At 37.4% G+C, this 288,358-nt stretch overlaps 2 long non-coding RNA genes across 2 annotated transcripts; one reads left to right on the forward strand and one right to left on the reverse strand.

Moving 5' to 3' along the window:
* Nucleotides 1-422: 422 nt before the first annotated feature.
* Nucleotides 423-24,751, reverse strand: LOC120318071. Its single transcript, XR_005559401.1, has 4 exons — nt 24,638-24,751; nt 23,445-23,633; nt 20,539-20,740; nt 423-632 (listed from the first exon to the last, which is right to left on the reverse strand). It is a non-coding gene; the product is annotated as an uncharacterized LOC120318071 (long non-coding RNA).
* Nucleotides 24,752-37,356: 12,605 nt separating this feature from the next.
* LOC120318064 lies at nt 37,357-188,160 on the forward strand. The gene is made up of 5 exons (XR_005559399.1): nt 37,357-37,507; nt 178,583-178,664; nt 181,352-181,548; nt 185,173-185,289; nt 186,226-188,160. It is a non-coding gene; the product is annotated as an uncharacterized LOC120318064 (long non-coding RNA).
* Nucleotides 188,161-288,358: the final 100,198 nt, after the last annotated feature.

Below are 288,358 nucleotides of genomic sequence, written 5' to 3' on the forward strand. Positions count from 1 at the left end.
ACCAAATAACTTGATTTTAATATGATTTGTGAATAAGAAATAGCACCCCTTTGTTTACTGAAAGGGGAAAAGGAATATATGGAAATAAAATTAAGCTTTTCTTTTGCAAAGGTTAATTCATTCCTGGATAATTGCCTCTTTTCTTTTAGAATTGGGTTCAAGTTGTACTTGGGATTGAAAACTTTTAGCATTTTTTTCTCGAATGAAATGATTGCTTTGAATCAAGTGTAGAAAAGAATGCTTTACCACCAGTGCCATTTCTTAATTTTAGCTTCTGGTTACTTGTTCCAAGGATTCCCTTTAGTGGAATTAAAAGGCTACTAAACCAAATACCCAAGAATGCCTCAATTAAGACTCCCAAGAAAGCAGAACTCTTGAAACAGACATCATTTCAAAAGGAACTTTTATTGGAAGGTGTTGACAGCATAGTAGAAGGCAGGATCCGAAGGTTTCCCCCACGAATTAATAAATCAAAAGAGTCAATGTAAACCCCACCCCAACTGTCCATCCGGTCTGAAAATGTTGTGGGAATGGAGCGATAAGGCACCGCTTCCATGGCAGTTAGATCTCTGCGCCTCTTTTTCCACACCCGGAGATAAGGCAGATGGCCGGAGGCACATTTCATTCTCACCCTGAGAAAGAAACATCAAAGAGGATAGAGCAAGGAACAAAAACTAAGGAAATACACTAGCAACTCCAAGCTGCCCCCTTCCTCCAGAAGAATGGCAGAACCTGAAAAACAACAGTAATTCCCTTGCCCATAGAAAGACAGAGTTCTGACATTTAATTCATTTGTCAGGTCAATCATGGAATGGTTAGTTTATTTTTCAACGTAGGTTTTGTTTCCCTTCTTTGTCCCTATTGTTCAGGGAGGAAGAACCATTTTGGAACACAATAAAGGTAAAACTATAACTTTGTTATCCTTATTTTATGCTTAATTTTCAATCAAAATCTGATTTGTCTCACCTGGATTTGCATTTTGGTTTTTGTCAACAAAATCACTGGACTGGATTGCTGCCTGTTAAGGATGCTGTTGTGGTGGTTCTGCTGCAAATAGTGGACATTTCCCACATGGCATCTTCCATTCTTTATGGTTCTGTAAGAAGTGGCCAAAGAGGGCTATCTAGCACCCCTAACCTGCCTTTTGGATAAGTGAGTGTTGGATTTAGAGCAGGCATTATAGATTGATCTAATTGATATTGAGGAAATACAGTTTTAGGCTTCTAGCTAGCCCTATAATGAGTACTGAAAATGAGTAACAAATGGAACCTTAAATTTAGATACTGTAGGGCAAAAAAATAGCAGTGCTGAAGAAAAATGGGAAACCATGAAAACGACACAACTGTGATACGTCTTATTTTGGGTATCACTCCTCTCATTTTATTGGAATTATATATAAACCATTACATTTTAGTTATAAGTCAAATGTTGTCTGGATCACAATTTTTCCAGGACTGAAGAGCTGGTAAATCTCATCCCTGAGACAATGAAAGAGGTGAAATTTAGCACTTGATTGTCAAAACTCACATCTGCATTCAAAGTTAAGTCTGTGTTTCCTAAACCCAAGGCCTTTTGCATCTGCACTTCATATTTTATTTGACCAATGAAGGATGCTGTATCAAATCAGCTCTTGGGTTCCAGTGAAGGTCATGTTAGGCAGAAATAATTCCATCTGGCGACTAGCTAGCAATGTGCTTTTATTTAATTGGTAAAATGAGCTTATCGGTCACCATGCCCCATAGTCAAAATATTGAATAACAGCCTCCAAGGAAAGGGTAGGGTTGAAAACTGAGAACTGTTAGCCGAAAGAATGTGGATTTGGAGGCTTCTGAGTTCTTTTCCCCCCCTTTTTACTAATCCAGCAACTTGGCATAAAGCACAATGTTTGATTTGATGCATAAAAATGAATTAGTCCAACATTTCATACAGCTTGCTCTTTCTCTTCTAGTGTAGCTCCATTTAAAGTTTTGGGAGGAAGCAAAAATATTTTGTTATTAGGCATAGGGTGAATTACAATTCAAGACCAGTTCATTTCTGAAGATAAAATTAAAATCTTCTGCTTTAATTTGGGATGCATATTTGTATATTTTATTGATTTAAATTATTCTTATTATGCCTTCAAAGATAAAAATTCAAAGGTGTCTTATAGCTAAAAACAAATCCAGCCAATATTACAATATGACAACATCAGAGCATAAGTAATAGCAAGAGAAAAACCTAGTCTTTTTTCTTTGATTCTACCTTAATCTTGATTTTCTTCATGATAACCATTCAGATTTTTTTGGGATGATATCCTTATGGATGGGTTATAGTGCATGTAATTTTGAGGTGGTTGAAGGACTTATATGTATCACTATATATTTTACTGATCTTCAGCCTTTCTAGATTTCCATGTGTTCATTAATACCATGCTTTCTATGAGATTTGCTTTGATCGGAAAGTTGGAGAGGCAGCCGAGCAATGGAGTTCACAAAATGTTCATGGTCACCTTCCAAATATCAACAAGGTCTCACCCCTGCTAAGAAAGTATATTTCACATTTGTTAAGATGTTACCTGCCCAATAACTGTTTATTGTCCTCTTTTATTCTCTATGTAACAAAGAAATAATTTATTCATTTCTAATTACATAACTCTCTTTAAACATGCTTTTGAGGGTAAAAGCAACATTTTATTTTGCTTTGTTTTATGTCAACAAACAACAATTTTAGTTGGCTTAGTGACTTATTTTAGAAGCTGAGAGGATGCCCACACCCTGCAGTTTGATTATGACATGCATATTTTATTTGTTGGGCTGTTTGCCTCATGTCTTTGTTCTTCTTTTTGATACACTGGCTGGTCATAGACTGGAATAAACATAAAACAAATACTTTCCATTCGTGGAGGAAAGATTAAGAACTAAATTTAAATTGCCCTAAGTTTTCTTTATATTTTTAAGAAAAACTCTGCCTAATGCCATTTAAGGTATGTGATTGTTGTAATGTAGTTACTACCTGCTGCTCATGCCTACGAAATTCATACCATAAGGCTGAACAAGGTTTGGACTTTTACGCAAATTGGATGGTAGGCTGACAAATGCTGTAAATAGAAGCAGAAGAAACAAGCAATCATTGTTACTGCAAATAGTCTCCAAAGTTTCTATACCTCCCCCAGATACAACTTATAAGTTGTTTCCCATGGATCTGTGTACACCTCACTTCCAAAGATTATTTTCTGGCTGCTAGGTGTTACTTTTTAATGAAAGGGAAGTGGACTGAGACCTTCATCTGAAGTTGTTTCCCCCTCCTGCTTTTCCACGGGCAAATTTTCAAAAAATGGAGGAGATAGGATCTGGATCACCAATATGGGCCTGATACCTTTGTTGGAGTTCACTATGTTCCTTGTCCCACTTAATTTGAAATTTAGACATCCTTTTCATTTAAAGAGTAAAGGGTGGTTAGCATTGCCTCCCAACAAAATCGCAGCTTAAGGTTGCATTTCCCACAATAGCTCTGGGCCACATAATCCCCAGGCATTTTCTTAAAAAATAAAATGTTGGGTAGCTACAATCTAGTGCTTAATTTGTCTTATACAAATGGGTACTTGAAGATAGGGGTTGGACTAGATGTCCAAGATCTTCCAGATCTGATGTTTTGTTGTAGGTCATATCCATCATGGCAATTTTTTCACAGCACATTATTAATATTATATAAAATAGTCTGATATAACAGAATGATACACTTATCTTTGGAATACAAATATACACATCTGTTTGGGGTACGTGTACACACCTATAAGCACATCTGAGTAAATAAAAAAAAATCCAAAATGTGCCACTTTGTTGCCATGGTGGGATTATTTAAATATTCAATGATTTCTTTTCTGATGGATTGTCTTTTTTAGAATCATTATTGGTATCCTTTAAAGAAGTCTGGGAAGATAAATATAAATTAATTAGTACATGTACTAAAAAGTTGATTGCAAATGTATTAGAATCTCTCCACCCTGCCTTTAATTTGTATTGATGCAAACCTAAATGGATTGATCTCTATATTTAAAATGGATATATAATGGATCGATCTCTATATTTAAAAAGTGCAATCTTAAAACAGACTACTGTGTTTTTTTAAAAAATCTTTTGTCATTGGAAACATTTTTAGTCTATTTGCTTGAAAAATAAAATATTTATGCTCAATGTACAAAGTCACAGAATACCTAATGAGAAGTGAGATCCTGGAAACTCATTGATAACCAAGGGAGGGCAATAATAAACTTGGAATTTATTTTAGATAACCTTCAAATATTCTGTCTATAAAGAATCCCTGAATTGTCTGCTTTTTAAAAAGACTGTAGCAGGTACAACCTTTGCACAATCACATTAATTCACCTGGTTTTCCTTTAAAAGTTTATATCAATAGGCTATCCCCATTGTGTCTAATTAGTAAGAATTCTTATTTAGTTTATCTGTTATATCAGGGGTAGTCAACCTTGGCTCTTTTATGACTTAGCTGGCTCAGGAATTCTGGGAGTTGAAGTCCACGAGTCATAAAAGAGCCAAGGTTGACTACCCCTGTGTTATATTTATATCCTGCATTTTCTCCAAGAATTCAAACCAGCTTCCCTTCATTTCATCCTCAAATGACAGTCAGGTGAAATAGGTGGGGCTGGGAGAGCGACTAACCAAAATATGTCAGTCAACTTTCATAGGTCAAGTTTTTACCTTTAAATGTGGGTCTCCTTGACCCTAATCTAACAATTAAACACTCCTTCACACTAGGTTTCCCCATGACACACTCTCAGATTTCCCAAATTCCCAAACTCCGAAATCTTGTCCTTCTCTGAAGAAAACTAACAGTAATTATTTAAAAAAGCGTAGGCAGTTTTTCCTAGTCTGAAATGTGCTTTTATTTGTTTATCTTTGGAATATTGGGAGGATGTTTTTTCTTAGTTCCTATCCCAATTTTCTGTGACTGTGTAGACCAGGGGTAAGCAACTATGGGAACTTTACAATTTGTGGACTTCAACTCTCAGAATTCCTGAGCCAGGGAATTTTGGAAGTTGAAGACCACAGGTTGTAAAGTTGCCACAGTTGCCCACACCAGCCAAAACTGAATATGCCTTATGTTAAAGTATATTACTCATAACTATAGTCACATGAATTACACATGATTGGAAGTTTAAGGGAAAAATAAAGCTTATGTTATAAACTAGGGTGGAAGCAGAAATGGCTTTTGTATGCTGAGTCTAATTGACAAGGTGTGAAACATTTGGAGCATCAGTGGAAAAAAGTGCTCATTTTTAAAAAAAGTCACAGTATTTCAACATTGGAAGGATAAACTGAAAAAACACACACATGGCAATACATGGCGAGGATCAGGAAAAGGCAACAGATGCCATAAAAGATCCTCTTTCATGCTCTCCCTATACCAGAATTGTGCAGACGTATGCTGGCACGGCCTCAGTCAGAGTGCAGAGCAAGGCTGTATCTTACACATCTGGAAGCTATTTGGCAGAGTGGAGAGTTCAAATGCTTTCAGCCTTAGCTGGTTTTAGGCATATCTAGAGCCCAGTTCAGGACACTTCAGTGCACAGAACTCATTAAGCAAGAATGATAGAGAGCCTTGCCAGCGAGGAGAAGGTCCCAGGGAACTTTGGAGCCAAACATATCTGCACTATCAGATGCTTCTCTTCATCCTGCCCCTCTTTTGGCTGCACTAAGAAATGGGACAAATAATGGAGGGACACATGGCCCGGGGTGGAGGGGGAGAGTTGGGGAAAAAGAAGAGTGAGAAAAAAAAAAAGGCATCACAGCTGAGTGAAGGTTGGCTCTCTATCAAAAGACAAAATGTACTTGGACAAAATCCAGTACATGAGTTAAGTTGAGTGCAAAGCAAACCATTCAGCGCTTAGAAAGAAGAAAGAAAAAAGCTCCTTGCTTCAGAGTTACACAAAGGGGTCAACTTTTTCTTTCCTCACGGAAACCAATCACAGTTTGCTGTTTGTACTGAAAATGAGAATGTTCTTATCACCTTAGGGATCAAGGGACTCCCACCCCACTTCATTACATCTTACTTGTTAACTGTTTCTGCCTAAGTAGAGGTAAACTTTCTGGTAAGCTTGCAAAGCTTTTTAGGCTTGGCCTGCAACAACTGTGATAGCAAGTACTGATAAAAAGCAATTGGCTTTTTGAATCCTGCTTGTCCCTTGCTTGACCAGAAGACTCAACAAAAGAGTGAGAGACAGATTATGGAGAAGAGTTATGCAAAAGCCTGCCTTAAGGCTGAAGAAACAAGAATGCAACATGCTTTGCACAACTGCATGGTTAAAGTCTCAGTACTTTGGTTGTTAGCCTATGAACAACCACTATACAGTTATAAAATTAGTTTATTGCAGATGCTACAACTGAGTATCAAAAGATGGACTTTGCATGGTGATGGTCCTCTCTTCAATCTTTGCCAGTTTACCCTTATTTCAGTTTACCCTTATAATGTTGTATTCTGACAATGGGTCTCTAGAGCAATACCCTGCAGATTTAACCAAGCTAAGGTCCATTTTTGGCCTTTGTACAATACTTTGGAAGAAGGGGCAATTTTAAAAAAATAGGTAGGGTCAGGACAAAACTGTGCATGGAAGAAGGACAAAATCTATCTTTAATTTATTTAATGTTCATTTAAATGAAATATAGTTAACATGATTACTTCTGATAACTTTCGTCTTCTAAGACATAACTCTGCCAATTACAACAGGGGAAGGGAAATTCATGGCTAATATTTCATGATTCATAAACTTCTTTTCAGGTTGAGAGTCACATGTAGATATTATGGAATATATCAATGACCATACAGGAGAAGGAATCTAATAGGTGTGTGCTAAACTGAAAGTATCAATATCAAAAATAGTGTACATGTGCATGTGTATCTATATCTATCTCTCTGTGTGCACGTGTTAGTTTATAATTTTGGAATATCTTTTATTGAGGTAATATACTGAAATCAGATTTTTTTCAAAGTCTGGAAAAAAGTATAATCTTTGTTTTAAAGCTAATAAAAGCAATGGGTTGCAATAAGTGAAATTCATAACATAAAAGCTAAATAAAATAAGGCTTACATAGACCATTATGTCTTAGAATAAGATCCTTAAATCTACCTCTGTGTAATAAAACTTTCTATTAAATTTAAGTGAAAATACAAAATTCAGATTTTTAATCCTCTCCTTTCTATGGATCTGCAATTTTTCTAGCATCAACTACCTGTTTAGTTTTAAAATGTGTTTTTAAAGGTCAAAGAGAAATAGCTGAATTCTTTGATGATACTTTTGAAAGCATTATTCATAAAACTATCACAAAGGCACTAAAAACTTTTTGAAAACCAAAATGATATGAAATATAGAAAATGAGTTTTATGAAGAAACTCTCATGTGATTTGCATGTTGTATTTTTTATTTTACAAAATAGCTGCAGAGCTCCATCCTACCGTATTCTGAGGCCCAGTATAAAGGTTTGTACTGACCTCATTAATTTTTGTGTAGAAGTTTCTTGTTTCTAGATGGCAGCCTTTATGAACTAACTACTTACAGATGGAAACATAGTATAGGTCACTAACTACATCATGAAGGTATTGATTTTGCAGAATATTGCCATATTACAATATATATTTTCAGTCCCCCCCCGCAATACTCAGTGGAGTTCCATTTGGTATAAATCATGTGCTGATAAATAGTTTTTGATAAACTAAAGCTGCATAGTACAAGAATCCAACCCTGAAGCCTTGAGTATGGTCTCCAAAATTGTTACCAGATTGTTATTTTGTAAAATTGGAAATGACCTCAATATCAATATTTAATATGTCCAAATAGAAATGAAATCAAAATTTTGTTATGTTATGTCTAGTTGGCTAATGAAACATCTGCAAGAAAACAACCAAGCTCAGAGAACACTCCACATTTCAACTGTGAGTTACACATATTCTCTTCTATTGAAATCCGTTGTTAGCATCTCATTTGCTCAGGACTGCAAGTATCATGCCATGTACTGTATCTCTAGGAGTGTGCAAAGTTCTGCCCTTCTTTAAAAGCCCACTGCTCCTTACACAGAATGCTAAAGAGAATTAAAGAGGAATTGTGTGAAAAATGTAAATTGTGTCTTGCTGATGTACTTGGAATACATAATGAGTCTTTCAGGAATGGGATGTAGCATGACAAGAAAAACACTTAACAGTGATTTCTTAAGTAAGGAATATGGGGTTTGGAGCTATGTTCCAATATAAACTTAAACTCATATAACTCCTTGGCAGGCTTGCAAAAAGTTTCTGTAGAATTTCCTACCTGTCATATACAGTAATGAATCTCTTTTTTATTTCTCATGCAAGTCTACTTCTGCTGTGTCAGATATGGAGGAATAAATTAAAAGTTTTAACTGTCACTGTTTTGGTTGTCAATGTACCTTTTGATATATAATCTGGTCACTCCATGACACAAACCAGTTATTCTTTTGCTTATTCTGACTGATGCTAAACATTGGCTCATGGTTTAAAATGTATATCTACTCCAACTTTCCAGATCATTTTTTTAAGGATCCTGCAGCTTGTTTCCTTTTAAGGCAGTTTCATCTCTCTTTCTCCATTATGTTTGACCTAGTTCTCAGGAATGAGCCGTTTTTCACATTTAAATTAAACTATACATTCCTACTGAAGTGTTTTCACCTTACCCTTTATTTCTGTATTTCCAGACATAGATTATTAGATGCAATTTGGTAATTGTATGTTGGTGCTTCATTCAACAAAGCAGAGAGGTAGTACTGGAGTAGTTCTATCCACAATATTCAACCCATGGAGGCAATATTTAAAAAGATCTTTTTGGAGTTACCAAAAGTTGACTTTTGGGTAGCGGACTAGAGTCCTCTTCATTTCAGAGTGAAAGAAAGGGCAGAACAAAAATGAAAATGAAACATAATTAAAAATAAATTAATGTTCTATATCTTTAATTGCAATTACCTTCTGGTATTTTGATGCAATTTTTGGAAGGGTTTTGAGAGTTGTACTCAAGGTTTGAAGGGGCTTGTGTAGATTTGGGATCTTGGCTTGTAAATTTTGTTCTAGAGTTGTGTTGTTTGTGGAGGTCACAGCATAAAGATCTAGTGGGTCCTCTGGGATTATTGTACCAAATTTCACAACAAAGTAGTTAAATAACTTAATTTGTAACTATGATGAGCCATTTCTAAATTGCTTCCAGTGTTTTACCATTGTCTTAACATTTGGGAATGATTATTGGATATTGATGCACTGTTGTGTGTATACTTACATTTGTATGCATTTGTATTTGAATATGTGTTTGTGTGTATGTGTGTGTATTGTTGCACACTCTCCTGAAGAAGGCAGGACAAACATATTAATGATATAAAACAAAGGATTCCTACCAATTGTCAAAGCTCACATATATTAAAAGCTCACATACATATATCACATATATGTATGAAAAAAAGACCAACATTCTTCAGAAGGTAGCTGGTAAAGTTCTTAGTATGATAATCGAAGATACTGACTAGTTTCCCCTTACTTTTTACCAACTCAGATGGTAAATGATGGTAGAAAAGAAGAAAATGCTCTGTTACCATGATTTCTGGCTAAGAAATAAGGGAACTTCTAAACACGATACAAACTAAACCAAACAGCTTGAAAATGGCCTACTTTTTTTCCCTCCAGATAGTTTCATAGTTACACAACCAGCTAGCATTTCAAATTGACCAGGCTTGTTTTGTGGCATACTTTAAATATTAGGTAATCCTATTCTGGCTCTAACAACTTTTTCAATTCCAGCATCCTATCAACCTCTTGTATGCATAATCACATCTTAATATGCCTTCAGGTCAATTTGATATAGACCAATATTAGTTTTGCTATCACAACAAACAGGCGGCACCATGTATTTCCTTGGTTACATGTGCTTTTGTGGCATTAGAATACAACGTGTACCAGGAAATGAATCACATGCAAGGAACCTGCTAGGCAATACATGTACATGAGGGTTGTCACTTAATAGGAAAATATTCAGTTTGCTGTAATAAATATCTTCAGATAGGAGTAGGAGAGAAATCTTAGCCTCTGTTAATAAATGAGCTTTTGAAATGGTGCAAAGTCCTTATGTGGCTCTATCATTAAAGAATATTACTTGTCCCACCATGCTGTAAAGCAGACATGTCAAACTCGCGACATCACGTGATGTTGCGAGACGTATCGGGACAGTTTTGCTATTTCCGGCAATGGGGTGGGCGCAGCTTCTGGATGACATGTCTGGCCCGCGGGCTGGCAGTTTGACACACCTGCTGTAAAGCAATTCAAACAGTGTGGGGATTTGAATAGTGGAAAGCTCAGCAGCTTGCAATTAACAAGGTATGAGGGTTGAGTGCACTTTAATCTTTTTTTCTACTTCTAGTAATTTATTTCCATTTTCTTTTGCTGGTTCTTTTCACTGAAAAAGAAAATTCTTAAGTCAGGCTGGTATGAGAAAGAGGTTTGGTCCTGGAGTCCATGGAAAACATAAGAGGTAGGCAGTGCAAGATGGTGTATTGTCTTGGGCTACTCTTTTTTACAATAATAGACTTCTGGATACAGAGGAATACAGAGGTGGCCATGAAGAAAATATTTCACAGACATTAAAAACTATCAGCTTAGTTAAGAAAGACAGGAGAGGATGAGGAAGAAACTCAAGACTGAAGTGCCTTGACTCTGGATGTATGAAAGAGAGAAAAAGAGCCAGGCTTTCAAGATTCTGTTAGTATACCGTATGTCAATAAAGAAGACTTGTAGTATTTCTTGGGGGTGTCTGTTTCCTGACCTGGTCTATATCAAAGGGCTGACAACAGCCGTTAATTTCTGTGTTGGGGTAATGAAGTTTCTCCTACAGCTGCTTCTGCCTCCCAAGGAAGAAGAGCTCCAGCCATCTGACTGCCCCTCCCATCCCTGTTCTGAGGATGTGGAAATTTAGGTTAAACACTCAAGACGTTTAACAGGCATGGGAAACAGAACAGAACTTTCCAAGCTAAAACCTAGGAATGAATGATAGGAATAATGAGATATTTCATTTTGGTTTTAGAAAGATACATTTAGACTAATATCTGTAGTCTAGGCAAAAAACTATGCATACATGAGACCTATAAAAATCAGCGCAAGGTTGGCAGACCTGAAAGGAAACAGGAAAATGAACAGTTCCCAAAAATATTCGTCTGAGACCACAGTGCTCGGTCCAAGGGATAGAGAGAACATTGCATAAGAGGATAATGGATATAGTTAATGCACTATTTAGAGCATGGAAAGAATGTAAACCTAAAAGGAAACATCATTTTAAGAAATAAGAAAATCCTGATATCCTGTTAACAAAAATAATCTTTTGAGCAATGGGCAGAGCTATGCAGAGTGCTTATGCGTCAGTTAATATAGCACACGGCCAGAGTGAAGAGCAGAATCCTGCAAAAGCTAACTGTAAAATGCTGGTTCTGTACGCCTTCATTAGCATTAGTACAGAGCGAGCAATCAGGAAAGAGATCTTAGAATTATGGTGGAAAATGATAGCTCAGTGAAAATGTCAACTCAAATGCCATGCCTGAAATTTGGCTTGTGTGAAGCAATTTGACTTGCCTCAAGGCATTTTGTGCAAGGGCCTTGACATGATTCATCTCAGCAGTTGCTTTGCCTTGCCTTGGAGCTACACCCAGCAGGGCCAGTAGCTTGCTGGAAGAAGTGCTGCGACTGAAGCAAGGCTGGATGGAAGGGATCGCCTCATGAAGCAGCTTCAAAGGGGTACTTTGCTCAAACCATTTTCCAAGCCAAATATAGTTCCCCCGTGGAATTCCTGGCTCGAATCATTGGGAAAAGCAAGGCAACTCTCATTTAAATCATTCAGAAGGACTGAAATAAAATGATCTAGGAAGTCATGTTGCTATCTACATTCATGGATGACTACTTGAGTTGCTATCTACATTTTAATCCCCACATCTGAAAAAAAAAAGATATTATAGAGCTGGAAAAGGTACAGAAAGCCACAAACTATTATCTGACTAAATAGGTTCTTGTGTATGTAAACACTATCACTTTTGCCTTTTCATTTTGGATGAAGCCAAGTAATATCTCATACAATATTAGGACTTTGGACTCATCTACTGGAATTGAGGATGGTAGAAGAAAGTACATTCTTGCACAATACATATTTAATTCTTTTCTTTTTGGGGACTAGTAGGCAGGATAGTTACCAATTTAGATGATAAGGAGGATAGACACATTCATAGTGCAGGATAGGCCTATCTGTAATTGTTAACTTGATAGTTATTTACTCTGACTACTGAAGCACAGGCAGTAATCCTTAGCCAGCTGTGCAAGAAGAGAGGCATAGGAGTGCTATGGCACTCCATGCTTGCCACTTCTTTGCAGATGTTGATTTCATGATAAAACACTTGCAAGACTATATATATATGTGTGTAATCCTTAACAATAAGTTACAATTCTGTATCAACAGTCTCTATGAAAGATACAAGAAACACTTCATTTTCAGTAGCTTGCATCATTTGTAACCAATTATCAAAGGAAATGGAGAGAAGACTGCTTAGACTGCATCTATAGCTAAGGATTTCGCTTACCCCAATATAGGAAAAGACCCTAAAGAAATAAAGAATGCCAAAGCAAGTGGGCTGCTGTATAGTAATCTATTTTAATTCTCTACAACACCTAAATTAATGAATGAAAAAGAATCCACTAAACCAAATCAGCATAAACCCATTATTACTTTGCAAAAGGACAAAATCACTTTAGCCAGGAGAAGCCCTGTAAGATCCAGCTGTGCATTAGGCAAAGGAAAGGCACTCAATTGAACAATTAAAATGTTTTATGTCTTATATATGGAATCAAATCTGTTTTCAATAAACTATATCACAGAGAAATGATGTGAAATAATATTTAATGGCAACCATTGCTATATAATGTAATATGGAGAAGGCACCCAAAAGAAAAATGGACTGTTTGGATTGGACTGTGCAGATGATAAAGCCAGGGCATCAAAGAATTGTAACCGCAAAAACAGAACAACCAAATGGCACTGACAAATAGGGCACAGTGACCCAGAAGCTGTTCCAAAACCAAAAGGTTTTTGCCAAGGGACTGAAATTGCTGCCAAGGGTGAATCAGTCTAGATGTGCAGTTTGCATACAGGCCAAAGGCACGAAGTCAATGTATGTACAGAAGAAAGAAAAAGAAACAGAGAAGTCATTAGTATTATGTCAGTCTGCCCATGGAAAGTAACTTGTAAAAACAAACAGCAAACCGTGAGCTACTTTTTATGAACGGATAAGTAAAGGACTGAGGTTGGAACATGCTTTTGGATTCTTCTCCTAATAGGTTGTAATTGCTAACGCCAATAATTTATATTGTTTAAGTTAGTCTCCTTTCTTTTATCATTATAAAGCCTGTTTCATTAAATACCATTCAGGTCAGATTCACGGTCACAGAAACACACACCTAGACACAGAACACTTCAACTTCCAAAAGTACATTTGTCAACTTCAATTCAGCTTTTGAGATAGGTTGTGAATAAGAGACATTCTTTGCTGATAGTTATTTACTTCTATTACCGGTAATAAAAAATCTCAATGAAAGGGCTAGACATAACCTGCAAGGACAGCTCCCCAGGCAAGATTTATTCATTCCATTCTTGTTTTAGAAGGTAGCCTTAAATATGGCTTGGTGAAAGCTCCTTTGGAGAAATTCTGCTTCTTTAATTATGTCTTGGAATATTTTGTGTGTTTAGATTTAAAGGCCAAAAAGATTATCAGAGTGAGTGTGTGGTATCTTGATATTTGAGTAATATTTTTGAATGCTTCTCCTTAAAGATGGCAGCTTAATTACAAACTTGATTAATATAAGAAATGTGAAAAATAGTAATGTGTTTATATTGGCGAACATTTGAAAATTATGGGCATCTTTGCCTTTGAGATATCAGAAAGAAAGAGATAGTAGAATGCATCTCATTGATTTTCTTCTTTCTACAGTAGTAGATTTCAATACTTTTTATTTTATTAAGAATAAATTAGGAAAGACCCATTCTATAGCTTTACATCTGCTAATAGATCAATACTCCCCATAGGATGTTCAAATTTTTCATGACCATTATTTCTACCATTCTATCAACATTTTGTTGCAAATGATCTGATAAACAAGATTAGTAATACGAGGGCAATTCAGAAATAAACCTCTGTTTGGTTATCAGTGACAGACACTTGCAGATACTGTATAGAACTTTTATTATATACATTAGAAAACTACAACATTACATTCCTTTTTACATAATCATCATTCAAATTGAGACACTTGCCATAATTCTTACAAGGTTTGAAATTCCTTAGTAGTAGTAGCTTGGTGCCAAAACTGGGCTATTGGGGGGGGGGGGAGATCAAAAACATCCCAACAGAACTTCTTCAAAAATTATTGGGTGCATCTAGTGGTGTGCAGGTGAGCATTATCATGAACCAACATCACACCGGAAGCCAGCATGCCCCGATGCTTGTTATGGATGGCTCATCTGAGTTTTCATAATGTTTCATACTAGACTTCTGAATTGATGGTTGAGTACTAGCAGTACTCCTTTGGTTCTTTACATTTGGCAGGATTTTCTATGGCACCAGTTCTGGTGTGGTGTTGGTTCATGATAATGCTTGCCCTCACACTGCTAGACGCACCCAAGAACTTTTGAAGCAGTTCTGTTGGGATATTTTTGATCACCCCCCCCCTATAGTCAGGTTTTGGCGCTGAGTGACTACTACTAAGAAATTTCAAACCTTGTAAAACGTTATGACAAGTGCCATAATTTGAATGGCGATTATGTCAAAAAGTAATGTAATGTTGTAGTTTTCTAATGTGTATAATAAAAGTTCTGTAGCAGCAAGTGTCTGTCATTGATAACCAAATGGAGGTTTATTTCTGAATTGCCCTTGTATGTTAAGCAGTGATAGATCTGTGGGAGCCACACCCAAGAATTGAACCTTAAGTCTCTGATTATCTGAATGGCTTAAATGTATTTATTCTTGTGAGAATCAAATGACTGTAATAAAGAAATGATTACTATCATGGCTAGTGACCAGCTTTGCAAATGTAACCTGATAGACCAGATTTCTCAATTTAGGAAATAATCAATCAATCAATCAATCATGATACTTTTATTTTATGTTATTTTATGTCCCAACAAACTGGGCCATTTTAAAACCAATACAATATTTTGTATTTCAAACCAATATTAATCATTTAACAAAGAATCTACAGAAGTAGCATTCACAAATCCTTGCTTCATTTGTTGCTTTTGAACAGTAAACTTAAAAGTTTAAGAAGCATCTATGTTTTTCAGGAAAAGGTACATCTGATGAGAAGTCACTATGTGTGAGTTGCTGTACAGATTCATTAAATAAATAAATTTCTACCAGCTTTCTTACTTGCACATTTTCCTGCTTGAAAATGAATTAAACATATAGGAAAAATATCACCTTTTCCAATATGATCATCTCTCCTTATGTTGGATTATGATCCCCACCATAATCATGCTAATATATTTTGTGGGAGGCTGGGTGAGATTTATAGTATAAATACTTTTAAGGTACCCTCAGTGGCTAGCATTATATGAAAGCTGGATTTTCTATGTGTGAGGTAGTATCTCTTTCAGGAACAGTTAGATATTTTATATGGTCCACTCCTAAATGAACTAACATGATTCATATTTTTGGATTAAAAATAAACCAGAATTCATTCATTCATTTTTCCCCACTTAATTGAGCTTTGTGGTAGTATTCACAATATTAAAATGCATAGTGCATTAAAATTCATGCAAAATGTATATTTTGAATTAAGATGTAGACAAAAGTAATGAATTTCTGCATTTTTTAAAAAAACACAAGTATGAATGAGAGTTAAAAGCTGCAGGTTTTAAATCTCTTTTTTTCCCAAGCCCATTAAGTCTTCCCACTCTGGCCCTATTTTCTACTATGTGTGGCTTCTTGGTATTTTGCCTTGCCATCAAAGTTACTGCTGCTACTACCTCTTTTCAGAGAGTATCTCACCTGACATCTTTCCACTAACACTTATGTGTGGCACAGATATGGTTCCTCCAACTTATACTGCTATTCCAATGTATTAAATGGGGGGAATACAGGTTGTCCTCAATTTACAACCATTGTTTAATGACAGTTCAAAATTTCAACAGCCTTGAAAAAAGTGACTGATGACCTGCCCCAAAATTATGACTGTTGAACCACTTCTGAGGTAACACGGTTGTAATTCAAGTGCTTGGCAACTGACATGCATTTATTATAGTTGCAGCATCTTGCAGTCACATCATCACATTTTGTAACCTTCTCAGTTGGTTTCTGGCAAGCAAAATCAATTGGGGAAGCCAATTAACATTAACAACCCATAAATCACTTAACAACCATGATAAAAATGGTTATAAAAATCAGGTCTGATCATGTGATGACTCATTTAATGACTTAATTGCTTAGCGACCAAAATTCCAATCCCAATTGTGGCCATATGTCAAAGCAATAATATCCTATATTAACAGCGTTTTATATTAACAGTGTTCCATTAGTCGGAACTTTGACACCATAAATTGAGGATTACCTGTAGTAAGAATCTCCTTGCCCTGTAGCATACAGGAGTATATCTAGACATTTTATGACTTCCCTCTCACATCTCACAAAACATAAACAAAATCAAACTTTATTTCTTATAAAAGGAATCTAAATTACTGTGTTTCTCTGAAAATAAGACCTGGTCTTATTTTTTTTGTCCCAAAAGAGGCATCAGGTCTTATTTTCGGAGGATGTCTTTTATACTCACCTCCAGCACTGACAGCTCTGCTGAGCCATCCAATTCTTCTGGAGCCAAAGGAGCAGAATCATTCTGCAGCTGCATTCCAGCCTGCATTTTGCAGTCAGGCCTTTCTGGAAGGCCACTGCAGCAAGTACAGAGATATAGATTCAATACATAGCTCGGTCCTTGGCTACAGAGGCCTTGCAGAACTGAGCTATAGATTGAATCCATAGGTTGGTTCTTGTCTGCAGAGGCTTCCAGAAAGGCCTATGACTGAGAAATGCAGGCCTGGCTGCAGAAGACGTCATAGAAGAAGTGGGCTGTGAGATAAGTGGGTGCGGAGCATGTGGGGAGCTCCACACTCCCACCCCTCCTAGCTTGATTTTTAGATCTGTGCCTCGCCCCAAAACTAGGGCTTATTTTTGAGGCAGGACTTATATTAGGCCCACCCCCAAAAATCAAGCTAGGGCCTTACTTTCGGGGAAACGCAGTATATGATCTAAAAAAACCCCCTGATTTACAAAAATACATACAAGTTTCTCAACAGAACACAAGATGAAGCTGGTCTGCTATAATTAATGAACCAGGACAGGATTTACTCTTCCAAACTAAATTCCAGCTTATTAGAAGTTAATGAGAAGTTAATAAAACTCCCTGGCCACAGCCACTATTACACATAATGCCTTATTTGTACAGAGAAATAAGGATAAGGATAAGATTTAACTATCCCACGGAGGTAAATGAAGATCAAAATTCCGATGCACTGTCCTGACTAAACTTGGTTATTTATTGCTTCTTAAATATGATTCTCTGGAAGGAAAATTCTCTGATTATTTTACTTTGACTTCCCCTGACTTCTTGGGATAATTCTAGCTATTAATCAGAGGTATTGTGGAAACAGTACATTCTACTTGATTTCCCAGCTCAAGCACAGCAACTTCTAACTCTATTTCCCAAGAGAGTTCCAAGACCAACCTAACAGAATTTGTTAGTAAGTTGTTAATACAATTAACTCTGGAATAATTTGGAAATTATAACAATGCAAACAACTAGCAGGGTTTATATTGTTCCACTGTTAGAATTTCTAGAATGGTACATCATCTATCCTTGTTAGAACTATTAAAGGCATGGTAGAGGAAATTCTGAAAACTTCATTTCCAGAACACTGAAAAAAAAAACAAAACAGTTTAGGGTAGGCTTGAATTTTTTTTAAAAAAATCTTTAGCACAGAATCCTGAGACGAACAGCCCTCATTCAGGATATTTTGAGTTCTAACTTCAGAAATAATTTCTTGGTCCTCTCTTATCTCAGTTTTGGCATACCAACATTTTGGGAAAGTTTGAGAAACCATAGCAGAAAGAAATGTCCTACCTTGGTTTCTGTTGAGTCCGTGGCGGGAAAACAGACACAAGAAGCAGCTGGAGTTCTCAGTTTCTTTTATTCAGCGTTCAGCTTACAGGAAGATGGCTTCAGCCTCGCCCAAACGCCTCGCAGCCTCTTATATAGGCAACTCCCGGGTAAATGGGTTACTTTTCCCGCGCCAGCACCCGCGCATGCGCACGGCGCTGGCGACAGCCTGTCTGGTCCCGGGCAGCTTTGCACCTGCCCGGGACTGCCTGCAAACGCCCGAGCCGTTTGCAAGGCTCGGGACATAACACCCCTTTCCCCCGGGCTAAAACTACTACCAACATACAACATTTATTTTATATGACAATTTGCTCCCCAGTGCTCCCACTGTTTACTGGCTTTTGCCTTGCCAGCAATGTTATGTAATCTTCTAGGTACTTAGGAGATTTCTTTGCTCTCTGTGATCTTCTTAGCTCTGGGTTACTGGCATAAGTCCCCTGACTGGAGGGAGGCGTGAGCCTGTTCTCTCTATTGTGCCCTTGTTTGCCGCATGCCCGGCAGGTAGCGGAGCGGAACTTGCAGTCGGTTCTCCTGTGGCGACCTCCACAGCCGAGGCACTCGAGCGGAGCCGAAGAGCTTCCCTTCTGGTTCTCTTCCTTCGCGGGGTGTAGACGGTCGACTTCTTCGTCCGGATCCTCCTCGGAGTTTCGTCGGACGTCTTCCTGGTGCACGGACGCACCCTCTGCACTGCTTCTGATCGGCCGCATGTTCTTGACGGCGCCGCTTGCTGCTTCTTCTGCGGTGACTTCCCTTAAGGCGTCTTGGAAGGATAATTCTTCCTTAGCGAAAAGTCTCTGTTGTAACTCTCGATGCCTTAACCCGCACACGAATCAGTCCCTCAGTCATTCCTCGAGGTCCTTGAACTCGCAGGGCTTGGCGGCCTTCCGTAACGCGGCGATGTATTCCTTGGCTGACTCACCGGACCGTTGATCCCTCTGTTCGAAGGTGTGGCGCCATGAGATAACGGACACCTTGGGGTGGAAGTGCTCCTTCAGCAGCTTCTTCAGGTCTGCGTAGCTTACAGACTCTACTGGGACAGGTGCTGCAAGGTTTTCTGCGATTTCGAAGGCGTCTTGGCCGCAAACGCAAAGCAGGGTGGCAGCCTTCAAGCTATCTTCCCTCACTTGGTTTGCCTTGAAGTAGTTCTCCATTCTGGATACGTAGGACTCCCACCGCTCTGGATGTGAGACGTCGAATTCCGAAAGCCTTCCGATTTTCGCCATCTTCGGATCTTCAGGAGACGGGTCTATCAGCCAGCCTACCCCCGAATGCGCACCGGATTGGCGGGCAGCTGCCGAGTCGACGCCGTTCCTCTTCCGCCGCTCAGGACTCCTTGGGTAAGCTTACACTTCTTCCTTTCCAGGTAGTGCAAGGCATCCCACCTTCGTCGCCAGTGTTGAGTCCGTGGCGGGAAAACAGACACGAGAAGCAGCTGGAGTTCTCAGTTTCTTTTATTCAGCGTTCAGCTTACAGGAAGATGGCTTCAGCCTCGCCCAAACGCCTCGCAGCCTCTTATATAGGCAACTCCCGGGTAAATGGGTTACTTTTCCCGCGCCAGCACCCGCGCATGCGCACGGCGCTGGCGACAGCCTGTCTGGTCCCGGGCAGCTTTGCACCTGCCCGGGACTGCCTGCAAACGCCCGAGCCGTTTGCAAGGCTCGGGACATAACAGTTTCTGTGGATCATTATCTTAATAACTAATGAAGTAAATTCAGGAATCTGGTCTGAAAACCTCATTTAATTTGCGTAAGATCAGGCTGCAAAATAAGCTGCCTGCTCAACCTGGGATACAAGAAAGGTTCACCTTTCATGCTAAGGTGTTATTTGCATTAACCATGGTTCATTGAATAAGCAACAATAGTTGAGATCACACATCCCATTAAGCATAAACCATAACATCCAAAGCACTGAAACCGGTTAATGCAATACACAAAGTAATTGGACCAAATCAAGACAAACAAGTTAGAACAAAACAGTTTGTTTATCATATGTATATAATAAGTATAAATAAATATATTTCTCATCTCTAGCTATTCCAAGGATTCCAGCAACACATCAGCTTGTACACCTGGTATACTGCCAAGGAGAGATTAGCCAACCCAAACAACACCTACTTTTGTATTACAAGCCTTAGGGATACTATGATCATCTCTGTCATGTAATTATGGAATAAGTATTGGTTTCAAAAGGCTTTAGCAAACCTAATTTGCATTCATATTTCTGTTCCTTTATATAAGACCTGCCATCTAGACACTTTTTTTTTTAACTTCAGAGTTCATACATTGCACTAAGCCACAATCAGTTTTTGTTTTGACTTACCAAAATGTATGGATTAAGCCAGGGTCAGAATTCCTAAAAACATCCTGTGGTTTGGTATCTGCCTTATTGCCACAGCTTGCAGGTCCAGGCCAGATTCACTTTTCATCTTCAGCATACTATTTTCCTTCTCCCTTTTTCACTTACAGTAATTTCAGTCTTTATATGCTGCTTAGTGGTTTACACAAATGGGAGGCTATAGAAACTGAAATGATAAAGAAACAGATAAATACCTGGGAATTAAATCAAAATGCAAAGAATCTGGTATTTTTAATTTTCATCACCTCAGATCTTTTAATATTTTCTTGTGTATTATGGTACATAAATTCCAGTAACCTATAAAAATTATATTTCTCAATAATGTTTATGCACTGATTAATGCCACTCTTTTAAATCTATTTTTTCTTTCTTTTATATAGCACCAAAGAAGCATGCCTGGAGATAGCTAAGGTCCACATGTTTCTTTCCCAAAACTATTGCAACAGGTAAAAGCAATATGTATTTTAGACAATCTCTTTCCTTGGTTGTTAGTATTGAAATCTATTGTCACTAATATAACCATGTCTCTGTACTTTGAAATCACGAACAACTAATCTATTTTGCAGCAGAGTTACCATTCAGATGATGAATGGATGGTGCAGTTCTGGGAAAGCTTATATCTAAAGAGTAATTTTATTTCAAGTCATTTAATTTAACCTTAATGTGCAAAAAGCACTGAGTCTTTTAATGGCAGACTTCTGTTTGAAAGGCCAGACTGTTTTCAGCCCTGTTAATCTGAGGGTCTGACTATGTGTTGCACAGTCTATCAGATTGTCTGACAGATAATTCAGTTGTGGGAGAATAGTGGGTAGAAAACAAGAGATTCTCTGGGCATTTTTCCTCCCCTTTTAAAATATCTATTGCCTTAATTATATGTCTGCTCTGTAACAGTCTACTGTTTACTATAAGATAATAGGGTAACTCTGCTTTTCGAAAGACAAGCATTGCAAAAACCTAGCTCATTTATTTTAATGGCAGCCATGAAACTCTTGGCAATTAACAATGTGGTTGGAATCTCATAATCAAGTAGATTAGGTTTGCCATCTGCAATCGAGGGCTTTTCTTCTTTCTTAAAAAATATTTCTATTAAAACAATGTCAGGATTATTATTAAATGCTAAATATAATTCTCTATTTTCAGTGCAAACATTCTGTAGTGCAACAATTGCCTGAGTTCTCGGCATCCAGAGAAATGCGACCAAGAATGTGTCAGTCTCTTGCACTATATCTCAATGATAATACTTGGGAAAGGTTGCAGGATCAGTGCCTGGCATCTTTAGTAGGACTGGAGAAAACCTTGGATTCCTGAGTGCTGCTACCAATCAGTCTAGACAATATTGGGCTAGTGATGATGCTATGTTTCAGAATACATTTCTGGTGCCACTTCAACACTAGGTAGAAACACCATTTCCAAATTCTCCACCAAATTTGTGGGAATGAAATTGAGTGGGCAGATTTTCCAGGGGAAGAAGAAATTTACTTAATATTTCTTTGGTGAGCTTAACACTCCTAATTGTAAGGATGGGCCAGTGTCTCATGGCTTGCTTTGAGATTTAAAGGCAGAGTGATAAATCAAGGGGCCTACAGATCACCACTAACCTCATTTTATAGTGAAGAATAGGATATTCACACACAAACACATACCTGTACTTAATTAAATTAAATACATAGATGTATTTAAATACATAGATGTATTTACTCTGACATGAAGATTTTTCTGAAGTTCTCTTCTTCTTTGAAAAAGAAGAAAGCAAATGCTTTCTTAGAACACCGAGTAGGAACTGGGAAAAAATATGCAGGAAATTTTTTTTGCATAGGATTACTCTATATATTAATCTGACTTCCATAGGGAAGGTTGGAGGGAGCTGTCAGAAAGGCTCGATTCAGATTGTTGATCATTTTACTCAAGGATGTCTTCAAACTAAGGGCAGTTCACCAAAATCTCAGGAAGAAATCTTTATGAAGTCTGACCTTGAATATTTTCTTTAGCTAAAGATGACTGAAGCTGTTTTTCTACATGCACAGCATGGGATCTGATATAATGAGATTCTCTGTCCAATTCTGGTTCTCTCACGAAGAATATGTTCATTATAGAAGTTTCAATAAACAGGGTTTATTGCTTTTTTAAGTTTAGCACTACCGGTATATCTGATGAAAAAAAATATAAAGTATCTTGACAACTCAGATCCTGGAAATTTATATTGAAGGCAGATCTTCCCAGCTTTGGATAAGCTGCTACAACTCTCCCCAAAGTTGTTTCCAAACTGAGTTTTATTTTATTAAAGTATACATTCTGTAGTTTTAATCTTCCTGCTTCTCTTCTGACCCATCCGCTTTTGGGAGTATGCATTGGGCATATCTAACTTTAACTAAGGCCATTGGGATAAAAGCAGTTGTATATTCTGGTGACACCAGATGTTGTGCATAAAATAAGAATTCTAAAATAAAAATGCTGAAGCTGTTGTCATGGAGTTCAATAAACTGAATAACTTGCTAATTCAGGGCTACATTATTCTTTGATCATTGCTAATTCTTTCTGGCAATAGCTAAAAGTTTTTTGACATTTACATAACTTAGTTTACTTCACAATAAATCAGTAGTAGTAGATGTGATTTCTTATTGCATGGATACACAAACATTAAGCCATGGCCCTCCAGATGCTGATGAATCACAAATTCCATCATTCCCATGCAGCATGAGGTAGAGTACAGTAAAATACAATTGAATTATATGCTAAAATTACTATATGTATATTTCTATTTTCTGCAGACAGCCATCAATTTCTAATGGATCTCAAGTCATTATGTCATGTTCCATTTTCAAAGGCTGTTTAAACAACAAACTATAGTATATAAATTTAATATACCGTACCCTGCCAGTGTGAAGCTTTTACTGTTTCCTGGGGCTTCTATAGTATTTCTTCATTTTGTTGTTACTCTTTTATCCTTCAGTCATAAATCATTTCAACAAGCTGAATAAAGGAGCAGCATATTTATTTCAGGAGACATGATTTTCTGGATTCACTAGTGGAGATGTGGAAGTATTAGCAGGTGCACCACTCTGGCAATGCAAACACAGGAGATGGAAATAGCTGTTATACTGAAGTACAAGCAAAACAGATGAAAAAGTGAATACAAAGGTAGACCTTCAGGCAACAGATGGCAGATTTCTTGCTTCATGGAGCATGACTATTTCCCGTGCAAGAAAATAATGAATCACTTTGGTTGTTTCTGAATGTGTGTATACTGATTTTAGTTATTTATGGGATTTATCTACAGCCTCAGTCCAAAGGCAGTCCAGATGATGTAAAGGTATTAATAATAAAAAGAATACAATGATGAGGAAAAGACTGAGGATGATGGAAAGCCATGAAGATTACCCTCACCTGTTTGGAGAAGGTAGATTCTTCCAAAAGAGAATGTCTGTTGTGTCATGTAAGTCAGTTACTAAACCATAGAAGCAGATTACAGTAGCCAGTTTGGTCAAGGCTAGGGTTAATCAAAGTTTGAGTTCTGAGTTCTAATTCTGCCTTAGTCATAAAAGCCAGTTCAGTAACCTTGGGCCTGTCACTCTCAGCCCAACGCATCTCACAGGATTGTTGTGGGGAAAATAAGAGGAGGGATTATTAGGTGGGCCTCCAAATGATTGGCTGTTTTATGTGGATTAGGACTTAATAGTACTGAGAAGTACACAGCTTCTATGAAAAATGGTGTATTTAAAGACAAAAAAATCTGGCACATTTCTCAAAGTTCTTCTACTTGGAAAATACAGGTTGCAATCCTCCAGGAGCAATTCTTGTGGACATTTAATCAAAATGGGCTACAGATCTAGGCACTTGAATAGAAAGATGTGCCTGAAGAAAATGAGAATATGCTTCTGCTAAAATCATTTATAAAGCATTGACCTGTGCCCAGGGGAGGCATTATCCCATATTAGAACAGCACATTCTATTCCACTGTCAATGTCCAAAGCTTCAATTTAATTCCATGAAGTGCTTATAAATAAATCAGTTGACGAGCCTGAAATCTGTTTAACCACAAAATGGAAAACTGATTTTCATATACCGATATGTGTGGTAGCAGGTCTCTGAAATTTCAGGTAACATATTTCTCTGAAATTGTATTCAGCACTTTCAATTTCCTTGATATTCTTTCTTGGCATGAGACAGAATTTTGGCTAGGAGAAACAAAACAAAACAAAACACCACAATATTTTTGCATTGAATTCTGACCTGATTATATGGAAACAACACAACATATGCATCAATGACCAACATTTACCATTGTAGTAAATTCACATTTATTATTACTTGTTGCCATGAATGTATTGATATAGTTTTAATGGTGTATGTATGTGAAATATAGCAAATGATGCTAAGAGCTGCCATCCTGGAGAAAAGTTTTTACTACAATAATTTAGGAATATTGAATCCAATAACTGGAGGTATCTAATGGAGTCCTCTTTTTATTTTAAGCAGTGCCTAAAGGGAAGACAACTTTGAGCTATTTAACAACTCCAAAATAAATAATACATAATAAAATAAAAAAGAGAAATACAATTATGCAAATCAACTTCACTTGATGACTTACAGTTGAATGTCTGAGCAATCCACACCTGAAAAGTGAGTTTTATGTCAGGTCATATCAAATTGCTTATGGAATTATTCACTTTGTGTTATATGCTATGGCACTTTTAAAAAATAGTTTGTAATTTCTTCCTATATTGAGATAACTGATCTGCATTAACATTAAGCAACCCAGTGAGAATTATTTGTTTGCTGCTTTGTTCATAAAATTCTTAATAGTTTACAATTGAAAGTGGTTCTCTCATGGCTGTATCTCACCTATCCAAGCATCATGAGCTGACAGCCTGACATTAGCATGGGGAGGGAGGGAAAGGGAAAGATTGGAATGTAAGGAAAGGGGGGGGGGTGGAAGCCCAGCTGAGCCATGTGAGAAGTTCCAGTCAGTCAAAGTCAAGTAACGATATGTAGAACTGAGAATCAAGCATCTGTTTCCTGAACAATATACAAGCACCTGATTGGACATTTGTAGATGACTGGGGGGGGGGGAGGAACTTTGTGCTAGTTGCACCAGAAAACTTCAGATTCAGCTTATGCTACTTCTGTAACCATTTAAGCTTCAGTCAAATATACACTTGGCAAAACAAATGACCATGAGTCTTTGTTTGCTAGCTGACCGAGTGGGATGGTTGACATGTTCTTGATTAAGGATATGTAGGCCAACATACCAGTGTAGGATCAGAGCAGGCTGCTTTAAAGAAAAAAGGGCACCACTTAATGTTGAAGACAAGCAAAAATAAGAGATATCTTTAAAAGCTGCAGCATAAATTGAATGAATGAATAAAAAATCTTCAATAGAATGTATTCTAAATATGAATAAATAAATTTGAGTTTCTGATATATTAGCCCAACAATTTGATCTTTATGAATTACACTATAGAGTGATTTTTATAGACATTGCTGGTTTATACACAAACTTTGGATTTTTTTTTTTGCTTTTCCACATGTGGCAGTTTCATGGCTTAGAAAATGGTACCAGGGATGTTTAAAATATATGTCAGGATAAATATCTACCTTAAGGGAAGCACCATTCCCCATATACTCACTTGTAGAATGCCTGTTTTGTTTCATTTTTTAATGATTTTAATTTTAAAAAGAGCAAATACATGCTAAAGCAGGATGAAATAGACTGATAAATGAAAATGTGTGGCATGGAGTGTCCTATTTGTTGTTAGCAAGCAAAATCTGACATGGGATCTCCACAGATACATACAGAAAGAGGTAGAACTTGCATTGTGACATCACAGCACTCATTTCATTATTTCTCCCCCCCCCCACATACACACACCTATGGTGATACAAATTGGAGAAATGAATCCCCGGGTTTAGATGATATGGTCACTTGAGATTCTTCCCTCTTTAGCCTGGTTTTCTTCAGATGGGTTTCTTCAACAGCGATTTCTCCATCAGTTTCAAATCTCTGTCTCTTTTATTCTATTTTTGCTATGCTTTGCTGCTGCAAAAATCTTTTGTCAGAAAATTTCTGCTTTTCCATCTTACTTTAAATGTTTGAAAGTTTCTTTTGAATTTTGATAGGTGGTCTTTGTAAACCTATCTTATTGTTAGACAATGCAGAAGGTGTTTTGTTGTGTCTGTTTTATCTCTTTTTATCTCTTTGAAGTCTCCTGTGTGTTCCAGAATTCCAAAATTAAAAAAGTCCAATAGGAGAAACCTGAAAATCTCTAGGGTGGAGCACATTCCAAAAATGATGGTGAGGAAGTCCTTTGGCTTTTAAATACAACAGTATTTTAGAGATATGTATTAAACCAGGCCAGGATTAAACTGCAGCTGCTTTAAGAGTTATACAACTTTAATGAATAGGCATTAGTAGCATCTTTTTTCAGGCACTTAAAAATCATGAAGAAAAGGTTGTTTTTTTTTTTTTTTTAGTAGCAGAGAAGGACTGGCTCAGGTAAAATCCAAAACATTTCTGAATCATTTAAGAAGTGTGCACATTTCTAATTTATTCCTTGGGATTTAACTGAAGCCTGAGATTTGAAAGGAGGGGCTGCTAGAGAGTTAACTGCACTGTGAAAGGCAGGACCATCAAATATACCCCTGGGCACCTAGTAACTAAGTTAGTTGAAAATCATTATGCATTACTCATGAGAATTTGACTAACTGCCTCTTCTCCTTTGAAAGGGATTTTGAATGCAAATTCTTTTTCATCAAACTGACTGAGAAGAGCTTAAAAATGCAGGAAGATTTTCTGTACAATATTAGTTCATTAACTTGCTGATAATAGAACTGAAAATTTTGTATAATCAGTGAATGAAGCTTCTTGTCATCTCAGAATTCTTTATTTTACATAAAGCTTTTACATACTTGTTCAGCTACATTACTTTATTAGCATACAGTTTATGCAAATAAAGATTGATGTATGAGCCAGTTCAGTCTGATGATTCATTATTCTTGATAAGCCACAAAATAATGAGAGCAAATAATGAATGCTTCTGCTGAAACATAAATTTTGCATCTACATGCTAATGCATGTTTTTATATGGAGGGCAGTCATTCCCAGCTTTTGGCTAAATAGTTATTAATATGAAGAGACATGAGCCTAAGAGAATGGAACAGGCATTTTGATGTAAGTGAATGTTTTGTTTTTACTATGTGAAAGGAAGCCTTGAAGAAACTGTTATTCTTAGGTAGACCACATTAAGACCTTTTAGATTCTAAGCAGGCCTAGAATTTGCTTAGTAGGATATAGGGAAGACTTAGAATGACCGATGCACTAAAAGAGGCCATATATTTAAATATAATCTTTTATATGAAAGCAGAAGACATTAAAATAACTGTAAATAAATATATATATATGTAACTGTAGTGGGAAACATGATGTCTAGGTGGCCAACGTGCCCAGCTTCTGTGCCAAATCTTCTGCACTGGCGCAGTGGTTAAAATGCAGTATTGTAGGCTAACTCTGCCCACTGCCAGAAGTGTGATTCTGAATGTCTGAAGATTGATTCAGCCTTCTACCCCTTCCAAGATTGATAAAATGAGGACCCAGATTGTTGGGGACAACATGCTGACTCTATAAACCACTCAAAGAGTGCTGTAAAGCACTGTGGAGTGGTATATAAAACTAAGTGCAATTGCTATTGCTATTATTATATTAATGATATTATATGATATTATTATATTATGCTATGCTAGATTACACTACACTATACTGTGCTATTTTATATAATACTAATTATATTATTATTTAAAGATTTTAAGAAAAAAACCAATACAAATTTTGAAAGAAAAAAGTAGAGAAAGTAAAGTAATAAGTTACTGAAAAAAGTATAAAGAAAGAAATAGAGAAGAAAAGAAAAAAAATTATAAAGAAGTAGCTTCCAATCTTCTTAAAAGCAGTTACAAATATGTTTACATTTTATTATCTCTTTCTAAGGGTATAGCTAATTTTCCTTCTTTCCATTGTCTATCCTTTCTAATCATAAAATCCCATTGTCTATCCTTTCTAATCATAAAATTCATAAATCACAAGTTTATATATTTCTTTTTTCCATAAAATATCCATAAGAGCTTTCCAATCACTATTTTTTGGCCAAATTCAAATCCTCTGTTGTTTGTATGAATGATTCTTTCTTTTTAAATGGGATTTGGACTCTAATACTCTTTAAATTCAGGCCATATTCAAATATAGGACTTGTCTTTTAATAGCTAAAACTACATTATGTAAAATTCAATATATGTTCCCACTTCTCAAGCAACATTTTTCCTCCAGGATTGTATAGGACGTGGCATTCCAGTGTGGCTCAGATTTCATTATTTTTCTAGCAAATTCAGTATCTAATTCTTTTTCCATCTGAGACTCTAGAGCAGAGGTGTCAAACTGCCGGCCCGCAGGCCAGTTGCATCATATGGAGGCTGTGCCCATCCCAGTTCTGGCAATGAAAAAAAAAGTTGCAATATGTTACAACATATCATATGATGCGGCAAGTTTGACACTGTGCTCTAGAGCATAGGTTGCACACAGGCTCCTAAGAACTGCTTCTATTATTTTAATAAGTTTCCTATTTCTGATTATCATGATGCCATAACTGTAATCAAAATTGATCTGTAAGAACAAACATTTTCATTTTTTAGACTGTTCTGGTAGGTGGGGAGGAGGGAAACGAGAGTCTTTTTTGGGGGGAAAATTGGGTTCTGTCCAAGATGTCTATCCATGTTTGACTAGAAGGCTTGTTTCTTGAGTGGTTTTGCAAGACAGACATTTGTAAAGGGACCAGATCACCCATAAAGGAGGGAGCAACACTAAGTGAGAACCCAAATTATATAAATATGAATTTTTTAAAAATGAAATGTTTACATGGAGTGAATGTCTTCTGAATAGTTTACTGTCTGTTGAAAGTATGACATAACATGATTCATTCAACATCTTCTTGTGGGTGTATTTGACAGGATAAAATTTAGGGATTGTCCCAAACAAATATTTTTTATAACACTCTTAAGCTTGCTATGAGCTGTGGTAGCGCAGTGGTTAGAATGCAGTACTGCAGGCTACTTCTGCTGACTGCTGGCTGCAAGCAGTTCGGTAGTTCGATTCTTACCAATTCAAGGTTGACTCAGCCTTCCATTCTTCTGAGGTTGGTAGAATGGGGACGCAGATTGTTGGGGGCAATATGCTGACTCTGTAAACTGCTTAGAACTGTAAAGCACTGTGAAGCGGTATATAAATCTAAGTGCTATTGCTGCTTAGTGTAGTTTATGTAGTTAAAACATTTATATATTTATATCCATCTTATAACAAACTCTGGGCAGTCCCTAATCAAAGTGTATCTCCCAATCAGATTATAAAAGTGATAAGGCCAGGTCATGTTCTTGACATTGTGAGATATCAAATTCCTGTTGACTCAGTATAAATTCACCTTGTTTTTGGTTTCAGCAAGGCATCTTTAAAAATAGAAATTCTATATATTTTTATTATTTAATAATGCATGTTTTCCCTAAAGGACCAAACATACACAATGAATTATAGCAACTCATTTTTAGTTACTGGAACATATATTATTCTCATTATCTGGCAGTAATTTTTCATGAATCAAGTCTATGTTGTGCACAATTGTTACATGTCAATAATGTTAAAAAAAACACCTTCTCTTTGAGCTTGAGATTTGGATTCCATTGTTCTTCAGTTTTCAATGGCAAAGTTCTAACTCTCCTGCTGTTTGGGGGTGTTGCAAGGCTTACTCTTATACTTCATGTAAAAAGCTAGGGATTGTCCTAAATAATTTTTTTTAACACACATAAACTTGGTAAGTTTGGGGCTACAGTTTGTTACTGTCATAGGTTTATGACTTTTCAGTGTTGAATGGAATCACTGGATGGGTTCAATTACTTTTAATTCAGTATTAATTTTGAAGCTTTCAACTGTATTCCTTACTGAACACATTCATGTTTGGTAGTGCTGATCCTGTGACTGTAAATACAATGAAGCAAATCTTATGCCTGCTGCTGAATTATCATTCTTCCCAATATATTACTATGATTAGAATTATTGTATAATTCTAATAATCCTCATAATTATAATTCAATAATTAGAATTATTGTATGGCTAGGACAAATCATGCCACCTGCATAAATCAAGAAACTGAGAGGAAAGCTGCTTTGTAATTAAACTCACTCTTTCTGGTTTATATGTGTCAATTTATATTAAGCAAATTCTACTCATTAACTGTTCTATGCATACATTAAATCATTTTCTATTTTCTATGCATGTTTATTCCAAAGTAATCTTAAATACTTTCAGATTAGTAGAGATTAGCATCCTAATTCTAAGTGCTAGCAGTAAAGCTAAAACAAAAACATCTCTTGATCTTTGAAAGAAGTATTGATTTCTGGGCTGAAATGCAACTTCATTTAAAAATATCAAGTGTTTTAAAGTCCTTGCTTGCAAACACTCACTTGATTCCCTCCAAGATTTTCCAGGATGTATTTTTACTTGTTTCACCAAACTTTTCAATTATAGGAAGTAACTTGGAATTAACTGGGTTTAGTTTTGAGAAATTTAGCATACAACACTCTGCATAGCAGGGGTATCAAACTGCCGGCCCACGGGCCGGTTTCATCATACCGGAGCCATGCCCACCCCATTGCCGGCAATGGCGAAAAAGCTCCGATACGTTGCGCGACGTCACATGACATTGTGAGTTTGACATCCCTGCTGCATAGGAAAAAGAGATGGATTCATATCCAGCACAAGCCACAAGAGCAGTTTTATTCAATATGTAATCTGTAGAACAAATAATAAATATAGATAGGATCCAATCTGGGTCGACCCAATCTGGGACCAGAAGTTTAGTCTTCAGAGTTTTCAGACTCGTACTGGAGCCCCCATCCTTAGGGAACTTCTCTCTAGCAGAGTGTGTGCTGTTCTGTGTGTGGTATTTATAGTGCCTGTTGTAAGTGGCTTTTTAGATGTTGATTGGAGTGTGTTGGCTGGCTTTTACATCATTTGCTTGTGCTGTCATTTGCTGGGCAGCACAAGCAAATGACAGCACAAGCAAATGACTTAAAAGCCAGCTTCTAAGTACTTGATAGGCTGGTGGTAAATCAGCACCCCTGTTGACTGACAAGGGGCCTGTTTCTCAGGCTTCAATCACTTCCCTGGCTGTTTTTGTACCTGCTTATCCAACAATATTAGTCATTGCAAAGTTGAAAGTGTGTCCTTGTTCATTGCAATGTGAGGCTACCAATGATTTTGGGTCTCCTCGTCTGACTGCTAGCTTGTGTTCTTGCAAGACAAGTTCTCGGAAGACAAAGCCACTGGTCCCGGTGACCAATCCAAATTGGATCCTGCAACATTATCCTGGAACACGTATATTCGCCTTCATTCGTAAAATATAGATAATCTGATTAACTTGGAATTGAAAAATAAGGAGTATGTAATTCTTTCTTTTGGGTCATGACAAGTCAAATCTAGACTGCATAATTAGTGCATTATAGCTTTATGATAGAATACTTAAAACAAAATGTTAGCATGTGGATTGGTTTGTCTATTTTTACATAGAAATTCATACCTACTCTTCAATCCCTTATTCTGAAAAAGTCTAGTAAAAAGACAGCCTTCTTGCCATGACTTCTGCCCTAAATTGGGGCAGTTTGTACTTCCAGGTGTGAAGAAATTTAATATTATTAGCAACAACCATTCCGGCTGGGGAATTCTGGGAATTGTAGTCAATTTATTTGAAAGTTATCCAGACTGTTTCTCAATCTCAGCAATTTTAAGCTGTGTGGACTTCAATTGGCTGGGAAATTCTGAGAATTGAAGTCCATATTGTTTAAAGTTGCTGAGATTGAGAAACACTGATACAGACTTTATGTTTTTTATGTCCCTCTTTGTTTATAACACTCTCTCTCACCCGAGGCCTGGTCCAAATATTTTGCTGTCTAAGGCAAACAATAAAATTGCATTGTTTCCAGATCCAAAAACTGAAACTGATTCCAATACTGGTAATGGATAGCATTGTTACAATGATTGGGTATTAGAACTGCCATTCAAAGGGCACATCCTCCAGGTTTATGTTCTGGAAGTAGGAGGTTTGGGGGATGTGTTCATAGGATAGGTTTTAGGAAAGCCTGGAATCCTACCCCTAAGTAAACCTCTAGTAATCATAGTTAACGATGTACATGTATGTCAGGTATTACAAGGACTGATGAATATACAGGTAGATTGTAAAATATTAACAATCCTGTTGACAAATCAATTTAAGTAAATTTAACAAAAGCTATTTCAGTTCCTTGTATAAATATTAATAAAGTAACAGGTATTTTACATTTTCCCCATGTTTTACCTACTCATTTTATTTCTCATACATATTAATAAATAGAGAAGAAAAAAATAATCCAATTTAGGAAAAGGCTTAGCAGTGGTAGATAAATCACTAGATCCCAGGATTGATGGGATTACATTTTAATTTTAAGGGAAAAAGCAAAATAAGAAAAGGATTTTCATAATAGGATACCATACATGCAACTCTCCTGTTATACCATGCATCATATGCATGATGCATATTTTTCTGTTATCCTAACCTAACATTTGGCTGTGATGCCTTTCAACAAGACTTTTCACTGTCTAATGTACAGTTGGTTGTCTAAACACACACCCAAATACCCAAACATCTTTCTATATAGAAAGATCTCTTTATAAGGACACTGTTTATTTTATGAACTTCTCATCATTTGCTTCTTCATAAGGTAGTATTACCTTTTTACCCGACTCTGTCTCTCTGTCTATTTGCAATTTGTAGTATTGGTAAGAAAAAAAAATAGGAATATATTTTTTTCTATAATAAAAAGATGATCTGCCTCAGGAAGAGTTTAAGCTCAGGAACATGCATACAGTACAGCAAAGTCAGTGACAGGTGATGGGAAAGTCTGAGTTTCTTAAGTCTACTTATAACCAAAACCTGCAGTGTACTCTCTTATGGGAAGGATGTCACAAGTGAAAAAAAGGATGTCACAAGTGAAAAAAAGAGGAAGGAAGTGATGAAAGTTCTGAGAATAGCCATCTACACAATAGGAGGCATGCAAAGTTAAGAAAAGGCGATTAAAATGCAGAGTCCCTCTACTATCTCTGTACCGATTGCACAAGTGATCAGTGGGTTTATTAATGCAGATAGTGATCCATGCAAAGCTGAATTCCAGCTTGATTTCTTGGAAAGCACTCTTTGAACTTTATAGATTTATTTCACAGACACATTTGTCAGATCAGACTGAATTTACAACAATTACATTTATTCATTTATCAAAAGATCTTTTAAGAGAAAAAGCTCAAAAACTGAGCACATATTTGACTTGTACTCTTTCTTTGTAGCAAAATGAAAGACTCTCTGGGCAGAAAAATGCCTTTCCTAAGCAAAGTCTGAATAAAATGTATCACATTTATTTAAACATGGTTTCTTCTTGGAATTTAAAAGTCTTGAAGTTTAATGCAGGAGCTCTGGAAGACTTTCTCTTCAAATAAATGTGTTCTTTCATCCAGTTTAGTCTACATGATTCAGATCAAGCAGAGGAAATAAGGAAAAATGGCATAGCTACCCAAATCTCATTCTGTGCAGAATTTTGATGGCAGAGAAAATATGCACGGCAGACAGATATATTTTAAGGAAGAATAGTGGTAATATTTAAACAAATGGCAGGCAGAGCTAGTTATTCTATTACTAACATTTTCCATATGGCATACAGAATCAGAGTAGCAATGAATGGACATCACAACTGCCTTTCCACTGTTGATCTTTGTGCAGTTATATGCATATAACTTTAATAGTTATAAGGTTGTATTTGAATCTTTGTTTAGTTGTCTGAAAGTTGTGACTATGTCTGTTGTGACAGACAGATAGTTAAGTGAGAAAACTATTTTTTCTCTGACTTGTCTTCACTTTTCCTGCCTATGCCAGACCAGAAACTTACATTTAGATTTTTGCAATTAAGGGGATGAACTGCAAGAAAAGTCACATTCTTCTTTGCTTATTGGCCATAAGTATTCTGTAGGAGGGTCTACAGCTCTTTCTGTGTTATGAAAGAAAATGTAGTGTTGTCTTACTACATTCTTTATAAGGACATGAAAAATATCATTAAACCTGGCTCCTCTCTATCCTACTTGCTTGTTGAAATTGTGAAACCAAAGGTGCTTGCCTAGTAACATAACAATACGCTGAGTTGATGTTTTCATGGAGGATAGAAAACATCTGGCTTGGGCAGACTGTTTGCATTTTGATCTAAGGTAATAAAGATTCACCTAAAAATAAACCCTGCATTGGGAAATATCAACTTTGCATTTGAAAGAATTTTGAAAATATCCATACTTTCATATATTGATTTATTTCTAAATTAGCATTTAATTAGCTACTTAAATAAATGAGAGAATTAGTCTATTGTGGATGCTCAAAAACTGACATTAAGAAAAACTTTAATCCCCCAAATGGAGTTGCTTTTTGGAAGACCAAGGCAAATATTACATTTTGTTTTTGGCTTTAAATTTGCACCTATATGATAAGAGAGTTTACACCATTATGATAAGAGAGTTTGGTAGTTTTTAGTCTATGTGTTTAATGGGCAGCTTCAAGGAATCCGAGCTCTTACAATTAATTTTAAATTTATTGGGCAGTTCTTTAAAACTTATTTGCATCTTAAACTGCCATCTGGTAGCCAACAATTATGTAAAATAGGATATATAACCATCCTATGGAAATTTTAAGGTGTTACCTTAAGGATAAATTATAATCCATGGGAACTGAACGGTATCAATTGGCATTTATTTTCTTCTTCCTCAGTTTGTGAAATTGATGGTTGCTAGATACAATGCTACTGGGAGTTCCGACTTTTCCATCTCTCTCTTTCTCTCTCTCTCTCTCTCTCTCTCTCTCTCTCTCTCTCTTTCTCTCTCTCTCTCTCTGTTTGTGTGTGTCTGTGTGTGTATGTGTGTAGGCCAACATTTTCTCCAGCATTTATCTACCAGACTAGCATGTTTGAAATATAATTGTTCCATATTTTTTTGACAGAACCTTTTGTATAAAAAAACATAGCCCTGTAATGTATGCTGTATATCATTGAAAAGCCATATGGAAATTCTTAGCTTTAAAAATGTTATATGAATATTAAATGAATATTGGCTTGCTTGTATATTTTGATTTGTTACAATTGTGCTGATGGGAAACATAATAAGAGCCAAGCAATAAAATTATTGGAGTTCACTGTAGAATACTTAAGTATTTATTCTTTTTCCATAGGTGCATTAGTTCTTAATGCTTTCCAAAAACTTGAGTATAATATGGTATAAAATATATTTTAGCCTTTCATTTAAGCTTATCCCCACCTTATCATGACAACTGAGTCCGGTGTTTCCTATATATATGTGAAAATGGGCACTATACTTGATAAGTGCTTTAACTGTAAAATTAATAGGAATCAATTCTAATAATTCTATACATTTTTCATGAGGAAGAAACTGGCAGATCTCTAGTTTAAAACCTACAATTTAACACCACCTCTTTAGTTTAATTTTAAAAATAAAATGCAGAAGTGAAGGCAATGATTTTTGTCTGATTTAGCAGTTAAAATCTTTTGATTTTTAACTCTTTAATAAATACTATGAATAATTGATCTGAGGCTGGTTATTATATTTTTAAATGAATATTCTGCCAATAAGTATTTTGCCAATGTCAACTGGAGAGTATATTACTTAGAGTTAATATAGAATAATACAAAATCAATTACAAGTCAATAATTCCAGATACAGTATTGCTTTTAATTGTTCAATGATTTAAATCAGTTAAATGACTGGGCTATTCACATCATTACAGGTCATCTCTTCAGTAATAAACTCCCAAAGGCTACTTTTGGCAGCAGCAATAATAAACCTTATGGTAGCTTTAAGTAATTTTAAGAAGAGACAGCATTTTCTGTTATGGTGAGTGTCCTATGCAACATCATTTCTCTGGAGATCAGATTTGACTGGCCTTTTATAAGACCTTATGGATGTTACTGTGTACCAGGCTTGGATATTAAGATGTGCAGTGCAGCATATATAGTAGACAGTACTATGCTAAGTACTGAATATTTTTTAGACCATGCTTGTGGATGCTGTTATTTTTCAAATTTTTATATATGCTTTATATGTGTTAAGATTATAAATAAGCAATAATATGTAACTATTACATTATATAATTTGATACAGTGGGAATTATAGTATTTTTTAATTTTATTTTGAATTTAATTTCCATTTTTTTCTTCATTGTGCTAGGTATATTCAGTACGTTCCAATACTTTAGAGTTCTTTCTGATCTTGTTGAGATACCAACTGCTAGCAACTTCAGTCAAAATGGTAAGCAATACTGGGAGGATCACAGTTTTTCCTTCCCTGATATAGGTTAAATGAAAATAGTTATATATCAAGCAGTGTTATATTCCCAACCCAACTATCTGTGATGTGGCTGGGAAATTTCCTTTACCATTGTATTGTTATAGATTTAAAAAAAAAACAAAACTAAGAGCTATTCATATAGTAGAGAAGACCCTGTAAGGATCATTAGCCAAACTGATCCCAAAGAAATTCTTCCTGCTTCTAAATATAAGCAGATGATTGCATTGGTCAATGGGACATTTTTTCTTAACCTTTTAGGATGCCAAAAGTAACACACTCTGGCTATTTCCAGTTGCTACCTAGCTATCCTAATATTAGACACGAACAGTCTTTGCTTCAGGCAAACATTTCTGAGAAGTGAATAATCCTGGACATTAAGTGGAATTCTATGAAGACTAAGCTCACGGAAAAGGAAAAACATGAAAAAGAAAACCCATCTAAAGCCATGATGATGAAACAGTTATGGAGAAGGGACTATAGGTTAGTAATGCTTCATAACTGATATTTATAGTAACAAAAGAGTCAAAGAGGTGGTGATGGGGAGGCAGGGAACCTGTTTGGAGAGATTCTACCATAGCATAATAATGGCTAGGTGAAACAATGGCAACAAACGTGGCTATGAAGCCCTTACAGTTGGAAGGGTGATAGTACCTGGCACAATTGAAACTCTTTAAGGACAAACAATCTCATAATGTGAAATGGAAAGCTATTTGGATGTGATCTAAAATCAGATTTTAAGCAAAAAGGTTTAATGGTGTACCTAACCCTACTTTCACACTCAGTATAGAAATAATAATATCTCACAGAATTGCTAGGAAGAAACAAATTGCTAGGAAGAAACAAAGGTAAGCAAGAGATCTATAAAAATAACAGATTCTAGCAAAAAAAAAAAGAATCTACCTGGACAAATTCCCAGTGCCAGCTGGATAATTCTGGAAAGTGCACAAATGGTGCATTTAGGTACCAACTTTCCCCTGTGATGTATAGAAGTTTTCATCCATTGAGGTTCAGGAGATTCTGGCAGCTAAACATTTACTGGTATTGGTTTTGATTAATCCCAGTGTCCATCACCAGATCCTGTGGTATGAATTTCACAAGTTTATTGTCTCAGCTGAATATAATACCAACAAAATAATTCATTAAATTAATTTAATATATAGATATAGATGGTGGTGTCTGTAATAACCAGAATAACATATATACTCAAATATATTGTTATGGAATGCTGTGATTATGTACTTGCTTCTTGATGGATGTTACAAATATATCAGTGGCAGTAATACTGTGTGTACTTCATTTGTCGCCCTTTGCCCTAGACCCCAATAGAGGTGTGCAAATTTGTTTTGGTGGGTGTGAAAAAGGGATAATTGTCATATCTTTCATTGGTCCTTTTGATTTTAAAGCAGAGGAGCATCTACACTTAAACCATTTCTTCATAGTAAATTATTCCAGACTGAACTATGTTAACCTTCATGTGTACATAGATAATTTAACCATGGCAATATATTAGAATTCTGGCTAATTTTTGAAAAGATGAAAAATTAATGACCAATTGGTAACATTTAAAAATTTCAGTAATGCTTTAAAAATAGAATAAAGTGGTCACACTAAGACTAGTCATTGTGTATGTTCAAGGTTGTCTTTTGCCTGTAGTTTTCTGTCATTTTCATATGCTCCTAGCCAGCCATCTTCACAATACCTTGTGCTTAAAGAAAGTGGGTTTGACAAACTAGCTTAAATTCAATACTAACTCTGCCATATATACACCTACAGACAAAAAACAGAATAAAACCAATCTATGATTACAAAGCTATTGCCATAGTAACACCATGAAGTTTCTACAGACAATATGTTTTAAAGAACTGATGAATAACAACAGCAGGAAGGTGACCATTGTGGAAACAGGATCATGTACTGGAGCAAGGACATCCATAGGATTGGTCAATCAATCAATCAATCAATCAATCAAAATCCTACCCTTTTAAAACGTTACATAGTGGGACACTTATACAAAGGAGCAAGACTCCACTTACATAATCATTTTGATGTCACTGTCTGTACTATGGTCACTCCTAGGGGGACGTTTGGACTGGACCAGCAGGTTCTCCTTAAATACAAGTGCTGCTTTTTTTCTTGGTGTGTATTGTATATGCAATTGGAAAGTACAGTAACAATGTTGGGAGAATTCTATATATGTACAATTGCCTAATGCACAAGCCATTTTGTACTTTTTTGCACAAGCATTCCATAGGCAGAGTTGACTAGCATTATTTCCATGAACATTAGTAGGGGATTATCAGACTGAAGTCAATATAGCGTTACAGGGTTATTATCTAAATTAGGCAACAGCTGATTCTAACAAAAACTCATCCTGTTAATCCTTTAAAATTAGACATATCAAAGAAATTGTTGAAGGAGTGATTCATCTTTAAAACTGTGGCGCTGAATCTTATCTCTCCCCTTTTAATATTGCTGATATAATACACCTTTAGAATTTTTAAAAAAACCCTCTTTATTGGTTTAGAGACATCAAATACAGCCCTGAACTTCTGTTTACCTGATTTATATACAGTTTTATACCCAGAATCCAACTGAATATATAGGCGTAAATACATAAGACATTTTGGAATATTTTTTACCCATAATTGCAATTATGCAAATCATATTCTCTTAAAAAGTAATCAGCATAAATTAAATTCTTCATTAGTTGCTTAGGGGATCAATATTTTCTTTTTCATTGGATAAAACAAGAATGAAAGAAGAAATAAAATCTGCCCATTGTTAATACCTCATAGTGTTTTCCAAAGAAAGCAAGCATCCCTTGTGCATTCAGGCAGCCCTGTTGCCTGAGAATGTAACAGAGTTAGTTTTACTTGAAAATAATCCACCATCCAATGGTTAAGAAATTCACCTGGAGGGTTGGATTTGATTAATGGCTTTGCCAGATGAATGCAGAATTCTTGAATGCCAGAAGTTTGTATATTAATGCAAGATGCTTTGCTGGCCACAGAAATAGCATATGCTTTAACTATAACCCAGATATCATAGCCCAAAATAGCACATTGTAGTGCTTTGAAATTTAATGAATTTAAATCACTGATGGCAGTAGCAGATACAGCACTGAGAAGTATGTGGGTGTACCATACTTATAAACTTGATCCTAGGTTTTAAAAACATGTATTGATATTTCACCAACTTCTTCAAGATTCAAATCATAAAAGCAGTATGGTCCCAAAATGTTTGTAACTTCAAGTTATGTTCTTGAAACCATAGTTCTACAGATATATATCAAGAGAACTCTTACCAGTATGCTACCATCCTGATATATTGGATTTTTGCTCTTACAATTGTTTAGCAATGCTGGCTGGAGTTTATGCGAACTGAAGTTTAAGAAATGTGAAGACACTATTTTGAGAAAGACAGTCTAATGTGAGCTTTGAACAGTGCATTGATGTTGGAAATGCATACTTGAACATATCTAATATATAATTTTGAGTTTTCAGACTAAAACATGAACCAAAATATATTTGAAATAAACAGTTCTCTGAATGTTATTATGTAACCTGTCAATAACAGGTAGATATACCCAGTGCTTTTTTGTAAAAAAAAAAAAAAGGTGCCAGAACTCACATGTCATACATCCCTCCTTGCCTACCCTACAAGGTTCCATACAAAAAAGGTGCTGGAACTCTGTTCTGGGCATTCTATGACAACCCCCCCCCCCCGGATATACCTATATATTAGGAGATGTCTATACAAAAGTCCATCCAAGTCTATACAAAATTATATTTATAAAAATGTGCCAATACATTACAGTTGGAAAAGCTGTTTGCAAAGGTAAAATTGCAAACAAATACCGTAGTAGGTGACTTACCACAGTTCATTTAGGGACTACTCAAAGTTACAATGGTGCTGAAAAAAGGTACTTGCAGAATCCCCGTAGTCACGTGATCAAAATTCAGATGCCTGGCAACTGGTTCATATTTATCACCATTGCTGTGTCCCAGGGTCATGTGGTCCCCTTTTGCGAACTTCTGACAAGCAAAGTCAACAGGGAAACCAGATTCACTTAACAACCGTGTTACTAAATTAACAGCTGCAGTGGTTCACTTAACAACTGTGGCAAGATATGGGGCAAAACTCACTTAACAAATGTTTCACTTAGCCACATAAATTTTGGACTCAATTGTGGTCATAACTATTCATATTTAGGGAAGCATACATGACATACAAATTTTATTCCAGTTTTTTAAAATTGATTTATTTATTCTTTGTTTATGTCCTCAAAAAATATTTGTTGCCTTGTCTAGGCATGGGGACTTGGAAGCCTTTTTAGGGAGTCATTCGGCTCTTCCTGAATTCATTTAGTTTTTTCATTTTTCTGAGAATTTTGAAACATTTTAAACTGTTCCTGAAACCTCAAAACATTTTCATGTCAAGCTCTAGACAAACTCTATAATATATTCAGTGGATATCTGACTTCTGCCAATTGGCATAACTGCATGGAATATTGTAGATGTAGAATTCTGAGCAATAATGAATGAATCCAGCTTCTTCTCTTTGAGAAAAAAATATGAATGACATACAATAGTACTAGGGCACACTGTCTAATTCTGCCCAAAGTGTAAGTACACTTGATTTATATTACTTAAGAATGGAATGTGATTATACCAGGGGATCTGAAAATTGGTTCCAAGGAATCTGGTTTTGCATTTCTATTTAAGAAAGTTGGGAAGCTTTGTAGTTAAATCTCTATCCACATTAAAGGAGAAGACAAGTTCACATTTTTCATTTCATGCATTCAGATGACAGTTCTAGGACTGACAGACCATAAATGTCTAGGAAAGGCAATGTATAAAGTTGGGGCAATTGTTTATCACTAAGTCTGTTTTTCTGGATACTGTTCATTATTGCTTCTGTAAAGGGAATATGAAGCTGAGTTATCCTTTTCTAGTATGAATGCCTTCCAGGGTGGTTGGATTTCAACTTTCATAATTCCCAAAGACAAAAAACTTTTGGGGAGAGGTTAGTCCTCAATGAAGATGTTTCATGGCTCATCAAAACCTAAGTCAAGCTGAATAGAATAGAATAGAATAGAATAGAATAGAATAGAATAGATTTTTTGGCCAAACATGATTAGACACACAAGGAGTTTGTCTCTGCTACAGAAGCTCTCAGTGTACATGCAAAACAACAGAGTAATAATAATTATAATAATCATACCAAAAAGGGAAGATAATAGAAGAGATAAGAAGGGTAATACAGCCTACATAAGGACAGTCCTGTGGGAATTAGGTGTTCAGCAGAGTGATGGCACAAGGGAAAAAACTGTCTTTTTGTCTAGTTGTTTTGGCATGCAATACTCTGTAGCAGTGTTCATACATACATACATTACATTTATAAGAGACATGGAAAGATACATGCTCAGCATCACAAGACAAGATAAAAAGATCTGCACATGGATTACAGAACAAACGAAAATATACAATGCCATCAAAAGAGTAAAAGAATTGAAATAGGTTGGTCACATAGCAAGAAGAACTGATGGAAGGTGAACTAAAGCACTCATAGAATAGATTCCACTTGATAAAAAGTATCCACAAAAGAGACCTTGATCAAGATAGAGTGATGACATTAGCAAGTATTGCGAGTTCAACTGGCAAAAGAAACCTCAGGACCATATTGGTTGGACACATCAGAAGAGGCCTTCATTCTGCATTGGATAGACAATGGCTAGAATGATGATGATGATATATTACATTTGATCTTAGCCAAAAGGCAGATATATTTTTGGTTATTTTGGTTATTTTATGCTTATTTTAATATTTTTTAAAATTTACACTTACTTTATTTGTTAAAATCTCATGATTTCTTTTCTATATTTTAAAAACTTTTTGGGATTGTCGAGATCAGGGCTTTTTTTCTCATAGAATGCCCAGAACAGAGTTCTGGCACCTTTTTTGGATGGAACCTTATAGGCAGGTTGTATGTGTGTGAGTTCCGGCACCTTTTTTTTTTTTTTTTTTTAGAAAAAAAGCACTGGTTGAGATTATATTAGTTTCTGCCTCCTGACAGATATCATTCTGGTTTTGCATTAGTGGTCCCCCTTAGTTTAAATTTCAGTTTGACACAAATGCACAAACTTAGCTCTTAGGCTGCTACAACACTTGCATCATATATCCTTTCCGATCTTCCAAACTGTTCTATTTTGAACTTTATCTACGAAGCCCTCCACAGAATTTGTTTACAGTAAAAGATGGGAGACAGTTTTTGGATTTTTAAATCTGTTGGCTTCCACCCACAATTTAAAATGTTCCAACACTATATAACAGTTTAACATTGTCTGTTTCACAGTCTGGAGTCTGGAGTTTTTTTCCCCCCAAAAATAATTCCAGTGAAATTGGCTTCATAAGAGATGTATTTTAGTCACGCAGCACAGTATAACCTTTCCACCACAAAGTTTCTTTTTAACTGGCACTCTATTTATAGTTTGTATTACGAAGGTTTATCCTTCAGGCGCAATCTAACAAGGACTTTTTTTTTGGCCTCTTCTTGTGGGAATGGAACATCATGATAAAATTCCAGAATATTAGCACAACTTTCTAAAACATATATTATTTATTATAGACTTTGAGCAGAGTACAGCTTTTAAATATTCTTTTAAATGTTCTACTTCTTCATAAAGACTGATAGAAAAGCAGTTTTCCTAAAACATTTACTGTATGTATGCGTTGATCTCATTATCTCTGTAAAGTGTGTGTGTGTGTGTGTGTGTGTGTCTGTGTGTGTGTGTGTGTGTGTTTTACTAAAGGAAGTTCTTTGGGATCATGGGGAGGGCTTCGATGGGAAATGTAGCCTAGTAGTGAAGCATATCTTCTGACCTTTTGTATCCCCAAGTGTGCCACATTTGACATGGTTTATTTTAATGGGTGGGAAAGGATTATTTCCCTTGACCTAGACTTCTTGAATGGCATAAAAATTAACATATAAGAATAACATACTGACAGGAAATTATTTATGTTTACTACCCCATCTGTAAAGAGCACATCAAGTATGACTGGAAAAGAAGAAACAAAACATCAATGATGTAATTGTGTTCCACAAAAATGGACAACCAAAACAGTTGCGATGAGGAAGTTAATAGTAACAGTATAACTGAGTTGGAAGGGAGGGTCTAGTCAACCCTCTGCTCAGGGAAGAGACTCCGTACCATTCCAGACAAATGGCTGTCCAATCTCTTCTTCAAAATCTCCAGCGCTGGAGTTTACAGCTAGCTTTGGAGATATTAAAATTAGAGACAGAATTATAATACCATACAATCTTTTCTGTCATACTATTACCTCTAGAATGCAGGCATAGCATTCAATGAAGCTAAATTGTAGGAGATTCATGACAGATAAAAGGGCAGTACTTCTTCACATTTCATATGGTTGTCCTCTGGAATTTACTATCACAAATGCTGACCAGAAATTACAACACAACTGTGTAATGAAGCCTTAAAAAAGCAGCTCAGCAAATGCAACTGCATATGCCAGTCATCTCAAGCATATAATTATCCATAAGGTAGTTAAGGAAAGAGAAATAAAGTAATTTTATAATTAATAGAAATTCACTGGAAGTTAGGGGAAATAGGACAATGAGATAATTTCTTTTCATGCTGGGAATTAAAGAAAACTCTCTGCTAATAAAGTTTTCTCTTTATGTAATTATCATCTTTCTTTTTTCCAATATCAAACCTGGTGGTCCATTGCCTATCAGATTAGTAGTGAAACAGTGCCACCCAATGACAAGCTTGTGATCTCAGTGCTGAGGGTATGCAAAAATATGTTACCTTCTGTACACATATTAGCTAATGTTACATATCTGCTATTAAATACATTAGCTTCTGCCTAAGGTCTTAGCAGTCGAGCAAAGATTGATTATAGAGTGCCCAGGTGCCACAAAATATTAAACAGAATAAAAGAAAAATGGGTAATAATTGGCTTGAATCCCTTTTGCTGCTCAGGCTCCTTCCAGTTGTATTGGATTACAAAATGAATCAATTCTCAAAGTATTTGTTTGGAGAAGGTGTTTTATTCTAGAGACAGCGATGAGAACTAAAACTAGACAGACAGAAACTTTATTTCAGTCACTGACCAATAAAAGTATATTCAATAAAATGAATAATAGAAAACTATCCTCTATCAGCAAGAATTATTAGCAACCATTTGTGAGTGAAATACACAAAATATAGCAAAATTTTGCTACTTTTAGAGAAATACATTTATCTTTATTGTTTAACAAATGGATGAAAATAAAAGTTATCAGAGTGCCCTGGAAATTAAAATAAAAGAAGGATAATCAACTAGTGGTGAATGTCCCTGTAGAATTGACAAGTAAAATAGTTTCTGCCCATTTTTCCGAAATATATCCCTTTGTTTTTATTTAATATATTTATTAAATTTATATGCCACCCATCTTGCCTAGAGATGACTCCAGTTGGCTTTTAACAATAAAAACAATAGTATAAAATAGTAACATAGTAAGATACTGAATATTAACATTACAATTAACTAGGATGTTTAAGGAAGGGAGAAAGGTATAAAAAAGGGGAATGTTTTCTCAGTCTATTTCCTACTTCCAGTATGACAGGCCCCCATCAGGGCCCCAGACCAATTGGCAGAGTCATGTTTTCAGCCCCTACAGAAAGCCAAGTGGATGGGTGTGGATCTCACCTCAAGGGAAATGATGTTCCAGAGGGTAGAAGCCATGGCAGAAAATGCTCTTCTCCTAGACCCCACCAGTAAGAATTCCATAATCAATAGTGTTTGCATCATGCCCTTTCTACTTGTGTGAGTGGGCGGGCCAACTCCCTTTGGGCAAGATGATTCCTCAAGTAAACTGGACCTATGCCATAAAGGATTTTAAAGGTAACAATCAACACCTTAAATTGGATCTGGAAGCAAATTGGCAATCAGGGCAGCTCACACAACAACATTGTCAAATGGAGCACCCTAGGGCCCCCAAGAACTATCTGTATGGCTGCATTCTGTTCCAGCTATAGCTTACAAATAGTCTTCAACTATAGCCTCTTATAGGGTTCATTGTAGTAGTGCAGTTTTTACAGTTATATAGCATGCAACTAACTCCAAAGCCCAGTCCTGCTGATGTTGCATAATGTGAAGGGTGCAGAGAGGGAGGAAGAGATTGTAGAAGATTGTAGAAAGAAATGTTGTCCTTTCTTATCTCCTCCTTTTGCTTGGCTTCCTAACACCTTGCAAGCCCCTACTATACTACAAATTTATGTTTACTGAAGTGCATTAATTTTTTATGATTTTGAATTTTCTCATCTGCAACATTTTGGAAAGTAGACTTATCAATTGGGGTGTTCCAAAGGTACTTTTCAAAAAGCAACAGGACTTCCTTGGTTTTTTTTTCCCCTTGAAAACGTTTCACTTCTCATCCAAGAAGCTTCTTTAGTTCAGCTTCAGCTTCTTCTTGGATGAGAAGCGAAATGTTTTCAAGGAAAAAAAAAATCAAGAAAGTCCAGTTGCCTTTTGAAAAGCATCTTTGAGACAACCATGACCTGGATGATTGAAAACCAGGAAATTAAAACTGGTCTTCAAGCCTATTTGAGTAAACAAGGAACACGCAAAACTGTATCAGAGAGCAACTGGAACCTTAGTAGAATTCAGCTACATTTACCTTCTATTTGCTGGGATCTAAGCCATAATATAGAGAGCCAGTTTGGTGCAGTGGTTAACAAGAAACAAGGAGACTATGAGTCTACTTCTGCCTTAGGCACAAGGTCTGCTGGTGACTGTGGGTCAGTTCCTCTCTAAGCCCTAGGAAGAAAATAATGGTAAACCAGCTCTGAAATCTTGCCAAGAACACTGCAGGGACCTGTCAGCACAGCAGGGACCTGTCAATACTGACTTGAAGACACACACACACACACACACACACCACAATATATTGACTTACCAAATACTCTCTAGATGAGAGATACTGTCTTGCATTGAGTGTGCTCAGGATAAAACTGGATATTTGGTGTACTCAGGGTAAAACTGGATATTTGTTGTGCTTGAAACATTGGATAAACATGCCAAAACTAACTAACACTGTCCTAACTGCTAACAAGAAATGTTGCAAGTGACACAGGTAAGACTTAGTTGATAATCAAATTTACTCTTTCCTTATTTTACTAAAGAATTTTCAAAATTATATTGAGTTTAAAAAAACCAACAAACTAGAGATGGAGGCTCCTAATTTACATTAAAAGTAACAAATCTGATGCCCTTTGACTACATTTCCCCCATTCAAACTAGAATATCTTGCTCTATATAGCTCTGAAAAAGAACTTATTTTTCATTTATTACCCAAAACTCTTTAGGTCATGACATGGTGGTATTGTGTTGGTAAGGAGATTGTTAGGGATAAGCTGTAAGAAGTAGCCACGGCTGTGCAGGATGCCTGTCTGGATTTTTAAAAAGAAGGATTAGCATGTCTAATTAAGAAACATTACCTGTTATTTAAGCTTTATCTGCATCTGTGCTTTGATTTCCAATATGAGGCCTTTTCCAATATTTTTCATCTAGGCTGTGATTCATAAACACTCATAAGTAATTGTTATTGATCCCCTGGGATTCCAGGAGCAGATGGATTTCAGGACTAAAGTGAAGTGATTTGGGATTTTTTTTCCCAGTACCAAGTTAGAGTCACAAACTTCTGGCCACAAGGATGTAGACAATTTTGTTTAAGGTCAAGCTGGCTTTACTTTACTTTTGTTTTTAAAGGCTATCCTACCACAAAGGATTTGTTTATTTTGAATTTTGCTAATGCACTTCTTAACTGGTATGAGATGATTGGGAGCATTCCTCTGTGTTACTTCTGTTTATTACATTTGACATATAATTTTGAACATCACCATTTCTATTAAGTTTGTGTCTTACTCATTTGCTGCTAGAAAGACACAACATTTAAAGAGTTGGATCACTGCTGCCTTTTTCCACAGAGCTGAATTTCAGTCAACTTGAAATAATGGGCAAACAAGTTTGCTTTAAAAAAACAAAACAAAAAAAATCCCAAATCAATAACAGTGCACATCAGCCAGCTAAATTGTTGTTTATATCTGGATATAATTAAAGTATATAGCTCAGTGTGTAATTTTGACTGGGTTATGCCCTTTGTTTTCAAGTACATAAAGGGCTAAATGAAAATTTTGTTGTGATTCATTTTGTTGCCCTTATCAACAAGACCCTTCCTTGCAATTTTAATAATGTTGTTGTTAATTGCGAAGTCGTGTCCAACCCATCGCGACCCCATGGACAATGTTCATCAGGTCTTCCTGTCCTCTACCATCTTCTGGAGTCCATTTAAGTTCACACCTACTGCTTCAGTGACTCCATCCAGCCATCTCATTCTCTGTCGTCCCCTTCTTCTATTGCCCTCAATCTTTCCCAGCTTTAGGCCCTTCTCCAGTGAGTCCTTCCTTCTCATTAGGTGGCCAAAGTATTTAAGTTTCAACTTCAGGATCTGGCCTTCTAAAGAGCAGTCGGGGTTGATCTCTTCTAGGACTGACCGGTTTGAACGCCTTGCAGTCCAAGGGACTCGCAGGAGTCTTCTCCAGCACCATAGTTCAAAGGCCTCAATTCTTTGGCGCTCAGCCTTTCTTATGGTCCAACTTTCACAGCCATACATTGCAACTGGGAAAACCATGGCCTGGACTATACGCACTTTTGTTGGCAGGGTGATGTCTCTGCTTTTTAGAATGCTGTCTAGATTTGCCATAGCTTTCCTCCCCAGGAGCAAGCGTCTTTTAATTTCTTGGCTGCAGTCCCCATCTGAGGTGATCTTTGAGCCCAGAAAAATAAAATCTGTCACTACCTCCATTTCTTCCCCATCTATTTGCCAGGAATTGAGAGGGCCGGATGCCATGATTTTGGTTTTCTTAATGTTGAGTTTCAAGCCAACTTTTGCACTCTCCTTCTTCACCCGCATCAAGAGGCTCTTTAGTTCCTCTTCACTTTCTGCCATTAGAGTGGTATCATCTGCATATCTTAGGTTGTTGATATTTCTCCCGGCAATCTTAATTCCAACTTTTGATTCATCTAGCCCTGCCTTTCTCATGATGTGCTCTGCATATAAGTTAAATAGGCAGGGCGACAGTATACAGCCTTGCCGGACTCCTTTTCCAATTTTGAACCAATCAGTGGTTCCGTGTCCGGTTCTCACTGTTGCTTCTTGACCCGCATATAGGTTTCTCAAGAGACAAATGAGATGGTTTGGTACTCCCATCTCTTTAAGAACTTGCCACAATTTGTTGTGATCCACACAATCAAAGGCTTTAGCATAGTCAATGAAGCAGAAGTAGATGTTTTTCTGGAACTCCCTAGCTTTCTCCATGATCCAGCGTATGTTGGCAATTTGATCTCTAGTTCCTCTGCCTCTTCGAAATCCTGCCTGTACTTCTGGTAGTTCTCGATCCACATACTGCTGGAGTCTAGCTTGTAGGATTTACTAGCATGTGAAATGAAAGCAATGGTGCAATAGTTTGAACATTCTTTGGCATTGCCTTTCTTTGGAATTGGAATGTAAACTGACCTTTTCCAGTCCTGTGGCCACTGTTGAGTTTTCCAAATTTGCTGGCAAATTGAGTGTAGCACTTTTACTGCATCGTCTTTTAAGATTTTGAATAGCTCAGCTGGAATACTGTCACCTCCACTAGCTTTGTTGTTGCTCAGATTTTCTAAGGCCCATTTCACTTCACATTCTAGATGTCTGGTTCGAGGTCAGTGACCATCTCATTGTGGTTATCTGGGATGTTAAGCTCATTCTTGTATAGTTCTTCTGTGTAGTTTTGCCATCTCTTCTTAATCTCTTCTGCCTCTGCATTTTGGTCCTTTATCATGCCCATCTTTGCATGAAACGTTCCCTTCATATCTCCAATTTTCTTGAAGAGATCTCTGGTCCTCCCTATTCTGTTGTTTTCTTCTATTTCTTTGCACTGTTCATTTAAGAAGGCATTCTTATCTCTTCTAGCTACTCTCTGGAATTCTGCATTCAATTGGGTGTATCTTTCTCTTTCTCCTTTGCCTTTCGCTTCCCTTCTTTCTTCAGCTATTTGCAAAGCTTCCTCAGACAGCCATTTTGCTTTCTTGCATTTCTTTTTCTTTGGGATGGTTTTAGTTGCTACCTCTTGCGAACTTCCATCCATAGTTTATTTATTTATTTATGAGACTTATATACCGCTTTAAGTGCAAGCACTCTCTAAGCGGTGTACACCAGTAAGCAATGTATATATATATTTACATTGCCCCCAACAATCTGGGTCCTCATTTTACCTACCCCGGAAGGATGGAAGGCTGAGTCAACCTTGAGCCGGTGAGATTTGAACTGCTGACCTGCTGAACACAGTCAGCTAAAGTGGCCTGCAGTACTGCACTCTAACTGCTGCACCACCTCGGCTCTTCAGGCACCCTGTCTATCAGATCTAATTCCTTAAATCTATTTGTCACCTCTACTATATATTCATCAGGAATATGATTTAGTTCATAACTGAGTGGCCTAGTGCTTTTCCCTACTTTTTTCAATTTAAGCCTAAATTTTGCAACGAGAAGCTCATGATCTGAGCCACAGTCAGCTCCTGGTCTTGTTTTTACTGATTGTATAGAGCTTCTCCATCTTTGGCTGCAGAGCACATCGTCAATCTGATTTCTATGTTGACCGTCTGGTGATGTCCATGTGTAGAGCCGTCTCTTGGGTTGTTGGAAAAGAGTGTTTGTTATGACCATCGTATTCTCTTGACAAAATTCTATCAGCCTGTGCCCTGCTTCATTTTGTACTCCAAGGCCAAACTTGCCTGTTATTCCGGTTATCTTTTGGCTTCCTACCTTAGCATTCCAATCCCCCATGATGATAAGGACATCATTTTTTGGTGTTAATTCTATAAGGTGCTGTAGGGCTTCATAGAACCGGTCAATTTCATCCTCTTCAGCACCAGTGGTTGGGGCATAGATTTGGACTATTGTGATATTGAATGGTTTGCCTTGGATTCGAATTGAGATCATTCTGTCATTTTGGGGATTGTATCCCAGTATTGCTTTTCCTATTCTTTTATTGACTATGAAGGCTACTCCATTTCTTCTGAGGGATTCTTGCCCACAGTAGTATACCTGATGGTCATCTGAGTTAAATTCACCCATTCCTGTCCATTTTAGTTCGCTGATTCCTAAGATGTCGATGTTCAGTCTTGTCATCTCTTTTTTGACTACGTCTAGCTTGCCTTGATTCATGGATCTTACATTCCACATTCCTATGGAGAAAAAATCTTTGCAGCATCGGACTTTCCTTTCACCACCAGATATATCCACAGCTGAGCGTCCTTTCAGCTTTGGCCCAGTCGCTTCATTCTTTCTGGCGCTACTAGTACTAGCCCTCTGCTCTTCCCCAGTAGCATATTGGACACCTTCCGACCTGAGGGCTCATCTTCCAGCGTCATATCTTTTTGCCTTTTAGTACTGTCCATGGGGTTTTCATGGCAAAGATACTGGAGTGGTTTGCCATTTCCTTCTCCAGTGGATCACATTTTGTCAGAACTCTCTGCTATGACCTGTCCGTCTTGGGTGGCCCTGCACGGCATAGCTTATAGCTTCATTGAGTTACGCAAGCCCCTTCGCCACGACAAGGCAGTAATCCATAAAGGGGAATTTTAATAATGCATTATTTAATAATTTTAATAATGCATTATTGTTAATCTAGTCTTGTTTACAATAAAATATAGATCCAAATTATTTTATTTAATCAAATTCCATTTTTAAAAAATTTCACTTGTAGACCAGAATAAGATAATAAAAGCAGTCAGGATTATAGTCATTCCAGTAATAACAACCAGATATAGAAGATATAAAATAAGAAAAATTCCTAAAAGGTAACATTTCTACTGCAATGGCATAACATTCCAGCCCTAAGATCTACATATGGAAATTTGATTAATATTAATACTAAAACTGTAAAAAATGATTAAGCATATCACTTAGTATATAAAATAACAAAAATAATATAAACAAAAATATGAATATGTAAGAATATAGGAATGGTCCTTATATGATTGGTAGAATCAAATCCTGACAAATTTTATTTGCTATTTTCACAAAACAGCAATTTATGCAGAGATGATATTCTGAGAGTAATAAATGGTCAGAGAGTTGACCTTTCTGAGTTGGCAACCTTTAGAATACTGGAGAAATAAGAATATTTAAAATGTATTTATAAAATACTAAAGTAGAGCATGATTGTCATTTTCAACATGCCCAGATTCACAAGACCATAAATGTTCCAAAAAGATGCAGGAACTGCCTTTTGAATCAGCCAACTGAAAAATACAACAAGGTAAAACGTCCTTCTGTGTTTCAAACTTTCAGCTGTGTAAGATATGCATCAGGTGATATTATATGTCTACCACTGTAAGGAAAAGAAAGATTTGGCACAACTTAAATTAGCCACGTTATGCCCAACATTTGTTGCTTATGAATAGAAGTAGCCTAATACTATCTCTAAGTCAATGAGTAGAAGAGAGAGAAAGATGTACAGATATTAAACCCACCATCAGTGATGGCTTCCATACACAATGGAATCCATCATCTAAAATTAAAGAAACTAGATGTGAAGGAAAAAGCTCATCCATTGGCTGAACATGTAGTACATACTCATAACCTAACTGGCACATTTATTACAACCACTTGAAAATGCAAGCAAGCAATTATGACATACTTAGACTGGGTTCAATGCCAAGTGACAGAGTCAAGAAAAAAGCCAACCTGAGTTTTCTGCCTTTTCAAGTTTTCTGAAATCAACTTGGAATTGCCTCATTCTAGCCAAGAGTTGGGTTTGAGTGCAGACTACATTAAGCAGTCATGGATGCATGAATGTGTAAACTTAGGAAGTGCAATAATTTTTCTATTTATTACCAGAGGGTACCTGATTGCACAGTATGTTGTTATTATGGTTGCAATTGCGTTAATTGGGGAAAAAGAGAATTTCTCTGTTCTTTTGAAATGGCAAGGATCTACTATATATGGTTGCAACTGATGTTGCCCATGTGCACTTTGGTTATATACACCATACTTACATAGGAGGTTTCCTTTTAATAATTTGGCTCCTCTGATTGATCCATGACTTTCACCTTGCCTGCCTTTTATGTTTCTTAGTTTTAATCTAATTTTTAATTGGGTTTTAAAGAGTTAATTATTAGGTGCATATTTATTATTGTATTTTGTTTACTGGCTGTATTATTTGGTTGCTTTAATTATGTGAATGCTATTGAATGAATGAATGAATGAATGAATGAATGAATGAATGAATAAAACTTATGTGCTGCCTGACTCTCAATGGCTTTGGGCAGCATCCAAGAATCAAACAAAGAAACTAAACTTGAAGGTCATACTATGCTTAAGTACTGCTAGCTGCCTAAGATAAATTGCAGGGCCATGTCACATTGATTGATAAAAAGAGTTTCAGAGTTTCCCTTAAGTCAATTTGATCCTTTGTGTTCTTGCAGTCAGGTTCTACTATCCTCAATAAAGCTGCAGCTAGTGCAACATCTAAGGCTGGGCATGAACTTAAGCAGGAACCATGAATCCAGAGGGATACCCAAATTGCAGACTTGCTTCTTCATGAGTAGTGCCTACCAATTATGAAGCAATGTTGGTGGCAATGGAGAATGCTAATGTACAAAATGCAAATCTGACTCAGGTTCAGATTCATCCTAATCTTCGGAGATAGGCTATTCCACAGATCAATTTACATCTGGACCAAGTGTAGCTTCTAAGGATTCTCAAGGGTAATGCCATACGGAATACATTGCAATAGCCCAAATGGAGGTGACCAAGATATGGACAACAGTGAACACGTCTTCTGATCCAGGAATGAGAACAACTGATACACAAATGGATTTGTGCAAAAACCTCTAAGGCATAAATGGCAAGTACTCCTTAACCAGTTGCTGAGAGTCCAGGAAAACTCCCATACTGCACACCAGTTCTGTTTGGAGGAGTGCTATCCCATTAAGAACTAATGATGGAAATTCCCTGGATTCAGATATTTCTCACCAATCTCCTAGCCTTCAAACCCCAAACAACAATCCTATATTAAGTTCCTGGTACAGACAAAAGTGAAGTGTTCCTTCATGTGTGCTAAAAGTTAGGAAAATGGGAAAGATTACATGAACAAATAAGAAAAAGTCAAGCTTAAACATTATGCATTGATACTGAACAACTGGGGAAGAATTGACTTCATTCTAAAAATGTTCTGAAAACTATAAGTTCTCTTGACTCTTGAAAGTGGCGCTTGATTTTGTAGTTGTATATGGACTGCAGCTGTAAATCTGTGCATGTCAAAAAGTTTAATACTGCTGGCTTTTTGACAGAGCTGCAGTCAGAGATGACACAAGAGCTAAGCCGGGTTGGAGTCAAAGCCAAGGAACAATACAGCATATCTAAGGAGGACTCACTGATCAAGAAAGAATGCTGCCTGTTTTTGGGAGAAGCTTACAGCCAACCTGGGCTGTAAGACAGTCTTTGTTGACCAAGACGTTCCAAGTGCAGTGCTTAAAAAACACCACAGATGGGAAAGAGTGCCTGAACACAGATACTCTTATCCTGGTAGATCAGTTTTTCTCAACCTCAACAACCTCAACAATAAAAGATATGTGGACCAACTCTCAGAATTCCCCAGTCAGCATGCTCCAGATATTACAATTTCTAGCATCCTTGCTTTAGGAGACTGGGGCCAGACCTTCTGGAAGTATAATTCAGCAATATTGAGGATCATAGCTTTTCTAAATCAGTATTATCTGGTGATGTACTTCAAGGTTTCATATATATAAATGATTTTGGAGATGCTGAAAGTATTAACTGGGTCCCTTTGCAGACAAGATATGAAATGTATCACAGAATTGCATCTCTTTCTTTAAATGCAGGAAATTATCAATTGAGTTAAAAAATGGAATTTCCGATGTGAAAACAGCCACATTTCTGAATCTTCCTAGCCACTCTATGTTATTAGAACATATGGATCCTACTCTCAGGTCAAGGTTACCCCTGCAATTTATGTTACTTATCTAAGATGAAAGCAACTTGTTTATTAATCAAATGTATATAGCCACCTATCTCATGAGAAATGACTCTGGGCGGCTAGAGATTTTTGTTTTGTGTTGGTTGTGATACAATGCAGTTGCTCCTGCTAAATCTCCTGCTATACCCATCTGTGCTTTCACTACTTAATATGCCAATAAGGGTAGAAGAAATATATTTATGGGACATCTGTCATATGGTATGCATATGTGTTGCAGCATTTACTTTTTATTTACTGGCATACAGCTTTGCCAAACAATAACTCTTAAACCTTATTCCCACATTACCTCCTCTCTGAATACAAATCTATTTTACATAATTTTAAAATCATGTATTATTTTACTGGAAGAAAACTAATCTAAACAATGCAAGGATATTTATAAAACAAACAAAAACATCTAGTTTGTAGAAGTACAATCTAAGCTGTATTTTCAGCTTTTGTTTACTGTGTGCCAAAAATAATACTGTGCTCTTACATGTTATTAATCAATTCTGCTTTTTGTTTTTAATTATGTTTATCCTTTGCTATTTTAAAAATAAAATACTTTATTCATGTATTCATCCAACCTTCATTTTTGCAAAGAGCCATGTCCAAGATGGCTAGGAAACGTTAGATATAATGAAAACCACAGAATCCAAAGAGAAAGGTTGTGTGTTAAAACCATAACTTTAGCACCACCACTGAGAACAAAAGGAGAAGGAGGTGGAGGTGGAGGAGGAGGAGGAGGAGACTAGAAAAAGGTGTCCCAAAGGTGCTTTTTTAGGAGCTTCTTCAGCTCTGACAGAGCTTCTTGGATGAGAAGCGAAACAGCTTCAAAGAAAAACAAGAAAGTTCCAGTAGTCTCCTGAAAAAGCACCTTTGGGACAACCATGACCCAGATGTCTGAGAATCTCTATAGACATTTAGAAAAAGTGTGAACATATTATTTCAACAGATAAATAAATAAATGCTACATAATTATTTTTAACAGATTTCAACTTTGCATCTTGTGTTACCAGTCAGACCTTAGAAAGAGCTGTGGTGGTGCAGTGGTTAGAATCATATTGCAAGCTGACTCTGCTCACTGCCAGGAGTTCAGTTCTGACCGGCTTAAAGTTGACTCAGCCTTCCATCCTTCCGAAGTCGATAAAATGAGGACCCAAATTGTTGGGGGCAATATGCTGATTCTATAAATGTCTTAGAGAGTGCTGCAAAGCACTATGTAGTCTAAGTGTAAGTGCTATTGCTATATATAAGTCTAAATGCTATTGCTATTACTATGAAAGTCAAGACCATTTCTTTTTTACATTCATACACTTCTGGCCACCATTTAGCCAAAGAGAGTCCAAGCCCTATCTATGAGGATATTTCTTCATATTATATGTATTACACATTAAGCTTTAATATAATGCTTTAGTGTGAAGAAGACTTGATCAAATCAGATCTTCAAATGGAACCTTTGAATGAAATCACTGAATTGATATGACACAACATATCAAACAAGCCCCATAAGATGGCTTTGAAAAGATTCAAAAGTGATGTGCAGATCCTCTGGATTTTCTAGTATGTTTTGGCTTTGTGTCATCCCAAATATTTAACATTGCTAAATCCCCTTTAGCAATGTTACAATATTTGAGACAACAGAAAGCCAAAACCTGGATGGTCTACCTGGTATTATCACAAGTAAACAACCAATGAGTTTTATCAACCTTACAAACCCTGTTTACCAGATGGTTTGTGCAAGTGTTTCACTGCCCTTTGTGTCTCAATCTTCTGTTAGAATCTTTAAAGGGAGTTTCATTAAGCAGCAGCAAAGGAGAGATATGATTTATTCTGTTGCTCTTTTTAAATCTGGTTTATGCTATGATCCTCTCCAAAATCTATATCATTTTATCTTTATTCTTCTCTAGCTCTCTAGCTCTCAATCTATCTGTCTGACCTATAGCAAGATCTTGGTAGGTCTCCATGTCCAATTTATCTGCAGTTCTACAGCTCTTTTACTGTCCCTTTCCATTCCCATACATTCTTACTACAGTTTCCTTTAAATAACCATTATTAGTTTTTATTGTCTGTCACAGCCTATTCTTTGTTCACCCCCTTCCTCCAGTGAATAAGACTATGTCCTACTGATATCATACTATATACATAATAGTGATAACATACATATCTCTCAGACCTTTTAAAAATGTTGCATAAGCATTATTTCTAAAACAGGCTAACATTATATGGTCCAATTTTGGGTGTTAGAGTCTTCAAAAAGTAATGACAATTTAATCTTAAAATAAATTTTGAAGATTGTTTTTAAGTTAGAGTGTCTTGGTTTCTGTGCAACTTTGTTAGATAATTTGGAATCTTCCTTTTTCTATTTGCTATTGCTATTAAAAGAGGAGCAGGAGGTCATTTAAATATAAATTGAAAGTGGATCTTGGTTTATTTACACTCCTCTGTATTCTGGATTGAAAATACTCAGTTAGGATGAATTCATATTGAAGCACAACTTAAAAGAGTTTATCTTCTAGCTATAATGTGCTGTTGTTATGGCCAACAATGCACATTAATTAAGGAATGTAATTAATGTGGTGTCTTTGCCTCCTATAGCACTCACAGATTCACTCCACTACCAGTCCACTGACTTTTTATAAAATAAAATAAATAGAAAGCTGTCATCCTATAGATGTCTTTGTGGCAATGATTACTAATTCCTCTCTGGGCTTACTGGGGTAGCAAACATCATTCCAAAGTATGGTAGCAAACATATCTTCTAAAAAATGGCTATTTTAAAAAGATGCAGATATTATGGTTGTTATCAAACTGTTTAATCACATATGTCTCAACCCACAATATTTGCCTAGTGATTTCATTTATTCTGTTATATGATGTTTCTGGGCATTTGCCACATCTAATGATGCCATAGACCTAGTGTTAAACTGGTCTCCAAATAAAGCAAGTTGACTCTGACTTGACTATTATAGCCACAAAATTCACAAACAGAAATTTAGATAGAGATGTGTCTCTACAAGGTTCTTTCATGGAATGTTAAATTCAAGCAAATATTATAGGAAGCATATTAATAAGTTCAACTATTCACTATAGCTCCATTAGCAAATTTATGACAACTTCCCAACATAATGGCAATTTGGGTTCTTTAAAACATTCAAGTGTAATTTAAACTTCCATGCAATCTATATAGGTCAAAGGAAGAAAGGTAATTTTTTATGCTTTTGCTTGGATAAAATTGCCTCTTCTAACTCTTAATTAATAGCCCATTTGACATGGTTATAAAGTATGCTCATTCTAGGCTGCCAAACATCATATTTCAAACCTATCTACCTTGCTATTTTAGACAAGTTAAAATATGTTTTACTAATAAAATGTGAACATATTTTACTGACAAAACAAGCACTTATAGTTCAGTCAGCAATAAGGCTGGCAATATTTAATTGTCTTTTGAGACAAGGGGAAATGCTTATATTAATTTTTAAAAATATAGGGTTGGAGATTTGCCACTTTGTAAGAGCAGATTGAGCAAATTCATTTGGATTTAAGTAGATAAACATTTCTGAGCTCATTTGCTTGTTTTGGGTAAGCAAATTGTATTATTCTTTGTATTTTAGACTGTTAGATGATGTCAGTAAACCACCCACGAATCTTTTTCAGGATGTTTACAAGGATATCAGAAAATCTGATCAAAATCACTGTTGGGTTTCAAGACACCCAGCACGCATACAAATTACTTTATCAAAATCAAAATGTTGAATATTGAATACTAGATTGAAAAATATATGGCTTTGGGAAGTTGTACTAGTCAAAGTAGCTTGAAAGTGATGTAGTAGTTGAACTGTTTTATTTAGCTATAGCTACAATTACAGACATAAAATACAGGGACAGCTTTAGCTATAGACTTTAGCTTTGATATACTTAGATAAACATAAACAAGATACATAGAGATTCTTTCTCTATCTCACAAATTAAAACCAATGTTACATATACTTGTTTTTATAGTGTGAGATTGGGTTAATTAATAAGAGTGACATGGTGGCCTAATGCTGAAGACTCTCGCCTCCCACTTGGAAAGTTCAATCCTAGGAAGCGGCAGATGTTTCTCTCCTAGGGCACAAAGAAAAAAAATCTGCGAACTCCATGTAAGTGTCAGGAAAGGCATCCAGCCAGTAAATTCTCATCTCCATCCAATTGCCCCACTTTATCATGAATTAAGGGCTTACATGGTCATAAAAGAGAGTTTATTGGATTAATTAACAATTATAAGTTGTAATAGAAATACAGAACTATGGTCATGAATAACATATTAGTTGTAGACTAATTAGTTAGTAGATCACAACCTACTACTTGATGAGATAGAAAAATATGGGTTAGACAGTCTCACCACCAGATGGATTCCTAGCTGGCTGACTAGCCAGACTCAGCATGCGGTCCTCAATGGAACTGCATCTACATGGAAGGAAGTGTCTAGTGGTAGGGCTCTGTTCTGGGCCCAGTGCTCTTCAACATCTTCATAAATGATTTGGACAAGGGAATAGATGGGGAACTCATCAAATTTGCAGGAATAGCCAACACTCCAGAAGACAGGCTTAAGATACAGGAGGATCTGGACAGTCTTGAACACTGGGCGCTATCTAACAAAATGAAATTCAATGGTGAAAAAAGTAGGATTCTACATTTAGGCAAGAAAAACCAAATGTACAGGTATAGTATAGGGGGTACCTTGCTCAATAGTAGTAACTGTGAGAGGGATCTCAGAGTCCTAGTGGACAATCATTTAAATATGAGTCAGCAGTGTGCTGCAGCTGCCAAAAAAGGCAACACAGTGCTAGGCTGCATTAACAGAGGGATAGAATCAAGATCACGTGAAGTGTTAATACCACTTTACAATGCCTTGGTAAGGTCACACTTGGAATATTGCATCCAGTTTTGGTCACCATGATGTAAAAAAGATGTTGAGACTCTAGAAAGAGTACAGAGAAGAGCAACAAAGATGATTAGGGGACTGGAGGCTAAAACATATAAAAAAACGGTTGCTGGAATTGGATATGTCTAGTTTAATGAAGAGAAGAATGAGGGGTGACATGATAGCAGTGTTCCAATATCTCAGGGTTTGCCACAAAGAAGAGGGAGTCAAGCTATTCTCCAAGCACCTGAAAGCAGGACAAGAAGCAATGGATGGAAACTAACCAAAGAGAGAAGCAACCTAGAACTAAGGAAACATTTCCTGACAGTTAGAACAATTAAACAGTGGAACAACCTGCCTCCAGAACCTGTGAATGCTCCAACACTGGAAATTTTTAGAAAGAGAATGGAGAGCCATTTGTCTGAAATGGTATAGAGTTTCCTGCAGAGCAGGGAGTTGAACTAGATAATCTCCAAGATCTCTTCCAACATTATTATTATTATTATTATTATTATTATTATTATTATTATTATTATTATTACTACTACTATTATTATTATTACTATTATTGTTGTTGTTGTTGTTGTCTGAAGCTTTTTGGATGTGGCCACAGATTGATTAAACAGCTCCCCTGCTGCCATCCTCAGCCACCATCTCCTCCTGTACATTTTTTCCTTCTAGCAACAATGTCCTTATAATGCTACAACAGCCTCCGATGAAGTTATTTTGATGATCATCTCAAAGCAGTGTCTTTAGGGCAACCAGCAAGAAGTCACCTTACAACAGGCATCATATAAATACCACACACAGAACAGACCAAAGTACAAAGAGACGTTCCCTGAGGATGGGGGCTCCAGCATGAGTCCAAAAGCTTGGAAGACAAAACCTCGGATTCTGGTGACTGATCCAGACTGGCTCCTGCAACATTATCCTGGGACAACCATATTCGCCTTCATTCGCAGAAGGATGTATTTATATCTGAAAGCTAGGAAGATCTGAAGACAGATATCTGCTTGAAGATTTGGGGAGTGGAAAGTTAATTCAGGACGGTTTACAGATTAGCTAGAAAATCAATTCTATCTGTCAGCATCTCCTCTCCCTATCTCAAGGTCATTCCCAAATACTATTACATCCTGTAATGCAACTTGCATGCCTTAGCAAGACAGAATACTGATGTGACAGGCACTGGCAGGACTTATAAACAGATCTAGCTATACACACACACACACACTCACACACACCCTGGGTGATGCATATGCATTAGGAAGAATTTTTAAATGAATCAATAAATTTATAGCACTATAGGAATGCTATGCTATGGATAGGGACTTAAATGTGCATTTCTGGTATACCAAGTGTGGACACCATACTGGAGCAACCCCTCCCCCAACATATCTGTATTGGGATCTGAGTTGCCTCTATAACAAAAGAGTTATAGGAAATCTGTGTTTATGGTCTCATAAATATAGAGATGAGAATGAAAGTCTTCTGGATTCAAGAAATTAGTCCCATCATTTAAACTATAGGACATTCCAATTAAATATAGCAGATATTCACAGTCTATATTGGTTTCCCAACTTTTCCTTGGTTATTAGGCAAATCCTGAATGTAATGTCTAGTTGCACTTTGAAAGCATGTACCTTCAATATTTTGCAAAGTACCACTTATGTGATACAAGAAGAAAATTATAAGCAGAAAGATTTTGACCCAAGCATTAAGTTGTCTGGTTATAAATACCTAATCACAACCATTTTCACGCAAAGTAGCTCATTTCTAAACTGGCACTGAAAGTGAAAATAAACAGGATATGTGTTGTTTTGGTCCTATCTGGATGCCACATGGACCCATGGACCATGAGCATATTAATTACATTAATTACAGCAAAGTTAACTTTCCAGAGAAATTTTATGTACATTTTAGTTTTTCATTTCTGAATTTTTATGTACGGGCAATCCTTGACACATGACCACAATTGAGCCCACAATTGTTGATAAGTGAGACAGTTAAGTGAATTTTCCCCATTTTACAACCTTTCTTGCCACAAGTATTAAGTGAATCACTTAACATTAATTATTGTTTGTTAAGTGAATCTGGCTTCTTCATTGACTTTGCTTGTCAGATGGTCATAAAAGGTGATCACATGACCCCAGAGACTGCAAATGTCATAAATATGAGTCAGTTGCCAAGCATCTGAATTTTGATCACATGACCATGGGGATACTGCAACAGTTGTAAGTGTGAAAAATGGTCATAAAAACCATTGTCACTTCAAATGGTCACTAAATGAACTGTGTAAATCAAGGACTATCTGAATTGAAAGCAAGCATATATATTGTAAATTAAATTTTGGACAATGGTTTCAATATCATGTATTCAATATCATGGATGGCATAGAAATTAAATAAACAACTTTTGAATGACCCTATACCAGTGGTTCTCAACCTGTGGGTCGGGACCCCATTTGGGGTCGAACGACCATTTCATGGGGGTTGCCAAACAACACAGTCCACCATTTCCCCCCCCCTTTTCCTTAGCTGTGCTACTCCCTTTTATTCTATTGGCTTTTGAAAGCCAATAGAACAGACTCTCTTGAATAGAGTCTAATTCTATTGGCTTTCAAAAGCCAATAGGAATTGTCCAGGCTGTCTCTGCCCTGCTGAGCCCGCCAAAAGTCCCATTCTGCAAATGGTGCTGCACCAGTTGAGTAGTCCTCGACTTATGACCGGTTGGGGGTCGTGGCATTAAAAAGGTTGAGAACCACTGCCCAATACTGAAAACTCAGCCCATGTCAAACCAAAAAGTGACCTTTACTTTCATTGTTTTCTTTGTGTGAAATGATAAAATAGAATGCCACAAAAAAAACCCAACAAATACTAAAGCTACAACCAAAGAGAAACAAATAAACAGTATCCAATTAGATAATTAGGAAGTATACCATAGCAGAGATATCAAGAAAAGACATTTTGGATGTAGAATTTCTCTGACTTACCAACATCAGTACAACTAGATCAACACTCTTGGAGAAATATGTCTTTCTTTGTTTTTACAAATTATATTCTCTCTTTCCTTGTATTTAATATTTTTTTTCTCTCCAATTCAACTGTCTTCATTTTCTTCTGGATAATGTCCATCTCAGACTATTATCAATAAACCACAAATTAAATATTGTCTATTCCCCCCCCCCAAAGTACAAAACTAAAAAAATAATTCAGTCCATGTAAACCTCCATCCTTGATTGATTTTAGCACATTGTGCAAGACATAACAAAACTAGCAATTAACAAGTACAACTGATATTGGCAAATTGAAAAATTAGTTTTTTGCTTCCAGCATCAACTGGAGTCATTATGTTTAAAAATCCTTTGCATTCTTTGCCTCAATTTGCAATTAGAATAATTTAAAGTAATTGCAGAACAGAAACATTGTAGCTAGTCTTTTTTTTTAAAAAAAGATTTATGCAGTCAATCTGGTCAATTTCAATCTGATTTCAGTTAGGAAGGAACAGTTTTTCTGCCTTTATTCAATGCTCTCTTTTCTCCTGGTAATTGTTGCATTGGACAAATGTTATTTAATATGAAGTAGGACATAAGACTACATCCTGCAATGTTCTATAAAACTATGAAGGGAGACTCATTTGAATTTCATTTTTACAAGACACATATTTTTGGTTTCTTCTGTTCTTTCCAGAGATGGATGACAAATCCCATCCCATGCACCTACACAATTCATTGTTTGATGGTAGGAGTGGAGACTTCATCTTCCTGATAGGGAAATATAATGTTGAATAAAAAAGCTTCATTTCTATGAGATAGCTATATTAATGTTTTATCATTTTTCCTTTTCTTTCCTCTTTTTGCTTTCTTCTTGAATGTGATGATAATGATTTGTATTCTAATTTTAATATATGGTTAAACACTTTTTGGTAGGGCAGAAATCTACTTTAAAAGTAAATGTATATTATTTAATTTAACAGATCACAATTCTTAAACTAAACAAACAGTTCTATTTCAGATAAGACAACATAAAATTGTACTTAGATCACTGAAGCAATCAGAGCACATTTTTGTTTACAGAAAAATACAACCCATTTTAGCTCCATTCAAAGAATTTAGATTATGCTGGTCTGATAAAAGTAACTGTACCTAAAATAAATCAGAATTTATGTATTTACTTTGCCAGATAAGGAGTAAGAAGGAACTTGTATGAGCTTACAAAATATGTGGTTTAACAGGACATGATCTAAAGATTTATTTGGTCCCTCTCCACAAGGGCACAATCTTAGCTTCTAGTCTAGGGATTTTTAAATCATTTACCCTTAAGAACAGCAGAGGACATTCAGACATGCTAAGGATTAGTTCTTTGTGGAGTTTAGGAAGAGTTGCCTTGCTTAAAAATAGATAACTATTCAAGCATATGTTTTTGGATAAGTCAGATTGATTCAGTTGGACTTCCTTCTGTCTAGCAATAAATATACTAATCCATGCTGCTGTCCATAATAAATTAGAAACATGTTTAAAAATAAAAGCTGTAGAGCAGGTCACTCAGCCAACAAATAGAAATGTGAAAACAGGGAACAATCTTTGGCCAAACATTATTTTAAATAAGTACTGCAGAACACAAAAATACAATTAATAAAGGTTTCGTGGTTAAAGCCCTAGGTTAGAAATCAGGAAACCAAGTTCTAAATTCACTTTAGGATTGAAAACTGGCTGGGTGACTTTGGACCAGTAACTCTCTTTCAACTCACATTAGGCTTGGTCAACAAGCTAGTCAGATCAGTGTTGATACCTAGTTGATCTGAAGAAAAAAAGCAGACCATACACTTGTGGTAAGAAGAAAAAAAATCAGTGTGAAAGTAATATACTTACAGTGTGGATTTAAATTAAGCTGCTTTCACACAAATCACAATCATTAATTGAATCATGTTTTACTCAACTGGCCCATAAACCTATTGAGTACAGACTGATCCTGCACAATATATTAACCATAAATGAATGGCCAATTTGTAGTCCAGGTAAAATATGAAGCAAAATGCAGCATAAAGACATCTTTCTTCCTCAAGCTCATCTTACCAGCAATTGATTCCATTGGTGGAGATCCCAGCCATTGCTCATGTTCACTGAAGATTTTGAAAGCTATCAGGGAGGCCCTCCTAAGTGGAGGGCAAGCCTTGAGGCTACTTAGTCACTATAATTAATCAGGTATCCATGTATTTGACTTTTAATAGAAATCTATTCACTTCCAGATAGCTATAGATTCATCTGTTCATCTGGCTATATCTCTTCCAAAGATCCCTTTGGAACCTTCCATTGTTTGATGCAGAGAAACAAGACAGGGCTCTTCAATTAAAGCAGCTGAAACATCATTAAAGTGCTTTCTTATCAACAAGACATAAGAGAGATAGAGAATAGTTCAGGGGGTTTACTTTACCTGGCAAGCTGTGTTCACCACAACAAAAACATTAAAAGCTTCTGCTATTATAATTATTGTTTTAACAGATTAAATTGCTTTACTGCTGTAGCTAATTCCAAGTACTTCGTCTAAGTCAGGGGTGTCAAATTCGCAATGTCACATGACGTGTCACAATGTATCGTGACTTTTTCTCCATTGCCAGCAATGGGGTGGGTGCGGTTTCGGCATGACTCATCCAGCTCGTGGGCAGCAATTTGACACCCCTGATCTAACTGAACCACAAGGATGTTGTGTCCTATTTCATTTATTATCATGATAAAAGAAAAAGGTGAAATTCTGTTTCAGAAGACACACTAGGAACTATTAATGGCAGAAATGCTTGTTTCCAAAACAGAAGCATTCTTTAATTTTTGCTGCATTTTTAAAAGGAGTTGAAGTTTTTACTTTCTTTATTATGGGAATTACCTTGTTTGTTAGATACCCAAAAGAAAGTTGGGAATAACATTGACTCATGTAACATTTTAAGGAAATTCAGTATGACTTAGAGCCTATTTTAGTTTTCTGGTTATAAAAAATACATTTAAAAACCACTATTGTACTACTTAGTAAATGAAAAGGAAGCAATGGAATAACAGATCAGCACCAGGCCACGGCATGCCAGAAACCAGTGAAGCCCCATCCACAGATGCAGGTAGCATATGAAACCATGCTCCTTCTGGTCCGCAGAAAAACCTCTCTCCATGGAACCAGTCCCTGGTGCCCAAAAGGTTGGGGGGCCACTGGTCTACAATGTATAGTAAAAAAAGTTAAGATGCAGTAGTAAAAAAAGTTAAGATGCAGCTCTGATTGTGCAATCCACCTATTTTTAATGCACATTGTGTGTGCATTAAAAACAAGCAGCCCTGTGGACATCCATGTATTTTGTCATAATTTACAGATTTCTGTGAATATAAAATGATGAGGGAAGAATCATGAATAAAGTTTTGGCTTCCTGGAAGAAAAAAAAATAATAATGAAATTCTTTATTACTGATGGGGTTCAATAATAGATATTACATTAACTGTATAAGCAAAGGAGATATCCAAACAATAACATAAATGAAGTGGCATATAAACAGAAGTAAGTAATTTTATATAGATAGGGAGGTTTGTTGTTGTTGTTGTTAATTGCGAAGTTGTGTCCAACCCATCGCGACTCCATGGACAATGTTCCTCCAGGTCTTCCTGTTCTCTAGGTTAATATAGATTAATATAGGTAATATAGATTAATAATAGGTTAATATAGGTAGGTAAATATTTCTAATCTTGAACACAACCCTACAAAGCAGATCAATATTGTTTTCTTTTTTTTTATTGAAAATTTTTAGATTTTACAAAACAATACAAATCCCTTCCCCGAACCCCCCCAACCTATCCCTACCCTCCCCCAACCTTCCCAGAGCTGAATACAGGCTTAATTAAAAAATTTTCAAAAAGTCTTAAAACAGATATAAACCATAAACAAGTCTAAATACATTGATTAAACAAGTTATAAAATAGTTAGTAATAATATATATATAAAAAAACAAAAATACAAGGAAATACAAGAAAATAGAAAAAAAGAAAAAGAAAAGAAGAAAGAGAAAAAATAAGTCTAAAAATCTATAAAGTCTATGAAATATCTTAAGTTTTAAATATAAGTTATTGAAAAGCTAAGTGATATTTTTTTATATCCAACTTATATTGTATAAAGTCTATCCATTTTTTCCATACCAAAAAATACTTCTCTTGCGATTGGTCTTTCAAGAAAGCCGAAATCTTTGCCATTTCCGCCAAATAAGAAACTTTAAAAAACCACTCTTGCAAGGTAGGCAAAGATTCCTTCTTCCAACATTGCCCTACTAACAACCTTGCCGCTGTGATTAAATTTAACATCAGGTCTCTTTAGTATCACAATCAGAAACAATGCCTAACAAAAACAATTGTGGGGTAAATTTTACCCTTCTTCTAAAAATTCTTTGGATATTCCACCATATCTTAATCCAAAAAGCTTTTATATTTTTACATGACCACCAAATATGATAATAAGTAGCATCCAAACATCCACATCTCCAACATTTAGGCTGTAAGTCAGGATACATACGAGACATTTTTTGTGGATCAAGGTGCCATCTATAAAACATTTTATAAAAAATTTCCCTTAAATTTTGGGCTTGTGTAAATTTAACATTCCTCACCCAAATAGTTTCCCAAGTATCTAATAGAACCGGTTCTTCAAAATTTTGTGCCCATTTGACCATGCATTCTTTAACTAATTCTGCTTCTGAATCCAATTCTACTAACACCCCATAGATTCTCTTAATATGAGTTCGTCTTTGATCTTTTATTTGTTTTAATAAATTCTCATCTTCTCTAAGTAAACCCACATTACAATCTATCTTCCACCTCTCCACTATTTGTCTATAATGAAACCATGAATAAATAATATTTTCTTGTATTAAATCTTCCAAGGATTTTAATTGCCAATTTTTACCATTCCATCTAAGTAGTTGTGCGTAAGAAACACTATCCATCTTGACTCCTCTCCTTATCCCTTCTATCGCATGCTCCGATATAGCCCATAGCGGAATTTTAAAATCACTTCTATAATATTTCCTCCAAACTCGAAGTAAAGAAATCCTTATAATATGAGATTTAAAAACCCTATCAACCTTTTTATTAAAAATTAAATAGGCATGCCATCCAAAAAGTAAATCCCAACCCTCCAAGAGGAGTATTTCTACATTTGTTAAATTAACCCAATCACTTATTGATGTTAAAACCACAGCGTCATAATACAATTTCAAATTCGGTACCTTGAGTCCACCTCTCTCTCGAATATTCTGTATGATTTTAAGTTTTACTCTTGGTTTTTTCCCTGCCCAGATAAATTTGTTAATACCTTTCTGCCATTCATTTAAATTAACCTCATTCTTTAAAATAGATATCATTTGAAACAAAAAAAGAAACTTTGGCAAAACATTCATTTTGATCGCCGCAATTCTTCCCAAAAGAGATAATTGCAACTTCTCCCAATTTTCCAAGTCTCTTCGTATATTGACCCACAGCCTTTCATAATTGTTTTTATACAATTTTGCATTAGAAGCAGGTAAAATAACCCCCAAATATTTTACCTTATTAACAACCTCAAAATCTGTCAACTTAACCAAAGTCTGCTTGCCCAAATTAGTCATATTTTTAGACAATATTTTAGTCCTATTGTTATTTATTTTAAAACCCGAAACCTTTCCATACTGATGTATTAATTGTAATAACTCTATTACAGAATGAGTAGGTTGAGATAAGGTAATCACCAAGTCATCTGCAAAAGCCCTTAATTTGTATTCTTTTTTATTAACTTCTATTCCTTTTATTTGCTGTGATTCTCGAATTTTAATCAACAATATTTCCAAAGTTAAAACAAACAGCAATGGTGACAATGGACAACCCTGTCTAGTCCCCTTCTCTATTGCAAACACCTCTGACAAACCCCCATTAACTATAAGTTGTGCCGTTTGCTTTTGGTAGATAGCACCAAAAGCTTGTAAATTTTTTTCTCCAAAATTCATTTTCTCAATTAATCTTAACATGAATTGCCAATTCAGCTGATCAAAAGCTTTTTCAGCATCTAAAAATATCAATCCTGCAGAAACTTGATTGTTTTTATCTAAATATTCTAATAAATTAATAATCTGTCTGACATTATTCTTCATGTACCTTCCGGTTATAAAACCTGTTTGGTCCATATGTATTACATGATGCAAAACCCTCATAAGCCTGTTAGCTAAGATTTTTGAAAAGATCTTATAATCTACATTTAAGAGAGATATAGGTCTATAATTCTTTGGTAAAGTGAGGTCTTGATTTTCTTTTGGAATCAAAGATATAAAAGCTCTACCCCATGACGGGGGAATCTCTGAACCCTGTAGTATATTATTAAAAAGCTCACTTAAAGGTTGAATCATCTCTTGTACCAATGTTTTGTAATAAATAGATGTCAAACCATCCATACCCGGTGCCTTACCTAATTTTAATTCTTTAATTACTGTCTCAATCTCCTCACTGGTAATCAAACCATTAATTTCTTGTTTCTGATCTTCTGTTAATTTAGGAAAGTTGGCTTCATTTAAATAATTATCTATATCTAAAACTTGTACTTTAGTACTCATATATAATTTTTGGTAATAATCTAAAAAAGATTTCTTAATCAACTCCTTCTGATATACCAATTTACCATTATAATTTATTTTATCTATAGTTCTCTGTCTCTGCTTCTTTCTCAATTGATAAGCCAACCATCTCCCTGGTTTATTAGCATTACAAAATGTATTTTGTTTCATATACAGTAAATTAGTTGCAGTTTGATCAGCCATCAACATATTGAATTGTGATTTAAGCAATTTTATGGATTCCTTAACCTTCTCATCTGTAAGATTTAAAATCAAAGCTTTTTCTTTTAATTTAATTTCATTTTCCAACTCCTTACGTTTCTGCATCTGCTTCTGTCTATAAACATTGTTCATTTGTATCAAGACCCCACGCATGTAAGCTTTACCTGCATCCCAGACCATTGACACTGAAGTTCCCTTATACATATTTAAAACAAAATAATCCTTTAATTGCTCCTTTAACTTTTGAACATTCTTTTCTTGTCTAAATAAATTTTCATTCATCCTCCACGATCTCCTCTCCTCTTTTTCATCAGCCAATTCCATCCAAACTGGACTGTGATCCGTCAATGTCCTGGGAAAATTTTTAACATTCTTTACCCTAAAATATAAATCCGTCATAATAAAAAAAAAAGTCAATTCTTGAAAAAGATTGATGCCTATCCGAAAAAAAAGTGAAGTCTCTCTCCTCCAAGTTATGTTCACGCCAATAATCTCGCAGCTCCCAGTCTTCTTTCAAATCATAAAAAGCTTTAGGTAATTTAGCCTGTTTAAAAGAAGTAGAGGATCCTTTTTTTATCTCTTTGTGTATCTAACACACCATTCCAGTCTCCCATTAATATAACAGATCTGTAATCCAACAAAGTTAATTTTTGATGTAACAGTCTGTAGAATTGTTCCTGTTGTTAATTTGGTGCATACAGTCCCACTATAAGTACTTTCTTACCATACAAGCTCACTTCAATCAAAACATATCTCTCTTGAGGATCAGATTCTACCAAACAGGCTGATAAGTTTTGCTTAACATAAATAACTACTCCCCCTTTTTTCCCATGAGCAGAAAATACAAAATGAGATCCCAAATGAGCATTAACTAAATATTTTTGATCTTTAGATATAATATGTGTTTCCTGCAAACAAATAATATCATTATTATGTTGCTTTAAATAATGAAAGATTTTCTTTCTCTTTTGAGGGGAATTGAGGCCATTAGCATTCCATGTCAGGAGCTTTACCATCTCCCTTAACCAGAAGCCTGGAGAAGACTGCTTGGAGATCTGCCATTGAAGAATGTGCTGCAGATCTCTTAGGTCTTGCTCCTCCCACAGGCACCGAAGCAACTTCTTGAAGAACTTCTTTAGCTTCTTTCTTCTGTTGTTCCTTTTCCTTACGTCTATGTGCTGCACGAGTCATTCTTTGCTCTTTAATCTCTGCTTGTTGCAGCCACTCCACCTGTGACTTTCCAATATCCATCAATACTACTTCTTCAGACTGCTGTTCCACCTCTTTGCCATCCAAGGCTTTCTGCATCATAGGTGGTGGTGAGCCTGCTCCCAGGACCGACTTGTAAAACTCCTTTGCTTTAGAAACTGTATTAAGTCTATAACGCATCCCCGCATGGCTCACAACAATTCCCATCGGAATCTCCCATCTAAATGGCATCAATCTTTTTTTAAGTTCATTAGCTAAAAAAACAAGCTCTTTTCTCCTTCTTAAAATTTTAGATGGGATCTCCTTTAAAATAATAACAATTTGAGCAGCAATCTGAAATCTCTTGTTATAAAAAGCTTGTACAATTTCATTGCGCAGAGATCTCTTTCCAAAATAAATCACCACATCTCTTGGTAAATTTCTCTGTTTTGCAATCCAGAAATTAACTCTGAATATCTTTTCAACTTCTCTGCGTATTTCCTCTTTCTCTCTATTCAAAATAACAGCAAAGTCATTTACCACAATCTCTCTCAAATCTTGTTGTATGTCTTCTTTCAGACCCCTGATTCTTAAAGCATATTCCATCTCTCTATACTGAGACATAACAATGTCATCTTGTGAAATTTCCATCTTTTTTTCCATGCCTTCAAATTTGTCTTCCAGAATATTCACCTTTTCTGCCACCTCTTCCACTCTAGAATCCAACTTCTCCACCACAGAAGCAAGTCCTGTTAAGGCCATAACTATATCTTGCCTCAAGATAGTATTATTCTGCTCTAAAAGCTCCTTCATTTCCCCTCTAATTTGAGTATTATTTTACTCTAAAAGCTCCTTCATTTCCCCTCTGATTTGGACTACAGCATTTCCCATTATATCTTTCATTTCTTGCACTGTTATTGCTGGCAAAGGAGGAGAGGGTGGTGGTGTAGCTTTAGGTTGTTGTACCGGTAAAATCGCAGGAGAAGAAGCCACCTTAGGTACTGTAGAAGTTGCTTGCCTCTTTGAAGCCATTATCAAAAAAAAAATCTTATTTCTTCTTTCCTCCTTCTTTAAAAAAGATAAAAAATAAAAAATCCCTTAAAAGGGGAAAGAAAAATAACAAAGGAGAGTTTAACAAAAAGAAAAAAAATCTTCCCAAAACACAAATCCACCATAAGAAAAAATTTAAGGAAAAAAAAACCATCTAATCCATAACGTTCCATTTCACTCACTTTTTTTTCAAAAAAAAAAAAAAAAACTTTCCAATCGCCATTTTACTTTCACTCTTCACACAAGAAAAAAAACAAAGAAAAAAGAGAAAAAGAAAAAAAATAAAAGTCAATCTTTTTTTTTTTTTTTTTTATTGAAATTTTTCAAAAGTTTTACAAATAAAAATCCACCCCCCCCTCCCCAACCACCCCACCCCCCCCCCCGACTTCCCAGAACTGAATATAGGATTATTTAACAAATATTTTAAAAATAACATTTGCAATTTATAAAATAATTAATAATAATAATAAAAATCACAATAATAATATATATAATAATAATATAGATAACATAAACTTTAAAATGAATAATATATACTAAAAAAGAAAAAAAAAAATAAAAAGAGAAAAGAGAGAGAGAAAGAAGAAAGAAGAAAGTAGACGAAGAATAAAGCATATATATATATATAAAAAAAAAATATATGAATAATAATACATAAAAAATGTATATATATAAAAAAGAAAAAGAAGAAAGAAAGAAAGAAAAAACAATCATTACAAATTATAAAAAGGCTAGATAATATTTTTCCATATCCAAATTATGTTGTATAAAATTTATCCATTTTTCCCATACCGCAAAAAATTTTTCTTGAGATTGCTCCTTTAAGAAAGCCGAAATCTTTGCCATTTCTGCCAAATACGAAACTTTATGAAACCATTCTTGTAAAGTAGGCAAAGATTCCTTCTTCCAATATTGTCCTATTAACAACCTAGCGGCTGTAATCAAATTTAACATCAATATAACCTCCTTAGCATCACAGTCAATAACAATACCTAGTAAAAATAATTGCGGAGTAAATTTTACCCTCCTTTTAAAAATTCTTTGAATATTCCACCATATCTTAATCCAAAAAGCTTTTATATGCTTACACGTCCACCAAATATGGTAATAGGTAGCATCCAAATATCCACATCTCCAGCATTTCGGCTGTAGATTAGGGTACATAATGGACATTTTCTTTGGGTCAAGGTGCCATCTATAAAACATCTTATAAAAATTCTCTCTTAAATTTTGCGCTTGTGTGAATTTAACATTTCTTATCCAAATAAGTTCCCAAGTATCCATTGAAATCGTTTCACCAATATTCTGTGCCCATTTAATCATACAATCTTTAACTAGTTCAAGTTCTGAATCTAATTCCACTAAAACCCCATAAACTCTCTTAATATGGGTTGGCCTTTGATCTCTTACTTGTTTTAAAAAAATTTCATCTTCTCTAAGCCAGCCCATTTTACAATCCATCTTCCATCTATCCACTATTTGTCTATATTGGAACCATGAATAAGTTAAGTTTTCATGTGTTAATTCTTCCAAAGATTTTAACTGCCAGTCTTGGCCATCCCATCTTAATAACTGTACGTAAGAGACCTTGTCCATATTTACCCCTTTCCTTATACCTTCTATGGCATGCCGAGGTATAGCCCATAATGGTATTTTGAAGTCACTTTTATAATACTTTCTCCACACTCTTAGCAAAGAGTTTCTTATAATATGAGACTTAAAAACCCAATCCACTTTTTTATTAAATATTAAATAGGCATGCCATCCAAAAAATAGGTCCCAGCCTTCCAAATGAAGTATTTCTGTATTTGTTAAATTCACCCAGTCGCTAATCAATGTCAATACTACAGCATCATAATACAATTTCATATTTGGTACCTTGAGTCCACCTCTCTCACGAAAATCTTGCATTATTTTAAGTTTCACCCTTGGTTTTTTCCCTGCCCAAACAAATTTATTAATACCTTTTTGCCATTCATCTAAATTACGTTCGTTCTTTAAGATAGGTAACATTTGAAACAAAAAAATAAACTTTGGCAGGACATTCATTTTAATAACTGCAATTCTGCCCATAAGGGATAACTGTAAATTATTCCAGTTTTTTAAATCCTTCTGTACCTCCATCCACAGCTTTTCATAATTATTTTTATACAATTTTACATTAGAAGCAGATAATGTAACCCCCAAATATTTTACCTTATCAACAATTTCAAAGTCTGTTAAGTTAACTAGAGCCTGTTTATCACCATTAGTCATGTTTTTAGCTAATATTTTGGTCTTATTATTATTAATTTTAAAGCCAGAAACACGTCCATATTGTTGAATCAATTGTAATAATTTCACCACCGAAGAAACAGGTTGAGACAAAGTAACAACCAAGTCATCTGCAAAGGCTCTTAATTTATATTCTTTTTTATTAATTTCTATTCCTTTTATTTCTTGAGACTCCCGAATTTTAATCAACAAAATTTCCAGTGTTAAAACAAACAATAACGGAGACAACGGGCATCCCTGTCTTGTTCCTTTTTCTATTACAAAAGCCTCTGACAAACCCCCATTTACAATAATTTGAGCAGTCTGTTTTTGATATATATTGGATAATACTTGTAATATATTTTGTCCAAAATTCATCTCCTTGATTAAACACAGCATAAACTGCCAATTCACTTGATCAAAGGCTTTTTCAGCATCCAAAAATATCAGGCCTGCAGAGACTTGGTTATTCTTTTCTAAATACTCTAATAAATTAATAATTTGTCTAACGTTATTCTTCATATACCTTCCAGTTATAAAACCCGATTGATCCCTATGTATAAACTGCTGCAAGATCCCCATAAGCCTGTTAGCTAAAATTTTTGCAAAAATTTTATAATCCACATTTAAAAGAGATATAGGCCTATAATTTTTAGGCAAAGTAAGATCTTGACTATCTTTTGGAATCAATGATATAAATGCATTACGCCAGGATGGAGGGATCTCTAACCCCTGTAATAAATTATTAAACAGTTCACACAACGGTTGAGTCATCTCTTCTACTAAAGCTTTATAATAAATAGATGTCAACCCATCCGTACCCGGCGCTTTGCCCAATTTCAATTGTTTAATAGCTGTAACAATTTCTTCCTTAGTAATTAAACCGTTAATCTTTTTTTCCTGATCTTCTGTTAATTTAGGAAAGTTAACTTTGCCTAAATAATTATTTATATCTGTAATTTGAATATTAGTACCCTTATATAATTTTTGATAGTATTCTAAAAAAGATTTCTTAATCAATTCTTTCTGATAAACCAATTTACCATTATAATTTATTTTATCTATATTCCTCTGTTTCTGTTTTTTTCTTAACTGATAAGCCAACCATCTCCCTGGTTTATTAGCATTACAAAATGTATTTTGTTTCATAAATAGCAAATTAGTTGCAGCTTGATCAGCCATCAGCATGTTAAATTGTGTTTTTAACAATTTTAAAGCTCCTTTAACCTTTTCATCTAAGGGATTTGAAATTAAAAGTTTCTCTTTTAATTTAATCTCCTCTTCCAAGTCTTTCCGTTTCTGAGTCTGTTTCTGTCTATGCAAATTATTCATTTTTATCAAAATACCACGCATAAAAGCTTTACTTGCATCCCAGACCATTGACATTGATGTTCCCTTGTTCATATTTAAAGTAAAATATTCCTTTAAACATTCCTTTAATTTATGAACATTTTTTTCTTGTTTAAATAAATTCTCATTCACCCTCCAGGATCTCCTATCTTCCTTCTCTACAAACAGTTCCATCCAAACTGGACTATGATCGGACAATGTCCTAGGAAAAATTTTTACATTCTTCACCCTGTTGTATAAATCTGTTGTGATCAAAAAGAAATCAATTCTTGAGAAAGATTGGTGTCTATCTGAGAAAAACGTAAAATCCTTTTCTTCTTGATTACGTTCACGCCAATAGTCTCTCAATTCCCAATCTTCTTTCATATCAAAAAAGGCTTTAGGTAATTTAGCCTGTTTAAAAAAGGTAGAAGAGCCTTTTTTGTCCATTTGTATATCTAAGACACCATTCCAGTCTCCCATTAAAATCACAGATCTATAGTCCAACAAAGTTATTTTCTGATGTAGTAACCTATAAAATTGCTCCTGTTGCTGGTTTGGTGCATACAACCCCACAATAAGAATTTTCTTGCCATATAAACCAAGTTCAAGCATAACATATCTTCCGTAAGGGTCTGATTCTAACAAGGTAGCGGATAAATTCTGTTTAACATAGATTACCACACCCCCTTTCTTCCCAGGGGCGGGAGATACAAAATGAGATCCCAAGCGAGGATTATTTAAATATTTTTGATCTTTAGCTGTAATATGAGTTTCTTGCAAGCAAATAATATCATTGTTATGTTGTTTCAAATAGTGGTAAATTTTTTTTCTCTTTTGAGGAATGTTTAATCCATTAACATTCCAGGACAGGAGCTTTGCCATCTCCCTTGGCCTTCAGCCTGGAGAAGATCCGCTCAAATTCTGCTGCTGATGAATATGTAGCAGAGCTTTTGGGTCTTGCTCCTCCCACCGGCACTGAAGCAATTTGCTGAGTAGATTCTTCAATTTCTTTTTCTTTTTCTTTTTTCTGTTGTTCTTTTTCTTTACGTTTATGTGCTGCACGGGTCATTCTCTGTTCTTTAACCTCTGGTTGAGACATCCATACCACCTGTCCAGCAGTCATCATCCCTGTACCTTCAGATTTCTGTTCCATCTCTTTATCACTCAAGACTTTATGCATCATGGGCAAAGGAGAGCCTGCTCCCAGGACCGTTTTATAAAATTCCTTAGCTTTAGCAACTGTATTAAGTCTATAACGTGTCCCCGCATGGCTCAAAACAATGCCCATCGGAATCTCCCATCTAAATGGCATTTGTCTTGCTTTAAGTTCATTTACTAAAAAAGCAAAATCTTTTCTGCTTCTTAAAATTTTAGGTGGAATTTCCTTTAAAATAATAATATCTTGGGCAGCAATCTGAAATCTTTTATTATAAAAAGTTTGTAGAATCTGATTTCGCAAAGACTTCTTAGCAAAATATATCACCACATCTCTAGGCAAATTCCTCTGTTTTGCAATCCAAGAATTAACTCTATAAATTCTTTCCACATCCCCACGTAACTCTTCTTTATCAATATTCAAAATAACAGCCAAGTCATTAATCACCATTTCCATCAAATCTTGAGTTTTATCTTCTTTCAGACCCCTTATTCTCAAAGCATATTCCATCTGTCTATACTGGAACATAAGAATATCATCTTGTGAAGTCTCCACTTTTTTCTCCATATCTTGAAATTTATAATCCAAAAGTTCAACTGTTTCTTCAATTTCCTCTACTCTGGAGTCCAGCTTCACAACCACTGAGGCCATTCCAGATAGAGCTAGAAGTATATCATCCCTCAAAATAGCATTATTCTGTTCTAAAAGCTCCTTCATTTCTTTCTTCAAAAGTCAATCTTTCAAACTAAAGTCCAAATGAAATCCAATAAAAAAATCCTTTATCCAACTCTGTCCGCTTTTTTTAAAAATAACTCACCCGGTCCCTTTAAGCGCGGAGGTGGTAGCGGCGTTTTGCTTTGTTCCCAAAGGAACAAAGACAGCTGGGAGGCGGAGGCAGCCCGAACTCCGAGGGAGCTCTCTTTTCACCCCCCAGGAAAAAATTCCTGGGGGGTTCAAGAGGCTCTACCTCTATTCAGGTGATACTCCCCTCCCCCCTTCACCCGCGGTTTTGAGCCGCGGAACAGCTGGTGCCTGCTGTTCTCCGCGGTTCTCACACTTTCCCAGGAGGACGGCTACAAAGTAGCCGCCATCACCGTCACTAAGCCACAGGAAGTAGGAATGTTGTTTTCTTACCATGAAAGTTGGAAGTGATAGTGCTACAATGGCATCAAGTATCTTGGTGCCAAATTGGGATTAAACTAAAAATCTTTCAAGTCATATTTTTAGTTCCTTCAACTGTTTCATTATCCTAAAGTGTTGAAGAGGTAACGCTCCCAAGCAAAATCATTTCAAACCTAAGCCATTTCAACTCAGAATCTTTTAGGCTTCTTTTTCACTTTTCCAGAGATGCACGAATCAGCATATCTTTATCTTTATCTAAAATTTGATTGGTTCCCATATCTGTATTAATCTGAATAAAAGTGCATGAAAGTGTTTCTTTCCACACATTTTTCAAAAATACATTTTAAATTAATGGTAACATTTTATGGCCTTTTTGCTGTTCATTGCATCAGAAATGTCAAAATTAATTATCTTTACTAGATAGTTAATTCCCAAGCACCTTGCAATTGGTAAGATTAAATTCCTCTAGCTTCCCTCAAGACAATCTCTCAGTCTTCAGTCATTTTGCTTGAATTATTGAAAATTATTACTAAAGTACAGTATGCCCAAAAGATAGGCCAAAATATACATGAAAAACAATCTGAAACTGAAGTGGATAGACTCCATTAAAATATATCTCTACTTACTGACAACATTGTTTGCCAGTTATTGGACTACAGTTCCCATTGCCATGGGTCATGGCATGCAAATGACTGGCCATACCTGAGGTGGAGTTTACTTCAGTCCTTTTTCCACAGTAGAACATGGTGATAGCTGCATCACAAAGCATGTTTTTCCAGCCGTAAAAAAAATGTTTATCTTTGACAGTTATCAAAAGATCTACATTTATAACACTCACTGGCCTTTATTGTCTGTAGTTTTATTTCTCTCCTCACTGATAGCCTATGCAGAAAATCACGTGACACACCCCTGGCAAAAAGTAAGATCTTCTGGGGTATGAGTTCCTTCCCACATGTGCAAATTATGTGTTCCATTCAGGTTATAATTGGGGCTTTGGCTTCATTTTTGGAACACTCTGTGCTCAGCAACTTGTTTTTAAGCTTCATTTTTTCCATTTAATAATGATCATAACTTTGTTTTAGGCTTTGTTCATATCCCAAGGAAAATAAGGTTTGTATGAAAAATTTCAGGTTTCGATAGCTTAATTATTTAACCAAAACATTCCTACCTTTAGGGTGAAACAAAGAAAAACAAATCTTTTTTGGGGGGGCAAAGGCGAGGGGTCTGAAAAATGGTTGGCCTAGGAGAGCGTGAAATAAAAGAAGTAGAATTTCAAGTCAGAGACTGGTATGGTAAATTATGCAAAGAATTTTACTTGACCCGATTTGCTGCAGAACAAGGCATAAGATGCAAAGTACAGTTTAATCTGGAAAAATTACTTACAAATTATACCCAGACAATTTTCCAAAAGCACTTTTTTTTTCACATTCATATTTCTCATCAGAGGTATTCTTGCTTTGTTCTTGCTGTATGAGATGCCTGTGATGGCCATTTTTTAATTTCTTTACTTATATGTCTTCTAAAAGGTCAGAAGTCCAGCCATAAAATACAGTGAAAGCAAACAACCAAGGCAATGGAAAGCTAAATCATATATAGCAAACAGTAAATTCAACATCTCTAGAGCTCCAATCATGAGGGGATAATTTGTGATCTATGAACTATATTCATCTGCCAGCACCTCTATTGCTTACTCAGAGAGTGGACAGAGCCAATATTAACAATCAATTATCTGAGGATGGGTAAGGGGATTTAAGGGGTAAAAAGGGTGGCTGACGCTGTATTTCAATGACCATCATCAGTGATGAGAAAAATAAGGTTTTACATTTACGCAAGAAAAAACCAAATGCATAGGTATAGAATAGGTGGTACATAGCTCAATAGCGGCAACTGAGAGAAGGATCTAGTAGTCCTAGTGGACTACAACTTAAATATGAGCCAGAAGTGTGCTGCTGCTGCCAGAAAAGCTGACACAGTCCAAAGTTGCATCAACAGAGAGATAGTATCAAGATCATGTGAAGTGTTAGTACCATTTTGTACTTCCTTGGTAAGACCACACTTGTAATACTGCATCAGTTTTAGTCACCACAATTCAAAAAAGATGTTCATACTCTAGAAAAAGTGCAGAGAAAAGCAACAAAGACAATTAGGGGGCTGGAGGCTAAAATGTGATGAAACTGGATATGTCTAGTCTAACAAAGAGAAGGATTAGGGGTGATGTGTTATCTGTCTTCCAGTACTTGAGGGGCTGACACTGAAAAGGAGGGAATCAACTTATTTTTCAAAGCACATGAGGGCAGGACAAGAAGTAATGGTGGAAAATCAATAAAGAGAAATCCAACATAAAACTCAGGAGAAATTTCCTGACAGAACAATCCATCAGTGGAATAGCTTGCTTCCAGATGTTGTGGGTGCTCTATCACTGGAGGTTTTTTGAAGAAATTGGTCAGTCTATGAAGATTCTCAGTCATCCAGGTCATGGCTGTCCCAAAAATGCTTTTTCAAACGAATGCTAATGAACAGCTGTCTGCAAGGAGTATAAATCCTTCCATTCCCCACCATCCAGTCAGAGCTGAAGAAGCTTCTTGGATGAGAAGAAAAACAAGTCCAGTTGCCTCTTGAAAAATTGGTCAGTCATTTGTCTAGAATGGTATAGGGTCTCCCAAATTGAGCAGAGATTTGAGCTAGAAGATCTCTGAGATCCCTTCCAACTCTGTTATTTTGTTATCTTTTGACATGGTATAATGGTTAAGGTGCTAGAGCAGGACGGGGATGGCATAGATTCAAGTATACCCTAACCCAGTGTTTCCCAAACTTGACAATTTTAAGGCATGTGGACTTCAACCCAGAATTCCATAGCCAGCGTTGCTGGCTGTGGAATTCTGGGAGTTGAAGTCCTCATGCCTTAAAATTGTCAAGTTTGGGAAACACTGCCCTAACCCATGAAAATTCACTGGGTAATTTTGTCCAACTTTCTCAGTCCAGTCTAATTCATAAGATGTTTACTGAAGAAAAAAAATATATAAGAAAGGCGTACTACAGATTTTGGGTTTGGGTCCTGGACAAAATGTGGATTCTAAATTTAACAAATAAAAACCAACCAAACAAACAAACCTGAGGGGGTTTTCAGTGAATCTGCTTCCTTTATAATTTTGTAAAAGAAGAGAATCTAAGAGTTTTATGAAATACTACTAGAGGTAGATCTACATTTTAAGCAGAACAGTAATCCTTCTAGCTTAACAACACAGTTGAAAGAAACATCCCCTGTACATAGACAGAAGGGAACAAAATAGTCTGCATGTGCAATGAATGCTTGGAAAACAACCATGTTTTAATACCCTTAAGTAATGCTTAAGGGTATTAAATGCTTCCCAAGTAACTTTAGATGTTACTTCATGGGGATGATTTCCAGGACATTTACTGAGGATGTTTCTGTCCATCAATAGACCAGAGAAGCTATGTCTTTATGTGGTCTCATTCTTGCATGTTTACAGAATGTTGTCATAAGGAAATTAGTATCTGAATAATTGTGTGATTCCTACCCCAGCAGAAACCCTTATCAGACAGATTATTTTCTGTGACTAATATTCAGCTCTCTAGTTCACTCTGCAGCTCTGTGGAATTTTATGGGCATCATTTATAGAAAGGCCTAGAACTTCTCTTTCATGAAAAGCTGGCTACTGGTTAGCTGGTCATCCAGGGTAATCTTTAAAGAACAGTTGTATTGTGATTAACCATAGATGTAAACCTAAAATTGTAATTTAGAAATCTCTGAACAACTTTCTGAAAATTCATGGTGTATAATGGAATGCAGAAAAATGAACCACCTATGTATTTTTCACTTTCCCTTTTCATTAAGCTTGGAATAAGAAAAAAAAGAAGAAAAGTAATAGTTCTATAGAAGTTGAATTTTCTTCCACAACATACAAATACATTTCAGGGCAGAAATGGATCAGACTTTTGCTCATCTGAAATGTGATTGCAAGAATCTTGATATGTTTCTCGCAATTTAAAAAGTGAAAAGCAATACTATACTGAGGTTTTAATACCTCTATTTCCATTAAATATTTTACCCACTCAATATAAACCACATTTTAAACCTTCACAAGATATGAATAGACAGATTTCCAATTTAATAGAAGTGCCTTGGGTTGAAACTTGAGAAATCTCCTGGAGTGATTGAAGAATGAAGAATGAAGCATATTAAATCATTTTAAATCCAGAAAGTGTTCTAAATACCAATGGTATAAAAAGCTCACTATTCAGAGTTAAGTAACAATTTTCATTTAATTTGTTTTTTGATAAGAACTTTCCCAAATTTACCAAGTTTTTCATAAATTATAGGAATACTTTAATAAACTCAAGATAATATAAAAGAGAGATTCATCTATTCAAGGAACTGCTTTACAAAGCTGGCTTTTCTGAGATGGATTTAAAACTCTCTACTTTTAGAAATTGCATCCTGTTTTTCCCTTACAAGTATATCATCTTTATCAGCTTTGTGACAAGTACATCTATTGAATCTGGGAAGTACAGGTTGGGAGTTCATTTGGTCCTTCCTTCCTTCCTTCCTCCCTCCCTCCCTCCCTCCCTCCCTCCCTCCCTCCCTCCCTCCCTCCCTCCCTCCCTCCCTAAAGTTTAATTATACATAGGACAAGAACTGGAATTATTATTTCTAACTGAATGAAAAAGAAAGCAACATTGACAAAATAATTCATGCAAAATAATTTTGCAAATGTCTTTGCAAAATCTTTGTCTGTTGGAATCTTTGCCTATTGGCTGCAAAACATCCAAAGATCTACAGTACTGGGAGATCTAAATCCACCTAGTGAATCTGCTAAGCACGCATTTATAATACTAAGTATTGTAATCAGTTACTAATGCAAAGGCAACACCTTGATCCATCTTCGTTGAAGAACCAAAAGATCTTGTAGGACCTGTGCTTAGTCTCTGCAAATTTACATAGAAGAAATGAGAAGGGAAAAGTCATTCAATTGCTCACAAAGTTGGTTTTACATTGATGAGGGATGATTTATGAACCACAAATGGGAGGTGCCCCAGAACCACAAACTGTTCCTACTAACTTAATGGGAATTGGGTTGAGATGGCTTTGAAATTTAAACAGAAGTGTGGTTTGCAAGTCATGGTATGGTCCTTCAAAAGTCAGGTTAAAAACAAAACATGTATTTTCTTGATTAGGACTGTGGAAAGAAGAAAAAGGGGGTTATCAGAAGTTTCACACTTTCCCTTCTATTGCTTATATAGCTTTGATAGCACTTGCATAATTCAGTGTTTGAAGCAATATAAGGGAGATTGGCTCAGAGTGGAATCAGTGATTAATACCTTAATTTGAAAAGGGTTCAGGCAGCAGAGCTGGGAAAATTCATGACCAATATAAATAAAATTGGACAAGATGAGCTTATGGTCTTGTTTAATGTAAAGTTACACAATTCTCTGCTTTTGTAGCTTGTCATTTTTGTTGTCATCCCCTTGTTACCTTGTATCAAAAATCAATGTTCTTTTGGAAAAAGAAACTAAACCAAAAGTACTGGGAAACTAATGGGAACAAGGATGTTGCAGCTTACAGGAGTATACAGAGGTCAGATCCTTTACTGAGTATAAATGTCCTCTGTGGATTAAATGTTATAAAAGGCTTTTTTTTAGTGAGTAGATTGAGTCAACTCTCCTAAATCTTCCAAAATTCTTTTCTGATTGCCCAATGATATATTCATATTTATGTTTTAATGCAGATTAAAAACAGAGTTGGAAGGGACCTTGGAAGTCTTCTAGTCCAACCCTCTGCTCAGGCAGGAAACTATACCATTTCAGTTAAATGGTTGTCCAATCTTTTCTTTAAAACTTCCAGTATTGCAGCACGGACAACTTCTGGAGGCAAGTTGTTCCACTAATTAATTGTTCTGTCAGTAAATTTCTTCTTAGTTCTAGGTTGTTTCTCTCCTTGATTAGTTTCCATCCATTGTTTCTTGTCCTACCTTCAGGTGCTTTGGAGAATAGGTAATAATAATAATAATAATAATAATAATAATAATAATAATAATAATAATAATAATAATAATAATAATAAAGTTGGAAGGTACCTTGGAGGTCATCAAGTCCAAACCCCTGCTCAGGCAGGAGCCCTACACCATTTCGGACAAATGGCTGTCCAGTCTCTTCTTAAAAACTTCCAGTGTTGGAGCATTCACCACTTCTGGGGGAAGGTTGTTCCATTGGTTAATTGTTCTGTCAGGAATTTTTTCCTTAGTTCTAAGTTGCTTCTCTCCTTGATCAGTTTCCATCCGTTGTTTTTTGTCCTGCCGTCAGGCGCCTTGGAGAATAGCTTCTTTGTGGCAGCCCCTGAGATATTGGAACACTGCTATCATGTCACCCCTCGTCATAGACATACCCAATTCCAGCAACTGTTCCTTATATGTTTTAGTCTCCAGTCCCCTAATCATCTTTGTTGCTCTTCTCTGTACTCTTTTTTACTTCGTGGTGACCAAGTGTGGATGCAGTATTCCAAGTGTGGCCTTACCAAGGCATTGTAAAGTGGTATTAATACTTCACGTGATCTTGATTCTATCCCTCTGTTAATGCAGTCCAGCACTGTGTTGGCTTTTTTGGCAGCTGCAGCACACTACTGGCTCATATTTAAGTGATTGCACCTTTCCATTCTCTTTCATTTTCCTATCATCATTGACCCAGGGCATGGTGTTTGGATTATCTATCAGTCTAATGAGTGAAACAGCTAGCAATAGCCCTGATGTTGCCTTTTATGATGAAAGTTCAGAATTTGATTTTTTAAAGCCTACTATATTCTGAGTAAAGTCTTAATTTTTTTCTGCTCACCCAGTTTGTTTTATTGAAAGGGGAGATCAGAGTATCAAGAATTAAAGATAATAGATGTGAAAGTGAAAATTCAAGTGGCCATCACATGATAGGAAAGATATTAGAAATTCTCTGTTATCATTCAGGGTATTTGCAACCCATTTCTAGTAACCCCAACATAAATACCATAATACAGACAGCTAATGCAGAAAACTAGCTCCTAGATGAAATTAAGCCCTCAGTGGTCAACTGTTCATGTCAATGGGTTTGTGAAGATTAACTGAATATTAATATTTTCCCTTTGCTCTTGAAACAAAGACGAACTCCTAAAGAGACCCTGTGAAAACAAGAGCTCTCATACAAAATTTCTTTTCAATACAAAATTTCTTTTCAAAGATATACCATCAGGAAGATATAGCAGATGATAAAGTCAAACAATATATAGAGGCAGCAAAAATGAGCAAAATCATGGAAGAACAAAAGGAAATGTTTAAATAGACCAATAACCGCAATAGAATTAGAAGCAGCATTGAAAAAAAAAACAATAAATCACCAGGCCCAGATGGAATTCCGGTGTATTTTATAAAAATACACAAGAGTCACTACAATGGATAATGTTGGAGATTTACAATGAGGTGCTGGAGGAGGCGAAGTTATCGACAACTTGGACGGAAGCAATCATCACCCTCATTCCTAAGGAAAACTCAGACCTACAACAAATTCAAAATTTCTTTACTGAATACAGATTATAAGACATTTACAACAATAGCAGAAAGGATAAAAATTTTTTGGAATAACTACATCCACCCAGATCAAAATGGATTTCTACCAGGATGACAAACAAAAAATAATATGAGGATAATAATGAACACTTTAGAATTTTATGAAGTCCATCCTGAAAGACAAGCTACACTGCTTTTTCCTGATGCCCAGAAGGCATTTAACAATCTGAATTGGAAGTATATTATAATGCAATTGTACTATATGGATTTTGGGACAAAATTTAGAAAGATGGTTGAGAAAATATATACTAAACAAACAGCTAGGGTAATTATAAATGATGAAATGACAGAAAAAAATGATATAACCAAAGGAGTAAGACAAGGATGCCCACTTTCCCCTCTTCTATTTATTTTATCATTAGAAATAGTCCTGACAAAAATCAGAAAGGACTAAGAAATAAAGGGTTTAAAAATTAAGAAGGAAGAATATAAGGTCCAGGCCTTCGCTGATGATTTGGTATTCATTTTGGAAGATCCATTAGAAACCAGCTTTAAATTGATTCAAAAAATAGAAGAATTTGGTGAGTTAGCCAGACTTAAGATTAATAAGAATAAATCCAAATTAATAACCAAAAATCTTACAAAGGCACAGGAAAGTGAACTGGAAGATAAAACAAAGATAAGTATAACCAAGATAATAAAATATTTAGGGATCTCGCTTACAGCGAAATGTTCCTCAATTAAGGAAGACAATTATGATAAAATATTACTCCAGATAAAAAAAGATTTAGAAAATTGGGAAAATATGCAAATTTTATTTTTAGGGAGGACCGCTACAGTCAAAATGAATATATTGCCAAAAATATTATTTCTGTTCCAAGTTATTCCAATAAAATTAAGGAAAACATTCTTTCAAGAATTAAATAAATTGGTCACTAAATTTATATGGCAAAGGAAAAACCCAGGATTAAATTAAACTCTTGCAAGATATGAAAGATAAAGGGGGATTGGCATTACCAGAATGGGAAATATACTACCAAGCATCGAGCTTAACTTGGCTAAAAGATTGGCTGGATTTGAAAAATACTAGAGTTTTAACAATAGAAGGACATGACTTACAAGCAGAGTGGCATGTATTCCTATGGGACAAAAAATATAAAATACACAGATACTTTCAAAGACACATAGTTAGGAACGCATTGCTACAGACTTGGGAAAAAATAAAACAAAAACATTATATAAGAATTCCAATGTGGTTATCCCCAACAGAAGCTCTGAAACACCCAAATCTACTGGATATAAATAAGATAATCAGCTACAAGGAATTAGTAAATGAACAGGGAAATCTGAAAGAAGAATTGGAACAAGATATAAAGAAGAATTGGAACAAGATATAGGCAGAGGGGGAAAATGTAAATCATAGAAGATTACCGTTACGAAATCTCTGTTAAAAAAGGGGAGGAGTATACACTGTGTGTGTATGTGTGTTTTGTTTTGTTTTGCTGGTTTAAAAAATAAAAAAAAAATTAAAAAAAGAAAAGAAAAAGAAAACAAGAGCTCTCCAAATATTTCATCTCAGCCTCCTTTTCACTTTCTATCCCATGGTACTCCTAGGGGTAGAAAAGGGGCTAAAAGGGATAGGAATGAGTGAGCTTCCTGAAAGCCAAAATGGGGGTGATTTCTGCTGGAAGTGCTGGGAGACAAGCAGGTAGGCAGGAAGAATCAGCTTCATAGACTTAAGACCATCTGCTGTATTGTTTGTGACTTTACTAGCTCCTTAAAGATCACCATGCTGGAGTACAGATGGGAATTATCTGCTGCAGAGAATGGCTAATTTAACAATTATGTAAAATAAACTTTTTATTATACTCCTACTAAGTTTATTTCTGTGTCAGTACTTGATATAGTTTGGGACTGTAGTTTAGCTTTAAGACTGACATTGGAACTGCTTTGTCTCCAAATGATTCATTTCTAGCGTTCTTTCTGCCCTGCAATGATGCCTAAATCATACTTTTTTAAAGGTTCAGAGTCTTGATTTTGAAATTTTGTTAATAGGGCCTATAAAGTTTATAGCATACCAATGGAGACATTAAATCTCACAATCTTTTTGATTTTGTAAACTGTGGTCTATAACACCTCCTTTTGGGAGGATGTTGTCTTTACAATTATCCCTGCTCCAGTTTCTGTATATATTGTAACAAGACAACAGTTGAACAGGATAATATTCCTAAGCTTTCTAGTTTACTTAACATTTGTAACCCAATAACAACTATTAGATACATCACCAAGGATTAATAAAAACTTGAAACAGTTGAAAATGATAGTAATTTTTTTAAAAAATGAAAATCCAGTAGCTTTTAATTACAATAGTCCAATTTTCACCTCTGTTCTTTCTCTCTTGTACTTAATTGATTATGATTATATGCCCTCTTGTTAACTCCTAGCAGCCACCTACAACAGTTTCTTTATGATGATCTGTCCCTAAGCAGGCCTTTAATCTCTTGCAATATTATATTCATTGCCACTGTTAACAGCATGTATAGTTTGTTGCTGATTGTTCTCCTTCCTTCCATCTTTCCCAGCATTAGTGCTCTTTCCAGAGAGCTAGGCCTTTGTGTAATGTAAAGTAGGATAATTTGAGCCTGGTCATTTGTGCCTTGTGCCTTGATTCTGGATTGATTTTTTAGATGATCCCTCTGTTTGTTTTATTGCATTTTCAGGAGTCTTTTCCAACACTTCAAATGCGTGAGCACTCCTCCTCTCTTGCTTCTTCAAAGTCCAGTTTTGCTTCTGTTGATTATCACAGGGAAAACAAATTGCCTGCACAATTTTTATTTTTATAGATATAGACACATTCCACATCTGAATATCTTTTCCAAGCCTTCATGGCTGCTTTCCCAAGTTTGTGTACCTCTACCAAGCTTCTTGCACTAACATAATGCATTTGAACATTAGGATCCTGCTGAGTCAAACTCCAGACTTTTGGATGGACACAAGAATTTTTACATGATAAATAAAACTGGGCTAAATTACAGATGTATAGTTTTATCCTTTTAAATTTATTTATTTATTAAATTTATTTGCCACCCATCTCACTGCAAGGCAACTCTTAATAGTAATTTTATGAACTCACATTCACACTGGTATGTTTCTCAAAAATTTCCAACTCCACTGGAAATAGGAGAAGGTTTTCTTTTTATGGTGTCTTTTCCTTTCCTATCTGTCCTATATAAGCTGATTAGAAAAAAATAAATCCTCATCTATGATTGGAATCTGATCAAGATAATTCAATTACTATTTTATTCACCATCTTGCTCTAGAATTGCTGTTGCCACAGGTATTTTTCCGGGTGTTCCCAACATGTTGGGATTAGAAGTGTGTCCAGCCCAATTTCTTGGGAAGATTCCTTTAGCAGTCAGCAAGTTGTTAAGCAATTAATCATCAAGTTGAAACAGAGTAGCATGCTTCAAACCATTTCATAATCCCGCATTCACACACATATAACTAATAATAATAATAATAATAGTAAAGTTGGAAGGGACCTTGGAGGTCATCTAGTCCAACCCCCTGCTCGGGCAGGAAACCCTACACCATTTCGGACAAATGGCTGTCCAGTCTCTTCTTAAAAACTTCCAGTGTTGGAGCATTTACTGCTTCTGGAGGCAAGCTGTTCCACTGATTAATTGTTCTCACTGTCAGGAAGTTTCTCCTTAGTTCTAGGTTGCTTCTCTCCTTGATTAGTTTCCACCCGTTGCTTCTTGTCCTGCCTTCAGGTGCTTTGGAAAATAGCTTAATTCCCTCTTCTTTATGGCAGCCCCTGAGATATTGGAATACTGCTATCATGTCCCCCCTTGTCCTTCTCTTCGTTAAACTAGACATACCCAATTCTAGTAGCTCTAGTTAATTATTCCAATACTTTTCTTACTTAGGTCTGATTGCAGTGTTATTTTGTGGTTCAGTTTTGCAAAACTCACTTGCTGCTTCTCCTAATCATCATAGATCAATCAGGAATGCTGTGGTAGCTATCTTTGCAGGATTGTAGGGAGTGACTTATATGTCTATGGAAATTTACCACAATTGCTAAAGGGAGAAATTGAATTCATTTAAAAATCTAATGATTTATCTTGTTATAATTTAAAGCCACTTGTAATATGCACACCTCCAAAGTCAGAGACTGTATATCAGATGCCATTTGAAAGTTGCCATATGTGGATGGAAAAAATATAACTCCAGGAAAGCCTAAATTGGAATAAATCTTTGCACTACTGAGTTCTAATGTGGATGTATACTTAAATCTATCCTTTTAAGGGAAGACATGAAAGGTCTGTATAATAAACATAGATTTTATCTGCAATTTTCTTCCTTAAACTAAAACTATAAAGGTAAGCAGATAATTCTAGGTGAGAAGATAATTTTCTTTCCTTCTACCGTAACTTGAAGAAAATTAGTAAGAAACAGATCAATTCTCTTAATAGTTTGCCTTAAACTTTTTTTTCATTTGCTTCCCTTCAATGGGAAATGGGGAATCTTAGTTATCTAATCAAACCTTCTTCATGCATAATGAAAGCCATGCAGAAATTTAATCACTGCCTCACACCACTTTATGCCATCAACTTGACTACAATTTATAGAATATTTCTTTTATGGATGCACTTTTTTGTCTTTATTCAGATCAGTGTGAGAAAATTGCTTCTATTATAATACAAGCTACATTAATACCATTTCATTATTTTTCTTAACAAAACCCACATCATAAAGAGACATTCTTATTTTTGTCCGGCTAATACTTTAACACCATGGTTTGATCTTAAGTCAGGTTTTGATTAGCAAAATAAGTATAATAGAAAATGCTATTTCTAAAGAACTCAGAATGCATTGTTTGAAAATAGGGATACTGCTTTGATATCTTTTCTCCAGGAGAACTATTTTGTTCACTCTATCAAGGGGGAAAGCAGAAAAGATATTGAATTTGGATTAGGGACAGTCTGGGTGACTATGCAGTGCTATTATTTAATTATTAACAAATCCATTGATATTTTTTCTTTATCGTCTATATTTTAAATGTTGTTTTATTTATTTATATTAACTGCTAGCTTAGTTTGTTATTGCTGTCCTAATCCTAGAATCTAAAGGGAAGAAGCTCCTATTAATGCTAAGCCAGTGCTACTGAAGAAATCATCCCCAAAGCAAAGCAACCCAGAAAGCAGAGCACTGCAACCCAGCTGACACACAGTTAATACAGATCAGCTGTAGATCTTGGCAGCCCTACATTGCAGCTCTCAAGAGTTCAATACAAATGAATCTTGAGCACTTTGGGTTAATTTGACCTTGGCTGCAGATTGCCTTGGGAACATATTGCTAGGATATGGAAGATACAGGTCAACATTTTTTCTGACTTTGCAAATGAATGTTTTGCAAGCAAAGTTTTCATAAAAACTATATAGTGCACAAGGCATGCCAGTGCACAGAGTCTAGCGCTTACTTAAGTGCTATTTTCTCTTTCATCGTTTATGTGCCTGAAGGAAGCTTATTTTAGGTGAAAGAAAGGGAAAGTTTATTGGCAGAAAGAAAATTTATGGAAAGTAGGCCAACTCTATATTTCTCCCCACTGATCCTTTCAGTTCCTTAGTAGAATTTCACATAAGCAAGGCTGTAAAACCTACCATCAGCTCGTGTAAATAATCATCAGCAGAAAGTACCACCAGTCAATCTGTACACATCTGTTGATGTGCAAAATATTTCATATGGATGTCCTGTATTAAAAAGAAGCCATCTGAATTCAATCAAAAAGAAGAAGAAAGAGCTAAAGAGAAAAACCAGAGGTGAGAAATCTAGACAACAGTTTGTGTAGAGAAGAGTGAGTACACTTAAATTGTACTGTCGAAGCAATACATACAAAATAAGAGAAAAGTTCAGTAATGAACCACATGATTCATACACAGAGATTCAGTCCCAGTTAAAAATCATCAGACAGAAAGCAATGGAAAAGCCTACAAGCTCCCCAGGGGTGTCACCATCAGTCAGAATAAATAGCAATAGATAATATTAGATGGATAACTAGTCACAAAGCTATCCAGCAGATTTCTGCCCAACTACAGCTGGAGAACTAAGAGCTACAACCAAGGTTTATGTAGAAAGAAAGAAATATCCAGAAAATTGGGTAATTTTTCACCACTAGGTGATAATTGCAACATAGGAAATAGAGTAGAGTCATATATGATTGAAAGCTACCCTAATTAGGAGGAAAGAGCAAGTTATTTAATTAGGTTTCCTCAGTTGACCTCATTAGTTTTGAATAGAGTAACTTTAAAAAAAAACTGACAGAAGAGCTGACATTTTACAACTAAGCTATAATTATGGGTGTGTATACACACATATACTCACACATTTTCATGGAGAAAATCTAGGAGGCTACTAAGAGTAAACACCAACTTAATAGTACATAATCGTCAATAGGTTAATTTCCAAGATGTTGCCAATTGTACAAATTAAAATTAGCAAAAATAAATGCATAAACTAAGGTTCTCAAATGAGATTTTCCTCTTTTTTGGGGGGGGGATAGAAGAGTAACTTGCATGGGGTGGAAGAAAGCGTTTTGCATTCAGTCAATCAAATGTAGGGCAAATGAGGAGGCCCTGGGGCTTCTTTTTGATTGCCATTCATCTAAATATCTGGCTAACATTGATATTTTAGAAATGATTCTTATGCATTTTTCTCATGAAATCTGATTCTTAATTGGAGTGCAGGGTTAACCCAGGACATTTTGCATAGGCAATAGAAGATGGTATGGTTCTTCCCACTACATAAATAGGCATATCTGATTAATAGCTGCAACTTATTTTGGCATTGGCAATGAACCAGCATACTTTGTTTCTCCTCCAGGGAGACCATGTGGCATACACACTTGCGTACTTTGCCATTATTCCTGTTCCTATACACCTATCATCTGAGCCATCTGCCTTACTCTACCAGCATGGACAGTATATTGTACATTGGAATGATCTAAAGCAGAGTGTCCAACCACAACTTTAAGACTTGTGGACTTCAACTCCCAGAATTCCCAAGCCAGCCATGCTAGCTGAGGAATTCTGGGAGTTGAAATCCACAAGTCTTAAAGATCTCAAGGTTGGATACCCAATCTAAAGTCTGTGTTGAATTACATATATTATCTTATTGTAATGAAATTTGAACTGTTATCCAACAGAGTGGTGGCAGGAGGGTGGTATAGTTGGCCTGCAAGCAATCCCTATGGTGATTTTATTTTTCTGTATGTGGAAAATTCCTGAGGTCATGAGTAGACCTAAGTCAGTTCAGTAAGCAACCATTCTCTATGATCAGTCTAGTCCCACTGCATGCAAGGGAAGAGGGAATTAATGAAATTTTATACTATAGGGTTTTTTTAACTATTTCTCTGCTATCTTTTATTTCTGATCTTCATGGATTTTTGTGACTTGTGAACTGATATATTTTCCTAATTAGACTATCCATAAGGTTATTTTCAGAAGCTTTGCTGAACTCACAACATACACTGGTAGATGAACTCCACATTCTTTTAAGGAAGTTATCTAATCAAAAATTAAGTTTCCTGTGACAAAGCTTGTTCGTGACAAAGGCATGCTGGCTTCCAAAATCATTTCATTATTTTCATTATATTATATATAACATAGAACTTTCTAAGATAATAAAGTCTGATAGGTCTGTAGTTACCCAGGTCACTTTTTTCTTTGTTTTTGAAGATAGTACAAATTTGTCTGCCTCCAATCTTCTCTTCTCTTCTCTTCTCTTCTCTTCTCTTCTCTTCTCTTCTCTTCTCTTCTCTTCTCTTCTCTTCTCTTCTCTTCTCTTCTCTGTCCAATCAGTGTTGATTCCTGGTGCCTGCTTGGACAAGAAGCTACAGTTTTCTTGGCAAGATTTTTGGGAAGTAGTTTGCCATTGCCCTCTTCTTAAGGCTGAGAGAGAGTGAAGGACTCCCAGCTGGCTTTGTGCTGCAGCTGGGATTAGAACTCAGAATCTCCTGATTTCTATCCTAACTCCTTAACCACTATACCAAACCATTTGTCTCTCTGCCCTCTCCCCTCCCTCTCTCCCACCCTTCCAGTTTGGTGTGGTGGTTAGGGTCACATAAAAAAGAATAAATGAATAAAGAGAGAGATAGGGAAAGAGACAGAGGCAATGGCATACCCACAAAAAGTATTTTTATCATTCATCAGAATTACTCAGTGGTAATGGACAAAGGTTCAGCCAGATCATTAGCAAGTTCTTACAGGATCTTAGATTGCAATCCATTTGGTTCTGGAGATTTAAACTCATTCAAGGTCAGTACATATGTCCTCATTATGTTTCTAGCAAGCTCAAGCTGGATTCAGCACTCCAGCATTATCTGAGGAATCCATGCATAGCCTCCTGTCAAAGAAGTCTGAGATGAAATAGTTCAGCCTTTTGTGGCTGTTATCTGTTAATCTTTGCCTTCTTTACTGAGCACATGATATACTGTTTGTTTTATCTTTCTTATTTTGAACGTATCAAAAGAAACTGCCTTTCTTTGTTCTTAGCATCCTTCATTAACTTTTACTCTTTCCACATTTTTTGATAGCAGTTTTACAGTTCTGGGTTATCCGATCTCTCCTTTTTCCTGCTTCATAATGGTCTCTCTTTTCACCTCTGATCTGTGTCCTTTTAGATTTTCAGATTTTTGTTAGATTTTCAGTTTGCCAGAAACTTACAAGTTAAGAGCCTTTGCAGATGAGTTGGTTTTGATTATGGAACATCCTTTAATTAAAGGGAATTGAAACATTAATGGGCAAATTAAAAGCATTTAGTGCATTAGCAGATTTCAAGATTACTAAATGTAAGATTACGTTGTTAACAAAAATATGAAAATAAAAGATTAAATGGAATTAATGAACAAAATGGCTCTTGAGAAGAAGGTAAAATATTTGGGCAGCACTGTGACAAATATGACCTGCATGTTATTTCAAAATAATTAAAGCACAGAATGAAGGTTTTTTTTAAAAAATGTTAAGATAGGAGAAATTACAACTGTCATTGTAATTTCTTTGATAAAAATGAATGTTTTTCCCGGAATGATATTTTGTTTCAGTAATACCTGTTTTGACAACTGATGCACTACTTATACAGTGGCAGAAGAATATATCTGCATTTGTGTGGCAGTGAAAAATACAAGAGTTAAATAAAAAGTGTTATAAGATGTGTGTGTGAGTTCATTTTATGTAGATATTCTCTAAGTAATGTAGGAAACAAAAATACTGTTACTTCTAAAACAGGGGTCTCCAAGCCCTGGGCCCTCTGTTGGAAACTAGGCCGTGCAAAGCGGCAGGCGAGCACATGAGTGTGTAAAGCTGCATTTGCACAAGGGAACCATCCCTTCTCCTCTCCTCCCTGCCACTGCCACTCACAGAGCTGGAAAGATTGGGAACCCCTGTTCTAAAGTAATAATAATAATAATAATAATAATAATAATAATAATAATAATAATCCCCCAGTGAGGCACTACCTTGATGTGGTTGTGGGGCTTGTGTACTCTGAGGAAGATGAGAGCTATGCCAGAGGTTCAACCATACTGGACAGGTCTCATCAGAGGAGTCAGACAAAGAGTGTCTCTCCCATAAAAAATATGGTGAGACGTAAATTTCAGAATGCCATACTGGCTCGGACGTCGCCCGGGTTAACAAGGTCCGTGCTAGATATCAGAGTTCCTGGATATCTGGTGAAAAATGGGTTACAGAACTGTTGGCTGAGCAACCAGGGCCAGCAGCTGCAGAACTACTGGAAGAAAAGGTGTTTACCCGTCGCAGATACACAGTGATGGTAAACAAAGAAATAATGATCAGTTACTACAGATCAAGTCCAACAAGACGAGGATATCTAAAACGAATGCACCAATTCTGGAAAGAACAACATCCAGAATCAGAAATAACAGAACAGAGACTAGCAGATCAACGCCGATTTATAACACGAAATAAAGTATTTACAGAAACAGAATTGGACGAACTGCAAAGGTTTACCCAGGGCAAAGAAATCAAAGCCTTACAAGAAGTAATTCAGAATGTAGAGGCAAACCAGGGGGAGTTGGCAGTGAAAGAATCCAGTAGAGATATACAACTGTTCTCATTTGGAAACCAGGCACCTCTTCCTCAGGAAGAACAAAACCCTCTAACTAAAGAAATAAAAGAATTGAAACAAAGAATAATTGAGCATCTAGAACAGCACAAAAACAACAGAATAAGGCTGCCTGTATTGAAGCTTGTTCCAAAGAAACAGCTAGCACAAGCATTAAAAGATGCAAATACTGCAATAGCAAGTATAAGCACCAATTCACTCAAAGGAACAAACCAACTAATGTACAGCACAGCTGCAGCTATAACAGAATACCTGGGATGTAAAATCAACAAAAAAGAAAAACAAACAAACAGTGCACCACAAAAATGGAAGGTTAGACTAGAAAATAAGATCAGCAAGTTAAAATCACATGCAAGCAAGCTAGAACAGATGAAAGAAAAGAAGCTGAAGAACAAGAAGACCAAAGAATACCTAATCAAGAAATACCACTTAGAAACAAGAAAGATCAAGGAAGCACTGGAAATAATAAAGCAACAAATAATAGCTATAGCCAGGAAAATCAGTAGATATGAAGCTCGCATTGCAAACTATAGGCAGAACCTCCAATTTCAATCCAATCAGAAACGTTTCTACCAATCCATCAATGGAGAAACTGCAAGGAATCAGTCAGTACCTGACAAGGAAGAAACAGTGCAGTTCTGGAAGCAGATATGGGATAACCCAAAGAAATACAACAAGGATGCGGCTTGGTTAAAAGAGGTGGATGCAAATAAAACAGAAGTTGAAATGAAAGAACTAGTAATAACAACAAAAATGGTAGAAAAAAGAGCAAAGAAAATCAAAAATTGGTCAGCACCAGGTGAAGATGAACTGCATGGGTTTTGGTTGAAACATCTAACTGTTATACACCCACTCATTGCCAAGCAATTCAACAATATACTACAAGGAGGAGAAATTGAAAAGTGGCTAACAACTGGGAAAACCTACCTAATAATGAAAAATCCAGCAAAAGGGGCAACACCAGGTAACTACAGGCCAATTACCTGCTTACCAACAACTTTCAAATTACTAACTGGTGTGGTAGCTGATGCAGTACAACAGCATCTAGTTGAAAACAATCTCTTTCCACCTGAGCAGAAAGGAAACCGCCCCAATAGCAGAGGAACAAAAGATCAACTCCTAATAGACAAAATGATCTTGGAAAACTGCAAGAGAAGGAAGACCAACCTGAATGTGGCATGGATTGACTACAAAAAGGCATTTGACTCTCTGCCACATGATTGGATAATAAAGTGCCTAGAAATAACAGGAGTCAGTAGAAACATCAGAAAATTTGTGCAAAGATCGATGGCACAATGGAAGACACAGTTGCAGATCAATGGTGAGAGGCTGGGAGAGGTTAATATCAAGAGAGGAATATTTCAAGGAGATTCATTATCACCATTACTATTTGTTATTGCACTGTTTCCTCTGTCAACAATACTGAATAACTCAGGACATGGCTATCAAACATCAAAAACATCTGCCAGACTATCCCACCTCCTTTACATGGATGGAAAAACATCATCTGAAATAGAATCGCTGCTCAACACTGTCCGTATATATAGCCAAAATATTGTAATGGAGTTTGGCTTGGACAAATGTGCCACACTTACTATCAAACAAGGAAAAATAGTGAAAACTGAAGGAATCAAGATGCCCCACGAAAATAACATTAAGAGTCTGGATGAGGAAGAGTACTACAAATACTTGGGTATCCTTCATGCTGACAACATCAAGCACACTGAAGTCAAGAAAAAGATTAGAGGTGAATACATCAAGAGAGTGAAGAAGATCTTAAAGTCCAAACTCAATGGAGGAAATACCATAAAGGCAATCAACACCTGGGCAATCCCAGTCATTAGGTACACAGCTGGAATAGTGGACTGGACTCAAGCAGAACTAAAAGCAATGGATAGGCAGACCAGAAAAATAATGACAATGAATCATGCCCTTCATCCACGCAGTGACATTGATAGACTTTATCTACCAAGGCAAATAGGTGGGCGTGGAATGCTACAAGTACATCAGATGGTTGAAGAAGAAAAAATGGCTTTGGAAGAATATCTGAAGAACAATGATGAAGATGCACTGAAATTAGTATATCAGGAAGGCTTACTAACTACTGGAGAGACCAAACTGGCCTACAAGAAAGACCAAATGAAGAACAGAATAGAGGCATGGGAAGACAAAGCACTACATGGCCAATACATGAAAAAAATAGCTGGGAAAGCAGATAATAATAAAACCTGGCAATGGCTAAGAGCAGGAAAATTGAAGAAAGAGACCGAGGGACTAATTCTGGCTGCACAAGACCAAGCCTTAAGGACAAATGCATACAAAGTCAAAATTGAGAAGACAGCAACAGACAGTAAGTACTGCCTATGCAAAGAAGCTGAAGAAACAGTGGACCACTTGGTAAGCTCTTGCAAGAAGATTGCACAGACTGATTACAAGCAGCGGCATGACAAAGTAGCAACAATGGTGCATTGGAAGATCTGCAAAAAATATCATTTGCCTGTAAACAAAAACTGGTGGGATCATAAAATAGAGAAAGTCATAGAAAATGATAAAATTAAACTGCTCTGGGACTTCAGAATTCAAACAGACAAGCACCTGCAACATAACATCCCAGACTTAACAATTGTCGATAAGAAAGACAAAAAAGTCTGGATAGTGGACGTGGCAGTGCCTGGAGATAGCAGAATAGAAGAGAAAGAACTGGAGAAGATAACAAAATACAAAGACCTACAAATAGAAATAGAAAGACTGTGGCAAAAGCAAGCAAGGGTAGTACCAATAGTAATAGGCTCCTTGGGTGCAATCCCAAAACAACTGGAGCACCACTTGAACACCATTGGCATTGACAAATTCGCTATTAGTCAATTGCAAAAGGCGGCCTTATTAGGAACTGCTTCCATCCTGCGACGATACCTGTAATACCATCAAACATCCACATCTGCCTATCCCAGGTCCTGGGTAAGGACTCGATAGGTAGACAAAATGCCAAATCCAGTCTGAACATCTGGCTGACTGTGCGATGATCCATAATAATAATAATAATAATGACAATGAATCATGTCCTTCATCCATGCAGTGACATTGACAGACTTTATCTACCAAGGTAAATAGGTGGGCGTGGAATTCTACAAGTACATCAGATGGTTGAAGAAGAAAAAATGGCTTTGGAAGAATATCTGAAGAACAATGATGAAGATGCACTGAAATTAGTATATCAGGAAGGCTTACTAACTACTGGAGAGACCAAACTGGCCTACAAGAAAGACCAAATGAAGAACAGAATAGAGGCATGGGAAGACAAAGCACTACATGGCCAATACATTAAAAAAATAGCTGGGAAAGCAGATAATAATAAAACCTGGCAATGGCTAAGAGCAGGAAAATTGAAGAAAGAGACCGAGGGACTAATTCTGGCTGCACAAGACCAAGCCTTAAGGACAAATGCATATAAAGTCAAAATTGAGAAGACAGCAACAGACAGTAAGTGCCGCCTATGCAAAGAAGCTGAAGAAACAGTGGACCACCTGTAAGCTGTTGCAAGAAGATTGCACAGACTGACTACAAGCAGCAGCATGACAAAGTAGCAAGAATGGTGCATTGAAAGATCTGCAAAAAATATCATTTGCCTGTGAGCAAAAACTGGTGGGATCATAATATAGAAAAAGTCATAGAAAATGATAAAATTAAACTGCTCTGGGACTTCAGAATTCAAACAGACAAGCACCTGCAACATAACACCCCAGACTTAACAATTGTCGATAAGAAAGACAAAAAAGTCTGGATAGTGGACGTGGCAGTGCCTGGAGACAGCAGAATAGACGAGAAAGAACTGGAGAAGATAACAAAATACAAAGACCTACAAATAGAAATAGAAAGACTGTGGCAAAAGCAAGCAAATGTAGTACCAATAGTGATAGGCTCCTTGGGTGCAATCCCTAAACAACCGGAGCACCACTTGAACACCATTGGCATTGACAAATTCGCTATTAGTCAATTGCAAAAGGCGGCCTTACTAGGATCTGCTTCCATCCTGTGACGATATCTGTAATACCATCAAACATCCACATCTGCCTATCCCAGGTCCTGGGTAAGGACTCGATAGGTAGACAAAATGCCAAATCTAGTCTGAACATCTGGCTGACTGTGCGATGATCCATAATAATAATAATAACGTTGGAAGGGATCTTGGAGGTCATCTAGTCCAACCCCCTGCTCAGGCAGGAAACCCTATACCATTTCAGACAAATGGCTGTCCAGTCTCTTAAAAACTTCCAGTATTGGAGCATTTACCGCTTCTGGAGGCAGGTTGTTCCACTGGTTAATTGTTCTGTCAGGAAGTTTCTCCTTAGTTCTAGGTTGCTTCTCTCCTTGATTAGTTTCCACCCGTTGCTTCTTGTCCTGCCTTCAGGTGCTTTGGAGAATAGCTTGACTCCCTCTTCTTCGTGGCAGCCCCTGCGATATTGGAACACTGCTATCATGTCCCCCTCATCCTTCTCTTTATTAAACTAGACATACCAATTCCAGCAGCCTTTCCTTATATGCTTTAGTCTCCAGTCCCCTAATCATTTTTGTTGCTCTTCTCTATACTCTTTCTAGAATCTCAACATCTTTTTTATATCGTGATGACCAAAACTGGATGCAGTATTCCAAGTGTGGCCTTACCAAGGCATTGTAAATTGGTATTAATACTTCATATGATCTTGATTAAATCCCTCTGTTAATGCAGCCCAGCATTCTGTTGGCCTTTTTGGCAGCTGCAGCACACTGTTGGCTCATATTTAAGTGATTGTCCCCTAGGACTCCGAGGTCCCTCTCACAGTTACTACTATTGAGCAAGGTACCCCCTATACTATACCTGTACATTTGGTTTTTCTTGCCTAAATGTAAAACCTTACTTTTTTCATCATTGAATTTCATTTTGTTAGATAGCGCCCAGTGTTCAAATCTGTCCAGATCCTTCTGTATCCTAAGCCTGTCTTCTGGAGTGTTGGCTATTCCTGCCAGCTTGGTGTCGTCTGCAAATTTGATGAGTTCCCTATCTATCCCCTCATCCAAATCATTGATGAAGATGTTGAAGAGTACTGGGCCCAGAACAGAGCCCTGGGGCACCCCACTACACACTTCCCTCCATGTAGATGTGGTTCCATTGAGGACCACACGCTGAGTACAGCTGGTCAGCCAGCTATGGATCCATTTGGTGGTGATGCTGTCTAACCCACATTTTTCTATCTTATCAAGTAGTAGGTTGTGATTTATCAACTGCTTTACTGAAGTCCAAGTAAATTATATCCACAGCATTCCTCCACTAATTTTGTCACTTGGTGAAAGAATGCAATAAGATTTGTCTGGCATGATCTGTTTTTGACAAACTCATGTTGGCTTTTAGTAATGACTTTGTTTTGCCTCTAGATGTTCACTGATTCGTTTTTTGATTATCTTTTCCAGAATCTTCCCAGGTATTGAGGTCAGGATGATAGGTCTGTAATTTCCTGGGTCCATTTTTTTCCTTTTTTGAAGATGGGAACTATATCAGCTCTTTTCCAGTCCTCTGATAGTTCCCCAGTGCTCCAGGATCTTTGGGAAATATAGTTCAATGGTTCTGAGATCACATCTGCCAGTTCCTTGAGAATCCTGGGGTGTAATCCATCTGGTCCTGGTGATTTGAACTCGTCTAGGGTGGACAGGTGCTCACTTACCGTTTTCTTGCCTATCTTAACTTGCGTTTCTATTCTGTTTTTTATGGCACTATTTTTGGTAGATTGGTCTGTTTTTTCCCTTTGTGTAAAGACAGATGCAAAAAATGAGTTAAATAGTTCTGCTTTGTCCCTGTTGCTTGTCACCTTCTTGCCACTTTCCCCCACTCATTTCCTTCACTTTTTTCTTGTTTTTTACATGTTGAAAGAAGCTTTTTCTGTTATTTTTGACTTTGGTCTCAAGCCTTAGTTCATTAGCTTTCCTCACTTCATCTTTGCAGGCTCGGGCTATTTGCTGATATTCTGACTTAGTTATGTGGCCTTCTTTCCACTTTCTATACTTGTATATAGTGTAACTCAGTGTTTTCAAACTTGGCAACTTTAAGATGTGTGGACTTTAACTCCCAATACTGACTGAGTAATTCAGAGATTTAAGGTCCACATATCTTAAAGTTGCCAGCTTTGAAAAAGACTGCTGATGAATCCAATTTGTAGAGGACATAGTGGACAGAAACTAAAACAAATCCTTGCCCGTAATGGCTACAATAGGGACAGAGGTAAAGGAGAAGGCTCATGGCTTGATATTGAGGCTCCATAGAAATGTTTTAGTATTGTGGAATCATTGACACAGTCAAGATCCTTGGATGATGATGATGATGATGATGATGATAATAATAATAATAATAATAATGGACAGTATTTGAAAAGCATTGAAGGAAAATGTGATAACAATTTGACATGGGCATGGCTTAAGATGGAAACCATGAAGAAAGAAACAGAAGGCGCAATACTGGCTGCTCAAAAACAAGCACTACAAACTAATGCCATGAAAGCGAAGATACAAAAATCTACAGACAATCCAAACTGCTGATTTTGCAATGACAAAGTTGAAATTTGTGAGTGCAGCAAAATCGTGCAAACTGATTACAAATCTAGACATGACCGAGTTGCTAAATTAATCCACTGGGCATTGTGTAAAAAATATGACTTGCCTGTGTCCGAAAAGTCATGGGAACATAGGGTGGAAAAAGTTGTTGAGAATGAGAGGGTGAAGATCTTGTGGGACTTTCAAATACAGACAGATCGCCATTTGGAACACAATACGCCAGATATCGCAATTGTAGAGAACCGAAGCGTACAGCTGATTGATATCACTGTACCAGGAAATGCCAGAGTCGAAGAAAAAGAACTGGAAAAAAAATTACAAAATATCACGACCTGGCCATCAAAACTGCGCTATTATGGATGAAACAGTGGTACCCATTGTCATTGGGGCACTGGGAACTATGTCCAAAAACTTTGCATAATACATCAAGAAACTGCAGCTTCCTGCAATAACTCCAGCAATGTTACAAAAAACTGTGCTACTCGGAACATCTTATATTTTAAGGAGATAACTGGTTGACACCTAGGATACTGGTAGCAACCCATGTCAACCATCAGCGCCAGCCAATTTGAATGTTCAGTTGACTGAGGTTCATCTTTAATGAATAAAAGATAATAATAATAATAATAAAAACAACAACACCAAAACAACAACAACAACAACAATGATGATGATGATGATGTTGGAAGGGACCTTAGAAGTCATCTAGTCCAACCCCCTGCTCAGGCAGGAAACCCTATACCATTTCAGACAAATGGCTGTCCAGTCTCTTCTTAAAAACTTCCAGTGTTGGAGCATTCACCACTTCTGGAGGCAGGTTATTCCACTGGTTAATTGTTCTAACTGTCAGGAAGTTTCTCCTTAGTTCTAGGTTGCTTCTCTCCTTGATTAGTTTCCATCTGTTGCTTCTTGTCCTGCCTTCAGGCGCTTTGGAGAATAGCTTGACTCCCTCTTCTTTATATCTCTATGTACTGGACTGAGACAATAGAAAGGGATGTATTCAAGACAGATGGAGATACAGCATGTTTGCATCTAGATTGTTCACTTTTCATAGACACTGGCATTAATTTTCAAGTATACTGTATCTCTTTCATTTTCTGGAAATAACATCATTAGTCAGTTTATTCAGACAAAACATTATAAAAATTAGCTGAACCTTCTTTTCATGTACCCTATTCACTTTTATGGCTATTGGTAGCCCCTCTTCATTACATTGACTGAAATAGTTTAGCTGCAGGATTTAAATTCACACAGTATTTATTGGCAATTAAATTCATATTCTTTAATACTCATATTTAAGTTGTGGTTATTTTTTTTTAATTGAAAAAGTTTTATTGACAATTAACAAAAAAAATTTAAACCCACAAACCCACCCCCCCACCCCCTACCCCCCCACTTCCCAGAGCTGAGTACAGGGTTATTACAAACATATTAAACAAAATCTAATTAAATTTAACAAATTATACAATAACTAAATTCATACTTAACCCTTAACTCCCTTTAAACCTTAATGTCATAATATTGTAAACAAATCCATTTTAAAATAATTATTATAAAGAACCATAATAACAGTAAATAAACTAAATAATTTCCATTATAAAATGCTAATAATAATAATAATAATAATAATAATAATAATAATAATAATAAAGTTGTAGTTATTGATTATTATTTGCATGCCAGGTTTTATCCATAGGTGGGTAACAGTAAACAATAAAAAAATACAGCAGATGATTTTTTAAAAAATAAAATATTGTAAAGTATTTTTCAGCTAATTTAGGTTTCCAGATCTTCTCTGGAAAAATGCTAGCTTCTTTCCTAAAGACAGAAAGAACAGGGACTGCTTTCAATTTGTAAGAGAATGCATTTTGTATATTGGGAGCACAATGCCTAACAGACATACTTGGAAAGAAGTCATATGTCTTCTGGTCCAGATACTTCATGGGTGAAGTGGTAGTAGAGGGGGTATCCCTCAGATACTTTAACTTTAATAGCTTTGAAAGTCAGAGCCAGCAAGTTCATGTTGGTAAGGTGACCAACTTTTTTACAATGACACAAATAAATTGAAGAAAAAAATATCGTAAATAAAAGAAACATTTTATTCATTGCAACAGACAACTTGCATGTGCAAAGTTTGCCAACCGGGTGTTTTGGTGCGCTCAGCAGCAATTCCTATTGGCTTTCGAAAGCCAATAGTGGGAGTAGCACAGCTCATGCAAAAGTTGAAAAAAAGACCATCAAAAAAAGGTGCTGGAATGCCATTCTGAGAGTTCTATGAGGGAAAAAAAAAACCCTACAGATTAGTCTTCAAATATCGAAAAGGAGGACATGAAGGAGGACGCTTTTTGAGGGAGGACAGAACTTACAAAAGGAGGACTGTCCTCCCTAAAGGAGGATGGTTGGTCACCTTACATGTTGGTAACCTATCCCACTTTTGCCACTAAGTGCTGCTTTTTGCATAGAATAGAATAGAATAGAATAGAATAGAATAGAATAGAATAGAATAGAATAGAATAGAACAGGAAGGGACCTTGTTCAAGCCCCCTGTTCAAGCAGGAGAATCTATACCATCTCAGAAAAGTGACTGTCTAGCCTCGTCTTAAAAATTTCCAGTGATGGAGTGCCCATGATTTCTGAAGGCATGCTATTCCACTGGTTATTACCTTGGAATCCTTTTGCCAAAGTTGTTTTCAGCAAACCATGACAGAGCACGTAGAAGTATTTGATTCCAAAAGGCATTTAAGGCAACAGCTGAATGGCTGATCCACTTCCTTTGCTCCTTGTGTATTTTGTTGGTTCTTGTCTTGATGCTATTCATGCATTTATTGTTTTAGCTAAGCAATTTTTTTGCATATGTTTACAGTAATCTGAACTGCTATTTAAAGCCACCCCATGAAGGCCTGTTTTAAACAAAATACCTAGAACATGCATTCCTCGTGTAAATGAGAAAAATGAGATAGACTGTAAATTATTCTATTGCTAAAATGTAGGTATAGCTGAACCCTTTTCCATTCCACAGAGGGGCATTTTCTTGTATCTGTATCATGCACCGAGCTTTCAGTAATTTATCTTAGTGTTTCATAATGACTTTTCATTTACAGGAAGTTAAAACTTGGCTTGCTCCAGGCTTGAACTTGGCAGAGGAGATTTCAGCTTGGAAGCAACTCATCATTTGCACAAAACTGCAAAGCAATCAGCTTGGCTAAGTCTTAGAGATTACTTAAGAATATGTTCTGTTGCTGTGTGCCAATTAGAAGACAAATCTAAATGTACGCTTATATAAATCTTTCATTCCAAAGTTCTTTGTGTAAAATGGTGCGTAAAATGCTGTACAATAGGACACTGATGGTCTGTTTTGCTGTGTACAGCAATTCTACAATGAAGAGGAACATTTCATTATGAAAAATTCATGATTTTTTTACTAGAAATTTTTTTGTTGTTCATTGACCATGTTATGCCATATAGAAGATTTTACAAAGAGGTAAAGCTGTGTGTATGCAACATGCTAAGTAATCAGCTGCTTGACTATGGTTTGCAGATCAAAGCTGTGTCATAGCCTGGGTCATATATAGGCTTTGAACTAAATCTGGTCAGATAACTCAGCAAGATTTCCTTTTCTGGTTAGCAGCAGCAGCAATGATTTTTTCAGTGATTTAGGCAGTCTTCAATTCCAAGCCCCCTCCCTATTTCTAAATTATTTACCCAGGCAAATTATAAACAACCATCTTTGAAAAATGAGAGGTTAGAGTGAGGGTATTGTCAGAATGATGCAACCATGAGCATGACTGCTATCCATTGATCTGTAGAAGAGTAAAGTTTCCTTCATTTTCAGCTTGGCTCCTGATGGTACTAAAGAAATATATGTTTTCTTGGCAAGACACCAAGTAGTTGGCCACTACTTTTCTTGAAATACTTTTCTGATTTCTCAGTTTAGCCTATAACCAGTCTAATATCCCTTGGATGTCACCCATTCAACCAGGAAGAACTTCTCCTAGCTTCTGTTAGCTTCCAGATTTTGTCATCTACAAATGTCAGGTTACACTAGAAACTGGATTTTCAATTGGAAAGGAGATTTTGGCTTGGAGTAAAACAATCGTACACTGTTGATGATATTTAAAGTTCTCATGCTGACTTTTGAAAGTGCTTTAGTGAATGGACAAAATGTAGATGAAAGTTAGTAGAGGTGAAAGATTTCACCCCCCAGTTCATGTTTTCCCCTAAAAAGAATATAAGACTTCTTTAAGCATTCATTCTGGGAATTCAGATTGGTACAAGGCCCACACCTCACATGATATTTGAATATATCATTTTTTAAAAAAATTAAGAGACTCCTTTTATCTTTGCTACCAAATTAAAGTAAAAAAATAAAATAAAATTCATGTGCTTTGGCCTTCAGACAAGAGTAGGCTAACTTTTGTGTGGCATTAATTTTAGGAGCAGTGCCACAGTTGGAGCGATGATATATCTGGAATTTCAATGATTTGTCCATTTTTTGAAGGAAACATTTTAAAGGTGTTTTGTTTTACATATGAAGAATGCCTTATTTGGGGCTTACATAACATTTCATTGTGTTCTCTGTTTAAAGTCTGGTAAGGTCCAGCAATCATGGCAATAATAGTTCAGTACCATACATTGGGGAGCACTTAAAGGTGCATATCCAAAGGGTCTTGGAGATTCATGAGTAAGTAATAAGTAATAGTAGTAAAGTTGGAAGGGACCTTGGAGGTCATCTAGTCCAACCCCCTGCTCGGGCAGGAAACCCTACACCATTTCGGACAAATGGCTGTCCAGTCTCTTCTTAAAAACTTCCAGTGTTGGAGCATTTACGGCTTCTGGAGGCAAGCTGTTCCACTGATTAATTGTTCTCACTGTCAGGAAGTTTCTCCTTAGTTCTAGGTTGCTTCTCTCCTTGATGAGTTTCCACCCGTTGCTTCTTGTCCTGCCTTCAGGTGCTTTGGAAAATAGCTTAATTCCCTCTTCTTTATGGCAGCCCCTGAGATATTGGAATACTGCTATCATGTCCCCCCTTGTCCTTCTCTTCGTTAAACTAGACATACCCAATTCTAGCAACCGTTCCTTATATGTTTTAGCCTCCAGTCCCCTAATCATCTTTGTTGCTCTTCTCTGTACTCTTTCTAGAGTCTCAACATCTTTTTTACATCGTGGTGACCAAAACTGGATGCAGTATTCCAAGTGTGGCCTTACCAAGGCATTGAAGAGTGGTATTAATACTTCACGTGATCTTGATTCTATCCCTCTGTTAATGCAGCCTAGCACTGTGTTGGCCTTTTTGGCAGCTGCAGCACACTGCTGGCTCATATTTAAGTGATTGTCTACTAGGACTCCGAGGTCCCTCTCACAGTTACTACTATTGAGCATGGTGCCACCTATGCTGTACTTGTGCATTTGGTTTTTCTTGCCTAAATGTAGAACCTTGCTTTTTTCACCATTGAATTTCATTTTGTTAGTTAGTGCCCAGTGTTCAAGTCTGTCCAGATCCTTCTGTATCTGAAGCCTGTCTTCTGGAGTGTTGGCTATCCTGCCAGCTTGGTGTCATCTGCAAATTTGATGAGTTCCCCATCTATCCCTTCATCCAAATCGTTGATGAAGATGTTGAAGAGTACTGGGCCCAGAACAGAGCCCTGGGGCACCCCACTACACACTTCCCTCCATATAGATGCAGTTCCATTGAGGACCACTCGCTGAGTACGGCCGGTCAGCCAGCTACGGATCCATCTGGTGGTGTTTCTGTCTACCCCACATTTTTCTATCTTGTCAAGTAGTAGGTTGTGATCTACTTTATCAAATGCCTTACTGAAGTCCAAGTAAATTATGTCCACAGCATTCCTCTGATCCACTAATTTTGTCACTTGGTCAAAGAATGCAATAAGATTTGTCTGGCATGATCTATTTTTGACAAACCCATGTTGGCTTTTAGTAATGACTTTGTTTGCCTCTAGGTGTTCGTTGATTCGTTGTTTGATTATCTTTTCCAGGATCTTCCCAGGTATTGAGGTCAGGCTGATAGGTCTGTAATTTCCTGGATCCATTTTTTTTCCTTTTTTGAGGATGGGAACTACATCAGCTCTTTTCCAGTCCTCTGGTAGTTCCCCTGTGTTCCAGGATCTTTGAAAAATATAGTTCAGTGGCTCCGATATCACATCTGCCAGTTCCTTGAGAACTCTGGGGTGTAATCCGTCTGGTCCTGGCGATTTGAACTCATCTAGGCTGGACAGGTGCTCACTAACGATTTTCTTGCCTATCTTAACTTGTGTTTCTGTTTTGTTTTTTGTGGCACTATTTTTGATAGGTTGGTCTGTTTTTTCCCTTTGTGTAAAGACAGATGCAAAAAATGAGTTAAATAGTTCTGCTTTCTCCCTGTTGCTTGTCACCTTCTTGCCACTTCCACCCACTAATGGACCAATCATTTCCTTCACTTTTTTCTTGTTTTTTACATGTTGAAAGAAGCTTTTTTTGTTATTTTTGACTTTGGTCGCAAGCCTCAGTTCATTTTGAGCCTTGGCTTTCTTCACTTCATCTTTGCAGGCTCGGGCTATTTGCTGATATTCTGACTTAGTTATGTTCCCCTCTTTCCACTTTCTATACTTGTCCTTTTTATCTTTCAATTTGTCAGAGAGTTCTTTATGCAGCCATGCTGGTTTCTTTTGAGAGCTGTTATTTTTCCTCTTTGTTGGTATTGTGCTAGACTGTGCTTTTATTATCTCATTTTTCAAAATTTCCCAAGCTTCTTGAGTTGTTTTCCCCTTGAGGATTCTCATCCATGGAATCCTTCCCAAGCCCTCTCTAAGTTTATTGAAATTAGCTCTCTTGAAGTCCAAGACTCTAGGTCATGCAGTTTTGCACTGAGGCAGGACAATACCTCACTGTTTAAAGTTTAAAGGGAAGTTTGCAGTTATCTAGGATTGTCAGCCCTTCAAGGTAGTTCAGGCAAGAAGCACAAAGCATGAATTTGTTTAAGGTGACCAACCGTCCTCCTTTAGGGAGGACAGTCCTCCTTTTGTGAGTTCTGTCCTCCCTCAAAAAGTGACCTCCTACATGTCCTTCTTTCTGATATTTGAAGACTAATCTGCAGGGCTTTCCCCCCCCCTCATAGAACGCTCAGAACGGTGTTCTGGCAGCTTTTTTTGATGTCTTTTTTTTCCAACTTTTGCATGTGCAGCCAATAGGAATTGCTGCTGAGCGCACCAAAACACCCGGCTGGCAAACTTTGCACATGCAAGTTGTCTGTATTATTGTTGCAATGAAAAAAATGTTTCTTTTATTTACAATATTTTTTTCTTCAATTGATTTGTGTCCTCCTTTTCATTGTAAAAAAGTTGGTCACCTTATTTATTTATTTACTCATTTATTTACAAACCACCACCCTAGTTCTAGCAGATTGACTCTGGGTGATGAACACCAAAGCACAAGCTACACAATATTGTTTTAACAATGCAAACTTAAAAAAGAAATTAATAACTTAAGTTCCCTCTACTAAGCTTCCAGAATCAGCTAGAGTCAAAGAGACATTGGAACCACGCACGTTTTACTTGCTTACAGAACACAGAGAGGGTTGGGGCTATCCTTAACTCCATGGGAAGAATGTTCTACAAAGTGGGACCATCACACAGAAGGGTTGTTAGTCTATACCCCGAGAACTTTTCAGGAACCTCAAGAGGCCTTTACTAGATAATTGGCCTGAACCTGCCAAGGCAGTTCTGGCAGTCCATTGCCTGACACATATCTGTGTTGCACTTTATAAAGTTTTAAAGGTGGCAGAAGTGGCAAGCTAGGAAGGGGAGGCAAAAAAGGAGCTGCATCTTGAGATGAGAGCAGGGATTGGAAAGAAAAAGAGAATGTGGTGAGGAATGAGTGGAGAGCTGAAAAAATAAGGAGCTGTATACATGTCAGTCCTAAATTAAGGTGAGCAATCATTCACTCTAGTCTAGACATCTTTTAATCCTTTTTTATAGTGAAATTATTGGCACTGAAGGAGGATATGAAAATTATGATTTCATTGTCTTGGATGTGTTCAACATTACAAAGGTAAATGTGATCCTCAGTATGGTGAAACACACACACTTTCATGTTTAAGGGATTTGTATAATTATTAAATAAAGGGCAACTACTGTCAACTATATTTCTGAACACACTTCCTCTGCAAATGGAAAAATAATTTCATCTCTGCTTTAAAAGAATAAGCTCTCTTTCCCTCTTCTGTCTTTGGAGGCACTGATGAACTAAACTCTTTGAAGACTCTTGGCTTGCTATTCTGTTGTGAAAATATTTCTTTACCAGTGGTATCTTTCATTTCATTGGCCAGACACCTGTCATAAAATTTGATATATACCAGGTTATGTGAGAGACAAGTCTGTTCTTTTTATTTGTGTAGCAAGAACACAGATGTATTGCATCAAAGTCAGTTCTCTTATAAAAGTGGTCTCTAAAAATAGCTTGCATCCAAAGTTCTATGTTGCTGCATTTATGCATGCATAATCTGGTTGTATTTAACACTCTTCTGAGAAATTCTAAAATACAGCTTATGGGAACTGGTTCTTTGATGCTAAGGACTACTAGACATAGACAGGATGGTCAGTGGTTAAGCCACTCTGCATTGGAAAGAAAATATTTGTTAGGAAGAACCTTACGATACATGACCAAAATGCTTTCTCTCATACTGTCTCAATGGATAGTCATATTATCAATATTCAACATTATGTAAAACCTGACCCTTGAACTTGCTTATTTTTCTCTTCTTTGCCTCCATTTTAAAATCCATCCATCTATTCATTTGCCTTTTGCATTGAAAGTATTAAATTACATATGTCATTATTATAAATAGTTAACTCCAAAATGGCAAGATGGTATATAAAGGTAGTACATCAATTCAAGGAGCAGAACCATGAGTTGGGACTGTGTAATCATGATAGACTATTTCAATGGTAGAAGCCATAAAAACGTGGCTTTTCCCTCAGGTGTTTGGACTGGGTTCTTAATGGAGCCTGATATAGGCAGCTTAGGGATTAAGATGTGTGAGAAGCCTCAGCTGTAGTCTTTATTATGTTTGTTTTTAACTGAATTTTTATTTTATATTATTTTGTATTGTTAGCCATCCAGAATTATTTGCTTAGATAGTCATTTATATTTTCTGAATAATAAACAGCTGCTTCTCCCGCTGTGCAAATTTTTGTCTAGCCCTGTCAGGTAATTTGAAAAAAAAAAAAAAAGGGGGGGGGTGTTTTAAGAGAACAATTTAAGTAATAAAATTATGATTAAAAACAAGCCTCTTTCCCAGGAAACTACTTTTTTCTATAGATCCAGATGTATATTTTATAGAAATACCGACTCCTATATTTTTCCTTGCATTAAACAATAGGATTATGCTTCTCTAATGAATAAGTTATTGTATTACATTACATCTTTTTGTACTCCTTCCCACAATTGTATCCTGCTGTTAAAAACCCCTGTGAGATTAGTTGGCCTTGGCTGACAGATAATGACTTGCTCAAAGTTATTTCACAATTTCCTTGACTTGGGGAGGTGGTTATCCAGGGTCTCCCTGGCTGTAATCCAACATCCCAAGCACTATACCCTACATAGAAGAAGGCATGTGAAGCTGTAATAGAATATGTTGTGTTTATATTACACTAAGCATTTCTCCTTCTAAGGAGAGGATATATTATGGGTGTACATTCTATGAAATTATCTTCAGAAGATAACTGATATCAACAAGGTCTAGATTCCTGAACTTCAAATGAAAAAAAATTATACCAGTAATGGAATATTTGTCACTTTCTGTACAGGAGAAAATTTTAAACCACTTCCAGTATGACTGGATTCATAATTTATACTTCTCTATAACTAATGAGATGTTAGTTTACAGATACCCTAGAATTATAACCATACAATTCAGTAGCCCAAAGAAGCTGGCATGTGTTTTATTTTGGGAGTAAAAAATCTCAAAGGGAAAAAAATAACTAAAATGTCATTGCATGTCACATTTATTATGATATAGACTTCACTAAAGCATAGCAAAGTACACTTCAAGACTTGGTATGTCCATTTGCTTGTACAGGTGATGAAAAAAGAAAGATCAATGGTGAGATGAAAATGAAATATAGTTTCATGGAACTTAGCTTTTCTAAAGTGTTTCTCAAAGTGTGGCCTGACAACCCCAGAGTTCTCAAGGAACTGGCAGATGTGATATCGGAGCCACTGAACTATATTTTTCAAAGATCCTGGAACACAGGGGAACTACCAGAGGACTGGAAAAGAGCTGATGTAGTTCCCATCCTCAAAAAAGGAAAAAAAATGGATCCAGGAAATTACAGACCTATCAGCCTGACCTCAATACCTGGGAAGATCCTGGAAAAGATAATCAAACAACGAATCAACGAACACCTAGAGGCAAACAAAGTCATTACTAAAAGCCAACATGGGTTTGTCAAAAATAGATCATGCCAGACAAATCTTATTGCATTCTTTGACCAAGTGACAAAATTAGTGGATCAGAGGAATGCTGTGGACATAATTTACTTGGACTTCAGTAAGGCATTTGATAAAGTAGATCACAACCTACTACTTGACAAGATAGAAAAATGTGGGGTAGACAGAACCACCACCAGATGGATCCGTAGCTGGCTGACCGGCCGTACTCAGCGAGTGGTCCTCAATGGAACTGCATCTATATGGAGGGAAGTGTGTAGTGGGGTGCCCCAGGGCTCTGTTCTGGGCCCAGTACTCTTCAACATCTTCATCAACGATTTGGATGAAGGGATAGATGGGGAACTCATCAAATTTGCAGATGACACCAAGCTGGCAGGAATAGCCAACACTCCAGAAGACAGGCTCCAGATACAGAAGGATCTGGACAGACTTGAACACTGGGCACTAACTAACAAAATGAAATTCAATGGTGAAAAAAGCAAGGTTCTACATTTAGGCAAGAAAAACCAAATGCACAAGTACAGCATAGGTGGCACCATGCTCAATAGTAGTAACTGTGAGAGGGACCTCGGAGTCCTAGTAGACAATCACTTAAATATGAGCCAGCAGTGTGCTGCAGCTGCCAAAAAGGCCAACACAGTGCTAGGCTGCATTAACAGAGGGATAGAATCAAGATCACGTGAAGTATTAATACCACTCTTCAATGCCTTGGTAAGGCCACACTTGGAATACTGCATCCAGTTTTGGTCACCACGATGTAAAAAAGATGTTGAGACTCTAGAAAGAGTACAGAGAAGAGCAACAAAGATGATTAGGGGACTGGAGGCTAAAACATATAAGGAATGGTTGCTGGAATTGGGTATGTCTAGTTTAATAAAGAGAAGGATGAGGGGGGACATGATAGCAGTGTTCTAATATCTCAGGAGGCTGCCACAAAGAAGAGGGAGTCAAGCTATTTTCCAAAGCACCTGAAGGCAGGACAAGAAGCAACGGGTGGAAACTAATCAAGGAGAGAAGCAACCTAGAACTAAGGAGAAACTTCCTGACAGTGAGAACAATTAATCAGTGGAACAGCTTGCCTCCAGAAGCAGTAAATGCTCCAACACTGGAAGTTTTTAAGAAGAGACTGGACAGCCATTTGTCCGAAATGGTGTAGGGTTTCCTGCCCGAGCACGGGGTTGGACTAGATGACCTCCAAGGTCCCTTCCAACTTTACTACTATTACTATTATTACTAACCCCTGAGTTCCCCAACTTACTTTAACACTTGATGCATTGAAGGATATTTTTTTAACAATAGACATAGAAATTAATCTTAAGAGTGTCTATCTCTATGTGTTTAAAAGATGTAATAGAAGAGGAATTCATTTTACTGGACAAGACTGAAAATGATCTCACAGTGAATTTAAAAATGACAGGCTACAAAACTGATGTGGAAAAAATCCTACTCTGGACATACAAAAGAAACTGGCCAATATCTTTATAATTAAAATAATGTACCAAGAGACTGGCCTAGATAATTTTCTTATATGGGATTTACAAAAGAGACTTGTTAAAGCTTAGAAAAATTTTGTGAGAGGGGATGAATGAAAAGAAATAAAGTTCTGGGACATTATTTGAAGGTACTAAAGATCAAGATTGTTAAAAAGCAAAGGAAGGAATATAAAGTTGATTTATTTGATCAAGGCTAAAACAGATACATTGTTGTCTCTGGTAACCCTTAAAGGACTTCTGCTGATCAGAACTGAAATGAAGAAGTTTTAAGAGTGGGATATGGGAAGAAGAGATCATTTGTTGTATTTTAAGACAAGGTGATAAGTTGCTAAAATAGTATGTGTGCCCATCTAGCCCCTGTGGGGAGATACAGCTATGGTAGATGAAGTAATGACACAAATAGGATAAATCTTCATCATGCAAGCATGCAAGGCTATGGTTTTCAAAGGATTTAGGGTGGGGTGGGAGATTGAACATTTTTGTATACATGCCAAGGAAGTTATGGGGCTCACTTTAACATGCCCATTATTTTTTGTTTCAAAATAGTGATAAACCCCATGATTTGTTTCATTGGAAAAACATGTTCAAGGACTGCACCTGGTGTTTGTCCACCTTTGAGGATTATGCTTGCTATATCTGATGGACTAGACTTGAGACATAACAATGGAAAGGTGAGAAATAGTATTTGATTCAAGATGTGGGGTTTTCAAGAAGATTGCTCCACGATGGCATGACAACCACCCTCTCCCAAGTCCTGTGAATAGCGCTTCTTCTCAAAGAACCCCTATTGGAAGCACTTTCTGTACCTTCATGTGAAGGCTCAGCTTTGCCCAGATTTTAATGAGAGTGAAATGCCTGCACATCCCCAGGCAGAATTCCACCTATTAGTATTCCATTCTATTTTACTTTGAGATAATCACTTTCTGAATGTAAGACCATGGGAATTATATACAGGCACATCTTCTGAGAGGATCAGGCACACACCAGATTCCCTGTATGCCAACTTCCCTCAGGCCTTTTCCATCTGCTCTCCCAATGTTGCTGATGGGAACGCCAATTTGCATAACTGGATGGGAACAGATGAATCCTGAGACAGCTCAGGAGATTTGCACTCCAAAAGCTATAGGCTGGCACAAAATTGTTGCATGTTTCCAGTCCCTGGTGGATTTCATTTGTTGTTGTCAGTTCTAGTCCGTTCCTTTTAAAGTTTAACTTTATTTATATTCACTGTGGAGAGCAAAACAATTTAATCTCTTGGATCAGGAAGAACCAAATTGCTAATGCCCGGGGGGAAGGGAGGGATTGATATAATCCAGAGAGAGAGAGAGAGAGAGAGAGAGAGAGAGAGAGAAAGAGAAAGAGAGAGAGACAGAATGAAAGAAAGCACCACTGTGGTATACCGCTTAGGGGGTTAGACTAGGAACAGGGTGACCCAAATTCTAGTTCTTCCTTAGGCCTGAAAGCTGGCTGGGTGATTTGAGGTCAGTCATTCTCTTCCAGTCTGAGGAAGCTGAAAAACATCTGTCTACCAACCCTACTTGACTAGCATGGTAGATTATAATAACCTTCTGTGAAGAGGCCTTAGTGCTGCAGTGAATTGATTTGAGCTGTTGCTGCTGCTGCTTTTATTAATGTTACTGTGTTACAACTTAGGAGTAGTTCTACAGTAGAGGGTTGTTACTGAAGGAAATGGTGAGTTTTCCTTCACTGATTATATGTAAAAATAGACAGCTGTTTTTCGATCTTGCTTTGAGCTGGATTTCTACATGGATCAGGTGGTTGAATTCAACACTCAGAAATAGCCCTTCCAGCTGTATGATTCTAAAATCTTATATTTTTAATGCACATTAATTTCAGAAGCTAGACCAATGTTAACAATTTTAAAGGACTTCTTTCAGGGACATAGTGATAGAGTATACCATCTCTATACTGTATGGATTTTTAAAAAGGAAAATAATTAGGTGCTTAGGGCAGTGTATAAAGAGAGTTTTTTCAGTCCTTTTCTCTCACCAGGGTTCCAAATTGGGCACAATCTTGCACAACCTGTTTGCAGTGGAAGAAATGAGCATGCAGTGGTAATTGTGAACTTTTCTTGCAAATCAATCAATACATGCACCTTTTTACTCTGGATTGTTATAAAATCTTTAAAATCTCTCTGCGACATATCAGTGACTGGTCCACACTGGTTCATCAAGACTGCCATTTAAAAGAAGCCAATCTTTGAACTACTAATTTTGTAAACATTGTCACACCCACTGTGGCCCTCTGGCTGTGTATCCACAATTGTTTCTCCAGGATTTGGAGGAAGTATTGTTGCATCCATAATTGCCCACAATGTATACGTTACTTTTTATTTCACAATATATTCCTTGTCAAAAAAAGAAAAAGAAACAAACCAAAACACAGCACCTCTGCTGTGCTTCAGGGTACAACCTGAATATGAATATTATGATGCTCCCTTTATACTGAGACAGTTTTGATGTTTCTCAATCTGGCACCCCCCAGTAGTATTAGAACAGTACTGCCAGAAAGAGGATTCACCCACCCTTGCCTCCTTTAAATGTGATAGTCCAATAAACCTGGAATGAAAATCAAATCACTGAGTTATGCCTCCAGCACAAATGTAGAAAATGAAACTGGTTTCTAGACACATGTTCAGCATTGCTGAAATGAAAATGTTGGTACCAATATTTTGTCACAGCAAGGATCCTAATGAAACACACAAAAATGTATAACATCCTCAAAATTAAAGTCAGGGCAGAAAACGAACTGCATAGTGCTCATTTAGGCAGATATTTTTACTAGCAAGCAACTGAAGATGAACATACCCAATATCCACTTACCATTAAAAGTGCATTTTGTAAACCCAGATGTTTTCCAGCCTAATAATGAGCCTATATGCCAGTTGAAGATATTTCAGCATTTTAGCTTTCATTAGCAGGTTGTATATATAGGCATAAAAATTCTATTTCAGGCACACTTGGGAATCCACAGAGTCTCAAAGAGTAATTAGGGTGGTTTAAAGATCTGCAAAAAAACAACAAGGATTCAGATGAGAAATCCTTGAACACAATTGGCTATACTTTCCATCAGAGGTTATACAGTAGATGATAGTAACATTTTAACTTCCTTTTCTATAAAAAGTACCAATTGACCAGCTTTGGAATATTACGCATAATATTTAAAACAATGAATAACAGTTACACAAACCAATGTCCCTTGGGCAAAGTATGTTGGGATTGAGACAAAATACTCTATTCATACCTTTCAGTAGTGTCATTGTTACCCTACAAATCAAGGACATTTGACAGGAAGGTGGAAGAAAAATTCTTCCCTTCAATATATGACTGGTTGTCAATGCATATAAATACAGATTTTGATTTCCATAGTTGTAGTCCAACATTACAGGGACAAAGTTCAGCTAGCAGATTTTGCTAAAAGAGTGTCAATTTTGGCTATAAATATATACAATTTCAGTGTTTTTCTGTAATATTCAAGCAGAAACCAAGAACTTTATTTATTAGTATAATTTAATTTGGTTCTTCTTCCATGCCCAGCTCCTTTGCACTGAGACCTTTCTTCAGTTTTAAGGGAGAACAGTTTGGTTTCTTAAGAGATTTTTGATCAAATATTACGGTAGGGAATTGATAGAACTTGAGTCAATATTGATTCTTGACAAGATCTCTGGTTGAAAAAATTATCTTATTTAGGGCAAAGTGGCATATTGTAAAATTTGCACAATGGATGAATAATTCTATATGCATATTTTCCTTTTTCAAAAAAAGTTAATTAAAATTTATCCCTCATCCTATCTTTCTAACTTGGAATAATTTCAAGGAGTCATTGAGACAAGCCCCTGTTCAGTTCAGAAATCCCGATTAAAACATCCTGATAGATTGTGTCAATTCAACTTCAAACCCATTCTGCAAGGAGGAGGCCACAGCTACTTCTCTTTGTGATCAGTTTCAATGGTGAACTGCTGTTATTGTGAACAAATTATATTAACATTCAGCCTGAATCTATGATGATAAGGACATGATACCATCTCCCATGTAGACACTCATGCTCTTAGCTGTGGAGAAGAAACAAGAGCATCATTTTTGGAGAGGAAACCTATAAACATAAAACAACTTATGCGACCAACAGCAACTTTATATCAATTGGGGACAATGTGTTTGGAGAGCCCTCCTAACAGGAAAAAGAAAACAGGTACTTCCAGTATAACCTTTTCACCATGGTCCAGTCAAAATTGGCTGTTTCCCATTCATTTGCCATTTATACTATGATAATTTATTTGAAGAGCTATGGGACTTTTTATTTTAAAAATTACTCTGACTTATAATATATGAATTATATGAAATGCTTTACAGATGGCACATAACTCTGTCAATAATTACCAAGTTAGAAGGAATGTTTTGTCATATGCGGTAATTATGTAAAAAAAATTCAAAGTATTGGAAAGAAATACACCAACAAATTCACATGCTAAAAATAAAGCTCACACTGAAACCACAAATACTTTTATTATGTCTAATACTGAAAACATAAATAACAAATATTACAATCTACTAAGATTTATGTTGAACAAATTAGGCACAATATTAGTAAAGAGGAATTTTGCCAATAATACAAAACTGGAGACCAAAATAGAAGAATATGTAGCAATGGCAAAATTGACAGTACATATCCATAATAGATGTTTCACCAAATTTAAGCAATATGTGTATTATATATACTATACATTGCACAGCAGAGCTAATTTAGACATGTAGAATATAGTTTTGAAGAAGAAATTTATGACATTAATACAAAAAATATTGGAAAGGTTTTAAATAGTTACTAGCAATAATCTTTGATGTTTAATGCAAAGTATAAATATGTAGGTTGTCGATAGAGGTGAGAAAAACAGAAGGGAAGAGGAGAATTCATTACTAAATTTTGATCTGATAGTGTTTTTATTCATGCTTTGTGTTTATCACAGTGGTTCTCAACCTTTTTAATGCCGCGACCCCCAACCGGTCGTAAGTCGAGGACTACTCAACCAGTCGTAAGTTGAGGACTACTCAACTGGTGCAGCACCGTTTCCAGAATGGGACTTTTGGCATGCTCAGCAAGGCAGAGACAGCCTGGACAATTCCTATTGGCTTTTGATAGCCAATAGAATTAGACTCTATTCAAGAGAGTCTATTCTATTGGCTTTCAAAAGCCAATAGAATAAAAGGGAGTAGCACAGCTAAGGAAAAGGGGGAAAAAATGGCGGATTGCGTTGTTTGGCGACCCCCGTGAAATGGTCGTTCGACCCCAAATGGGGTCCCGACCCACAGGTTGAGAACCACTGGTTTAGCAGTTTTTGTTATTATTCAACTGTTAGTATTCAATATAGATCTTTTTTTCTTATTATAACAATAAGAAATATATTTTAGAAGATTGGCTGTTGTATGAGAATTAAAAATAGAAATTATATTCATTCTAGTTTGATAGCCAATAAGTCACTTGCTAGTTTGTTATAAGATCATTTGAGAATTCTAATTGGTTTCCATAGTTTGGTTTCTCATGGTTTCTTTAATTATGGTTTCTCAGATAATTGATTTATTGAATGATTATGTGAAATCAAGTTGGTATTGACTCCTAGTAACTAGATAGATAGATAGATAGATAGATAGATAGATAGATAGATAGATAGATAGATAGATGGATGATAGATAGATTTCTTTCATGCCAATTGTCCCTAAAATGGTCTTTCAGGACACAGCAATCACCATTGTAACTGAGTCCATCCATCTCATTGCTGGTTGTCCTTTTCTTTTACTTTCCACCTTTCCCAGCATTAGAGTTTTCTCTAGGGAGCTAGGTCTTCACATTATGTGCCCAAAGGAGAATAATTTAAACTTAGTCATTTGTGCTTGATCTCTGAATTCATATGTTCTATGATCTATTTGTTGTTTTGTTGGCTGTCTGTGGTATTCTCCTGATTTTTCTCAAGTTCAGAACATCATTATTCTTTCTATCCTGTTTCTTCAAAGTCCATTTTTGTTTCAATTTCACAGGGACAACCTGTTTCAATTTCACAGGGACAACCACAGGGACAACCATTGCCTATACAATCCTGACTTTTATAGGTATAGGTGCATTCCAATATCTAAATATCAGGCATTCGTGATTGCACTACCTATGGCATATTTTTTGACTGCTTGTTCCTTTATTGTTGATGCTTGATCCGAAGGCAGAAACTATCTATCACTTGAATATCTTCATTGTCAATTTTAAAGCTGATTATTGTACATAATGTTATTAGTTTATATTTAATTTTAGACCCAATTTTTTCAATATGCTTTTTGATTTTTATAACTAGAACTTATAGATTCTTTGCATTTTCAACTATCAAGACTATTCTTATTATCAAATAAACCATAATTTACATGTTTCACATGACATGCTCAACCCAAATGAAATTACATTACAACTTGGCACATGTAAAAAAGGACAAGGCTTCAATCTCACAATTCTGGCTACCTTCTTAACTTTCTTGACCCCCAGTCCAGATGCGAAGAAAAACAATAATACAGAAAAGAAACCATAATAATTTGTCTTATAGAGTTCTTATAAGCCTTGGGAAAAGTGTGGTATAAATGCTTCTATAGTGTCTAAATTTTTCTCTTCTAGATTCATATGGCTTCATTCAAGTTCCTTGTTATTCTTAAGCAATTCTGCATGACTTGTAGTATCCCGTAAAAGCCTAAGATACTCAGGGTTGGGATCTGAAGTCATTTCCTTTCCTCTCATTCCAGAGATGCAAGCTGAGTGGAAAATTAGCTTTGATCAAAGAAATAGAGATAATTAGTTTTATGAACATATTGGCGGTAATTCTATAAATAAAGTGTTTCAAAACTAAGCTGTAGAGGGGATAAAAACATAAGATTAAGATAAGCCAGTAATAAAACCAGTATGGTGGTTTGAGAAACAGTCTCCTGTGTAATTTTTCTTCTTCTTCACTTGCTATTGCACTGTGTGAGTAAGAATGTGCATCAATGCAAAAAATGGTGCCAGCTGAATAAGAGTTGGAAAGTTTAACTAACAGCTTTCTCCATCTGAATCTATTAATTGATTGAATCTAGTTTTGCTGGTAAGCTATCAGAAAATCATGGGTTAATCCAGCAACCTAATTAGTTTGGGAACCTGATAGTTAAAGTTTCTTCCCTGGTCTGGTATGCCTGGATCCAATAGGATTTCAGTGCTTGAAAAACATCATTAGATATTTTATAATTTCAACTGACTCATATATTTAATGAATCAGAAGTTGTAGGTTTCTTTGTTTTTTAAAAACCTGAAATCTGCTTTCTACTTCAGATAAATAATTACAAAATTACAAAAGCTAAATCCAGAAAAGCTAGGAAATTCCTGAAAGCTTGGTTGTCAAGCACAGGAAATGAGGAGTCCTATGAATATATAGGTTTATTGTAAACTTAAGCTCTGTACAAGAATCTGAACTACTAAAGGTTAAAGCAAATTGACAGTAGATAAGACTCAATGGAATGCTAGGCAGGCTGGATTTAGATCTCTTGTGGGGAGAAAGGGACTCAACACTGATGACATGTTTGACCCCTCCCTCAGGCTCAATCTGGTCATTTCCTACATTGGTACTCAGACAAATCAGCTATCAATAGGCACATAGAGATAAACAACATTTACACATCATTCAAAATAGACAATAAAAAGCTACAAGGGGGGGGGGAAGTACAGGGCAATTACTATCCAATAAGGAGGCATTAATATCAGGATAAGCAACAGACAAACCCTTAAGCAGTTAATAACAGCCTAATGAAGGAACTACCAAGGAGATAACTACTCTCCCACAACATTGGCAGGGTAAGCTAAACAGGGAGCAAACCTCACCCTCACTAGAACTGATGATGTTACTATACAGGTAATGGACTATCTGCAAGGAAACAATCAAGGTTGACACAAGCTTAGAGAACACAAAGAGTTGTACAATTGCAAAATTCAGGATAACGTCAGCCCAGTTTTAAGATTTTGAGATTAAACCTGAGAAAGGTTTAAACATTAAACATGCCAACATACTTTTCAGTATTATTGTTCTTTCAACATAATTTAGAAATCAGTTCATTCTATATAGATTGAGGAAATAGCCAGAGTCCTTTGGATACTTGGAATGGAGACCAGGTGCCAACTCTGGAAAAACTTGATTTATTTTATTGAACGTGGGTTTTCCAAGTAATTCTGGAAGAAAAATCCCCCAAAAAGAAAGAAGGAAATATAACAGAAGCCAAAAGACAAATCCAAATAGTAGTTAAGTTAGAAGAAGCAAATATGTTCTTATGGCCACTGAAAATTATCTAGAAGAACTGTAGGAAAATAGAATTTCTGCAAATCTTTTGAACTGGAATCTTTCTAAACTTTTTGATGAATGAGTCTCATCCTCCTTCTACTTCTCACTTAGCATTAAACAAAATGCACTATCTGCTGAAAAAAAAAGCTATAGTATTATTCCTTGAATGTTCCAGGGTAGGCTTGACATACAATGCAATAAATTCAAAAATTGGTGGCATAGATATTTGATAAATACATAAATGAAACTTAGGGAAACCTCTGCTTCAGGATTGACAATTCATCTTTAAACCCTTTTCCTATGCCATTTCAAGGGAATAATGAAATAGAGTAAAATTGTTCCAATTTGCTACTTCCTGTTTCATGTTGTACTTTTCTAGATGGATTTTTATTTTTTTAGGCAGTGGCTTGATTTATATTAAAATTGAATAAAGTGGTTGAGAGGACTCATCTTCCTTTTTCTATCCTTTATAAACCAATATGTTTATAGCAGTACAAAGCTCTTTAAAAAGTGTATTTTTTCTGCAATTCCAATCATTAAGCAGCAGAAACACATACTTTCAATAAGCCTGCCATTTTTAATGCTAAAGAAAATGGGAGAAACTGCCTCTTAGCCATCTTATACAATTTCTAAACTTGTTAGACAAATTGCACTCTGTCTAGGATCCTATAAACATGAAATACCCAATTTCACTTTCACCAGGATTCAGGGTACATTTTATTTTAAACTCCATCTCTGACCAGTATTACTGAAAGTAGTGGTTGAAAAAGAAAACACAAAGTGAAGCTCTAAAATAGGTTTAATGTTTATTTTTTATTTGCTGGCCTTTAACTCAGGCCTGAAAAAACATGAAACTCAGAGGTGTGCAATATTCAAGCTCAATGCAAACAAAAATATTTCTGATCTGGCTATGCCTGGCACCTGTTTCTTAAAGGAGCCATGCCCTTTCCTGGGCTGGCATGGCAGGTGTGCAGATTCTAGAAAAGATCTGATTGTGTTTCAAGGGTGATGGCTGGACAGTATTCTGTGGCTGTCTCTGTAATGTTTCTAGAAATCAAGAGCATATTTTCCTATCCCCCTTCTGAATCCCAAAAAAGGCACCGTTCCTCTAAAGAACAGTAGACAGGTACAGAAAGGCTCTCTATGCCACATATAAAACTTTCTTGTTTATATGTTTTAACTTTCTTGTTGAATTTATCAAATTCAAATATTACATATCTCTAAATCACTGTTTTCAAAATGCTGGCTGGGCAATTCTGGGAGTTGAAGTCCATACTTCTTAAAGTTGCCAAGCTTGAAACATACTGCTGTAAACCCTACTAGACTTTTCTCAGTAACAAAAGAGAAAACAGCGTTCTTGCTATATAGTCAAAACCATTTTGCATCATTGTCATACAAATTGCAATCCTTGGTAAAGGTATGTGCCTCAGCTACAATATGTTACTTCTTTCCCTCTGAAGTCATGACATTATTATAGATATAGGGAATCTCATACAAAATATCACTTATCACTAGCTAAACTATCTACAGGAGAGAGTCAAATAGTGGCCAAGATTGTATGATCAAAATTCTACTGCTTTTACATATGTTGCACATGTGATGCACATAAACAAGAACAGGGTTTTGGTCATCACTACCTTTTGAATCCTTTTACCTCACCTACCCCCCCCCCCCGGATGCTCCTAGTTGAATCAAGATTGCCGACTCACTTCCATAGTATCTAATGCCTAAGCAAAATTTCTAGACAAATATATTCTACTTATCCAATTATTTGTGAAAGAGAAAACAGAATTTTTGCAGAAGTAACTTATGTAGCAGGCATAGCTGTCTGTAACCTTCACATAGTGATGTGTTATGCTTTTTTTAAACTCATTTTTGTTTCTTAATGTAACTTTCAACAATTGCACAGAATGCCAGTGTAGTGTGAAGAACCATTGTGATGTATTGGTCCAGATGTTGGGCTAGAACTGAACAAGGCCAGAATCAAGCCTACTTTCAGCCATGAAAGTTTACAAGATCACTTCGTGCTACTAAATCTTTCTCAGACTAACCTATACATGGGTTATAGAATCACATAAGCATGTCCACTTTAATATACTGTATGGATATTCTGCTTTCCTGTGTGCATACATTAACTTACAGCGGCATAATCAGCAATCCAAACAAGCTATTTCAGAATCATTTGCCAGAATAAATTAGCTATTTTCAAGAAAAAAATCTGAAAGTGAAAAGGTAAAGCTTTTAGTTTTTACTTAATTGATTTTACTTTATTGATATTACATTTCGTGCCTCTTTCTACATTCATGGATTCAAAGCAAATCCCTTCCATGTAGTCATTTGTCTACAATTTGCTTGCTTCAGCCAGAGAGTTGCATCTTTGGTTTGCAATAATCTTCCTTTCCCATTAAATAGTTATGCATTCTATATACCAAGAAATGGTACATTCGTCATTATGACTTACCTGGAAGGCAAAATTTAGGGTCGCTGACCCTCAACTTCTGTCATTACCTTTTACTGCTTCCTTCAGGTATTCCTTGTTTAATTTGCTTCATATCTTGAGTCTCTGAACTGTTGGAATTAGGAGTTCCAGCCTGGAAAATGCATTTTTGAGATGATGACTTAATTATCCTGATGTGTCTCTTATTAGAAAGGACCACTGGTTGGGTGAATCAAGGGTATTCATTTAATGTCATTGAGTGCATGCCATAAGAAACCCCTAAAAGAATACTGAGATTCTATTTATATCCCAGAGACATTTTGGCTCCTGGGCTCAGTGACTATATGCTTTTGCTAATTGTGCATGACCCCTATGGGAACCTGCCACTGAATCAAGGGAGAGACAGTAATAGGGCCCAAAGTATTTAGAAGGAGAAATTTGAAGAGTGCAGCATACTTCATCTACCAAAATTATACTCTTGCTTGCCAGGAAACCAATGTTTGCTCTTTTCTCATATTGCTTCTGCAGTAAGATTATATGGATGGGCACACAAAGATATAGAAGAAAATCCAGAAAGGGTTTAGGAAGCAACAGGATATCACTGGGCAGTGGAAAAATCTCTGCTTTCTTTGTAAACAGAAACTGCTAGGATATAAAATCAAAACACTGGAATAAATGCAGTAGAATTTGGCAAACCCCCTTAAAAAGACAAAAAGAGAACATCCTGGCATATTTTGCTAAGCATAGTGAAGTAAACTTTAAATCTGGTTGCATACATATATGTAGAACAGTAGGCTTCATAACTGCCAATAACAATAACTTGTACATTTTAACTGGGGATTATGTGAGCAAAGTTCTTGCTACCATGTGCCCTTCATATATGGGTTCCACCTTTTCTTTTCTTTGAAATAATTATCCAAAATCTATCGCAATAGCATTAGCAGACTTATATATTGTTTCACAATGCTCTATAGCCTTCTCAAGCAGTTAACAGAGCCAGCATATTGCCCCCCAACAATTTGGGTCCTCATTTTAACCTCAGAAGGATGGAAGGCTGCATCAATCAGTTAGCCTGCAGTACTGCAATCTAACCACTGTGCCATCATGGCTATAAATATTATTGGTTTATGAAAATGGTGAAGATCTTGTTGCAGTGTTGGGAAAAATTACTCCTCCAAATGAATATCCACAGGAAGGATCTAGTTATTTTGACAGCATTTTATCAGATTAAGTTCCTATAAAACTGTTTCTTGGCTCCTATGAACAGGAAAATTGTAAGAAAATTGTCAGACATGTTATGGGATTTCACAATTCTAATGCATTCAGAACATTCCACATCTTTCATCTACTTAAAGTCTTAAAAGAGCCCTTAAAAATCTTTGTACTTTACTGGATTAGAATTCTTAGGACAGGGATTAATAGTGGAAGAACATGGAATTTGTTTAGATGTTCAGAAGAAGATTTGCTGAATAAGACATGAACAGCTTGATAGGAGAATGAAAATTCACAATCATTTGGCTGAGCATGATTTTCTTTATAGGTCTGGCATTTATTTATCTGCACTTTCTCAGCCATTTTTATTACTTGGTCTGGACAAGATTAGCACCTGGATGAAAAGAGCTGGTAGAAAAGAAACGAAAATTAGTTGATGGCAATGTTGGCATGGGATACAAGTTTTGAGAGACATGTCATCTACAATCTATTAGGAATTATTGAAAGCCTCTACTTTTATATTTATTAATTGGACTGTGGCCTTGAAGATTTTTGAATTCCTGTGTGCAATTCCCAAATGATATGAAGCCTCTCTAATGCTCACAGTGCTGTCTAACATTTATGTGTATTTACCTATGTAGTAAGGCTGTTGTATTATAATTTATATTTTTTATTATCTTCTTTACTCCCCCTCTTTTTGGTGTTATTATTGTTATGTTTATCATTATTCTGTTGTTTTGCATGCATACTGAAAGCTTCTGCACCGGAGACAAATTCCTTGTGTGTCTAATCACACTTGGCCAAATAAAGTATTCAATTCAATTCAATTCAATTCAGTTCAATTCAATTTAATTCAATGATAGCTGTGCATCTCATGAGCTTTAAATCTTCAAGGAAGATGGTGATCTAACTTGTAATTTCATATTATAAAAGTTACATTCCTATTAACATATTTCCAGTTTTTTTCCAGTTATTTGCCAGAGATTATCTCAGGATCAGTAGGCCAGTTTTGTTTCAACTAGTCTTGTCCCTGGCTATAGTTTATTTATTACTTTTCATGGGATTCCCTGTTCATTTTGCTTCCTTTTCTTGATGCAATGATTGTTTACTTCATAGAAGATGTAACATATGCAGAAATTAATATATATTCTTATACTCAGATAGACTCAGGAAGGCAATGTCTTGTGGATGGAATGTGGAGTTTTGGCTCATTAAATTATGAGATGTCCAAGCAGTGTTGTGGGAATGTCTCATATTTTATTATTCCATCAGCTCTCATCCTTTTATTACTGCCCTATCTTCCCATGTTTCAATTAAATCCCACTGGATTTTTCAAGGATGTCCTTGTTCACAGAGACTTCTATCACTTTGCACTCTGAGCTATGCGTTTTCCTTTCCTTAGAGAAACCCAGAGATTTCATCCAAAACTTTCCCAGGAAATTCCAAATAATCATTTATGCCCAGCTCTTCTTTTTTACTTGTGAAGTAGCTGTGCTTCAGATCTCATATTTGATTAGTAGATGGCACTCTTAACAATTGCTCCTTTGATATCCTAATTGATTTCTTTTTTGGCCTGATCTAGGCACTTCAGATTGTTTGACAAACTTAATCTATCCTGGGGCTCATTAGGAACAAAATCTGCAGGGCGTGGTTGTGGGCAGGGCATCGTGATCTAAGTCCCTCCCCTCTTTGATACACATCACATGTCTATCTCAAAGACTTGGATTATAATGTTGCGTCAACCATCTTTCAGATATTGATCTTACCCAGAGATACTCTAATGCAGAGGTAGGCAACCTTGGCTCTTTTAAGACTTGTGGACTTCAACTCCCAGAATTCCTGAGCCAGCACAGCTACTCTAATGAAACAAATAAACAAAAAAATGTCCTAACCCTAACTCTAGCCCTAACCCTAATCCTTATTCTATTCTGCATTTTACCACACCATTTCTCAGCTGACTTCTTCAGAATTTACAAATTTATATTTTATGTAATATATATTTAACTGATTTAAATTCTAAATGTGTTTTTAAATATACCCTTGCTTGGACAGAATTGTAAACTTGTTACTATAACTACTGTTTACCTTCACTTTGTATACCCTTCAAGCAAATGTTGCTGAGGTTAAATAGTTTAGATTTGGAGAAATGACAAAGCTTCCAACTTTCCAAACATTACAAGGCAGTCGACCTCTGAGGCATTTTGACAGGAACCAACAGGAAGTGGTTTCAGTGGAAGTGGAGATTCACTTATAAACAGAGTGAGACCAACAAATCGTCTTCACCCGTCCTCAGCCTAAGGGAGCCTTGCCTCTTCTTTCCATGCAGGCATATTTTAAAATCATTTTGTGAACCTTTAAGATAACAAAATAAAATGTTTTTATTGATAGTGGCTTATCCCTTGTACTCTGGGATACTAATGATTTTAATTTTTAAATTCTCAATGTCACTTTTTTCTGGTGGGTTAGAAGATTGTCTGTCAGCCAGCCAGTAGCCCACATAGGGATGTTGATTCTTCTGTTACCACTGTTGTTTACTTCATGTATAAAACACTGGCAGCTTTCTTGCTTATTACATTGTAGTGTTTACATCTAGGATGCCAGATTTTGCCATATGATATGCTTCGACCTGTTGACTGACCAGCCCTTCCATAATTAGGCTAAATCTCTGTCTCCTGCTTTATAGATCCCAGAATTCAGATGTACAATGGTTCTAGAACCTAGCAAACAGACAGAGAGATAGAAATATATTGGCATGATCACATTCCATATGATGGAATGCAATTGTTGTAAAATAACTGCAAGAATCAAAATCAAGGGCAAAGCTGCCAATGCAGATACTAGTGCCACTATACTAGTGCCACTTCTATTCTGCTCTAATGAATAGTTTAGTTGCCCATCTGCCATATCACCTCTCTTAGAATCTGGACCATAGGCCCCAACGTACCAAAGATGTTCTCAGAAAGAGACCTGGATTGCTGAAGAGCAGCATAACTGCTGGAAGTGCTATGAGAAGAAACAGTGGATTGGGCTTGTGTGCTGTAGTGGTTAATCTGTGGGATTAGGATTGAAGAAAGCCAAAATATACTTTGTTTATATTTATCACTTTATCTCAGCCTATTACTCCACAGGCTTGTTCTGAGAAAGAATAAAAGGAGACAATGCAATGTATACCACTTTTAGGGCCTTGAAGGAAGTCTAGTTATCAATTAATCAAACAATCATGTTCCTATGACTTTTCTTATTGCTAGATAGCAATAGCACTTAGATTTATATACCACTCCATAGTGCTTTTCAGCACTATCTAAGCAATTTACAGAATCAGCATATTGCCCCCAACAATCTGGGTTCTCATTTTACTGACCTAGGAAGGATGGAAGGCTGAGTCAACCCTGAGTCAACCTCCTGGCAGTAGGCAGAGTCAGCCTACAATACTGCATTCTAACCACTGAACCACCACGGCTCTTGATCAGGAAGCGCTTCAAAACCATATTGCTATAATACGTCTCTACATCTATCATGTCTTGAGCATTTTGTTGATTTCTATATGCTCCAGCATTAAATATAGAGAGATTCACTTTGCCCCATAGGTTGAATCCTCCAATGCTTTGCAACTTCCTATTTGTTTTTATATAGGCCATAATGATTCCCAAACTGCTTAAATTAAATCCAAAATACAGCTGAATTTGGAGAGAATATTTCAGACAACCTGATGGTAAATAACATAATTAGAAAATAGTCCATAGGAAGACATTTCTAATGGACTTAAAAGTTACCAAATCAATCTGCTCATTGGAAAAAAAATATGTTTTCAAAGCAGTCTTCGAATTGTATATCTTAAAAGAGTTTCTCCCACTCCCTCCACGAACATAACATTAAACGGCAAAAGGTATTTGAGAGAAAGCTATATTAATGGATAAATCTGCTCTTCAAAAGACAATAATATTTTGAAAAACCCATTGACTGAATGCAGATCTTGAAGTTAGCAAAACAAACTCTTTAATTCCCAATTTCAGAAATTTCTTTCAATTATATCTAGCTCTTTTTACCCATACCAGAGCCTCTATAGTGGACTATGAGCCTATGCCCAAATCCAAATAAAACAGAAGTATGTGCCTTCCATCTAAACAATCACACAGCAAATAAAAAGTCAAAATTATCTTTTTGTGGAAAGAGGATGAAACACAACTGCTCAACCAAAATATCTTGGAATAATCCTTGACTGATTCCTTACATTTGGAAAACACCTTGAAATAATCAGATAAAAATTGAAAACAAGGAACAACCCTCAAATCAAAACCGATCTCATGACTCCATGTTCTTTCTACCATTGCCCCTCCCCCTTATCTCAGGTGACAACAACTGATTGTTCAAGAGTGGATAAGATAAGATAAGATAAAGAGACTAGCCTAGAGATCTACCAATACATAAAACATTATACTTTCTACCTCATACCAGGCTTAAGTCTTGGAAAGCAATTTGGGACAACATGCCACAATCTTATGATCTAGATGAAAAATGGTGATTAAAATGTGTGACCTTTAATAACCAAACAGATCATGCAGATCCCACAAAACCACTTCCAGAAATGCAATTGTCCCGAAAAATGCGGAGCCACCTGTCTAGAATCAGGACAAGCCATAGCAGAACTATGGCAAAGTTCTTTAAGTGGAGAGTGGTAGAAAGCCTACAATGTGGCTATAGTAGATCACAACAAACGATAATACACATAGTCCGAGAATGTCCCCTCATGAAATTTCAAGGCACCACAACCACACAGGAAACAGATGGTTAGCTTCCTTAGATACACACCTCCACCCAATCAGAACACAGCCAAGCTCCCATCCAATCAGTTCATACCCTCACTGGCAGTTAAAAGGAAGAAACAGCTAAAACCACACATTGCTGCTCAAAGCAAGAAGCTAAAAACACCAGCCTGAAGATGACGAATGGACTTCGTCGAAACGTCGCCAAGACACTTCCAATTTTACGCGGGAGAAAACCCGAACAACCTTAGAAACCCCAAAGATAAAATTGAATTAGAAAATCAAGGAGTATATCCCATATTGTCCCACCACATACATCGGACAAACCAACAGAAGAATAAGTGCACGCATTGAAGAACATAAGAACTCAGTCAAAAAAGAGGAACCAACATCTTCCCTGGTCCAACACCTTAAAGCCACAGGACATGAAATTGACTTTAAAAATACCAGAACCATTGCCAAAAGTGAACATTTTAATAACAGAATAATCAGAGAAGCCATCGAGATAGAAAAACGCCCACACAGCATGAACAAGCGAGATGATACCTCCCGCCTACCAGCCATTTGGAAACCTGCCCTTATTGACAAACGACTCCCTAACCCCAAAATCTTAAACCCCTCTGCAACTCAGACTAACCTGAGCACAACCAAACAGAACACTCCCCCAGCCAATCAGAGCACAGCCAAGCCCCTAACCATTCAGAACACACCTCCACCCAATCAGAACACAGCCAAGCTCCCATCCAATCAGTTCATACCCTCACTGGCAGTTAAAAGGAAGAAACAGCTAAAACCACACATTGCTGCTCAAAGCAAGAAGCTAAAAACACCAGCCTGAAGATGACGAATGTGGACTTCGTCGAAACGTTGCCAAGACACTTCCAATTTTACGCGGGAGAAAACCCGAACAACCAAAGACCTATATACAAATACCCGCGAAAAACTCAGAAAACATATATATATATATATATATATACATACACACACGCACATACTTAAGTTCATATTTGTGTTTGTATGCATAATATATTTTATTAGTGTTGTACATCAGTGATTGCATGACTTCTGTAGATGCCATATGCTAAATAAATAAATAAATAAATTGAATCTGCCTAGGGACATGTTTTTGTATAGGTTGTTATTAATAATTGCCCTTTCTTTCTTCTGTTGTTATTACCATAGAGAGTTGCCTTTACAAATCTTGGAGAACTGCTAAGATCAGACATTACTATTTCTTTGGGAATATTCTTTTGTACTTCAGCAACTGGTAAATTGGTGAAATATGGGAAATAGATGATAGTCTAACTTCAGAACTCATGGAAGATAAATGGAACTAAGAATCAATGATGAAGTCAAATTCTTTTAAATAACAGATAGCTGTAGATTTCAACTAGAATGATAGACATTTGCAGATACAGCTGACTCTATTACCCAATATATTAAACTTCAGTTAAAGTTGAAGTGTAGTTTTCTAGAGAAGGTAATTACATATCAATCTGGCATGCATCCAAAATAGTGTTATATTACAAAACACCAGACTGCAGTATAAGGGAAGAAGATAAATGGAATTCATTTTTGCTTTCTTGCACTCCTATTAAAAATCCTCTTTTGAAGTTCCTATTTCTATTGGGAATAAGTTCCCTATTTTTTTTTTTATTGAATTTTTTCAGAAATTTTACAGATAAACATCCACCCCCCCCTCCCAAACCACCCCACCCTCCCCCCCCCGACTTCCCAGAACTGAATATAGGATTATTTAACAAATTTTAAAAATAACGTTTACAATTTATAAGATAATTAATAATAATAATAAAAATCGTAATCATAATATATATAATAATAATATACATAACATAAGCTTTAAGATGAATAATATATACTTAAAAAAAAAAAGAAAAAAAAGAGGAAAAAAGGAAAAAGAAGAGAGAGAAAGAAAAAAAGAAAAAGGTAGACGAAAAATAAAACATATATAAAAAAGTATATGAATAATAATACATAAAGCGTAAAAAAAAGAAGAAAGAAAGAAAAAAAAACAATCATTACAAGTTATAGAAAAGCTAAATAATATTTTTCCATATCCAAATTATGTTGTATAAAATTTATCCATTTTTCCCATACCGCAAAAAATTTCTCTTGAGATTGCTCCTTTAAAAAAGCCGAAATCTTTGCCATTTCTGCCAAATACGAAACTTTATAAAACCACTCTTGTAAAGTAGGCAAGGATTCCTTCTTCCAATATTGTCCTATTAACAGCCTAGCGGCTGTAATCAAATTTAACATCAATATAACCTCCTTAGCATCACAATCAATAACAATACCTAATAAAAATAATTGCGGAGTAAATTTTACCCTCTTTCTAAAAATTCTTTGAATATTCCACCATATCTTAATCCAAAAAGCTTTTATATGCTTACACGTCCACCAGATATGATAATAAGTAGCATCCAAGTGTCCACATCTCCAGCATTTCGGCTGTAAATTAGGGTACATAATGGACATTTTCTTTGGATCAAGGTGCCATCTATAAAACATCTTATAAAAATTCTCTCTTAAATTTTGCGCTTGTGTGAATTTAACATTTCTTATCCAAATAAGTTCCCAAGTATCCATTGAAATCGATTCACCAATATTCTGTGCCCATTTAATCATACAATCTTTAACTAATTCAGATTCTGAATCCAATTCCACTAAAACCCCATAAACTCTCTTTATATGGGTTGGCCTTTGATCTCTTACTTGTTTTAGAAGAATTTCATCTTCTCTGAGCCAGCCCATTTTACAATCCATCTTCCATCTATCCACTATTTGTCTATATTGGAACCATGAATAAATTAGATTTTCATGTGTTAATGGGAATAAGTTCCCTATTTGACACCAATTTTAATTCCTTCTCTGCTATGATCTGCCTAGAATATTTTTAGAAAATGTGTTAATGACAAAGCAGTTGCAATTTTATAAAAAGCAACCTTTGACCTACAGGCTAATATGACCTGCAAGTGAGTTTCCCTTAAGGCCACGAAGTTCTTCCCAAGGCTTAACCCCTTTTTGACTCTAGCCCTATACAACTATGAGAAAAATGGGTTGGCTATTCAAATGGATTGACTATAATAATAAAGTAAAAAAGTATAAGAGCTACACATTAGAAAATACAAAACCAAGATAAAAGATGAAGAAATAATGGCATTATTATGTGATATGAAGAAATAAATTTGTCAGTTTGATTGTATTAGTAGAGGTATTAATAAATGGTACATGGATATCCTCAAACTTGAATAGAAGAAGAGCAAAGTGGTATGAGAAGAAGGAGAATTATGAAACAAAGGAAGTTATTAATCAACTAGATGTGTCCTTATATAGCTAGCCTATGGTAGAAAGAATTACTTTTATCCAGGTCAAAAATAAAACAAAATATCCCTTCCCCTATAAACACACACCACACACTCATGAGTAGCATCAATGATAAAAAAATATCATGGCACAACTCAATTTTTGCAGCTTTTCAAAAATCTGGAAGTTCGGCTGACCAAGGATCTTGCCCCCTCCCCCCTCCTGTTAGTGGCAAGCCCACAGGGGCTTGACACCTGCCCCAGGCGGCATGGCAACCCAGACAGGCATACCCTGGGCTGTGGAGGTTACCATTATTTTTCTGTGTATAAGATGCTGCACTTGTATAAGAAGCACCTGATTTTTGAACAGGGTGTTTGCAGGAAAAAAATAGCATCTTATACACAGAAAAATACGGTATCCCCTTTCTTCAACATCCACAGGGGAAGAGAAAGAATTGGATAGAGTTTCTGTCTACATAGAAGAGATAGTTCTGCAAATACTTGAAAGGTAACAGAGGGGCAATCTTAACTTAGCCATTCTAGCACTGCCCTACAGTTTAGTTCTTTGCTGAACATTAAAAAAAAATCAGTTATCAAGTTCATTGGAAAATAATTGTGCCGAGATCCACACCTTGATATCTTGCAAGCAACGTTTTCTTAGATGTTTTGCCAGATGGGTTATATTGTGCAGGTGCTCCTATTGAGGAGCTTTGCCCACAGTCATTAGTTTGCATTTCATTTGTACTGTAAGCACTCACATAACATCAGATGGGAATGGCTCTGTATAGTATAGCTAGCAAGAAAGCAATATATTATAGCAGTCGGGCCTGTGACCTGCAACATTCCCAAATAATATTGGAGTTAAGGGGTTGAGTTTAGGGATTTAGTAAATGGCAGTCTCTCTGACCTTAATTACTCTAATGCCTCCTCTAATCCTATCAGGGCTCTTTAAAAGAAATGCATTGCTAGTATCTGAACAAAAGATTACCTTGCCTACTTAAGCTGGTGCATTTGGGCACATCATGTTAAAAATTCAAAACAATGTAACACAAGTCACCTGTTGCCCAGGAAACTTCTGCTTTCAGAGAGGATGGAACACCACATTAATCAGCCCTGATGACTGGCCTTCTATGGCTTTTTTTTTTTTTTTGTCATTGTGCTCAGCAGCGCAGCATTTTGCGGAAGAAAAGGCAGGGCAGGAGACATGTTATCTGACACTTTTGACCTGCTCCTACACCAATAACCTCATAAGGAAAGAGATGGAAATATTACACATGTATATTCACACACATGCGTGGATTCTTAATTACAGCGATGTGCACAGAAGGTTCCCCCTCCTGTGCATTTTGCTATGTAACTCATCTCTCTCCAAAATCCATAGTTAGAGTCTGCCAAGTGAAATCTGCGCATGGGCTTCGAAAGCAATTACAAATCAACATAGCTGACATTATGAATTAGGATCCCATGTTACTTACAAACAATAGAATTTTATATTAGAAAGAGATGTTAGGTACTATATAGCTCAACCAAATCCCAACTAAGCAGGGAAAAAACATTCTGCTCAATCTGAAAAACTATTTGGATGGTTTGAACCTTGACAACTCATACTGTTTTCTAATCTGGAAAACTTATTTTCCATTTACTTCTTGAAAGACAATTGGTCAAAGATTTTCTCTGAACAGAAGACGAAGACCCTTGTGCTTGTGGATTGAGATAATTGGCCATCAATAATACTGCTCTTATGTGAAAAATATAATGATTTATATTTATATATAATCACATCAGTTCTGCCCATTATCTTTGAGATTCAACGAAAGAGGTAAGGATGTCCTCATTTTTGGCTGAAACTGGGAAATTGCTTCACTCTTTCAAATCTTGGATGGACACAATTCTATCTACAGATGATCAATTGGAGTTTTTCACATTCTTCAATATATAATTATAAAGGGTATTTTAACAAAAGTTAAATATAGTGAAAGTAGAACAACAAACATGAAGCAAGAAAAGCAGCACTAAAAATCTGTGGCACATATGGAGATGCCTAAGTTGAAAGCAGAGGGAAATAAAATAAAAAAAGCATGTTGCTGAAAGTAAAAGATACACATCCCAAGTTTTCCCTGGCAGTGCAACAGCTGTTCCTTTCCATCTCAGCTGGCATAGATTTTTGTAAAAAGCCCATGAAGGAAATCTCAATGCAGAATAAACTAATTTTTCAGGAGTCAAAGGCCCAAGGTTTGTTGCAGTGGATATCACTTTTCCAGCTGGATGTCATCTAACCGATAGTTGGCTTTGAATGACAGTTGTTGAAATTTAATGCATTTGAAAAGCTTCAGAATGGAAAAAAACTATTATTGACTGATTGCACTCAATAATTGACTATTGCAGTGTGAAAGGCCGACTATTGCAAGGATTTTGTTGGACAAGTTAAAGCAAGCTAAAATAATTGTGGCAGGGTGACAAAATGCATTGTTTCACCCCACTGGCTAATCCAATCAAATCTCATGGCTTTCATTTTACTTATGCCTTAATTCAATTTGTATGGCCACCCACTCAACATGAAATTCAGGGTGGTATACATAATTAAAGGCAACAAATAATAACCAGCAAAGTAAAATATATTAAAACAATTCAAACAACAGGAACAATCAAAATGGGCTCATAAAACCTCCTGAGCCAGCATTTTTGCCTATGCAAATGATATGAATCTGATTATATTCTTCATTCTGAGCTTTACTTCCCCCCTCCCCCCAGGGTTGTTCTGAGAATAAAGAAAAATCTCTCCCATGAATAAAATTCTTCCACCTGGAAGTAAGGAGTCCAAATCTGATAAACAATAACAACTACCAAAGGAATAATCATACAGTTACTAAATACCTCATTGAAGAATGTGAGTTATACCTTTCATTAATTAATATAAACTTGAATAGCCTAGAAATTCTGAAGCATTTAATCTCTAGATCAGTGTTTCTCAACACTGGCCACTTTGAGATGTCTGGACTTCAACTCCCTGGATTCTCCAGCATGCATTGTGGCTAGGCAGTTCTGGGCACTGAGGTCAGACATCTCAAAGTTGCTAGAGTTGAATAACTGTCTAGTCCAGTGGTTCTCAACCTGTGGGTCGGGACCCCATTTGGGGTCGAATGACCGTTTCACGGGGGTCGCCAAACAGCACAGTCCACCATTTTTTCTTCTTTTCCTTAGTTGTGCTGCTCCCTTTTATTCTATTGGCTTTTGAAAGCCAACAGAATAGAGTCTCTTGAGACTCTCAGAATAGACTCTCTATTCAAAAGCCAATAGGAATTGTCCAGGCTGTCTCTGCCCTGGTGAGCCCGTCAAAAGTCCCATTCTGCAAATGGTGCTGCAAGTTGTCTGCAGCGAAGGCGAGCTGTCTGGAAGTTTCCACCCCTCCCTGCTGAGCAACTACTAAAAATGTAAGTAAAAGAGAGGCAGGGGTGGGAGGCCAGTGGGCACAGGGAAGGTTGCTGGTGCGCATGGGGCCTGGCGGGTGCCTTACCTCCCTTGGGCTGGGCCAGCTGGTGGCCCAGCCGGTGGTCGGCCTGCGCCATCTCTGCCGCTTGCCAGCTACGCCTCGGCTGGTGCAGGGGGTGGCACCATGCATGCGTGGCACTCCTGGGCAGGGAAAGTCCTCAACTTACGACTGGTTGGATAGTCCTCGACTTACGACCGGTTGGGGGGTCACAGCATTAAAAAGGTTGAGAACCACTGGTCTAGTCCAAAATGTTTTTCCATCATGAACTGAACAGTGATAATGCAGTATAGAAGTGCTTCTTTTGCTGTATATTTATTGTCCCTAGTGCTAGAGAAATGCTCTCTCTCTCTCTCTCCCTTTCTCTCCCTCCCTCCCTCCCTCTCCCTCTCTCCCTCCCTCCCTCCATCCATCCATCCCAGGTTCACTTCAGGGATCCCCAGGGGGAGATAAAAAGTTCTTCTTTGAATATTACTCTAAAAGAGAATAAACAGCCTTGATATAATATTCCTTTTGAGAATTTGTTTGAGAATTCAAGAGTGTATTAAGGTGATTGTTTCATTCCAGACTAATATTTAGAGACAGAAAATAATCTCTTGAAGCTTGTCCCAAAGGTGCTTTTTTCAGGAGGCAACTGGACTTACTTGTTTTTTTCTTTGAAGATGTTTTGCTTCTCATCCAAGAAGCTTCTTCAGCTCTGACTGGGTGATGGAGAATGGAAGGATTTATACTCCTTGCAGACATCTGGTCATTTGCATCCTTTTAGAGAGTCGTTGAGGCCACTTCGAGGTTTGTCTGTGTCATCAAGGTCATTTGACTAGCACAAATATGTGTGGAGTCTTCTTGGCTGCAGCATGTTTTCTGCCCTGTGTCCCTTCACTGTTGAAGACAGGCGCAGGCTGTTGGGGATGAATCTGTATTGTCTGCATCTCAAACTGAAGTGCACATGGTTCCTGTAGTCTGCAATTTTTCTGGAAAAAGAAAAAAAAAGCAAGACAGTCCAATTGCCTTCTGAAAAAAAAGCACCTTTGGGACAACCATGACCTGGATGACTGAGAATCTCCATTGACCGCTTGAAGCTTGTTATCTATCTAGATATAATCAAAGTTTTTTCTTGGGAGAGCTGGTGCATATAATTCTTATGTTTATAAGCTAAGGGTTATTTTGGGGATAGGTCTTATTTTCGGGTAAACATGGTATCTATAGCCTTAGTCCTATCATTGCAAGCTGACACTTGTGCTGGCTTTCTTCAGTCTAAAAGAAAAACAATTTTAAAAGTAAATCTGCACTTTCAATTAACTATTATCTTGGTAGAAGCATGGAGCGGTAGAATTAGTTGTTAATAGTTGTTCAGTTGCTAAGTCATGTCCTATTCTTTGTTACCCCATGGATCATAAACACGTCAACTTCCTTGCCCTCTACTGTCTCCTGGAGTTTGCCCAAATTCATGTTCATTGGGTCAATAACACTATCTAACCATCTCGTCCTCCTCTTCTCTATTTGCCTTCAGTCTTTCCAAATCAGCAGTGTCCTTTCCAATGAGTCTTCTCTTCTCACTAGGTGGCCAAAGTATTTGAGCTTCAGCGTCAGTATTTGTCCTTCCAATGAACAGTCGGGATTGATTTCTTTTAGAAAATCTTAATAGTACCCATCTTAATTTCCTTTCTAGGGAAGCTAGCAAGTACAAAGGAAAAGTAGAAAGTAAACTGTGGCATAAAGGAACTTTTGAGAACATCAGAAAGTTTTTGATAAATTTGAAGTTGATCATTCCTATTAGGACGGTCACTTTGAGTTATGCAGACACCCGATAATAGATATTTCATAACTACAACATCATGGTCTTATGATTCCAAATATATCCATCAGTTTGAAAGGTTGCTGATCCCTTAACCTTGACTGTGTAATGACAACCATATGCATTATCTCTATTTATATTCTGTTTTAAGATACAGTATTATTTAATTTCTGTTGCACAAATAAGAGCATTCTTTAGTTTCTTCCAAAAGCAGCATACAATTTGATAAAGGAGATGAATACATTCAGTTTGCAACACAAATATTAATAATCAAACTACTTTTTTAAAAATTATATGTGTCAAGGAATTTTGATTTAATGAAAACCTATTGTTTGAGCTCTGTGTTTTTAAATAAATAAAGAAATGAATTCCTTTTTAGATGTCATTTTTAGATGCAAGTAGCAATAGCATCTAGGCTTACAGTAAATACTGCTCCATAGTGCTTTATAGCACTCTCTGAGTGGTTTATAACATAGAGATATTATTTGTATATTGTCGCCAACAATCTGGATCCTCATTTTTCTGACCTCGGAAGAATGGAAAGCTGAGTCAACCGGGAGCCGTATCAGGCTCTGGTCAGAGTTTGCTTGAAATACTGCACTTTAACTTCTGCACCACCAGTTGTCCTGCAAGTACTGAAAAAATAAAGAAAAAAGTAAAGACTGTGTCACTGCATTCTACCATTCTGGGAGTTGGTCCACACATCTAAAAGATGCCAAGTTTGCAAAATATTAAAACTCATGACTGGTATGTACTGATTGAAGGATGCAAACTATTCAAAAGAAACAGACATAATAGAAGAGGAGGTAGGGTTGCATTATATATATAAGATCACTACATCTCTACAGAAATACACAAAACCAAGGATGAAAACCTCCTAGAATCCATAATGATCAATATAAAAGGGGAAAAATTTGCTTCAGGCATAACTACAGGCCAGTGATGGGATTCAAATATGTGAACAACTGGTTCTCTATTTGGATGCCACTTCCAGAAGTCCATTCTGGGCCTGGGCAACAAAAAATTAGTTACCAGTTCTGCCAAACTAGTGTGAACTGGCTGAATCCCACCACTGCTACAGGCCACCCAACCAATTTAGAAGAAATAGATAAACTCTTTGCTAATCAGTTAACAAATGTATATAGGAAACATACCACAGTAATAATGGGAGACTTTAACTACCCTGATATCAACTGGAGACAAACTCTGCAGCAAGTGGGAGATCAAGCAGAGTCCTAATCAACTTAACTGACAACTTTGTCATCCAAAAGTTAAAGGAGGGAACTAGAGGAAAAGCTATACTAGAGCTAATTCTTACTAATAGAGAAGAAGTCATAGAAGGAGTTGAAGTTGCCACAACCTTGGGTGAGAGTGATCACGTCATATTGGAATTCAATATAATGCAAACACAAGCAATAGAATATAAACCAATCAGTGTCTTCAACTTTAAAAGAGCGTATTTTAACAAACTCAGAGAGAGCTTTATCTATCTATTCCATGGATAAAAATCCTAAAGGGGAAACAGCTCAAGAAGCATAGGAAACACTGAAAAATATGATCATAAAAGCCCAGACCAACACAATACCACAAAACAAGAAATCTAAGAAGACACTAGCATGGTTGCACAAATATTTCTCTAATAAACTGAAAGACAAAAATGGAAAGAAGGACACATAATTAAGACAGAATATCAGCAGATAGCGTGAAACTGCAAAGATGAAGTCAGGAAAGCAAAGGAATGAACAAAGATTTACAACAAAAGTCAAAGTAATAAAAAAGTTTTTTTTCGATATATAAATAATACATACTCTCCGGTGGCCTTAAGTGGCGTAACTATGGGGGTTTCCCATTGATTGCTATCAACTGGCTGCAGGATGCCTTGCTACACCAGCTTGTCCAGCTCTGCATCGATCTTCTGCTTGAGGGCAAAGGGCACTCTACGTGGCTTGATTCGTATTGGAGTTATGGCAGTATCAAGCCGAAGAGCTATGGGAAGACCTTTATATTTCTCTAAGTGAGCAAACTCCTGGCAAACTGCCGCTAAGTGCTTGTGTGCTGTTTATTCCAGTTACATTGATTCCCAATGCATCAAACCAATCAAGCCCAATGAGGTTTGTGCGGTTGCCCTCAACTACTATGACTTTCAGGGGGCCCTCAAATCCCTTGAATTGCACCCTGAGTGTAGCTTCACCTTTGACTGTTACTCAGGAGTTTTGGAAATCGGTTAACATGAGGTTCGACAGCTTGGGCACTAAAATGTGTGTGAAAGTTCCCTGGGAAATTATGGACAATGCAGACCCCATATCTAGTTCCATGTTGCATGGAACTCCCTATAGCATGACTTTGAGCCACAGTTTTTCCTTAAGAGGGTGATGGGCACCTGTTCTAAGCACGCTCCTCCTAATGGTGCAATAGCCCACCCTGTGTTGCCCCGGGGCCCCCGGTACCTTTCTGGGAAAACACTTCTAGTGGACTCTCTCTCTGACAGACAGCGGTGATGTGGCCTTGTTTGCCACATGCCTGGCACGTTGCGATGCAGAACCGGCAGTCCACGCGTTTGTGTTGGCCTCCACACCCTGCACATCGAGAGAAGGGAATTGCCTTGTCAACTGGGCGTTGTGGCCTTCTTGTGGCTGCTGTAACCAATTGACTTCTTTGACCCTCTCAGTGCCCTCCTGGTGGATGGCCTCAATGCAGGGAGTGCTCCTGGAGAGCTGTAAGGCCTTGACGCCCCCCCCCGGCAGCTTCTTCGGCTGTGATCTCCCATAGGGCATCTTGAAATGAAATAGTCTCTTTAGTGAACAATTTATGTTGGAGATCCCTGCTTCTTAACCTGCACACTAAGCGGTCTCGCAACCTCTCTTCAAGATCTTTGCACTCACAGGGTCGGGCCACTTGATGAAGGGCAGCTATGAATTCTGCAGCCAATTCGCCCAGTCATTGGTCTCTTTGTTCAAAGGCATGCCTCCAGGCGATGACTGATAACTTTACCTCAAAATGTTCTTTGAGCATTTTCTTAAGTTCTGAATAAGCAACATATTCAAGCAGAACCGGAGCGGCAATTTCGACCATTGCCTGGCCGCAAACGCATAGCAGCGTTGCGGCCTTCAAGCCATTATCATGAACTTGGTTGACTCTCAAGTAATTCTCGACTCTCACAACATATGAGCTCCACCTCTCTGGATGTGCAACGTCAAATTCTGAGAGTTTTCTGAGTTTGGCCATGGTGAGTTGTTTCTGTTGTTTTCGACCTCGCAATGCCTTGTGCTGCCAAGGCTTCTTTTAAGCTTTCAGGGATGGTTCCTGGGAGTGCTCTTCCTCCAGCGTTTCCATACTGGCAGGAATGAGGGGGAGGGAACACAGCCCCAACCAAGGTGTTGTCGCTTGGTTTACTCCCTTAGTGACTCAGCTCTTCGAGTTTGGCAGCACATCCCACTTTCATCACCACTGTTATGTTTGGTGCTTGGTGAGGCATCGACGAGGCAGCAGGTGAACAAACAACTCTTTATTAAAGGTTTAAACAGAAGCCTCGATAACTGCAGCTCCAACCCTATTTATACACTCAACAACTAGATGGCAGCCAATAGGGTTCAAGTATTAGTTCCCGCTTTAACATAGGATAATTAGCATGTAGACAGCAAATCTGGCTCTTAACTGACAGAGTCTTATGACTCCCAACTCTTGCGATCCTTGGATGAAACTAATTATCTGGACCCTTTTCAATCTGGTTTCAGGCCCGGCTACAGCACTGAGACTGCTTTGGTCGCACTGACCGATTACCTCTGGCGAGCCCGGGATAGGGGTCATTCCTCTATCTTGGTGCTTCTTGACCTCTCAGCGGCTTTTGATACCATCGACCATGGTATCCTTCTGCATCGTCTCGGAGAGGTGGGGATGGGCGGTGGTTCTTCTCCTACCTCTCTGACAGGTCGCAGTCGGTGTTGGCGGGTGGATAGAGATTGACCCCTAGGCGCCTCGATCATGGGGTGCCTCAGGGCTCAGTCCTGTCCCCCCTCCTTTTTAACATCTACATGAAACCGCTGGGTGAGATCATTCGGTGACATGGGGTGAGATATCATCAGTACGCGGATGATACCCAATTGTATATCTCCACCCCGTGTCCTTTCAGTGAAGCAGTCGACGTGATGTGCCGATGCCTGGAAGATATGAGGGTCTAGATGGGGGTGAACAGGCTTAGACTCAACCCTGACAAGACCGAATAGCTCTGGGTCTTGCCTCCCAAAGGTCAACTGGATGGTCCATCATTAGTCCTGGGGGGGGGGGTAAATTTACCTCCCTCAGTGCAGGCACGCAACTTGGGTGTCCTCCTGGACTCACAGCTAAATTTGGAACAACATCTATTGGCTGTGGCCAGGGGGACCTTTGCCCAGGTTCACTTGGTGCACCAGTTGAGACCTTATTTGGACCAGGAGGCTTTACTCACGGTCACTCATGCCCTTGTCACCTCAAGACTGGATTACTGTAACGCGCTCTACATGGGGCTATCCTTGAGGAGCGTTCAGAGGCTGCAGTTGGTTCAGAATGCAGCCGTGAGAGCGATTGTGGGAGCGCCAAGGTACGCCCACGTGTCACCTATCCTCCGCGAGCTGCACTGGCTTCCTGTGGGTCTCCGGACGCAATTCAAGGTGTTGGTTATCACCTTTAAAGCCCTTCACGGCATAGGGCCAGGTTACTTACAGGACCGCATACTGCCGCACAGTTCCCAGAGACCGGTGAAGTCCCACAGATTGGGCCTCCTTCAGGGCCCATCGGCCAGACAATGTCGGCTGGCGGGCCCTCGGGGAAGGGCCTTTTCTGTGGTGGCTCCGATCTGGTGGAATCAACTGAGGTTCGAACTACTCCCACCCTGCCGGCCTTTAAGAAAGCCATTAAAACTCTCCTGTTCTGGCAGGCCTGGGGCTGATGTCCCCGGGGGGGGGCAGGATATGATCAGACACACTGTATGAATGTATTTATTTTATTGTTTTATTGACATATTATTGTTTTAATTTTGTAGGCCTCCCTGAGTCCCTTGGGATTGGGCGGCATATAAATTTTAGAAATAAATAAATTTCAGAAATAAATAAATAAATAAACTGACAGAGTCTTATGACTGTTTTTTTCAACAATTCCAAGTACTTCACCTCAATACATTACAGCAAGAATCAATGGACGGAAACTAATCAAGGAGAGAAGCAACTTGGAATTAAAGAGAAGCTTCCTAACAGTGAAGACAATTAACCAGTGGAACACTTGCCTTGTAGGTGCTTCATCACTGAAGGTTTTTAAGAAGAGACTGGATAGCCATCTATCTGAAATGGTATAGGGTCTCTTACTTGAGCAGGGGGTTGAACTAGAAGACCTCCAAGGCACCTTCCAGCTCTACTCTGATTGATGGATCTAGATGATGAGAATTATTTGCTTGTAATGGGAACAAAGCAAATAGAAGAGGGCTGAAGACCATGTATTTGGCTTCTTTTCCAAAGATGAGGGAATTTCTCTGGGATTCTGTTCCTTCTATATCACAGTATTGTTCTATGAATCTGGAATATAGGAAGCTTGTAGTATCAATGTGTACATGGTGGGTGGGGGAGCTTTGTTTCTCTGTATTTCAGTTCTTACTGGATTGCAACCTGTAAAAGAAAGTTTAAAAACATGATTCAGTAATTACCTGTTGAGCCTTTCAAAAGCAGTGATTTAAATGTCATTATGTATCCCTCCCACCTTGAGAAGAAAAGCAATTTGATTGTAGTTTTAATTGTACATCAGCCAATCAGTAGAGCTTCTGTTTATTTATATGTGTTCTAGTTCACTCTGAGAACAATCAAGCCTATTGTAGCACATTCTTATCCCTTTGTGTTAGTGGAGTTAAAAAAACCCTTGATTACAGACAAACCAAAATTAATGTGATGAAATGTTTGATTATACAACAGAAAGTGCTAGACTCTACATGTTCACGTACACTTGGGCTGGAGAGAATAGAGGAGTAACTTCCAAGAACAAAATGACTGCTGGCAGTACATTGTGAACATGTCAGGAAAGATAATATGTTTTCTTTCTTTCTTTCTTTCTTTCTTTCTTTCTTTCTTTCTTTCTTTCTTTCTTTCTTTCTTTCTTTTTCTTTCTTTCTTTCTTTCTTTCTTTCTCTTCTCTCTTTCTCTCTTCCCTTCCTTCCTTCCTTCCTTCCTTTCTTTCTTCCTGCCTGCCTGCCTGCCTGCCTGCCTGCATAAGATTTTTGGTTGGTTTTTTTTTCTTAAACAGTAACTGTTAAACCTCTCCTATAGAAAATATAATACGTTCTCTGGCATGAATACTATGTTGATCCAGGGAGTGAAGTGTACTGTATGTATCATATACTGTACTTGGACCACAACTTGCACTAAAATGATATCAGATCTTCCCTTTTGGAGGTAATAAGAAAAATTCTAATAAATCAGTTCCAGTGCTCTGGCCCTTGAAAGAATTTTCATTCTTATTATATATGTGACTTTGTTCCTTAAGAACAATTTAAATCCTGGTAAGGTGACAGTCACATATTCAGAATCCTTGTAGTTGATTGACAAATTAGCAGCAGAAGGAATATCAATTCCTTCTGTTTCCTTCAATTTACATTTCTCATTACTGTATGGATAAGTTCATTTTCTTGCTCTCATTGAAACCATTATTATTTTGCCTTCCCTCTATTGGAAATAATCAAAGAAACTTGGAGAAAACAACAGATAGGGCCAGCTTCAAAGAAGACAGGAGCCACCCATTTTCTTTTCTCAGTTTTTGCTTTCTCCTTCTGTCTTCTCTGGTTGGTCTCACCAAAGGTCAAGATTGGTAACTTATGAAAAGACTTCTGAAATTAGGACCATATGCCATGCTCCAACTTGCTGGAGACTTGTTGCAGAAATGGAACAATTCGAAGTGATTGTCTTTATCTCACAAAAAGCCTTTTTAAAAAGTAGCCACAGATGGGGGTACATTTTAGGATTAGTTTTAGATTGTGGATTATTTCTTTGTTTTGTCACCTACATATAATATATCTCTTTTTCTATTGTACTCTGGAGACATACATCCCTGGAAATATTATCTGCTGGAATGTCAAGCAGACCCAGGGCTAAATCATTTAATTTTTTTCACTATAATAAATCAGCCTTCCCCATTTGATTGATCTAGATATGTTGGATTATGATTGCCATTGTCTTCCACCCAGATGAATGCTGGAAATTCAGTTCCTTGTACAGGTTTAATGATGGCTTCTGGTATTCTTGCTCTAGGCTGTGCTTTATCTCTGAATGCCTGATGTGCAAATCATAGTGAGAGCAGCTTGACATGATTCTTGCATATTAAAGAGACCCAGTTCTTCTTTCGCACTTTCTACAGTGCATTCATCATGGCCTAGACCACATCTAAGCTACAAGTGTTAAGCCTCCTTAGGTGTCTCCATTCCTGTCCAAACAGGATTGAGAAATCAATTTGGGGAACCAAGTGGGTGTGATGAATCAGTTCCTGACTCCACCAAATTTTTCCAGGTAGAAGCCAGCTTGCCTGCTGATCTTTATGTAAGCTTGACTGCAGCAAGGCTGCTAGTGCAAGTATTTTCTTTATCAAGCTAAAAAGATCACTTTAGCACAGCATGAGTTTAAATATTTGCTGTGCCAAGAATTGCTTAGGAGATACCAAAGGATATACAAATGGCAAGGTAAAATATTATTTTTGAAAAATGAAACAATGCCCCTAATTCTCTCCTCCCCCTCGCCAATACCCTGCTTAAAATCTCAAGTAAAATGAAATAACACAAGATGTAACCAGAGTTAAACATTGGGGAATTTTTTTGCATTCAGTTTTAAAACTTGCTTATTTGACACATTTTATATTTCATATGCATTCCACTTTTTTAAAAAATCCAAAATATACTTGACCAGAGTCAAGCTGACCATAATAAATTAACAAAAATGTATGCTTTGAAAATAGTGTATTAATTCTCATAGAAGTTTCAATTCTCCTTTCCCCACATACCCTCAGGGCAGCCAGCCCTTGAACAGATCAAGCACCACAGCTAATAGTTATTTCTATTCTGGCTAAAAGATAAAGTCCCCTTCCAATTATGGTCAGTTTCTTGTGACTTCAGGTCCTGTAAACCTCAGAACTTTGCAGTTCTCTTGGCCACTCTACAAAAGTAGTTTGTCACTGCTTTCTTCTAATATGTTCCTTCAACTTCTCATTCTCTCCTACATTGCTGGTATTCCTCGTTGATATTCCATCAAAGGTGCCTTGGGGCAATCCCAAAACATCTGGAGCCCCATTTGAATACCATTGGCATGGACCAAATCACTAATAGGAAATTGCAAAAGATAGTTTTACTTGGAACAATTTATATCATGTGAAGATATCTTTAAATACCATCAACAACCATATCTGTCTATGCCAGGTCCTTAGGAAGGACTTGATAGGCAGATAAAAATGCCAAATCCAGTTAAACATCTGGCTGACTCTGTGACCATCAATAATAATAATAATAATAATAATAATAATAATAATAATAATACCCAATTAAATCTGAAAAGATCTTCACATATCCTATGAATCCTTCAGAGAAGTCTCTTCTGGGAAATAAAATGGCCGCCCTACTGCTATTACTCCACTATTTTTTTCCTAGTCTGCCAGCTTTTCAATCTTCTGTTTGCTTATAACAACCTATAGAATCTTCTAGGTATTGGTTAATTTATACTGTGTCTGAGATGTGCTTCCCACTTAGATTCCCATACAGATTGCTACGCTACACTTACTTTTTGACAAGCTGGAGTAGATACTGATTTCAGGAATGTTATCAATGTGAGTGTCTTTGTTTCATGAATAGCAACTGTTATTCTCCCTGTCATAGTCTGGACAAAGATCTTGTCTCTGCAGCTGTTATTTACTTTTCAAGGGAAGTCTGAGACTCCCAATGGAGGCCTCTATGAAATACAAATAGAAAATTCAGAGAGACAATTTTATCAGGATCCGGCAGGAAGCAAAATATTTTAATTTCTTTCCATTGCCTTGAGTTTGTTCTCTTTTGTTGCTGTTTATACAACAACAACATATTAAGTGCATTCATGTACTTATTCTCTTGGCAATCACTATCAAAGGTTTTGCTACCATAATCACAAAAACCTATCGCAGACCCCTTTTCCAAATGATGTCTTCCCATCATTCCCAGTCCATGGGTTCATTGATATGCTGCTAGAGATTATGCAATGGATGTAAAAAAAAAATAATGGGTGGAGCTTTGATTGTTCCATGACTCTTTTGACCATACCACATGGACACTTTTTTGGGGAGATGATTGAAATAATCCTCCAAATGTTTGGAAGGGTCCTATTTGTGAAGTGCTTGAAATAGATAGTGCTTGAATAATGTCAAGTATCTGCATTTATCTACATTTAGGAAAAGACTGAAGAGCATGAAGTATATGCTACATTCAGTGCACTTTACTCCTTGGAGACAGAGGGAAGGAGGGAGGAGAGGGGAGGGAGGAAAGGAAGGAAGGAAGGAAGGAAGGAAGGAAGGAAGGAAGGAAGGAAGGAAGGAAGGAAGGAAGGAAGGAAGGAAAAGAATTATATCAGGAATGGCCAAAAGATCTGGGTACTGTTAGTCTATATAAAACAGGAAATAGGGGAGATATGAAATAAGTTTTCAAATATCTGAAGGGATATCACAGACAAGAGAAAGCGGATTTATTCTCTCTCATACTAGATAGCAGATAAGAACCTACAAGGAAGTTGAGACTACAAGGCAAGAGGAATTGCCTAACTTAATGAGTTGTCAGCCAGTGGAACATGCTGTCACATGAAGTGGTGGATTTTCCTTTGTTGGAGATATTCAAATGGAGGCTAGATGGCTACTATATAAAACAAAGGTTGGACTAGATGGCCTCAATGGGAGGTCCAATTGCATCATTCTATGAAAATGTCTACATTGCTAGGAGTAGCAAGATTCTATACTTATTGGCATAAACCAATAATTTGTAGTTTGCATATCTTTAACTAAACAGAATATTTATTTTGGATATGCTGTTTACTGATAAAAAATGTTTCAAAATGAAAGTATTAAAGGTAATTTAAAACAACCTTCTGGATATACTCTAAAATATTGGAGTTGCACAGATAGGATAAGAATAAACCTGAATAAGCCTGAACGAGGCATATGTCTCTACTCCTAAGAAAGAAAACAACTTTTGTTCATATGTTGTTGCTTTATTCCCCCTCCCCCAGAACTGCATAAGTAACCGCCTGCCCTCAATTTGTTTACTTTGGATGCAGCTCAAGACATTTGATACATATCACAAATGAGACAGAAGAAAATCAAACTGTGAACTGACTTGTTTATATGCTTTCAATTATCACAGTGTTATATAGGGCTGGATTTTTTGAAAAAGAAGCCAGTGTGGTGACTATAATAAGTTAATATGGATAAAGAAGCTGGTTAGGCAGAGATGATTTACTTAGCACTGATGGGGTCTCTGTAAGTTGTGGTTATTCTAAATGCTTTTACCCCAGAGGCACAAAATGTATAGTTGTTTTTACTGGAAATAAATGTCAGCCATGCACAAAACTCACCCCCAAAGGACTCCATTTCCAAGTTTTATTCATAGCTGATGATTTACTGTACTTGGATTCTAAATTTACTGTGTTTTAATTTGCTTGTAGAAATCTATGCTTGTTTAAATACATCATTTCCTGTTTTTATTTCCTTTCTGGCATTATATACTCATGTCGCACCTCACAAGCTTAATAAGAATGATTGAACACAGAAAGGCATCCCCAATTATTTATTAATGTAGGAAGCCAGAAGGTTGTTGTAGAATGCATTATTTAGTCCTTGTAACCATTAAACCAGTTTTTGGAGGCTCTCTGTCTGAGTCTGTTGTGGTAAAACAAAACAAAACAAGTGAGCCTTATGCCATTAAAACTACTAACAAATGTATTGTAGCAGAAGATTTTTGCAGTGTAATTATTTTCATGACAAAGTAGACTGTAGTTCATGGAGTCTTAGGCAGTAATTAATGTATTTTACCAACAAGATGGGAAGACTTTAACAAATGCTTAAGTAATGGGCTTAACACAGCCAAAGAGGTTCTATTATGGGGCACAGGTAAGTGCTAAAAATATTTGTAGTAAATGGCACAAATCATCAAGGAGCTTCCTAGTCAAACAGGAACTAGAATAGGAGTGAAACCTATGGTTTGCTGGATACACTGAAATATAAGGCCTGCTATCTCTAACCATTTATGTTTGGAGTTGAAATTCACTACCAGAAATACCATGTAGATACCACTTCGGTGGGGAAATAATGGCACTTTGTGCAGTGAAATCTATCCAGTGCTGGATCTACCCCAATGCGAGATGACTTTGGTGGCAGGAGAAGGCCTAGATGTCACTGCAGAACATACTTGAGCCTTTCTGAATGTGGAGCTAGTCCGCCCCCGTAGTGCACTTTGGATAGCACACAAATGTGAAGTGAACAGACCATTAGTCTTTGACTGCCAGCTTGTACTCACACTGTGGTCTCCTGGCTAATGTAACATAACTCTACAGTAAATAATACCAGTACAGATCAGACTGTTTCCAGTTCTAAGGTAGTCTCTCACACCAATCGATACACATTATTCTGCATCTCCCATAGTCCTTTTGGGCATATATCTGCAGGTAAGTCAGAGGTAGGCAATTTTCAGTCTTCCAAATGATTTAGATTTCAAATTTCATGTACTCCAATAATGATGGACTATGGCAAGGGATGGGAGGGATGGTGGTATTGCCTAAACACATGAAGCTATTCCTTAGATTACAACAGTTTCTCGAACTTAACTACTTTAAGAGGTATGAATTTCTATTCCCAGAATTCCCAGGTAGCATACACTGGATTAGAAAATGTTAGATTCTGGCAAGAGCATTCCTCTTAGACAATAATGTAGTGAAAGTCCTAATGCATTTCTCTTAGATCAGGGGTCCCCAACCTCTGGGTTGTAGACTGGTACCTTTGGGAACTGATCTGGGCAAATGGTGAGTGAGCACAAGAAGCTTCATTTGTGCATGCTCAGGATTAGGTTATGTGCACAAAACCATCCCTTCTTCCCCCACCGCCAGTGCTGGTCCATGGAGCCAAAAGGTTGAGGACCACTGTCTTAGGTAGTAATGCAGTGAAAGTGTAATTGTAGGGTAATTACTTGTGAGAAAGCAGAAAAGTGAAAAATATATTCTTTTTTAAGGCATTTTAGAAATCAAACTTCTGCATTGCATTCTGTTTCTCTATAGTAAGAGAAGTTTATTCTGCACTTTCTTAATCATTTTGTCTAAAGCTGAGCCTGAGCATTCAAAGGTGGCAAAAACAGACTCTCATTTAGAGTATATTATGTTATGCCAGTCCAGTTACTGTTTTAATCGAGACTTTGCACTGTTAAATTGTGCATTTTTCTCATTTTACTTCTTAGCCACTGGTATCACTGAAGTTGTGCTATCTTTCTGCTCCTGTTTATTTTCAATTTTATTTTCACTTTATTTCTCTTTCTCTGTCATCACCTTTTATCCTTCTGGCCCATTCTGCCCCCTCCATCTTTTACATCTTGTGCTCTAGCAGATGAGGAAGATAGTTAATGCTGCATTTGTTTTAATAAAAATCTCCTGAATTCTCTGCCAATTGGCCAAATGTTTGAGGATGTGGATAGTACATCTCCAATTAGATTCTTGTCGAGATCCCATCTGGTTAAAGTATCCAAGGTCAGCTGAAATTGAAAAAGCACACATAGTCATTCATGCTGTTTTGCACAGAGTGTACTCTGCTGGAAATGCCTCATCTTCAACCATGGTTAAAAGCCCCTCTAAAAATATAACAGATTGTAGATTGCTTATTTAATGAATGCTGCAAAATTCAGCCTCATTCAAAGGAAAAGAGAGCAATCACTTTTAATTTGCAAACCCGCTTCTAACTCATTTCCACTAATGGAGATTTTTTTTAAATAAAAAAAAACTTTTAAAAGACAGAGAAAAGAGAGAGAGAGAATGCTTTAAAGTCCACTCTGTCTACATTAGGTTTTTTTTTTTCAAAACACATTACAACGCATGCCCAAAAGCAGCAGATTAAGATCAAGACCCACAAATGAAACCACTTTATAATAGCAAAAAAACCACTAATAACATACATGTGTCTTCTGTCACTATTGAGGGCAAAGACAGAGTTCAAGAAATTAAAAGTATGAACTTTGGATTATAGCAAAGATGAAGAAATGGGCCAGAAAGTATATATTACAAAATCTTTGAGAGTTTTTTTTCACATTTGAATTTAAAAACTATACTATTAACAAAGATTTGCGGCATGTTCTCTCTCAGGCCATCTTTAAAATGCCTTTCCTCCTGGCTCCCCACTGTGTTCTTGACTTCAACCATCACACTCTCTCTCTCTCCCTCCCTCCCCTCCTTCTTCCAGTTTCCCAACCCATTTTGGAGAAAGAATTCTATAATTCTTTGGGTTAAAGGGATCATCTGCTGGCTTCATGAGATGTACTGCCAGCACTTAGGAAACATTTATTTTTCTTTACTGGAATGAATACAAGTGCAGTGGTTAAGAAATATTTCCTTTCCTTTGGTTTTTGGCAAAAATCTATACAAGTGGCTACAAGCTGAGGCAGGAGAAACACAGATATGCAAGGGTACACAAATATCCTTCCACTATTTTAGTCAAAAATAAATATATGAACTATTAAATCTTGGGACTGCTTGTCTATTACTGCAGGCATGGTGTTTATTCATAGATATTTTTTTTCCTCCTCTTCCTAGGGTAGTGTAGATCTATTGATCCACAATTTAATAAGGATTAACACCATAAAATACACTTATGCTGGTAGCAGCCTTTATACATATTAGTTGTGATCATGTGCGGTTTACATTCTATATTTCACAACCCCTAGTTTCATTTTCCTCTCCAGTATCTTTTAATTAGCTTTTCAGCTCATTCCTTTTTTTAGTGGAGGAGTTTCAGGAAAAAAGTAAAGTCTAGAAGCATACTACATAAATAATAATGAAGAACAAATGTACCTATGCTTGGCTGGCAGCAGTAACTGAGCACATTATCCCCTCCCTTCAGAAAAATAATTTAAAAACCCTCCTGCTAGTGGTTCCCCATGTTTCTATGTTCCCTAGAAGGCAAGATTAGTTTGCTTTTCAACATCCTGATACTATTGAATTTGCAATACCTAAGGATTCTAATGAAAGGCAAGGTTTAAAAAATAAAAATAAAAAAGCATTTGTGACTACATGGCTGAAGCTCTCACCTTGACTTTTTTGGGTGCCCTTCAACATATAGATATCCCTGATTCTGAGGCTGGAGTAGTCAACCAAGACATGGTAAATAAAGACATTCTTTTAAAAACAGCAAGTATATTGCCATTGCTGAAGTGATGTTTCTTGCCTTAAAATGGCTTTTTCTCATCCACAGATATAAAGCAATTGGTGATATATATTTTCAACATTCTTGCCCTGGGAAAATCTACTTTCCACACCAAGGGCAAAATCCTGCCCAATTCTCCTGATCGTATGACATCACCACCCAAACTCTGCCATTCTTAGGTGGGGAGAAAACCCACCACCAGCATCACCACCACCATTTCCAGCTGTTGCCTATCTCTAATAAAATCATTACAGGGAGGTGGGGGCAGGAATACAAAGTATTTTTAATGGTAATCCCACTTGCTTTCTTCCACCATGATCTTCTCACTTTCCTATAATTCTCAGTTAACCACATATTTCCCATTTGCCTTTTAGATTACATATGCTAGAAAAGCCAATATTGATATTGATATTCTGACCTTGGGTACCTGGAATAGTTCAGTTTAGGATACTCATCCTAAGAAATGAGTAAGTTGCTGGAGAAAAAATAAATAATACTTCATGCTAGAGTAGCAAAAATTGCAGCAGCACAATGGTTAAATTAACTTTGTTAATAGCAGTAGCAATTAGATGTATATACTGCTTCACAGTGCTTTACAGCCCTCTCTAAGTGGTTTACAGAGTCAACATATTGCCCCCAACAATCTGGGTCCTCATTTTACCGACCTCGGAAGGATCGAAGGCTGAGTCAACCTTGAGCTGGTGAGAATCGAACCTCCAAACTGCAGTCAGCCGGCAGTCAGCAGAAGTAGCCTGAAGTACTGCATTCTAACCACTGAGCCACCAGGGCTCATACTCATGATAAAGCTATTAACAAAATTAAGATATGAGTCTAGGACTTCCACTATGAGTTCTAGTATCATCTTAGGCATGAAAGCCAGCTAAGTGATTTTTGCGTGTGATCTTCTCTTAACCCTAGGAAGCAGGCAATGGCAAGGTAAATCCAAAACGTTTGTCAAGAAAACTGCAGAAACCAGTTTCTAAAACTAAAAACAATAGCAACAAAAAGTTCTAGTTTCCTAAAATGGGAGCATGAAACAAATGCTGGATGTAACAAAGGTTCGATGTTCTTCAGATTTCACACTAAGGAAAGGACGTTGGATAGTAAACCTGAGAAAATTTTGTATCTAAGACTTCGGAAAAATTTAGTGTAGAAAAATTTTGGACAAGAACTGAGATGGATCAAAAAGGTCTCTTACTGTGTCTAGGATAACTTTATATTTATTTATATCCCGCCATTATTATTTTTATAAATAATTTAAGTGAGCACTCCTAGTATTCCACTTCCTATTTTCCCTGTAATAACAACCCTGTGAGGTGGGTTGGGCTGAGACAGAAGGACTAGTGCAAAGTCACCCAGCCACTTTCATGCCTAAAGCCAGACTAGAGCTCACAGTCCCCTGGTTTCTTAACTACTAAAATTGCTCTCTATATATTCAGACAAATGTGCCATTATCTTTTTAAATCCAGATTAGCCTGTTCCTAATATTTGTTCCTTAATGGCAGAAAGTGAAGAGGAACTAAAGAGCCTCTTGATGCGGGTGAAGAAGGAGAGTGCAAAAGTTGGCTTGAAACTCAACATTAAGAAAACCAAAATCATGGCATTGGGCCCTCTCAATTCCTGGCAAATAGATGGGGAACAAATGGAGGTAGGGACAGATTTTATCTTCCTGGGCTCCAAGATCTCCACAGATGGGGACTACAGGCAAGAAATTAAAAGACACTCCTGGGGAGGAAAACTATGGCAAATCTAGACGGCATACTAAAAAGCAGAGAAATCACCCTGCCAACAAAAGTGCGTATAGTCAAGGCCATGGTTTTCTCAGTTGCAATGTATGGATGTGAAAATTGGACCATAAGAAAGGCTGAGTGACAAAGAATTGAGGCCTTTGAACTATGGTGCTGGAGAAGACTCCTGCGAGTCTCTTGGACTGCAAGGCACTCAAACCGGTCAGTCCTAGAAGATATCAACCCCAACTGCTCTTTAGAAGGCCAGATCCTGAAGTTGAGACTCAAATACTTTAGCCACCTAATGAGAAGGAAGGACTCACTAGAGAAGGGCCTAATGCTAGGAAAGATTGAGGGCAATAGAAGAAGGGGACGACAGAGAATAAGGTGGCTGGATGGAGTCACTGAAGCAGTAGGCATGAACTTAAATGGACTCCAGAAAATGGTAGAGGACAGGAAGAGATGGAGGAATGTTGTCCATGGGGTCACGATGGGTCAGACATGACTTCGCAATTAACAACAACAATATTTGTTCCTACTGCATTTATTAGTTAACTAGTACAGGCAACCCAAATTGCCATCCTTATCCATAGGAAACTTAAAACATAGTAATCCAGTTTTTTGGATTCTCACAATTCACTGAACGAACTATTAGCCCGCAAAACTGAGTTGGAGCAGCATATTAATCTGAAATATGGTTGTTTAGTTTACGGTTCAGTATATCATGCTAATATAAACAAGATGGTCACTGCAGAATTGGAATACTAACAAAAAAAGCCACATTTCCTTCAAATTATAGTCATGATTGAGGGTTATCCCATTCTGCTGAAAATATAACTTTCCCCCTGGACTATCTTTTTGCACAGAGTCTGAATCAGCCAATCATTTTGCAAGACTGGAAAGAACAAAAGTTTGTAAGTAGAATTTCAAACCTGTATTTGTATTTGGCAAACTGGCTTTAACATAGTTCTGAATTGTGGGAAGCATGTTCAGCAGATCATGCCCGCAGTTCTCCTTCGTATCAAGATCTTACAACATAATGCATTTATTTATTTATTTAAAACATTTTATAGCCACCCAACTCTGGGTGGCTCCCAATCAAAAGTTAAAACAACATATAAAACCATATTAAAATTATAATACCAAACATATTAAAACATTAAAAACAACAAAAACTGGGCACTAAGTCAAACTTCTAATGTGCAGTCCTCCAATCTTATCTCAATCCTGGGAAGAAAAGCCAAGTCTTTGAAGCTTTATGGAAGGCTAAGAAGGTAGAAATCTGCCAACCCTCAGGGGGCAAAGCTTCCATAGGGCAGGGGCTGCCACGGGAAAAGGTGTGATTCCTAGATTTCATCAGATGACAATATTTAAGGGAAGTGACGCTGAGTCTCCCTACCCTATTTGATCTGGTCAGACAGGTGGATGTCCTTAGGGTTGCATGATGCATGATGATTTGTAGAAAAAGTAGACCTTTTCTGGGTGCTTTGCTTCTCATATTCAAACACATTCATTTAGCCTTATGTTTGTACAAATTATAGATGCAATCCAGAACACGCAAACCAGTGTTTTTGAGCATGGACTATAAAAAGACCAAATATTTAAAATTATATTTAACCACTTTCAGGGCAGAAACTGACTAAAACAAAGTGATTCTCATGTCATTATTTAAGGGCTAGGAATAGTAGTAAGACTAATATTAATGTATTAATACAACTACATTCAGAATCTAGTTGAAGAAATTGAATCCTTAATGTTGTTGAATTCTTGGCAGATTTCTAGGTCTGGATTTCATTGGCAAGTAGTTTTTTTTTTTAATTTTAAAAATACTGGTAATTTTAAACTTGTGAGCTTTTTCTTTCACTTACTGCCATTGCCTGCAATGTTGATTGAAGGGAAGGAGGGTGGCAGGGAAGAGCATGAACTTTTTGGCTGATGATTGCAGAAGATCAAGATTCCCAGTGTGTGTATTTATGTACGTAAGTACAAAAGGCTACTTGTGTCAAAGAAGGACATGTGTACAGATTCCCCAGTTAATGCATAATAGACCTATTAGTTAATCTACTTTCAGTACCCTAATCAGGAACATTTATTTATGCTTGTTTCTTTTATTCCTGAAAGCTGAGTGCCAGTGAGACAAAGGAGAAAATCCTTTGGCTTCTTCCATTGCCACTAAGCAGCTGTGAAAGAAACAACAAGCACCATTGTTGTTAGTCTGTTGATTTTTTTTCTTTTAAATAAGATTATCACATATGAGAACTGGCTTCAGAATCCTATTGGTTTGGAAGTAATTGTGGGTGCCCTGGTCTCTTTGAAAAAAAAATTGCTTATGATTACTGCACTTCCCTGCACAAAAATCATTCAAAGAATGCAAAGCCAATGAAGTTACTTTAAGGAGAAATACTTAATTCACCCCTATGAATTTAAAAAAGGCATAGGATTCCTATTGCTCTTTTTCAGCAGTTGCTAAGCCCTGCATTTAAGAATATCATAGACCAAAAGATTTTTGTTAAAACTTCTTTCTCTCCCAGATACATCCAGGTATTTTTTGCTGTTGGATTTCCAGTCTGGCTGGGAATCTCTGAAGTTCTAACTTTTTAGGAACAATTTTATTCTCATTTCCTTCCCTGCAGTTCCCAGCTTCTTTTTCTTTTCTTTCCACTTCCTTTGGTTTCTCCCCACTTACTCCTCACAAATCCTGTCCCTTGTCACCTTCTGTAGGTCCAAATCCAAGACTGATTTTTCCTCCTTGTCTTTTTTGTCTGTGAGTCTAGGACCTGGTTTTCATTTTCCAGTCATCGTCATCATCACCATCATCTTCACTATCTCTACCACCATCATCACCATCTTTTGGAAGAATAGGATAGGATAGAATAACAGAGTTGGAAGGGACCTTGAAGGTCATCTAGTCCTACCCTCTGCTCAGGCAGGAAACTCTATACTATTACAGACAAATAGCTGCCCAGTCTCTTCTTAAAAACTTCCAGTGTTGGAGCATTCACAACTTCTGGAGGCAGGTTGTTCCACTGATTAATTGTTCTAACTGTCAGGAAATTCCTCCTTAGTTCTAGGTTGCTTCTCTCTCTGATTAGTTTCCATCCGTTACTTCTTGTCCTGCCTTCAGGTGCTTTGGAAAATAACTTGACTCCCTCTTCTTTGTGGCAGCCCCTGAGATATTGGAACACTGCTATCATGTCCCCCCACATCCTTCTCTTCATTAAACTAGACATACCCAATTCCAGCAACCGTTCCTTATATGTTTTATCCTCCAGTCACCTAGGAGGAGCCCTCCTCCAGGAGAAGCATGACAAGTAAAAGTAGAAGGTAGAAGAGTGAAGTATGGATGTGTATTGTGAAATTCAGTTGCCTTGTTGTGTGGAACATTGGACAGTTGCAATTGACTTGTTGTGTAGAACGCTGGACATGAATCTGTTTTTGTTTGCATAGAAAATGGAAGAGGTAGACTGAAATCTCTACTTAATATGTAGCTCTAGGACAGTGGTTCTCAACCTTTTTAATGCCATGACCCCCCAACCAGTCGTACGTCGAGGACTACTCAACCGGTCATAAGTCGAGGACTACTCAACTGGTGCAGCACCGTTTGCAGAATGGGACTTTTGGCGGGCTCAGCAGGGCAGAGACAGCCTGGACAATTCCTATTGGCTTTTGAAAGCCAATAGAATTAGACTCTATTCAAGAGAGTCTATTCTATTGGCTTTCAAAAGCCAATAGAATAAAAGGGAGTAGCACAGCTAAGGAAAAGGGGAAAAAATGGCAGACTGCATTGTTTGGCGACCCCTGTGAAATGGTCGTTCGACCCCAAATGGGGTCCCGACCCACAGGTTGAGAACCACTGCTCTAGGAACTTTGTGCGAATCATTCTCTCTATCTGTTTCAAGCTACCTCACAAGATGTTAATATGGGAAACCAATGAAAGGTGATTGTCATATAAGTTGTTTTGAGTCCTCTGAATATGGGATATAATTACGAAGCATATTTAATTGATTTTACACATCCCATTAGGGAAGTGAATCACTTTTCCAAAGGGTCTTCTTTTGCGAAACTTCAAATAAGTAAAACTTTGCCCATAATATTACTTGTCATTTTTTTATACAGTAATTCTTACATATTTTCTAAATAAAAACCTGAGACAAAACAGAAAAGTCGCAGTAGTTACACTACAAATATTAAGGCCACTCTCCTTTTATAGCATGCTCTCCAGAACTGAACTCAAAACAGACAAGACCCAGACTAAGGAGTTCCAGGATTGGGTTTGAAAAAATGATGAAATGTTTTCCATGTTCAAGTCATAGAAAGCAACAGGAAATCAGGATGAACATTTTGCTCCTATGTTTCACCTTTCAGGGACTAACCATGGAGGTAATTTCTCTCTAATGAAAGCAATATAAGAAGATTTCTTTCTTTCTTTCTTTCTTTCTTTCTTTCTTTCTTTCTTTCTTTCTTTCTTTCTTTCTTTCTTTCTCTGTCTATCTATCTATCTATCTATCTATCTATCTATCTATCTATCTATCTATCTATCTATCTATCTTATATGGCCACCTATCTTATATGGCCATCATATAACAAAAATATAAACACAATAAATATGTCACAAACAGTCATATTAAAAAATTAAAAAGCATAAAACACAAGAGAGTAGTTCATCAAGGGAGCCACCTCAAGATTTCACTGGTTCCCTGAAAGAAACTCAAGCTTTCAAGAGGATGATTTGAAGAACAAGGGTATGAAAGAGGAACTCTCTCTCATCAACCTGCATCTTTCCTACCATTATACATCTTTCAACTGATATTTAAAGAAAGAACACTAAAATGGGTTGTGGATTGTGAAATGTGCCTCAAGGGCCAAGAGCCAGATATATTCATGAGCAGTGCTCTTTTTCTTAAAAAAAAAAAAAGGTGCCGGAACTCACACATGTCATACAACCCGCCTTGCTTACCCTATAAGGTTCCATCCAAAAAAGGTGCTGGAACTCCGTTCTGGGTGTTCTATGAGAAAAAAAAAGCCCTGTCCATGAGCAGCTGTTCTGGTCTTCTCTAGGTTTCTTAACACCAGCAGTTAAATCTAAAATGGTGCTATGTTCTACAGTTCTTTATATGCAACCCAAGTGCCTGCGGAAACATAATTCCACAATTAAGAGGGTAACAGAAACAGTGAATTTCCTGTTAACATATTGGGCTATATTAGAAGATTCAAAGCCACGACTTTACATGTCTATGGAAATTCTCAATCATTCATATCATGGTTGTCCCAAAGGCACTTTTTTCAAAAGGCAACTGGACTTTCTTGGTTTTTTTTCTTTGAAAATGTTTTGCTTCTCATGCAAGAAGCTTCTTTGATTCTAACTTCAGTTGTAATGTTTGAGAAATACTTTTAAATGATAAGAGTCTTTTCCCAGCAACTGCTTATGTGTGTTGTTATTTTGCTAGCCTACAGAGTATGTTACACAGAGATATATTTCCCTAAGAAAAAAATGTGATGTTTGAGGCAAATATTTGGTAAGTTTACTATACTATGTTTATCTAAGCCCCTGTTTATCAGCAAAATGTTTGTATAATTAACCCCATGTGGGAAAAAAGAAGTTTTGGCAATGAACTTAAGTTGTTTAAACAAATAAGGATAATATGAATTTTCTGTTTTCAAGCCTCTTGCTTGGTTTTATATATATACCGGAATAGTTTGTCAAACACAGTTTGATGGAAACAAAAGTAAACAATTTTAAGGAGTACAGGCAGTCCCTCAGTTACGAACACGATCCATTCCTAAGTCTGAATTTAGACATAAATTGGTACTTGTGCTTACCGTTTTCATAGACTTAATTTTTAAAATGGCAGATGGCATGCTCCTTCCTCAAGTCTATGAAAAACTGAATCCGTGCAATGTTTTAATGAAAATCTTAAAAACATTGACAATTGTATTAAAATGTATATTAAAAATGCTGTAAGATTAAAAGGGTGCAGCTTAGGCGATTCATGAAATCATTGTGTAATATCAGTAGTTCATCAACTTGAAGAAGGAGAACATCGTCTGCCATTTTTAGTAATAGGCAGCCTGTTCATAAATACAAGTTCTCTGTAAGTCATACATTTTTAACCCAGGGACTACTTGTACTTGGCTTGGCCTTAAAGCAAGACTCTTACTTGTCCTATAACTAAATAATAATACTAATAATATTAATACTATTAAATACTACTACTACTACTACTACTACTAGATAAAATCTTACAGTAGAAATTTTAGAAATGCTGACAAACAGAAAGAACATTTTACTACATTTTACTACATGTAGTGGACATGCAAGAACCTCAAATTATGGGAGAGAAATATATAATGCTCACAGCTATGAGGATAAATTTTACCCACTATTGGAAGAAATATACAATATTATTCTGATGATATCTGACTGAAATTAAAATGTGGAGAACATGCAATGGCAAAACTAGCAACGTATGTCCACAACAGAAGCTTAACTAAATTTAAGCAAGAATGTTTTCCATATACAGTATATAACACATCATGCAGCAAAGCAAATATACACATTTACAGTTTGGTTTTAAGTGCATTTAAATGAACATATGCAGCCAGTTTGGTGCAGTAGTTAAGGCATCAGAAACCAGGAGACCGTGAGTTCTAGTCCAACTGGGTGACATAAAGCACAAAGCCTATTGGGTGACCTCAGGCCAGTTATTTTCTTTCACTGCTACAGAGGAGACAATGGTAAACCACTTCTGAAAAAAAAAAACCTTGCCAAGAAAACATGAGGGATTTATCCAGACTGTTTCAAGAATTGGATATGATTGAATGGAAGGAAAAAAATGTTCATATACAGTGAAAATTGGTTAGCGTAAAGAGAAATACCGTAGGAATCAAAATCAAATATTTATGTTTTCCAAGCAGCTTCTCTTTTTTAATATTCATAAATAACAGTAAATAATAAAACAGTGGATTGTTGAAAGATAAATATTTTCATATTATAAAATAATTCAGTGCACTTTGCAACTTCTTATCAATGTCATATTAAGCATACAGTGTATAATATAAGCAACTCTATGGTCATGTTAATCATCACCCTCATCATCATCATCATCATCATCATCATCATCATCATCATCGTCATCATTCTGCCCATTGTTTGTCCAATGCAGGATGAAGGCCTCTTCTGCATGTTTCCATGTGGAATATTAGAAATCATGCATGTATTAGAAATTATACTTAATATTGATATAAATTTAAGTGCTATTTGAAAGGTTTAATTTATTTTAACCATTATAGTGTCAACAACTTGCAGTTTCTATTGTATAAACATCACTGCACTTAGTTTTTATTTGTACTCTACAATGTATTATTTCTATTTTACAATGAATTATTTGTATTATATAAGAAAACAATTAATTGGGGGAGTGAGGAGGAAAGCTGTGATTCAATGTTGCTTTTACATGAAAGAATTATAATATTTTTTTAAAAAAATTGGAAATGGCAAGTTAAAACAAACTTTAATAAATCTTTGGTTCAATCTCTAGCAACTTCCTTAAATATAATTGCAGCTGACATGAAAGGCCCTCAGCCTGAGATCCCAGGTGGTCACAAAGGTTGATTTGAACTGGCAGGAGAAGATGGAGAGAGGTATAAATGGTGGAAAATGTCATCTGCATCCTGCAGAAGATTCCATAAATGAGGCAGCAAAGTAGTTGCACAATAATATTCTCATTGTTTAGGTTAGTCCTCAAATGACACATGCTCTTTCATAACTGATTCATAAATAACTGATATCAACCAAGGCATCTTCAGAATTCAAGCCAAACTCCAGGCATGTGCCCTAATATCTTTACAATGCAATTATCTTTCTATCATCAAAGAACTGGTCTTTCAAGACTCTTCTAGCACTGAATGAGCAGACTGTTTCACTCTTTCATGGGAATTGAAACAATGACGTTCGAAGTATTTTTCCATACTTCCCTGTCTGAACTGTCTGGAGCACTATTCAAAATATGTTGAAAACCCTCAGTGTCTTCTCTGATGGGCTTGTGCCTTTTATAATGATCATTTGTTAGAAAATCGTTGGGGTTTGCAGCATCCTCTTGCATGATGGAACCTTTGCTTTTAACTCTTTTGCTATGGTAAAATGTGTATTTCTAATGAGGCTAGAGTGGAGTCAGTGCTCCTTCCAGCAAAACAAACAATATTGCTTTGATAAAAATAAAATCATCAATGTGCATTTATGTAGGAGAGAGAGAAGTATTAGGATCTCTTTTATAGGATTGGATTTGTGAGATCCACTGAATAATTTTCATTAATGTAGAACTAAATGGAGAATGCTAGCATTCATCTTTCTCTGACCAAAATCCACAATGAAAGTTGCAATTTCATTGCAAAAGATTAATCTGACCTATAGTCTAAAATTTGTATTAAAAAGGCAATAGTTTTTAAAAACATTTAAATTATGGAAATTCACCTTAAAAGCCTACGTTAGGGAATTTTACACAACAAAGAACAACCCCAGTGATAGTTTAATCACTTTGTTGGCCTACATGTAAATTGGTTTAGCTGTTGCTATCTTCATTCCCAGCAGGTCTGCACAAGATTGGGTGTGGGAATAACGCTGACTTAGCAAAGCTGTTCAGAGTTGAAGCATAGAATTAGATTTGGTCTCCTGGTCAGAATTAGGTTGCACTTTTTTGTCATATGCCAATGGATTTCTCATGAATCTCATGCCCAAAGGCACACTCTGACTTACAAAGCCATGCTTTTAAACAAAGTTCATGGGAGGCAAAGTATAATCATCAAACAAAAACTTTTTTGCCCAAAGGTATTCCGTCTTTAATATTTTGGACTAAGTTCTAAGTACTGGCATTAAAGATGGGTTGTAAAGAAAGAACAAGCTAAAAATTAATTCATCAACACTCTAAAAGCCTCAACTCATAGAAAGGCCTGGATGGGGAAGAATTATTTCCAGCTCAATCCTACCAAGACTCATTGGCTGTAAGTATTAGGACCACCTAGGTATAGAGATATTTCAGCTTTGAGGATGGTGCATAATCTGTTTTTTTTGTTTTAAATTCCTAACTCCTGCTTGATGTTTTCTGTGTTGATATAAAATCAGAAAATGGTGACATATCATCAATCCAAGATTTAAAATCTGATGTAGCAGATTCTATCTAGTAAATGTAGTCCAGAAACTATTTTGGCTTCCATGTGATAAAGAAATAGTATTGTATTAACTTAAATTATTTCATTGGAGTCACAGTGAAAACAAATGAAAACACCTATTCCTCCAGTACTTTAGTTTTACAAAGATGGAACAAGTATCCAGAGCAGCCTCAAAAATGCCAAAACAGTAAGGTTTTTAAAGGGGTTTTATTTGGAATATGTAATTCTGTAGATGCAAATTAAGAAGTCTTTTGTTTAAGGTTCATTTGTAAATTACTGAACATTATTAAATAAATGTGTAAGGGAAGGGAATGTCCACAACAAGCCAATATTTAATTAAGATGACAAAATGTACATAATGATGTTACAATGGAAGTTCTGCACTATACATACTATTACTACTACTACTGCTACTACTACTACTACTACTACTAATACTAATAATAATAATAATAACAATAATAATAATAAGGGATTACTTGTCCTTGGCTTGGCCTCAAAGCAAGACTCTTACTTGTCCTATAACATAATAATAATAGCAATAACAATAACAATAGTAATAGAATTGGACAGGACCTTGGAGTTCTTCCAAGTTTCAACCCCCTGCTCAGGCAGTAAACCCTATCCCATTTCAGACAAATGACTGTCCAGTCTCTTTTTAAAAACTTCCAGTGTTGGAGCATTCACAACCTCTGGAGACAGGTTGTTCCACTGATTAATTGTTCTAACTGTCAGGAAATTTCTCCTTAGTTCTAGGTTGCTTCTCTCTTTGATTAGTTTTCATCTATTGCTTCTTGTCCTGCCTTCAGGCACTTTGGAGAATAGCTTGACTCCCTCTTCTTTGTGGCAACCCCTGAGATACTGGAACACTGCTATCATCCATAGTGCTTCTCTTCATTAAACTAGTGATACCCAATTCCAGCAACCATTCTTTATATATACTTTTGTGTTGCTATATTGAAGTCCATGTTTCAACATTTTCCCACTTATCCTTCCATCAATATCCATATGAAAGAGAGGTGGGATCAAGAATAAAATATCTGCATTGTAGTTTACTACAAGTGTATGAATTACCTTTTGGGGATTTGCTTACATTGGACAAGTTTGCATTTTTTCAGAAAGGTCAGGTTTTCAATTTGGGACTGCTCCTTATCACATTTGTTAACTGTGCAGGTTGTAGGTTTTTTCTTCCAGATTTCATTGATTCAGAAAATATGACTATGCAGATAAGTGATTCACAGTTTATTCCCTTGTTATATGGTGGGAAAGTAGATAGTGTAGGGAAGGAAGGAAGGAAGGAAGGAAGGAAGGAAGGAAGGAAAGAAGGAAGGAAGGAAGGAAGGAAGGAAGGAGTGCTTTTTTTTTAAAAAAAAAAAAAAAGAAAAAAGATGCCGGAAGTCACACACATCATACAACCCGCCTTGCCTACCCTACAAGGCTCCATCCAAAAAAGGAAGGAAGGAAGGAAAAAGGGGGTTAATGTTTAACAACACACTATAGACTAAAGAATAGATTTAGTGTGAATAGATTTATCAAGGTATTGTATTATTATACATTAAATAACAGTGGGAATTGAACAGAATTTCTGTTCCCTTTCTGGAGATCATGGTCAATGTACTGGCTAAGAAAAGGAGAATATTTTTTTCTAAGCTGTCATGGCTTTTAATTGGGAGTGAATTACAAACTCCATCTGATACATCAGTTAGAAACTGCAGCTCCAAAGGACAGATGAGAGCCATTCTATTTTCCTCAACAAAGAGGGCACAGTCCTTCTTAAACTGAAATATTGTTAAATCTTCCTCCCAGCAACAAAGATGGAAAAATATTGAATCTAGGAAGTGTGAGAGCTCTCCTGTGAGTTGAACATAACACATTAGTTAATTGGACTAGACTTCTTTCAAACAGACCCACTCCATACAAATTGGGAAAGTGTTTCGATCTTTCTAGATATCATTGTTAAAACCCTGTTGCTTGAGTTGCATCACAGTTTTCTGTAAGCCAATTAAGGTCAAACTGGGCATCCAGGCGGAGGCATATTTAGGCAAATAAGACATATTTAGGGAAAGGCAGCCAAGATTTGATCACTTCTTCTAAAAAAAGAAAAAAGAAAATCAATCATCCTAGGGGTGATTGCTTATTTTTTTTTATTTAGATTTATATGGCTGCCCATTTCAAGTAGGTGACTCCAGGGAGCTAAAGTAAAACCAATAAGACCCCTCCTCCCACATCCCAAAAACATTCCTATGTTGCCTTCACTGATTTCAAGACAGCATTTGATTCAAACCCCAGAACTGCCTATGGGAGAAATTTTCTGACTTTTCTATTAAACTTGACAACTCCTTCAGCCTAAGACACTAAATAATTGCATACAAATATTTTTGTGCAGGTCCACTGTAACTCCTTACACTATTTTATATCCTCAGTCTCTATTCAGAAAGCAATGAAGAAAGGATGCATCTTGGCTCTTCTCTTTTGTAACCTTTATACCAATTCTCCAATAAAATATTGACCAACAGGTATGTTCTAGTTTTCTTGTAATTGTTTCCTGATGATACAATTGAAGTGGACATCAGGCACAGACCCCAGACCTGAGGATGGGGATCCCTGCGATAAAATACTGATAGATACCATGATTCACACTTTAGGGAAGATTTCTTTTGTGTATCATCCATCCTTATAATAACTTTGTATAGGTTGCATCACAAAATAATATTTGGGAGGATACAAACATTTCCTTTTGTCATTAGAAGTTACATATTCCATCAAAATTGATCCCAGAGTTTTCTGTTAATGTAACTTGATTTCTAAACTGGTGAAGATTCTCCCAAGATTCTGCCTGCCTTCTCTCTCTCTCTCTTTTAACTTCAAATCCAGTGGGGGGGGGGAGAAAAAGGAAATGTAAAAAAATTTCTTAAATTGTTTCCTATGCACAGTTTTTGATTTAACAAGCAGACAAGTTAAGCCTTGATTGATTGCAATTATATTTTTTTCTATAAAGTAAGCAATAGGCATGATATAAATGTTTTTATGGCTGAAGAGGTACCTGCACTGGATCTGAACTGGGTAGACATTCAGAATAGTTTTGCAGTGGCAGTAAATCTTAAAATTTAAATTCTTTGCAAATGATTAAAAAACTATTGATTTATAGATCATTTATCACTTTCCTGTAAATGCCTAGAAAGGCTCTCCATTTTTTTTTTAAATATTTTTTTCTTTTTCTTAGCATACAATCACTGAATTTCATTTGGATGTGCCAGAAACATCCTTTTGATCATTTGAAGACAAGACGCCAGATATAGCTTAGTTACAATAATAGACTTCTTCATTTTTTAATTTATCATTAGAAATTACACAGATAGACAAGTATTATTACTTTTTTTCAGCAGCCTTATCCAATAATCAGATCACTTCCTTAAATCTTCTGTAAATTAGTTTGCTTTGACCAAGCATCAACAGGGCCATGGCATTTTCTATGTAAGATTGCTCATTAAGATTTACTGCAATGTGTATATCAACTGAGCTACACCCCTCAATATTACTCCAAGCCATGGAATAATATTGAAACTGCTTTTCTACATAAATGAATTAAGAACAGTTTTGATTTCTTTTTCTTCTACACTATGTATCCTTTTATCATCTGTACTTCATGGGAGATGAAATCAACTCAGCAGACAAGCACATTGGAGAAGGGAAACCAAAGTGGGATGGGAAGAGACAGCAAAACCCAAGTGGTTTGCAAAACCAAATCATCAAAGACATAAAAAGTAAAAGCAAACCCAAATACAAATACAATGTAGATTTTAAAAAAAACTTCTTTGCTGCTTGTAGGAATACAAAGATGAAATGAAATGATTATCTGAGCCAAAATCTATTTTTATGTGTTTTAAAACATTATTATAATGATAGTATCAGTGTATCCGCCGTCGCCGGTAGAGCGGGAACAAAGAAGGCCGGCACACACTGACATCCAACAAGCACTTTATTATGCAAGTAAGGCAAAGTCAGCAGTGGGAGTGGTCTCCTCCCAACGCAATATATCGACGTGCTCCACCCTGTGGACCCGGCCCCGATCCCAAACCAACATCCGGTCGATATGCATAAATGCTCCACCCTTTCCCTGTGCTCTCCCTTTCCCCGACGGAGCACCGCCCCCACACCCCGTCGCCCGAGCGTCCGGTCCGCGCGCCAGCTGCCCGCCGCTAAACTCGCCCTGCCGAACGTCCTGGCTGCTAGGGAACAACCCCCCGCTTTCCCACGCTGGGTCTGCCCGCCGGAGTATGGCCCTCTGGTCCGCAGGTGGTCCGCCCGCCGGTATTCCGTTTGCAGGCAGCCGTCGCAACTCACAGACTTCCGGGTTCGTCGACAGCAGGCGGCCCTCGGGTGCTCCCGAGTTCGGTAACACCCCCGATGTTGTTGGTATCAGTCGTATATCCTGTGAAAACGGCCGTGCGGTGGAGGCTCGCCCGGTGCGGCTGTGGGGTGTGGCGGTACACTGCGCAGCTGCCGGCCGGGCTGGTGGGTTGGTATCTGTGCTCCCCCGTCCCCATTCATATGGCAAGCCTTTGGGGGCTTGACAGATAGATGATAATCTGGTGATCCCTGGGTTATACCTCTATGTTTGTATGAGGGCATCATTTGCAAATAGACTAAAGACCATAATTAGATGGAAATATAACGGGAATTGATCTTGGCACTGGGAACAGAATTTAGCAATGTCTGAAGTGTTCCACAGTTCATCTTTTTTAAAAATACAATTTAGGTGAAAAGATAAAATCTTTGAACTGATCTCAGTGTTTGGTATCCTATGGTATGCGTGTGTGTGTGTGTGTGTGTGTGTGTGTGTGTGTATGTGTGTATAAATTATTTTCTTGGCAACATTACAGAAGAACTTTGCCATTACTGGGATTTTTTATTTTTTAATATCAACCAGTCTATAGCCATGGTATTTCCCGGTGATTTTTCATCCAAGAACTAATGAGATCCAACTCTGTTCAGTATTTGCATAATAAATAAGGTCATCTGAGTTCTTCCTTTTGACCCTTCTGAAAAGATCAAAGACATTAATTCTTTCTATTGGGACTCAAAACTTTAATTTTGCTTGGATATGAATATTTTTCAACATCATTGTTTTTTAACTCCATTGTACTCCTTTTCAAATGAACTCATTTATATTGTTTATACTGGTGTCAGAAAGAGCATCCAGCCAGTAAACCCTCAGCTTCATCCAGTCGCCCCAACTCTACCCTGAATTAAGGGATTACAGGATTGTAAAAACAGAGTATGTGAACGCTGGTTCAACAGAATAAGATAGTAGACTTAGAAATCATCATTTGATGCCAAAATGATTATAAAGATGAGATGAGACAATCTGAGGATCTTCCAAAAACTAGATGCTACACTTAATAAAAACCTTTTCCAGGGAACCACCAGCACTATTCCACTTTCAGGAGGGCTCTATAGAGTAGCCACCCAAAAAGAGGATGATGTAGTTTGTTTCTGAATCTTGGTCTCTTTCTGTTAAAAGGACCGAAAGATAAGACAAACCACTTTGTAGGGGTGGGAATATATACTTGATTTGGGTGGTCTGTGGTTTTCTTAGAGTCACTGAGCAAACTTTTCATTTCTCTTCTAGTCTAGCTGCCCAATTTATAACACAGGACCAAGACTGTCAGGTCTTGGGTTTTGATATACAGAGTAAGGATAGAGTAAGTATAATAACATTTTACTGCCTAAGGTCAGGACTGTTTTCATTCCTCAAATGTTACAGACTTCTATTGCAAGGGGAACACAACAGTCAAATGTTATTAGTTTGAGACAGTTTCAGTTCTTTATTTCATCTGCTGGCACTTTTGTTAGTTGGCATGAAATGTGTAAGACACATATGTTACAAATCTAAATTCCATTCCAAATCCTGATCAAAATGAATTGTGCAAGTTTATAATCAGATTTGAACAACTCTAGATTTAATTAATTTTACTAGGAAATGCTCTTAGCAATCCAGGTGTGCAAATGGAGCTGATAGAGATTTTTTTTTTAAATCTAGGCCAGTGTTGGCTGGGGAATTCTGGGAGTTGAAGTCCATATACTTTAAAGTTGTTAAGTTTGAGAAACACTGATCTAGGCCATTTCTCTTTCATGAGTCATTTTTAAATGTTATATAAATGCTACACTAGTATAACTTTGATTGTCCTCTTTCACAGAGTCATTTGATATGGCTTTGTGCTGAAAAAAATATTAGAAGTGGGAAGAAAAGAGAAAAAATTGCAAAACTCAACTGTCAGACCACAATAGTACAATATGAGGTCAGATAAGAAACCACATCTTTTAAACTACAGTTGCAGCTATAAACTGAAATGCCACAAATTCAGAATCTGCCAGACACATTTAGAGATCTCTTTCTGGCAAACAATTCAATAACAATTCTCTGAAAGCAGATTAGAAAGGTGACTTTTAACATTTGAAATACGTATTTCATTACTGTTCCATTCACAACTGTTCAAAGTAAATGTTATAGCAACCAATATTTGGCTAATACCAGTTGATTAACACAGCTCAAGGCCTGCCAGCTAAACATTACTTTAAAACAAAACAGAACTGAGAATTATCTATATCTGTTTGTCATATGCAATTAGGTGGATGGCAAGATTCCATCCAGATTCATTAGCAATAAAGAATTAATGCGTCTAAAACACAATTATTCAGCCTTATAATGAGTGAAGAATAGCTGGAATATATTCTGCTCCATGAAAAGATATTTTTCCTTCAATCCAACAGGCAGCAATTGAAAAATACACCGAGAGTGGGAGAATGGGAAAGTGCGGGAAAGTGTTTGTGTGTATACATATATATATAAACTACTTGTGCCAATTTGGGTAGTATTCTGCTGAGGCTTGAATTGCCCAACTATGCTTCCAATACAATTTCACTGCATGTAAAGAAACAACAGCTTGAAAAAAAACATTATCCTCCTTCAGTACTGTCTCTCTGAAAACTGGTTATAAAAATCCATGTTTCAGTCTTCAACAATCACCTGTCAATATAATAATGTATTTTATTTACCCTATTTTATTTTGTTTTTTGACATTCAAAAATAAATTTGTGCTGAAATTTACATCCCTATGTAAAAGTAAATTGGTTTATTATCTTTTCAGCTCTGGGGAATACAGCTGCCATGTTATTAAAGAATCATCTGTTTAAAATTAATATTATTCCTCATAGGTCTGATTTGAATTATTTCATGTTTGCATTGGAGATTGGGTTGATTTTTATATATCTTATTCTACTATAAGATTATCTAAAATTCCTGATGGCTTACTATAACCTTCCTCGGGCTAGTACTCATCCTCTATGCTTGGATTACAAATCCTCAAATTTTCTATAGCCAGTTCTGAGAGTTGTGGTCCTCAGACATTTTAGAGCAAAAGAGTAGATTTGTGGTGGTTTTTCCTCACACATTTTGTGGTTCTTGTCTTTTGCATAGGACATCTTGTTGTCAGAAGAATCAGAAGGTTAAGCAGCTGAGGACAAAAAATTGTATGGATAACCCCAGTGCTTTTATGACACAGGCTGAAAATGGCTTCAGCTTGAAGAGAGAAATTAGAAGCACTTTTCACAAGAGTGTTTGTGGTGTCCCCTGTGCCGGACAGAACGGCCATAAATCCAAGTTTTAATATGGGCATCTAAAGTTTGGCTAAAAGTATACTATACTATATAGCAGGAGTATCAAACTCGCAACGTCATGTGACGTGTCACGACGTATTGCGACTTTTCCCCCATTGCCGGCAATGGGGTGGGCGCAGTTTTGGCATGACATATCTGGCCCGTGGGCCAGCAGTCTGATACCCCTGCTATACAGTAACAATGGACATTATTATAAAGCTGATCGGAAATATTTTATTTCTTTTCTAATAATATATAAAGGTAATTAATTAATCTGAACAACATTGAGAGTGAGGAAAAACATTTTCTCTTCACAGAAATTTTAGTATACATCTGAATTATGCTTTTCATGTACACATCTATGTATTTAATGTATTTATGATGGTTCTAAATATGATTGTGACAATATGGTGGGAGAGGTGTAAGAAAAAAATATCACAATTAGTTTTGGTGTCTCAAATAGACAGTCTATCCTAGTACCTATTCACAAGCAGAATAATAATCATTGCTATCATCTAACATATTTCTCCCCAATATGTATTTGGAGTTATATCTCCTCTAAAATTAGGAGCTCTGCTATTGTTCTGGCAAACAGTAATTGATATACCCTCTTTTTTTTAAAAAAAATCTTTCCTTAATCTTTCTAAGAATTAATATTACCAATAATGAATGAAATAAATGAAAATAAATAAAATCAACTTTAGTTAACTCAATATCAAATTATTAGGATGATGCTCCACTAGGTGGACTGAAGGATGTATAGATGTATAGATACTTATTGAATTGATGTCTGGTTTTCTCTATTATAAATGAGATGGTGAGCTAATTTTTGAAACCTCAAGATAAGCTTTGTGGCATCATATTATTCTACCATCCAACAAAAGAGCTTGGACAGAGATTGCTATTTCCCTTTGACCTCTATAGGCAATTTGTCTCATTCTGCCTAAGAAAAGAGTCCCCACCCCATTTTTTATGCAGTGTGCAATAAAACCTAATCTTGAAACCTCTTTGTGTAATATACAATTTCAGGCCATAGTCATGTTTTACACGAAGTTGAACATCTTTGGATGTTTCAAAGGAGAAGATGAAAACATGATATGAAGTTTTGTTGTTTTGTTTATTTTACAGAATTTGCATATTTTAAGTGAACCAGCAGAAAAAAGACATGGCTGATTTAAAGAACTGACTCATCAAAGTGGCTCTTAAAACTTCGGCCTCTTTTATGCTCATGTGAAAACTTGAAAAAAAGGGCAGGGCTGCCTCAGTGGATAGAAGAAAGGGCTGTAATTGTAGTCACTTTATCCAAAGCACTTCTGAATCAATTTCAGACTAGGCAGAGCCAAAATTCTGAATTAGTCCATAAGCAACCACCATCAGCACTTCCTATACTGAATGCACAAGTCAATCTTAGGTGATTTAAAGCCCATCTTCTACTGAATACTGTAATATAAATAAATTTAAGGTGAGGAAAAAAGTTATTCTTTTGCCAATGGCCAACTGGGATGCTCCTAAGTATAATTGTTAGGTTTTATAAACTTCTTACATTCTTCTTTTCAACTGAAAAGGTTGAAACACTTTTGAACATTCTGATATTTCATTCCATTAGATTATATTTCTTTCCACCAATATTCTGTCCTGTTAGTCTAACTAAGCATTTGCACTGTTCAGTGCTGTTAAAAGAAAACATGGTTTCAGCTCATTCCTATGGAAACAAACCATTCATACTATGCACCCTGCATGGTCTTTTGCTCATTATTAGATAGAATCAAAGGATCATTATGGAACCAGAACAAATGTCGTTTAAATACAGCATGCAAAGCCTACAAGTTCCTAAAATAAACTTGTTTACATAACACGCAATCATCCAGTCTTTATCTAAAGTCCTTGTGGCAGAATTGCTCATTATGATTCACAACATCTGGTGTTAAGTGGAGATTAAAAAGGCTTGATTTATTAATAATTATTCAGTTTCCAATAATACTTAATTGTTTAATCACATCCATCCATTGGGAAGGTCCTGCTGAGCATAAGGTTGTAAAGGTAATGGGGATTGTGCTTATTTTTCTTTAGTGGTAAGGAAAACATTGTTGGGCTGTATATTTTTCATGTAATAATAGGCTTAGAAATAAAATTTTCTGACAAGGATAAATGAATTGCACTACCTGTTGACTGCAGCCTATGTTGTTGATTTTGTTTCCTTCTAATACAGGGGTGTCAAACTGCTGGCCCATGGGCCCGATGCATCAAAACAAAACCATGCCCACCCCATTGCCAGCAATGGCAAAAAAGTCGTGATACATCACGACCCGTCACATGACGTTGCGAGTTTGACACCCCTGTTCCAATATAACACCAGAAAGCATTCTGTTCTGACTTGATGATCATAGAAGCTAGAACATAGAATTACAGGGTTAGAAAGGACCTTCTAGTCCAAACTCCTGTTCAAGCAAGAGAGCCTATACCATTTCAGACAAATGGTTGTCCCAATATCTTCTTGAAAACCCTCCAGTGATGGAGCACCCACAACTCCTGGAAGCAAGCCATTCCACTGATAGATTGTTCTCTCAGGAAATTTCTCTTTAGTTCTAGGTTAGCTCTCTGATGATCTCCCACCTTTATGTCTTGTCTTGTCCTCAGGTGCTTTAGAGAATAAGTTGACCCCCTTTTCTCTGTGACACCCCTTTAAGGACTAGAAGAGATATAACATGTCACTCCTTATTCTTCTTTTTGATAGGCTAAACATATCAAGTTCTCCTAACTGTTCATCATACGATTATGATACGTTCATCGTATAATCACACAATTGACTCCATTTCCTAACGGGGCAATGTCTAATAACAAAGTGAGCAACCAATGTTGCACTGTCTTGTGTAGAGATGGAGGAAGAGTATCACCTAGCTACAATGATCACAATAATGAAGTGATCATTAACATTAACACCCAATAGTTTATTACCAACATTAGTCAACTGCATCCCAACCTCTGGGGTAAAAAGGATGAAGAAAGGGGAACAGTGAAGGGGAAGAAAAGTCCGCTCACACCTTGCTTTGGTTACTACAATTATTTGCACTTCATAGAAGAATATACACAGAGACATAATGAACAACCCTGTGCCTCTGCAAAATATGTTGATATTGCAGGTAATTACAAAAAGAAGTAAGTATTGTGCAATAAGTGATAAAACTAAACTTTCATAAAACTTTCACTTCCCCTTTGTGTTTCCTTTTGGAGTCCAACAGCTTCACTCAAGAATTATTGACCTCTCTAGCTAAGCTCTTCTCCTAGCAATAATGATAAGAATAATTGCAAGCTTGAATTGCCACCAAATTCTGCATGAAATCAAGAGGATTCTTTGTTCATATCTTTTTTGTCTATTTGCTATTTGAAAGAAGTTGTCCATAAAAGAGCATCTTGAAAGAACTTGAGGGAGCAGGGAAGAGCAGAAATTTGTGAAAGTTACACTCAAACTACACTTCAGGCAAATACTCCTGTAGTAAAATCTACCATGCAACAAATCCTAATCTTTTAATCAAGAAAATGTGTGGTTCAGTTCTTAGAAAGCATGGCCCAAGAACTTTAAAATTGAAGTAAGAATTTTTACAATGATAGGCAGGCATTTTATTTTCAAGTCTTAAAGAAACAAAACATTTTGGAAACAAATATGGTAAAAAGTTATTTAATTTCCACAATTACCAATGTGTACAAATGGCAACCTCCAGTATAGTGCACAAGCATACAATTCCTACTTTTTGGCTTCCCTCTCCTAGACTTTGTGTGCAGGTCTAGGTGTCCATGGATATATATATCATTTTTCTCCTTTAGCCAAAAGAACCTTAAAAATTGGGATTAGATGTGTACCTCTTCGGGATCCAAAAAGGAATAGAAAGAAAAATGCAAATCAGTAATTGGGTTTAATTTGCAAGCAGGTTGTTCAGTTGCTTATACTATTACAAATCTTTTCCAGTCAGGATAGTGACCTCTTGAGAGAACCAATCTTTTAGAATAATACAAATTCAGAGGCAAAAGGCGGTGTCTATCTTCTAACTCCATGGCCATAACTTCATGGATCACTGACTTTTTCTTCAGTACCTGCGATTAGGTGGCATCCGTCACTATGCTTCAATGCAGCAGATTACCTTGGGCTAAGGATAGGGGACCTATGACTCTCTGTATCATGCTGTATTAAGTCTCCCTGCAATTCCAACCAGCAACGGCCAGTGGAAGAGAAAGCTCTGCAATATCCACAAGACAACAGTTTTTCCACTTCAAAAAAAGAAGGTACTGTCCAAAACAGTGTTCTGATTCTGCTCCAACATAATAATTACAGGAATGATCCTGTTTAAAATAGTGATTTAATAACATTTAAATTATGATTTAACCAGCAGTACAACGCACAATTGTATCAAAAGTTTTGTGTTTATTGTTGTTGTTGTTAATTGTGAAGTCGTATCCGATCCATCGTGACCCCATGGACAATGTTCCTCCATCTTCCTGTCCTCTACCATGTTCTGGAGTCCATTTAAGTTCACACCTACTGCTTCAGTGACTCCATCCAGCCATCTCATTCTCTGTCGTCCCCTTCTTCTATTGCCCTCAATCTTTCCCAGCATTAGGCCCTTCTCTAGTGAGTCCTTCTTTCTCATTAGGTGACCAAAGTATTTGAGTTTGTGTTTGGGTGCTTTCAAAATTTCATCAGGCTTAATTTTTTTTTGAGATGGGGAAGGATTCTTTGCTGAAAAAGAGCAAAAAGGAAAGCTGGTTACCAGACAGCAGGTGTTTCATGTCAAACTCACATTCAGAGTTGAAAATTCATGCACATATCAGTGATAAGGGCAATTATAGTTGGTGAATAATAAATCAAGAATTGATTATGCAACCCAACACTTTCAGAAAGAGGACTTTCATGAAATAGCAATTCTACTTTTCAACATATTTGCGTGTGAATAAGTCAATGGAATCAATAGAATTAGATGGCCATAGAAATTATTCTCCTTTGATTCCCACTCATCTTTCTTCCTCTCCCATAAAAATTGTCATGAGTCACTTCAAAATGTTAGGATCTGTTTTTAACTAAAAAAAATTGTTTGAAATGCATTAATGTTTTGCTAGGGGAAAAAAGGTCAATTTAAACCATTTGTGAATGAAGCCACTGTTATTTATTTCAGACTTTCCTGGGAACATCACCATATTAAGTAACGTGCTGTGCTAAAATCAGTCCTACAGTTTCTCCCAGGTTCCCTTCGGCTCCAGAGAAAACTTCTGTTCTTCTGTCTGGTGTTTTGTATTTTTTTACTGCAATTATATTGGTTGTCTTTCCATCCCCGTGAAGCTGCTTGGAAGACCTTGACTTCAAAATCTGATTAAGACCAAATCTGATAAAGTCCATGGGAGGACACATGATGGCTTCTTCTTTAGACATTAACTAAAATTACGAGAAGCCAAGCTGGTTGTGAATCACTGGAGGTCTGTTATACAGAAATTATGACCTATCCTATAACAATTCCTCTCTTTAGAAGAAACTGCAAAAATCTTTCCATTTCATTTGATTGAATGAGAATTGGTAGGAAAATGTGTTCTGATGACTGTAATGTTGACCATCAGTCTTTGTTTCTCCTCCCTTCTAGTTCTTTTCCTACCTGCTGCTAGGCAGAAAAATGGCACATTCTTGCCCTTCAAAATCCTTGTTATTAATCCTCCTTGCTCAGCACACTAATGCAAAATTAAATCAGCAAAGGACCTGGCATTCCAACGACTGCTTCTAAATAGGTTCCCTCCCTGGAGAACATGTCAGTGTGATTAGTGCTCTGTGCAGGATGCAGTTTTACATAGAACAAACCCTTGAGGAAGGAATATTAAAGTCTGTCAGTTCATTTAAATAAAATGCAGGTGGAGAATGAGGCCCAAGGGTTCCTCTAAGTGTTTCTAATACCTTGCAGAGGACATCATTAAAAAGGACATTACAGTGTGTGTTTTCTTCTCTTAGCCCCAGCTGGGGACTTCTTATTTGTAGCAGTTAATTGGTAGCTTTTTTTCTTTCATCCTACATGCATATTTTTGGCTAAAATCATGAATCTTGATTTCCCTTTCAATCTTTTCTTGTAATAAAGTTGTCAGCATGACAGATGGAATCATACTTTTATTGAGGAGCAACACCAAGAACTACAAATCTTCTCCAGTCTGCCTGTCTTGGTAAGACTGTAATTTTGCTCAGCACTATTTATGCTATAAATGATTTTATTAACAAATAGCAGAAAAATGTACAGTCATTTGCATTAAAAACCACTCCTACAGTCTGAATGCTTTATATTTATCTTCCCTTAATTTAGGTAACTATTGTTATAAATTGCCTGATAGGTATATTTCCCTCATACAGGTTTTTCAAATGCAAATTCTCAAATCACCTTTGATATAAATTCTGTTTTTTTTTAAATAACCTTTTTTCTTTATATTTTAAGCACTTTCTGGTAGACCAGATCTGGAATCTGATTCCACAGGATGATTACAATTAAACTTTATTGAGATAATAACAAAATCTTGCGAGTCTGCCCATCCTTCCCTCTGTTTTACATCCTCAGAGATGTGTTTGTGTGTGAGAGAGAGATGGGTAGGGGTGGGGGTTAATCTGAGGTTTTTATTTTCAATATTCTTCTACTGATCTCCTGAACCTGATGTTCCTCTAATGCAGTGGTTCTCAACCTGTGGGTCGGGACCCCATTTGGGGTCGAACGATCATTTCACGGGGGTTGCCAAACAACCTTTTTCAAGATCATCTCCTTGACTCTCAAAACTGTATAATTTTCACCCTCTTTTTTAGAGATAATTTTACTAGATTTTTGGAAAAAATACTAATTCAGACACATTATCTGATGCTGGTTTTTGATGCGATATATGGTAACAGCAGAAAACCCATACTGCTTGGATAGAATGGCCAGCGTGGTTGGGTGTCTTGCAGAAACAGTGGGTTGTTGGGCACTTTTTATTTTGTTTATGATATTGTATGGCAAAGGTGTGCGTTGGCCTGTCAAAAGCGAACAAGGGGTAGCAGTGGATTGAGGGAGGCTGTTGAGAGGGCTGTTGCTTTTAAATGTCAGTTTGTAACAAGACTTATGATTATAAATTTAATTAATTATGCTACCCATTTCCCAATCTGGCATATATGTGAGATGTCAGCTATATAAACTGAATAAATAAATATTACCAAGACCTGACTTGTAAGACCCTCTGATTGAAGATCTACAGAAGTAGTTGAGCTTGTTGCTGGAATGCTGCCCTCCTTCCTGCTTAACAGCATATCAATGTATATCAGATACTTAATCCAACCAACAAGCTAGCTATAGCATGTTGCACTGAATGCAATTTCCAAATGTATTTCAGAGGCAGCTGCATTTCCAAATATTCTGAAATAGTCTAGCTTTATGTGACCTGTTGCATGCCAAATGCATTGGATTACACATTCCAGAGCTTCCATTGGTTATGTTGAAGGGATTTAGAAAATCCCATTCCAAACATACCTTTGAAGAACCAGAATAATCTCACCTGGAAGAATAATGAGAACATTAATTATTTTTATGAGAGCTCGAAGAAGTATCTTTGGCATGAAAACTAAAGAGCAGAAAAGAAACAGTTAACCAATTAGTGATGTAGATTTTTTAAAATGTTGGTAGAAAAATGTTTTCTGCAAGCCATAAACCAGATAATTGAAGTACAGAGCCTTAGCTGGTGGTAGCATCAATTCACCTGGCCTGGGCTCAGAAGGTAAGCAGAATTAGTTCTGGCTATTCTTGGAAAGGAAGGAAGCAAGGAATGGGGGACTATAGATTGGCAAAGCAAAAAATACATTTCAGAAGATGACAGAATATTTTGCAACATGTTACTTCATATATTACTTCATATATTACCCAAGTGGTGGGTAATGAAATTACACATGTATGACTTGATTGTGAATGTGAGCAAAATTAGTTACTTCAAGCAAATCTTCCTTGGCAAAGGCTCCATAGCACATATAATTCCAGGTCTAATTGAAACTCCTTAACATTGATGAAGAAATAAGGCAGGGCAAACAATTATGTATTAAAGAGATTTGTCAACTCTGACAATCTCTAACTAAAACGTTACATCAGAATTAAAAAATATCATTTATAAATTCTTTCCAAATAGTTAGGTAATAAGCATGGGGATCTAGCTTTCCTGTCTAGCATGAAAATTTAAAACAAGCATTGGAGGATTCACATTTTATACTAAGCTAGAATTTTTTAAAACATAGGAATATAGAAAACTGATGGCAGAAAAAGTCCCAGTAATCCATCAGGTCTACCCTTTGAGTCTTTTTTTTAAATTTTATTTTTAATTTATGTATTTTTATCATTTTCATATTTTATTTATTTATATTTTTTATTTTGTCGAATGATGGACATGTGTTTACCCCAAGCATGTTTAAACTCAGTTAAAAAAATAGCTTGGTTAGATTTGGAACCAAACACACTTGGTTCTTCTTGCTGTTATGATTAAATCAATCACTGAAATTTCTTCCATTATTTGATTAATATTTTGGCTTTAATAGGTTCTCTGATTAATTGTTTTCAACAAGCCAGAGATTAGAAATAGGAGCATTCTATGACTCTGGCTTGTTAAAAGAGCTACACCTTAGGGATTTCAATTAGCAAACCATGGAAATAGCTTTCAATAAAACTTATTTTTTCCTACTGTCAGAAGGAATCAAGTGTGAATAAGCACTTTGATTCATTTTGGGGAGCCAATTTCTCTGAAATTCTAGCTTACCAGGACATGCAAGCACATCTGTTATTGCCTTGGTTAGCCTTCCCCATATTTTATTTAATTTGCTGATCATAATTGCTTTTCTTGCTTTTCACCTACAGAGTCCAAGAAAATACATGTGCAGTCTTCTTGTCTGATTCTTGTAATGACCCTGTGAAACAGATTAGCCAAAAAGATGCAGGCTAATTAGTTAAATGATTAAACAGGGATACGAATCCTTCCAATGTTCATTGCTTAATCAAGGCCTGGAAAAATGTGACACGAAAGACCAAAATCTATCATGAAGACAGTATTAAAGGTAAGATAAATTAATCACTTGAATAGTTGGCTGCCTTCCCTCCTTTTTGTTAACATTCACTAGCATCTGCCTTATCGGCCTGTACTAACTACATTTTTCTGCAGGGTGTGTATTTTGCATTTCCACAGTCTGGCATGAACATTTCATTACTGGAATGGGTCATACAATTACAGTTGAATGATTGTTTAAATTGAACATGTGAGAAGATGCAGACAGCTTGGAAGAAATTCTTCCATTCTTCTTTGTTTCATGGCATCTCATAGTAAGCCAGCTGTTGTCTTAAGAGTTGAGGTAAAATATAATTTCTAAAAATCACAGATGGGCAAATTAGACTAGGATAGACAAAACATTACAGTAAACATGTTGTGACACAAGATCCTTGCTCAGAATATTTAAGTTAACATGGTCAGTTCATTCCCGGGGCCAGAAACAAATGGATAATAGAGCATCACCAGTTAAACTTTTCAAGGCATACCAGTCAAAGAGGGACTGCATCTTTGACTCTGCCAAAAGTAATTAGTGTTTGAATATAGCAGACTAGGATATGTAGTTATTTTTGTCTTGAGAGCCATTTCAGAACCAAAGTAAATTAATATTTGATTTACTTAAAATTTTAGAATTAATATGATCATACCTTTGCTGTCAGTAATGCTCCCATAATCATAAAACCTACAGTGATTATATTCTCCAAGTACTGAAGTTGAGAAGTACTGACTGCAATTTGGCAGGCTGCATTTCACTATTATGTTTGGAAGAGTTAGTGGTAAAAGGAAACCAGGCCGCCAAAGAACATAGTGGCAGGACACCACCAAAGCTGACACCAGTCAGAACACAGAACAACTCAAAGAATAGTGCAAGATCAGAAGATGTGGAAAGACCTGGCCCATAGAATTGTCAAGAGTTGGACACAACTGAATGGAAAACATCATCATATTTTTTCTATAAATCATATTCTGCATTCTGAAATGAGGAAACTTGCTTCTCCAATGGAGATAATTCCAGTCTAATAGATCATGGACTACAGATAGTCCTTGTTTAATGACTACCAAATGGAACCAGTAGCTATCATTAAATGAAATAATTACTATGTAGGAAATTGCATGACTGCAACTGTAGTTTCCTTTTCCTCCACTCCTCATCTATATGAAATGCTCACCTCGATGCTGGGATAATTAGTAAGAAGTAAATTAATGTTTGTATTCATATTCATTGGAGAAGATTACAGGAGAGTAAGCTAGCACACTATGGGGAATACACATCAAAAGAAAAACAGTGGTACTAGCAGTCATGAATTTGCCATGCAAACATCCTAGTGTATTCTCCATTGTGGGCCGGCTTACTCTCTTGTAATCCCTTTCTCTCCAATCTCCCCACTTTGTGAGGGAGAATTAAAAACAAGTCAAGCAAAGATGAAATTGCCTATAGAGATTGCTTGTTTTTTTCATCCCTCCCCCCCATCTTCTCTCCCAAGAGGGAGAAAGAAAAAAATGGATTAGACATACTAATATGCATACTGAATGTAATGGCAATCACATGACTGAGGGATAATGCAAGGTTGTAAATGTGGGAAATGATTCCTAAGTACCATCAAAACTCATGAATGGTCACTGAACTAGGCAGTTAGTAAGTGGGGTCTACGTGCAGTTATCTAATATCCTGATGTTTCTGTGGTTGGCATCTTCAGGGGCAAAAATGATTTGCTCTGAACTGCACTTCTTAGCAGCTTACAGACAACAGAGCAGGAATTGACTGAGGTGTTATATTGGTAACAGAACTAATCTCTTAATTGGACCATGGTACTAGAATTCTAAAAATCCAGTTTCTGATTGGTTCCTCATCAAAGTGAAAATGTGGTTGGTCTGACTTGAAGAAATTCCAGAGGAGCTGATTTTTAATTGGTGTATTTTTGAACCTAGCTACTGTTCTTTACATAGCAGATAATTAGATCATAGCCCATAGCCTAGAAATTTAACATCAAACCAATGGATTAATGATGTCCATGAAATCAATAATCTATCCAGTGAGAAAAATGGTTGTAATAAAAGCCACTAATTCTACCAGAAATTATGAGAATTAAAGATTGGGAGCACTGAACTGGTACCAACTCTTCAGCAAAATGCTCCTTTCATAACTGTGGCTTCAGGGAAGCTGCAGGTGTATAATTAAGCTAAGTATAATGAAGTATAATTTACTTCATTTTAAATACTCCTCCTCTCCAAAAAAGGGATAAAAAGAATAGAAAGAAAAATACCTGCATTTATCACAACTGGAATACAGTTTCTTCAAAGATTTTAAAAAAAATGCAAAAAAGAAAGCACAATTGCTCTGAGGTATTAGTCTTGTCAGGACAGATTAGCTTTGGTGTTTGATATCACACTTTGGAGAGTGATAGTTACTTTATACTGGGTATTCTCTTGTTGCTTGTGCAAGATAACTCATGTAACAAGAATGCCAAGCTTTTATAGTGGTATGGAAGGTAAGAATAGAGAAAAAAAGAAACCTTACAGGTAGTTTTTGACTTATGACTGTAATTGAGTCTGAAATTACAGTTATATTGTGCTGGTCAGTAAGCGAGTCACCATGCAACTGTGCCCAATTTTACAATCTTTTTGGTCATAAAGAGAACCCATTCTATCCAATTGTACAGTTGTGGGTTTTTTGTTTTTGTTTTTTGTTTTGCTGAAAGCTAGGAGTAAAAGCTGGTTTCCAGCAAAAAAGAATATTGTAAATTATGGTCATGTGACTGAAGGATGCTGCAAATAGCCATGAATGGGTTCTGATTGCCAAGTCCCTAAAATGCAATGACTACAGTGGGTGGTAATGTCCATCACAACTTTGAGAGCAGGTTGTAAGTAGCTCTGGAAGGTTCTGTCATAACTGAACGGTCACTAAGTGACCTATCATAAATTGAGGACTATTTGTCAGTCACTGTTACATAGTTTTGAGAACATATTCTCAACCACCATTGTATCTATAAAACTACTTGATACTTCTTATGAATTTAACTTTATGTTGGAGCTATAGCATTTCTGCCAGGGTATATCCTTCTCCAATGAAGTAGATTAAATGCTTAGGTCTTTGAACATAAAATAATCAGCTACTTTTGTTCTGCAGTTTTATTACTTCTATTTTCACACTTTCTTTTACAGATATATGTAAAAGATCTGGTTACTAGGAGTTTTTTTAAAAAAATGGAGAAACCCAGAGAAAAATAGAAACCAACCAGTTGTTAGACCATATATTTTTATTTTATATAAATAAAAAATATCAGTTGCATAGCCTTCCTTAATCGTGTATCTACCAGTGACCATATACCCTTTATTATATGGGACAGTTCTATATTTCAGAAAATTGCACTTTAGATTTATTTATTTTTCAAAACCTCAATTTTTCCCTTTATTTGGGACACTTAGCTTAACACATGCTTTCACATTCATGTGAAAAATATAAAAATTGATTTGTGTCTGCAAAATAAGTCTACTTGCACTGTTTGATTTTAGATATTTTTTATTAGATAAAAGTTTTGTAAACTTTTTCTTGGTTTTGGTCTTGAATTTTCATTTGTAAACCAAAGTTTTAAACTTAACCAATTAAAAATGTTATCCTTATGAATCTCTTTTTCAGGTTTGTCCTTTATTTATTTTTTTCAAGAAAATCTGGTCATCATAGTTATAACACAGCTAGAGAACCTCAGCTTCTACAAAGCTGTTCTAGCTGTTAAAAAACATATTATTGACTAAGGTAAGATTGCTTAAATAAGTTTATTATGTTATACTATATTCTTTACAACAGAATCCATGTAGATATTAATATTCAATCAACCCATTATTCATCATCCAGTATTCACCATTCACTTTTAACAAAACTATTTTACATTTATCCCAGGTTGTGCAACCTCCCTATCCATAACCAAATGCTAAAGGTTACTAGATCTGGGCTGCAAAACTAGGGGCAAATGCTAGGTGAGAGCATTATTCTCATGCTTCCTTGTAGTCAGCACATTTTCAGCCTTGTTGCCTTGCTGCCTAAATGTAATTTTGAATGTGGCAGTAGATTCTATATCCCTACTCCATATATACCACATTTAATATTTATTTATTTATTCAATTTATATGCAGTCAGACTCCCAGAAACTCTGGATGGTTTACAAATGGTAAAAAACATTAAAACCAGAAAAGAGTACAAAACAAAAGAATAAAGATGTAGAAAACACAAACCCAGATGGGAACAAAGGGGAAAAAAATATGTGATTCTCTTTTTTTAAAAAATCAGGTTAAGAAATTAAAATTTTATGTTCACTTAACCAACTATTCTTGAAAGGGTATTTCTATACCCTTTATACACTGTATATCCCTAGTGTAGCTAGGAAGCCAAGGGACAAATCATTCACTGGGTTCACACATTGCAGTACACCAAATTGTAGCTTGATTTGTTTTATCACAATCTAGGAATCTTGTTGTTCTGCTATGGAAACTATAGCTTGTGGCTTCATTACTTCATTATTCTTGAGCAGTGGCACTCACAGAGTGACCAATGAGAAGGGAAACTTAGGAAGAAGTCTTTGATAGAATTATCACTACCACACACTGTTCTTGGTTCCCTCTAACCTGACATTTGGAGATCATGGAGAGCATAGCATATGCTCAACATAACTCCTTTTTTTCTCTTGATTGTCAGACTTCTTGCAAAATACAGTCTTATGGAGGAAAGTTCTTGACTATGAAGGACCATGAAGGGAAGAAGCATCTGAATCCTGAAACAAAGAACAAAGAATGAACAGCATTCTTTCTAGCTCTTCCAGGAATGAAGTCATAAAAGATGTATAAAGTTTTTTATTTCCTCTGTGTTTGCCCAAGATATTGGTAGGACAGAATAGCCCAACCAGATGATTTACTATGTATTAATATATCTGGATGAGGACAAATATGCAAGAATCCTTTGGAAGTGGAAAATCCATCTGTTTCAATGCATAGCATTTTAAGTACTAGTGAAAGTGATGGACTGGACATGTCAGAATGTTCTTTGGTGGCTTTGATGAAACTGCACCTATTTATGCCAGTGTCCAATTGAGAATGTGAGCATAATCATCAAGAGCTGCAGATGCCCACCAGCCTAACACTGGAGCATTAGACTTAATTTAGACAAGTTTAGTTTGAATTAGCTCCATAAAGAAAGAAAAGAATTCCAAGAACACTTTGAAGTCATTTTTAGTTGTTGTTTATCTTTTCTTCATTTAAGTGATGTGTGTCTCTTGAGTTTGTATTATAATGATGGGTCTTTGAAGCATGTAATTACTGTCTTATTTAAATGCAGCTCAGTGCAGGAGATGGGGATGCTTTGCAGAGTGTGATTTTTTTTTTTTTGCCTTCATTTATTTCCACTGCCACAATGGTGGGGCTATTGTAAAACAAAACACAACACCATCTTTAAAAAGCTGCAGTGAAGCTACTGAAAGTTATGAGATATGGAATGGCTTGACCGGAAAAATAAAATCAGAACACAGATGCACACAAAAACTCTAAATAATTAAAAATGGGGAGGGGAAATCTCTGCAGTTATGATCCACATCACTTTTTGGGTAAAAGGGAATACAAGAAAAGTATCTGAGCTCTAGCAGGAGTTATCAGGTTTTTCTGAATATGAAGCTCCTCACCCTATTTTGGCATTTAAAATTCATTACAATGGCACAAAGCCATGGTCAAGTTTTAAGGGAGTAAACAAATTTTAGTCTGTTCTACAGTTCTGTCCTCTTCTTTCCATGAATTTTTAAGTTACAGGGCAAGATGACACTGCTGGGGTTAGATTGGGCGAAAGCAAAAAATGAATGGACGAGTGAAAGAGAAAGGGAAGAAAATCTGTTACATTCTACTGTATATTCTATATCTATTTATGTACATCACATATCCACTTTAATTTTCCAGTACATCCAGAAGAACGTGTGCCCATTCCTAATTTACTATTTGAAAAATAAAAACAAGGTAATTTGTTTATTCATGTCAGAAGCATCACAATTAAAATAAGGCATACTGTATGAGATAAAATTTAAAATATAAGATTAAAAACAAGGCAGTGAATTTGGGACTCATGATGATGAAAGTAGCTTCCCTGAAGAATGTGTGCTGTTAAAACATTCAGGCATCTCCTGGGCAACAGCTTATAACTGGCTAATCCTTTCAATTCAGAAGCATCCAAAGTGTAGTGAGGTGCTCATTTCCACAAGGTAGTGAATCTGGGTGTCTGCAGGAAGTGGTCAGGAAATCAAGATGATGCAATGCACACAAAAACAGGTAAAGCTTCAAGCTCATTGCTGCAGCCGCTGTCAGTCCTATTGAGCAGTCCAGACTAAGAAATCAATGTCATACAGGTCCAAAACTATTTTTATTAGAGTAGCTATAGTAACAGAATCCTGTTAAAATTTGGGGAGGCTGTCTGGTTTTTTCCCACTCAAGTTACTTTCTTGGAATGAACTCAACTTGAACTTATCTGATCATTGCTTTGGTGATAGATTTTCCCACTATCCTTCAAGTGTATTTTCTATGTACTCTGCAACTACCATCTTGACTTTCTGCCCACATCCTGTGAACACCTTTTGTGCAACAGCAGGAATATTATGCAAAAATAATTCTTAAAATTTTGAGGTTAAAATTTTGAGCAAAATATTATGAATCATGAAAAAATTGCATTTAGGATTTGTTTCCTTTGCAAAGAAAGCCAAAGGTGGTAATACTGTATCTAGGGGATACAGTATTACCAATCAACTGCTACATCCTTTTCTAAATTATTGGAGAAAATATTAAAGGGCCAATTATCCTTGCAATAATTTGATGCTTTGCCAGTATCTATCTGTGAGCTGCATGCCAGTAATGGAATAAACAAGCCACACTTACAAATTTTAGAGCTGCCTGGGAGCTAGGGAATTAAGTTGCCCACCATGATCTAGAGTACAGAATGTAATTTAAACCTGGCTGTTCAGTCATTTCAAAGTCGTAAAAAACAGTCACAGAAAGATGATCAGATAGAAAGCACAAAGTGGTGTTCGTTCATGTCTGTACATGTATTTGAGACTTGTTGAAGGGGAAAAAGAAGCTACAGCACTCAGCTCTTTTTGGCAAATGATTTAAATAGCTGGAGCTCATGATCAGATAGATAAACATTAATAAATCAAATGCATATTTTGAGATAATGTAACCTGATTGTCCTGATAAGCAAACCAGCTTCTATATTTGTTTTCTTTTCTTATTTCATTCCTCTTCACATATTACAGATGTAGTCTGAGAATGTGCAGAGGAATATATTCTTAGTATGTTTTATTTATTATTTTAACCCTATTGCCCTCCAGATATTGTAGTGCAAAGGAATTACAGGAGTTGCAGTCCATTTGTTCTGAGCTACAAATATTAATGCCAGTCTATGGACAATCTATGTCAACTTGACAGACATTTAATCATCAGTGCATTTTGTCAATGTTTCACATTAGTCTGTATTTTACATAAATGCAAGAAGCCACATTTGTTTTCATGTTTCCTAAAATATATGTTTTGTAAACATTTTTCCTAATACTCTTCCCAAACCATCTATGGTTGAAACAGCATCACTGTCTCAATTATCTTATACAACCATGGTAAATTAGTGACTGCTCTATAATTGTCCATTTCTGAGGGATTCAGGACAGGTTTCCTAAATGAAGGAATAACAGTGTTCTTTTTAAAACATCCTGCTGTCCCTCAGAGAGTCATTGAGATGTCTCTAATAACTTCCTAGTTAAAAGTTATGAACAGTTTGGACAAGGATCTGGAGAACAATGGGGAGATATACACTCAGCCTATCCTCTTTGGGTATCACTAATTGAAATTGATCAAAATTAATTTATACTACAAGGAGGAGTTACTAGACACTTATAGTTTACTCTGAATTAAAGGCAGTATATAGACTACCCTAAATAGGAGAGATTTTATCTGCAATATACTAATTACAAGAAGCTTCTGGGGAAATGAGTCAGTCCCCCTTACAGCTTGAAACAATTCAGCAAACCATTAACTTGTGGATGCAATAAATGCAGAAAAAAAATCTGCTTATTTGTTGAATCTATAATCACAGCGTAAGCCTTCAAATGGGCCTTACTTGTGCCTGATTAAATTTAAATTGGGTTTTCAAAATCAGGGGGAAAAGCCACTCCATCTGAAAAGCACAGTGAAATTGTAAGAACCTACCATATGTGCCAGCGTATTAGGCGACCCAGCGTATAAGATGACCCCCGTCTTTATCGCCGAGTCGCCTTCCTAGAACGTCATCTTATACGCCGGAAACTACCAGTATTTCCGGTGTATAAGACGACTTGGTGTATAAGACGACCCCTGTCTTTGGAGCCGAGTTTAGCGCTTCTGGAAGTCGTCTTATACGGTACTTCAGCTAAGCCACCCAAGAAAACAGAACTCTTGAAACAGGCATTGTCTCAAAAAGAATTTTTATTAGGGCAGTGGTTCTCAACCTGTGGGTCGGGATCCCATTTGGGATCGAACGACCATTTCACGGGGGTGGCCAAACAAGGCTGTCCACCATTTTCCCCCCTTTTCTTTGGCCATGCCCCTGGCACCGGGTGATGTATAAGTGGTTGGGGGTCACCACAACATGGAGAACTGTATTATGGGGTGGCGGCATTACAGTTGAGAACCACTGTATTAGGGGCTAGTGACAGCAGGGAATCAAGGTGAGATCTGAGAGAAAAACCCGGGAAGCAATATATTAAAAGCAACATTCAATACTCCTCCCCCCATGGTCCCAGTGTTCATTTGAATCCCAGCCAATCCAAAGGTGGCATTGTGTTTTGGTAACCGGTCTTTTCAGAAGGCTTCTCAAGGTCTTTCTTAGTTTCAATTTCTTCTGGCACCCAAGCGCAAACCAAACCGTCTCTTAGATAAGGAAGAGAAATTCCATCCCCTGGGGAAGGACATCTTAACAGGCAGTGCAAAGCATTCCCAAAAGCTCCCCCTCCCAACAGACTGGTAGGACACAAAGAAAGACTGCAAAAAATAGCAAATGGATATATGCATGAAGTACATTTTCTTTGGGACCTGACAGAAATAATGGTGAGATGCCAATGCATCTTGACTTCAACAGAGAGGGGTGAAAGCCAAGGGAACAGGAGAGGAGAAAGTACCTGCCAATGGGAAATCACCCACTTTGTAGTTCCAAATTATTGTTGCCAAACTGTCATTGCATCATGTCCTCCTGAACCAAAATTGAGCCAGAAAAAATGGGCTCACTTTCAGAATTGCCACTGAAGAGCTCTGACAACTGTCATATATGGAGAGTCCCTAACAGTGGATTTAGAGGGAAAATGGGCCAAATAAGGAGAAACAGCCAGACAGTGAAAACTATTAAACAGCAGATCAACCTGCTTCCTGGAGTTATGGATCACCATCAATGGAAATTTTCAAACAGGTTGAACAGCCATTGAAGATTTTTGCCCTGTGCAGAAATTGGATTAGAAGTCCTCTGTGATTTTAGAAAATAGCTGACCACCAAAACTGACAAGATTTAGCTAAGAATGGCAACTGCAGAAGGGATAACCCCCTACTTGAGAAGATTGAAAAGAAGCAACATCCACATTGGATGTTAGACTTTAGGAATAAAAGGGAGAGTAAGGTTTACAGTTTGGACAGATTTAATTTTAAAAAATGATAAAGTAGCAACCAAACAATTGATCATTTTGATTGTGCTTTTCTTAACCAAGTCTGCAGCTTTTAAAATACTGATACTATGTCAGAGAGGGACTATTTTCTTTGGGATGACTGGGAAGGAAATGACTTGGTGTTTTCTTTCCCATAGAAAGATCTTCATCTTCCACAGTTCGTAGAGCTATCAAAATCTCCCATTTGCATCACTGGCAACTTTTTATTACTTAGAGAAAAAATGGGAACATGACTGATAGCTAAAGAACTGGAGCTTGGACCTTAGATATTCTGAAGTATGAACTGAAACAAAATTAATGAAAAGATTATTTATACAAACAAGACAAGACTGAACAAAAAAATGAAATAAAACAGCAATTTTATCAACATCAAAGAAAAGTATGAAGTGATATGCTAAATTATTAGCAGTTTTCATCAGAGAGATGAAAATTAATAAAATCATTGCAGACATGGAAGGCACTTTGGTAAAAATAAAGAGACATTCAGTTTTGTATTGTTTAAAAATTAGGTCCTTGGGAAAACTAAACCTCACAAATGAAGGACAATGTTGCAGGATCCAATCTGGGTCGGTCACCAAGACCAGAGGTTTAGTCTTCCAAGCTTTCGGAGCCCCATCCTCAGGGAGCTTCTCTCGGGCAGAGGGTGTGTCATACGTTTTGCTAGTGAGAAGTTTCCTGAGGACAGGCTCCAGCATGAGTCCAAAAGCTAGCTCAGAAGATCAAACCTCTGGTCCCCATGACCAACCAAGATTGGATCCTGCAAAACTTAAAGCTGGACAAAAAAAGTGTCTCAGATCCATGAAGGTGCAAATTTAGTGGCATTCACTCTTTAGGGCCTCATGATCCATTGACCACAAGAGGGCAATAAGGTGCAGATAAAGACTCCTTGTTCCTCTCCTTCATTTTGTCTGCAATTTGTTTTAGCAGTTTGCAAATCTGAGGTCATTGCCTTCTGCCTTCGCAGAGCACACGGTTTTCAATTCTCCGGAGAGGATAGGCACTAAGGTTGGCCTTTCCCTATAATATATTTCCTGTAAATAAATCTCCTTTCTCTTATAGCATAACATCTGATTCAAAATCTTGGCTCAGGTTCAATAGTGGGATTCAGCCAGTTCGCACCAGTTCGGCAGAACCGGTAGCTAATGTTTCGTTGCCCAGGGCCAGAATGGACTTCTGGAAGTGGTATCCACACAGAGAACCAGTTGTTCACATATTTGAATCCCAGTACTGTTCAGGTTAGATTCTCACTCTCTGGAATGCACGTAGAGAAAACTTCCAACAATGTCTTCACTTCTATATTCATTTGGTTCCATGCTACCATTTTTTTAAAAGAAAAATCTACATAAATACATATTTGAGGAGAAGGTACATTTGCAGCACAATAGCAACCATATCCAAGCTCTGTTGGTGCAATAGGGTGTGGCTAGGTACTGTATAACTTTTTAATTAAAAGTTTTCCTCCCAGTGATATCAGTACTTCAGAATCTTTCAACTTTGTGATTGGTGTAGTTTTTAAGTCTGTTGGTGGAGATGATGAGAAGAATAAGATTCCTTATGATCCTGCAATTCCTTTTTCTTTGACAATCCCTAAAACACTCCATTTTTTCTGAACTTCACCAGTCTTAATATGGACAGACTAGTAGAATGAACAAAATTTTCCACTTCCATCTATGAATAGGGGAATCAAAAGTATTTTTGGACCCTCATGCTTCTTTCTAAAAAGCATATTTATTGGAATGTGCAAAAGCTGGTGAATATGAATATGAAGGACAATTCTCATATTATTCCAGAAGGGGGAATTCAATCATTCCATTTAAACATTCACAACAACTGGATTTTACAATTATCCCTATAATTCAAATAGCAAAGAAAGGGGGGAGATATAAAATTAGCTTCCAAAGAAAAATCAAGAATAATTTTTCAAAAAGGGAGAAAGAAAATGGAAGTGGCTATGAGATCTGAAAGTAAGTCACTAGGAGCCAAAAAAAAAAATAATAATTGTGCATAGCAAATATGGCTGGAGGTAAATGGGGATGGTTGGAAAGTAAAGGATCAACCATGTCAATCCCAAATCTTATTTCATTTTGTATGCTTGCATGCATGTAATCAATATTACACAATAAAAGACCTGTATTGATTATTGGAGCCTTACCCAACCTTATGCTGGAAGTGCCACTTTCAAAAATCTGGAAAACTAAAGTGGCTAAGAAATTCTGAAACTTGTAGTCCTCAGTACTCTGGGTTATGAGAGAGCTGCCTTTTGCCTTGATTTTCTTGCTTTATTTTCTTACTCTGTGATTTCTGACAGACAATGAAAATCTAACAATTGGTTTCTATAGGCATAGACTCTGAAGTTCATTTATGAGATATTACATTTAATTGGAAGTCATGTTTTCTTACATCAGGTTTCTGTTTGGAGATTCATGAGATGGATATAAAGATATTGCATTCCCTGGTCTCACTGGTTGACACCTAAGCCTACCAGATGGCTCAGAAAAAAAAGATGAGCATCAGAATAAAATTGTCCACAACTGCATTCTGGCAGCACCTCCCAAGAAAATGATGTATGGAAAATAAAATAGAACGAGGGAGAGAAAGTTAATGAGTGTTTAGTGAACTGGTCATCTTCCTGTAAGAAGATGGAAGCAATGCTTGATTTAAGAGAGCAGGAAAGAGGATCTTTGCATTAGTTACTGTGTAAGTAATTTCATTCAAAGTTGCAAAGTTCTGCTTCTCTAGTACACACAAAACAACATTTAAAATGTCAAATGCTCATGGCATTAACTCTTTGTTCATTATTCCCTGGGAAAACAGGGGTACTACCCACAAATGGGGCTGTTGCTAGAAGTGCTTTAAAGGATGAAGGAAAGAGAGACAGAAGATTAATTGAGATGTTTTTGGGCCCCAAGATGTCCATAGGTGTCAGTTCAATGCAATAAAAATGTCAGAGATTGTTACAAAAAAAACAACACCAACCAGGTTTCCCTGCATTTAACTCACTAATTCTCCCCATAAACTTCTTGACACTGGCTCAGCTAAATTAATATGTGCCCAGTCCATTATTGAAGGAACAATTAATCTGTTATTAACAAGGATCATAGCATCTCACTCTGTTCTTCTCTACTTGTTTTCGAGTGTGGCCTATTAAGACCTAGTTCCTGGTTCTCTACATTATCTTCTTGATGTACTTTTAGTTTCACTTGAATTCAAATTTACTTATTCTATTTATTTATTTTTCTTTGTGGTTACTGATTCTGTTTTTATGTGGGCTCTGTAGCCCTAGATCCCTCAGGCTGTTTTGGTTGTATAACATTTTATATTTTTCTATACAGTTCATGATAGTTTCCCAAACCTGATTTGCTTTAGATGCATTAAAATAACAACTTCCACAATTCTGAGTGAGACTGGTTTACAGGGTAATACAGATAAATCTTTCAAAGAGATTTCATTTCTTATAAAATGACTACTTGGAAGTTTTTCAGTTGAATTTAGAGTTTGAATATAGTGCAAGCTTGTCTTTATTACTTTGTTAGCTGCCGTAGTCAAATATTTTTTTTCCTGCATTGTTTTGTCATAAACATCATCTAGGCCTAACAAGTTGGTAGGGATTACAGAACTGACAAAAAAGCTTGATTACTTAACCTAAGGCACTGTCTCATGGTATCTTACTTATTCTCTAAAATGTTACGATACCAGAGAGGACCGAGAATCTGTTAGGTCATCTGGAGCACTGTCTACCTCAAGACATTTTGTTGTGTTTTGGGTCAATGGCTACTTCAAGACAGCACCTACCCAACTCTCTATATAAATGTCAATCAGATTTGCAATGGAATATTGTTCTAATAATTGTGAGAGGAAAATATCAATAGTAGTGGCAAAAAAGACGAGTACCAAATGTTTACCAGCTGGACTGCAGGAAGCAACCTATGGCATTGTACTGTGGTGGGATCAGGGCTCTTTTGAGTAGGTTTTCCAAGGGATAAAACTTTAAATATTGGCTAAGCTTAAGATACTACCAAAACAAGTTCCTTTTCTAGAGGCAAACAAAGTCATAACCAAAAGCCCCCATGGGTTTGTCAAAAACAGATCATGCCAGACAAATCTTACTGCATTTTTGACAAAATGACAAAATTAATGGACCAGAGAAATGCTGTGGAGATAATTTACTTGGACTTCAGTAAGGCATTTGATAAAGTTGACCATGACACACTATTGATAAGATAGAAAAATATGGGTAAGGCAGCTTCTCCACCAGATGAATTTGTAACTGGCTGAACAACCACACTAAATTTGTAGTCCTCAATGGAACTGCATCGACATTTATTCTCCCCAAATGACCTCCATTACCTGAGGTACTTTCTTCAGTTAGCCTAAAGGTGAGGGAGATCCTGCCCCCATACTATATTGGAATATGAGGCAGAAGCCTATTGTATGAAGAATCCCTGGTTACTTCAAGCCTTTCCTTAAAAGCTGTATCTGAGCTCTACAGCTTTCTTTGGAGATTTGGCAGTACCGAAAGAATCTTTTCAACATAAATAGAGAAGGGAAATACCATATCACCATAGAAGAACATTCTGTCTGGAATGCTTTTGGAAAGGATTGTAACTTTATTTATTTATCAAAAGAAAAAGGAAACCCTTTTTGGTCCAAGACAGAACAAGCACTAAATCCCAGGCAAAACTTCAATCGATTGTTAAAAATTGGTGAGGGAGGGATAAAAAAGAACAGAAGATTGTTCAAGGAGGAAAAACCTGATAGGTCTCTAAGAATGAAGGTTAAAAGACATCAAAATGTGCAGAGACTATGCAAGCAAAAATCTGGAGACAAGCTCAGGCAAAGAAAACCAAACAGTTGTTAGAGAATCTGCACATACTGTGCCAGTGCCTGCTACCCTCCATGTGAGGCCAATCAAGGGCATTCTTGGAGAAAACCAGTTCTATGAAGAACCAGCTTAATTAAAATGAATAGAGATCGAAAAATATAGGCAGCAGATGAGCACATCAAATTTAAGCACAGACCACCCTCTGACTTAGGCTGTAGTCTAAATACTTGAACAAAAGCCACTTTAAAAGAGATATAGGTAGTCTTCAACTTACAACAGTGACCAGAGTTACAACGGCATTGAAAAAAGTGACTAATGACCATTTTTCACACTTACAACCTTTGCAGCAACTCCATGATCACGGGGTTAAAATTCAGATGCATGGCAACTGACTCATCTTTATGACAATTGCAGTGCCCTGGGATCATGTAATCACCTTTTGCAACTTTCTAACAAGCAAAGTCAATGGGGAAGCAAGATTCACTGAACAACTGTGTTACTAACTTAACAATTGCAGTGATTCACTTAACAATTGTGGCAAGAAAGGTTGTAAAATGGAGCAAAACTCACTTAACAAATGTGTCACTTAGCAACTTAAATGTTGGGCTTAATTGTGGTCGTAAGTCAAGGACTATCTATACAGAGATCTGCCTCTATCTAGCCATATTTAGAGGATTATGAGAACTGGCCCTCAGTCTTGCACTTTACCCTAGTATTAGAACCAGACTGGGGCCAGAGCAAATGCATTTAAATTCAAGCCTGGGAGTTTATGTACTGACTGCAGGGGTTCCTGAGATCATGTATCATATTTTATCTTCTATTTGAAGGACTGTCAGGGGACAGTTTCTGCTAAAAGTGAACTCTAAATCCAATTAATTGATAAAAATAAAGATTATGGAGACACTTTGTTTAAAAGCATCGTTTGTTAAACAAAAAAATATAGCCTGGTGTTTACATGTAACACTAAGCTTCAATTGAAAGGTTTTTATTTAGTACTAAGCCAGAAACACATCAACTCTACTATCATTTGGCGTGCTGTATTGATCTAGCCATTATGAAGGAAGGACAATGAAACTGCCAATTAATCTCTAGTCCCTAGATAGTAACAAGTCACAGGGTTACAGACTTCCACTATGCTGTGATGGATTTTACATTGCCATTGGATCAAAATCTGCAACTCTATAGGTAAATGAGTAATAGAAGCATTCTACGGAAACAGTAGTGTTACACCCTTTTTTGGCAATTGGAAAATGGCCAACTTATGGCAGTATTTGTGTTGGAGCAGGCAAGTCTGAGTATAGTCCTGTGGACCAAAGGCCACTGTCTGGCATCCTGATATTTACAGTATTGCTGGCCTGGATTATCCAGCCATTTTGGGTATTGTAGCTGCTGGCATTGAGTTATTCCTGTTGAAAGATAAGCCATATCCACTTGAAGCCCTTGCAACTTACACAAGTCTAAGTTCAATTTCAACCCAGCTCAACCCTTCAAATGTTTTGTAGAGTTGATAGAAGTCAGCGCACAACATCTGAGGGACATTAGGTTGCTCACCCCTGCTCTAAATAGGGCTCATTCAAAAAAAATGTGAATTGAACTGCTGGGGGTTGTCAATGTTCCCAATTTGCTTGCCCCAAGGAGTTTACATCCTGGTTATTCTTGAGTATAATAAAATTTAGCAAGATTAAGGCTGAAAAATTACAAAGAACAAAACGATAAAACAAGTGTTGCGTCCTTGGCGGGAAAACAGACACGAGAAGCAGCTGGAGTTCTCAGTTTCTTTTATTCAGCGTTCAGCTTACAGGAAGATGGCTTCAGCCTCGCCCAAACGCCTCGCAGCCTCTTATATAGGCAACTCCCGGGTAAATGGGTTACTTTTCCCGCGCCAGCACCCGCGCATGCGCACGGCGCTGGCGACAGCCTGTCTGGTCCCGGGCAGCTTTGCACCTGCCCGGGACTGCCTGCAAACGCCCGAGCCGTTTGCAAAGGCTCGGGACATAACACCCCTTTCCCCCGGGCTAAAACTACTACCAACATACAACATTTATTTTATATGACATTTTGCTCCCCAGTGCTCCCACTGACTGGCCTTTGCCTTGCCAGCAATGTTATGTAGTCTTCTAGGTACTTGGGAGATACTTCTTTGCTCTCTGTGACCTTCTTAGCTCTGGGTTACTGGCATAAGTCCCCTGACTGGAGGGAGGCGTGAGCCTGTTCTCTCTATTGTGTCCTGGTGTCTTCCAAGGACTGTGCCCCGATGCCTGGCCTGCTTGCTTGCCCACCGGGCTCGTCAGGCCAGGGCTTCTGTTACTTTGTGACCTGGTTGACCTACCTAGCTGTAGACCCTCAGGCCCCTTGAAGTGATAGCCGCTGCTGGGCGTCTCTGTAGAACCTCCTAGGTCAGTCCAAGACCTGTCAGGAGGCTGTCCATTCCCTGAACCCCATTCTGTGTTCGGGCTCGTGTGGGTTTCAGTACTTTCCCAAAACTCAGGTGTTCCCTGATTTGTGCTAGGGTTGTTGTAGTCGGGACTTGGTTCCTCGACTAACTCTGTGTATGTTTGACCCCATGTAGGATTTGGGGTAAGGTCAGGCCAACCTTGGGACGAGCCGTTTGTGGCTCCCTCAGTGGAGGTGGGCAGTAGCTCTTGCCCTTCCCTTTGCTCCAAAGGGTCCCCCTCCCCCCCTGGAAAAGACCCAGGAGTCTCAGCAGAAAAGTCTCGCCTAGAGCGAAGTTGGTCGATGTGCCGACGCAGGACACGACCGTTGTCCAGGGCAACCTCGTAGGAGAGAGGACCTGTGATCCTGGACACAGAAGCGGGGACCCATGTATGACCAGGCCCGTAATTGCGAGCCCAAACCGGGGCACCCACAAGTAGTTGTCTAGGTGCCCTAGGATGTGAGGTAGATGAAGGCAGTCTGTCCGGATGCAACCGGTCAAGTCTAGTAGTAAGTTGGCGCCCCCAACGAAGTTCAGCTGGACTTCTCCCTGTAGAAGTGGACGGTGTGGTGCGATAAGAAAGGAGAAAGTCAGCCAACCTGTGATGCCAGTCCCCGTAGGTGAGTCTCTTCAAGGCGTCCTTTGCGATGCGCACCATGCGTTCAGCCATACCGTTGGTGGACGGGTGAAAAGGCGCAGACGTGGCATGACGAATCAGGTTTGCCTGTAAGAAAGCTTGGAATTCGGAGGAGGTGAATTGAGGGCCGTTGTCGGACACAATGACATCTGGCAGCCCGTGTGCAGCAAAAATCCCCCTCAGTACCTGAATAGTCTTTGCAGTGGTGGTGGATGAGACAGGCACAACCTCAAGCCATTTTGAATGGCTGTCAACAAGGACCAAGAAGAACTGGCCCTGAAAGGGCCCAGCGTAGTCAATGTGCACCCTAGACCATGGGGACTGTGTTTCCTCCCATCTATGCACAGGAGCTTGGGGCATCTCTGGGCGAGATCGTTGGCACAGGTGGCATGCGTGTACCTTAGCTTCAATATCTTTATCTAAACCAGGCCACCACAAGTGGCTTCGTGCAAGAGCCTTCATACGAACAATGCCAGGATGACCCTCGTGGAGGGATTCTAAGACCCTAGTCCTCATCGAGGTGGGAATGACAACTCTGTTTCCCCAAAGCAGACAACCCTGAGAAAGGGACAGTTCGTTCCTTTTGGACCAGAAACTCTGAAACTCAGGACTAGGGCAGTGCTCAGGCCACCCGGACAGGACCCAGGAGCGGACACGTGAAAGTGTGTGATCTGTACCTGTTTCAGCGGTAACATCCCTGGCACTAAGAGGGAGCTCGGGCAAGGCTTGGATTGATAGAATGTTGACAGCTGGCGGGGGTCAGCTTCTACTACTGGCAGAGGCAACCTACTGAGGCCATCAGCATGGCCCATTTCTTTCCCAGGCTTGTGGAGTAATGAAAAATCATATGCAGACAAGAAAATAGACCACCTAAGCATTCTAGGGGAAATGATGTGGGGAGTCTGCTTACGTGTGGTAAACAGTCCCAGCAGAGGCTTATGGTCAGTGAAGACCGTGAAATGCCTGCCATATAGAAAATCGTGGAATTTTTTAATTCCAGCAACAACAGCCAGAGCCTCCCTGTCTATCTGAGCGTAGTTGCGCTCGGCAGAAGACAATGTTCTGGAGTAGTATGCAATAGGAACCTGAGTTCCATCAGACCTGAGGTGACTCAGGACAGCTCCAACCCCGTAGGGGGATGCATCACAAGCGATGCACACAGGAAGAGACTCGTTGAAATGTGCAAGAACACTGTTAGAAGTGAGCAAGGCCTTGACTTCTTTAAAGCAAGCCTCATGTGCTTGTGACCACAGCCACACAGCTTGTTTGTCTAGTAGCCTGTGAAGAGGCTCAGCTACACTAGCTTTATGTGGAAGAAAAGAATTGTAGAAATTCAGGAGGCCTAGGAAGGCCTGAAGTTCGGCCTTAGACTTTGGCCTGGGTGCTTGTAAAATAGCAGTTAGTTTGGATTCAGCAGGATGAATCCCAGCAGCATCAATTTTGAAACCCAGAAATTCAGTAGAAGGCACCCCGATCTTGCATTTGTCTTTTCTGAGCTTGAGGCCTGATTCCCTGAATCTTAACAGGACAGCCCTAAGTCTTTCAGCTAGAATGTGTGTGGAGTCTCCTGCAATCAAGACATCGTCAAAGTAGGGGCAGACCCCTGGTATACCTCGTAGTGTGTTTTCCATTACGCTTTGGAAAATCCCAGGAGCGACATTTACTCCAAACTGTAGCCTTTTTACTTTAAAGGCTCCCCTGTGGGTCACAATGGTCTGAGCTATGGCAGCATCATCATCAACAGGCAGCTGTTGATATGCTTGAGCTAGGTCAAGCTTTGCAAAAACACGCCCCCCCTTGAGAGAGGCCAGGATGTGACTGACCACAGGAACAGGATAGGCATGTTGCTGCAATGCCTTATTGAGTGTGCATTTGTAATCAGCACAAATGCGAATGTCCCCATTTGCCTTTAGAGGCGTGACAATGGGGGTCTCCCACGGGCTGGAATCAACAGGTTCTAGGATTCCCTGTTGGATTAGTTTGTCTAGTTCAGTGTCAATCTTACTTTTTAAAGCAAAAGGGACCCTTCTTGCTTTAATCCTAATGGGAGTGACAGTGGGGTCTAGCTTTAAGGACACAGGTGGTCCTTTGAATGTGCCCAGCTGGGGGCTGAAAACATCTGCAAATTCTTTGCAGACTTCCTGTAGGTCGAGTGTTTGTAAGCTGTTGAGTCCTGTGACGTGTATCCCCAGGGCCTCAAACCAATCGAGTCCTATGAGACTCGTTCGTTCACCCCCTACTACTAATAAGTCTAGTGGACCTTCAAAGCTCTTGTATTGCACGTTAAGGGTGGCCTCCCCCTTAACACACACTCTTGAGTTCTGAAAATCTGTTAATACAATATCAGAAGGCCTTAACTTGGCCTTAGACCCACTACTGGAACAAATCTTCCTAAATGTATGCAATGAAATGATGGACAGGGCAGACCCTGTGTCTAGTTCCATAGATAATGGAACCCCTTGTAGCTTCACGTTGAGTGACAGCTTTTTCTTCATGGGCTTGTGTGTGCCTGTTCTACAGATGCTTCTTCGCGAAGCGCAAAACCCTACCCTATTCTGGCTGGGGAATCTGGTACCTTTCAGGCGTTCTTCTTGGGGTTGTGCCTTTCGTCGGCTCAGACACACAGCTGCAATATGCCCTTGTTTGCCGCATGCCCGGCAGGTAGCGGAGCGGAACTTGCAGTCGGTTCTCCTGTGGCGACCTCCACAGCCGATGCACTTGAGCAGAGCCGAAGAGCTTCCCTTCTGGTTCTCTTCCTTCGCGGGGTGTAGACGGTCGACTTCCTCGTCCGGATCCTCCTCGGAGTTTCGTCGGACGTCTTCCTGGTGCACGGACGCACCCTCTGCACTGTTTCTGATCGGCCGCATGTTTTTGATGGCGCCGCCTGCTGCTTCTTCTGCGGTGACTTCCCTTAAGGCGTCTTGGAAGGATAATTCTTCCTTGGCAAAAAGTCTCTGTTGTAGCTCTCGATGCCTTAGCCCGCACACGAATCGGTCCCTCAGTCGTTCCTCGAGGTCCTTGAACTCGCAGGGCTTGGCGGCCTTCCGTAGCGCGGCGATGTATTCCTTGGCTGTTTCACCGGACCGTTGATCCCTCTGCTCGAAGGTGTGGCGCCATGAGATAACGGACACCTTGGGGTGGAAGTGCTCTTTCAGCAGCTTCTTCAGGTCTGCGTAGCTTACAGACTCTACTGGAACAGGTGCTACAAGATTTTCTGCGATTTCGAAGGCGTCTTGGCCGCAAACGCAAAGCAGGGTGGCGGCCTTCAAGCTATCTTCCCTCACTTGGTTTGCCTTGAAGTAGTTCTCCATTCTGGATACGTAGGACTCCCACCGCTCTGGATGTGAGACGTCGAATTCCGAAAGCCTTCCGATTTTCGCCATCTTCGGATCTTCAGGAGACGGGTCTATCAGCCAGCCTACCCCCGAATGCGCACCGGATTGGCGGGCAGCTGCCGAGTCGACGCCGTTCCTCTTCCGCCGCTCAGGACTCCTTGGGTAAGCTTACACTTTTCCTTTCCAGGTAGTGCAAGGCATCCCATCCTCGTCGCCAGTGTTGAGTCCTTGGCGGGAAAACAGACACGAGAAGCAGCTGGAGTTCTCAGTTTCTTTTATTCAGCGTTCAGCTTACAGGAAGATGGCTTCAGCCTCGCCCAAACGCCTCGCAGCCTCTTATATAGGCAACTCCCGGGTAAATGGGTTACTTTTCCCGCGCCAGCACCCGCGCATGCGCACGGCGCTGGCGACAGCCTGTCTGGTCCCGGGCAGCTTTGCACCTGCCCGGGACTGCCTGCAAACGCCCGAGCCGTTTGCAAAGGCTCGGGACATAACAACAAGGATCTGGCATTTCTCCATGTGCTACAAATTCCCCTTCAAAGTCCATGTTGTATATATAGAGAAAAACAAATTCTTTTTATGAGCTCCAAACACTACAGTTGCACTAAGGTAGTCAATAAAAGCACCCATTAAAAGAGACTTCTACATAGCACATGTCTGAACACAGTACTGTCAGAGGAGAAAAGAAAATGTCTGAAATAGAAACAAAGAATAATATATATAGTATCAGCATAGTATATACTATCTACTTTCCCTTAAGCTCTAAGGGCAGAAAAATATAGATGTTAATTTTTTCTTATTTCCACTGTAATCCTATTGTTTCTATTTTAATCATGAGTTGAAATACTTCAAAATATAATTTTAATTATTACGTCTTTACAAACCAGTCCTCATTTGATCAGAATTGGCAATCTGAGGTTCAAATAGAATATGTTCAACTTGAGCTTGTCTCTTAAAATTGAAGGCCAACAGATTTGATACAATGACTTTAGGATAGCCCAGAAGCTGGGGACCTGCAGCTGATTTAGTTTGGGTTAAATAGGGTAAAAATATCAAGATATTAATGCTGTAGCAACTGGAAATATTCCCCTTTTACCTGTTATATGGCAGAGCAAGTAGAGCTGAAGAAAAGACTCTTCCAAATTATTTGGCAAAAAGCCTAAATTGTGCCAGTTCTAGCAAAATGAAAATATCATACCGCTAGTGTAAAATATATGAAATCCAAAAGCTATTAAAAAACAACTTTGTATTTTTCCACTTGCTTTTTTTGGGTTCAAGTATGCCATTACACTTAAAAATGCTCACTGATTTGCCTCTGTTAGGCAATACATCTTTACTAACTGGTCATCAGATTTTTGTAAAACTGGCATACTTGGCTCCTCCTGCTAGAAATGCCTTCATCACTCTCTTGGGTGAGATGTCTGGACAAGACACCTAGCAAAACATGACACATTAGCAAAATTGTCACTTGCTGCCAATTTAGTTGTTTACTTAACAGGAGGAGCTGGCACAATGAGATAAAATAATGGACAGATAAACCACAGAGAAAGTAGTTGACATAGAAAAAGTGACAGAAGAAAGTTTCCTTTCCTTAAAAGCAGAAAACATTTAGACCAGCTCGTATAAATATTAGTCTGGCATCCATTGCCTCATTATATTGACTGATCCAGATAGGTTTTAGCTTATAGCAAGAGTGCTCAGTGCACGGCTCCTGGTTATGTTGGCAGAATCAGCACAAAAGCATGACATTCCATGAATCAAGTGAAGGCTTGTGGTCAACTACATTAAAGAAAGAAAACCAAGAATATCAAGCCCAGGGCAATGGTGGCTTTGCTGCTCCAAAAGAGTTCTGATAGGCAGAGAGCTTTAATGAGGTGATGGTGGAGCTGGAGAAACCATTGCACCACTCAGCTGCCCCCATTCCAGCATTACCCATATATGAAATGAAGTTGCAATGCTCTATATCAGGGGTGTCAAACTCGCAACGTCACGTGACGTGTTGTGATGTATCGTGACTTTTTTCCCATTGCCGGCAATGGGGTAGGCGCGGTTTTGCCATGACGCATCCGGCCCACGGGCTGGCAGTTTGACACCCCTGCTCTATATTGTCTGTTACAAACCAACCAAAGAAGAAAAATCCTGAAAAGATGAGAGCTCTGTTATTGATGTAGCAATAAAATCAGGAATCCTGCAGCACATTTCCCAACTAAACATTTTTATTAAGAGGTTGCAGCTCACAAAAATATATGCTTTTTAATAATTGGGATTTGTTTACTCAGAGAAGGTGTTATCAGGTTCTTTCAGAAAAAATGTCTAGAATCAGTAAACAGGAAACCCTTTGCAGCTACTTGATTTAGTTTGTGCTTAGAAGCAAGTCTAGTCTTTGATTGACAGTACTGCTCCATGGAGAAATTTAATCGAAGGGTCCAATTTAGCAATTCTCTTTGCACTTTTATACTTCAGCTGTTGAAAATTTATATGCCATATAGTTCATTCTGTGCTAGTGCTATCCATGTAAATTGTGAAGTAGAAGTAATATACTTCACTAAACGAATACTTGTAAATTTGGTACAGGATCATGAAAAACATAGTTCAAGAGTAAGAGACTTTAAAATCTTTCCCCCTTATATAAAATTTAGGACTACAACTAGATCTTAGCTTCAGACCACATAGTTCATTCAAACAGCATATGACTCCTAGAATAATAGAATGACAAGAACAAATTAGTGGGAGGTGAAAAGACATTTATCAAAATAACAATGTGTGCATATACTGTATATTTTCAACAGAAGAAACAATTTAAATTTCCTAAGTTCTTCACATTTTCCTAGGGAAAAAATGTAGAAACCTTTAAAATGGCTTGAGAGCATGATAAATTCTGTGATTAAAAATTGTGCAAACCTCAATATCAACATTATCTTCTTTGCGTATTATGCATTGCCTTTTAATCAAAGGATCAGCTCTTGGGAAGGAACTTGCAGCTTTAACATTAGGAAGATGCCCCAAGCAAAGGTTTTGCTTTCCCCATTGTTGTATTTTAATTGCTTGCACATTGCAAAATAATTTTTCTACCCTTTTGTTCTTTAATGAAGCAAGTAACTAAAAGGGGAGTCTAGTAAACTGTGTTTAGGCAAATGTTAAGTTCATTAACAACAGGAAATCTTAGACTTGTCTGCAAATACAATGAAAGCATTTAATCTAAGCTTTGACATTCAAGTTTAATGGGCTGTGATTGAAGATGGAGGAGTAATCAAGAATAGGCAGCATCGCTTGAAATTAACCCTACTTCAAGATCTGATCTTTGTATTTGGATTTATTTTCTCACAAAGCACATATTAATACATGTATTCTTACCTCACAAATCTCGGTTAAATCCAAAATCCACATTTTGACTTTCAATTTATTTATTTTTTACTCTAATGCCTGTAATGAAAAAAAAATGGAGTAATTGATGTTTTAGTGTGAGTTTAGTTTGGGAGATTTTTTTTTTTAATATTCTGTTCAATTTTTTTTTTTTTTTTTTTTTTTTTGGTGATTCCACTAGTTTTTGAACTTCCCATCTCAAAACGGCAGGAAACAATTCTACTTATTTTCAGCAATTTTTTTTTTTTAAATTCTTTGGTGAAAATAGGATACAGCTCAGTGACTGAATACTTATTTTGCATAAGAGATTCCTGATTATATGAATATGAAAAACCTCCTTGAAATCTCAAGGAGTCTCTGCCAGTTGGTCCAAGCAATGAGAACAGATGTGCACCACCTGAAGCTCCAGGGCTCCTAAGAGCTTTGGGTACAGTGCCCAGAACTGCTGTAAAAGCTTGGATCAAGTTGTATCTTTAATAGCACAGCATGAGAAAAATTATTAAATACATGGCAGCTGTATTAAATTAAATGAAAGATAGTTTTGCCCCTGGTCCTGCCCTCCCCATTTTTGTTATGATCTGCCTTTTGGGGGAAAGTGCCCCCCAGGGCACACTCAGGGTGCCCAAAAAATAAAAAAAGGGAGTGAACTCTTGAGCTAGTTAGATCAATAATCAAAAACAGCAGGCCTAATCTTTCCTGTATAGCTATATAGAAAGTTCTGTATAACTGCTTGTTATTTTCATATCCATTTTATATTCTTCTTCCCAAGTTAGTTGCAGTTCTTTCAGCCAATTTAAATCTAGTGAGTTTTTTTCCCCAATTTGCTCATTATTTTTAAGTGACCTTATCATTGGCATGGATTTCCTTGTATCAATACAAAACTTACTCTGACTTTACCAAAGACCAATTCAAATGTTCTTTTTGAATAGGACTGAGAAATTTTTGAAGCAACTTCCCATTCTTCAGCTTCTCATCTCCTTCATTTTGAGTGAATATATTTACAGGTAACTTCTACTGTAGTCATAGTTGCTTGAATTTTATCCTTTGAACGCCTTCCTCTGTTCAGTCAGGCCTTCCTACACTTAATCAAGAACATAGATAACATAGTTTTTCTATTCATAAGGAGTTTTTACTATTCCAATAAATGGAACCATAAAATTCTTGCGCTCCTTATTATGGTGTTTCCCAACTGTGGCAGTTTTCCATGGATTTCAATTCCCAGAATTCCCAGCCAACATGCAGAATTCCCAGCCAACATGCAGGGAATTCTGGGAGTTGAAGTGAATACATCTTAAAGCTGCCAAGGTTGAGACACATTGCCCATTTCTTAGTATGGGAAAGTAGGATTCAATAAGTAGTGTTTGCAGCCCAGGTACTATAGCTCTAACCTTCTTCCATCTTCAGCAGAAGTGATACTAGGATATGAAAAGCAAACTTATAAACAATGACATCATGAAATGAAAACTAAAATACAGACTTTTGCATCTGTTCTTGAACTATAACGGGGGTGTAAAACTCGCAACGTCATGTGACGTGTTATGATGCATCGCAACTTTTTTTCCATTGCCGGCAATGGGGTGGGCACAGTTTTGCCATGACGCATCTGGCCCTTGGGCCAGCAGTTTGACACCCCTGAACTATAGTAATAGTGATTGAAAGAATATATGTTTGCGTTATGAGAATGGAAAAGAGAGATAAATTTGAATCTATTCTTACAACCAAACTGGATGTGACATGTAATCAAAAATTATGTGGATATATATATCTCAGTAGTCAGCTGAACCCAATACTAGCACTATAAGATCAGAACAGGATGTAGAAGAAGAGCTTGATTACTCTCCAAAAAATGTAGAGGCCATTCTTGTATCTGAAAAGATAAATCACAGCATTTATTTCTCACTTTTTTGATATTTGGAGTTTTGCTTTTCCACCTCAGGGATAGGCATCTGCTGGTTGTTGACAGAACTAACATTTCTGCCTGAGAAACTTCCAAATCAGTAAATGAATCTGTATGGAAGATTAATTGCATTCAAATAAATGCAATTAATGCAGCAGGACTCTAGGGGTGCAAGGCATGTTCAATCATCCTCACAAGTTAGTTTGTTTTTGAACACCTAAGACTATAGAATTCAGATATATGTGATATAAGGGCACATTTAAATAGGGATACTCATGGTAGATGGCAGCACTTAGATGAACTCAAAAAAAAAACTAAGCTGGATAAAGCTAATTAATAGTTGGATGGCAAGGACAAACAACACAAAGGCTGTAGACTAATGCAAGTTTTTTATAAAAGTCTGGAATATAACAATGGCAAATCATGTCCATAATACAACCAGGAAAATGACATGGAAGTATCTCTATTCAGGGTTTAACCTTATTTTGAGGAGGCTGTATCTTTGAGGCCTCCTCAAATTAAGCACTACTCCTGATGGTCACAGAATTTATACATTTAATATATTTTAATAGCCAGTATTTTGTTATTTTATTTTGACCGAAACCAACATTTTAGTAAACCCACTGAATTTATGTTCTGTCCAGATAAAGATTATACCAGTCTCTAATGATTTAGTTGTAATTCCTCTTTGACTGTACTCCTAATCTATATGTTTTCATTATGATTCTTTCCTTAACTCAATTTCTCATATTCATTCTTGGATCCCAGACTTCTAGGAGTCATCTAACCACACAGAGAAGAACACAAGTTCTTAGTTCTGTTTTAAATCACATTGGCAACTTTAATAGTGGTGCATTGAGTAAAGCCAAGATCCTTCGAAAAATTCATGAAGATGATGAAAATCTTCTCCAAGGAAAGCTGAAATTATAAGATGAATGAATTAATAAAGGGTAATCTTTGGGATTACGAAGTTTATAATGCCTTACTTTGACAAGAGGAGACAAGAAAAGGAAGTCTTTATATCCTAACCCAGTGATGACGAACCTTTTAGAGGCCAAGTGCCCCAAACCACCACACCCCCCATCGCTCCCCGCTCCGCTGAAACTCCGCCTGCCCACAGGGCCACCCACCACCCACTACAGCAAATCGCCCAGGTGGCCCTGCAGCACCATGGTGGCCATGTCCTCTGCCCGCACCCTGCAGCAGCATCTGTACGTGAAGGGGCATGAGGGCGGAGTCTTGTCCCTGCTGCCCAGCTGTCATGTTCTTGGCTGCACTACTCTGCGCAGGCCGAGCCTGGGGGCGACTCTCCTCCAGGGGGGCTGCTCGTGAAGAGGGGGCCGCGGGGGAGGCAGGGCTGGGGTGATGGCGCACGTGCCCACAGAGAGGGCTCCAAGTGCCGCCTCTGGCATGTGTGCCATAGGTTCACCACCATTATCCTAACTGCTAACACAGTTATTTAACCATAACTTCAAAGATTTGATCAGACTTTGCTTTGCCATACTTTCATGCTTATTTTATTATCCCAAAATCTTACTGATGTCAGTTTGATTTAAAGAATCTATTGATTTTGAAAATGCTAAATGTCAAATCTCACATTTAAATATTCGTGGGCCTATTTTATGGCAATCACACGGCAGACTAGGCAGGTGCTGAATGTGTCTATAGTCATCTTCTGTGCATGGATATATTTACATCTGAATTCAAATAGATTTGGTATGCATTATTGATGCTACCAATTTTTCAGAGTGCTGGTCAGTGACATTGCAGACAGCCAGTTTAGGCATTGTTTGCAGCCAAATATCAAATAGAGCTATATCATATCAGCCAAAACAATGGTCTCTCAATCTGGTCAGTGGGTAAATATAACCAATCACGCAACATGACCAGGGACATCTTTGGGGGGAATAAAAAAGGTCAATGTATTAGCATTATAAAAGCCCTGCCTCATTTTATGTATTGCATGCCCACTTGTAAAAAAGGATGAGCTTCAGTAACTTAGAGGTAACCACCATCTTGATTTTTTTTTTTAATCCTCACCAAGGAGGTCCCTGAAGGGGTGGCTCAACTGATTAATTCTTGGCCTCTGAAAAATGTTTTATTAGCCCATTACATAACCTAATTCTTCTATTAACAAATATATTTACTAAGAGTTAAGCTTAAGATTATACAGGATGTACGTGAAAGAGGAGGACTTAAGATGCCTAATTTGAAATTGTATTATGATGCTGCGGCTTTAACATTGATTAGTGATTGGATTAATTCAACAAATCAAAATATACTTTCTTTGGAGGGATGGGATTTACTATATGGATGGCACGCTTATTTAATTTACAATAAGAAAATAGATAGGGCTTTTAAGTCTCATATATTAAGAACTGCTCTACTGCGTGTCTGGAAGAAATATTATTATAGATTAAATTATAAAACCCCAATTTAGGGGATTCCTGGACACGCAGTAGAGGGGATATTGAGAGGTGTGAAGTTGGATAGGATTTCTTATAATCAATTGGTTAAATTGGAAGGGAAGGATTGGCAATTAAAATCGCTAGATGAATTAAGGCAAGAAAATATTGTTTACTCTTGGTTTCAGTATAGACAATTGTTAGATAGATGGAGTTTAGACCAAAAGGTTGGTTTCACTTCAGAAGATGAGAATTTGATAAAACAAATTAGAGATCAAAATCGAGCTCATATAAAGAGAGTTTATAATTTTAGTGGAATTGGATTCAGAGACGGAATTAGTTAAAGATTGTATGGTAAAATGGGCTCAAAATTTTCAAGAGCCAATTTCATCAGATACATGGGAGGCAATTTGGGTTGGGAATGTAAAGTTTACTCAGGTTCAAAATTTACGAGAAAATTTTTATAAAATGTTTTATAGGTGGCATTTGGATCCACAAAAGTTGTCTCGCATGTATCCTAATCTACAGCCTCAGTGTTGGAGATGTGGTTGCTTGGATGCAACTTATTATCATATTTGGTGGACGTGTAGAAACTTAAAAGCCTTTTGGATTAAGATTTGGTGGAACATTCAGAAGATTTTTAATAGAAAGATAAAGTTTTCACCACAATTATTCTTGTTAGGTATTATTGTAGATTGTGATGTTAAAGAAACTATTTTAACGTTGAATCTTATTACGGCGACAAGGTTATTGGTTGGACAATATTGGAAGAAAGATTCTTTGCCTACTATAGAAGAATGGTTGCTTAAAGTTTCTAATTTAGCAGAAATGGCTAAAATTTCTGCTTATTTGAAGGATCATTCACAAGAAAGATACATCTCGGTGTGGAGAAGATGGATAAATTTTGTACAGAATAAATATGGGATTAGAAAGTATTATTTAGTTTATGAATAACTTAAAGCTTAAAGTGGGAATTATTTATATTATTATTTATGTTTTTGTTTGAAATTTTTCTTTTGTATTTGAGTTAAAGTATTCTAGGGATTTTATTATTTGTATAGTTGGATAAGCTTAGCTAGAATTTGTTTGTTTATTTTTAACCCTGTAATCAGCTCTGGGAAGTGAGGGGGGGGTTAGGGTGGGGAGGGTAGGGGGGGATATTGTATTGTATTTAAAAAATTGTATAAAACTTTTCAATAAAAAATAATAAAAAAACAAATATATTTGAAAAAATGTATTTTCTATCCTGGAAATATCTTGCCCTGTGTTTTTTCAGTGTGAGAATGTGTGTGTGTTTGGGCACACACACACACATGCATCTGTACAATGCAACAATTTTCCAGCTATGATTCTATTCTGAAACACTTTTCTAAGCTTTTTGTCCCTAATTGGAACGGTGTAGACTGTAAAACATGTAGAGAACCAACTGCAGGTATTATCCACCAAACATGGATGTTTATTTTGCTGTCCATCTGCCAAAAATGTGATTTCTTTTACTGCCTGGCATAATGTTCTTGGCAATCTCCTCTTACTGAAACCAGAGATAAGTTTCATCTGTGGGAGGAACTAAAACAACCCACTGTCCATTCCATCAGTGGAAAGTTCTCAACTCTACACAGCAGTGAAGGCAGTAGGAAACAGGTCTGCAAATGAATGAGACCAAGAAGAATTGAGACACAAGTAAAATAAGAAAGCCCAAACAATAATGTGCCACATAGAAATGTTAATTTTGGAAGGAGAGTCCCTGAGCACAGTGGATTTTGTCCAGATCAGACCAGGGACACTAAGTCAGAGGTTAATAATGCTGGTACTATTAGAATATGGGCAGATAATTCATCGTCCTTCATTTTGGGGGGTGGGATTATAGTGGCTTGCTGTTTCTTATGTAGAATGCTAGCACGCTCCCAAAATTTGGTATACAATAAGGGAGAGTTGCAACTTGTCCTCAGGCGGTGAAGTGTCTTGCATCTTGCCCACTGTAATTATAGAAGAATCAAAATGAAAACTTTGAGCACTTAGTTGCATCCATTGGACAACCAAAACATCCTGCAATTTCTAACTAAATAACTGCAGTGATTCACTTAACAACTGTGGCAAGAAAGGTCGTAAGATGGGGCAAAACTCACAACAAATGTTTCACTTAGCAGCAGAAATTTTGGGCTCAGCTGTGGTCGTAAGTCAAGGACTATCTGTAGTAATTTTGGCACAAATATGCTGTACTGTTCTGGAGATGGTATAGTTACTACACACACACACATACACAAATACTTTATCCTCTAAAATATTCTAAATTTGAAAAATGTCAAAAGCAGCCTAGATGGCTTTATTCACCTAATATATTTAACTTGATAACAGAAACAACCTTCTCATAAGCCAACACTTTAGGCAGGGTTTTCACAAAGCCCTAACTCACACCCCTCCACTCCCTCTCTTAATTAAAGTTAATACTAACCAAGGTTAATATGACATGCTAATGCCCTGCTAGGTCTTTCACTGACCAGGTTAAGTATGAGTAGATCCAATACAAAGAGAAGTTTGGGTATCAAGAAGCACAGAGATGCACAGGTATACCCACTATCCCCATCATGAGCATCTCTGGTGTTCTTTATGTTTCTTATTCCATTTGCATTCTGTATGTAGGAGAAATATGTATAAACCCTGGTCACTTGTTTTGTTTGATCAGGTGGACCTAGTTAGTAGGTAATTACTACTATAATATTTTTTGGTTTGGAAGATTATATTGAATTTGTCTGAAGTAATGTCTAGGCATTTATTATTATTTTTCATTAGAACAAACAAACAAAAATGTAAAATAAATGAATAAAATCTGCCTTAAGTGGTCTAATGGCACATCTAGTCATCAACCCTGTCCTTCCACTCACCTGTTGGGAAAGCAGATGTTATCTATCAGAAGGTAGATTTATCTTACAGTTTGTCAACTGCTGTACCTTAGTGTAAGCCATCAAAACTGGATTGGAACATTGCTAAATTCTTCTTTCTTCCCTTATACTACTTTAAGAACTGGATTCTGGTTGTTTGCTCGTTTGTTCTATTTTCTCCATCCACTATAATATGTCAATGTAAATAATAGTCCAACTCGTATTTTATACTTAGGAATGTGTGCACTACACATCTCCTACAACCGTAACAAGCTACAAATATTTTAGTCAGCCACTAGCTGCCTAGATTTCTGACTGAAAGTCAGATGTTACCATAAATATTCCCATCCTGATTTACTCTGGTCAGCTCAGGTTTCCTGGATTCTGAAAACCGATGATGCTGTTGCAATTCTGCTAACCTCAGTCATTCAGTCTTCCTTAATATGAACATGCTGGCATTTGTTTTTATAAGAATGGTTGATCATCAAAAAGCAAGGAAACCATATTCTTCAAAATTGGATGGTAGGCTTTGTTAAGGATGCAAAGCTACTGCTTGCTTCAAATTGTGCCTCCCATCACTTTTAATTAGAAAATAATTTTATTGGATGTTGCTACTATTTAGTCTTTCAACTGGTAGCTCCTTTTTAATGAAGACTCTTCCTTCTAAAAGTGTTACTTTCACAAATGCTTTTACTGTAAAAGTTGTCTTCAGATTCTTTCCTTATGTGGGATTAATGGAAACTTCCTCAAGCTGATAGCAAATGTGTTATGACTACAAATTCCATAGTCCCAAACAGCCTGACCAAAAAGCTGATCATTTGGAAAACTGGGAATTCTGGATTCAATAGTCTCACCAATTTGGGGAATACCACATTGAGTAAGACTGTTATATCAGAGTGGTGATGCAGTCTTCTCCAACATCACAAATGCTAAGTAAAAGGTACAGGTTTCCCCTGCCCGGTTGTTTCCAATTCTAGGAAGTGATGTTTATCTCCATTTCTTAACCAAGGAAGTCAGCGTTAACTGAAGACTTTTCTGTGGTCATGTGGCCAGCATGACTATATGCCAATGCACAAAGAATACTGTTACTTTCCAACCAATATGGTATTATTTACTTGCATTTGCATGCTAGGAGGGCAAGACCTGGAGCAGGAACAGGAGTTTACCCGATGGTGCAGTACTCAGGTTTCAAACCCGGGCTGTCAGTCTTTAATTGATGAGCCATTGCTCCTCCTAATGCTAAGTAGCTGTTCTCTATGGCACCCACAGATAATGCATGAATGGGAAGATGCCCTCATGATAGCTATAAATGTAACTATTTCCATGGGAAGCTCCCACCCTTTGTTCTCTGTCCATCACAAATTTGTCTTATGTGAAGGTACTTGTGGAACTAGAACTAACATCCACATCATTGGTCATTATTGAAAGATGCTAGGAACAGTAGTTAAGCCACAATAGGAGTGATTTTCCTACTGTGAGCTAGATTGTTGCCAAGCTAGGGTTTCCCAAAGGGAGCATACATTTGCCATTGAAAACTCATTTAAAAATGACTCTATCAGAGGCTATCATGTCATATGTATACAAAATGATTTTGTGGACATTTTTGAATGGCTTTCCTGCTGAGGTCTATTACAGAGAGGGCAATGTCTGTCAAGAGAAGAATTCATATGGCATGTCAAGAGCTGCTCTTCACAGCTGGTTATTGTCGTCACTGTTAAATACTCATGTCATGTCTCAGTTTCAAAAAGCAATACTATGCTTGCAGCAGTGCACACATTTATTTCTGCAATAATAACCAAAGGGAGAAGAGCTGTTGCCCATGTTGCAATTGGTTTTCTTGCCCAATGAATTCCACTAGCATAAGGGTGTATCCTGGCTGAGATGGAGAAGTTGTTAGGCAGAACTATTTGTCTGGATTGATTTAGCCAAGCCCAGTAGAGATAAATAATGGTTGTGAAATAGAACACTGGGAAATACAGAGAGACTCAGCTAAAATTGTAGTCTCAATTGCCTTGCCTTGCTTTGGCTTTTAATTTGTTCTTCCAGACTGGAAAGAAAGTTCTCTTCTCCACCATCAGATATCCCTTTTCCTCCCAACCAATAGTAAATCTTGCTTGTTAGTGGAAATGCTCAGAGGCTACTTTTGCTTAAACTCTATAAATTTTAAAAAACAAGTGCTGCATAATAACAGCTTAGAGGATATACATGAAAGAAATTACATTGAACATCAGTCACAATGTAAATTATTTCTTCTGATTTATGCACAATAAAACAAGGTCTGATCTTCCTTTTTGGGCTTCATGTTGAAACCAGCAAGGTTTTCTTTTCATCCTAAGGTTACATTTCATGAAATCTTGTTTTAACTGCCTATGGGGGATGAGGACTGTTTAGCAAAGGAAAAACACTGAGATTGGGGCGGGTGGGGGGGGGGAGAGAATGAGGATGTGCAAACTCCCTTGATTATGAAGTAGAAAAAAAGACAGTCTAAATTAAAGGGTATACTATTCGGTAAGCAATTTTAAAGGTAATGGGAACACAGAATAGAGTGATACTTAAAGTATTTTTTTTTTAAAGCCTCAGATTTTTTCCCAGTTTGGGGATTTTGAGTTTACCTGAAGTTCTGCAGAATGTGCATGTGCTCACTAATATCTGGTACTGTCCCATAATGCAAATTCTAAGAGCCTTCTGCATCAGACCAAGTGCCCAAGTGGTTCAGAATTTTACATCATGTTAACCAAGCAGAAGCATCTAAGTAGCTTATGAAGCTGGACACTAGTTAGCATAATTGTAGCTGCATGCTATATTAGGAACAATATTTGGGTTGGTCTTCCAATTATACAAGGCAGAAGACCATAGTACAGAGACAGCCAGTCAGGAATTCTGGGAATTGAAGTCCACAAGTCATAAAAGAGCCAAGGTTGCCTATCCCTGCTACAGTAGTTTGGAAAGAAAGCAACAGCCAAAACCTAACAAGAGACATATACAATATTTGCAAAAGTGCTTATATGTATTCAGACTTGAGTTTGGTTGCTGAGAGTTCATTTGTGGATTATCTCTGCGGAACCTTCTAGTTCTCACCCAAGCACTGACCGAGTTCAAACATTGTACTGAAGTCATACAGAGCTTTGCTTGTTTGGGGAGAGCAGTCTACTGCAAGATCAGACTCAGAGGGAATTGCCATAATATGCAGTCCCATTCTTATTCCATGTGAGCAAATACCCTGGTTAGACAGAATGCCTGAACAGGGCTCTAGTAATGGGATTTGCTTTCATTCATGGGAAGTCTGTGACGAGAGTGTGGTGGGAAATCTACACATCCAATTTGTGTGGTCTTTGATTTTCCACAGTTGAACCTTAATGAAAGCAAATTTGGCATAGCTGTATATGCCAAGCCTTTTAATTCTCCTCTTCAGTTTCCTATACAGTCATGTTGAAATTCTGAACACTATACCCCATGGAATTCAGTGAGACTTGACTCTAGAAATACCAGTGTAAGACAGCAGTGCAACTTTTTGATAGAGGGCTAAGATGATTAATAGTGCAAGCAAATTAAACAGGAAGTTAGAGATGGTATGCCTTGGGCAGGGGTAGGCAACCTTGGCTCTTTTATGACTCATGGACTCAGCCATGCTGACTCAGGAATTCTGGGAGTTGAAGTTTACATGTCATAAAAGAGCCAAGGTTGCCTACCCCTGGCCTTGGGAGAATTAACTCGAAGATCTACTAATGCTTCTTGCAAGGTTGGATAAAAATACTGTTATTTTCTTTTGAATATCACTACTACAAAATACTTAAATCTCCTAAGGGAGATGTTTCTACAGTAGTGCCTCCATCAGGAGCACAGCTCCTGTCATGCCAAACTAGCTTGATCATATTGCCTGGGAAATATTTACAGGTAGTTCTCAACTTACAACACTTTCTTTAGTGACTGTTCAGTGTTACAACAGCACTGAAAAAAGTGACTTGTGACTGTTTTTCACATGACCATTGCAACATACCCATGGTCATGTGATTAAAATTCAGATGCTTCGCAACTGGTTCATACTTACAACTGTATTTGTGTCCGAAGGTCATGTGAACCTCTTTTGTGACTTTCTGACAAGCAAAGTCAATGGGGAGGTCAGATTCATTTAACAACCAGGTTTCTAACTTAACAGCTGCAGTGATTCACTTAACAACCCTGGCAAGAAAAGTCATAAGATGGGGCAAAACCTACTTAACCAATGTTTTGCTTAGCATTGGTCATAGGTCAAGGACCACCTATATAGCAGGGATGTCAAACTCACAATGTCACGTGACATGTCGCGACATATCACGATTTTTCCCCCATTTCTGGTAATGGGGTGGGCGCGGTTTTGGCATGACGCATCTGGTTTTGGTTGGATACCCCTGCTGCATAGAATCCAAGTCCCATTAAAAAGTTTTGAGCTGAATGTAAATTTGAGATTATTTTTGACAATTTATTCTTTTCATAATAAATGTAGGTTGTTAAAGTGTTCTATCCATCTCTTTTGTTAATCAACTCAATATATAGAGGAAGAAAGAAAGGATATATTAATACATTGAATTTGACTTTATTGAAGACTAAAAACCTGCTCTGTATCTCTGAAGGTTGAACTGTTTAGAATTTTTATTTCCAAACAGATGGTCTCTAGTTCTATGGATTCCAAGTTTAAATTCAAGTAGTCAAAATAACAACTACAACTACGTGGCTGAAGCTACCATCTTGTTTTTTTTTTATCCTCCCTCATCCCCATTGCCACTCTTGCTTATGTTAGGCCAGAAGTATTTTCATAATAGAATAAGGAATATGCAGTGTGTAAAGTCAGCAGCATAGAAAATGATGTAACATAATATTAAGAAATTCTTATATAATCTTACATGATTTGTGAAAGAGCATAAACGCCTTGTATTGGTAACTAGACTTAAAATTAATCTTTATTAAGTTTATCATCACATTTTCAGCTAGTCCTAGCTAACTTTTTTTCATTACCGAATGTCCAAAAACTATTTTAAAAAACATTGTTAACTGATTAGTTTTTTGAATACTTAATAGGATTTTTGTTTGAGGAACAGACTTAAGGATTGTCACATGATCAGCATTTCAATTATTAGCCTTCGAGATCATTAATTGGGATTGCAAGCTGCAGCCAGCCAGAAATTTAAGTGAGACATGTGCATTCAAAACACTTCAAAAATCAATTTAGCAAGGAAAAAATGAAGAAAGAAAAATGAAGGCTGTCTGCGCTTGTAAAGACTAATGTGTCAAGATGTCTGTCTTTCTAGTGCACATATTTTTCTATCTTTATCACATTTCATTAATTGGCTCTGGTTGGGATAGAAAGTAAACTTGGGTAAAACATGAGAATAAATGAAGATCAGCATAGGAAATGAAAATTAGGTGTTGTGTTAAGAACGTGTTTCATGTTTTAAAAATATGGGTTGATGGAGAGCAAATTTCTAGGGCAGAACGAGGCAACTTGGTAACCTCCATGTATTTTGGACTTTAATTTCCATCAGCCAATATGGACTATGGCAATCAGCATATGGCAATTGCAAGGGTATGTCAGACGGGTAGTTAATAACATCTGGAGGACATCTGGTTACCATGCACTGACAGACATATGCGAAGGCATCTCAATCATGTCGTGACTCCCCATAGCTTTCTGGAATTAAGTGCTACAGAGATTAGCAATTAAGGGCCTGCCTTGGAAAGAATGGCCTGGTCATCCAAAATGCATCAGCAAGAAAAGAGAGCAAAAGAGGACAAAGGCATAAAATGTATTGAGTGCATGTGCATGAATTAGCATTGACAATAGCTGCTGTCCTAGTCTGGGTTTAGGAAATAAGCAGATTAGTTCTTGAGTGGAAGACCACCAGATCTGAATGCTGTAAGCTAGACTAGGTAGTCAAAAACACATTTCATATCAGAAAATGGCAAACCACTTTATTACTGTTGCTGTGAAAACTGTATAGATCTGTCTCTGAAGTAATCAGCAATCAAGCTCAGCTCAACTGAAACAAGTCCGTTGCTTCAGTTGCATTCATATATTTATGAGTCTATCTATCTATCTATCTATCTATCTATCTATCTATCTATCTATCTATCTATCTATCTATCTAGCCAGAGGGGAGGGGGAAAATGTTAATGTATTTACTATTTAAATAGAAATAAATCTCACCATTTTACCAGGAGACAAAGATGCCTGCTTGGTTCATATAGTTCATTTGCTACCTCCTGATGGCAATTTGAAGCCCTTCTTGTGTTTCAACATTTTAAAGATTTTTAGTAGAGCAGGGCTTAAATGGATTTCTGAAATTTTCTACCAAGTAACTGGCTGAGAAATTATGTATATGACTTCTTTGAATTTCTCCCATGTTTTCTCTTGACAGGGTTCCCCCTTAGCAGTTATATGAATCCTGTGTCCTTGAAAAAGCCTCACGCAAGAACGTATCTCTTAACTGCCTTGGGATTCAGTGGAACTGTGGGAAACCACGGAGATTGTAGAGGACTGTAGAGAGTTAATTGCACTATGAAAGACAGAACATTCACACCCACCTTTTGGCAACCTCACAATTAAGTAAGTGCATGGAATCACATGGCTTCTATGAATATTTCTCTGAAATTCTTTTCCCTTTGAAAGGTTTCTAAGTAAATAAAAGCTTCTAGGAAAAAGTGCAAGAAAGATTATCTGCACAGCACTATTCTTTAAAAGAAATAACATAGTTCTTCAGTTCAAGGATTGTAGTGTAAAATAACCATCCTTTTCTTGAGAAAGAAAATCATCCTGATTATGAGGCTCACAAAGGCTTTGAGGGAGCTTCAGACTTTAGGTAGGAATGAGAAAGTTCCTCTGCTAGATGCAACAGAGAGTAATCAGGCTGAAGGGGATTAGAAAGGAGCCCACTGCTCAGCTGCATCACCTTTCTGACTTATAGTTCATGGGTTGGCATTCCCCCCCCCCCATCTCTCAACTCTTAGCATTAAACTGAATATGGGTAGCCACCAATTCTTTTTCCAATTTTTATGATAGTTTTTTTTCTCAAATATGTTTTTCTTCTCTTGTAAATAGATGGGCAATCTGAAAGAGACAATGGCAGATATTTCTTGCTAACATCCATCAAGTCCATCAAAACAAAACCAGCCCCAGAGAGTTAAATGGGGATTTATGGCTCTATCCTCTAAACCTCTTAGAATACTGTGTGTAGTTTGATTACCCAAGAATTGCTTGTTTGGCCTATAAAACAATGTAATGTGCCATATGCATCTCTTATTCCAATTCCTAGAACAAAAATGGTAGGTTTCAGATTATGCTCCTAGAATTGGCAAGATAGCCCGTTTAGGAAATTAAAGCTGGTGGGTGAGGATTTTCATTGTTTTGCATTATTTTTTTTACCATATAGAAGTCTTTTCTCTGATGAACAAGGAAATGAGCTGCTAGGGAACTTCATAATAAAAATATACCCAACATTATTACTCTTTAGTTCCTTCCATTTCATGTTCATAAACTGGTTATTAGCATTTGGGTGAAAGGATATCTCTGCTTTAAAAAAGAAATACAGTTAAGTCTTCTCTAGTAGTCTAAAACAATTCTTACCACTCCTTAATACAGTGCTAAAATATTGTTGACAGACACTTTGCCAGTTAATGATTTCCCTTGGGACAGACTATAGACTTCCTTCTTCATGTTAGGAGAGGGGGGAGTTCCTGAAATATGTTTTTCCAGGCAGCTGGTCAAGGAAGCAGGTGTCAAAGAAGCTCCAAAAGTCTTCCCACGTCATACAACACTGTCTCTCCCCTGCAGATGTCAGTAACCCATGTCTTCTCCTATAACTCTTCTCTTTTTACCCTGATTTTTACCATATGCCATGCGTAACCTGATATGTGTTTCCTTTCCTGATTATAAAAGCCTCTTCCAGTTCATGTTGACTCACTTTCCTTCAACAGTTTACTATCGGATCAGGAAGTTAAGGCTTCTTTGAGGGTATTCTAGTTTTACTCTCAAGGTTGGATTTTGTAGCATGATGCTGCTTCCTTTTATTTTCTATATTTGGAGACCACACATAATCTATACCCCTTGATGCTTTCTGAGCTTGACTATTTTCTTGCAGACACATCATTATCCAAACATAATCAATGATGATGTTACTTAGTTTGGGTAATGAAACATCTGCAAGAAAACAACCAAGCTCAGAGAGCACCAAGGATCCCTCATTTCTATCTTGAGCTACAAATATTGTCCTTTATTGGAATCTGTACCCCATTTGTTCCTCTTTCTGCATCTTTCTAGGACATTTTCCATATTTCAGTATCTTCTGTTTCACCATCCTACATTCTTCCTTCCACTTCTAATACTGGACTTCTTTATATCTTTAACAATATCATTTTTTTATTCTCAGAGTTATGCCTAGCTGTTGATGCTTCCATCAGAGTTTTTTTGGCTTCTGTCTATTTTGCTGATCCTACATCTCACTTCAGAGCTGGTTTATAAACATGTCTTAGAATAGCAGAGTTGAAGAGACCTTGAAGGTCTTCTAGTCCAATCCCCAGCTCAAGCAGGAAACCTATAAAATGTTAGACAAATGGCTGTCCAACCTCTTCTTAAAAATCTCCAGTATTGGAGCACCCACAACTTCAGGAGGCAAGTCATTCCATTGATTAATTGTTCTGTCAGGAAATTTCTCCTTAGTTCTAGGTTGCTTTTCTCTTTGATTGGTTTCCATCCATTGCTTCTTGTCCTGCATTCAGGTGCTTTGGAAAAAAAGGTTGACCCTCCTCTTCTTTGTGGCAACCCCTGAGATATTGGAACACCACTATCATGTCACCCCTAGTCCCTCTTTTCATTAAACTAGACATAACCAGTTCCCGTGACTATTCTTCATATGTTTTAGCCTTCAGTTCCCTAATCATCTTTGTTGTTCTTCTCTGCACTCTATCTAGAGTCTCAACATCTTTTTTTAAAAAATTTTTTTTATTGTTTTTTAACAATAACAATCTCCAATGCCTGGTGTACAGCATGTTGTCTTGGTTTATATATTTGAGAAAAAAGGCAATAATAATTAATTAACAGTCAATAATGATTAAATTTGATAATTCCATAATTATTATATTAATTAATAATATATTTCTTTGATCTTCCCTTCTCCCATTTGTATTCTCCTTCTTCAACCTTAAACAGTTATAATTCTTAATTTTTTCAATATATAAATGATTAAATATAGACATTTTTTCATATTTATACAGATAGTGATAACATCTATGTATAACATTTTTTATCAGCTTATATTATTCTTATAACCATCATCTCATTATTTCACCATGCATCTCAACATCTTTTTCATATTGTGGTGACCCAAACTGGGTGCAATATTCCAACTGTGGTCTTACCAAGGCATCATAAAGTGGTACTAACACTTCATGTGATCTTGATTTTATCTCTTTGTTAATCCAGCCTAGCACTGTGTTGGCCTTTTTGGCAGCTGTAGCACACTTCTGGTTCATATGTAAGTGATTGTTCACTTAATTGGTTGTAGGTGATGGTAATTATGAGAGGGATTCCAAGACCCCTATCACAGTACTATTGCTGAGCCATGTACCACCTATTTTGTACCTATGCATTTGGTTTTTCTTGCCTAAAAGGAGAACCTTACTTTTCTCACCACTGAATTTCATTTTGTTAGATAGGGCCCTGTGTTCCAGTCTATTGAAATCCTTCTTGTCTATCTTGTTGGCTATTCCTGCCAGCTTGGTATCGCCTACAAATTTGATGAGTTCCCTTTCTATCCCTTCATCTAAATAATTGATCAAGATATTGAAGAGTATAGTAAGTAAGATAATGCTCTATATTACAAATCTTTCCAGGGATGCCCAATATTCAAAAAGTTCAAAGTATAATAAGTGCTATTCTGTACTTTTGTTTAAAGTAATTTTTTTTCTCCAAACAGACAGACGCCGCTTTCTTAGAACAGGGAGGTCATCCAAAAAGCAAGCTCTTTGCAGGAAAATAGTTGGGGATAGGTGGGGGAGGGAAAAGTCTCACCCAGATTTCTCCGAGGTGGTTTCTTCATGCTTAGCTGTTCTTTTGACTTTGGCTGGCGCAGCTGAGTGGTCAGCCATTTTACTGGCCGGTCTTTTACTCCGTCAGCCCTAAGTAGTCAGCTGGGGCCACAGGAGAAGCTGCTGCTTTCCTGCAGTCACCAGCAAGCCCCCTCCTTGGTAGTTGCCCCTCCAGGGTGACTTTCAACCCCCTTCGGGTCTACCAGCAAAGGAAACACAGCCGGTGGGGAGACAAGTCTCTTTCATACAACCAGAGTCGCCGCGAATCGGAACCGGCAGTTCTATTAAGACCTATACATTGAGTGTGGTTGGTCAGCCAGTCTCTTCCAACTATTATTTATTGCAATATTACAATACAAGCATGACATAGCTCTGTGGTTGCTTCAGAATATAGCTTGTGTAAGCTATTATACAACACTATATTTATTATATTGCAAGGTAGTGGTGGGGTGGGGGAAGAGAATTGTATGAGGAACGGTTCATGGTCAAACATCAAGCTTCCATTATATAAATATCATTTCAGTATCAGTGTGGGAATGCAAGCCAACACCACCTTTTCTTCTAATTTCTGAAATCTATATCCCATGTTAGTAAATAAATACCTAAGGTACAGACAGTATGTCTAAGCAGTTTTCTTGGCAATACAGAACTGGCTTGCTGTTACCTTTTTCTAGGATTTCATAATCTAGATCACAATCCTGGATTTTTCTACAGGTCTCAATTCCAAAAACTAAGCACTCTGTCTACCCTTTGTAACCAAGTAATGGTGATCCTTTTTCAATGAGCTTTTGGCCCTAGTTGATTATATCAGTCTAATTCATCAGACACATTTTTAAAAACTGTACTAATTCATATATTATGCTTTCATTTTTGCCCTTTTTTGTTTTGTATGTTATTGTTTAGTGCCCAGAGTCCATCACCACTAAGTTAGGTTCCAAATTTGGTTAAATAAATAAATAGTTCCAAACCAAACAAGATCAGCCAGAAGCTGTCAATCTACTGAAACATACTTCATGTAGCATTTTTAAAAAGAACATAATACAATGCTGAAGAAAGGCTGCCTTCTTGACACATAGAACATCACCACTTTTCTTAACAAACAATTTGACTTTTAAAGAACACTACTATTGGTGTTTTCATCAAACTGAATATTGAAAGGAACAATATCTCACAATAGAAACATTCACCTCAAAAGAAGAACATCAAAATAAGAAGTATGGAGGATCTTAGCACATGAAAGCAATGAAAAAAAAGGAGTGGATCCACAATATACTACACTACAGCGAGAAAAATCAATGAAAAAGCTATGGTCTATAATATTACAAATATCTCCTATGTGTTTGTAAGATCATCTGGGACACTACACATCCTCTTCACGACCTGTTTTCCTTGTTACCTTCTGGGAGAAGTCTTCGTGGTATCCATAGCAGAACATCCAGATTCAGCCATAGTTTCATTCCATACAGCATTAACCTTGTGAACTCTCAAGCTTCCTCCTTCTGTTATATATTCAAGATGGACCGTATTTAATATTTATTTGTTATGTATATGTAGGGGTGTGGGTCTATACATATGTTGTGTATAGTATGTTTATGTGTATGTCATGTATGTGTTTCACTTTGAGAGCGGGCAACTAAATTTGATTTTTGATGTGTGCCATTGTGCCCACAGTAAAAAAAATAACAATAAAGGTTATCTTATCTTATTTTATCTTATGTTACTCTTACACCTTTCCTTCATCAAGATTGGTTTAGAATTAAAAAATTTAAGTGGTATATAAAACCTGACATTGATCTGAAACTGATCCAAACAATCAATTTCAAAATTCTTGATAGCTGAATTATTACTCATATTCTGGCACTTTGAATAAAAATAGCTAATTCAGTACTATACTGTAATTAAGTTGATCTTTTGAGCTATAGTTACATATTTTAAAAAGAGCTAAATTGTTCAATCTTTTTCATGACATGATCATATGGAAGCAATGTCCATCTTTAACCTTTTGGATGATAATCACTAGCCAAACATTTCCCTATATAAAAAGAAAGGAGTTAAGAGGATCCAGAATCTCCCATAACTGGTCTTTGCAACCTACTCAAGCCACTTATTTTAGCTCTCTTATTATTTGAGAACATGTAGTATGTCATAAAAACTGACAAAACTTTCCATTGGGACAGAAATATGGAATCTGAAATCAGTAATCTAAAGTCAGTGCTATTTTAAATCTTCAGAGGGTGATTTATGGCCCTTGGATCTTGGAAATAGATTTGGATTTGTACATAAAAACTGCTTATCCTTAAAAAGCAGACTTGTCTGAATATCATATAAACATCATTTCCATTTATATATATGATACTTCTTCACAAGATTGTGGCCCCAAAGTAAGAAAATGGATAATAAGTATGAGTTCCGATGCCACAAGCCCACAAATAAATAAATAAATCAAAAGAACAATCCATACATTTGGTGGAAAACAATACAAATAAGTAATTTAATTAAACAACTTAATAAAGCCTGAAATAGATTGACTATTCAACTCAAAGCTGAATTGGCTGCACATAAAACGTGATCCGTTCATTAGAACTCAATGTAATAAGTAAACATTGGCTAGCGGGTTACCCAACAAACAAATTAAAGATGCTAATTTAACATAATGTATGAACCTGATCTCAATTTCCCTCCAACTTCAAGTACTATCTTCCAGTGGGGCAAAGCAAGAAAAATTGCTCAGGTTTCAGTGCTAGAATTTTGAACCCCAAAATCATCCTTGAACCCAAAAATAAACCTGAAAAGTGAAAAAGGCATAGTTAATACATGTCATATAGTCATAGTCTGAGCAGACACAAAGCAACAAAGCCCAACAGTGTTCTCAAGGGATGGTAAATAAAACAAAACAAAACAAAATCAAGATGGTGGTCACTACTGTGTGATTGAAGCCCTCTTTTTATTTGTATTGCACCAAGAAAATGTGGGCTGGAATTGTACAATCACAATTGGCTCTCCTTGCAACTAAATTCACAAGTGCTACTAACCTGATGTACTCTTTAAGGGAGTTCTTCCTAATATCCTTTCTGATCTGACTGCCTTAGAAAAGCATTTTTGAAGACAATTTATCTGTAACTATTAGACAAATTATCTGACATTCCAAATTGGAAGGCCAATTTATATAAATCTTAAGTTGGATTGTTTTAATATTAACTGCAAGTTTAAATTTGAAACAATAGTTTAGGGATGTTTTTTATTAATGCTATTAATAATGCATATAATAAGGTGCAAAATATACTTTTCTCTCTCTCTGCTGATGCATAAATAGGAAATTATGGAGAACAAACAGAATGTGAATATGTAGTATGTAGAGTTATGCAGAAATATGCAGAACTTATGCAGCTGCATATTTTCCAGTGATTGTGCAGTTGGGTTAAAGACTTGTAGATTCCCGCACCTTCCTGAGTACTTTTCTGGAATCAAATCCAAAGTATTTCATAGGCCTGATATGCAAAAAGCAAGGGTGACATGTTGTACAGTTTAGTGTTCAGTTTCCTCTTTAACTGGTGGATTGTGGATTGGTTAGAGCAGGGCTTTTCAACCAGTGGTACGGGCACCACCTGTGGTACATTGGGACCTGTGGTATGCGACCATCTTAGAAAAATGGTAGTGGGGGAGGGCAATGGGCTAAACCAGTGGCAGCACTGCACAAGCCTGAGTGAGTGATGGCTGGAGCTGTAGGGCTGTCAGGGCTCAGCGGAAGCACCAGGATCAGCACCAGGTTCCAGCTGGAGCTCGGGGCTGATCCTGGTGCTTCTGCTGAGCCCTGAAAAAGCACCAATCAGCTGGAAAGCAGCACTGATCCTGGCACTTCTGCTGAGCCCCGAAGAAGCGCTGATCAGCTGGAATGTTGCAGCATCTCCAGGGTCTTGTGATTTACATTCAGATGCTTGGCAACTGATTCATATTTATGATGGTCACAGTGTCCCAGGGTCATGTGAAATGACCAAAACCTGCTGCAACCACCCAGCAGATGGGGCAGTGGTTCTCAACCTTTTTAATGTCGCGACCCCCAACCGGTCATAAATTGAGGACTACTCAACCGGTCGTAAGTCGAGGACTACTCAACTGGTGCAGCACCATTTGCAGAATGGGACTTTAGGCAGGCTCAGCAGGGCAGAGACAGCCTGGACAATTCCTATTGGCTTTTGAAAGCCAATAGAATTAGACTCTATTCAAGAGAGTCTATTCTATTGGCTTTCAAAGCCAATAGAATAAAAGGGAGTAGCACAGCTAAGGAAAAGGGGAAAAAAATGGCGGACTGCATTATTTGGCGACCCCCATGAAATGGTCGTTCGACCCCAAATGGGGTCCCGACCCACAGGTTGAGAACCACTGAGATGGGGGGAATAAAAACCAAACACCCTCCCACCCCACCTCCGCTGCCAATCCTCAACAGAAATGCTCACAACAATGAAAACCTTGGACAGGAAGAAGAGCACCACCGGGTGGGCAGGCAGATGTCTTGCTTGGCTGTGGCTTGGGGGGCACTTTTTTCAGTGCCATTGTAACTTCGAACAGTCACTAAGTGAACTGTTGTAAGTCAAGGACTACCTATACTTTATCACTTTTTTCCTTTTTTTTTTGGGTCATCACGTTTTTGACACCTTGCTAGGCGACTGGTGTTACTCGGATATTGCCATATCCTAAAAGTGGTACAATGGTGAAAAGGTTGAAAAGCCCTGGGTTAGAGTCCTTTTGAATCAGAGCATATGTTACATCAGCCTTAGTTTGATGAACCAGAAAGCAGATTCATTTTGGAGAACCCAACGAACTGAAATGTGCTGCACTCCTTTGGCCCACTTAAATATAGTTGAGTATCTGGAGCATGCTAATATGGATTGGAAAATTATTCCTGGAATTCTGATTCATGGAAAGCTTCTACATTTGAGGTGTGCAAAGACATTTTATGTAGAAATACATTTTCTAACCAGGCTGCTTTTTTCACTCATTATTTCTGGCCAGCTGGATTTCAGCATGTCAATTCAGGACAAAAACCAAAGCCATACCAATCAGGAGCAGCTTGACTTGTTTCCCTTGAAACCAAGCGAGAAACAATAGTAACACCCTGCAGAAAGTCTCCAAAGAAATGAGGCACCAGCTGAAAATTACAGTTATGCATGCCAGGAAAACATTTCTTAGGGCTGTACGAAATCTAAATTCTATTTAAAAAGTGACTTTATAGTGATATGGTTGATTTGAGACAAGCTATGTCAACATCTTTCTTCAATTAAACATCACCACTTTTATTAAAAAAAAAACCCCAAACCCCTCTTTTCTGTACATCCACATTCCAGTAATCTCAACATATTGGCATCAGACCAGTTATCTCCAGTTTTCCCATTCTTCCCGTGCCAGGACAGTTCTGTTATAGCTCAAAGGAGCTGCCAATTGTCCATTTGGACAATAAAATCTTGATCCTATTTTGAGCAAATGGCAAGCATACTGCCCTTCACCAAGACCCATCCCATAAGGTTTCTCAGAATCTGACACACTTTGGGAGCTCTGAGCCAATGCAGACATCTGATCCTCTCTGACATGGCATTCTGCACACAATTCAAAACTGTTGCAAAACAAAAGGGCTATTGATTAATTGTTCTGACTGTCAGAAAATTTCTCCTTAGTTCTAGGTTGCTTCTCTCTTTGATTAGTTTCCATCCATTGCTTCTTGTCCTGCCTTCGGGTACTTTGGAGAGTAGCTTGACTCCCTCTTCTTTGTGGCAACTCCTGAGATATTAGAACACTGCTATCATGTCCCCCCTCATCCTTCTCTTTATTAAATTAGACATACCCAATTCCAGCAACCATTCCTTATATGTTTTAGCCTCCAGTCCCCTAATCATCTTTGTTGCTCTTCTCTGTACTCTTTCTAGAGTCTCAACATCTTTTTTACATTGTGGTGACCAAAACTGGATGCAGTATTCCAAGTGTGGCCTTACCAAGGCATTATAAAGTGGTATTAACACTTCACGTGATCTTGATTCTATCCCTGTGTTGGCTTTTTTGGAAGCTGCTGCTGGCTCATATGTAAGTGATTGTCCACTAGGACTCCAAGATCCCTCTCACAGTCACTACTATTGAGCCAGATACAACCTGTTCTACACCTGTTCATATATAATGAACTTAAGTTCCTTAAATTACCTCACTTTTACAAATTCAGATCATGTGACTATAATCTAAGAGATAAGGCAACAAATATTTTTAAGCAGCACATTTCCTTCTCCATTTGTAAATCTGCAGTTTTTATCACACCAGTGTTAAGTTCAAAGTAGCTGCAAGAGAGAATATAATGGGAAATCTCTCCAAACTGGGGAGATAAATTAAAGTGGAAAAGCTACTTGCATGCAATATTGTTATATGATTTTATATGATGATATAGTAGTATCTGTTTAACCCCCAAGTGATCAGGATTCTTTCCAGCCTAAGTTATATTATTCTTCCTCCTAATTTTCTATGCATTGTATGCTCAAATACTACAATTTATACTGTATTGGAAATAATTTATAGCTTTGAACCATCCAGGCAATTGAGTTGGACTTCCACCTTTACTAACCAGCAGGATCAATGTCTGGGTTTGGAATTCACATCTAACAATTCCAAAAATTAGTAATCCTCACAACTGCTTCAAGATTGTTTTTTTCAATTGCAAGTTGTGAGGAAGCTTTTAGATCAAGAGTGCCCAACCTTAGCAACTTTAAGACTTGTGGACTTCAACTCCCAGAATTCCCCAGGCAACAAGGGGTGTTTTAGACATATATAAAATAAAACTTCTCTCTCTTTGCACTATAAATCTCTCTTATACAGAGTTATGTTTATATTTACAGCTGTGTTTGGTTCTGGAAAAAGAACCAAACAGGAATAACAAATTTTCTCTGACTTAGGAAATTATTACAGATTATTAAAAAAAAAGTTTAAAATCACTGAGACTTTTAAAACTAAGTTTAAAAACAGGTAGGCTTCTACTTAAAAGATTCAAGCCCTAGAACCCCCAGGATAAGTTTGGTCCAGTCAATCTTTCAGTCCAACCTGCTTCACAGAGCTGCTGTTGTGAGAATAAAGTGAAGTCCTCAATTTATCTTGAACTCATGGAAGAAAGGTAGGCTAAAAATAAATATTAACTGTTTGATGTTAGAAATGAATTACCTAATTCCACACAGATGTACTTTGATCACTAAAATTTGCTAAAGAAAATCATTGCAACAAACCTAAACTGTATGCAGAACATTTTTCAAAAATCCTACTTGTTACAGAAAGATATTTATATGAAACATGAATGTGTTGTTCTAACAAACATTTTCTTAAGCTTCAGGCATACTTGAAATGACACCTTTTATTATACACATTTCTATTGCTTTACAAGACTTCTTATGAATCATGGCTTATGGCAAGGAGTTTGAAAGGCAGAAAAACATCTGACACAAAGAGAAGGACACTTTTTCCAATTGCCTTCCCTCCATTTGTGTGAGAATTAATCACCCAGGTTCTGCAGGATGGATGGAAGCATGATTTCCAACTTCTCCAAAGGATGGTTGGTGTAGTAATTAAGGTGCTGGCCTAGAAATCAAAAATCAACTGTGAGTTGTAGTTGCACCTTAGGCATGAAAAACAAATTGGGTGACTTTAGGCCAGTCAGTCTCTCTCAGCCCAACCCATCACACAGGATTGTTGTGAGAAAAATAGGAGGAGGAAGGAATATTAGGTATGTTTGCCACAGTGAATTATTATAAAAAGGAAGGAAGGAAGGAAGGAAGGAAGGAAGGAAGGAAGGAAGGAAGGAAGGAAGGAAGGAAGGAAGGAAGGAAGGAAGGAAGGAAGGATTTGAGAAGCCACTCTACAGTGATTACAAGTGTATTCAGCCACTTCAGGTATCATTTAGCTTTTAAATAAAAACTGCCACTTGATAAGTTCAGTACATACCCTTGCATTTTTTCTTATTTGGTCCCAAATGCCATTTTTTCAGCTTGAAGAGGATTAACCTCAAAAGATAGTAAACATCTCTGTAACGATTATTTCAGTTGTGCTAAAAATTAGAATGAATACACCATTAAATTTTCTAATGGCAAAATATACCACAAATTAAAAACGTGTGAGTTTTATTGTAAGTCAGATGAGTGCTATTTCCAGACCATCTTCACTATGGAAGAATAATTATTATGATTACATGATGAACATAACAGTACCAAGACATACCATCTCTGTGAGTCATTCATAGAAAACTCAGCAAGCAGACTGAGATAAGAAGATTAAGAGAGCAAAGCTGACTATATACCTAGGATCTTGTGTGTGTGCGTGTGCGTGCGTGTGGATGGGTGAGTCGGTGAAAGAGAAAGAGAAGTGGTGTTTTAGGTGTCAACAGAGAAACTGTAGATTGTTAGGTGTCAAGAAAAATAACTGAAGTTTGTATTAAAGAGATCAAGCGAGATGCATATTCATGTATATTCATGTACATATCATGCAGCTTTGGTCATAGGCTTTCCAAGTACTTTTCTCTCTCTTCTCATCCATTCTCACCCACTCATTTAAGTATCCATTGCGTCAGTTTTTCTTGCCTCTGAAGTTTCCTACAAAAGGACCTGCTCTTATTGTTTTTTAGTTCATAATTAACTGTGCTCAAAAGGGCTTTATTTTGCTTTGTTATGTTTAATGTTCTTCACTGCATCAAGCTAGAAGAAGGAATGTCATGTCATTTTATATTATCTTTTGCATTTAATCAGTGTCAACCTGCACCACAACAAAGCATTTATAATAAAACAGTAAACTTTGTATTGATGGCCTGGAATGTGTAAAAGGTTCTATGACCATCATCCTTCCCATCTGAAAAGAGGGATGCTAAAAGAATTGTGTGGGCCTTGAAAAAATAACCCCAAATCCACATTAAATCTGCATTTTATTGAATTAACTAAAGGATAGCAAAACAAAATGCAGAAACATTTGAGTAGCTAAGAAATCTTGATCAAGAAAGATGGTTAAAAATGCCAAACCAAGGTAGAAAGGAAAAAAAATAATCGGTGTCTTTAAGCCAAATCTGCATGGAATTAAACAGGATGCTGGAGTAGAGTGCAAACATCAAAGTGAATCCCAATAAAGACAGAAGTGATCCTAAGTTAATTGCATCCAGGATTGCCAAAAGCTTGCAGCAAAAATAAGAAGCAAATATCTCTCAGCTTAGGATAGTCCAACTGTTAAAATCAAAGTTATTTTCACTATTAGAAAACTAGAATTTCTGGTAAGTGAAAACAGAATGATAGATAAGAATTTTAAAAATGCAAAGAAGGATTGGAATAACAGAGGCCCAGATAATCTTAAGCAAGCTAGTAAGTTTCATATCTCCACAAGTGCCAGAAAACTTCCCAAGTCTGAACTGTTGGTTGAAAGACTCCTTTTGCTCTTCATGGTCTTTGTTTTTCATCAATTTCACATGAACAACATCTTTATAACCATTGAATAAGATATTCTTTATAACCATTGAATAAGATATTCTCTCCTTTGTACTAATAGTAGTTAGTAAGTGGAATATCATCATTGCTATGTGGACTACTGACGTCAATATATTTCATTTTTAAAAATTCTCTACCTGCACACTGTAATTAATATACAGTTATGGTTGGTTTGACTTCTGCAGTCTATGATCTATCTCAGGTATTTCTGAACACTGAGGTTTACTGAGTCATGTCTTGCCATCTTTGATCTTATTCTTTTGTTTTGTTTTTGCCATTTTTGCCTCACTGTAGACTCAAGGATAGTAAGTCATTTGTGTAGTGCATAAGATGCTGGCCTAGAAAGCAAGAAATTGTGCCTCTCCTAGGCATGACAGCTGGCTGGGTGACTTTAGGCCAGTTACTGTTTCTTAGGTCAACCTACCTCACAAAGTTGTTGTTTTGAGGAAATTAGAAGGCAGGAGTATAAAGTGTGGAAAATTTGGTGATTTCTGAGTTTTTTTGTTTTCTTACAGATGTTTCATTACTAAGCTAGGTAACATCTTCAGTGCTCAAAAGGAGTGGGCTTTCTTATCTGTTTACATACAGTAGCTTGCCTTGTCAGTGTTGGTGGGGGTGTTGTTTTCTCCTTGATTAGGCTGAAAGTTCAAACTCAGAGGAGGAAATACCATCTAAGCATCTACACCTGGACATTAGGTACATAGCTGGAATAGTAGATGGGACTCAAGTAGAACTAAAAGTCATGGCTAGGAAGACCAGGTAAATTATGACAATGAATCAGGCCCTTCATGCATGCAGTTATGTTGAAAGACTCTACTTATCTTGGAGCAAAGGTGGGCAAGGAATGTTTCAGACAGTTGAAAAAGAAAATTAAATTGGAATAATATCTTAAGGGCAATGAAGAAGATGCACTGAGGTTGATATCCTATAAAGGCTTATTGAGAGGCATGACAAAGTAACAACTATGGTGCACTGGAATATCTGCAAGAATATTTATGTTTACATTTTACATTACATTTATAATTTTTACAATACCACTTTACAATGCCTTGGTAAGGCCACACTTGGAATACTGCATCCAGTTTTGGTCACCACGATGTAAAAAAGATGTTGAGACTCTAGAAAGAGTACAGAGAAGAGCACCAAAGATGATTAGGGGACTGGAGACTAAAACATATAAGGAACGGTTGCTGGAACTGGGTATGTCTAGTTTAATGAAGAGAAGGATGAGGGGGACATGATAGCAGTGTTCCAATATCTCAGGGGTTGCCACAAAGAAGAGGGAGTCAAGCTATTCTCCAAAGCAGCTGAAGGCAGGACGAGAAGCAATGGATGGAAACTAACCAAAGAGAGAAGCAACCTAGAACTAAGGAGAAACTTCCTAGTTAGAACAATTAACCAGTCCAACAACCTGCCTCCAGAAGCGGTGAATGCTCCAACACTGGAAGTTTTTAAGAAGAAACTGGACAGCTATTTGTCCAAAATGGTATAGGGTTACCTGCCTGAGCAGGGGGTTGGACTTGATGACCTCTAAGGTCCCTTCCAACATTGTTGTTATTGTTGTTGTTATTATTATTATTATTTGCAATCAAGAATTCATGGGACCACAAAATAAACAAATAGAAAACACCATCAAACAACAACAGTTGCCTACCTACCTTGAGAAGGACTCAGCAGGTGGATAAAAATGTCAAATCCAGTCTAAACACCTGGCTGACAGTGCAGTCAACTGTAATAATAGTAATAATCTCCTTCATAGATACCCACTTTCATGGGGGTATAACCATCAAAGTATAACCATCAAACCATTTAATATATTTAGAAAACGGAAAAAGAATCCTATACCAAATTAGGTCAATAAGGACCAATGTTAGAGTTTCTGGGCATCTATTAACAAGTGGGCAATGGAATTTGAGAGCTATGGCTGGGCTACCAGGGTCTAAGCCCTGTAGGATTACTGGACGAACAACAACAGCAATGATGTTGTTCCCAAAGAATCAAAATGTAAAAATTGAAGTTGAAAGATTATGACATAAATTGGCCATGCTGGTCCCAGGGATTATCAGCATACTGGATGCCATACCAAAAAATCTTCTACGACACTTAAAAAATCTGTGCACTGACAAAATTTCCATCTGTTAATTTCAAAAGGTGTCACTGCTTTGATCCACAAATATATTACTCCATCCTAGGTTCTTGGAAAGAACTTGATGTGTATGAAGACTAACACCAGCTAAAGACCTGGCAGCTGTGTCTTCACATTGTTATGAACAGATAATAATACAGTAATATAAATAGTGCAGCTTACATCAGCTAAGATAGCAGTCTTGTCTTCTTGTGGTGAAACAGGCCAGTAAAGTAAGGAACCTTCATCTTTGGAAATTAGGCACGTAGCCACCAGAAACCAACATGCTGGTCTAAGATCAAATAAAAATTTGATGATGATGTTGATGATGACCAGAAACCAAGATTTTTCTCTCCCTCTGCCCATTCATTTGGTATCAACGTCATTATTATTTTTTGGGTATCTGTCTAGAGATGCTTTGTGTTTCCAAACCTTTCAGGGAGAGCTTTAACTGTTGCTTAGTTCACATGTTAAATTGTGTGGCTTTGAGCTGACTTTACTGTATATATTTGTATTATGTAAAACAGATGAAGACCAAGTGCAGTCTTCATCTAATTTCACTTACAGTATGTTTAAAAAGCTTTTTGCAACAGAGCATTCAAATCTCTGGCAAGGGCAATTTATTGCTTCAAAGCAGGAACAAAGCAGGAGGGGGAGAATGGATTATCGGAAAGAGAATGGGAGTAATTCTATACATTTTTTGCCTCTATTCTCATTCTCCATCAATTTTCTGCTTCCAAAATATATTTTCATATTTAAATATTTACATGCTATATATCTACACATTTTTCCTTTGTGCTGCTTATTTGTGCTGCTTGTAACCTTTCTTCTGTTAGCAGAAGGAAATGTTTTTGATTGTAACTAAAGAAATCAGTATGCATTTATTTTGATTTCAAAAAGGGCACAAACAATTTTTCAATGTTTCAGAAAAACGTAATAGAAAGAAAGGTTCTTGGAAATTATATTTGGTTTTACCCACACACATTTCTGCTAATAGAGTTGAGAAACTAAATCTGAACATGTTATTTTGCTTAAACTAAAGATAAACCTATTTTATAAGTAATATTTAAGCATATGGGAAAATTATAGTACAGATATGTTGATTGAGTTGAAGTCCAACATATCTGGTAACTGTCAGACTGGGAAACCCTACTATATACCATGTATACAAAGCCTGCTTCAGATGTCTTACAAAACTTCAAATATTTATTATTACAATTTGCTGGGATGGAATATTGTAGAAAAAAAACATCCGTTTGCTGATCACACTGTAAACTAGGAGTGTACAGAAATTGTGGAAATTACTTTAAAGACCTAGTCTTTGGCCAGTTTAGAAAACTCATTTAGTCTCATTCTAGAGCTCTGGAGATTCTTTCATTCAGGATATTCTGGGTGGGAAGGTTTTCTCTGTAGATTTTTAAAAAACAACAACCAACCACATTCTCCTTCAGAGGTTTTCGTTCTTCTGTTTTTTAATTAATAAAGTAACTGATGATGTAATCAGTCCCCCTTTTTCAATGCTTCATCTCAACTCTCTGAAATTATACAGATGTTCAAGCTGAAGATGGCACAAATGAGCAACATTGCATTACTGTGCATTGCTTCTTTCAAATCTAGAGAAAGACAGCATATGTTAGTTATTTGAGTAGAAAAAGAAATGTCTAACCTTCTTTTACATAAGCTCCATTTTAACAGAAACAGAATAACAGAGTTGGAAGGGACCTTGGAGGTCTTCTAGTCCAACCCCTTGCTCAAGCAGAAAATCCTATACAACTTGAAACAAATGGTTGTCCAATCGCTTCTTAAAAACTTCCAGTGTTGGTGCACTCACAACTTCCATAGGCAAGTTGTTCCCCTGATTAATTGTTTTCACTGTCAGGAAATTTCTCCTTAGGCATATCTAGGCTGGTTCTCTCCTTGATTGGATTCCAGCCATTGTTTCTTGTTCTACCTTCTGGTGCTTTTTGATAGTCTTCAAGCTACCCTTTCTGGTTAGAATGACCCAGGTTAGATGGAAGCCCAACTTCTGCATGGAGCAAAACCGACTGAAAGCACCTAGTACTGAAGTTTTTCCTTTTAGGCTTTTTTTCTATTCTAAGATTGAACACAGGCTATTATATGCTATATATCAACTTCCCAAAAAACATTATCTTCCAGATGTTTTAGACTTTAATTATCTCCAGCCAGCATAATCAATGGTCATACTGGGTAGGAATTGTGGTAATTGAAGACCAACAGATTCAATAGGCCTCCAGTTTGCAAATGTGGTTATATATAATGTGGATGTGAAGCCTGCATCAAACACTTTCCAAAATATCTACTGTTTATTATTGCAAACTTTAGCAATTTGTAGAAAACATTTTGCAGAGAGGAAGAGTCTGTAAAGAAGGTGACACTTTACCTAAAAAATGGACAAAAATGGAAAGAGGGACACATAACTAAGGCTGATTATCAGCAGACAGCCAGAACATGCAAAGATGAAGTCAGGAAAGCAAAGGCTCAGAATGAACAAAGACTTGCAACAGAAATCAAGGACAATAAAAAAAGTTTCTTCAGCATATTAATAACAATAAAAAGTCAAGGAAAGTGTAGGTCCACTAAAGAGAGAAGATGGCAAGGGAGTAACAGGCATTAGGGAGAAAGCAGAGCTGCTTAACTCATTCTCTGGATCAGTCTTCACACAAAAAGAAATTATAGCCCAACATAATTGCTGCAAAAGACAAACTAGAAACAAAAATTAAAATAAGCAAAAAAATTGTAAGAGAACACCTATCCAACCTTGACGAATATAAATCACCGGGACCCGACAGATTACATCCCAGAAATCTGAAAGAGCTGGCAGATGTTATCTCAGAACCATTGCACCATATCTTTCAAAAGCACCGGGGAAGTACCTAAGGATTGGAAAAGGGCTGATGTGGTTCCCATCTTCAAGAAAGGGAAAAAAAACAGACCCAGGAAACTACAGATCAATCAGTATAACATCAATACCTGGGAAGATCCTGGAAAAGATAATAAAAAAACAGATCTGCGAATAACTAGAAGCAAACAAAGTTATAACTAACGGTGGGATTCAAATATGGGAACAACTGGTTCTCTGTGTGGATGCCACTTCCAGAAGTCCATTCTGGGCCTGGGCAACAAAAAATTAGCTACCGTTCTGCCGAAGTGGTGCGAACTGGCTGAATCCCATGACCGGTTATAACTAATAGCCAGCACGGGTTTCTTAAAAACAGATTATGCCAAATCAATCTTATTTGATTCTTCGATAAAGTGGCTAAATTAGTAGATCAGAGAAATGCTGTGGATATAGTATACTTAGATTTCAATAAAGCATTTGACAAAGTAGACCACAACCTGCTGCTTAGTAAGCTAGAAAAAGGTGGGATAGACAGTATCACCATCATGGATCTGTAGCTGGCTGACAAACTGTACTCAGCAAGTAGTCCTCAATGGTGCTACATCCACATGGAGAGAAGTAAGCAGTGGAGTACCACAAGGCTCCGTCTTAGGCCCAGTACTCTTCAATATCTTCATTGATGACTTAAATGAGGGACTTGAAGGGGAACTCATCAAATTTGCAAATGACACTAAACTGGCAGGAATAGCCAACACTCCAGAACAGGGGTCTCCAATTCCAGGTCCATGGACTGGTTCCGGGCCACAGCATGCCAGCAACTGGTCCGCACAAACAAGCAGGCAAAATCACATACTCTCCAGTCCATGGAAAAACCTTTCTCCACAGAACCGGTCCCTGTGCCCAAAAGGTTGGGGACCTCTGCCCAGAAGACAAGCTCAGGATCCAAAAGATCTTGACAAACTTGAACAATGGATCCTATCCAACAAAATAAATTTTAATGTGGAGAAAAGCAAAGTTTTGCATTTAGGCAGGAAAAGTCAAAGGTATAAGTACAGATTAGACAAGACTTGGCTTAAAAATAGTAACTGTAAGAGGGACCTTGAAGCCCTACTGGACAATCACTTGACTACGAGCCAGCAGCGTGCAGCAGCAGCAAAAAAAGCTAATACAATCCTGGGTTGTATAAACAGAGGCATAGAATCAAGATCACGTGAAGTATTAGTACTGCTTTATAAAACCCTAGTAAGACCACACCTGGAATATTGCAACCAGTTTTGATCACCATACTACAAAAAAGATATTGAGACCTTGGAAAAAGAAGAAGAGCAACTAAAATGGTCAAAGGCCTGGAGACTAAAACATATGAAGAACGGCTGCAGGACTTGGGTTTGGCTAGTGTAAAGAAAAGAAGAAACAGGGGTAACATGATAGCAGTATTACAGTATTTGAGGGACTGCCACAAAGAAGAGGGTATCAAACTATTCTCCAAAGCACCAGACAGAGGACAGGACAAGAAACAATGGTTGGAAACTGACCAGAGAGAAGTAACCTGGAATTAAGGAGAAACTTCCTAACAGTGAAGACAATTAACCAGTGGAACAGCTTGCCTTCAGAAATTGTGGGCACTGTATCACTGGAGATTTTTAAGAAGAGACTAGACAATCATCTGTCTGAAATGGTTTAGGTTCTCCTGCTTGAGCAGGGGGCTGGATTAGAAGACTTCCAAGATCCCTTCCAGCTCTATTCTATGCTATTTTATTCTATTCTGTTCTGTTCTATTCTATGTTATAGATCAACAGCCAATATTAGATTTTATTTATTAATTAACTACCTGATTAACTGGTCGGTACCCTGAGAGCTCTCCCTTCAATTTCTAAACTAATTTCTAACAGATTTTAATCAGCTTTGCCTCTTTTTAAATTCTAAATTTCTTAAATTTTTAATTTTGCATGCTGTTTTTATATTTCACATTTTATTGTTTACCTCCAGACTCCTGCCCTGATGGAGATAGGTATCTCAAAAATGTGAAAATAAAGAAAAATTAATTAATTAATTTGCTTTTCCAAGGAAATTTTGCCATGGGATTAAAAAAAGCCTCTCCCCCCCTTACACATATGGATTGCTTGTCCTTAGGCCTTCTAGTCTTGTCTTTTAAAAATACAGAACTATGTCTTGGGAAATAAATATCACATCTGGATTAGGGTACTGAATGGAGTGGCCTTTGAAGAATGTTCATAAGATTCAGTTAGTTCAAAATTTCTAATTATAAACAGGTTAGTAATTGGCACAAGAAGAATAGAATATACCATACCAGTTTTTTTTAAAGTACATTGTTTCTTAGTGTGTTTCCAAGCACAATTCAAAGTGTTAGTAGGGAGTTTTGCACAATTCCACATGTGGATGGAAAGACATGCATGATACATGCAACAAGACTACTTAAGTTAAGCTAATGTCCTAGTCGACATGCTGATAAGTTGTTCTTTAGCTACAGTTAATCACTGACTGAGCTTGCACATCTATAATGTGGTTTGGTTGTGTTGTAATTTCTTAGAATCATATAGTTGTACAGAGTCATTTAGTACATCAAATCAAATCCCCTGCCTAGTGTAGGAAAACCAAATTATAGTATCCCAGAAATTTAACTTTTGCTTGAATCCATTCAGAGATCCACCACTTTTTGAATAATTTGTTCCACCATCAAGCTGCTTTTACTGTTGGGAAGTTTTTGTAAAGTTCAATTGGAATTTTACTTACTGTAACCTAAATTCATAAGTCCATGTCCTGTATTCTGGAACAATAGAGGCAAGTGCCATATCACTTCAAGTATTTAAAGGATACTATCATATCTATCCAATCATTTCTTCTCAAGCCTAAACATCCCTTGCTACTTGAATCTCTCTTCATAAGAAGTGGTTCTGGTCTCCTGATCTGCCCTGATCAGGTTTCAGAAGCTCTAAATACTTCTTAAAGTGTGACATCACATTCAAGATGACATTTGATCAAAGCAGTATAAAATGGAACTGATACTTTTTATGATTTGAAAACATATTTCTTTAGCTGCAGACTAAAAGTTGCATTTCTCCACCTGAGCCAGCTATATATACACTCTGTATCCTAATTGTCATGTCATGCCATGTCATGCCATGCCATGTCATGACATCCAGTCTGCCCATAAATAGCTCAGTAATCAGATTGTCATGGCATCAAGTGATACTTGGTGACTGGTTGAAAGCAAGCTATATTGTATCTATAGATTCCTACAATCTATTAGGGATGGTAACTGATTTAAAAATGAGAAAAGTTTGGTCTGTGTGAATGTGCAAGCAGCCCCACCTAAAATACTTCATAATGATGCAAAACTCTGTCCTGACATGAACTATGCTCTTTTCCATTTCTTGTGCTCAAAACGTCAAATGTTGAAATACTTAGCAAGCTAGGATTTCACTTCAAAACATACGCTCTTAGAAGTAATTTTATTTTTTTGGAACATGAAAAATAGAAGAGCTTTCAGGACATCACATTTTTGCTGTTGCTCTGGATTTCACACAGCCTAAGAAAGAGCAGCCAATTGAGAATCTGTTAAAGAGGAATGAGGCAGTGGGCAGGGAAGGGGGAGTAGGAACACATAAAGAAGCAGAGCCAGGATGCTCTAAAGCTGTCAGAATGCTCTTTTTAAACTGAAAATATGAAGATAGAAAAGAAGACCTGTTTTGAATTCAGTCATGGCATGGATTTGCTGGAATTGGGAGAAATTCTTTTCTACAGTTTCAGATAAATTTGATTTCTAACCCATTGCACAGCAACTTTTAGAAACCCTACTCACTGACTTAAGCTACACCATATAGTATGTACAAAAGTTATTGGGTTAGCCTATAGACACTACTATCACTATTTGTCCATTTTGTCTTGAGTTTTGTTTTATTTTGTTTTGTTTTGTTTTGTTTATATCATACTTTGGAGCCAAAGAATCCAAAACCATGGGCTGCATGCAGCATCCAGCTCCTTTAACTGCAGTTCTCCAAGACCAGCTGAGTGATGAGGGCTCAGTCACTTTCACTCAGCCCTAGGAAGAAGACAACGGCAAACCACTTCTGAAAATCATGCCAAGAAAATTGCAAGGATATGTCTAGGCTGTCAAGAGAAGTCAAGACTGACTCAAAAGTAAATAACAACAATAATGACAATGCATACATTAAGCCAATGATATATTTAATGTCTTTTTTTAGCACACCCTAAAACCTTAATTTATACAAGGAGCAGAAAATCCCACTCTATTGTTCTTCTACCTCTCCAGTGCATGCACAGGTATCTAGGCAAAATCCCTAGCCACAGTCTCAGCACTGGCTAAAAACGTAACAATAAAAATCCAAACCACAATGCAAGCCCTATTTATAAATAGTCTGTCTGGTCCCCTGAAAATTGGTCAAGCCCCTTTTGAATTCTTGCTGCTTTGTGAGCAGCCTCAGGTGGCACAGATGTCTTTTTCCTCTTTTTAATTTTTATGAAGTTGAGACTGACTAAAGATATTGTTACCTAATTCTAGAGCTAGCTGGACTCTTGAAAACTTGGGTGACAAATTGCATTATGCAAACTGGGGGAGAGGTCCTGATGTTCACCCAAAGACCGGCTGAGTATGACATGAAAGGGATTTCACAGAGATCAAATTGTTTTATTAATATCCTTCCCTGTTATGTATTTAACTTAATCAAAAGTAACCGTTGTTCTATAAAGAGGAAGTGGTCTAATTTTGTAAGTCATTCTTTATAGGTCGGAGAGGGAGCTAAAGTCAACAAACTTGTAATCAGGGCTTCACATGCTGAGACAGCATTTTTACTGTAACAGAAAGTCTGAGCTTCCTTTTTCTCATATATCTCCTTTCTCCCAATCTTGTCATTTGTTTCTTGCTTGTGCCACTATCATACTTCTGAGCCTGTTGATTAAGCATCATGTTCATTTTTCTTTATATTAGCACAAACCCATTTCAGTCATTCTCCCTGAAGCTCATGAAAAGGGGAAATCAGAAAAGAGTTTTTTGGTGTGCCTATTTATGTTCTAGTTTCCCTCTGCCTGCTGCCATCCTTGCACTGAAAGTTCAGCATCAACAGTGGTTAGCTTGCTTTATTTCTATAGGCTCCATGCTTTAGTTAGAAACCACAGTCTTCTAGGAAAGCTGTTGGTGAACTTTCTGTGCATTTGAGCCACACTTATTTTTTTCCAAAATCTTTTTCATCTCAGAAGAATCAAACTTGATGGGTTTATAGTACAACTGATGGGTATGTGGTGACATAAAAATGAAGGAAGGGCACAAATTGTCTTCTCCCATTCAAGGACTATCAGAGCTGCACAAGAATATAGCACACTCTGCATGTAAAGCATTTTTTAAAATTATTTTTTTAATTTATTCAGAAAATTAAAATACAAAAGAAAAGAAAATTTACAAAAACAAACAAAACCAGATAAAAACATTAAAAATGTGAGATAAAAGGACAAAAAATAAAAACACATATTATCCCCCCAGTTGTACACTTACAAATATATTGTAACAATAATAGCTTTCTCCCTTGTGAAAGAGGTCCAAGAGTTATACAGTTCTACATCTATCTACAACCCCTATCAAACTTAATATATATGTGAAGACAAAATAGTTAATCAACAGCAAAGTTAAACTTCAAAGCTCCTGCTAACAATCATGGAAAGCCGTATGTAATTAACTCGTAGAAAGTCTAAAATGGTTTCTTATCTATCACAGATCATCCCAATCATTATCTCTGATCTGTTCAGGATCAAACAACCTAGACTGACTCTTAAGAATAAAACCTTTCCTTAGGATTTTAACTGGGACCTTCCCCAACCACTGCATCTCAGAGACAGTTCCTAAGTCTCTATTGTAAATATCTTTGTAGCATCCCTAGTTTGAAAAATCTCTTTGAAAACACAACATTCATCTTGCCAAGAAAGTCCAGTCCATCATTCATCAATTCCATTATCTCAGAATTTCTTATATTTGTATTCCTTTCATTTTTTTCTGGCAAATCTTTAATTTTCAGACCAGGTTCTTTCCTCTTCATGTAATCTTTTTGGCATTTGTTACAGTATTTTTACCATTTTCATTTATGATAGGAGAAAAAAACTCTGCTTTAACTATAATTGTTCCTTTTTCTTCCACTGCTATATATGCAACAAAATAACACTTTTAATACAGTATATGCTTTTTCTTTCTCAAATTCTCGGCTATATCACAACAGCAATGTAGTCAATGTAACCAAGGTTTGAAAATACCTTGATAAATGTATGAATCTGTGAACATCTCATGTGTGCTTATGTTCTGAAACTAGAACCCTTTTGATCCTCCTCCTCCCTCTCTCCACCACTCCCCAGCTTCCTCTTTTTCTTGACCGTTTACTTGGATGCTATGACAATGGTAGCAAAAAGGGAAGACTTTCTTCTCTTCCTTTCCCACTGCAAGAACTGAAGCTGGCAAGGAGGAAGCTAAGACCAGGCAGAGGCAGAATCATTGTATAAAAACTGAATAGATGTTGACCTTCAAGGCTAGGAAAGGAATAGCTAAGAGTCCATTGATTTAAAAAGGTGGGGAGGAAGGTCTAGGATTTGAACTCTGGGTCACAAAGAGAGTGGGGGAAATTATACACTCCATGCATGTGTATATATTTAGTTTGATTTCTAAGTTCTACAGATCTTCTGCACCAAGATAAATGCTACTTATCTAAGCATGCTGTGTTCCTTACATTTCTGCAAGCTACTGTAATGCAAGTCACATTTTGTTGAGTCTGGTATGAGGTTTAGCATCCTTACTAAAAGTTTTTGTGTGTGTATGTGTGTTCATTCCTTGTTGTTCTGCTTTGCTTTGTGATATTTCAATCAGAGCTACTACTGATTGGGGAGGTCTAAATATGATTGCAATAAATAATATTAATATTTCTCCCACTGCCATGTAAGACAGGAAGGAAATACAATGATTAAATCTTTTAAATCTTTTTTTTTACCAGATTGAATAAGACAGGATAAGATAAGGTGACCAACATCTCAGCAAAATTATTATTTTCCCTATAAGAGAACAAAGAGTGGGAGGAATGTTGATATTTATTGTGACCATATTGTGACCGTATCTGATAGAAATCAGTGGTTTGAGGACTCCTGTTTTTGATTGTGCTACACAAATAGAGCTGTTTGGTCAAATCCTCTTTTAAACCCTATCCACCAAACCCAACTTCATCAGAGTCAATAAAGCAAAATACAACTCAGCTAAAGCCTTGAAGAATGTTACTGTAATGAAGAAAGGAGTAGTAGAAAAATGCAGTGATCAAGCTGGTTTTGAAGTCAGACCATTTAAGTAAGAAAAATGTAAATTCATCTAGAGATAATGGAGATGTGAAAACAAGCTCATCTAAATTTGTGCTTCCACAGCCACATAGACAACAGAAGCTGAGCAGAGAGACTAGAAGATAATAGGCTGTGCAAATCATTTAGGAAAACTGGTTTGAAACATGCAGAAGTGTTACGTTTTTCCCAGTGAAATAAAGTAGCTCTGCATGGAATGTCAAGCACCAGGGAAATCAGGAGATTCAGGCAATTCTAATGAGTATAAAAATTGGTTGCAAGCTTAAGCTCTCTACAAAATCTGAGCTATTAGAGGTCAAAGGAAATGAGCGGGAATTAAGAAGCAGTCAAGGTGGGCTGGACTTAGATCTTTTGTGGGTGTGCAGGGATTCATGACTTATGATGTATTTGACCCCTTCCTTGGCTTCAGCCTAATCGTCTCCTACATGGAGACAGCCATGAACAGCTTCCAAAGCAGCTGCATGCATTTGGAAAAAGATGCAGTTGCATCAACAGTATAAAAAAAGGTGCTTTCAATGAATGGTTACTGCCATGTCGAATTTGGCCTTCAGTGGAGGTTGAATTTCAATATGTCTTAATAAAAACAGGACTCTTGTCTTAATAAAAGCATTTCCATTTTGGCTGCCACAATAATGCAATCTGTCAAATCCAATACCCCCCTTGGCCTAGAAAGTATTTCAAAAAATGGTGACTCATGCGGGGGAAGGATTGAAAGCAAAGAAGAAAGCTGGACAGGGCTCTGATCTAGAATATAATATAATATAATAATATAATGGCAATCATCCAAGCCATTAACACTGCAAACCAAACATTTCTTCCCAAGGTAGCTGAAAATAAAACATTTCATAAAAGGCTATGGGCTTTGACACAACCTTGCAGACAATGCCACTTTTATTCTTTATAAACAGTACCGGTTGCTGATGCCAAACATAAATAATGAGAAATATAAATCACTTAAATTTTCAAGTTGCTTTCAATGAATAATAGGATTTTGCAACCATTGGAAATAATAAACAGGTTGCCAGAAATAGTTGCCAAACTAACTAAATGTTTATCTAGATAGATTCTGTCTTGCAGTTCTGGAATAAGCTTCCTGCAACATCAAGTAAAATATTCACTTTCTGGCAAAATTATCAGACTGCATAGTAGGGCCAGGACAAGTTCTATTACTGCATCAGATCCTTGTTAAATTGATAAAAAGGGCACTGAAGGTTTTTTTTTTTTCCCTCCATTTCATGGTAAATCAGCTTTATTTGCTGATGCTGTTAATGTTGAACTGTAGTGGCTCAGTGGTTAGAATGCAGTATTGCAGGCTAATTCTGTCAACTGCCAGTAGTTTGATTCTCACCGACTCAAGGTTGACTCAGCCTTCCATCCTTACGAGGTTGGTAAAATGAGGACCCAGATTGTTGGAGGCAATGTCCTGCCTCTGTAAAACATTTAAAGAGTAGAGTAAAGCACTATGGAGCAGTATGTAAGTCTAAGTGCTATTGTTATTGCTATCATTCACTGTTATCTACTGCTAAATATGATATATCGTTCACAGATACCATATTCATTTCTGGTGAATGCATGCTCTCCTTCGATCATCAAGTAGCACACTTCCATATGAATTACCTCCCCACAAATAAACCTGTTTGCCAATCAACATGCAGAATTTTAGCCATCGTGTTGCTCTCTGTGAAATTAAACTGACCAAGACTATTTTTTGTAGAAGAGTTACAGAACATTACACTATACACTATGCTGCTTTGATTCTCTTTTCATACATTTTATTATTGTTCTTTAACACAGATAGTTCATACAGTGGAGAGTAAGAATTGTAATGATACTGTTACAATCCAGAGTCCACTGGAGTGGGATGGCCAGTGGATTTAAATAATAATAAATTTTTGTCAAGAGAATACGATGGTCATAACAAACACTCTTTTTCAACAACCCAAGAGACGGCTCTACACATGGACATCACCAGATGGTCAACACAGAAATCAGATTGACTATGTGCTCTGCAGCCAAAGATGGAGAAGCTCTATACAGTCAGTAAAAACAAGACCAGGAGCTGACTGTGGCTCAGATCATGAGCTTCTCATTGCAAAATTTAGGCTTAAATTGAAAAAAGTAGGGAAAAGCACTAGGCCACTCAGGTATGAACTAAATCATATTCCTAATGAATATACAGTAGAGGTGACAAATAGATTTAAGGAATTAGATCTGATAGACAGAGTGCCTGAAGAACTATGGATGGAAGTTCGCAACATTGTACAAGAGGTGGCAACTAAAACCATCCCAAAGAAAAAGAAATGCAAGAAAGCAAAATGGCTGTCTGAGGAAGCTTTGCAAATAGCTGAGGAAAGAAGGGAAGCGAAAGGCAAAGGAGAAAGAGAAAGATACACCCAATTGAATGCAGAATTCCAGAGAATAGCTAGAAGAGATAAGAATGCCTTCTTAAATGAACAGTGCAAAGAAATAGAAGAAAACAACAGAATAGGGAGGACCAGAGATCTCTTCAAGAAAATTGGAGATATGAAGGGAACGTTTCATGCAAAGATGGGCATGATAAAGGACCAAAATGGCAGGACCTAACAGAGGCAGAAGAGATTAAGAAGAGATGGCAAAACTACACAGAAGAACTATACAAGAATGAGCTTAACATCCCAGATAACCACAATGAGATGGTCACTGACCTCGAACCAGACATCCTAGAATGTGAAGTGAAATGGGCCTTAGAAAATCTGAGCAACAACAAAGCTAGTGGAGGTGACAGTATTCCAGCTGAGCTATTCAAAATCTTAAAAGACGATGCAGTAAAAGTGCTACACTCAATTTGCCAGCAAATTTGGAAAACTCAACAGTGGCCACAGGATTGGAAAAGGTCAGTTTACATTCCAATTCCAAAGAAAGGCAATGCCAAAGAATGTTCAAACTATCGCACCATTGCACTCATTTCACATGCTAGTAAAGTTATGCTTAAAATCCTACAAGCTAGACTCCAGCAGTATGTGGATCGAGAACTACCAGAAGTACAGGCAGGATTTCGAAGAGGCAGAGGAACTAGAGATCAAATTGCCAACATACGCTGGATCATGGAGAAAGCTAGGGAGTTCCAGAAAAACATCTACTTCTGCTTCATTGACTATGCTAAAGCCTTTGATTGTGTGGATCACAACAAATTGTGGCAAGTTCTTAAAGAGATGGGAATACCAGACCATCTTATTTGTCTCTTGAGAAACCTATATGCAGGTCAAGAAGCAACAGTGAGAACTGGACACGGAATCACTGATTGGTTCAAAATTGGAAAAGGAGTCCGGCAAGGCTGTATACTGTCGCCCTGCCCATTTAACTTATATGCAGAGCACATCATGAGAAAGGCAGGGCTAGATGAAACAAAAGTTGGAATTAAGATTGCCGGGAGAAATATCAACAACCTAAGATATGCAGATGATACTATGCTAATGGCAGAAAGTGAAGAGAAACTAAAGAGCCTCTTGATGCGGGTGAAGAAGGAGAGTGCAAACGTTGGCTTGAAACTCAACATTAAGAAAACCAAAATCATGGCATCCAGCCCTCTCAATTCCTGGCAAATAGATGGGGAAGAAATGGAGGTAGTGACAGATTTTATTTTTCTGGGCTCCAAGATCACCTCAGGTGGGGACTGCAGCCAAGACATTAAAAGACGCTTGCTCCTGGGGAGGAAAGCTATGGCAAATCTAGACAGCATACTAAAAAGCAGAGACATCACCCTGCCAACAAAAGTGCGTATAGTCCAGGCCATGGTTTTCCCAGTTGCAATGTATGGCTGTGAAAGTTGGACCATAAGAACGGCTGAGCGCAAAAGAATTGAGGCCTTTGAACGATGGTGCTGGAGAAGACTCCTGCGAGTCCCTTGGACTGCAAGGCGTTCAAACCGGTCAGTCCTAGAAGAGATCAACCCCGACTGCTCTTTAGAAGGCCAGATCCTGAAGTTGAAACTCAAATATTTTGGCCACCTAATGAGAAGGAAGGACTCACTGCAGAAGGGCCTAATGCTGGGAAAGATTGAGGGCAATAGAAGAAAGGGACGATAGAGAATGAGATGGCTGGATGGAGTCATTGAAGCAGTAGGTGTGAACTTAAATGGACTCCAGAAGATGGTAGAGGACAGGAAGACCTGGAAGAACATTGTCCATGGGGTCGCGATGGGTCGGACACAACTTCGCAATTAACAACAACAACAAAATTTTTGTTGACAATAAAGAGAAGCTAAATCAAAATGGGAATGAGGATAATGCCAAGGTTGATGAAACTGATATACTCCAGAGTAATTAGTAAACAAGTCATATTGCTGCTCCTACTTCATCTGCATAGACAAAGTAAAGGCAGTGGATACATCTTCAGGAACAACATCTTAAAGATTGCTACATTTATTATTGCAAAAACTTCCACAGATCTCAGGCGATTGTAAAGTAGATACACAAACTCTTATAATCCACAAAACATATGCAATAATAAATGTGTACACTTTTAAGGTGCCAGAATAGACTGAAAACTGCCTTTGGTAAATTTTTCAGGTGCAAAAAACGAGCATGTTGTGAGATTCTTACAAGATTCTTCAAATAGGAAGAAATGATAGTTCTCAGCCAATCTTAACCAAATGCCACAAATAATTAAAACTTAAAACAGTGAGATTCTTTCATGTGACTCATCGCATCCTATTATTATATGGTTTAAAAGTTGTTCATTGATAAATAACTAAGCTTAGTATTTTTCTTCTTCCCAGCTTTAGAATGGAGGTAAACAGTCATTGCCTCTGTCCTCTGTAACATTCTCCTCCCCGCCCCTGGTAGGTGAGATGGGCCCCTACTTTCCTGGCCTTTATAAATGCTTGAAGACCTTGCTCTGCCAATGTGCATGGGGACCACAGAAGAGGAGACAACCATGAGGCTGGGTAGCGAAATGAAACCACTATCCTGCCTTTTTAATTTTTAATTTTATTTAACTTATTCTTATTTTTAACTACTTTTATTATAATATTTTTAGATGGCTTTCATCTTTTATGGCTATTTGTATATCGCCTAGAGTTGCTCTGTGAGATAAATGGGTGGCTCCTAAATATGACAGACAGACAGACAGACAGACAGACAGACAGATAGATAGATAGATAGATAGATAGATAGATAGATAACTATTACTCCTAATAAGATACAGTAGACAGAATTGACATGGGGCAAATGTTAATTTTGCAAACAATATCTAAAGAGGAACAATGGGTCAATAAATTACTGTAACTCTGGAAGAATTGCAAAAACAGGAACAACATGATTTTGCCTTACTGATTTAGAGAGCTTCCAGGAAGGCACTCAAGAAATTTCCCCTTGCTTTTTCCAAGATGGCATAAAACTGCCTTTCCCAAGTTCAGCCACCTTCTCAAATATATCATGCTTGCTGTTTTTCTGTTTCTGACTGAAGTGATTATTTCCCAGTGTGTGCAGCTCGATTTTGGTGCTCTTTGTAGAATTTTGAGTTTTTCTTATATTCTACAGAAAGTCCTTGATTGCCAGAGAAAGAAAGCATTGGAATGGGCCAATGCAGACTCTGAGAATAGCACTGCTGTCCTGGTAGATGAACCCAACTGAATAATCTGTGTGGAAGGGAAAGAAGATCTTGTGTTATAGCAACTTAAGGATGATGGGGTTTGGTGAAAGAAGAGATCTGAAGAACAAATGTGCAAAGCCAGCATGCAAATGCAGTTAAAGTTGTATGGGATGGCATGAAGCCAACTGTGGTTGAAGCACCGGAGTGAGGTCCTGAATGTTAACTCAGTACAACTGTGCAGTTGGCTGAATAGGCAAACTCTGAACAAATTACTTGCATAAAAGGAAGAGAAAGAAACTTCAGAATAAATGAGATCTATCAAAGAGGAAGGAATAAAAAAGCAATGAGAGCATAATCAAGACAGGAGATCAAGGCACATTTTGCAAAGTTTTCACTTTTTTAAAGAAATGAGGTAAAGTTGTACTGGAGATAATAATGTATTTATCTTTTTGAAAAGTACCGAATGACAAAGAAAAACTATTCGTTTAAACATTGCATAATGTTTAGAATATATTTAGAAATAATTACTGTGATCTCAGTAGGAATGCAAAACATCTCCCTATAGAAGGAAACACTCAATCTGTCACCTAGATGCTGTTACTCTGTCCTTAAACTGGATTTGTGAGGGACAAACTTTCAAATACAGAATTCGTTGCAATGGAGAATTGTTTTCTGTAGAGTAAAATAATTTAGCTATAATTTGTAACTAAAACATATTTATAGTCCATACTCAGGACTAGTTGTTTTCCAAAGCTAAATGTTTTGTCCATCTGTCACATTGTAGAATCAGCCGTACGGTAAATAAATAATTAAACCTGAGTTAGAAATAACAATAACAGGGGAGATTGTTTAAAAAACAAGTCCCAAAAAGTCCACTAAAATATTTTTGGGAGTTGAAAGAAAAAGTTTCAATGGGGCTTCCTTACTATGTGGATTATATTATTTTGGTGCCAACATCAACAAGATAAATTTGCCCATCTCTTCTGATAGATATTTGAGAGGCAAATACAAATACTGGGTTGTAGGTTTTGTTTCTTTATTGTTTCTATGAAGTGGAGTGAGTTTTGTACATGTGAGAAGATGGATTCTGTGTAGGGCTGAAGTTTTTTGGAGAGAAATTTGGCAAGATTCTGTAGAGGTGAGCCTATGAGCTGACTATGGGTCTGAGTCAAATCAATTAGGACCTATGACGAGATCTAGGAGCCATGTGCAAATGACGACTCACCTATAAAAGCACTCTCCCATAAACCAGCATTAACCCTGATGATGTCAGAAGTATCTGACGAAAGCTTGGTGATCAGTGATGGTATTAAATTTTTTTAGTTTATTATATTCCTGATGTTCATGTTTTTATTTGTTATGGATTCACCCAGGAATCACGTTTTTTATTTTCACTACTAATATATATATATATATATATATTCTGAGGTTTTCACGGATGTTTGTATGTAGGTCTTTGGTTATTCGGGTTTTCTCCCACGTCTCCCAAGACACTTCCAATTTTACATGGGAGAAAACCTGAATAACCAAAGACATATATATATATATATATATATATATATATATATATATATATATATATATATATATATATATATATATATATTTGTGTGTGTGTGTGTGTGTGTGTGTGTGTGTGTGTGTGTGTGTGTGTGTGTGTTTTCTCAGTAAGCTATTTAGGAGACAATGATCCACATGCCTCGAATGGATTTTCCTCTTACCAGTTACAGTTCTTCAAATCAAGGGGCCTGTTATCTATGAGGTGGGCCTCAGACATCAGTTCTATTTACAACGCACATCTACTTTGTTCCAATCTCAATGGGGTCAGTGGGACACTGATATCATAAACAGAAATAAATGGATGAAGCTTACATAATGAGAGCACTGTCATATTTATTGCTGTCATACTTTCTGAGCTCCCATACTGTAAGCTGATACCAAAGCAATTTGGGAACTACTGATATTGCTCCCTAGAGAAAATTGTTGTATTTAACCAGTTCTTACCAGGAAGTAATAAATTGCAATTCCATGAATGTAAACTGGAATGTCCTTGTTTCCAGGTTTTTGTTCACTGAAACAGGGAAGCAGAAACAGGAGGGAGCAGGAAAAGGTTCTTATGTGAACTGTAACTATTTCTCTAGGATTAACATAGGAAACTGTCATGCATTTTGTTTTGATTTTGTTCTACAAGCACAGGAACTAATAACTTCTGTTTTTAAATTTAAGTACCTATAAGCTGGAATTGAATGCATAGTCCATGGAGTGTTAGCACCCAACAAAGATATAATGAGAAAATCTATTGTTTTATATTTTTAAAAAACTGCTAAAACTAATAGTGTGCCAAACTTGAGCTTCTCATAATGTTTCTTCTAAAGAAATGCTTGCAAAACAAAAATATAAAAAATGATTTGTGAAATGAAGAGAGCAATGGAAATCTGAAGAAACAGAGAGTCCTACTATTTTTTGCAAGCGTTTCATTACCCAAACTAGGTAACATTATCAGACATTGACATGACTAACACTGATAATGCTACTTAGTTTGGGTAATGAAATGTCTGCAAGAAAACAACCAGAAAAAACAATCAGAGAGCACCAAGGATTTGTCACTATTGATACTGTTTTCATGTTAATGGTTCTCGGCAGAGCTGTTTCTTGCTACCTGGTTTGCTCCATATAGTACTGTATGTACAATGCCAACTCCTGCTATAACTGATGTAGTTCCTGTACTTAATCTTCAGATAGCTTTTTATTATTTATCCAAGTTTTCTCAGCCTTAAGGTCACAGATTCCAGAATTCCCAACCAGGATGGAATTTGCTGCTATCAGCTTTGCTGATGGTCTGTAAAAGAAAAAGAAAAAAAAAAGGATGAGGGTTCAATCTAACAGTGACTACTAGTTTTTTAAATTCCTGTTTATTATCACTAGACTGCCAAGAAGCATATATTAAATTAGCAGTTGCCAGGACAGTAGTGGAAAAGGGCTACAGCGTTACACTCTTTCCATGCTTGAGCTTCCTGATTGCATTATATTCTTATGTATTGTGGTTCCAAAATCTTTGAACGCAATAGATTTGAGAAGGTTAGTCTGTACTGAGAAGGAATGATTCAAGATTTCAGAGTATTGCTACTTGATCTTAAAAAAATAAAGAAGCTAGAGGTTGAATGTGGGACCTTGTTCGGGCAAAACATTACACATACCTAATGCCTGCTTCACTGTCTCATAAAAAAATAAATTTTGTTTTTTGCTTCCTGTTTGGTGATGGGTCCAGAACTGTTCTAGGAGCATGTCAGTCTGAATAGCTGGCATTGAAGGCTCCTCATTTGAGCTTTCAAAACTATTTCACAATAGAAAGCTGAATGTTGACATATTAATGACCTTCCAAAACAGGAGGACTAGAAAATCAGGGGATGCTCCAGCATGGCATATGTCATAAGGCAATTATGTGGTTGCATCATTCCCACTGAAAAAGAGAAACATGGAAATGAACAGAAGAGAAGCTGGAAAGCTCTGAACAGATCAAAAGAGGGTGATCCCTCCTGAGGTTTGGCAATCTATGTTCAAAGTCTGAATGCTTATTTCACTCAGTCATGGCTACAAGTCTCCTATGGCCTTTGTTTCCTACCTTGTTTATGCAAATTATATCCATCAAATGAATGTACTTGATGAAAAAGTCAAGTAGATGATAAACTTAGTTTAACTGATGGCTCATGGCACAAGAGCAATGCAAGTTTATAAATGTGTCTATTTTGCCTTGATCTAATGCCATGAAAACAAGATAAATAGCATTTGTGCTTGGAGCCAAATAAATGTTGGACAAAAGTTATTTTTTTATTTTGTTGTTATTTTAAAATATAGCTTAACTATACTCTGTGTGTGTGTGAGAGAGAGAGAGAGCGGGGGGGAGAGAGGTTTACAATGAAATCTGAACTGAATATGAAAAAATATCTTAAAGTCAATACATTTATAAAAACTTACAAAAGTAAAAATTTACAAAAGTAACATTTAAGCTAGCTAGTTTTGGGAAGTGAAGAAATAACAAGAAGCATTACTAAGGAATTTACTATCCCTTCACAGAGCTCATTTTTGAAGCTGAATGGTCTTTGACAAGTACTCCCCACAGCCAGATCCCTTAACCAACCATGTATATACAGTATGTCTGAATTAAATAAGATAGTATTAATTGATTCCTTGTTGGAATGATACAGTCAAATAACCATGAGAGTAAATACTAAGGAGGAATAACTCATTTATCTTTTACTCTTTGCAGTAATTACTGATGAGCTATCAAGCACATTGTATAAAAAAATCTGGTTTTCTAAATATATTGCAGTTATTTGCACTTTAATGGTTGATTGTAGGTCAATATAAAATAAAAAATAGGAATTTTTTTAATGTCAGGAGGATATAGGAAAAAGCTATCATAACCCAAGTAGTTCACTGGTGTTTACTACTGAAGTTGAAAGTGAAGATGATCAAGAGGGAGAAATGTTTATCCATGTCAAAACCAGACAGGCAAATAAGTTGGGGAAGAAATTGACACAATTAGCTGTCCTTGCTGACAAGAGACTGACATCCATTGCTTGTGTGGAAGGGATGGTTAACTAAATGTTCAACTGTACCCTTATATAGCACGGAGATGATTTCTTTCCCCCTTTCTGTCATTGTTATGAAAGAATCACTTCACACATTCTTTATTGTATTGGAATAGTATAAGAACCCCCAGTAGTAGTCTTAACCTCCATTGTAACATCCAGATTTATTTCAGTGTCTATTAAATTATGGTTATCTATCTGGGGCCAGCTCTAGGCTAAGAACAAATAGGTACCAGTCTAGAGGTGCCAAATTTTAGGGATTCTCAAAACTGAAAGGACACCTGAAAACCACAGTTTAAAAAGTAAAAAACAACAACAGCACACTCTATAAGCCAGCATGTCCACCTGAAGGTAAAATATAATTTTGAGAAAAGAAAAAAAAATGTTTGGGGCTGAAAATCATTAAGTATAAAGTTGAAGTAAAAAAGAAACAAGACTGTGCTTTTTGAAATTCTGGACAAAATTGGACAATGAGCCAAACCATCAGGACTACAATCTTTCCTGGGTATCAAAATATTTAGAACTGGCCCTGTGATATTCAGTAAATATCACCCTATAGAGAGGGATATTTATAATCCCAATAACAAGTATATGTACTTACTTGATTAAGAGCATTTACTGTCAAACCAGTATGCACACATATTTTACTGAGAATAATTTACATTAAACTGAGCATTTCTGAAAGCCCAAAACTGCACTGTTAGTTTTCAATAAGGATTAAAAGATTATTAATGTCTATTCCATTTAACCATCAGAAACAGCTTTCAGGAACACTGTCCTGGTCTGGCAAATTTTCCCTCTGTTTTTTAATTAAATCCTTAGAGAAATTTTCCACATTGAGCCTACAGACAAATCAAGTTTGAATTTCCTTGGATACAAATACCATAACTTGTAGACTTGCCTCAAATGTCAGAACTGAAGTATATAATGACGAAATTAGTGTGTGATAATATCTTCAAATATATAGCATAATTTGGTATCATCACACTATGTTGTAGATCTCATTCGTTTTACATTTCAAAGTAAATGTAAATGCTGATATGTGTGTGTGTGTGTGTCTTTTTTTCCTGACACTTTTTAACGTCCTATTATCTCCCTCCCTTTTTTCTTTTCATGTTAGCTTGTAGTTTTATGTTTGCTTTTTAAATTTTGTAAAGATATTTTGAAAATAAAAAATAAGTATGTTGGAACCCATTTTTATGCTGAGGAAAGTATACAGGCACAATGTCTGTCCTGTTGAAAAGGAGGGAGGGGGGAAGGGCTGTAGCATTTTTTTCTCTGTCAAACAGGGCACATTCTCCCTCTTTGTCCTGGCTTCCCAGAAGCCATCTGAATTGGGTAGAATTGTCCCATGGTGCTCGTACTCTTCCCTCATGGATCTTCAGATAGGGGCGTTGTCTTACCTGAACGCCTTTTCTCAGTATGATGATGGAGAATCCAGGGATGGGTTGTCTTAATCTATCTGCTCCAATTAGACTAAGTCTGAAATTTAGTACCGCCCCTCTGTGCCAACTGCACCCCAGTTTTAGGCTAAGGCGATACTCAGACTTTAGTCCGACGCGTCTGATCAATATGGGAACCAGGCCAACTGACCTTATGGGAGGGAGTGGATTCTCCATCATCATGCTGAGAAAAGGCATTCAGGTAAGACAATGCCCCTTTCTCCAGCATGATTGGATGGAGAACCCACGGATGGGACATACCAAAGCCCTGTGTCCCTAGGGGTGGGAATTAGCTTGGGCCTGGGTCCCATCCAATGTTAATGCATGTTCTAGAAACTTGCGGCCAAATGAAGCCAAAGAAGAGGCATATATATCCATCTTGTAGTGACGGACAAAGGAAGAGGGCGATGCCCATGTTGCTGCCCTACAAATCTCCTCTATGGAGGTCTGGGTAGACCAGGCAGCTGTAGTAGCTGCGCCCCGGGTGGAATGGGCTGTGATATGCCTGGGAGCTTGCAGTGACTGAGTCTGGTATGCCAGAGAAATACAAGCTCTAATCCACCTGCCTATAGTGGGTGAGAAAACCTTTTGTCCTAATGACGAAGGATGAAATGACACAAACAGAGCCTCTGTCTTGTGGAAAGATGAGGTTCTCTGTATATAACAATATAAAGCCCTGCGCACATCCAATTTGTTCCACTGAACCTCTATGTCAATAGTCTGGCAAAACTATTTCCTGAGATCTATGATACAAGGAATTAACCTTGGGCACGAAGGAGGGGTCTAGCCGAAGGGTTACCCTGTCCTGATGGAAAATTCACAGGTCCTTCCTCACTGACAGAGCGGCCAGCTCAGAGATCCTTCTGGCTGAAGTTACAGCAACAAGAAATGCCACCTTCATTGCTAACTGTTTGAACAAACAAGTGTCAATAGGTTCAAAGGGTGGCGAAACAAGCGCCTGTAAAACCTGATGAAGGTCCCAGGGGGGGTATCTATGTACAGTTGGTGGTCTGATGATGTTAGCTCCCTTTAGGAAGGAGTGTATCATAGGGTGATGTGTTAAGGATTCATGTGGCAAGTGCTGCCACCTGCCTACGGATGGTGCTTGTGGAAAGCCCTCTGTCCAGACCATCCATCAGGAACTCCAAGATGACTGGCACTGAAACCGCCAAAAGGTCAATTTTGTGAACCAATTACAGAAGCTTTTCCACGTGGCATCGTATATTCTATTCGTCGAGGGTTGCCTGGATTGCTGGATCATGGCTATGACCCTTGACGAATATGAGTCTCGGCCTAAGGCCTGCCTCTCAAGTGCCAGACGGTTAACTGGAGCCATTGAGGGTCCGGATGGCGTAGCTCCCCCTGAATGAGGGAGATGTGATTGGCTGGGATCCTCCATGGAGGGGATGCGGAGAGCTCTATCAGGTCGGCGAACCAAGAGCGTCTCGGCCAATGCGGCGCAACCAGGAGGACCTCTGCTCGTTCGCGAAGGATCTTCCTGATCGTGGCAGGTAGAAGTGGTAGGGGAGAGAAGGCATAGAGCAGTTCCCTGGGCCAGGGACTGCGGAGTGCATCTGTCCCCTCCGCTGATGGAGACGGGAACCTGGAAAGGAATCTGGGAAGCTGTGAGTTGGATGGGGAGGCAAAAAGGTCTAGGGTTGGGGAACCAAACCTGTCCACAATCTCTCTGAACACCTTTGGATCCAGCTGCCATTCAGAATGGTCCACAGTGGCTCTGCTCAGTGAGTCCGCCTGTTGGTTGGTCACTCCGGATATGTGCTCCGCCCTGATGGAGGCAAGATTTAATTCCGCCCAAGACCCCAGCAATTTGGCCTCCTGCATGAGAGGCCTGGACCTTGTCCCCCCTTGTCTGTTGACATGGGCCTTGGCTGTGATGTTGTCGGTTAAAATCAGGACATGCTGGCCCTATACTATGTTGCTGAATCTCTTTAGGGCCATGTGTATGGCTCTGAGTTCCAGCCAGTTTATATTGTTCTTTAGATCCTGTTTGGACCACCGACCTTGAGCCCAGTGTGTGTGGAGGTGTGCCCCCCACCCAAACAGGCTTGCGTCTGTGATGATGGTAATCCTGTCTGGCTCTTTGAATTCTGCTCCCCGTGACAGTGCCGGAGAGTCCCACTATTGAAGGGAGTTCAACATCGACCGTGGAACTCAGACCTTCTGGTGGGATGTGCTGGTGTGAAGTCTCTGAAATGGAAGGAGAAGCCACTGTAATTCTCTGGCATGGAGACATGCCCATGGCACAATTTGTATGCAGGACACCATCTTCCCCAGTAGTTGTGATAGGGATGCCAATGTGACTGCTCTGTCCTTTCGGATCCGATGTACAAGGGTCTGAACAGAGTTCCGTCGGTCCTGAGATAGGTAGACTGTACAATTGTCTGTGTCTATAACAGAGCCCAAATGGAGGAGCTGAGTTGTTGGTACAGTATGACTTTTCTGGAAATTAACAGAAAAAAACGTGCTCCTGAAAAACCTTGATGGCTAGGGCGAGGTCTGACTGAGCATTTTGGAATGATGATGACTGAATTAGTATGTCATCTAAATAGCATTGAATTCTAATTGGAATTTGTCTAAGGTGGCTGCGAGCACTGCTAGTACCTTCGTAAATACTCTCGGTGCAGATGAGAGGCCAAATGGTAGGGCTCTGTACTGGTAGTGTCATCGGGCATAACTGAATCTGAGGAATTTCCGATGTTCAGGAAAAGTAGGAATGTGCAAATATGCCTCAGTCAGGTTTATCGAGGTAAGGAAGTCACCTTGCCTGATGCTAGCCAGGATTGATTGAAGTGATTGCATCTTAAACTTCTTATACCTCAAGTAAAGGTTTAGACCTTTTAAGTCTAAGATTGCCCTCCAGCCCCCGGAAGTCTTGGGAATGACGAAGAGGTTTGAGTAAAACCCTTGTCCTTCTTGGTCTTGTGGTACTGGTTCAATTGCTTGTATTTGTAATAAATGAGCTATGGCTTCTGACATAAGATCAGCTCTGGTCCTGCTCATTGGAATAGGGCAAGAGCGGAATCTGTCAGGTGGTTGGGAACAAAATTCTAGTCTCAGACCTTGGGTGACGGTGTCTAACACCCATGCATTTGTAGTGGTGGCTGCCCAAGTGCTGGAATAAAGGGCCAGCCGGCCCCCTATGGGAGGTGAGACTGCAAGATCACTTGCCTAGTTTAAAGGAATGGCCCCCTGCACCTCAAAAGGACCGCTTGGTCTGGATCTGTGATCTGCCTCTGTATGCTGAACGATCTTGCTGTCATTCCTGTCTGTGAAAGGAGGAGCGAGAAGCCTGGGCCCAGTCCCAGGATGGAGCTGGCCGAAAGGGCTGCCTTCTGTAATTACTCTGCGACATGCTGTTCCCCGAGCGCTTGTCTCCTTTCTTTGTTGAGTTAACCAAAGTTTTACGTTTGTCCTTACCTTCAGTTAAGTATGGCTTTAGTGCCTTACCAAAGAGATGTCCACCTGTGTAAGGTTTAGAGGCCAAATGCCACTTGGCCTTGGTGTCTGCTCGCCAATTCCTGAGCCAAAGGAGCCTTCGTGCTGAGATGTCCGCCGCGATGGTCCGAGCAGTGTATCTGGCCGTGTGCAGGGAAGCGTCAGCTAGGTACTGAGATGTGGCCACTAACTTACCGAGATTCTGGTGAGCTCTGAGCTGGTCCAGAGGGATCATGTCATGGAGCTCCCGTAACCATAGGACTGAATCCCTGGTAAAGAAGGCCATGGATGTTGCCGCCTTTGTTGCCCAGGCTGATGCCAGGTGGGACCTGCGTAATGCAGACTCAATCTTTTTATCTTCTGCCCTAAGTGCCTCATTTATATCCCCAGGGATGTTAGCATTGGGAAACAATGAGTTCAAGGGCTCATCACTCTCAGGAATCTCCAATAGGGAGGTCAGAGAAGGGGCAATATTGAATAATGTCCTCTCTGTGGCACCAGGACTTGAGAGGGATCCTAAATTCTCCCATTGTTTTTGAACTATATTCAGAAAAAGGGGAGGGCAGGGAATATGGTTCTGAGAGACTGAGGGCTCGGTATATATGGCATGGGGACCCTTGGATGTTGTAGGTGGGGTCTCCTGCTCTTGAGGGAGGTTTGCAGTAGTGCAGGCCTTGAGTAGCAGGGAATTAAAGAGTGAATGGTCAAAGAGACCGACCGGAGGGGTGGGGTCAGATGGAGTGATACCCTCGTCCTCTGACATAATCAGGCCTGATGGTTCAGCCCCTGTTGATTCCAGATCTGATGAAGGTTCATCCATCATCTCTGGAGATTGGGAATTATACATGGATTGTGAGGGTAGCTGTGGGCATTGGAAGCCATAAACCTGGGCTATCATGGACTGAAGATAGTCCGGATTTAAAGTCTGGTTCTCAGGAGGGCGAAGCCCTGCTGCAGTGGGGGTAAATGTGGCCTGGGGGCCCAAATTAAGTGTGTCCTGGCCAGTTGCACCCATCCCTGGAGCCACTCTTGTGGCTGATTCTGATTGGGAAATTCCCCTGGGGGGGACCAGGCCCCTGGGGCTGAGGCACAATGTGAGGAAAGGGGTTCAAAAATGGATCTTCCCGTTGTGCCTGTCTGACCTGGGGAGGCCACCCTCAGTCTTTGGGACTCCTCCTCCCTCATCTGTGGATTAGTGGTTTCCCTGGTTGACTTGGCTCGTTTGGAAGTATTCTTTCCACTTGCCTCTGTTGGATGTTTCCTCTTGGCCGGCTCGTTGGTAGACCTCTCTGCCATGATGAATCTGCTTTGGGCTCAACCTTAGCAAAAAGGCCCCCCCTCAGCGTTGTACACTTACTAAGGGAGCCCGCAGGGATGATCTGGCCCAGTGTGGGGGGGGGTGGGCATTGGGGGGTTGGTAGGCACTGCGTTCTTCCGGAATGAGCTGGCCCTCCCCAATCCAATCAGTCGGTGTGGAGATAACGTTAGCCAAATTTAGAGGCCTCTGCCTCAGGTAGTCATAAACTGCCCTCTGGAATTTGCTGCAGGCAGTCTGGGCCTCAGTCAGTTACAAAATGGCGGCCGTGAGGCAATTCAAAATGGCAGCCGCAAGGTTCGCGCCCCAAAAAATGGCCGTTAGAAGAAGGCCTTGAGGCCTGAGGCCTAAGCTGCGATGAGCCCTCGTTCCGGAGAATCGCTTGGGCTCCTAACGCAGCAGATGGTTGTTAATTGAGGCAGCTGGGAAGCGCTGAGGCTGGCCGAGAACCAAGAAGACCTCCAAAACTTTCTCCTGCTGCTTGCGTCGATCTGCTGAGGCTGAGGGACCTAGAAAAGGCTCCCTCCAGGCCTGACGAGCCTCGTCGTCGCTTGCGGAGCCCCCCAGTTGAACGGCAAGGCTTACCCTGTTTCCGGAGCCACAGGCCGTCAGCGAGCGAAATTCGTGTCTTCCGACGATCAGCTGGCAGCTGGGGAATCGTCGGAGCGGCGGCTGGTGAATCAGAGCTTCTGAAGCAGAGGAACGGCCCCTGGTAGGAAGTTTACCTTGCTTCTGGTAGTTCAAATTCGAGCTTGACTCTTAAGGTGGAAATTTGGGAAGCTCTCAGAAGAAGAAGAAAAAAAAGGGGGATTTCCCCCCGAAGGGAAGGGTCTGTAGATGTCAGCCTGTCAGCCTGGCTAGGCAGTAGGCTGAGGATGGATTGATCACTGGAAAAATCTGTGTCAATATTGTCAAAAACCAATAATGAGATTGGGGAATTAGAACTAAGCTAAGAGGAATAAGAAAAAAGGAATACACAGTCTTCTGCTCCAGGAGCGAAGAAAAATGCGTCTTAGAGCAAAGAGACTAAGTCTAAAATTGGGGTGCAGTTGGCACAGAGGGGCGGTACTAAATTTCAGACTTAGTCTAATTGGAGCAGATAGATTAAGACAACCCATCCGTGGGTTCTCCATCCAATCATGCTGGAGAATCCCAGCTTACCACCACTTTAACAGGCTTGCCCTTGGCTCTCTCGAAGACAACAATCAGCCTGTCTAGAATCCATTTTTCCTACTAGACATTACACTTCCACCTTTTCTCTTTCTTTTCTTCAAAACCGTTTTCTTTAAATGTCCACATTTCTTCTCCTCTTACCACCATAGTGGAAATCCTGCTTTGCTTGAGGAAAGTATGGTCTCTTTCTCTACTCCCCGGATATGCTGCCAGCTAAAAAGAACAACTAGTCTAGAGGAATGTATACATAACAAAATAGTGGAGTGTCAGATTGATTACATTCTGCCTATATATAGATATAATTAGAACCTGGAACTTGATCATTAGTGAAGGTACTACTGTGCTTTATGATTTTACTTCATAAAGTAAAGTTTCTTTTTTATGACTGCCATAACTGTGCACAGCTGCTGTACAAAGAAGTTGCTAAACAAAAGCTACCTATAGTTCTGTCAAGGACTTTAGTTTGGAATCTTTAACATAATTCTTAATATTTTCATCTTGATTTGACATTAGTTCTAAAAAAAATCATGTATATGTCACCCTCTTTTAAGATTATGTCTTCGGTAGCCTAGAAACCTTACAATTTAGATGAAAAATATTAAAGATATCTCAGCCAGAATCTTCAACTCCATGTTGCTTCATAAAACTATGATGAGGCTGATGAGAGGAAGGGTCATGGACTCAGATCTCTGGATAATTTTTAAAGGGGAATAATGAGCCATATTTATACTTCAAAGAAATACCAGTTATTTCTTTTGGTCCTCTGTAAAAAGAAGCACTTTGTGCCCAATATTCTTATTATGCAAATGAAAAGTTACATTAAGTTGTCTCTCAAGGAAAGCACTGTTTTTTACTAAAGTTCTTGTGGATTTTTCTTTTAAATGCAGATTTTTTTCTTTAAGTATGCATTTTATATAAAATTGTGTTTGAGGTATGCCCTGAGGATTGAACATTTGAATTTCATCCCAGACACAATTAATAGACCTCTTTGTTTTTCTTAACTGTAAAAGAATGACCCTGGCAGCTTCAATACGATTGATACTTTTCTTGATGCTGAATCATTGTTTTATTATCTTTCATTTATAATTTTTTGTACTTAGTGTCATTGATATGACTGGCCATACAAATTGTTTAAATAAAAATAAATACTCTCTCATTCTCCTCCTAGAAGGTATGCAGCCCATATCTCATCAAGCTTCCATTAGGGAATGGAGGTATCTTTGGGCACGTCTTCCAAAAAACTGATCAACAAGGAACTGCCATGTCATATGAATTTGCTGTTAGGAAAGAGTCACAATATGACAGCCTAAACTCTCTTTTGCTCTCTTTTTTTAGACAGAAAGATGATTGTCCTCTCAAAACAACTGAAAGTTTTATCCAAGAAAGCAACACATAAAATAAAATGCACCAAGAATTTGATTCTGTCCAACAAGTTGGCATTTACATGTTACCTTTTGGACAAAACAGAGGCACAACAAGGGGATTATCTTTGATAGTTTGCCCCACCTTGTACTTGGATGTAAAAAACAGGTGAAGTTACACAAAATATACACTTTTCAGAGATTATGGAACTGCAATCTCAAGAATTCACAGCCAGTGATAAGTACAATCTAAGATACCTGGAAAACACCAGGTTTATAAGAAAATCTGCTTCACATTTTTGACAAGTCATGAGAGCCATTTCAATTGTAATCCTCATTAGGAGCAGAACTGCCATTCAACAGATGTTCTTCCCTCCATGATGCAAGAGAGTGCTGGAATTATATATGTTTGCTTGTGATATATGGAACACACCAATGGCAACCTATAAGAAAGAGTTATATTCTGTTAATTTACTTTCATATTATTTATTACAAATTTGTAATAAACCCTTCCAGAAGGAATACACATAATTTTTTCATAATGGCTCTGTAAGATAGATGAAATTAATAAAAAAAAATACCTGGCCTATTATAACCCAGTGAATTTTATGGTTAGAATCTGGATATATGATATTCAACAGTCTTTATACTACAATATATTGCTCTAGTTCTCTTTGTGTGTCCATCATGAATTATTACCCTGAACTATACAATCTGCAAGGACATTTTGATTTAAATGAAAATTGTTTCTCTTCTCTAACATCCAACATCTGTGACAGATATAATATATGAAGAAGCAGTGCTTCTGAGTAATTTTGTAAATCTAAATCTTTGACATGGATGGAACTGACACCAGATGCAAATCACATATGTGGAAATATTAGGGATTGAGCCAAATGTTATAAACCAGGCAATGCATTATATAGTAAATTTGAGAAATGCCTTGCATAATTTTTCATACATATTCCCTTGCAACCTAAAATTTTGCCAGGATCTGGGGGGAAAAATTATGCGCTGAATTTTTAATAAGGAAAACTCTGCTGCCGATGATTTTATATGCAAAGACCTTGCTTCACTCTCTTTCTCTTACTACACAACCATTACTTAATCTCCAGTAATATGTTGATTAGGTTGCAGGCTATTGACTGGAATTAAAATATCATTCGATCTATAAACTGTAGCCAATCAACATGACTTGTGATCAGGCCTCAAAATTTTCAATAGGATTGAATAATAGAAGGGAGGTAAATCAAAGCTAACTGCTCTTAGCTCCAGCCAGTCTGTCTCCACTTAAGGCATCCACTCAGCTGGGAAGCATATCAAAATTTATAACCTAGACATTTATTGTGTGGGGCATTAAAATGATGAGGAACCCTACACTCATGCCATGAGAGTCATTAAGAGGAGATATGGCCTATATTTGCCTCATGCTAAACAATTGCTCAGTAGCCAAAAGCAGCCAGGGGAACTCAGAAAACATTTTATCTTCAGGCTAGTTGGATTTAATCTCTGTATAATGACGAAAGCCTTTTCTTTTTGGAAAGGAATGCTACAATTCAAAGCATTGTATTGGAGAGGAAAGTCCCACTGAGAGTTGATGGGGGAAACTCAGAATTAGGTAAGACAATTACAGAATTATCAACTGAAATTGCAAAGAGAGGTACAGGAGCACTTGCAACTAACATTGTGATTTTTTTAAAAAAAGGAGAACCAAAGAAAATTACATATATTTTGCAAATCATAATATGAGCATATAACTGTGGGGACCTTAGAAGAACAAGGTTGTTCACTTTCCTTTCCCTCATTTTGGGACATACTGTATGATGAAACAAACCTGCTCAGCCTAAAATGGAGCTTTTCCAGTGAGAACAGAACTAGAATTAGCAGCATACAGTATGAGATTTATGCATCAGATTAGAGAGAAGCTTAATCCTCCTTGATCTGTGCATTTTCCTCCCAGAAGTTGATTTGAGGGAGTCCTTCAGTAAGTGATTTGTGATGTAACCCACAAGGCCATTGACAACCCTAGAGAGGAGGTACATTTCTTGCAGAATTCAAGACTTTTAAAAGAGAGTTTTTATTACTCCAAAGAGGCTTTTTATGCATTTATTTTAATTGCAATGTACATATTGCCACAATAAATGAAGCAATTATTTTTCAGGACAACTCCATTCTTCATAGTCAGAGGTCTGTTTCAGCCCAGAGTGCATTCTACCAAAAAATTCTACAACAAAGTGAGGAATAGTGCACACTCTCAATTTAAAATCATAGAGGAGCCAATATTGGAATTATAGCAATTATAAAAGAAATTAAAACTGTAGCCAGCCAACATTTCTATCATTACGTTCTATGCATGCCTCCTCAGAAACAGACATCAGTGTCTTATGTAGATTAATTTTCAGATTACAGTTGCAACCTGAATGGAATGATCTTGGAGGAGTGGCTGAAAATATCTGAACGTGTGAAACTGATTTTTGCCTCTTGAACTAGGTCAATTGCTAAAAGCATTTGCACAGATTGACAACATCATCAAATATTGCAGGCCCAATTGGCAAAAGAAAGCTCAAGAAAGGACAGGTGTGTGTGTGTGTGTGTGGTGTGATCCTCTCCTTACATTTGCTAATGAAATGGTTCAAACATCAGATTCTTGTTTGTCCTCTGATGTCATAAGCTAGCATCTTTCTTCAATTTCAAAAAAAGGTGAAATTGTTTAAGTTACTGAAATTTGACTGATTTGAAGATTGCTCTCCCTGAAACAACTTTTACTTTTATAATAACTATTGTCTTTGTATGCAGATTTCAGAAAAATATTTTGTGAATGAATACTTGACAGGGACAGGTAGTCATTGGCAGAACCAACCATTGCTATATTCTGAGCTGGGAATTCAATTTTTTTTATTGTTATGACCAGGTGCTTAATTTGGGGGTAGTTGAGGTTTCAAAAGATACATTGCTGTAAGGCAGACATATCAAACTCGCGACGTCACGTGACATCGGGCAACGTATCGGGACTGTTTTGCCATTGCCAGCAATGGGGTGGGCGCAGCTTCCATGTGACACATCCAGCCCACGGGCCGGCAGTTTGACACCCCTGCTGTAAGGTATATTAATTTTATAAAGTAGATTTACATGCCCTTTTTAAAACAAGGTTTATGTCCAGATTCAAGATATTCTTTTTCAGTTTTTCTGTCTACAGGTAACTATATTTATAGAATTCTGTGGGTTATTAATCCCATTCAACCTATTGCCTTCTATTTGGGCTAGGGTTTGGAATGAAACTGCACTGCCCCTCATTTAGACTTTCTTTTTGAAAAAATGAAAAGAAAAAAGTAATACCTAGTCTACCTCTAACTGTCATTGTGGCAGCATGGTAATTATAATCATTTCATTTTCCTGTCATCTTTACACTGCTTGGAACAGAACAACTAAAATAGCCAGTTATTTTAGAACAGAAAGTGAACAAGGTGTAGGCGAGACTAGGAAACATGTACAAGAAGAACTCTGTAAGATCAGCTATATAGTCCTATAAAGTTCAATGTTACCTTTGCAACAATGGTAATTGTTTTGATTGTTTTTATTTTCATTTTCATTTGCATGCAGCTTTTCTTTCCTCCAATTAGTATATGCATTAAATTTAATCTAGACACTCTTGATAATGGTAATGGTAATTGCCTCAATAAAGTAGTTCGATCCCATTTCCAACCATCCTTATCATCCAGTGAGCCAACACCAGATCTGGGGCATCAACTTCTATAAACTCTCTATGCATGTATGTGTGTGTGTGAATTTAGAAGAAAATCTTTCCAAAGAAGCTTCTGAATTCCAATAGCAGGTATAAAAAATAAAGGCTCAAGGTTTCCCTACCATTACAAAGTTTCATAATTTTGATGATTTCTTTTATTCCCAATTATATTTTTCCTAAACTAAGTAGTCCCAAATGTTTTAACACCTTCCATTTCTTTTAAACAAGACATAAATGGATTGAAAATATTGTGTTTTTTCAAATGATGTACCCTGGGATTTCACAATCCTGAATAGTTTGGTAATTCATAAATAGTAATAGTAGTAAAGTTGGAAGGGACCTTGGAGGTCATCTAGTCCAACCCCCTGCTCGGGCAGGAAACCCTACACCATTTCGGACAAATGGCTGTCCAGTCTCTTCTTAAAAACTTCCAGTGTTGGAGCATTTACTGCTTCTGGAGGCAAGCTGTTCCACTGATTAATTGTTCTCACTGTCAGGAAGTTTCTCCTTAGTTCTAGGTTGCTTCTCTCCTTGATTAGTTTCCACCCGTTGCTTCTTGTCCTGCCTTCAGGTGCTTTGGAAAATAGCTTAATTCCCTCTTCTTTATGGCAGCCCCTGAGATATTGGAATACTGCTATCATGTCCCCCCTTGTCCTTCTCTTCGTTAAACTAGACATACCCAATTCTCGCAACCGTTCCTTATATGTTTTAGCCTCCAGTCCCCTAATCATCTTTGTTGCTCTTCTCTGTACTCTTTCTAGAGTCTCAACATCTTTTTTACATCGTGGTGACCAAAACTGGATGCAGTATTCCAAGTGTGGCCTTACCAAGGCATTGAAGAGTGGTATTAATACTTCACGTGATCTTGATTCTATCCCTCTGTTAATGCAGCCTAGCACTGTGTTGGCCTTTTTGGCAGCTGCAGCACACTGCTGGCTCATATTTAGTGATTGTCTACTAGGACTCCGAGGTCCCTCTCACAGTTACTACTATTGAGCATGGTGCCACCTATGCTGTACTTGTGCATTTGGTTTTTCTTGCCTAAATGTAGAACCTTGCTTTTTTCACCATTGAATTTCATTTTGTTAGTTAGTGCCCAGTGTTCAAGTCTGTCCAGATCCTTCTGTATCTGAAGCCTGTCTTCTGGAGTGTTGGCTATTCCTGCCAGCTTGGTGTCGTCTGCAAATTTGATGAGTTCCCCATCTATCCCTTCATCCAAATCGTTGATGAAGATGTTGAAGAGTACTGGGCCCAGAACAGAGCCCTGGGGCACCCCACTACACACTTCCCTCCATATAGATGCAGTTCCATTGAGGACCACTCGCTGAGTACGGCCGGTCAGCCAGCTACGGATCCATCTGGTGGTGGTTCTGTCTACCCCACATTTTTCTATCTTGTCAAGTAGTAGGTTGTGATCTACTTTATCAAATGCCTTACTGAAGTCCAAGTAAATTATGTCCACAGCATTCCTCTGATCCACTAATTTTGTCACTTGGTCAAAGAATGCAATAAGATTTGTCTGGCATGATCTATTTTTGACAAACCCATGTTGGCTTTTAGTAATGACTTTGTTTGCCTCTAGGTGTTCGTTGATTCGTTGTTTGATTATCTTTTCCAGGATCTTCCCAGGTATTGAGGTCAGGCTGATAGGTCTGTAATTTCCTGGATCCATTTTTTTTCCTTTTTTGAGGATGGGAACTACATCAGCTCTTTTCCAGTCCTCTGGTAGTTCCCCTGTGTTCCAGGATCTTTGAAAAATATAGTTCAGTGGCTCCGATATCACATCTGCCAGTTCCTTGAGAACTCTGGGGTGTAATCCGTCTGGTCCTGGCGATTTGAACTCATCTAGGCTGGACAGGTGCTCACTAACGATTTTCTTGTTCACCTTTACTGTTCACCTGTGATCCATCACAATCATGTTTGGAACTCGTGAAGATGCCTTCAAAGAACTCATGGAGGTGGCTTCAGATGTACAGCTCTCTATCTGAAGCCTTTTCAATGCAGACAGGCTGTATTTCTGTAGGATTACCAGTGATGGGATTCAGCCGGTTTGCACCACTTTGGCAGAATTAGTAGCTATTTTTTTGTTGCCCAGAATGGACTTACGGAATTGGCATCCACCCAGAGAACCGGTTGTTCACATATTTGAATTCCACTACTGAGGATTATCATAATCTTTCTTAAGATGGGAGGGGCTACTTACATAGTGAATTCTGCATGGGGTGTATCCCCAACGTGGGATATAGTATCGTAGATTTAGAAAATGCTACAACTATCCCTTTACACAATCCAAGAGTCCTGATTAAAACATCTCCTAGAGAGATCTGACTATGACACCCAGTGAAGCTAGGGCTACCAAGTCTGGGCTGAAAAATTCCTAATCATCACTAAATGGCAGGAAAGAAATATATAACACTCTTAATTTTTTGCTGCCATTGTTATTATCCATAATGGATATTGGATAAAGTCCAAATCTGGTAGTCCTAATAAAAGCTCCTAAATAATGGTTCCATTGTAGACAATTTAAGCAGAATGAGCTTTCTTGCTTTCATTTCTATAGATGAAATGCCATTTTGTATATAGTTTAGAACAATGATGGTGAACCTTTTAGAGACCGAGTGCCCAAACTGCAACCCAAAACCCACTTATGCATCGTCAGGTGCCGGGTGGGTGTGGCCATTGGGTGGGTGTGGCCAATTGGGTGGGCATGGTTGTGGTGGTAATGGCAGATTGAGTGGGACTAAAAAGTTCAATCAATCAATTCCAACTTTGCAAGATCTTTTTTTTTCCCGCAAGAAGTTGAAATTGACTAGTTGATTGAACCTTTTTTTTTTTTGCACACGGCGGCAGAGACTTAAAGCGAAAAAGTTTTATAAAACCCAGCTGAAGGCCTAGCACTGAGGCGATGGTGTGCGTGCCCACAGAGAGGGCTCTGAGTGCCGCCTCTGGCATCCGTGCCATATGTTCACCACCACTGGTCTAGAATATATTAGCTTTTTTATAAAAAATCTATACTATGCATAGAATCAGGCAGTACCTAAATATATAACCATGCGAAGGAATTTAGTAATGCCAGCTGGCCCTACTTTATTTTACATATGCTTATTATATGTATTTGCTATATTTAGGATTAGATAAAGCATGAAGTCTCTTGTCACCTGTTACATTTTTAGCCATACAACAGAAATGTTTAAGTGCATGCATTCAAAAATACCAACTACTGATATGCACACTCTCACTTAGGTACATATAGAAATACTAATCAAAACTTTTCTTGGCACTCCCAGCAAGTATTCTGGAAGTTTGAAGAGAGCTATGGACTTCTATACTCCCAGACATCATCAGTATTGGGGAGATAAAGTGATATATTTCAGGCTTAGCTTCAGACAGCATTGTTGAAAGCATTGGGAAATAGGACTTCAGAGCTCCAGGGGATCTGTTTTTCCATTGGCGAACACCTGCTTTACTCCTTCTATTACTCCGGGGCTTAAAAGAAAAGTGCTAGCATGAAGGCTTTGCAGTCCTAACATGCTAATGAATATTTATGAAGTAAAAAAAAGCGGTTGTGTAGAAATGCCCACAATTAGCTGTGGCTCCCTGTTAAGTCTTGTTTCAGAAGGAACCCTAAGTGTCTGTAGCAAGCCCGAATGATATCAAAGGGATACCATTGTGCAAATGGCATGATTGTAAAATACTGTTGCGACCGCTGATGTAAATTGTGACATTTGTGTCATGATTTCATGATGCATGTGTTGCCATTTGGCCCATTCAGATGCATATAAGAACAGTCCCAAGTCTGCTTCTGTATAATGTATTCTAGTGCCCAACATGCCAAATTAATTACCAATAAAGACTAGAATTCACAATATATCTTTCAATAAAACTATATTACTATGTTGTCAATTGAAGATTCCATCTATGTCTTATCAGCTTTGAGGAAACCCATTCAATAATGTTAATGTTAAAAAAGCATCTCATGGGTATATCCCTTTGAAGACAAACATTATTTGACATTTTTAAAAACTCAGCTAAGACTTATTAGTACGAGAAAGTGGGAAGAAGGTGACAGGAAACAGGAAGAAAGCAGAACTACTGAACTCATTTTTTGCATCCGTATTTACACAAAGAGAAAAAAAGCCAACAAGGGTCTGTCAAAAACAGATCATGCCAGACAAATTCTTTGACCAGGTGACAAAATTAATGGACCAGAGGAATGCTGTGGATATAATATACTTGAACTTCAGTAAAGTTCAGTATTTGATAAAGTAGACCACAACCTACTACTTGATAAGATAGAAAAATGTGGGTTAGACAGCATAACCACCAGATGGATTCGTAGCTGGCTGACTGGCTGTACTCAGCATATGGTCCTCAATGGAACTGCATCTACATGGAGGGAACTGTGTAGTGGGGTGCCCAGGGCTTTGTTCTGGGCCCAGTGCTCTTCAACATCTTCATCAATGATTTGGATGAGGGGATAGATGGGAAACTCATCAAATCTGCAGATGACACCAAGCTAACAGGAATAGCCAACACTCCAGAAGATAGCCTTAAGATACAGAAGGATCTTGACAAACTTGAACATTGGGCGTTATCTAAAAAAATGAAATTCAGTGGTGAAAAAAGTAAAGTTCTACATTTAGGAAAGAAAAATCAAATGCACAGGTATAGTATAAGTCAGGGGTGTCAAACTCAATTTCATTGAGGGCCACATCAGTATTGTGGTTGCCCTCCGGGGGGCGGGTGGGTGTGGCCTACTGGGTGGGTGTGCATGGAGTGGGTGTGGCCTATTGGGTGGGCATGGTCAGCTCTACATTGTTTGCATCAAGGGTGGCTGTGGGGCCTGGGTAGAAGTGGGACAGATCTGAGGGTCTCTGGCAGAAGGGGTGGGACCAGGGCAAATGCCAAACATGGTCCATTGGAGGAGCCTCATCATTCCTCTCAGGCCATGCAGGGGGAGCTGGATGGTGGTGCGGGCTGCCCAGAACCCTGGGCAGCAGAGGTCAAATGCCCAGCCTGGCCCTCGAACACCCATGGCACCAAGCCCAGCCCCACTTCCCCAAGGGGGTGCCCAGCTGCACTTACCTCCTCCTCAAGGCTGCTGCTGCTGTGCTTCCTCTCCTTACCCAGGTTGCTCATGATGGGTACGAGGGCAAAGTCAGAGGAGGGGGCAAGGGTATGGTGAAAGGGTAGCAGGGCAGGACTAAGGCAGAACTTCCCTCCCTCTCCTTCTTTCCTTCTTTCCTTCTTGGTGGTGGGAAAATATTTGAGATGAGGGAGGGAGAAAAACAGGCAAGAAATACAGCTGGGGAGGTGTCACCCTTCATGAAAAATGAAGAAATGCACCATCACCTGGAAGTGGCCAGCACATGGCCTTCACCTACTTCACATATCTGGCTTGGTGGGCTCTGGGGGAGGGGATGCCATGAGCAGCGTGAGAGTCAATGTTACCTGCGCAATGCCGCCCAGCCCCCAGCCTGCCCGGTTTCAGCAGGCAGAGAGGCACTCTCCTCACCACGCCAAGAGGCTGAGCCAGGCAGCATGAATCTGAAAAGAAGTGCAATGCTGCCCAGCCCCCAACCTGCCCAGTCTCGGCAGGCAACAGGGTGCTCTCCTCATAGCGCTGAGAGGCTAAGCCAGGTGGCGCAAATCTGAAAAGAAGTGCGACGTCACCCAGCCCCCAGCCTGCCCAGTCTCAGCAGGCAGCGGGGTGCTCTCCTCACAGGACCAAGAGGTTGAGCCAGGCGGTGCAAAATTCACTAGCTTTGCACCTTGCTGCCTGCTGAAACTGGGCAATCTGGGGGGCTAGGCAGCATTGCACTTCTCATCGGTTTTGCGCCACCCGGCTCAGCTCTTGGTGCTGTGAGGAGAGTGCCCCACTACCTGCCAAAACCAGGCAGGCTGGGGGCTGGGTGTCATCGTGCTTCTTTTTGGATTTGTGCCACCCAGCTCAGCCTCTCAGCGCTATGAGGAGAGCGCCCCGTTGCCTGCGGAAACCTCTTCCCCAGAGCCCATCAACCTGGATATGCTGGCCATTTGCTGGCCACTTCCAGGCGATGGTGCATTTCTTCATTCCTCACAAAGGGTGACACCTCCCCAGCATGCACCCAGGGGGTGGGGCCGACATGGCAGGGGCTGGTTCCTCGCTGTTTCCAGGCAGTCTTGTGGAGCTAAGACAGAATGTGTTTCAGCATAGATGGCCACCACAAAATTGTACATTGGCTCCCGGCTGGCCAAGGCCAAGGCAGCGGGGGCCGTTCCCTCACTGTTTCCAGGATGGCTTCATGGGCCACATGAAACCACTTTGTGGGCCGCATCCGGCCCCTGACCTTGTGTTTGACACGTCCGGTATAGGTGGTAACTTGCTCAATAGTAGTAACTATGAGAGGGATCTCTGAGTCCTATGGGACAATCACTTAGATATGAGCCAGCAGTGTGCTGCAGCTGCCAAAAAAGCCAACACAGTGCTAGGTTCCAAGGTCTCTTCCAACATTATTATTATTGTTGTTGATGATGATGATATTATTATTATTAGCTTGCAACTGTCTTAGTAATCAGAAGATGAAAGACAGATTCCTTCAAGTGGATTTGCTGCCCAAGCCATTTCTTAGAGGATTAAGAATGTGTGGGTTATAGCACTATTCATTTTAGAAAATTATAGTTGCTTGCTCTAGAACAAAGATGTCAAACTAGTGACCCATGGGCCAGATGCATCACGTGCAGGCCACACCCACCTCATCTCCGTAAAGGCAAAAAACATTGTGATACATTATGATACCTCAGGTGACACAAGCGAGTTTGACACTTGTGTTTTAGAATAAGAAGGATGTTACATGTAAAAGGAATAGAGATACACATAAAAGGGAGATTGACTAATGGTGATAGAAACAGTGGCTATTGTGATGATCTTTATGTGACCAGAGAACAGTATCCTGAGTTTTCTGATGAAGTAGAAGAGGGATAGGTATGGAATTGTTGAAAGAAAAATCTTCATCAGGGTCCAGTCCAAGCTGGGAATAAACAAAATGCTTTAGAAAGAAGGTTGTAGTTTATTGAATAGCAGAGCCAGACAGAAATGTGACTCTGGGAAAGCTGATCACATGTAGCAGGGAGTGGTGGGTTTTTATATCTTCTTGGGCTTTTGTGTTTGGAGTTGTTCCTGTGGCATGAATTTTGACCTGAGGTTACTGGTATTCTGATGGTGATGGGTTAATCCTATTATGTCCTAAAGGTCATATCCTGCTTCCCTGAGGCTGTGGCTGATGGCTATGTCCTATGTTGGATTTTTGGGTGAGGGGATGTTGGTTCTAGAGATCTTTGTCTTTATAATCCCATCAGCTCTAAACTTCCTGGTGCCAATCTTTCTGAAAGGATTATCAAATCTGCATTTCTAAAAGTTGACCTGTTTGGTTTCTGCTTGGGGGAAGAGACTTGGGACTATCTTTGCCTAAGATTTTTCATTATTCCTTTGGGGAAATATAATATTCTGTCCTTTTTAATATCCCCCCCAAAATATTTCCTTCTCTAGGAGGGTGGGTAGGTGCTGACTTCCAACAGAATAAACAAACACAAAAATGCTGCAGTAAGACATGTTTGTTCTGGCACTAAGTAGAGTGCTTTAAAACTTCACAATGGGAAGAACGTCTAAGCACGAGCTTAATGAATAGCTTGATAGAAGCATGTAACTTTTGGATGCAAAAGTCTGGGCTACCACTAGATGAAAATAAAGCATTACATGACATTAATTCTTTACTGACTTCTAATGGCCTTTCAGATTTTTGGATTCACCAGGAAGCACATTGTACCTTTCCCCTCCCCCTTGAAATTGGCTGCAATTCAAGTATTATTCTTTGTGCAGGAATTGCACTTTCACTGATAGGAAAGGCAGAAACTGTTTGCACAACATACTAACCCTGACTGGCTAAGCCAAAACCAAACAAACCACATAATGTGAGTGAGACTTTTACATGGTAATACAGCATTTTGTTTGTTTTGGCTTCATATGCTAAGCCAAAGAAAAACAAACTACAATATGACGAAGTGTGATTTGTGAATTAGCCCCTGGAAAAATTGTGTGTGTGTGTGTGTTCAACACAGGTGCATCCCCAGGAGAAGTTTTAAAAAGTCAAGATAGTAGCCATAACAATGAAAACCTCTGCATTGACTTGACACCTGGGTGAACAACATTTGAGCAATCATGGACAGCAATTCAGCCTTTCAGTCTTTCTCTAGGACAGGGGTGGACCGGATGCATCATGTGGAAGCCACATCCACCCCATTGCCAGCAATGGCAAAACTGGCCCGATACGTTCCGTGACGTCACGTGATGTCACGAGTTTGACATGCCTGCTCTAGGAGAACATAAGATGTGGTAACAACACCAAAAAGATGAGGTTAAATTTTTCAGCTTAAAATGCAAAATAGCCATTTGTCTGAAATGGTATAGGGTTTCCTGCCTGAGCAGGGAGTTGGACTAGATGACCTATTGTCAAAATTTGGTTGCAAAAAAGGGTGATTAGGGTGTGTATGTGTGTGTCTCTGTGTTATATTTTTGTAAACAAAGAAAACACAAAATAAAATTCATGACACAACATTTGGCTCTTTACAACCAAGTCTAGGGGCTGTGGATGGAGGGAATATGTTGCCCAGAGTTGCTGTCATGGAATTAGTTTGATGGGTAAATATATCTTGAGATTAAGAACAAGCAAGTATTTTAGTTTCATTAAATCCTTAACATGGCAGAATAGAGGGATAGTTAAATTAGTGCAAAGCATCAGTGTGTTTATTTATGGAAATAGTTTTAGTTACTTAGGCAGCAGCTTAATTGAAAAACATTTAACATTTACATATAAAGCACTGCATTAGCCAGAAAAAAATAGCATAATTTTTATTAAGGAAATTAACAGGCAAAATCTTGATTATTTGGATCAGCGCAATAATTTGTCTTAACTAGAAAAGGGAAAGAGTTGATTTTGTTTGCCTAATTAATAGTCATGACGATATACTATCACACTAGGACAAAATAGGCATACACATCAGATTGTAACATGCTTGTCAAGACTCAGAATCAACCATTCTCTTGTTAACATGTTAGGACTGCTTTTTTGATAAGCATACAGTCAAGTAGGGTAAAGATAGCAGTTCAATAGCGAGTCTCCAGTTACTATTCTATGTATTGTATTCTTGTGAGTATGCAAATCTCCCATGGCTGTCATTTTGTGAACTTGTTCTTGAAAATCTAAACATGCCCATAGCAAAAACAAATTCCCCACCTATATTTTATTGGGAGATATTATGGTATGGGATAATTATTTATGCTCCCTTTTATTTTTGTCCCTGAATTTCCTTTTACATTGTTTCTCAAGCTAGTCCTTAAGATTATTTAGGTTAGAGTTTCTCAACCTTGGCAACTTTAAGGCTCATGAACTTCAACCAACATACTGCCTGGAAATTCAAGTACATATGTCTTAAAGTTGCCATGTGTCTTAAAGCTGCCAAGGTTAGGAAACCCTAGTTCATGTTAAAAGAACACATACATTCCCTGCTGTAAAGGTAGATGAGTCTTGCTTGGAAATTAGCAATTCTAGAACAAACTTTACTATTTTTGTAAAAAAATATTCGTCTGTTTCTTATGCAGTTTTGTAACACAACATTCAAAATGTTCTTTTTCCCAATGGATAACTTCATACATGGAACCTAAAGTTCTGTTGTCATATGATACAGTGTTGATTACAGAATACTTCAGCTTTAATTCACTTGACCTATCTTTCAGTTTGATTTTATGTGAGATTTAATTCATGTAATCCACTTCATTAGCTTATGTTCTGACCGGTTCATCATGAGAATGCTGTCCACTCTATCATGACCTATATGTAAAATGCTTGTAATCTCAGCCTGATTGTGAAATGAATAGGATGCTTCCCATTTATATCATCATAGGAATTGTGAGATATCTGCTTGTTATAATTTATAGGTACATCCTAATCTGTCTTTGTCATTTCTATGTTGCAAAGATTTCCATGACTAATCCCTCAATTCAGAATTTATAGAGTCATCCTGGCCGCAAAACCAAGGTTAATATGTTCTTTTTACTAGTTGAACTAAAACTCCTTTCTCTTTTTATGGAGATATTAGTCCCATGAGGAAAATTAATTATTGTATTAAACTTTACCTTTAGTTACAGAGATGTGAAGGAAAAAGTAAGGGAGATGGAGGCAAAACAAGTCAATATGGCTAGAGAAAAAGGTTGATGAAAATCTGAATATTAAACAAAAAGAAACATGAAGTAATGGAAAGAGGCCAGGTCACAAAAGGAAATTACAGGTGTGTAGCCTAGAACTATCATGATGATATCAGAAAACAAAAGCTTTTAATGAACTGGGGTTATCCAGTAATGCTGAAAATTGCTACCAGTTGCTTGGAGAAGGTAAAATGTTAACAATACAAAGAAAAGGCAGAGGCATCTTGGTTGACTTAGAAAAATTCTTTTTTTGGGGGGGGGATAAATGGCAAAAGAATTATTAGAGTATTATTTTTGGAAAGTTATAAATGGACCAAGGGTCCAGATAGATTTGAAGTAAGATTTTGAAATTAATTATAAGAATCCTTCCCATGCAAATGGCTTTGTTTTGAATTCCAAAAAGACAAAAAAAGGTGATAGGATGGGACTTTGAAAGTTGGACACTAAGTGGGAGTCAGGGGGAATTGAATATTACAATTAAAAGAAAAGAACATTTAAATCTACTTGCTGACAAAGAAGCAAAATTCTTTAACATTGGATGTATAGAAGGATATTTATGAACAATGGACTCAGAAGTTAATATTAAAAATATCTTCCATCAAAAATAGACTGTATAAATGATGTAACAGAAGAGTTTTACTGGACAAGACTGAAATAAATTTGAATATGAATTTTAAAAAGGTAGGTTACAAGAATGTTCAGGAAAAAGACAACGTACTAGACGCACCAATGAAACCAGCTAATATCTTAATAATAAAAGGAATGTACATATAACAAATCAGAAGACTGACTTGGATAATTTTCCTATATTGGCTTTATGAAGAAGGCCTGTTAAAATTATGAAACACTTAGTATAGAAAAGACAAAGAAAAGAAACCAAATCAAGTTTAAGATATCATCAAGATCAAGATTGATCAAAGGGAAAGAATATAAAGTTGGTTTACTTGACAAGTTTAAAGCAGATATGGTTGTTATTTTTGGTAACCCTTAATAGGCTTTTGCTGACTAGGATTAAATGATGAGGTTTTAGGAATTGGTTTATTTATAGATAAAAACTGAGATATGGGATGTAAAGTTTCTTTGTTGGATTTTAAGAGAAGGTGATAAACTGTTACAATTGTCTATTATTATGAAGTAATTATAGTAATGAAGGGGGAATTTACTTCTTTACATATTCTCTTCCTTTTCTTTGCTATATTATTACTTTTCCTTCTTTTTTATTTTTATTTTTTCTATTGTCCTATTCTTTTCATTCATTTATTTTTGTAGTTTGTATTAGTTTTTATCTGCATAAGTGCATGACCACTCAGATGACTGCAGAACAAATATTATCAATGATTTCAAAGAGGGCTAAAGGAAAAGTCCAATCATTACAGATCTGAACATAACATAATATCTGATCATAAACAATCAGTCTGGAAATTACAGTGGGAAAATTTTCAAAGGTCAGCATGGATTAGACAAAAAGAAATCTTACCAAATTAATCATTTAATTTATGGATTGGATAATGATTGTGGAATGTTGGAGACATAATATACCATGACTTCAGCAAAGCATTTGACAGAATACCTCATGGCATGCTGATGAGACATCTAGATGAATGACATGACAATTAACTTGAAACATACTTGGCTCAAAAATCAGACTCAAGTATACACATCCCATGTAATAGGATGTTACAAGGATTAGATAAAGGCCCTTTACTATTTTTATTTATAAAATATTCAAAAGAGATGTAGGTAATGCTTTGCAGTGATATAAAACTAAGTAAGATAACTGAAAATCTGATTGAATCTTATACACTGTGATACATTAGGGGAACAAATGCTTTCATAAAGGTGAAAAAAAATATAGAAATAAAATTCAAAAGAGATAAGTTGGAGAATTAAGCTGAAAATAACAAAATGAAGTGAAATAGACGGAAGAGCAACAACCAAATAAGTGATATGTGGTGCCAAATACTTAGGTTGGTACTTATGAAAAAGATTTTGTAACAGCAGTACATTGCATAATATAAACCTGCAGTGTGATATTACTGCAATGAAGGGAAATGCAATTTTAGCTGCATCAACAGAAAAAAATAAACTGTGGAAAACAATGTTTGGTCCATCCTCACATTCAATATATCTAATTGGGGACACCATGCTTTAAGAGTGGTTTGAGACAAAATGGAACAAATTTAGGAAAATGCAAGAAAAAGTACTAGAAGATTAGAAATTAAGTTCTATAAAGTGATTAAAAGAGGTATGTACTTTTACCCTAAGAGACATGAGAAGGATGTGAAAATACTCTACAAATATCTGAAAGTATGTCAAAATAAAGATCGCAACCTGAAATAATGGATTTTAGCAAGGCAGATTTTAGCTATAAGCAAGAGGGAAAAACTTTCCAACACTAAGAGAAGTTTAATAGAAATCAATAATCTGAAAAGTATCCAAATACTTTTCTCAGGGTATATTCAGGAGACATCTAGAAAGTCATTTATTTGGAATGTTTCAATCTGGATTCCTGTACTGAGCAAAGAGTTCTGTTCACTGAATTCAGTGGCCTCTGAAGTGTCATCTAGCTCTACAATTCTAAGAAGCAGGCACTTCAATATGGCCCCAGTTGGTTATGGTTTTACCAGCTAGGATTATAAACTACACTAAATCATAAATTAATCCATGGGTAGGCAACCTTGGCTCTTTTATGACTAATGGACCTCAACTCCCAGAATTTCTGAACCAGCATGGCTGGCTCAGGAATTCTGGGAGTTGAAGTCCACGAGTCATAAAAGAGCTAAGGTTGCCTACCCCTGGATTAACCAGTCATATTTCAGCCTAGCATGTGGAATGAATTGATGTAGTATAGTTAATGAATAGATTATCGTGTTGTGTGAACCTAGAATATTTTAAATTAAATAAACAATAGACTTTAGGTGGCTGTAAAAAATCTCATTAGTCTGGCCTCTTTTAATTAGTTTTGGGAGATCAAATTTTTTTTGATCTTTTTGAGGAGTACCAAATACTTACTGAGATGTATTTATGAACTATGAGCAGCCCATTTGATTCCCATTGGTCGTTAGAACTTTAATGCATTTTAAACTGTAAGAATTACTAACTCTTCTTGTTTTCCTTTTTCTTTGCCAGTGATTTTTCTTTTCTTTCTCCATTTTATCTTTTTGAAATGGTGACTCTGACGTAAAGGGCTCTTCTGTTTCTAATAGGTGCCTTTTCAGCTTGAATAGTCTCATAGAAACCTTTTTATAATAAAACAATTCATTCCAATGAAGTGTTCAGTTTTTAAAAAGATCTCTTACGCATAAACCCAAATATAAGAAAGAATCAGCTCCTTTTACCATAGTTCAGGAATGCTATGTCAATTATTCTCATAGTTCATTCAACCACGAGAATTACAGAAAGGATGCTCAAAATTCCATCTGGAGATAGAAACAAAAAAAAACCCTGAAATTCTGGATAGAAAGTTATATATTAGATTGGAAAATAGAAATTCTGGATGGACAAATGTATAAATATCTCTGCAGTATTTCTAATCTGTTATATATAAGTTATTTATTTCTCATTTCATTAAAAAAATGAAATATGTATGTGTGTTAAAAGGTAGATGCTCATTTGTGGATATTGTTGTCATTTATATTAGGGAGATTAGTTCCCAGAATAGAGGGTTGCGTAAAAATAGAAAGCTATATTAGAAGTCCTGGATACATCATATCTATCCCCAAATATGACACTAAGGAAAGTAGCTGTCTTCCTGGCATCCAACAACTGGGCTTACATAATGAACACTTCTAGTTCTGTTGAATAGTCACTGACTGCTCAGAGAAAAGAACCTTTTTGGTGGTAGCTTATTAGTGTGTCTCTTATTAAAATGTATAACTGTTAACTGAAAAGGTCACAGTATGCTTGTTTTGTTCTAGAATGCGGTTAACTTAAGTTCACTACACTTTGTTTTTACAATTAAAATGATAAAAACTAATATCAAAAACTGAAGAAAAATACAAAATGCAGAAAAAACTAGAAAAGAAATAAAAAAGACTTTGATAAAGAAAAAGAAAAGAAATATATATACAAATGATTTTCCTGTTCATCACAACTATAAATAATTTTAGTAGCTTATTACTTTGTCTTTAAAAAAAATAATCTTAGATATCCCATATCTTAACTATTAAAAAAAATCTTTAAAACCTTGTGTTTCAGTCCTTATCAGCAAAATTCCATTAAGGGTTATCAGTAATAACAACATATCTCTGTTTATCCTTGATCAAATACACCATTTTTAACTTTTTTCTTTTATTTGATTTTTAGTTCAAATAAAGTCCTTGAACTTGATTTCTATTCATTTTTTCTTTGTCCCCTTCCCCCAATTCTTCAAAACTTTAACAATCCTCTTTTGTAACTCAAATATAGGAAAATTATTCAGGTTACTCTATTGCTTTATTATTTTTACATCCTGTTTAATTATTAAGACATCCTCTGGCTTTTTTTTTGTATGCCCACTGTAGCATCTTTTCCCATATCATTTCTGTAGCTGGTCATTTTAAAATCCACTTTCAGATCAATCTCAATCTTGTCAGATATAGCCTGTTCCTCTTTATTTTTATATATATATATATATAAATATATATTTATATCTCTCCTGATACAGCTGACAAAGTTAGAAAGAGCCTGTGGCCTAGAGGTTAATACAACTGCCTAACATGCATATAGCCCAGGTTCGAATCTCAGAAGAGTAAGTCTGGCTGAAGAGAGTTAAAGAAACTCAAAATAACTATCCCAGTTCTCTCTTTATTCTTTGTTAGCATATAAATAATATATAAATAATTATATAAATAATGAAAACTAATATTTTATTAGTTTTCTATATTTACAATTCATAGGTGCTTGGTTAACAACATGTTATCTGGGTCCATTTCTTTTACTTGGTAATACACATTAAATTCCTAATCTCTACCCTGTTTTTCCAGCCATTGATAAAATACATCCCATATTTGAAAATATTCTGTATCTTCCTTTTTTTTAATCTTCAGCGTAAGTCTTCCACAATATATTTTAAAATCACAGTTTCTTTATACAGACAGACATTTTTAAAATTAAGTTCAGGGGCCATTGTTCAAAAATATCATTCAACATATGCAGTGTTCAAATATTTTGCTTCATTATGTATTAGTAAGTGAAATTTTAGTGTTCTTTTTCTTTAATTATAATCTTTAGTTTCTTTTGGTTCCTTCTAGTGTCCAATGTTCAAAGTCTCATCCTATCTTTTTGTAAAAGAATATTCAAGCATTTTCCCACGGGAAGGATGCTTACAATTAATTCCAAAATCTTATTTCAAATCTGTCTGAACCCTTAGTTTATTTATAGCCTTTCAAAATCAAAATTATAATCATTCTTTTGGTATTAATCATTTTTTTCTAAAGTCTCTACCCTTGTGTTTAAAAAATGTTTCACTGAGGATTGAAGGAAAATCATATGTTTTTTTTTAAAAATATACTAATCCAAAAGTTCCCAATATCTGAAAAGTCATTATTAATCAAGATCCAAAAATGGCTAGAAAAGAAAGTATTGCAAACCCAGTGTCACTTTACAAGGCGCTGACAGTGGTTATAGTAAGATAGCTATTCCTTTATCTTCCAGAGCTTTAAGCCTATTAGAGACCACTATCTTGCATTCTCCTCCTGGGAAGCAACTGTCTGGAGCACTTGTGGGTGATCTCAAGTCCTCTCCTTGTCCGGACAGGAATTATAAAGAGCTGGACTACTCACCAGCTGTTCATTCTGCTGTGGTCATCAGCTCTGCTTTTAGTAGAGCCATCCTCATTTTACCATTTCACCCTTCTAAGTCCATATCCAGTTCATTATGTTAAGCAATATTTATATTTTTAAAAGTATGTATAGCATCTATTCAGACCCTGTGTGGCCTGAATGGAACATCCGATGAACTTAGATGCATTTATTTATGTGCTGCAACACAGGCAGAACAGTGGCAGATTGTATCACACACTAAAATAATTTTTATTAAATTATTTTAGAAGTTTAATAAAGAAGAGCCTTTTCTGCCATGGCTCCAACCCTCTGGAATATTGTGCCATCCCAAATTGAGATTCACAGCCACCCTTTTGGCCTTCTGAAAGGGCTTGAAGACACGGTTCTTCTACCTGGCCTGGGGCCCCAAAGGGGGTGGGGCATTCTGGAGATGGTAATGGATTAGATAATACCTCACCTCTTCCCAATGCACTGTTTGCTCCCTTTCTTTCCATTTTGGTCAATTTAATTTAAACTGAATTTTAAATTTTAGACCTCTATTTATTGTTTTAATGTTTTACATGCATAAGGCATTTAGAATAACCTTTGGTGAGATGGGTGGCATATATTCTATAACCTTTCCTTCTTTTAGTTTGATCCAACTTTAATTAGTTATTTAATTAATAACTAATTAAAGGTTGGATTAAACTAAAGGGAAGAAGGTTTATAGAAATATGTGATTTACATGAGATGGCTAACAATGTTCATTACAGAAAAAGTAGGAATAATCTGTTCATTGATCAAGCTAGAACTATTTTATCTATTTCAAAAACTGGCTGAAACATCCAGTGTGAAAAACTAGACTCCTGCAAAGCAAAATAACTTCTCTTTGAGTTGAGTCCAGTCCTGCAATGATGTTGCAATTAGTTATTGCCTGAAAGCTGTGTGGGTTGGTTTCCTAAATCAAATTACTACAACATGGTTTGAATTCAAGAAAGTTAACAAGCAATGTTCTGCTATAAAGAATTATGCTGCAAAAATGCAGTAAGACAAAAACAATTCTGATGAAGTTGTTGTGGCAATCATGTTTACAGCCATTTAGTCAAAGGACTTGAATTTAAGAGGTTACTTTCCTTTGAATTATGTTTTGAATCCAAGACAATGTTTTTACAGGCTCTGAAAGCAGATAAAAGAATGTCTAAATTATTTGCTTTGAGCTGCAGCTTGGATTATGCACGCATAGGCTCTACATTATTAGCCTCCTTCATAAGCCATTCCTCTCAACCTTCTGTACATTCTTGGAGGGGAAGAGAATTGTACAAGCTAGTCCTGTCCTGCTCAACCTAACCCTGTATGTTTTGAATGCACTTGGATGAATATAGCTGGAAAACTTTCATGGATTTGTTTGAAGACATTAGAAATTCTTCTTGCAGTTGGTAACTCTATTCCATTGGAATACCAACAATAGTACAGATATGTGTCTATTGAACTCTAAAAATGACTGGGGGAGGGAGGGAGAAATTGGCAGAAAAAGAATATTGGAAGCAGGTCTGTTAGACAAAGACCTTAATGCTTCCCACAAATTCTTTGAATGTGCAAATTATATTGTACACAGCATGACAAAGTCATCTCTCCTGATACCAGAAATGCTGCAAAGCAAAGGGCAAGCCTCTAATACCATCTTTATTTGTTAGAATGCTTCTGGATCTAGCCCTTTTAGGGGTTCTCAGAAAGGGACGGGGCAATGCAGAGTTATACATGGTGGGGGTTCAAAAGGGGCTTCCCCCCAGTTTTGTGTTATTTTATATGAGCAGGCATTGTTTAAATAAATAAATAATGTTTCATCATTATGACACAAGCTCCTTTAGTTCCTGACTCATGACATAAAGTGGAGCATCCGATCCTGGGGACAATGGATAGCTTTCATCAGTACTTTGATTAATGGTGTGCCCCTTTGCTTTTCATAAAGACAAGCTGAAGTGGTAAACAACATAGACAAGAACATTTATGAGACTGATTTCTCAAAGTTCCCAATGTATACCTTGGGTCCAAAGATTGCTTCTTCGTGATGTGGGGATTTAATTTCTGAACGGGGTTAATCACTCCCCCATAACAGACAACCATATCTCTTCTGGAGGTCCCAATGGTATGAGTAGAGGAATGAAGCTTAAACATAGTATCTCCTTGAGATATGTTGATAGTTCCTATTTAGAACACAGCCACCTCCCATCTTGATAATTTGGGGTTACTCTCATCCTTAAGAATAGGTTTTGGAAATATGCAGGCAGTTTAAATGGAGAGAAAAAGAGAACTGCTTTGTTCCACTGGAACTCTCCGTATGGTCTCAGGATTCAAGTTTTAATTTTAAATAGTTCATGGAAGCTGATAAATCAGTGACTGAATTTATTATCTGAAGCAAATAGCACTGCAAGCTTTTTCAAGTTGAATAGCTTTGGATTTGGTTAGTGCTTAGACAGAATATTGATTAATAATTCTACATGCCAGATGATTAGCTTCATTGAATAAATTTTGGATATAAATACAAGCAAAATAGGTTATGAAACCCAAGGCTTTCACTCTCTTTGTCAGTATACAAAATAGGAGGAATGAACAAGAAGAATTAAAGGTCTTAATGTGAAAAATATAAATACAGCTTAGTATACATTACTGAAAGCCAGTGGGGGAAACCATTGGGATAAAAATATTAATGAGACATTAAAATAGAATTCACCAGCCAATGGAGGAGCAGCAGTGGTTTTATGTGTGATGGAAATTCACACGTATATGAAGATCCAGGAATCTGAACATTTCGAATGTTTGGAACATAAGGAAGGGAAAATAATAAGATTATATCAATATGCTATAGACCACAAACCAGGCAGAACATCTGGACAATGCCTTTCTGGACCAGATTACAAAACTTTCAGGGAGTAAATGGGAGTAGTAATGAGAGCCTTCAAAAACCCAGATATTAGTCAGAAAACCAATTCAGCCAAGACTTCAAGATCCCATAAATTCTTCAGAGGTACTGCTGATTATTTTATTTTCCAGAAGGCTAAAATAGAAATGAGGAGATTACCTCGCCTATATCAGATCCTAACCAATAGGGAAGAGACAGTTGAAGTGGGAACTTTGAGAGAAAATGACAGAATTATTTTGGGGTTCGAGACACTACAGAAGGAGAAGTTGAAGCTCTAGATTCCAAGAAAATCAGCTTAGAAGTAATAAGTGAATTTATGGACAGAAATTATTACATTAAAGGTCAGACTGGAGGATGAGAACTTCTAAAGAAAAATATACTGAAAATAGTTTTGCACAGCTTTCCAATGAGAAAAAAAAGTAAGTTAGCCTAGAAAAAAGTTGTGGATAAAAATGGAGTTAAAAGGGACAAGTATATGAAATGGAAGGCAGGTGTAATTACCAAGGAGGCATACTATAAATATTTCAGGAGAAGAGAGTCAGACCTTATATCTCTCCGCTGTTTGTTAAACAATCCTCAAGTTTCCTGTCTCGTTTGCAAGGCTCCCCAAAATGGTACCCTGTTTTAAGAATCACATTAATTTTAATGAGTGGATTCATTAAAACATTTTCAAAGGCTCTCATGAAAACCCCAGAAAATTCTGGTTAATAAATAGCAAGGGAATGCTGCACTGACATGAAGTCTCAAAATGCTTCTGAATCATTTTGGAAGTGTGCACAGCTGTACTGATTAGTCATGCATAGAGTTGGATTATTAGTGAGATCTCCCACAATACCAGTCTTTCCACTTGCTAATAATTATCAATTCAATAAGCCACCCTGAAATTTGTTCATAATGTTTTCCTCATCTGAAGACTTTAAACAGTTCCAGTCCAATATTGTCTACATATTGTAAGTTTGGAGCTTGAATAAAGATTTTTCAGCCAATCACTGCTCTGTCCAAACTAGCGAAAGAGCTGAGTGCAGAGAATATTAACCAATTAGTGCTCATTTCTTCCATTTCAAATTGACCAATTGTTGACTGTGCAGCCTTCAGGCCATCCAGCAGTGTGAGATTTTATTTATTTATTTATTTTAAATATCTTTCTCTGATCAGAATGAAGAGAAACAAATTTCTAAAACGATTCACACCATTCCTGCATTTGTCCCAATGTATTTGTATACTGTATATTTCTTTTGATAGTTTGTAATCTATTTCTGCTAATGATCTATAACAAGGGTGATTTCAGGAAAACACTTTATTGTTTTATGAAATTATTGATAAACTCATTGCACAGTCCCAAAAACCTTCTGTTCCCCATGGTGCAGGTGATGTTTTTATAGGTAGCCCTGTTAATGTGTTATTTATGAAAATCCAGAAAAGATCCTGTAAGAGTAGTATACAGGAACAGACTAAATCTCTGGAATTGCCAGTACATCAAAGCAGCTATACATGAATGAGCATGTTAAGATGACCTAAGAAAACCTTTAAAAAGTCACATCAGGTTCTTCAGAGGATTGAAATGTTGCCTGAATGCTCCAAGGAATTGTACTTTGTTCACACCAACTCACTTTATGAGTTCAACTATTTTGCATGGCCCTATTTTCTAGTAATATAAATGTAAATATTGTGTTGATTGAAGTCTGCATTTAGCACTGTGTTCTCATTACAAGGCTCATTTTTTAAAAAAAATGCTGCTAGATGAATCATCTGCATAAAATATGGTAGAATAGGATGACTTATATTTTGAATACCTGCTTCCAGAATCATAGCCCCCAGGAAGGAGGCAGTCATTTTTTTTTTTCCCCCCTTTGGCAATATCCTTTCTGAATTTCTTAATTCAGGCCAAACTCCCATGATATTAATGAGCCAC

Source organism: Crotalus tigris, unplaced genomic scaffold (genome assembly GCF_016545835.1).
Source record: "Crotalus tigris isolate CLP2741 ecotype Arizona unplaced genomic scaffold, ASM1654583v1 scf7180000017592.2434428, whole genome shotgun sequence".
NCBI lineage: Eukaryota > Metazoa > Chordata > Lepidosauria > Squamata > Viperidae > Crotalus > Crotalus tigris.